This window comes from Idiotropiscis lumnitzeri, chromosome 14 (assembly GCF_059441095.1).
Source record: "Idiotropiscis lumnitzeri isolate Australia: NSW breed Sydney's pygmy pipehorse chromosome 14, RoL_Ilum_1.0, whole genome shotgun sequence".
NCBI classification, from domain to species: domain Eukaryota; kingdom Metazoa; phylum Chordata; class Actinopteri; order Syngnathiformes; family Syngnathidae; genus Idiotropiscis; species Idiotropiscis lumnitzeri.
In genome coordinates this window covers 18,320,250-18,601,736 of record NC_142404.1, presented here as the reverse complement: position 1 = coordinate 18,601,736, position 281,487 = coordinate 18,320,250, and the positions used below count along the sequence as shown (strand labels likewise).

Below are 281,487 nucleotides of genomic sequence, written 5' to 3'. Positions count from 1 at the left end.
ACCTGATGGAAGGTTTTGGTCATGTGACTTTTGGGTCATGGGAGATTTCACGTCTTGGCCATCGCGATGAATTTGCGATTGCAAATGTTATTCCGATTGTTGGCGCTCACCACGTAGATTGACGCAGAAAAAAACGATTCACACCTCAGGATCACTTTCCGAATTTTGCTGACTTGCAAAAATTCGTCAGGATTATCGATTGCGTGGATGCCCCATTGATGAATTGATCTTATTCTGCATTTAAATGTAAGGACCACCCCCCCCCAAAAAAATAATGCCCCACTTGTTCTCAAAATCTAAATGGCAGCTTTTTTCCAAGTAAAGCAAACACACTGATGCACCAGCCCGTCTGGTTCTGCCACACCCTTTGTTCTCTCCTTGCCGTCCTGTTGACGGGGTGTCAAGTTTCCTCCCTCCCTGAAATGCTGCCCGCTACCCAACGTGTCACCGGCCGTCTCCGCCAGTCACCGCGACGCCATTCGCCACCTCATTGGTCGCCGGGCTGCTCCGCTCGTCCGCGATAGGTGGCAAATGCTCGCCAATAGGTCGCGGGTATCGATGAGCGGCAGCGGGCGGCAGCGGGCGGCTCCCTGCGGCTCGCGTTCCGATCGGGAGGAACGGAATGATTCGCAAGCGAATTGAATCTCAATGTTCAGAAAACAATTCACGAGTGCTTCGAACGCTGAAGAAGGGAGCGCTCATCCATGTTGGGATGGGGGAACCAGTTCCGAGAGTCAATCTCGGTTCACTAATGACTCTTAATTGACTGGCGAGCGATCCTCATCCTTGACAATCACGCCATGTTTTTGTGGTTGAATAAAACGAAAGCAATAGAAAATGTTGCGCATGGAAATGTGATGCAGGGTCGCAGCTCATTTGCCATCGACAGTTTTCAACATGAGTCGTCCGTCGTTTGTTCGATAAAATAACGACCGCTCAAAACCGCAGTCCGAAAGTCAACGTCTTAAAGGGGAAAATGTTCATTTTCAACAGCCTGAGCAACATTGCTGAGCTTCCCACAGCGACACTCAACAAGCCATCAAATTGTTCTCGCGTCTTGCGACGTGCATGAGTCGGCTGCTAAAAGGCCAATCGAAGCGACAATACCCACTCATTGTTAAAAAAAAACCCCAAAAAAACAACAAATAATGAAAAAAAAAAAAACAACAGCATTCCATTCAGTTGGATGCCACGCTGGCTGGCATCCTTGCTGTTACCATGGCGACCACCAGATTATTTCTTACTTAGCTTTCAGGCCCGTCTCTGCCACTCCGACTCTTCATGACTGCTACTTGGTCTGACGTGCCCGTTAACAGCACAATAAACATCTGCATTGGACTGAAAAGTGAAAGACACGCACACACGCACACGCACACGCACACGCACACGCACACGCACGCGCTGACAGTAAGCCTGTATGCGTGTCAGCAAATCTCCGCCGCAGAAGTCACGTAGCAGTGGGATTGTTTTTGCTCGCCGCTGCCATATTTCATCACTCAAGTCAAGTGTGCGCGCGAGACTCTTCCACTCGTCTCTCCATTTTTTTTTTTTGTGCGTCGGTGAGAAAATGAATGGGACCGCGTGTGTTTACAGTACGCAGCCGCCAGGTCGAAAGGGCGGATTTGCTGTTGCAAAACTAAACGGAGAAAATCCTATCGGCCTGTAGTCATCACCGACACATATTTTTAGACTTTTCTTATTTTTTTTGGGGGGGGGGGCTAATGCGCTTACACAATGTGTACGACTCTAATAACAGAATTTGTCCTCGTAGCAACCTCAAGTCTAAATCTGCCATAATGCGGCATTTTGAAGGCAAATGGCAGAACACAAAGTTTTAAATATGATCAGAATGATATTGAATTGGGTAATCATTAAGTTGAACCACGCCAGCCGCACAACGTGTTGCTCATCTCGAAACTTTGGCACAAATTCAGCCTCATTTTGTCATTCTGAGAACATTTTGGACTTTGAAATAGTTTTCACCTGAATCATCTGCTTTTGCCGTTAAATGACATAAGATGTCTCTTTTGAAAGACCTTTTCAATAAAAATGTCAAAATCAGACTCTTAACTCATTGACGGCGTAAGACGTCAAATAGCCATTGTTTTTTTGTTTTTTTTTTACTCGGCTTGTAGTGAATGAGTTTTAATTGCATAAAACATCTTCTTTTCATATTATTTTTTTTTTATTATACCCAGAAAAAAATCTTAGTTCTGACCTTAAACCAGTGGTTTAAAAAAAACAAAACTATTTTATTTTCCTCAAGTCACAAAAAATGTCGACTCTTCTCATGCTAGAAATAGTTTCTCTTCTCATCTTTCCTTTGCCATTTCTTTCTTTTTCTTTTTCTAGTTGACGTGAGCGCCGCAGCACTGCCCGCGCAGGTGCCCCCCACGACCACAACGATCCTCCCTATGGACCTGCGCATGGTTGACCACCACCACCACCACCAACAGACCCCCTATGGATTACTCCCCCAGCCACACCCCGCGCCGCCCTCCTCCACCGCTTGCCCCGCCTCGAATGAGCCGAGCAATGGGCCGGTCATCAGTAAGTGCCGTTGCTCTCGGAACCACGAGGACTCAATTTACGTGTGGTCAGAGGCATCATTTATTATTTGATTCTTTTTGAACCCATGCGCAGGCCGCCAAGAGCAGCAGCTGCAGCAGGAGCTGGTGGCCCTCAAACACAAGCAGCAGCTTCAGAGGCAGTTACTTATTGCTGAGTTTCAGAGGCAGCATGAACAGCTGTCCAGGCAACATGAAGCGCAGCTCCACGATCACATCCAGGTGAGGCTTTCTCCTGAGGTGGCCGCACGGCGTTGGCGTCGTCGAGCAGAAAAAAAAAAAAACGCCATCTTGCGAGTTAGCAACCACCCCGTCGTTTAACACTAACACTAACACTGAAAAAACAACACCCCAAAATCCTCTCCAGGGGCGCATGCACAAGGTCTGCACAGATGGCGACGCCCCGATCCGAGAAAACTCTTTTAATTCTTTGCAAACACAAACAACTGTGGTTACATCATCTTCCCCAAACTCTTTTTCAAAGGTGATGCGCTGGATGAAAACGATGAGCTGACTAAGCAGCTTGAGGTGGAAATGAATCCGTACGCAACTTTGTGGCTAACCACTTCCTTCTTCACCAAAACTTTACAACGATCCATTTTTAGCCCCTCCACCCCCCCAAAAAAAACAGCGCAAATGTATCTTATCTACAGCGCAGGTGTCAAACTCAAGGCCCGGGGGCCAGATCTGGCCCGCGACCTCATTTGCTGTGGCCCCTGAAGGGCAATTAGAATTCTTGTTTCTAGCAAATTTTCTTTACTTTTAACAACATTGAGATAAGAAATATTGCCGTTTATTTGTTACTCTTTCAAATAATTTGAAAAATTGTTGAACAATTACTTAGTGGCAGTTCAGCGTCCAAGACGGTCCAAAAAAATGATCGAGCTATTTTTAACAAATTCAATGAAGGCAAATATGAAAATGAGCATATTTGGACCGAGGAGGTTTCCGCCCAACAGCGACTACGTGAAAGTCACTCCATCTCAAGTCTTACCCTTCAAGTTTCAAGTTGCCGTAGCACAAATCAAGCAAGTTGTAAGTCGATTCACCGTTCATCGAATATCTTCGGTGACGTCAACATATCTCAACTGTTTTTGTTGCATGTCATAGTTGTTTTCTATCTTATCTCTGAGTTGCAAACCTTGCAATGGGGCCGCTCGCCTTGCCCCCAAAACATCATCCTTGAATCGTCCCCCCCCCACACATTACGCAATGCCTCGGTTGAACCGCGTTCGCTTTTTCTGTGTCCCCCGACAGCACCAACAGGATTTGATGACGTTGAAACATCAGCAGGAGCTGCTGGAGCATCAGAGGAAGGTGGAGCAGCAGCGCAATGAGCAGCAGTTGGAGAAGCAGCACCGGGATCACAAGCTCCTGCAGCTCAAGAACAAGGAGCGCGGACAAGAAAGTGAGCACAACAAGACAGCCGCCACAAAAGCAACACCATTTGTTTCTCTCTTTGGATGTTGTCGCTGTCCAGCTCTTGGGAAATAGCGACTGACTCAGCGACGAAGAATGTCGTCCAGCCCAATTGGATTAGGAAAAAACCGTTACATCTAAATCCCCAAATCTGACAATGTGTCATGAATCGTGATGAATAATAAAAAAATTCACTTTGTAGCAATCAAGTGTTTTTGATAATAATCGTTTTTTCATGATGAGGTGCGTTTTGTGTCAGGCGCCGTGGCCAGCACCGAAGTCAAGATGCGACTTCAAGAGTTTGTCCTGAACAAGAAGAAAGCTTTGGCTCAGCGAAACTTAAACCACTGTCTGGCCAACGATCCGCGCTACTGGTACGGGTGAGTGTCAACCCTCAACGTTTTGCGATTGATTCTTCTTCAAGTCCGCTCCGACTCGGGTTTAAAATCCGGAATTTAAAATTTCTCATTGTTGTTTCAAAAAATGGTGAAATTTTGAGTTTGCATTAAAGCGCATCGTAGCAGGTGCTCGAAATCTAAATTTGTTAAGCGCTGGAATTTTTTTTTTGTACAAACGTCAACTGCGCTGATGTGAAAGAGGCGGTTCAAATGTTGAGTTTGCCGAAATTGCAGAAAGAGAGCATGAAAGTGCATCCTGATGTTGGTTGCCATCTTTATGGCAGGTGATATTCGGAATATTAATTATTTTTTTTTTTTTTGGATGAACGTCAACAGCGATGTTTTGAAACAAAAGGCTAAACATTGAGTGCTCACTGAATTTCAAAGAGCCAATATCCCCTGAGAATTGCTCCCCCCACCCATTGTTGTTGTTATCACTCCTTTATTTATTTATTCATTTATTTATTTTTTTGCACCAAATTTGTCAACAAGAGTATTTGAGGGAATTGGCGCCTTTCCCTCATTTTGCCGTTTTGAAGAGTGGAAAACATTCAAAATATTTCTTGGCTAGAAACAAGAAGCGTCTCGAGGCATTCTTCTTTTTTTTTCTTTTTTAATTTTTGTGACTTGTTGTCCTGACGTTTATGGCGCAAGTTGGCCTCTTTGTTTTCTCAGGAGACAGAAGCAAATAATGCATTTGAATTTCTTTTGCCCGGGCTCCGTTCGACATCTTTCTCCATTCCACCCACATGGGCGTTCAGAATGCCACGATTGACCTTGCAGATGGAGACAAGCTTTCTTTGTCGCCGGCGGATGTGTTGCGCACGAGTTGAGGCAGTCAAGTTGACAGCGGAATAAGTTTATCAGCAGGGCTCCCGCCACTGCTTTCATTCTTAAATCATTTGAATTTGAATGTGCGCTTTTATTAAAGTTTGCAATATTTCCAGTTGTCTGAATAAAAATCTCTCTGGCATTCTTACGTCACAATTTGGAATTACAGCACAGTTAATAGCCCCGTTTGGTTGAATTCGCTCAATTTTCGAGGACGGTTCTGCTCAATGCGAATGCCTGTTAGGGATTTTGAAAAAGCAAATCGACAACAAATTGAGCCACTTTTTGGGATTTTACGAAAGAATTCTGAAGAGTTGAGTGAATGTTTTGCATTCTCAACCGCTGTTGATCGTAAAACAAATGAAATTGAGCACATTGACTTTATAGCGACACATTTCAGTTTGTTTCCTTCCTCGCGATCAAAATTGAGATTCTCGGATGGCATCAAAAGATCATCCCGAGCGATTATTCTGTGGTGTCGCGGCGGGCGTACATTGGGATCTTTCCACACCAATGAGCACATTTCCTCGTCACGTTTGCGGCCTCTCACGTGTTCAAATTGGGTTAAGATGTTACCAATCTGGATGTGGGCGGTTGATCATCCGTCTTTTGGAAATGCCAGGATGTCGTTTTGAACTCCAAAGTTTTGTTCCACTGCATGCCGCGCCTATATACGCAGACCTTGCAAAAGTTGACACACCCTCTAGATGACAAGCAAGGCTTGCACGTTTTAGTGATCTTTGCATATTTTTCTCCTACGTAGGAAAACGCAACACAGTTCTCTGGATCAAAGCTCCCCTCCGCAAGCGCTGATGTCGGCATACCACCACGCCGTGCTGGGCGCATACGACTCAAAAGACGACGACTTCCCGCTGCGCAAAACTGGTAACGTAGAGCCGTGTCTCACTGAACGCTGTTGCAAATGGCGAAAACCCGCTTGTGCAATACAAACTTGATTTAGATGGCGTCTGGCCTTAAAGAGATTTGTAATTACGCATAAATGCCACAAGTTGGCGGCAAAGCTCTCAAAACTGAGATTGGTGTTCCGTTTGAGTTGATTTCTTTTCCTTGTTGTTTTCTATAACTGTGGTTTGGAACAACACACACATCTAACATGTACACAAACATGAACCCATGTTACATAAATGATTTTGGCAGTAGCATTAGCTAGCATGGTAGTCACTGATGGTGTAGTGCTACACTCGCCCGAGTTGTGTGCGGGCAGCGTGGGTTCAGTTCCCACTCAGTGACGGTGTCTATGTCTGCCCCGTGACTGGCTGGCGACCAGTTCAGGGTGTAGTGCGCCTTTCGCCCGTAGTCAGCTGGGATAGGCTCCAGCACCTGTTCAGGATAAGCGGTGTGGATAATGACATGACATTAGCTAGCATGCTAGCACGCCAGCGCAAAATCGATGCTCACCTTTTTGGGCGCATAATTATAAATATTATTCCATCATAAATGGAATGCATGAGAACGTTTCGCAACGAAACAGAAGACGAGCTTCTAGTAGCTGCAGCGGCGGAGAATTAAATACCAACTTTGACTTTCCCTGTTGCCCGACGCATGAGGAGCATCCGACGACGAAACAGGACGTCTCTTACGCACATGAAAGAACACTAACAATTCATTTGACCCAACAAGAAGAACAAGGTGTCTTCGTGATACTTTAATTGCTTTGTCCTGAGCACAAAAGTAGGCCAGATTTTCATTGACTAATGGAGGGCACCTTCAAAACAAATTCTTTGCATCTCTTCATTATTATTACCTTTGCCTTTTTCATCATAATTCTGAAAGGCTTCAATTGTTCTGATTGCATCGACACAGTTACTAATCGTCATCAAAGTCTTTTGTTGGTTTGTTGCGCAATAATGTTAGCAGCTCTGAAAACTTGCACGTTTGGAAGGATTTTCAAAGCGATTCCGATTTGTTTTATTCCAGTCCGGTAATAATCAATTTTCAAAGTTGAACGTGCACCTCCAACGACAACAACTTCCACGAACAACTTGTGTGCAAAAAGGCGGACGCTACTTTTCAAAAGCGAGCACAGTCAGTTCCAGACTGTTGCCAACTTGGCAGATTTGCCAACTTTATTCACCAAGTTTTCTGCCTCCTCAAAGGAGAATTTGTCTTCAAAGCCACTCCCGTGTTTCCATTGATGTCATCTGCTTTTTTCTATACGCGCGGGGGGAAATACTTTAGTGGGAACAATTTGATATTTTATTTTTAGAGCGTATCGCCCAGCCCTATTTTCTAGTCATGTTTAGACAGATGCAGACAAATCCACAGACGTCATCGCCTCAGACTTTTGCCTTCGGGAGATTTCCTGCTCTCATGTCTCGCCATCTCTTCAAAGTATTCTTCTTCTCTCGCCATCAACTGCTTCTTAAAAAAGTTCCGCTTGCTTTTCTTTGTTGTCTGCATTAGCAGCCATTTGTTGCCGTATGAAGTCGGTTGTCTGCCTTTCGGAGTTTTGCCTTCTCTGGCGTTCAATGTCAGCAACGGCGTGATTATGAGCGCTATGAATTGTGTTGAACAGGAAGTGAGGAACAGAGGACGCCACAGTTGTACGAGTGGCGCTGTCACGCATGACGCTTTTTTTTTTTTTCCCCCCTCTCTCTCCCCCTGTCGGTGGTGACCCATTTTAGTGATGTCCATGTGAATTATAGATATGCTGAGAATTATTTTCTGTCTAGTGAGCCCAGACTTGCAGCAAAGTGCAACAGGCACACATTGTCCCCAAAAAAATAAAAAATAAATCGGTGAGAAGCTTTGTTATACTGCTGGAGCCTATCCCAGCTGTCTTCGTGCAGTAGGCGGGGCTACACCCTAAACTGGTCGCCGGCCAATCGCAGGGCACACACAGATCATCCCTAGAGGCAATTTCGAGTGTCCAATCAACCTGCCGAGCATGTTTTTTGGAATGTGGGAGGAAACCGGAGTACCCGTAGAAAAGCCACACATGCACAAGGAGAACATGCTAACTCCACGCAGGAAGTCCGGAGTCGGAATCGAACCCACGACCGCTGCACTGTGAGGCCATCGTGCCACCCGGGCTTACGACAATATTGTTTTTTTTTTTTTATGTTGGTCATGTTGGTGATGCTTTTATCATATTTTGTGTGTGTAAAAAGTTTGGGAACCATACTGACAACGTGTAGACATTTCATCCAGCACCTCACATCTTACCGCTCGATCGTAGGCGTTTGTAATCGTGGTGATAATGCATTTGAAAATATGCACAATGGCCCACTCATGCGTTGCTCTCTTATTGATATTTAAGTATTTATAATGTAAATGAGAAAAACACCCCCACCCTTTTTTTTTCCTCCCGCCCACCACATTTGTTTACCATAATGGGCTTTGTAAACGGCCAGTAATGGACAATGTCAGGTCACAAGAAGGCCTACTTAGTCGTCACCATCAGAGGGAAAATGTCAGCCAGCTCTTTGGCGCGCCCTTGTTTACCACTCCGACACGCACACACATGGCTTTATTTGTCATTGTTAGCTCGAAAGAAAAGATTCGATCAACTTTGAACAGAAACAAAGCCCATCAGGGAGCGCTTTGGCGTCGCTCGATGGATTAGCATCAAAGTTAACTTGCAGAAATGTGCAAAAGACGAACCCGAGTTGTCGGAATCAATTGCCGACATACTGCTGAGCTTTCTGGGAATTGGACTGTTGAGTTTTTCGGAAAAACTATTGATTAGTACACATCTTGGTGCTGCTTTTCCTTGAAAAAACCTGCATGACTCAGCCGAGCGACACGGGCAGGACTCGCAGTTTTTCCAAACAGACAATCGCTCGATATGTTTTGTCTAATGGAAGCAATTTCCTCCCTCGTTGTTGCGTTATTAACGGTGTAATCATATCATCAAGGTAGAATTACAAGGTGTGAGACTCCTTAAATGTTTTTGTCTGAAGCTACTTTTTATCTATTTGGACTGCAATACGCAAATGTGGACTTGAACAAGACCAGTGTGGATCTTAAAAATGTTGCACACGAGATTTGCTTTGGATCTTGTAGATTAAAGCTAAGTTTGAAAGTAAGAAATTGACCAAGTTTCATGTTCGGACCAGCTCGATGTTGCTACAAATGCAGTTGTAGTTATTCCATAGATACGTGAAGAAGCAGGGAAATATACAGCAATATAACAAACCGTATTTTCCGGACTATAAGGTGCACCCGTATAAAAGCCACAGCAACGCTTTGTGAAAAAAAAAAAAAAGCAGCAGGCTAAAAGCCACAGTTTCCTATGTTGAAAAAAAAAAGTTGTTTACTGCAAATGCAGAATGATTTTGTACTACAAATGCACATAAAGGTAAATAAACAGATTGTTAAAACAGTGCCTTATAACACGGCAACAACTTTGCTCATTAAAACAGAACAGACCAGAGACAAAAAAAAAAAATCGAGATTTATTTTAGCGTATTTTCTGAACTATAGAGCGCCCCTAGTGGTGAAAAAAAAATCCACAGAAAAACCACATCATTGTATTAGCCGCATGGTTAAAAATTCTTGGAAAAAAGTAGCGGCTTATAATCCGGAAAATGCGGTATACCTGACTGCATATCCCGAAACGTGGTGAACAATTAGCACCCCACTCCAAAAGGACCTTTGTAATTTTGCTATGCTCTTAAAATAGACATCATAAAGCACCAACATCACGTACACAATGATAAAAATATGTTACCATAAATGACTGTATTCAATAATAACCATTCAACACAATCCACCTTCACAAGAAGCTCACTAAGAGTTTTAGCTAGCATGCTAACGGAAATAACAAGCTAGCCCAACCTGATGTGACATCACACATGGCTAAACAAATATGACCACGAGGGAGTTAAGTCATTAAACTCACCTTTTGGCATTTACCCCAAGTAATAAATGTTAGCAAATACAGGCTAAAAAAAGGTCTCTTTATGGCTTCATTGGCTCGCTAGAAAGATAGAAACCAACTTTCCAGGTGAAAGAAGCTGCTCTTTCTTTTGGTTGCTTTGGTGCTTGTACTGGCACGGATCACAAAGTTCTGCGCGGCGATATGGGCAACGCTACTTTGAGAATGCCCGTCGCTGAATTAGATTCAGTTAGTCATAAACGCCTGAAGAGGAAATAATGTGGAAAATTCCATATTTGCTTCATGTGTTATTTTTAGAAAAAGTATTGCTGAGATTGAGAAAAAAAATGAAGAGGAGGGAAAGTTATGCCAAGGGCAAGGGAGAGGTGGGGAATTAGCGCAAGAGACGAATGGAGGTGAGTCAAAGCGCCAGTGTCAGCAGTAAAAGCAGTCTGGGCCCGGCGCTCGGAGGAGAGCGGCTTCTGCACGTGCGCGCGCTGCTCCGCTTTTGCTCACTCGGCATTAACGGCCGTCAAAGTCATCGTGCCCCGAGAGCAACACATTCACGGCGGCGAGTGCCTCCCGCGACCTCCCTTTTAATCCGCCACTTCTTCTTCGGTCTCCTTTACTTTCTCCCTCGGCACTCCATCTTTTAGAACTAAGGATGCACAAATTGAACCTTGACTCTTTCCTCTCTGAATTTTTCTTTTTTTTGTTTGAATGCCGTTTGACCTGTGCCACCACCAATTCAATTCATGAAATTGGTGCACTGCAGTTGTCCGTTTCACTTTTCCTTTTGCTGATGCAGAGAAAAATGTAGCATGAAGTCATTTTAAGTGGAAAGAAGAAGCGAAAAGGAACATAATTTGACTAAAGATTTTTGTGGCACTGGCCTTTTTTTCTCCCAAGGTATCGCGTACTCATGAAAGCTGACAATTTTAAAAGTATACAGTCTGACGTTGAGTAAGTCCTCCTCGCCAGTAGTTGGCGCTGCACCGCACCGGTTTGTTACAGAGGAGAATCTTCTTGTGCGTCCGTCATTGCGTTCGTTCAAAAATATCTGTCCTATTTGCAAGAATCAGCTTGCACTTGAAGGACGCTCCCAAAAAAAACAAAAAGCAGCAATCTTGGATGCGTCAAAAGCGGCGACTCATTTTTGGGATGTCGATCCATGAGACACAAAGCTATGGGAAGAGCTTTAAGGTCAAAGCGGCCCGAGTCAAGTAATTAAGCAGAAGGAAGCTGCTGGAGAAGAGAAGAAAGCTCCTTCTGTTGTAGTTTTTCGGACCGAGGGGAAAAAAAAACGGGCAAGAGACTGTCGTTTTCCTCCAGCGGCCGGAGCCTGAGTCACACGCTTAACCTCCACATCAGGTCATTTCTTTGTCGTTTGAGGCCCACTTGGAGCTCAACGCATCTCTCCATTCCGTCCTTGTGTCTTCCTCGCAGCTTCTGAACCCAACCTGAAGCTTCGCTCCCGACTAAAGCAGAAGGTGACGGAGCGTCGCAGCAGCCCTCTCCTCCGCCGGAAAGACGGCCCCGTCCCTACGGCCAAGAAACGCTCGCCGGATATTTCTGGTGAGTATTTCCAACGTATGGACCCGTTTGACGGGCTCGTTTCCGATGTTTTGCTCTCGGGTTCTCAAATCCGAAACGGTCTTCGAATGCAGATAAATGCATCTGATGCACAAAACCCAAAGTACTGTAAAAATGCCAAATGTTCTTCCTGATAATGTATATAAAATATATTTTCAATAATTTCAGTCATGACGTACAGGTGTCTATTTTTAAATCAGCTGTCAGAATTTTATTCAGCCAAATCTAGTCGTTAGCATCAACCTCAAAAGAAAAAAAAAAATCCCAAATGTCTTTCTTTCAGACTCGGCATGCAGCAGTGCCCCCGGCTCAGGTCCCAGCTCCCCCAACAACAGCTCCAGTAATATCCCCCATGAGAACGGGGTTCACATCTCCAGCAGCCCGGGAGAGGTAACGCCATGACGGCTTCTCGTCTCGATGTGTGAAGCAAACATGCTGAACGTGTTCTGCCCCCCTTCAGACGTCTCTGCTTCAGCGTCTGGTTTCGAGGGACGGCTCCGTCAACCACCTCTCGCTTTACACCTCGCCTTCTCTGCCCAACATCACCCTCGGGCTGCCGGCCACGTGTCCCGGAAGTGCCGTAAGTAGGCTTGTGCACGATTAGAGAACGCAAGGTCGGCAAATTAGCAGGAAAGCGTCAGCACCCTGCGTCTAAATCAGTGATTAAAAAATGCAAATTTAGCTTGCATAGCAACCTAAATATCATGCTAGCGGCCGTTTTATTCTAGCCTGCATGGATTTGTCATTTTGATGTACAACAAACGGTAAAACCTCACTTCAGCGCAGCCTGGCTTTTTTTTTTTTTTTGCATGACCAATAATGAGGTGCGTTCAAAGTAAACATTACGCAAGTGGCCTTTTATTGTGAGCAGCCAAAGGCACACCTGTGCAATAATCATCCCGCTAATCAGTACCTCTAAAACGCACTAACAGCCTCATGATAAAATATTTATATTTTTTGTGTAATGATTTTTTTTTTTTTTTTTTGCTGCTCCCCCGCTTTTATTCCCTCATATTTCTCCTTTCGGTATGTCTGATTCGACTTCCTTTTGCGTCTCAACAATGTCTGCTTTTGCGTCTGACTTTTTTTTTTTTTTTTCCCCCTTGTAGGCAATATCAGGACGTCAAGATGCCGAGAGCCGCCTGGCGTTGCCTGCCGCCTTGCAGAAGGGCATTCCTTTGACTCCCCCTTTCCTGCCCGCTGCCCACTTGCCTGCCTACTTGGCATCGTCAGGTCTGGAGCGAGACGGGGTGGCAAGCGGCGCAGCTGGCCATTCCCCGCTCCTGCAACACATGGTGCTGTTGGAGCAGAGCCACAGTCCAATGGGTCAGCATTCGCCGGACCTGCTGCCGTGGCTTAGCCCTCAACTGGCGCTTGCGTGGAACAAAATAGTTTCCATTTCAAATCAAAGCTGCAGGCATTGAAAAATCGCTCCTCACAGCCATTTTTTGGACAGTAAATCATTGAAATGTGTTGCCCGTCATACGTGGTGGGAAAAAAAACGTAGCTCTAACCCAAAATGGCCGAAATTTTGTTCAATTTTGAGCCTGGTGTTTTTATATCGACGCCCACCCAATTTCATGTCAGGCGTAATTTTTTTTCTTTGGGGTGCTAACGAGAGAATTGAAATAAAATGGATTTATTTTTAATGCTTTAGAACAATCGTGAGTTTTCCAGCATGTCGCGTCCACCAAATAAGGACATTGTTTTGGTGAAAAAATAAAAATAAAGACGAATTCCAAGGCCTTAAAAAAATAGGTTGGAGGAAGCTAAATTAATAATTAATTATTAATTAATAATTCATCGTGTAGTAATCTCATCCATGAATAAAATTGTCTAAAATGTAATAGTGGACAAAATGATATTGCTCAATATCACGATTTTGCTAAAAGAAATTATTTTTCTGAATATCACCGGAGTGTCGAGGCCGGAACGGTACCGAGCTCGCGGCCGAATGGCGACGGACTGACCGGCAAAAAAGGCTCAAGTGCTCCGGATTGAGTGATCTCGGTTTTGCATAAAGGAACAAAAATATGCAGACATCCCACTGACGCTAATCTAGCGCAACAAAAAGTTTTCCCAAACACCGATTGTGTGCTCGTCTTGTTTTCCTGATCTGTGGTTTCAAAGACAAAACAAACGCACGTCATGGAGCTCACTTCCCAACTGAAGTTGCGCTTTGGTGTTCCGCAGTTGGCTTAAGCGGCCTCGCGCTCCCGTCGCCTTCCATGTCCAAGCTGGCGCGGGGCCATCACCCTCTGGGTCGAACCCAGTCGGCCCCGCTGCCGCAGCAGCAGTGCGGTCAGGCGCAGGCCTTGCAGCAGCTGGTGGTCCAGCAGCAGCACCAGCAGTTTCTGGAGAAGCACAAGCAGCAGTTCCAGCATCAGCAACACATCATCAACAAGGTGCGTACGGCCGCCGCCGCCGTTCGCCGCCGTTCGCCACGCAGACCTCATGCTGACACATTGAGAAAAAAAAAAAAAAAAAAAAGCTTACGTCATATCGTGCAGAAAGTCAAAAAGCTTCTGACCTTCGTTAATGAAAATTAAAATAACTCAGTAATACGTTGAAAATGCGCATGAATTATTTTTTTAACTTTTTTAGCATCATCTACAAATCCTTTGGCCCCTTTGTCCGTGTTAATTAATTACAAATTATGAATTTTTAAAATGAGCTGTGATTATGATTTTATCGTTAAAGTATTTTACAGAATTATTATCCTTCTTTCCATTTGTTTTTTAATTTACAGAAGCTTTCACTGACTGGGCCCGTTTGTTCATGAAGTGCATTTTAATATGTCAAATTAAAAAACAAGCATGAATTATTTAATCAATCAAATAAGCGATTTCAAATGCTTTATTTATTTATTTATTTATTTTGACCTCCTCTATAATTTAGTGCTGACTTTAACACAAAAGTCTCCCTAAATTGCTGTGCAGTGTTTCTCCAATGAGTTCATGCATATACGTTTGTCCATAAAATAATTATGAAATTTCCACCAAAGACGCGTATTTTTTTTCACTTTTTCACAAGCGCGCGTCTTCATGTGAGTGATGCCCAAATGCTGAATGTCTCCACATCCAAATGTACAGAAAAGTCTCCTGAGCGTTTCTTGTGTGAGTGCGTGCGTGCGTGTGTGTTCTCTTGGTCACCATGGCAACTGTCCTCTCGGCGATGCTGCCTCCGTGTATGACTTCCAGGAAATGTGACTCACCCTAATCATGGTGGGCGTGTGTGGTGCGCTGGTGTGCGTACATACAGTAGATGCGAGGTGTAAATGAGTGTTGGGCGACGAACAAGGTTGGTTTGTCGCAATGGTGCGTGCGTGCGTGCGTGCGCGCGTAAGCGTGTGCGTTGACTGTGAATTACCTGATGCCTTCAATGACTTCAATTGTTCAACACCTCAAAAGATCCGGCTTTGTTTGTCGAGACATTCATTCGCGTTCTTGGACTTTTTTTAAATTTCGTGTCGATGACACTGGTCAACAGATTGTTACTGCAGATTTTAATCGGGGATCAGAGAAGTCAACTTTTTGAGATTTTTACGCTGATTCCCTGCCTTAGGTTTTTTTTCTAGCACATCTGGTTTTCATAATAATAATAAAAGATGTCATATTTAAATATATTTTGTAATATTTATGAATTAAGGGTTACGTTTAGCAGCAGGTGTATTTGATTTTTTTTTCCGGAAGCTTCATTACTATGTGCTTTTTAAAATGGGTATTGCGCAAGCTTTTCTAGGCTGATCTTTAAAAAAAAATAAATAAATAAAATGAAAGCATCTCAAAACCCTGATATGCTAGATTTTTTTCTCTAATCAACATTAAAAATGAATGTCGGCACACACTTTGCTTTGCTGTTGACTGGCGTAATCAGTGACCGCTAAATTCAATCACACACTTTAATCCTCCATTAACTGCCATTGACGACGACATTGGTCAAGTACGATTTTTTTTTTTTTTTATGAAAGCCCCCCATGTGCTACTGGTGAGTTCTAAAGAATGGAAAAGGAATAGAAACAAACTTGATTTTTCACGTGAAATTGGTCATTTTTGACCTGATTGTGGCCCAGCAGTCAAGTCGGCACTGACGGAGACTTTTCCTTCAAACTTGTCCTTATGGTGAATGTTGTTGTAAAAGAAAATGTAGTTGCCACACTCCTACTTTGCTTCCTTGGTTCAATGTCTCCGTTTTGACTCTTTCCTGCGGTCTTGAGGCGGCATGAGAGCGAAAAGCGAGCTAGCGAGGACGAGTGTGAACCAGTGTTGCGGGAGTGAATGGCTGTTTTGACTTTGTTTGGAAAAGAGGGACGGGAATGAGGCAAGAGGCTGCGCTCTGACGTCAATGAACTGTTCCCTGGGCAACATGCCAGCCAGGAGTGTGTATGTGTGTGTGCGCGTGTGTGTGTGTGTGTATTGCATGCACAAACACTGATCCAGTCCATTTCTGACCTGCTCAAGGTACTCGATCACGGTCTAATAACTCGATCTCACAAAGATTCTCCAAAATCAAAATGACTTTTCTCTACCTGCTTTTGTTTTTTGTTTTTTTATTTGATTTTTTTCCCCCTTTTGTAGCCCTGCTGTCATTTGCTCCGTGTTTACCTTTTCACGCAAGCCCGGGCAAGTTTGCCATACTTAATTTGTAATAGAACACATGGATTCTCTCATGAGTCTTGAAACAAACACGACTTGTGAGTTGTGAGAGCACGTTTGGTCTGCTCGGTCATGAATGTTTTGTTTGTCGTTGGAGTGATCGCACAACTTTTTGCTCAATCGTTCTTTGTTGTTTTTAACCTTCCTTAAGAGGGAGGTGGCAGTTTTTAAACCGCGATCAGGTGTTGATTGGAACCTCGCTTCACTAATATCTGCTTTTTTTTAATTCTTTTTTTTTTTAAATAAAAAACGAAGCACTCTATAAAATTGTGCTTTATAAAAAATAAATAAAATGAAGCCACTTTTTTCATTCAATTCAATGGACACTGTCCGACTCCTTCTGATGTTTTCTCTTTGGCCACATGGGGGCAGTGTAATACAGACATAAAGACATGCAAAGAAGAGATTCCAAATTTTTGTTCACCAGTCAAAACAGAAAAATCATCCAAACGACAGCTCGTGTCTTGAAAATCTGGAAAGTGGTTTCACTTGTATCTCAAAACACCACTGGGCAAGAATTTACATGCTGAAGCGAGAAAACTCTTCCAAAGTCACATTTTCCACATTTTTTTTTTTTTTTTGGACTCAGATGATGTCAAAACCGGGCGAGCAGAGCTCCGCTTCCAACTCGGCGACGTCCGTGTCGTCGAGGCAGCACCAGAGTCACCCGGAGGAGACGGAAGAGGAACTGAGGGAGCATCAGGGTCTCTTGTCCTCGTCCTCAACGTTGCCGCCCTCTTCCTCAGCGGCCATCAAGCAGGAGCCCCTCGACCCTCATGAGCAGGAGGAGAGGCAGGCGGAGCAGGAGCTCCTCTTCCAACAGGTGAGGAGAAATCCCACCTCGCAATCTCGCCGTCTTATTATGCAACATTTAGTTTTTTTTTAATTGTTGTAAAAGGAAGTCAGTGGGAGCAAGCAGACAGCCATGGCAGACACCACGCTCACACTCTTTAACTATACCGTCAATTTTATTTGCACAGAAAAATTATGCAAGGCAGCAGATCAGCGCATTCGTGGTTCGCAGTCAACCCGTGTGGGTTTAAACCTCGGCTAGGGCCTCCCTTGTCCCTTCCACTCGTCATTATTCACCAACTACCACGAACGTGTGACAGCCGGATGGAAAAAGTGATGAGAATTAATAAGCATTCTTACTTTTTAAATCCAGTCTGCTCACGATATGTTTGCAAACCATAAGCGTATCTGACACGAACAGATCGTGCTTGTTGATGGAGTAAAAGAGTGCCAATCACATCTTGAGGCCCGCAGACTAACAAACACACAAGCTCCCGTAATGGAGTCAGGACGCCGCGTCCTCTTCCTGTCTCGCCCATCCCTGCCGTCTTCAGCCAAATTCAATCAGACGCTCCTCTGCCTGTCGCCATGGCGCCCGGAGTGTAAGCGGACACGCCTGTCGGGATGGCAACGCCGGAGTGCTTGATGACTTGACTTGTGGGGTGGAAAATGCATCCCATCTTGCGCCAATACTTGGCTTAAGTTTCCATGAGAGTCGTACAAACGAGGGCATGTGCGCTTTAATTGGTGACTTGTCTCGTTTGTTTCGAGTCATTTTTCAGTTTTCAAGTTCACACTTTGTCTTCTGCTTTTCCAACCACTTTTTTTCACGCATGCGTTCTTTCAACCTCATGCATGCATCAGTTTCGCAGGCTCCATCTGCAAGCGCGGCTTTGAATTTGTGCCCAGGGCGCCCTCTTGTGGCCAGCGAGTGAATGTGCATGCCCCACTGTGCATGTTGAATGGCCCTAAAAATGGTGCTAACGCCGCAATTGATTAAAAAGCTGCGATTAAATGACGCACCACCCTATTTTTTATTTATTATATATTTATTTGTCCTGTTTTATTTATTTATTTTTTTACAACAGACTATTTTATATTTATTTATATATTTGACAATCTAAATAGCTTACAAATAATTTGATTTGGGGCGACATGCACCAGAATTCCGTGTGCACATGCAGCTTAACGATCCAGGCTAAACTTGGCTCTTCATACTTCAACTGACTACTTTCCTATTAACCAAGGATTTGCCACTATCTTGTGGCATGTTAGGATGTTACAGAAAAAAACGATTTTTTTTTTCAGATTTGTTGTTTGTGTGTGAAAGCAGCAGGCCCTGCTGTTGGAGCAGCAGCGTATCCAGCAGTTGAGGAGCTACCGGGCGTCGATGGAGGCGGCCGGCTTGTCGGTCAGCCTGGCGGGTCACCGCCCGCTCTCCAGGGCGCAGTCGTCTCCGGCCTCATCCTCCTTCCCCATGATGGTGCAGGAGCCGGCGGTCAAGACACGTTTCACGACAGGTCCGTTGGGCTATTAAAATATTTTTCAAAAACCTTCGGCCATACAGCATCCACTACTCATTAAGTTGCTCTTTCAGGAACTCTGAGCTCCCCCTCTTAACTTTAAAGCATATTTTAGAGGATTGCTTCATTGGCAATAATGCCTTTTATTTTGTACCACTCCTCTTTAAATAAATCCAACAGTATTTGGGCGGGACTATGCCAGGCTTGAATTCACGTATCCTCCTTGAAGCTTAAATGCTTGAAATATCGATTGGAACTGTTCGTGGCAATTGGTAATGATCTTTTTGTGTGGATGCTTCAGGTCTAGTGTACGACTCACTGATGCAGAAGCACCAGTGCATGTGCGGCAACACCAACAGCCACCCGGAACATGCCGGTCGCATCCAGAGCATCTGGTCGCGGCTCCAGGAAACGGGCCTGAGGGGACATTGTGAGGTAATGCCGCTCGTCAACTGAATGACAGTCAAGAACTCACATTGGCATTCCTCCCCGTGGAGCGATGACGACTTCAATATGGTTGAGTTGATTGCAATACTCATAATCAAGTCGTAGAATCGTGTCACATGAAGTTGGCGAGCTTGTGTTTCTTAATCATAGCACGGCGAGGAGAATAATTATATTCTCATTAAAGGTGCGTGTGTTAAGTAATTACTTTCCTCATCTATTACATTTTGAGTACAAGTGAAGAAATAAACTTCAACGTGCAAGTGTGGCTTTCACCAATAGGGGGGGGTGTTTCGCCACTTATTGCTGAGAATTGCTTTGAGCTCCCATTTTTTTTTTTGTCAAATAGATGGAGATTTCATAATTCCTTCGAACATACAGAAAATGTCTTGCCCAAATGTTGCGCATCACTTCCTCCTGTGTTTTCCTCAATAATTTTCAGGAAGCAATACAGCAGCATTGCATGTTTTTTTTTGGGGGGGGGGCGGAATGGCTTTGATACATTGGCTGGTTATAGGTTGGAGACCCAACTATGTCGCCTTCTTTCTTGTTTCAGTGCATCCGGGGAAGGAAAGCCACACTGGAGGAACTCCAGACGGTCCACTCTGAGGCGCACGTTCTGCTGTATGGAACCAACCCACTGCGACAGAAGCTGGACTGTAAGTGGCACGTTGATTGGAGACAACCTACGAATACGTTCAAATCGCCATTCATTTGAAAATCTTAAAGAATGTCAAAATGAAAAAGCTCAAATCCAAAAGTCAGTCATCCTGTTTTCATTTTTCGTGTTATGGTGAGAGGTGCATAAAATGTGTTGAATTGGATTAAGGTCAGGATTCTCATCGTAACTCGCCATTTTCCCTCCATTTAAAACAGTCTGCAGGTCTCACTTGTCACACTTGGGTTGAAACCGCTCACTTTTGGGAGGGCGATTATGTTTCTTGCAAATTAGTATGCCTTTTTTGTACCATTATATCCAATTAAAAAAAAATCCAGTATCTTCTGGAGACTCTGCAGCTCTGCTTACCTTTTGGCTTTGGGCACAGCATGACGTTAAGTTTGAAATTCATTCCAAGGATTTTACTGCCATTTTAATTAGCTTTTTTCCCCCCCTTGCTCTTTGCTCTCAGGTTCCGTCAGTCCGGTGTTTGTGAGATTACCGTGCGGAGGCGTTGGGGTAAGTCATTACTGCGAGTGGAGCATTTAACAAAACTGCATAATTAAGCATGTCTGGCCTTCCACGTGACCGAACAAAATTGTGTTGATACAACATCAAATCAACCAGTCAAATAGCCAAATGTTTTTCTGATAAACAAATGAGGACTTAATTTGCAGCACCCACTTACGCTGCGGCCCCTGCCTCAATAAGAATTCCATTACAACACACGCACACACACACACACACGCACGCACGCACGCACGCACGGCCCCTCAAGCACCGGAGGCAACAAAAGCTGTTGCTCGCCTTTCCGCTGTGTTTGGAATTGTAACCAGATGTGTTGTGTGCATATCAGGTGTGTGCGTGCATGCACGTGTGTGTTGTTTGTGTAACGGTGTATTGCGATATTAGTGGAACAATGATTTGGTTTATTGCCAAGTTTGAAGTGGCCGCCATCGCTTTTACCTGCGTCGATGTGCTCCCACACATTAACATCCATTAACAAAGTATTTCTTCATCTCCTCCATGTTCAAGCAACCCCCCCCCCCCCCCCCCCCCCCCTCCTGACCTCCCCTCCCTCCGTCCCTCCCATGGGCCTTTTCGGCTCGCTGTGGTGGGAACAATATGAGCCAGAGCTCAGTTCTGCTCTTTATAACGGCAAATGGGCCTAAATTGTTGTCTTCCTGTCATACACATGCATACAAAATGCGCACGCTCGCTTACAGAGGAAAGAGGGGGGGGGGCTGAAATTAGCCTGTCAGCCTGTGGAGAAACATCATTCCATCATAGCAGCACACTCCCCACGTTTTTGTTTTGTACCTGATGCACACGTAAACATCACTCGCTTCCTGCCTTGAGGACGTTGGCAGTTTTCCCGTCGCGTTGCTCCCCCACAAGATGACTCGGATGCAATTCCCGGTGATGTATTCCGCTCTGTGGTTGCGCCTGCCTAAAGTAAAAAGAAAAAAAAGACTCGTGGCGCAACATTTCTAGACGGATATCTAGACAATATAGCAATACTCACGGGCGCATATTCTTTATCTTCCGCAAAGAATGACTACTATTGAGACATCCAAGCCTCGTGCAAATGCATTCGCATGTAAGCTTGTCCGTTTGTTTTGCCAGGTGGACAGCGACACCATTTGGAACGAGATCCATTCGTCCAGCGCCGCTCGACTGGCTGTCGGCTCGGTGGTGGAACTCGTCTTTAAAGTGGCGTCAGGAGAGCTGAAGGTCGGTCCGGTCGCACCTCGTTTGCAGTCAACAAAGTTTCGTTCCCAAGGCAGCCACCTCAACCCCGTTTTGCGATATTTTTATATTCTGTATTTCTATATTTCGTTCACTCCAACCAAAACAAATTTGGTTCATCTGGTTAGTTAATCAATACTTCTCGTATTTGAAAGTCGGCCAAATCAACCCAATCCTACGGTGCCCAGCCGCCAGCCGCCAGCCGCCAGCCGCCAGCCGCCAGCCGTCCTTTGTGTGTACGAGTGGCTGCTCCCTGTTTGAAGCCAGCGGGGCGCCAGGCGGCACGGGGGCCCTCGCAGACGCTGCCGGTCCCGACTAACAGGCCCGTTTTATTGGCGCGACGCGGCAGCCACCCGCTGAGCAGACTCGCCGCTCGCCGTTAGCTTAGCACCCACATACCGCAGACTAATGGCTCTGTTCGAGGGAACGCTCGTGGGCCCACTTAGCCAGATTCTTCCGTGTTAATTCCACATGAGGCCGTCATCGCAAATATAATCAAAAAAGTTTGGGTTTTTTTGGACTCATTTACTGCCAGCCCAGGTAAAATGAATGAACTTTTTGGCTTCTATGCACGTCAAAGGCAGTGAATGAGTTATTTAGAATTGTCCATTTGAATAAACTGTCCATGTAACCAATGCCAAACAATCCCGAAATACGTTCACATTCTTCCAAACTTACTTTGCAACATTAAAAAAAAAATAGTAGTGAGATTATTTCATTTTCATAAAATACGCCGGACGTGCTTATGTAAAATGCACATATGGCAAAGACTCTCCACTAACAACCCAAGTAGCTCCTCCCTGACGGGCAGATGTTTACTTCTTTGGCACCAACTACTACTTTCCTACCGGCTAGAGCTTTGATGCTATCTCGTGACATTTTACCACATTAGGATTAGTTCTGCAGAAAAATAAAAATACACTCTTCGCGGGTCACCCTTAACCTCGGTTACAGTAGAGTTAACTACAACAAAGAGGCCCCTCCCACCCCAGGCCCCTCCTCTTAAATGTTTTGGTTCAAATATGTTTTCAATATATTAAAATAAAAAGCCTGCTTTAATAATCGGAGGTTCAGTGTCGATAATTTCCTAAATCGCGACTAGGCGGGAACTTGACGATATTTTATTAATCTGGCCTCCTGCTCACGATGGTTTGCCATTTGAAATATTTCTCGCGTGATTTCCAACCAGGAGACGAAGCACACGCCCGTGTGAATATTATCAACGTGGGGGTTAAAGTTGACTGTTATTGACTTGCCCTCAGCTTAACCCGATTTTAACACATGCGCACACGCACGCACACGCGGGCGCGCACGCGGGCGCGCACGGTCATCCGAGGAGCCCAATGAGCAAATTCCACCTGCGCCGACAACTGTCGACGCCGCGGGATGCCGTAAATCGTCTCTTCCTTCGCGTCCGTGTCTGTTTTGTTTTCCAAGTAGACATTTTTCTGCTACCTCCAAAAATAATGTCGCCAGTGTCTCTCATCCGCTTCGTGACACAGCCGGCTTTTTAAAGCCAGCTGTACAAGTTGTCTTCTGGGCTAATCTCCCGACTGGCTACTAATCCGCAGCAGCTGGCTCAACATCATTAGTCCATCTTGCCTCACTTAACATCACCGCCGACATTTATCTCATGTCCCCTTATAGCGCTGGGAGTCCCTCCAAAACACTTGCCTTCACCAAAAGAAACACTTTTAACTCGCTGCCGTGTGTGTGTGAGTGTGTGTTGGTGTCATTGTGTGACAGAATGTGTGTCCGTGTGTGTGTGAATGTTTGTGTTACCATGTATGCTGGGGTGTGTTTACCTGTGTGTGTGTGTGTGTGAGAGAGTCGGTGTGTACACGCATATGTGTGTGCGTGTGTGTAAATTTTAGTGGCGCAAGTTGAACATTTTTGGGGCGTGCACTGAAATGTGAAAATGGCCTGTCAGAAAAGTCATGTCGTTGTAAAACTTGAATGTTTTCGTCCGCCAGAACGGTTTTGCGGTTGTGCGACCACCTGGACACCACGCCGAGGAGAGCACGCCAATGTAAGTAAATGGTCAGTGTGATTGAAATTCGGAATGATTGTGGTGCGACGCAAAAAGTTGCAGACCATTCGACATGACTTCCACCGTATCTGAGCTCCTATAATTTTGTGTGGCCAAACAAAGTCTGTGTCGGCAAGCCAAAAGAAATCGAAAAGGTCCAAAATGCAAGTGGTGAAAAAAGTTCTGGCTTGCCCTCGCAGGGGATTCTGCTACTTCAACTCGGTGGCCATCGCAGCCAAACTGCTGCAGCAGAGGCTCAATGTCAGCAAGATCCTCATCGTGGACTGGGTAAGTGCCACAGAAAACACTTGCAAAGACGCCTGATTGGCTCACGAGCAGCAGAGGAAATGTGAACAATCACCAGTTCGTCTGTTTACGCAACTTCCATAGAATCTTGCCATCAAAATATCAGTAACTCATTATTTATTAAAAAAAAAAAAAAGACTATTTTGGCACTTTATGCCCAGCCAATTTTTGGACGAGACTTCTTTGGAGTCTTTCAGACACTTTTGGAGTTAGCTGTAATGTACTTTTGATTCCTTGCTTATTAATGTTGATATTTAAAATATATATATATCTATATATTATTATTATTATTATTATTATATAATTATTATATATAATAATAATAATAATAATTATTATTATTATTATATAATAATTATATATAATAATTATATATAATTATTATTATTATTATTATTATTATATAATAATTATATATAATAATAATAATAATAATTATTATTATTATTATATAATAATTATATATAATAATTATATATAATAATTATATATAATTATTATTATTATTATTATTATTATTATTATTAATAATAATAATAATAATGGCAGGTAAGGGGGCGTCAATAATTTTATAAAATCACTTGCTCCTAATTCCTTTAATCCAGATGCACATGTCTGTTATCCAAAGCATTGGTACCACTTTGTGATGAGTCATAAACAAATAAATAATAAGCTATAGATTCCACAGAAAAAAAGCGACCTTTTTGTGGCTCATCCGAGGCTACCACTTAACATTTCCGTAAATAACATCATTCACACCGGCCGGTAAGCTGACGATGCTGTTTTAACGGCTCTTCATTTCTCAGTCGTCGTGCAGCACGTTGCCGCACTAAAATAATCCGAAACAGAAAGACTCGCGACATACTCGCAGGACACGTCGTCCGAAACGCTTTGAAGAGTGCACGAGAGCGGCGCGGTTGCGTCTAGGTGGAGCGCGGCGGTGGCAGCTCGTGACTCTTCTCAGAAGCCTTTGAAGGGCCGTTTCATTTCCTGTCTCCGTCCGTCCGTCCGTCCGTCTGCTGCTGGATGAGATGTTGTCGTGCCAATCTGCCACCAGACAACCGGGACATTTTTTGGGGTCGTGTATTAAAACATTCTTGTGTAATTGACACTTGAGTCTTTTAATCGACACCATATTGGTGACCGGAATTGTTTTTTTCCAACTCCAAACAGGCTGCAGTTAGTCTTTGTCCTCTTTCTTTGTCTTGGTGCTCATCTCATTGAGAATCGCTGATTATTATCATTCTTTCATTTATTGAAATCCTTTGGGGTGCCTCACCATGCCCACGCGGAAGCAGGCATGTTTTGAGGATTGATGATGTCACGAAGAAGAAATTCATCGCTTCACTTGCGACGCGTTACCCTAAACGGCCTCTTTTGTTTTCCGCAACCAGGACGTTCACCACGGCAACGGGACCCAGCAGGCTTTCTACTCCGACCCCAGCGTCCTTTACCTGTCCTTGCATCGCTACGACGACGGCAACTTTTTCCCAGGAAGTGGAGCCCCCGATGAGGTATGTCTTGTTTGTCGGTGGCCATTTTGAAAAAAAATCTGATTTCTTTCTTTTGAATTCATCGCTGACTCGTGTTGGCTGCCCACGCCAGGTTGGCAGCGGCCCCGGTACCGGCTTCAACGTGAATATGGCTTTCACTGGAGGACTCGAACCCCCCATGGGTGATGCGGAGTACTTGGCAGCATTCCGGTAAGAATTCCGATGAGCGGCCGTTCACCTCCGTGTGAGCCAATGGCGAGGACGTCTTTCGTTACCATGACGACCCGAGGTGCCGCTGGGAAGGTTGAACAAGTCAAAATGTCTCTCATCGAGTCCAAAATGTGGGATAGTCAAATGATTTTCCCCCGTGGAGGCAGCACTTCATGCACTACATTTCAAAGACTTGTTGGCGTGCAGATCTGCATATTCCAAAAGGTTTGCTGTGGCAGATTACGACGCCACCTCCGGAAATCATGACAATTTTGATCACAAGCCATTTTCGTGGATTTTCCTGAAACAATTTTTCCAACCACATTGGTGGAGTTGTCCGTTAGAAGAAAGGCATTCCTATTGTTGCTGTCTGAAAACACGCCAGTAAATCTCAAGCGACAAACATCGTCTGTTTGGGGCACGCAATCTCCTGGAAGCGTGCGGAATGTCTTCTTAACGCACGCCAGACCTCATCTTGATCGCCGACTGCCTCCGGATGATCGATTCGACTGCGAATACGTATCTTTTAGCGCCATGTGATGTCACTCCAAATTCCACAAGAACGCTCACCACCTTTTTATCTGTCAGGTGCGATCCATTGACTTTTTTTTTGCCTCTATCTTCTGTTTCGTTACAGTTGTCTCCAAACGTGAATTTTCTAAAACCATCTTGAACGCCTTCCACATCTTTCCTGGTGCATAAATGATACTCAAAGTTTGGCTCTTCCCGGGTCGGGCCGGGCCGACTCCAATCCCGTGAATGGTGGGGGCCGTAAATAAACAAGTTGTTTCAATAAATTGGATAGATGGATACATTTTCTGATTGCACCGGTGATCCGTTCTGGTTTATTTTTTTTAACTCGCTGATCGGTGATTGACTAAAAAAAAAAATAAAATCCTGAGCCGCGTCTACACAAAGACATTTACATGTAGGACTACAAAAAAGGGATAATATTTACCGTTAAGAGACTGACATTTTGAGGTGTTTGAACCATTTTAAATTGCCTAAAAAAAATCAATTATCAAAAATGATTGCTATTAAATTTGATAATTGATTAGTTGCTGATTCTTTGGAGCATTCTGTGGTAAATCTCAAAAACAGTCTTGTTTTTTTTTTTTGTGGATGGGGTTGGGGGGGTTGAGGGGTGGGGAGGATGCACGCCCTCTAGCCCCGAACCTTCCTCTTGTGCCACGTTGCTTTTGCAGGGGATCAAGTTTGAGCCGCAAGAAAAGCACCGAGAAAAAAGATAAGAATATTGCTTCTAATGAAAACCAGAAGCTCTCTCGCACTCCCGCTTTTTTCTTTCTCTCTCATTCTCTCTCGCTCTCTCCCTTCTCCTTTCACTTGCTCAATGAGAGGGGAGAAGAATTAAACTTAATTCAAGCCAGCTCTCCTCTGAGCCAGATGACATGGCTTTGAAGTGTTAGTGTGCGTGTGAGTGAATTTTTTTTTTTTTACTCTCACTCTCTCATTCCCTGTGCTCGACATTTTTTTTTTTTTTTTTTATGAACGGAGGGGGAAGCCCTGCAGCTTGTGCAATGTAGCTTTGTATTGGCAGCTTTTGGTGGACTTCATACCAAAACAGCTTTTTTTTTTTTTTGCACATTTTAAGAGATTATTAAATGGACCTCCAGTCCGTATATGTTCTTCTAAAGCACATCAAGCATTCCAGAGGCTGTCAATGGAAATGAAATATTGGTACTAAAGTTCTATTGATGTCCTCCCCGATGGTGTAGTGGTCCACTCGGCTGACTTGAGTGCAGGCAGTTTGGGTTCGCTTTACACAACAAAATTACACTCGATAAAAAACACGCAGTAATAACATTTGCTCTCCGCCTAACCTGCAAAAAGAAAATGTGAGCGCAATAGCGCCACCCACTGATATTATCCATCCTCTGCAAGAAAATCAATGTGTATTGAAGGTGGCTACATTTTGTCGAGTTGTGGGGGTGAAGAATATTCTTAATATTTTGCTCACGTCAAGATAAAAAAAAATCTTCGGAGCAGCCGACCGCAAAAACCTTAAGTTAAGATGCTTTTATCTCAAGGCACCACTCATTTAGTCAAATTGTCCATCAGAGGTGCCTTTTATGGACTGTCCTGTGAAAAACACTTCAGTCCATTTTTTAAAAATTGTTTTTACGTTAATGTGGTTTCCACGTTACGGACGTCCCATTCGCGTAGAACAAAAGGACAAAATGGGACATTCGTGTTTTTCGCAGGACAGCGACGATAGAAAAATATTTGTTGTCATGGAGGAAATCGAGCAGATAATTCGATCCCAAAATAACCAACATGGTCAATAGATCATGCGCTCCTTCGAAATTCCGTTTTCCTCCCACGTGCCAGTCTGCAAGCTGATTGCTGCAGTTTCTTACTTCCTCACATGTCAAGCTTTCATTCCGGTGGGGTGGGAGGCACGAGTCATTAGAGCAGCTGTTTTTGCCATCGCCAGCAGAACCGTCTCGATGCGCGCTCAAGGTTGGAAGAGGTGGACGGAAGAGTTCCCGGGGAAACGCGGCGGTCAAGGTTTTCCCTCGGCGTCGCGTGTCGGTCCAAATAAGCACATGTGCTGGAGTCACAAAGGAGAAAAACGGCCAGTTGCTGCATGGATGACGCGATCCGTCGTGCCAACGTATACGTGCGGCCACTCAACATTTGTTTGTTGTTTCCCCTTTCGGACACGGGTCAAGATTCACCTTCATCGTTTGCTGACTCATTCACATATTTTTGTCCAGGCTCCACCCCCTACTCATTCCTTTTGTCTTTTGTTTTATTGCGTGTGTAGTTCTTCTTTTTAACTTCTCATTTCAATCTGCCGGAGCTGAAAAAATGACCCATTATAATGGTCTGCAGTTATCTGGCGACCAATCCCAGGTGTAGCTCATCTCTCATCGCTGGACCATCACAATATTACAAAACACAGCAAAATTGAATTAAAAAAAAAAATCCCTCCCAGCCTCATTTTGGTGGTGAGCAAAAGTCATAAAGTGACGATGGCCCCCAGAGTTAAGAGCACGCCGTTTCTCTGCCAACCAAAGTAAACTACAGAGGAACTCGATGGGAACCCTGTGGTACTCCGTTGCTCCCCACTAACAACACTACACGCCTTAAATATCAGACACGCCCGCCTACCTCTTTGCAAAATGTGTGTTGGGAGGCCTGGCCACGAAAAGTCTCCCGGAACCACGTGTTGGGCTCTGTGGTGACTATTTGCCAAGCAAATTAAACATGGACGTTAACTTGCGGGAACACACAATTTGGTTTTGTATGAAACGACGTTGGATTGTGCCAGTTGCCGTGAAATCGCTGCGCTTATTAATACGTTTGTGAAGCGAGAGTCAATGTCAGCGCTGCACGAGCTGCAAGTCCACTTGGACTTGACATTCGCCACACCCATCCACTTTTAGAAGTATCTCCTGTACTTTACTTACATGCAATTATAACGGCCTCCAAATTTTCTAAATTACCATTTCTAGAAAGCCGTGCGGTGTCTTTCACTTCCGTGCGCACACACGCACACTCAGTTGCTGTCTGTGTGTGTTTGTACGTTAAAAAAAAACAAATTATTTAGAAAGCCGCTAAAGCTACATGATTGCCGTTTCATCATCTCTCTCCATTCTTGCTAAATCCGTCCGAGGGCTCAGCAGCGACTTTTACTTCACTCGAACAAGCAACTTTTAAAGACCGGACAGTTTGATCCCATCAGAAATGCTTTGAGAGTCATTATTTGCTGATCCGGACTTTGTGGTTTTGATTGCACTCAGGAATGGGTGGAGTGACAGTTCTTTTCTCGGGAAATGTTGTGTTTCTTGGAGCGGCCGCTGTTTGTCCTCGTCACTGGCCGTATCGTCGAGCCAGCCTTTTTCACATCAATAAAAACACAAAAATAACTGCTAATGAAATGCGGCCAGAAAAAAGTCAGTCGGACCACATCTTGTCGGGGCGCAACCGTATTTGAGGTTGCTTCTTTTTTTGTTAACACAATTGTGTTTGTTTGCCGTTTGCAGGACGGTGGTGATGCCGATAGCCAACGAGTTTGCGCCAGACGTGGTTCTGGTATCATCCGGTTTTGACCCCGTGGACGGACATGCGCCGCCTTTGGGTGGATACACGCTGACTGGCAAATGTAAGTCCCAAATAAAAACTATTTCTTCGTTTGCTTTGGTTGACAAATAATTTAGAATGGCAACAGTAAGTCTGATATTGTTCGAAATCAATTTGATTGTTCCGAAAAAACTGCAGAAGACCCTCCTCCGCTTCAGCATGCGATGTTCTGAATTAGCGAGAGACGGATTATCAGCCGGCCCGATTCTCTGGGCCGATATTTGGCATTTTCCCGATAATTGGCATCTGATTTTTTTTACGACCATTACTGTGTTCGTGGCATACATTTGGAACCCCCCTTTGAGGGGTGTGTAGACTTTTTAAAGTCCGTCTAATGTACTTCCGCTCATGAGTAGATGAAAAGCTGTGACCCGCTCTGAACATGAAACGGGCCTCATAGGATGCCGCGCTTTTTGTCGCCTATAAATCCACAGCACACCTTTCTTCCTCTCGTGGATCATTCTTCTCCTTTTTTCTTTCTTTTTTTTCTTTGATCACGCTCCAAAAAGGAAGTGAACGCTTCATCGGCCTGCCCAACGTATACCCACCCATTCCTTTTTCTTTTCCTGCACGTCCAGGTTTCGGCTACCTGACCAGGCAGCTGATGGCTCTTGCAGGCGGCCGGCTGGTGCTCGCCCTGGAGGGAGGTCATGACCTCACTGCCATATGTGATGCGTCTGAGGCCTGCGTCTCCGCTCTGCTCGGCAACGAGGTAAGATGAGAGCCCGGCTCAGAAGGGGGGGGGGGGGGGGGAGTAAGCTTCCATCCAGAAATTGTTAGCGCTGTGAGCTAATGCTAATCTGCGCATCCAAGAACGTTTTGCTTTTGACATGAGGATGTTTTCAGATATTCCGAAAGTGTCGTCTGGCTGCGGCTTGGCGGTCGGATCTTTGGTGTCACAATTGGTCGCGCGCTCGCAGAAATTTGCACATGGCAAAAGATTGACTTGGTTATTTAATGTCACACTTGATGGGGCCATGTAAAAGTTTTTAAAGAAGTGCGTTCACGGAGGCCAAGATCGAGTCCTTCACTCTTGACAGGAAGTCAGCAGACACACACACACTCGAAAGACTCGAATAGGAGGCAAAAGGTTAATTGTGGGCGTGTGTAGGTTGGATTCTGGATCGCAGCTTTGTGATTCATGGCACCCGGCAGAATAGCCAATCGCGGCAGAAGCCGCCTCCACTTTTTCTTGGAGCTGATGGAGAAGCTGGAGTGCTTTCTCGCCGGGGCTCATGTTCTCCCGCCGGTCCAGATTATGTAACTAAAATAACTTCTTCTCTTGTTGTGGGACTTCTGTACTGAGCTCGAAACCCCGAATGTCTAAATGTGGTCCACTTTCATATTTTTTTTTTTCTCCACAAAACGATCACATTGGTCTGCATGCACGTCGTCTGTTATTTCGACGGCTGTTTAAAAGTGCTGAAAAAAAAAAGGTTGGACACTTGAAGTGTTGTAAAAGTGGCGCGTTATGACACCTCAAGATTGAAAAAAATTTTTTTTTTCTTTTTTTGAACAATAATGAGTGAACACTGATTGGTTCGATGCATTGCAAGGTTGGCTAACTCGGGAAAATTGGAATTTGCTTTTATTTGCCCGAAAAGTCATTTTGGAGACGTGTGAATTCAAGCCGATGCCAACTTGAATAATTTGAGCGCTACTGTGCAGCCAAACTCTTGCGTGCGATGCCATGAATGCGAGTGAGGGACACGCCGGTCGCACACACTCTGCTGCAAAAGTTAGGAATCGGATCAAGCGGCGCGCGTGTAAAGTTTCGGCAGCCTGCCGAGCACCAGACGTGGCTGCCCCTTCCTTTTTTTTTTTTTTTTGGGAGGAGGTCACTGGATGAGTGCGGCGGCGAGCTGAAAATTCGCAAATTGGCAGGAGGCGTCGCGCGTCAATTGCCTGAGCCCTGCGGGACGCCCCGGGTGCGAGCGTCCGTCGCTGGCGCAACATCTGAAAGCGGTTACCCTCACACCTCCTTCCACGCCTCGGGATCACATCGGACGGGGAAATGCGCTAATCGTTTGAAGTGGAGCGTGAGGAAACCAACCTGGCTTGTTCCCATGCCGCTTTGAAAATATTTCTTGTTGTTTTTGCGTCTTGTCTACACTCGAGGAGTTTGTAATTACGCTGTTTGAAAAAATGACTCGCCTTTTCGTGGGCCTCGGCATGCCCGAAAACTCACCGGTTTTGCTTAAAATAACGCACATACGGATATATTTTAGAGTTCCTGAACGCAAGCTATGAAGACTCAGAATTGACCCCCTGGAAAGTTGGGAAAAAACTCCCTCTGGCAAGTTTGTCAACAGTCATTTTTGAAAAACTGCATTTTTGTTTTTCGGAGTATGACTGCATATGAAATTTGTTGGGCATGTTTGTCAAAACGAGGCACAGTTCTGGACTGATGTCGGATGCTAAATTGCCAAATAATGAACGGAGAAAACCAAAACGTTGAACCGACGGAAATCGAGTCGGCGTCAACGTTGTCGTCTCGACTTGCGGCGGGCCAACTGGTCATGTCAGTCAAGTGTTGGGAGGAAAAAAAAAAAAAAAAGCAGAAAGAGCCTGAAATGTCCCTGATGCTATCAAAACAGGAAGCGAGCACCTTTATCATAATATCAGCGAAGATCGCTGTAATGGATGTGGAATGCGGCTGGAAAACATCAATGGTGCAGTGCAGCTCGAAAGAAAAAAAAAAAAAGCTGAGTATGCCTTTCGCCTTTTCTTTTCCTGGTTGATAAAACAAAGGTGACTCGCGCTTTTTTTTCTTTCTTTCAAATTTCTGGTTGATTCTTGATCAAACTTCGTATACCGTATTTTTGGACTATAGGACGTACTTGTTTTAAGCCGCAACAATCATTTTGGGAGAAAAAGCAAAAAAAACCCAAATCCAAATAAAGTGCGACGGGTTTGATGGCATTCAACAAAGGCCGATTTTTATCGTCCCCATTTCATCACCTCGAGCGTGCGCCGTGACCTCTTCAACCCGCCCGCGTGGCTTTTACTTGCGGCCTTTTACGGCTCACCCGAGTGAGAAATATATTTTGCCTTTTTATTGCCAAGTTAGGACAAGCGGCGCTATAATGAGCGTTCGGTTTCTTTTGAAAACGGCTCAAATGAACCTGCGAAAAGAGAGATGACAAAATCGCCCCCCCCCCCCCCTCGTCGATGCTGAAGTCCCGCTTGTGAGTGATGTTTCGGACTAATTCATGATTGCTCGCAAACAGATGTTGGCCCCGTTCGGACGCCGGCTTGTTAGCAATGATTTGGTCACCGACAAGCTAGCATGCTAATTGCTAGCAGCTGCCTGTGACCTTTTTCGCTCGATTTTTTTTGGCTCGGCTTACAGTAAGACGCTGAAATTCACCTGTCCCCTCTCGGTTCAGCCCGCGTGGCCGCCGGTGGAAAAAGATCACCTGGTTCCTCGCTCAGTTAGCGTGACATAATCAACAGGTTTTGGTGACTGGGAACACATGTACGCCGCCACAACAGTAAACAATGGCCGCCTTGTGCGCCTTTTTTCTTTTGCTGAACAAGTGGAATCCCACCTCTTTCCACTGTTTTTCTTTCAGCCTCCCCCTGGAATGTTTATACCGGCGCACATTCCTCGCTCTGAGCTCGTGGCTTTCCGCAGCGTCTCACTTTTGTTTCGCCAGGACATCCGTCGTCGTGTCACGGACGCCGTTGCAAACCGTCGTTCGTCATCTTTGTCTTTTCGTGCCACCGATGGATTCGTGTCACTGTGGACCTCGTGAGCGTCCATCTCGTGTGTTTGCCATTCCTGCCAGGTGGGGGCCTCCCCCCCGAGGACCCTGACATGAGTCATTAAAGTTTATAAGCATGGGGCCCAGCTGTCAATCACGCGGACAGACTGCCCCCCCCCTCTACCGGCATCCAAGCGCTGGCTGAGGTGAGCCCCGCAAAACCCCAGAGAACCCCTGACCTCGCTTTGACGGCGAGCTCAAGCGAGCGGGGTTAGTCTGGCGTTGACCGGCTGGGGTTACAGAAAGTCATTTTGGGCTCTTGCCTCGAGGCTCCAAGGCAACTTTTCGAGCCCGCAACCGACGCTTGGACAACTTTGTGCTAGCTTGGAGTACAAATGAAGTTCCTTATGCTAATATATGATGGTGGCGGTGTCTGCTCCTGTCCTGTCCTGTCCTGACCCTGCTACTTGCCGTTCATCCATTCCCCACCGCCCTCCAAGTCCACATTCAGATCAAATCCAAGATTTCAAGTACAAGTCAACATGAATAAGGAACCATTTGTTTTCAACTAAAAATTGGATTGGTTCACATTTGCCATCTGCGATTAGGATGGCCTGTGAACTTTGAGCTCGCCATGTAGCGTTCTGGCTTTACTGAGCTAACGGTGAGAAAACCGACGAAGCGCATTCCGACACAAGCTGCAGATTGCCGCAACTCACGGCGAGTCACTCAACGCGTGAACCGCCCGCCTTCCTCGAATCGTCTCATTTCCTGACGCCCACGTCACTCACCAGGCCAGCTCGTTTGCCTTTCAAAGTAAGACTCAGAAAATTCCATTCGACAATAACAATTGATGGCTTCAGTCTCGCCTTGAATTGTTTTAACTTTTCTAAAAAAAAAACAAAACAGGCTAAAGATTACAAATAAAGATCAACACGCGAGTCCCTGCGCACAAGATGTCGTGTGGCGTGACACAGCGGGATTAAAGTACTCTTCTCACTGCCGCTTCCTTGTTCCCCTGCGGACCCCTCCTACACGCTATTTGTTCAAATTAGAAGAACTATTCCGACCTGGCGGAAGAAAGCCAACTGCCCTTGTCATCTTCCTCGTCGACTCTTGCTGAGCCCAACATGAACGTCGTCTTTGTGTCTTTTTTGGTCGATTTGCGGGTGGCGATACAAACATGACGTGTCTTTGAACGTTGCAGACGACACACTTTGGTGTGAGCAACAACTTTCCATGCGTCTTGTGTCCTTGGGGTGGCTCGCAGTACAAAGAGCATATTGTCCTTTTTATTTTATTTTTTTTTTTTGTCGTAACGTAGCCGTGCTCCAGAATCGGTGTGGAGCTGCAGACGGTTTTAATCGTGCGTCAGCAACTGAGTGGGTTGTGTACGTTCGCATGCCGAGGTGAGCCGGAGGCAACGGGAGCGAGAGTTCAAGTGAGGTTACCGCCGGCTGGTTCGCTGTGAGGTTCGATTGACGCTGCACGTTTCGAGCCACGCAAGTCCTGTTTTTGTGGCAACGTTGCGATGAATTCAGGCACTCAATCGGATGACATAAAAATGCTCCGTCGATGCCATCTTGAAGTCAAATGGAAATCCAAGCGAAAGCAAACACCATTCATTGATTTCAATTGATTGAATACAAAACAAAAACTTGTTCACGGCGGCTCATGGAGTCACGTGGAGATGATCCTCCTTTCATTGGCATGTTTTGTGTTTTTTTTTTCAGTTGGAGCCCATTCCAGACGAGGTTTTGCATCAGCGACCAAACGCCAATGCCATCCACTCGATGGAGAAAGTTCTTGAAGCTCACAGTGAGTGAATCGTTGGAACTTTACGTTGGACGGAACGTGATCGCTATCGCTAGCACGTTAACGCAGCTGTCCTGTCACCGTACGCTCGGTCTCAAGCGCGGTTAAAATCCTTTGGCATTTTTTTCATTGTTTGTTTTTAACCTGTTCTGAATTTTTAGTAGTTTTAGTTAGTTTTCAGAACACGTTTGTTCATTTTTGCAATTTTTTTAAAAGCTTTGTTTAGATTTGATTAGCTTTATATTAGTTTTAGTTTTTCTGAAGTATGAGCTAAGAAATAAGTCACAATAAGGATTGGGTAATCAAATCTCAGCAAATAACAAATTTAAAATATGTATTATATACGCATATTTGATTTTAACCTTAAAGCTCATATGTGGAATTAAGTGACAAAGACGTTCGCCATCATCACATAGCGTTTTTTTTTTTTTCCCCAAAACACTCATTTTAATTTGATTTCATTGACAAAAAAATCTTTCTCATCTATTGAATTTGTCGTCATTTTTTGTTCAATATAATAAGGTGTTGTTTGTGTTACGCGTAGGCAAATACTGGCGCTCGCTGCAACGCTCCGCCTCCACGCCGGGATGCTCTTTGAGCGAAGCCCTACGACGAGACGCCGACGAGGCGGAAACGGTCTCCGCCATGGCCTCGCTGTCCGTCGCCAACAAGCACTTTGGAAAGAAGTATGTTTGCGCCAGCGTGCTGGAAAGTCACAACGACTCGAACTGGCGCCTGCTCCAAAATGATGTTGTGATCGTCCTGTGCCGTGTGGTGCGTGCGTTCGCAGGGCTGAAGAGGAACCGATGGAGGAGGACGCCCCCATGTGAAGCGGCCGCCTTGCCTTTCTTTGCAGCACTGAGACTTTTGCGTGTCCCGCACGCATCCCGATGGTTCTCAAAACCACTCCCACCGCTCCGCTTGAGTCATCGCCAGACGCTGACGAGTAAATGGACAGGACGCGCAGAGACTGGTCGCCGTACATAAAAAAAAAAAAAATTCTCACGCAAATCGACCTTAATGTGTACAAATGGACGTAAGCGTCAACTAGTGGAACGCGCCACCATTCCGCCGCCGCCACCGCCGCCGCCTTTAGTACTGTTCATACACTAGCGTAGGCACACGTTTGTAATTTTTTATTTTTTTTTTGAATGCCAGTCAAAAGCAGATTCAGTCCGGACCGTCTGCATTCTGCTTTTTTTGTAATCCGTTCTTTTCGCGCGCACGTTTTCATCAAAACCCACCGGAGGATATTAAGAATGTGATCGTGCACTTAAAGTTGGAACATTCCGCCTTTTTTTTTTCATTTGTGTTCATTATCTGAAAGAATGGAACAAAGACATCAATTTGCTTCCCTTTTTCCAGTGTGTAATCTGCTCCGCAGGTGTTCTCGTTCCAAAATGACTGACAGTGGAAGGAAAAAGAAAAACCCAGTTGCGTTTGTGCCTTTTTTTTGTTATGCTTTCAAATACGATGGATATTTTTGGATACTTGCTTCAAGAGCTATGCCTTAAAAAACGGGCTCAATAAAAGGGCGTCTCTTCATCCCACTTCTGCGAGATATTCGGTTGCCTTGTTGACCTTTCATGCCGTGCAGGAAGGCTGATGTGACCTTGCGTTTTCCTGCTCTCATCTTGGAAGGTCAGAACCAGCCGTCCACTGGAGGCACGTACAAGTAGCATGCACTGTAAAAAAAAAAAAAAAAGTCACTTCTGGATGCCGTGTTCCAAATTATTACACATTTAAATTAAACATTTGAAAAGGAGAAAAATGTATATTCCCCTGATCGCAACCCCATTGAGATCTTATAAAAGAGGAGTCTTTCTAAATGACCTCCAAGAAGTGCAAAACATTTAAAAAAAATATTTTATGTGTATTTATATTTGTTGCATACCTTGGAGCACTGTTTTTAAGAAATTCTGCTCAAAAATTAAAACGAGGAGTTTTTGAAGAACGAATTCCAGATTATTGCCGAAATTACAATTGTTGGTTATCCCCCAAAAATACTGTTCATCGTATTAACTCGAATAGAATGAGCAAAAAAATAAATAAGCACACTGGCGCGTCTCAATCCATTTAAATATTGTCGAGAAGTTAAAAGCTGGAACACGTTTTTCAAATTTATTAGGCCAAGGGTCAACATAACAAACAAGGTCAACGAAAATTTCTAAAATTAAAAAACAAACACTCACCAGCGATGGGACATTGTGATTTCCTAAGAATGTTGTAGAAAAGATCATTTTATTGATTTTATTGATATTTATATCACTCCTAAAGCATTTTCTGATCATTATTTTATTTCAATATTTTTCTGTCATAATTTGAGCATACGTGTTATCTTCGAAGTACCCGAGAAGTAACTCTCACATTCCAAAATTCAATGCGTACGTAACATTGAGATTTAAAATCATTGCAATTGTTGCGTGTAATATTCTAATTTGGAATCTGCAAATGACAAGTTTCTTTTTTAAAAAGCTCCTGAATTAAATGAAGATTTCCACGATATTCCGATTGCATCAAGATGCGCTTTTATGCCAAATAATGTGCAACACCGTGTCGTGACAGCACTTAACAAGAAGAAAAATTCCCAGAAATTGTCGTCCCACTGAATGTTTTTCCATCCGAGGATGGCGCTTTTCCACGATATGCCACCTGGGAGGTTCCAGAGGGGGCAGCTGCTTCAACATCTGCTTCCCAAATGTCAGGTGCTGCAAGCATGTGGCGGCTCTGTGCACATCCCGTTCAGCCACCACAAGGTTTTTTTTTTTTCCTTTCCCTTTTCCCTCACGATGTGACCTGGTTTGGTTTTCTGGTGATGCCTTGAGATACGACTGGAAATTGGTGCCATGACAAGATCAAAACAAAAAATGTTTGGAGTCAGGATCGTATCTCGAGCAAACGATCACACTTCTCAAGGCACCACCGTCGTTAAGTTTGTAGAAGGATCTTTGAATGGCTGCACACAACTTGTAGAATTAAAAATGTATTTTGTATGAAACTATTTTGTGGGTTACTTTTTGTTTGTTTACTAGAGCTACACTCGATCTCTTCTTTTTTTTGTGGCTGAATTGATGTGGATTTTTTTTTTTTTTGACGTTTTGACATGAACGACGTCAATCTTCCTCGCTCCAACTTTTCTTTGGTTCGTCTTTGCAGGGTCGTCGTGAGCATTTTTGAATTGTTGTCATTTGTTTATCATTTTGTATATTTTGTTGATGTTGCCTCGTGTTCCGTTGCAAAGCTGACAAGCCTGACGAGGGTCGGGAAATGTTTTTGTTTTTTTGTGTGTGTGGGGGGGGGACATGTTTCTATTTTGTATACAATTGTGTATTGTCTGTTGATAGTAGAGTTCTATATATGAAAAACAAAATGATTCTATTCTATAACGAGTATGTTCACGCTCCATGTAGTTTGTTGTCCTTGGTTAGGTTTTGCTGTGGATTGGGCTTTATTTTTATTCATTTTTTTTTTATAGTCGTTTTCATACCCATCAGCCTCTCTGCTTCACCCCGTCATGCACAAATTTGTACTTTTCCAACCTCTCCTTGTCTTTCTGTCTCCAGATTTCGATTGCGTTTTAGAAGGCACCTGTTACATTCGACAAACCTGAGACCAACGTTAAATCTGGATTTTACAATTTAGTTTTTTTCACGCCTAGTTTCTCATCTTGTATTTTGACGGATCTCGCAAGAGCCGCAAATGATTGTGATGATTTTTGTGATAATAGAAGCACTAAAACTGCCAAAAGAAAGAGTAGACTTTCTTTTTTCACCAGGAAAAAAAATGTTCTTCTGTCTTGAATATAATAAAATAATTTTCATTCACGCAGGCAGCACTTCATCCTTTACATTTCTTACAGTGGAGGTCTGGTGGCGAATCCCGACCGCCTCCCAACGGCTCCTAACGTGTAGAAACGTGAGCCACAAGTGTGCCATTTGTCACGTAAACGAACGTTCAGAATAGAAATCTTTTTTTTTTGTCCAAGCCATTGGGCGATATTCCCAGCATCTTTTTCACAGCGGTGCTCGTTGTCATAACAGCAGCAGACGGGTGTTCGCTACCGTCGAATGATTTAGTTTCGCCGATGGAGCCAAAACTAGCAGCGTCTGACGAGGCTGTCTGTCGGCCTCCGCCGTTTGTCTGTCCAAACGCGGCACAACATTCCAGTTTCGGATCATTTCCATTTATTATGAGGAAGCATAGTTTTGGTGTTGCGAACCTTTTGAAGTTGAGTCCAAACAGGACCGGGAAATGTTGTTTTTAGGCACTGGCTGGATTCTGCTGATGAGCACCGACATCAATCTGAAGCAACGACGATGATATATGGACGACTCGGCAGATGAGTGTTGGTCACGAGGATCATTGCTTCAGTCAAACTTTCAAACTAGGGTTCGTGTTCGGGTTAGGGGTTTGGTTTGGAGGTCTACACAAACACCAATAGGGTAAGATTCGAACCAGGGTCGCCTGAACATCAAGCTGTGTCATTCATCATTCGACCACCACAGCTGGGTACCACACAATGGTTTAGAAGTAGGGTTTAAAATAAAGGTAAGTGTTAGGTTATGGTTAGGGTTAGGTTAGGGTTAGAGTTAGGGTTAGGGTTAGGTTAGGGTTAGAGTTAGGGTTAGGGTTAGGTTAGGGTTAGAGTTAGGGTTTAGGGTTAGGGTCAGGGTTAGGGCTTGGGTTAGGGTTAGGGGTTAGGGTTAGGGTTAAGGTTAGGGTTAGGGTCGGCTTTAATGGTTGGAGTTTGGGTTAGGGTTAGGGTTAGGGTTAGGGTTCGAGTTAGGGTTAGGTTAGGGTTAGAGTTAGGGTTAGGGTTAGGGTTAGGGTTCGAGTTAGGGTTAGGTTAGGGTTAGAGTTAGGGTTAGGGTTAGGGTTAGGGTTAGGGTTAGGGTTAGGGTTAAGGTTAGGGTTAGGGTCGGCTTTAATGGTTGGAGTTTGGGTTAGGGTTAGGGTTAGGGTTAGGGTTCGAGTTAGGGTTAGGGGTAGGGTTAGGGTTTTGAGTTTGAGTTTCAAGGTAGTTTCAAATTAGGCTCAACGTTTCCAAAAAAAGGTTTTGTGCTTGGGTTAGCGTTCTTTTGTGAAGGTTAAAACCTAGGTTTATTTTGTATTTGTGTTCATTTGTTTCTGAGTCAATCAATAGATTAGGGTTAGGGTTCGTTACACAGTATAATAAATAAAAAACTGTCAACCAAGACCATCAGAGAAATCAAGAGAAAGGAAGCACTGAGCAAAACAGAATCACAAAGACCCAATCGATCTCAGTCTTTATTTGGAAAACTGCTGCGTGGTTCCGGACTGCTGCTGTTGAGGAAAACCGCATTGAAAGTCCCGCAGTAGCTTTGCGAGACTTGCGCCACCCATCGCGGAAGGTCAAAGGTTGAAGCTTGTCTCCAAATAAACGGACGAGAATCCCCGTCGGTGGTGGAACTAACGCAAAGACAACACGTTTCAAAAGCAAATACAAGCGCCGCAAGCTCCTCTCAAATAAACACGCATTCCAGCCGGCCTTTGTCCCAAGTCGGAATTAAGAGAGGAAGCGTGTCAACAGGCTCGGCCTTTTGCAGCTCGTCCGTTTAACGGACAATATTTGCAGTCGTACGCGTCAAGAAAAGGAGAGACGCTGCTCAAAAGAATGCAACAGAATTTTTTCGAGATGAGCGTCAAGTGGCCAACACAAAAAGCAATCTTTCACATTTTTTTTTTTAAACATGACGCCACACAAAAACATACAAGCGGTAGTACCTCAACCGACCTGTGAGAGGCAGCATGACAGAAAACACAAAAATGAAGAAGAAGAAACAGAACCGGTGATATGCGCATTCTTCTCGCATACTGGTACAAATTGTTTGCTGTCGACACAGAAAATAAAGTGAAATAGCGTTTTAGTCCATTCATAAAATAAGTTTGCAATTCTCAGCAAATTTGTGTGAAAGCGCACACACATTGAAAACACTTTGCATTGTCACTTTAAAATGTTTTCTGAGATCATTTTTTTTTAACACACCCTACACCACAGGATAATCGCTCAGGATAATCTTTTCGAGGCCTCCGCCGATTATCCGGCCTTTAATTGGTTGGATTTCCCGACTCTCGCCATGTGTGTGTCCCCCACGTAAGTGTGTGCGCATTTATCATCTCCATTGCCAAGAGACGAGTAACCTCGTGACCCGACCGCAAAATCAGGTCAGAAGAGAGGTGGAGAACGTTCCTCCTTCCTGAAGGCCTGCCCACAAGATGGCGGCCCCGTCGCCACAACAAAGCGCACAAATGTCACGACACTTTGAATGATGGCAACAACAACACCCCCCCCTGCCCCCCCTGCCCCCCCCTCCCTCCCAGGTTTCCCTATCTTCTTTTTTCCACTTGATTCCTCACTGCGGCCTCAGCGTCTGCCGTTGTCAGTTCTCTCTATCATTACGCAACCACCCGTGTGTGTGCGTGTGTGCGTGTGCGTGTGTGTGCGCAAGGCCGCATCCACCCAGCTGGACTCATCACACAGCACATTTTAATTGCAGGTTCCAGTGCCTAAATGAGTGATGGCGCTCGGGGCCAGCGAGACTAATTACAGATGGCGGTCATTACAATCGTTTTTGGAAGGGCCGCAAAACAGGCGTGGAAAAGAATTAGACGACGGGCGACGCTTATCGCTGCACATTCTGGACAAGATCCAAATTGTTAACTGGAGAGGACGTTCCGCCAGTCCGTTTGAGATGCTGAGCAAGCGTGCGTTTCCTTGTTTTACGAGGGTGTGAGTTTAGTCTGGTGTCGCATTTGCACTTGCAGCGAAAAGAAAAAACCCAACAGAAGGAAAAATATTTTCTTTGCTGGTCTTGAACACGAACACCAGAATGAAATCATATTTCCGGGCTGTGCCAACCTACTGTAAACGTCTGAGTTCTGCTTTCAAATGTAAACCGCTGAGAACTACGGTGGGCCAAGTCCATTTTTGCCATTTTTAAGTCGCCCCCAACCGAAAATGGGTAAGGTGGGACCGGAACTCAACGATTTACACGAAACAAGGCGATAAGCTGCAAATAACTCATCTCATCAGCATCGAAATCGTGAGTATCGTTTGACAGGTTGTTTCCAAAATCATTTATTTGAATTGTGGGGAGGGGGGGGGGGCGTAGAGGTTCCAACACGGAACCTTGAGGTACACCTTGAGAAAGAAGATGAGAAACCAGCCGACTGGGCACACTGACATCCTCTGGTCAGCTAATTTGACAGCCTGAGTGTGATTTGGGAGAAGTGATTCCCTTTTTCTGTCCTTATTGTCCCTCATGTTCGAAGTTTCTTTTTTTTAGAAACGTAAAGCGAGTCACTCTGCTCAGAAACTCCGGATTCCAAAACGTTGCCGTCGTCCGACGTCGTTATTTTGGCTTCGGTTCTCGTCCCCATCTCACCAGGGGTGGTCCGGCACGGCCCCCCAAGTAAAAGTCCAAACAAAAGCAAGCCATTGGGCTCCTGAAATAGTGCGACCTTCTGACTTGCGCTGACCTCCGCGACCTTCACGGACGCGAATGAGCGCGAGGGAAAATGTTGCCAAAAAAAAAGCAAGCCCTCGGCGCCTGCCCGAACGGCCTCCGTGGACTTCTTCCAGCCCCAGATGAAGCACAAACGGGAAACAAATAAATAGTCGAGGAAACACAAATTGAATCTGAGAAAGCAGGACTGTCTTTGTCGATGCACTTGATTGCTTGTTGCCGTCAATAACGAGCCTTGAAAATATTCCCCAGTCACATGTCGGATTTCAGCTCGCAAAAACTGTCATTCTTGTTTGGCCAACAACACCGCACGCACGCTTACGTTGGATCCGCTCGGAGATGCTCAGCGCGGAGATAAAATTGTCAGTGCGGGCCGACGGCCTTGGTGAGCGCAAATGTGCCAGAGCGGAGGGAAACAACGAGGCTGATGAGGCTTGATTACTTCAGGGATGAAAGCGATGATCGTAATGGAAAATGAAGCCGCTTTGATAGAACTGCGCCGTCCTTGTGCGTGTGCGTGCGCAAGAAAAGATGTGCAGTGCAACAATAGCCAAGTTTTTTTCCCCCCTCCACTGAGCAGCAAAGTCAACACTGAGACGATGACTCATCGTAGACCTCGGACTAGATACCGTAATCCCACGCCTACTCGCAGTTTTTTTTTTCTCGTTTTTTCCCCCCTGAAAACCTCCATCAATGTTTTTACTTTGTGCTGTTTCTATAATTCTCTAAGAGGCCACACAAGGCAAAATGCCATAGACAGGCTAACTATTGGCATCTGTTTCATGGCGTGAGAAGCCTGTCAGCATCGGGTGTTTGAACACAAACGGTGCAGCAGCACATGTAGACAGACAACCGAATAATAACAACTGGCACATGTTCTTTATCCTCCGCAGAGAACATAAATTATTTCAGAGACTGTGATCACTTCACGGGCGCCAAGTGGCCATGGCACAATCCGGAAGGTGACCCCACACATACACCGGCATGTACGTGGGGCACGGGCAGGAACATTTATTTTTCCAGGCATCAAAATATTGGATGTACACTCGTCAACAGTATTTTTCACACCCTCGGCTGCCCGTTGACAATTTATGGACAATTTGTATAATTATTATTATTATTACATGAATGCGACGCATGACACTGCCGACATTTTTTATGACTTCTGGTTTCCGACTCAATTTGTCGCCGGAAAATATCAACTGTGGGATTAGGAAATGCTGTGGCAACGTAACGGAAGTGCATGGATGATTTTCAGCGTCATCACTTTTTAAAAAAAATTTTTTAATAATTTTCTGAGTGGAGGCTTCTAGCGAACAAGAAATGTTTGAGCAACCAAAGCAGGATTTCGACATCGACTTTTGCCTGCCAAATCTTTGCTAATATTTCATCCAGATCGAATGCAGTTTGAGGTGTTCAGATGGGAAGCCGCCCCTTGATTCCATTTTACTGCAAATGAAACTTTTGCAGCTTTTTTTTCCCATGTGATTTTACAGGAAACATCTGGATCTGCGGCCCCTGCCAAGCAGTGCGGCCCCGGGTGATTGTGCGCCGCAATAATGAGCGGGTATCACACGGGCTCCCACCGAGAAGCGGGGGGGCGGCCGGCGGCATCCGAGACCACCGCGCCAAAGGTGCACACACAACACGCTCTCACGTGTGAATATTTTAAGCGTCTAAAGAAGACCTTTGAAGCTTTTTTTTTTTTTTTTCATCATTCGAGCAGTTCCCAGGTGTTGTCTGCAAACGTTGCCCAATGGCAAGCCAAGCAACGAGACTTCTACGTTGTCAAGAGGGTGTTGCCACGAAGCAAGTGGCTTCTATTTGCTGAAGTGGAGCCAAGAATGGTGAAAAAAGTGAATGAAATAAAAACATTTCCACTCATTGAGACGCGACTTTATAAACTTTTCACATGAGTGTGTGCGTATCGGTTAATGTGGCGCATGCAGCAGTCACGTTGCAATCAAGTAGGTACGTGGCGCTTATCGGATGCTAACGCTATTCGATAAAGCTAATCGGCGTCTCCAAAAAAATCAACGGCAGCTCCGTTCAGCTTGATGGAAATTAAACGCTTGCACTCGGGGGAGTCTCGAAAGCGGCTCCGGAGCTTCAGCCAGCCTAACTTTCGAGTCACCTCGCCTATTCGCCAAGTGACCAGTAGAGAAATTGCGTGTCGGGTGGATTTTGTCTAAATTCTTGGAATTATGATGCGACAATTTGAAAAGATTTTGGCGGGCTCGTTCGCTCACACGTTTTCAGAAATGATTTGGAGTCATTTGAGTGCATCTTGAAGTTGTGTCTCATTTTGTTTGGCCGGCTTCAAATTCAACAACACAGCTCAAGCGACCACAGGATTTTTTTTTTTTTTTTTTTTTAACACCAACCATGCAAAGGGATTCATCACAAGCCAGATGCGGCGAGCAAAAAAAAAAGTCACTCACATGGTAAACACACAAAAAAGAAAATGTATGATCCATTTCCGTATCATATTTAGATTAGATTTCTATCTTCCCATTCTCCACAGTTTTTTTGTTTTTGTTCGGTTTTGCACAAGCAGCAGATTTCAAACACATGAAGTGATTTTTTTTCTTCAGTTTTTATGAATGAGAACGAGCCCACACGTGACGAGGGCAAAAAAATGATCACATTTATTGCGTGTGGTCAAGGCGGCACACCGCACACAAAAACAATCGCTCTGCCATTAAGCGTTCCTTTTTTTATGTCAAAAAGCCGCAGTCTGTTGCTTACCAAACACAAATAAGCATTTGCAAATCGTAAATAGTGAACGGGTTTAACATTTACGATTGTCGTATCGGACTTTTTGGCGTATATGTCGCGTAAGCTAAAGTCAAAATACACCCCACGCCACAGGATAATCACCGATGATAATCTTTCAGAGAAATTCAACAATCAAGCCTTTAGTGACTTTGAGAGAAAATCGGGCTCAAATTTCGCTGATTACCACATGCGTGTACGAGACTTTAAACAATGAACACATTTCAAATGAATGATTGTCGTTCCTCACCATTTTCCAAGCGGAATGGGAAGAAAAAATAATTCTTACGATAACACACCACATGATAATCGTTCAAGATAATCATTCAGAAATAATCCGATCATCGGGCATCTGCTAACTGATGGCAAGGGAAGGAATCGAGCAAAGAAATTGTCCTGATTATCCGCTTTAATATTGTCCAGTTTGAGCATTTTCGATTGTCAACCCAACTTTTTGTCGTATACGTGAACCCCTTTTGAAAGACTGGACCGTTTTAGCATTTATGATTGTTGGCCCTGAATGGTTTCTGAGCAAATTGAGGAAGGAGGAATTATTCATAACATACCACAGGAAAATCAGCAATCATCGGACTTGGGTTGATTTCGGCCGTTATCTGCATGTGTGTACCCCGTTTGTAATCTCGTGGCTGTGAAATCCTGCCAGCCAGATTGCAACTGATATATTTTTTTTTTGATGGCTGGCCTCACCTCAACAATGAAGTCTTTCAGCGTTCCGATGGCATCAAAGCAAGCCTGGGAAAACAAGTTGCCAACAATTTGGCGTTTTTGTTTTTTATTGCAATTTAACTGCCATGCATTTAAGATGATGAGCTTTTTTTATGTAGTTTGTCTTCAAAGTGGCTCAAATTTCCTGCGTTATTAATAAAGGTGAGTTTTGTGATTTTTTAAAAATTATTTTTAGAGTAGACCTAAAAAAAAATAGAACAAGGGGGGGCGGGTGCTCCATGATCCAAGTCCATGTTGGTATTTTGGTTCTCATATGAAAGCTGCATACATGCAAGTGTAGCAGAAAATGTTTCTCATCTTCCAAATTATACTTGTCACATTTTAAAAAAAAGATGCACATTTCCTTCAAAAATATGTTTTAATAAATAAGCAAAAATGTACCCCAAAAAGTGTGGGATTGCTTTGCTCCCTTTGCAAGTTATATGCACTTCTACACATTTATGTACACGACGCATTCATTTTCAGACATTGATACTTTTTTTGTCTTTGAGGAGCAAGTGAAAATAGAATGATATCCTTCTTCTCGACTTTTGCCGACTCATACCGTCCCAAAAACGGCTCGGCATCGTCCCGTCAGAGGCAGTGTGCGGTCTGCAGCCACGCGTGCACGTGCACATGCACGCACGCACACACAATGCACGTGAGTGTGTCACATTACGTCCATGGGCTCTTCGTTAGTCCATTTGAGTTTTGTAGACAGTCTGCAAGAGAAGAATGAAGGACAAATGGTGAGGGTGTTGCCGATTCCATTTGATTTCGAACGTCATCTTCAAATGACGTGAAACGTGGCACGCAGATGAAGAACCTCCAATGTTGACGTTCAGGACCAATGACGTCATTGAGCGGAACGGATAAATGGAACATGGGTTGTTTCCGGTTCCATTAAAAAATGCATTTTTAAAAATACAGTTAAAAGGGAGCAAAATAGACTTGAAAGAAATGTATAAAAATAAAACACGAACTGAGAAACTATAAAAATAGAGAAATATAAATAAATGTAGCAATGTGTGTAGTCTGTTTATTTTTATTTATTGTGGCGGTTTTTATAATCACCTCGTTGAATATTTTGAAAATGCTTATTTAAAAATTTAACATTAACATAATTTGTTTTTTTCATGCAAGAGTGTACAAAATATCTCGCCTTGTTTGTGGAACACGATCCTGCCTGTGCTTTTAAAAAGTGATTATTTTCTTCTGCCCACCACTTTTCACAATCATTCCTGTGGTGGACGCAGCGCAGAGGTCTGTTGCAGCTGCATTTTGGTGCAAGCCACGACCGAGAAAAGCGAGAACATTTCAAGCTGCTAAAGCTGTGGCAAAAATGGCTTTTTCATTACTATTTCATTTAGCAGCAATTAATGGACTCAGATTGGGGGGGGGGGTCCTCTTTTCGTTTTCTTCAGATTCTTCGTTCCCCGTTTTTCCATTCGAAAATAACAGGCACCAATGCACCGAAATATTCCGAATTGACATTGACTTTGATTTAATATCATAATGTTGATACGGAACATACGTTGAAGTTGAAGGCTAATTAATAATAATTATCGCAGATCAAAACCAGAAGCGTTGCGTAGGATTTGAATGCAATCAACCCCCCACGCCCCCAAAAATCCAAAATAGAATTTAGAGATAGAGGGAAAAAAACGGATTGCAAACAGAGAAGTTGCTGCAACTAAACTGAACAAGGGAAAAAGATAAACGAGTGTCAATACGAGTGTTCTTGTCTAATTATTGTCATGAGAGCATTTATATGCTAAAACAAGAAAAAATACCCAAAAGGCCCAGTGATATATTTTATAAATAAATAAGAAACAAATAAAAACCCCACTTACGCCTCTTTGGTATCTTGACAACTGAATGACCTCTAATGAAAAATAAGCACGTGTATGTAAATAAAACGTTGGACGCGTGTCTTGTGTGTTACGCACCTCTTTGGCATCCCACCTGGCGCGCACTCGGCACCTTTAGTGCGAGGTGGACATGGACCAGGCGCCCTCCATCCTCCACACGGAGAAGGCGTAGCTGAGTCTCTCGTGGGCCACGTAGCTGCAGCTGGACATCTTGTTGTCCATCTCGTCGCTCTGCAGCACCTGACACAGGAAGTCGATGTAGCGCGAGGCCAGCTTGAGCGTCTGGATCTTGCTCAGCTTGTCCGAGGGCAGCGTGGGGATGATCTTGCGCAAAGACGCGAAGGCTTCGTTGAGCGACTGCGTCCGCTGGCGCTCGCGCACGTTGGCCAGCACGCGCTGGTTCTGCAACTCCTCGTACGACTGGGCCCCGGTGGCCCCGGTGGCCCCGGTGCCCCCAGTGCCCCCGGCGCCGCCGACACCGCCGGGGCTGGGCTTCTTGCTGCGCTTCAGGGGCGCCGGGCTGCCGCCGCCGCTGCCGCAGCTGTCGTCACCGCCGGACTTCTTGCTGGGTCTCCGCTTGCGGGCGCAGCGCTTGTTGGGCCGGCGCTCGGCCTCCTCCTCGCTGGTTCCCAGGCTGTCCGGGGGGGACACCGGGGAGCCGGAGCCCTCTTCCATTTCTCGCTTGAAGAAATGCAAGGGTAGCGAGGAGAACGCGGCGTCCACCTTAGAAGCCGTGGTGACGGATCAAAAAGCCCCCCGTCCCCAAAAACATCCAAAAAGTATCCGACAAGATTGGGTGGGAAAAGATGCCGAAGCCCTCCGCGCGCGCGCCCAGCCTCACTTCAAGGGCGACTGCAGGCGTCCGAGTGCGGCTTGGCGTGTCTTCTCCTCGCGCAGGAAGTTTTTCCTAAATTTTTTTGGGGGAAAACCTCATCCCGGGTTGGGATGCTAAATAGTTTGGAGGCTGGACGGGGAGGGCTTTTTGCAGCTGGAGGGGGAGCCAGCATGTGGCGTGCGCCCTCCTGCTTGTTCTGAGCTCACTTATTTACAGTAGGCTGTGGCTTAGTCTGTGGACTTTTTTTTTTGTATTTGATGATAACTTCACCTTGTTAAGGTTACACTGCAACAATACAAGAAGCAAATAACAGAAAAACTAAAGAAAGGAGAGTGAGAACTTTCAATACGTTTTAATATTACATTTAAAGGACGATATCGTTAATTGAGGCGACTTCATACGTGGGTCCAAAAGTGCGGAAATACGATGGCGGAGGATGCGAAGAGTGTTTGACACAGCTAATCTTTTTTAATCGACTTTGACTTGACTTTTATCTCACGATACTGGACGACAAAACATCGTTAGCGTTTAAATGATAACAAACGGACATGGATGGATGGGTCGGTCTATATTATGTGTCAGGGTTGATAAAATGCACCTTAAAGGGAGCACGGAAGACTCAAAGATCCATAGTTACGTAGACGTTGAGCAGATGGTGTCCATGTTGTTTGTCAGAGGTGCAGCTCTTCATCTGACATGTCATGTTTCTTCTGCGCACATGGCTCACATTATAACGTCGACTTCAACCGCTGCAAGAATGCGCAGTTGTCCAAATCAGCTGACTGGACTCCCCGAACGTCCACGTCATGCATCGAAGTAGCCGACAAAACGAAAAAAAAAAAAAAAAGAGAGAATTATGTATTGTCTTTCTTTGGTTTGTGGCAATAAAAATGTTTCTCGTTTTATTTTTGGAACGAAAATCAAACAGCTCACTTGACACAAAATAAATAAGAGCTTAGTTAATTTCGCTCATTAGGTCTTTAATTCAATCGGTCATCCGTGAAGCCGCGTCACATTAACAAGCAATTTGGCGCCTTTTCACTCTCGCTTTCGCAGGAGTTGGGCGAGAATGGCGAATTTCGGTTGTCCAACAAGACTGGTGGCCGCAAATGAAGCGAAACATGGCGCTGTGTTGAAACGCTCGGCTGTTGACTTGAAATCTCCCGTCGTCCTTCACACTTGGGACGAGACCCCCGCTTCATGTTTTGCTCAACCTCTTCTTTTTAGTCGGAGCCACAAGTTTCAGATGGTCCCTGAAATGCAAAGCGTGTTAGCCGCTCTTCACACAGGTAATGTTTCACACATGGAACGTCTTGCCGGCCCATCGCACGAAAGTCCCTTCCGCTCCCAGCACGAGGGCCTCCTTGCCCAGGGGAGCCGCATTCGGCGTAGCGTCGATGAGTTGCGGGCTTCCCGGACAGCAAAATGAGGCCTGCTTTGACTTTTGCATCCGCGTGGCTACTGCAGGCGATGGGCTTAATCAAAGAGGCAGGTGGCGATGAATGACGACAACAACGGGACTCGAATTTCACCTAGATGGAAATCACATTTCTGCAAAACTGCCCCCTGGTGGCGAACCTTGGTGGATAGACAAATGGATTGAACAATGGATGGAGGATGCAAAGATGGACGAAAGGAATGATAGAAAGATGGACGAGACAATGGATGCATGAGAGGAGGGATGGACTAAATGACATGGACGGATGATGGATGGAAAGACTAAAGAATGGATGGATCAAAAATAATTGATGGTCAGCAAAACGGATCCACGATCAGCCCACAAAAAAACAAACTCGTTACCCTAAAAAAAAAAAAATCTTCCATTGGAGCTCATTCTTCACCAATTTATAAAAGTTGGATGGAAAGTCGCTATTTGCTCCAAATCGTTTTCAAGGGTGACTAAAAGCCGGAAAGACGCAGGTGGGCGAGGAGGAGAAATGACCCGTCAGATGAAAAAACAAATTTAGGCGAGCGCCGCTTCCATCTTGCCAACGAGCCCGACAACCCGAGCCTTTCTTTGTCGTTTGCCACCTTTGAAACAGAAACAAGTCACATGACACGCGTCGGAAGACGACAACGTGGAGACGAAGAAGGCAAAAACTCCCAACAAACTGCACGGAGGGCAAAGGGCCTATGGTGCAAAAAAGACAGCCGAGCGCCCCGCATATGTGAGTGACGCTATGGAAGAGATGATTTGTGAGCGGCCGCCACCCGTGGAATTTGACCGTCGGTGCGCCTCGCCGGGATCACTCGCCTCCGATTCGACTTGGACTTCAAGCCTCGCATGATGCCGGCGACGCTCACCCCGAATGCTCTTGGCCCGAGGATCTGAAGGCCGATGTGTATACATTATCACCTGATTATCTACACCTGTCTCTTCATGCGTGCCCTGTGTGTGGGGGTGTGTGTGCGTGTGTGTGTGTGTGGGGGGGGGGGGGGGGGTGTGCGGGGGTGTGTGTGTGTGTGTTTAAGCGCTTCAAGATGCGCCCGAGATGTTCGGCGGCCGAAACCTCCAGCTGCTTCTCATTGCTCAAAATGCACATTACCAGCAGCGCAATCACTTTTCAAGCTACTTGCCGCCCCACAGATGCGATTACACAAAATATATACACATTTTTTTTATCGCTATCACGACCAAATTGCGATAAACAAACATTTCTTGACTTGAGAATATATTCAACATTCATCCATCCATCGATTTCTAACACGGGTTGACGCTAAGCTGGAGCCAGAGGTACAAGACATTTTCCCGCAATTTGGCCTTTTGCCGACCAAGGATGGCAAAAATGGCAGATTATCGAGACCGAGGGTGCCCAAGTCCGGTTCTCCTCCAGATCATGTCCTCTGAGGCGCTGCTACGGAGATTTCGGCGTTTGTTCAACTGGGCGAGAAACGGCTCCACCGAAGTCGTCTTCCTGCGGCTCTTCATTTGATTGACTTTCACGTTATTTCAAGTAAAATTGCATCGCGTCATAATTGGTGTTAAATGTTGTTGCCCACTGAGAGGGGGATTCCCCCATCTGGGGCCCCTTCTCACGTTTAATAGTTACGATTTTCAGGTTTTTTTTAACGTGGTGAATTCAACAATCGCTGTTTTTCCCAATAATAATGTTCACAGTGTTAAAATTCTCCTCCACCGTGATGCAAATGAATTCCCGCAACTCCGACACAAAACGTTTTCTCCCTCGTAGGAGGATGAAGCAGCATTCGGTCTTTGCTTGTCTTTGTTGTCTGCAAAAGCATTTGGGTGTCCAACTTTGTGAGGCAAAAACAAAGAGTCGCGTCTGTTTGACTGCGCGTTGCTTTTCCAGTAAAGTGTGACTCACCCGAGTCATTCTGGAAGAACAACTCGCACGTCAGCCTTGATTGCAAAGCTAATTTCGAGATCAGTTGACGCGAGAGGATTACATCACGTCAAAGGAATAACGAGTGATTATTAAAAAAAAAGAGAATAATTTCCCGGCTTTTAATTACGCTCCCATAAATGACGCCATCCTTTGATATAACAAAACACCCATTTCACATCAGCAGCCGTGACATAAAAAGCAAACAGTCCGTATTGTTGGGGGGGGGCCTCCGTTGTGAATGAAACAACAGGCAGGTACATATTGGCCAATAAAAGAAGACTCCTGGCGAGCGGCCGTTCATACGTAGCCACACTTGGCTCGGGGGGGGGGGGGGGCTGATGACAAGGTGTTTCTCAAATGGCATTAGGGGCCCGTTCACAAAGATTTAATTGGGAGTGTGTAGCAGCTTGAATCATTTAAGCTTTGTTTAATGCCGGCTTGGTCTCCGGCGTGGAAGGGGGCCCGGGATACCAGGGACCCCCACTGTCAGCGTTTGCTTTGATACGTGAAGATGGAGGGGGTTTGGAGTAACCCCCCCCTTCCCCAAAACACACATAAACACGCACCCCCATCCCCAAATGCTGTACACGCCTACATAGTTTTGATGCCTTGTCGAGTCATGGCCATCTAATCCAGCCAACATACCGAGGCCGTCTACTTTTACATTAACCCTTCGGAGGACTCTCGATGAAATGCAGGACAGCTCCTCTATTCAAAGGGAAAAGGGACGACAAACTCCTTAAAATGTTGCCGATATTTAAACCCTAAATGCAGCACAAATGATCATCCCAAAATATTTGAATTTCCCTGACGAAGAAGTGCTTAACAGATCATTTTTACGTTAACAGCAGCAGAGCAAAAATAAACAAATAAATCATTCACATGCGGCAAAGACTTTCAGTTTACCCTCTCTAAAGTCGGTGGCTATGCCAGCTCATGAATCGTCAACCATGAAGAGAAGTGCAGTGGGTTGGATTCAGTGTGCAAGATTTTCACAAAACTCAGCGGGATGCCACATGGACCAATGGCGGAACCCTTTAGATTGCGGAGACAACCATTTTTGTCTCGCCATTCAGTCACAATGGCATCAATGAAATCGTCAAAACATTTTCAAGCTTGGACGCCATGCTCCAACCTCACCCGCCTCTCCAACTTGTCCAGGAGACTTCGATTTAGACAGAAAATTGAGCAATACTCACAGGCGTATCGCTGGCGATATTGAAAACCAGCTCCAAAACTTCTCAGGAAACCTAAACAAAACAAACGGTGGTTTTAGAGCCAATAAAATTGTATCGCCAAAGAAAAGACATTTTCAACAGTGGGTTTACTGAAATGAAGTAAAAAGAAGAAGAAATGCACCCTAGAAAGCTCAAAATAAAACAAAATTAGCACCACTAAAATTCTAATAAGTTGGTTTGTTGCAAAAAGATGCATCAAATTTGACCCACATTTGAAATTGAACTGGATCGCAGCTATTTTATTCTAAAGCAGGCAAATCCGGTGCATTTGACGGCATTTATATTTTGGTGAACTTGCAAATGCATCCAACGTCTGGATGGGCGAAATTGCAAAGCTTTCTTGCCGACGTCATCAAATGTGGGCAAAGCGTCAAACATTTCCGAAGATAGGCCAGGAAAACTTGAATTTGTTGTGGCTTTAGAGTCGTAAGAGAGCAGCAATGGAACCTCAATCAACTCAAATACGCTTCCTTGCCTTGACAGTTACAAAAAGCAGTGTCTCTGCGGCAATTATTCCGTTTCTAATATTCTATCCGTGATGATGTACGACTTCCAGAAGCAGGCGTGAAGAACGGGGGAGGGTGCGGCACTTGTTGAAGGGGTCAGAGTGAATTTGTTGAACAAATGACACAAGGGACTGTGCACTTGGGTGCTGCTGCGGCAGCCTCCTGCACAAATAACGGGGCGTAATTAGCGCCGCACTTGTGACCCGGGTGCCAAGGTTAGCATTACGGTCGGGCCCACTTTCACAGTGCCATGTGGACCCCGGCCAGGTGCACCCCCCACCCCACCCCCCCGACACCCCTGAATGGAGAGAAGCTGCGCTAATGCGTGCTTCGAGTGGAGTTCAGCCTCTTTGGAGGCGGGCCGGAAGCGAAAGGGTGGGCAAACAGCAGCCGTGTTGATTCTGCTGATTGCGCTGAGGACACGCGGGGTGAAGATCGGCGGATGTCAACAAACAGGAGGCCTTTACACTCCACTGTCACGCACTCAATGTCACCTGTGTCACCAAAAAAAAAAATGGCCTCATCGTCTTAAGCCTGCGATGTTTATTTCAACGGGACGTCTTAGAGTCTTGTTTTTGGCATTCACGGTCAGCAGGTTGCAAGATTTACGCAAAACTTAAAAGGTGTGCCACATGGACCAATGACGGAACCCATTATATTTAAAGAATACAACATTTTTTTTTTTCAGTCTCAATGGCATCAATGAAATCGTCAAAGCATTCTCAAGCTTTGACGCCTCAGCCACGTCTCCAACTTGCCGACTTTGGAAACCTAAAACAGCAACATGGTCGTCAAAAAAACCCCAAACATTTTCAACAGTTATGCTCAACAATTTGTAAAAACGACACACGAGAGGAACGACCAATAGTATCGATTTGTGAAAACATTTCAAATGAACCAAATATGAATCGGGTTCCGGTCGGACATTTTTGATAAAGCCCTTGCTTTATCTCCACCAAAAAAAACCCCCAAAAAAACAACTGATATTTCTGCAGTTTACCGAACAATGAACTTGGAGTCTGGATATTTATTTGAGTATCTGTAATGTCGACTGAATGGAAGCAAAAAGTCTTTCATTTGTCACATTCGATTTCATTCATTAATTTTGTTGGAACAGATTCACGGCATTTCCCGCTGATTGGAGAATTAACAATTACGAGTGTATGATGTAACCTGATGTAAAAAAATAACCCAAGGAAAAAAAAAAGCACCCCTTTGGTGCATTGCCAGGCTGTTTAAGACGGAGACTGATGGCCCGGTGAGCTCACATTTCTCACACCTCATAGAATCCGAGAGGCGGCTGGTGTTTACTTCTCTCCATGTCGCGTGTTTGCCGTGGTCGCCGGGAGGCCTGCGTTACAAGATCACCCAGGGAATCATTCAAAGTTCTGGGGCTCATCCCAGAAGACTTCAAATGCGTAACCCCCACCGCTCAGGGGGCCCCCGGGGACACATTTTAAAGACGAAGCCGCATTTTTGGCTTTGCGCGCTCGCTGAGGCTCAATGCGTGCGCTTGTGAAGCGTTGTAATGACAAAAGCAGGTGAGCGTTTTAACAAGGCTTTCACAGCTCTCAAAGTACCAACACAACCGGATCGTCATGGTGACGGGAGCCGGATGCTTATGACGAGTCAGCATTTTTCTTTTTTCGGTGAGGACGTGGTTTTGCGACATGGATTTTCGTACTTGATGTTGATTCATGATTTATGATATGACCGTTCCAAGCGAACAATTTGACGGAACGAGGGTCATTCCGTGAGTCTTGTTCTACGAAACAACAGCAATCACGCTTAGAGACCGGGTAACTCCGTCTCACAGGTGTTCGAAACTGTGCATTTGCCCTCCGTGAACACTTTGCGTTTATGTGCGTGGGTAATGCCAAACGATTTTATGAGCATGAATTCCTAATTCCTGATGCCTGCGGTGAAAGCGGCTAGCATTTTTTAACACACCTGATAAGTTTTAGTCATCCAAAACGTGAAGAACAATCTCCGATGACGTGGATGATAGGCAAACTGGAGCGTCGACTAGCTAGCAGAACTGGGCACAATTTTCATGAATAAGGCCGGCGGGTCGAGGCCGGAAGGCGGAGGACTGACCGACAAAAAAGGGTCAAGCGCCCAGCTCTGCTAGCTCGTTACTTAGCACTGCTGGTCGATTGTTTAAAAAATATGTACGTTTTCAATGTTTGCTAATAATGTTGCTCGAAGAATGCGGAAGGCTCTGGCTCATTTCTGTCGGCTCTATGTCAAGCGATTTCATTCAAACACACGGCTATAATAGAACTGTTATGTAACGTTAGAACTCAGAGCTATCTGAATCTAGATGACAAAAAACGGGCGACGTGAGTGAAAATAATCAGAACCTGCTGTTATTGAGGGTGAAGGAGTTAGCTAGCCACCTCAAAAGCTAGCTAGCTAGCTAAGGATAGCGGTCAATCATTACCGGTTGAGCGAAATTTCGGCTTTTGTTTTGAGAGATACTGTAGCTTTGTGACCTCACGGCAAGTCTGTTGAACACATTTTTTCGAAGCAGACGTAACTTGTTCCAGCAGGATGTGATGCGTGTAATCGTATTTACAAATGCAAGGCCCAGACTTCGACACGATAAACACACCTGCCTCGCATGTTTCTCGGTACAATCGCGCTGAAATGTGAATCGAGAAAACGAGCCCAATGAAAGAATTTGGTCTCCAAAATGTTCCTCTTGAATTTGAAAGAAACTGATCCAAACGCGTTGGTTTAAAGGTTCAGCTTTAATTGAAGAGGTTTCATGAAAAAAGTGATGACAAAGTGCACTGTCAGTCCGCTTTGCAAGGTCTTCACTGCAGAAATATTCCCACGCTGACTCGCAATATTTCTTTTCTTCATGTTCACTTAAATTTGCCCTTCATAATAACTTTCAAAAAGTTCAAAGCTCTGCAATTTAGTTTTTCTCATTTCTTCCAAACTGAGATTATTTGTGCAAATTCCCAGGAGTGAGTTTATGAAAGTATGATCTCTGGAATTTGCCCAAAATGGCTGCTCTGAACTCAAATTTCAGTCATGCGTTAAATCATTTTTCTTCTTCTTCCTGTCCACCCATTTTTTTTTTTAGTCAAATCAAAAAGTTGTCACGGGATTTTTATTTTTTCAAGCTTCCCAATGGCTGCCACCGAGTGGGATTTGAGCTCCATAAAATACAAACGTATACAAAAAATTTTCGTGCATGGTGACCGCCTCCCAAAAAAGATTCATGATAACAAGAAACAACGAATCTCAAAGGGCCTAGCAAGAAGCTATTGTTCACGTGAGTGTGAGTTATTTTGAGCATAAATTAGCAATAATTAGGTTCCAATAAATAAATAAATAAATACATGATGCGAGAAACAAACAAAAGTGTCAACAAGCTGCCGCTCGTGGCGTCATCTGGGTCTCGCTGTCGTCTCATTTACATGATCAAGACTCTTTTCTCACGCATGGAGACTCGTGAGGAAGAAGAAGAAGAAAAAAAAACACTCCAGCGCCGCATGCAAGGGCTCTGGAAGTCATTCAGTTTCATGCCAGCATGCCCCCCTCTCACTCTCACTGCAATGTGACAAGTGGCATCCATTTGGGCAAACAATGCCCACGCCCTCGCGTCCCTCCGAGGCCTCGCTGGCAAAGCCTTTCAATGACCAGTCCACAAGAAATTACAATATTAAAAGCCCGAGGTGCATGCGAGCCAGTGAGAAGTCTGCAGATGTCGAGGAGAGCGCAAGACGGAGATCTCCACTTTCGGGGGTACCCCACGGCCCTCGACTAATCCCACTTTATCCACGAGAGACGAGCTGTCAGATCTGCGGACACAAAAGCGGAACAAACACGTGAGTTTTGATACGTCTCAATGACCGTTTAACGAGTTCTATATGGAGGCACACTTACTACTCAATGGCCACAAAGAGAGACTCGAGAGCAGAATTATTTAAGGTGGGTGAAAGAAAGAAAAAAAAAAAGAAAAAGATTGGTTGAAATCTGGAGTAATAATAGCCAAAGGGAACACACCTGGGAGTGGAAGTGTTCAGCTCGCACTGCTTGAAATGACATTTCCATTTAAGACCAAAATGTGGCTTTTCACTCAATCTTTCAATTATTTTTTTTTTGACAAGCTTTGTTTTGGGAATATTGAAGATAACTAGTCCTACGGCAGCCGACATCTTCCTTGACATACAAAATATTGTTCTTTTTCATTGTACTGAGTATAGATTTTTGTATTTTGTATTTTTCTGGCGACTTTTTACCTTGACTCCTTCCATTTCAAAACAGATATTGTAAAAATAAATAAATAAATAAAAAGGCAATTCAGTTATTGATTGGTTGAGATCCTCAGGTGTATTTCATTAATTTTTCATTTTTTTTGCTCATCAGTTCGGAACATTGGCATTTTATCTGCCTAGCATAAAATATTGGCGAGATTTTGTTTTTCACAAATAACCACCAACATGCAGCATATGTGTCGCCTGACCTCTGCCCAAAATTCTTCGTCTTTTTGTTTGCTAACAAAGGGGAGTAAAAGTATATTCTGTAACTGGTTAGAAAAATAGTAAAAGTAAAATGTAAAGACTCGAAAAAAAAATGTACATTGATTTCAGGCCCGTCAAAACGAAACATTCATTCTCACGTCAAAGTGTGATTTGAATCATGTTTGCTCACCACTCGTGTTCCAAATGGCGTTGGTGTGATTCTTGTATCCGTTCTTCATGCACTCATCCACGTAGGACTTGGGGTCGCACCCGGACATGAGGATCTCCCTGAGAAGGGCGATGTAGGCGATGGCCAAGCGCAGCGTGTCGATCTTGGACAGCCGCTTCTCATACGGGAACGTCGGCACGTGACAGCGCAGCTCCTCGAAGGCCGAGTTGATGCTCAACATCCGCTTGCGCTCGCGGATGTTGGCGGCGTGCCTCTGCACTTTGTACGGCTGCTGGGACACCTGCAGCCCGCGCGCGCGCTGCCGCTTGGCCGCCTCCGACGACTCGTCCGCCACGAAGCCGTCCGTCTCTTCGTCCCCGGGGGACTGCTCGTCAAAGTCGGCGAAGGTGAGCTGGGCCTCCGGGAACATCGACTGGCAGCCCAGCGACGACCAGGGCGACAGTTGGCCGCCGGCCGCCGCCGCGCCGCTGGTGCAGTCCAGCAGCAAAGTGTCCAGCTGCGTCTGGAACTGCAGGTTTTGCTCCATCTGACCCCAAAAGGCAAAATCTGGCGAGCCATCTTGGTCCAAATCGAAGAGAACGTCCTCCATCACGCGATATTTGATTTTTGGAGCAGGTGCAGCAGGAGGCCGCCGCGCTCGTGGGCGACCGAGTGACGTTGTGCGTCAAAATTGCGCACGTTAAATACTTCCAGGGCCTCCATGTTGTCTGAAAGGAGCCCCTTGAGAACTCTCACTAAAAAACAATTACAAAGGGATCGGTTGATCTCCAAATGACAGAAAGAAAGGGAAAAGCACGTGTCCAATTATAGAGAGACCCCCCCCCCCCATGGCCTCCCACCCCCAGTCCCGCTAATATTGACAAAACACTCACTATTTAGTTAGTTGAGGACTTGCGCCGCTCATTAAGTGGCACAGCAGGCCCACCCAGGGCCTGTGGATGAATGGCCATGTTTGGATCTATTTAAGCTCATCTGACTACTGTCAAAAACACACGGAAGCCCTTTAACCAAGTCTTCCAAATCTCATTTCATGACGTTTGCATTCATTTTAGCGCAAGCAATGGACAACTCGAATCTGTCAACTTAGACAAGCATCGAAAATTATTTTTTTGACGAAGAATAATCAATCTTTTATCGAAAAAATCTTCGTAAGAAAACGTACTGTTTTTGCGTAAAAATGCTCTAAATTCATAAAAATCACGTCACAAATCACCTGCTAACTGAATATTTTACTGCTATTTTTAAAGCATGCAGAAGCTGCAGGTGTACCTAATGAACTGTCCCTCCACGAATTTACAAACAGCCCCAAAAGGGATGCTATCTTTATTATTCGTTCCACATGAATTACTGTCGTTAATCTGATTATGATTCGTCCACCAAAAAATATCTACAACACTCTAAAAAAGGATTGGTTAAAAAAACTACCAATCTATTTGGTTAAGCTTATTTTCGTTCGATTAACCAATATCTTGGTCAAAAGGACTGACGTGTATTGGTTGGAACCTATAACCAATAAACATTGGTTAAAAACGCTATCAATTCTCAATTGGTTGTTTTAACCAAAAGATCAGTCGGACACATAACTACCAACTAGATTGGTCATTTTTTTGGTTAATCTAACCAATCCTTTTTTAGAGTGAAGAGATTTAAAACGCAAACGATGTAAGAAATGTGCATTAAAACGTAATCCACCCGCGAGTGTTTGCAAACACGTGCTTTCTATTTCCCAAAGTCCTCCACAATGTTCATTCACAGCAAATCTGTTTACACTCGTTCGAAAAGAAAGAACGAAAGAAACAAAAGAAAGAAGGAAAGAAAGATGGTCTTTGTCCTTGGAAGCGGCTTATTCTAAAACAAAGACAGACGAAGATTGTGAGGGAAAAAAAAGTGAGAGCAGGCGTTTGTACTTTGAAATTGTTTACATGGATTTCCAGTTCAGCCATTTAATTTTCAAAATTTGATGTGGAAAATGTGCTGTAATTAAAATGAAAGAAAAAAACACGCGAGTGCAATCAATGGTTTGATGACGGGACAATCTAAACATTAAACAATAATTATATCAGCATTCTTCTTATTTTTTTCCACCTGCACTGAAATGTAACCCGTGCCAAATAAACACGTGCGTGTTTATTTTGAAGCCATTCCCAACAAGTGATGATGAACAGTGATGGTAATTTGCCGCAAACATTGTGGCATGCATCGTGCTTTACGTCAAATGTCAATAGAATTACTCAGGAATGCAGCATGAGGTCAATTTGATTTAAATGTGCCTCGTGGCGGTAAACTGTAATTTGCTTGCTTGCAAAAGAAAAAAAAAAAAAAGCAAAACTCAGTCATAAACTCTCAGGAAAAATCAGACTAATATTGTGCCTTATAAAAAACGTTGGACATGACATAATGACAGAACGTAAATCAGAAAGGACATTGTGCTCTGCCTTGACCATCTGGGGGCAGCATACGACTACTGGACATAATTCAGTAAGCCCAAGTAAGATGTGTTGTTCTTCGCAGAGGATAAAGAAGGTATACCTGTGTAAGGATTGTCTGTCTACATATGTTGCTCCACTATTTGTTATCAAGTTGTTGTTGCTTGAAGGGCTATAATGTAAAAAGACGCCCCCCCCCCCCCTCTCCAAACCACCCTGTCAGCACCTTCTGGCTCCTCTCTGCCAAAGACAGCGCAGCCCCAGCTGACGCTCCAGTCCTGGGTCTGCGTGGGTGCTGTCACAGCCAGCCTGGTTCATTGTTTGGCTCACAATCCATCCACTCGTTGCACAATCAGTGCTAGTCGCATGCTTGTCGAGCGAAAAAGATGAAGAGCTTGCGTGCCGTCATGGTGCTCAAAGTAAAATCATCGCTAGATGATGGAGCTCCGGACAAGTAGCCTGGCCTGGCCTGGCCAACATAATCAGCGACAGTTTTGAGTCTTCAGTTTCGCTAAATTGATTTTTCAATTGCAGAGTGCATACGGACCAACCATCCGTTCACACTCACGTTTTTTTTTTTTAGGTAGATATACATAATTGACTTAAAAATACCGATCTTGATGAAGTAAAATTGAGTCAATTATTTTTTTCAGTGTGGCATCAAGGCTGAAGCACTCCAAAGTTCGGCTTCATTTTTATGATCCACTCATTGAAAGATATACCGAATGATGAGATCATCAATTTGTTTTATTTTATTCCCTCGTCCATTAAAAAGAGATTGATAAGCAGCATAAAGAATTTAACTGCTATCACTTCCCATCGCTAAACAAAGTAGACATTGTTTCTTAACATTCCCGCTGTAAAAACAACAAAATACACGCGTGCTCGAGAACGCGACCGAAGTTGAATCGTAAAGAACGTCACAAAAAGCAAAACACACCGCCAGAACGCACACGCCTGCTCACAGCGAGGGACAAGTACGGCAAAGTCAACGACGGCAATTCATTCCAGAGTTGCGTTCAGCGACGCGCGTCCTGTTTGTTTGCGTACGAGGACGATAAGTATCACGTTTCCAAAGGCCTCTGGGATCCGTCTTGGCGGCTGAGCGCAATCTTTTGCTCGCTTTGATCCGCGCTCGGCCATTAAGTGTGTCACGGCACATCGAGGCTAGCCAGATAGCTCGCAGCGCAAGTTAGCCTTGACGACACAGCAGATTGCCATTCCGATAGGCTCGGGCATTCACCGCGATGGTTCGCCGCCTCGCACCAAGTTCGGGTCTGAGCTGATTTTGAACCAGTTGAAGCGGCAGTTGGTCATGAAATGAACGGCGCGCACGGCGACGTCTTTCGGTTGACTTATCGTAAACATTTCAGGCCATTGCGCTTCAAGGCAAGAAGCGGCGCTGTTTCCATTGCGGTCTGCGTTTTGAGGCAGCGAGTCTGGTAAAGGCATCAAGAAGCTAAAGTGGGCCCACCGGGGGAACCGGCACTCGCTCGCGGGGCTTGCAAAAAGAGCCCAGAGCTGGACGCCCTGCAGCTTCCGCTTTGATAAAAGCACATTTAGAAGACGGCTAACAGGTGGAAGTCACATCATGTGACTTTGACGGTGTCCTTTTAACTCAACACTTGGATGAATCAAAGCACATCGTCTAACGTTTAAAAGGGAAGCCGAGATTGTAGCGCTGTCATCAACACTGGGAAGTCCAAAAAATATGCTGGTCAAAAACAGACGCCACAAAATGGATTTGGTTCGCCTGAAAAAAATGGTCACCGCCACGCGATAACAAGGAAGTGAGAATTCATGCAGTAGGTAGACTAAGACGATAGCGGTGTCACGCTATTCCGGAGCCGGTTCTGCTTGCAACATTCCGCAGTGGAGCGAGACTCATTTTCAAGGAACAAAATGTTCTTTTGAGTACACAATTAAACTTTCACAAGCCATGAAATAATAGTCGATTTACACACGACCGTCTTGAAGGTACAACCAGATTGCAAATGGCGAAATTTGGGCCTTTTGGAGAAAGTGGAAACTTGTTTTTGAGTTCCTGTCAAGCGAAAATGTCTTGAATTTGGCAGAACACAGAGAAACTTTTGGTCTGACAAATTTGGATGAGGAAAAAGTTGAATCAATTGTGGCAGCCAGGCAGGCACATGTAGCTAGCTAGCATGTAGCTAGCTAGCTAGCTAGCTACACGCTGGAGCGATCGAAATGATAAAGTGGCGATAGGGGGAAAACCTACGTCAAGTTCTTATTTCGTGGGGGAGGGGCAAGTCATGCCAGACATTCGAGTTCTCCACAATGACTTAAAAAAGGAGGATTCATTTTGGAACAACGGATATGTGACAAAAGATAACTTCTTCAACGACTGTTGTGTGGACACAAACCGATAATTGGCCAGCATTGCGGCCTTTTGGATCAAAGTCAATTTACACTTGGGGATTGTTTTGCTTTTTACATTTAAAAAAAAACAAAAAAACAGAAAAAATTTTGACCGTCTCGTTCTTCAGTCAATTTATTTACCTTCAAATTCGCTCGGATGTGACGCGGACCAACTGGAGCGTGAAGCCGGCAGGTATCTTTTATGAGGACTCTGAAAGCAGATGGAAATGTCCTCGCTCTGTGACTGATTCCTTAGAAGAAAACACCGCACACACACACGGATGGACGGACGGACGGACGGACGGGATCTTACTTTCATAAAAATGTCTTAGGTCACTGCTGGAAGACCAGCTGTTATCTTTGTCATCGTCTCATCTCTCTTTGTTCTCGGATCCGGTTGTCTCGATGATCAAGGTGCTTTAGAGTTGAAAATGAAAAAAACAAAAAAAACAACTTGAGCCTGCTCATCTTTTCTTCCTCTTCTTTTTTTTTTTTTTTTTAGGGTGGACCCTGTCCAGCATGGAACTTGCAACTGAAAAGAAACGCTTTCATTTAAGACCTTCACACTCTCCACGACCTTCTGCATTCACACCGGATGGGACGCCGTGTCCAAATCGAGGCGGTGAGGCAAATTTTCCACAGGCTTGAATTGAGGCGAGAGCACGCAAGGATAGAAACGTTGAACACAATGGCGGCTGCCGAGACACGGCCGATACAAAAAGAATGCAAACGCGGAGCATCTTCAGCATACTCGGCGATTCGCTGGGGGAAATTACTTGAGAAGCCAATCATCTTTTTTTTCTTGAACGTGTCCATTCTGTTGACAGATGTTAAACGATCCAAAATGAATTTCGGTGGACCAGTAGAGGTCAATGTCAAAGTTTACAAAGTAGGGACAATAAGTTGCCCGTCACTAAAAGAAAATATCTTGGTTCTGTGCGCCTTTTTTTTTCTTCTTCATCCTAAAATGATTTATAGACTTCCTGTTTCATGAAATATCAACATCATGGTGGACTGCGAGATTCTTTCAAAAGTGGGCCAAGGGTATGTTTCTTATTAGGTCGTCATCAAAGTCACGAGGAAACAAGACGCTCGGGTACAGCAAAGTAAATTCAAGTCAAGTCCATCTGTTCGGTTACAACCGAGCAAACCAGCAAGCATTTATAAAACGGAGCGTGTCACGGAATTTCGGAGCTGCGAGGTGAATCACGTCGAGGGTCCGCCGGATACTCATTTGCGTCTTTCAACCTCAACCAAAGTTTTTGTAATTTTGGGCTGCTAAGTGTGAAAATGATTTTGATATTTTCGACACTTAATCGCTGGATAATATCTTTAGAGATATAAAAAAAAAATGCTCAGAGTTGATCTAATAAAAGTGGAGCAAGCTTGTTGTTTACGGCTAATTTTCAGATTTTGGGAAGCACGAGAATCTTTTTTTTTTTGTCTCACGGCTGCTCGTTTTAAATCCGAGCAGGATGGCACATCGCAAACATCGGACACCACAAGCCCAGAAAAGAAATTGGGCGAATGCTGTCAGGTGCTTGTTGACCAATGGCTCCATTTTGCGATGCCTGAAGCTGAAAGATTGCAAGAAAAACCACGTTTCTTCTCAAGTCAATTTTTTCCCGCTTTTAAGTGTCAATGACAGCAGCGGCGTGAACTTTGCCTCTCAGCAGCACGCAAACATCTCGACATTCTCCTTCGTCTGAACGGCAGCCAAGGAAATTTGTCACAGGAAGGTTCTCCAAAAGCATTTTGTTATCAACGCTGCAAGTATTTGGCCTCGGCGCGACGTGCTCCCACACCCTTTTCCACGCAATGGTTGGCGTAAACGAGGAATCCGAGCGGAGTGCACGGTCACACTCTACGTCTCGCACCAAACGCTTCGCCATCTGAGAGCAATTAAAGGTCTGGTTTCCATGAGCGGCTGACAGTTGCAGTCTTTGGAGCGACACCCACCCCCCGCCAATTGTACCTCCGCGTCCACCAAAACATTGCGCGTTAGCGATGAGACCCGGCTGCTTTTTGAAAAAGAATAAGGCAAGAAAACAAATGTTGAAAACTTAATAACACAACAACCAATGTTGAAATCCACACGGGTGGATCTTTGTGGTATCGATAATTGATGACTACATGGATCGTATGTTGATCCAGCGGATTGCCACATCCCGAAAACAAACTCATTTCTACAGAGAGTGGACGTATCACCCAAACAAGCAGGAAGTTCATTTTTCATCCTTTCAACTCCTTTTAGACGGTTTCCTGTTTCCAGCATTTTCGGAAGATCCTTCTCTTTTCCAGTTTGGGCTGCATCCCAATGCACACTGCAAGACTTGCAAAATTGTCCAAAATCAGATTAAACGCGGTAGCTGCTAAAATTACAAAAGGGAGGTTAATAAAAATAAAAAAAAAGTCCATAAATTAGTGGTCGCTACGGAGTAATAATTGCATTCTGCCGACTCAAAGTGTGAACTGATTCCACCTTGCCTTGAGGCTTCGGGTGAGTCGATGCAAATACGAGTGACCCTTGACCTCACAGAGCACGCAGCATGACGAGCGTCTTTACATTCTCACCTTCAGTGTGAACTTGTGCCGCAGTATGAGCAGAAGTAGACGTCTAATGAAACACTTGGAGAGCTAAGCGTGCTCATCAAGCAGCAGGCTTTAACGTCGCCACGCCGATGTGTATGTTGGAGTTCGAGACGCATAGTGGAGGTGTCGCCGCTCGCAAAAAAACGACTAAGCCCTCCATTTATCCTTGGGTACGTCGGAACGTTCCGTGTAGACAATAGCGAGCAAATCTGGGGGGAGAAAGACAAAGAATTGGCTTTGGAGGAAAGAAGGGCTAAAGTGTGGAAAACAGAAACAGATTGTTAAACATAAACATCAATCAGTTGACAGGAGCAGAAACAGGAAATTAGATTCCCAGGAGCTGGGGGGGGGGGTGAACTAAACATCCATGAGCGAAAAACGAGAATCAATGATTCATTGTGATTCAACATTTAGTCGAGGAAGGTGGAAGGGTGGGCGGGGGTTAAATGAGTGAGGCCAAGTGAAACTGAGAAGGACACAAAAAAAAAAAGACAATTCCAAAAATACAAAGAAATGAAAAAGTGAAGATTTGATTGAATCCATCAGCTTTGGTTTCACCAGATGCACTTTGCTCTCGTTACGGGCAGTCAATATTTGTCTGACTTTGGTTCATCAGTGAGCTGGATTGACATCGGATTGGTCGCCAGCAAATCGCAGGCCAGAGTGACTCAGGTTTCATCCAGAAAAGCTCCGGTTGCGCTGCCGCTTTGGGAAGCTCACGTTGACTCAAATTCTCTTGGGCCTTTCTTTTCGCCCTCCTGCTTCCTTCTTTAATTCCTCCTGACTTTGGGCCTCTCGGCCGAAAACCACATCTGTGTTTTTAGAATAGACCAGAGCTAAATATTTTGGTCTACACTGCGTGGCAACTGGGATCAATGAAGTCAACCAACTTACTGCTGAGTCACCTGAAAGAGCAGAACCATGTCAGCAATTTGATGAGTCGCCGCATTCTCAAAGCAAAAGTCATCCGTCTTTTTCGCTGCTAAACTCGGACACAATGGCAAAACCGGTTCAAATTAGTCTGCCAGCCTTAAACCGGTCCAGGGTGAACCCCGCCCTCTCGGTCCCAAGTCGGATCCGGTAGTCTGTGACCCCGCAAAGGATAAAACCAGATTTAAAATGGACGGATGTCTCCGAGAATCCGAAAGTGGAGGGTATTCCTTCTCAAAACAATACTTTTGAGGCTCATGACGGTCGAAAGCGTCCGCAAGGTTTGACAAGAGTCGCTGGAGTGAAGATGGATTGGACGCCCCCGTGACTTTCAACAAGTCCATTTCGGAGCTTTTACGATGATATACGACGTCAACAACGGCCCACGTGACGGTGAGGTCGACCTTCCGACCTGGACGAGCATCAGCGGGGCCACGGGGCCAAGCCGGCCAAAGTCGCCGTGTTTTGGTGGCAATGAAAAATAATTTCCTCCTGAAGATGAGCCCCCGGGGAGCCGGCCTGGCCGGCAGCAAAAAGGAATGAGACATGCTGCAGGAATTTGAGGGCGGGGTGACCGAGAAGATCAGAGGGAAATGGCAAAGACAGACAGCCGTGTCGGACGGCTGGACTCGGGACCTGCTTATGCGATCCGTGATTACAGCGCACATCCAAAGAGCTCAAATGCGTCTTTGGGATGCGGAGATCATCGCTTTTGGAGTCGAGTGCCAGTATTCCAAAGTACTTTTGAAACCAAATGGCATTATTTGTTGCGAGCGGTTCTTTTTTTTTTTTTATTTGATATTGAATAAAAAGTTGGCTGGTCCTTTCGCCATTCGTGTTTTTCAGTGATTTCCTAAAGCCTGGCGTTCCAATAATCGGGTTGATTCACTCCTTCCGATCAACGTCGGTTACGGCCAGACATGACACAAAATTAAAAGCAGCACATCTGTGTCAAAAAATGCGTCTTTTTCCCCAAAAATGGGCGTCCGGCCGGGCCGGACCGTTCCGCCCCCCACGATGGACTGCCCAGCTCTGTTATTAAAGATATGAGAACAAATTAAAATATCAAATATCAGCGATATCAAGATATGTTATGTAAAGTCATAATTCCAGTGTGATCTGAAAGTCCAAAATAGCGTCCATAATACTACGAATTACACAATTCCTGAACCTTCGGAATCTCGCTTCCAATCAAACCAACCGCTCCAAAAGTCAAAGTAACAAAACGAAAAGATTTTTTGCCACAGCAGCAAAAAGGATTCAACTGGCCCGAGTGACCTTGGCTTCCGTCGTCCAAAGTGATGCGCTGGTCTGCTGCTGTTAAGACAGCTCGAGGTGGAAAACCAAAAGAAGATCATGGAAAATATTCCCCGTCGCTCTCTGGAAGTTTATGATGAGGAAATGCTGATTGGTGTTTTTACAGAGCGCTGTCATCGTCTAATCAGGCCTGGCAACAACACGGCGGGAAGTTTTGTTGTGCAAATCGCCGCGTTCGTACATCTGACGGGAGGCCAGGTTATGAAATACGATGTGACTGAATTAAAGGAAAAGGAAAAAAACTAAAGATTTTTTTTTTTTTGCTTCAATTCAACGGACATTGCGTTGCTCCTTCTGGTTTGTTCATCATTCCACGGACATTTCGAATATACACGAAGACGCCGTTCCTCAGCAAGCTCTTCAAAAGCCTGATAACGATCCAGCTCAGTTGAATGAGGTGTGTCGTAGCAGGTAAAAAAAAAAATGGAAAACTTCAGAGGCACCGCCATACAGAAGCTCCAGCATCCTTAAGTCGCCATCTTTCATTTTGCCAGAGCGGCGTTTTAAGGTCCAGACATCAAAGCGCGCTTGAAAAGAAAGCGCTATCTCCACGACCCAAAGTGGCGCAATGTGGTTCGTATTATTTGATAAGCATCCCGTCTTTGAAAAGGTATTTTAATGAGCACGGCTTTTTGGTCTTCTCCTCAGCGGAGACGTGCCGACGTTTCGACTTTATGACACGCTCACTCTCCACGCGTGGACGTCGTCGGGTACGACGGCTCGGCTCGGCTCGGCTCGGCTTTCCTTTCGCTCACATCACTGGAATGCATTACGCGTGGTCTTTTTCCCTCCTTCTTTCCGTTTATTTTTCACTGTCTGGAGATGTCAGCGCAAGCATGCGGCGTTGCCGTGCCACGACTGTACGAGTGTGTACTGATGGCCGTCAAGAGGGACCAAGTGTGTATTATTGTAGGCCGCCTTGCATGCCAGCCGCCACGGATGACCTTAACCGAGGTTTTCCGAAGGCTCGCTCGTTCGAAGTGCACTCTGTGAGGTCCGTAGCGGCCTTCAAAACAATATGGCGAGAAGTCGAGAGGAAAAACAGCCGTGGTGGGCTTTTCAAATGGCAGCGTCGGCCACCCGTCTCACGCGCTTGTGCGTGGAAAGAAAATAATTGGTATTATTTTATTCATTTAGTTACAGGACGATCACAAACTCGATAATGAAACGCAACAATTTTTCTGGACACCGGCGGCGGAAGGACTTATTCTCAAAAGTATGGTACAAGTACCGCGAGTGATAAAAAAAGGCTCCCTCGATTGTGGATTTCTAAACAAATAAATAAATAAATCCGGTATGGACCATCATTTCCAGTACCGTTCGGTTCGATTTAACTTTTGAGTCCAACACATTGCCGTTTCATCTTTTCGGAGCGCTTTCAATTTTTGATTGTTGGTCCATTACTCGCATCAACTTCTCTGCAAAGTACGGAATTCTTATTTTAGTCGTGTGGGGTCTCGGACATTTTAAAAATAAGTTAATTATGGTTTTAGAACGGCAGCCAAATGGCAGTAAATTTTGTGGTGTATGACAATCGAGATGTTTTGTCAAACTGTGAAGATGCGTAGCGGCTTCTATTGCAGCCCCCCCCAAAAATCCTAATTTATCCGTTTCGCTTCGGATCTTTTAAGTCACTCGTGTCATATTTTGGCGAAATGTGTCATCCTTTTCGTGTCTGCAGCTTTGTTCACCTTCCGAAAGCAAAACCACAAAAGCCAAGTGTCACCCTTGGGGCTTCGGGTTCGCTCTTATTTACGGACATGGGAGTTTGTTTTTGTGGATGAGTTATGGACTTACTCAGCTGCTCTGTTCTTTTGCGGTGATCTCCGAAGGCCCCGTCGTCAAAGCGGAGCGAGCGACTTCCTCGAGACTGTCGCACAACAATTTCTTTGTTTCGCAGCGGCTTGAAGGAGGTCCTGATTGACACCGTAAACAGTCACCCGGATTTCCTTAAATTGCACCCAAAGCGACAATCTCAAGGACTTGCCGCAATCTCAGCGAGTAAAATTAGTTCTCATTGCGGCGGCTTTTAAATGACTTGTGGGAATTCAAATTGTTATTCCTCAAGAGAAGCGTGTGGCTGGGGAGGCAACATTTCTCATGTTAAGGTTTTTTTTCTTTGTGTTCAATTGTGCTATTCTTTGAAGGGTTTCGAAACATTCGGCATTGTTCAAGTGTGGCCCAACGGACTCTTTGGATCTCCACGCTTGCTTTGTTCTTTGTTTTATGCGGCTTTGTCTTTTGGCTTGGGCTCGGCAACATATTTTTACGTCGAAATGTCGATAATCTACACGGTGGTTGATTCGCACAATGGGAATGCAGTTTTGGCGAATAGATCTTGCATCACATAAGCAGATTAACGTTGCACGATGTGATCGTTATTTTTTGGGGGCCTCAAAACTCACTTTTACTGTATTTTGCCATCTGCCACGAATCTCACTCAGTACAGCTTCGGGGAATGTCGGAGGAAGGGTCTGAAATCCCATGAGGGAATTCAACAAAAAGGAAGCAGGTAGCCCAGAGAGACGGATGAAGCAAAATTGGGAAAGATTATTATTTGATGATTATGACCATCAAAAATTAGATAAAAAAAAAAAATCTGACAGCAATTTTACCAATGAAGATAAAATTGGATGGTCCTGTCGATCATAAAAGGATGCACAAAGACAGTCCGACGGACCCATGCCAAAATTGGAATTTTTGGACGAATTCCAGATGTTGCCCAAATTTGTCGAGGCAATTTGCCAAAATCTGAAGGTCTTACACAGATCGCAAAGCGTTTTTGCCTGCATCTACATTATGCCGCCGACTCTGTGTGATCTATATCTTTGCTGCTGTAACACTTCAAATTTCCCCATTGTGGGACTAATAAAGGACATCTTTATCTTTATCTTTATCAAGTTTGAATGCAAATTTCGAGGATTTGATTTTGAAAATGGGGGAGAGAGGGGCCATGAATGAAATGCTAATACAATCAAATGATATTGCTTTAATTTTCTTGACAAACAATCGGACATGTTGTTTTTCTTCATCTTGCAAGAATGGTGGAGTTTGGTCCACAAATGGAAAGGCAGCCTGACTGAAGCTGAGCCATCTGCGCGTTGCCTCCTTTTCCGAAAAAGAAGACACTGACATGAAGCGTTGCGGTAAATCAGAAGACAAAGTGCACTCCGACAGCAGAATTATGGCGCCGACACAGCTGTGCTGTGTGAGCAGGTGGAGGTGAAGTCCATTTGGAAGCGAGCTGCCGGAGCTGCGTGTAAATCAAGCGGCCGCACGTGCTGCCGATGAGCCGCTTCATGAGCTGCGCACTTCAGGACTTTCTTCTTTCTCCTTTTATCCTTCCTCCGCCGCTCGGCGCTCAGTCTGTCTTGACTTTGGGCCGCCTTTGTTTGATGCCAGAGCCGCCGTGTCCAGAAGGAATAGATTTGCAGGACTTCTTTGATCCTCCTGTTATGATTCTTTTCTTTTGTGCAGTCACATCCTACGCTCATCCCCACAAGATGCTTTGAGTTAGGCAGCGACACGAAGAGAGGCCGGACATGCTCGGTCCTTCGCTGCGAGCGTGAGCAAAGTGTTGGGTAGGTGAGAGGAACGTCTTGCTGTCTTCCATCAACGGACAACAATTGATTTTCATTCAGGCAGAGCGGGAACGTAGCGGTTAGCACGTCTCGCCTCGCGATTTGAAAGTGGGATCGGGGCTTCCCGTGTTGAGTTGGCATCTAACTTCCGTGTTCGTATGCGTTTAGCGGTGGCGGGCCATTCATTTCACACACAGGCCTTCAGTGAAGTCTTACTTGAATGAATGCCTCTCATAATAGCAGGGAGTGAGCTTCTCTTGAAAGGTCCGTCTTGAAAATGTCCTTGCAAGTATTTCCTTGTGGGTTAAAAAAAAACGCAAAAATATATTGAGACTTTCGAATAAGACTGGATTTGTTGTGATTCACTTTAAGGTGAGGCCCGCGAGAAGGCATGACTGTCCCCAACTCGTGATCTGATTGGCTTTCGCGACTGCCAATCAACGCAAACTCAAACAGCACGGATGCCCGCGCGGTTCATTCTGAAGGCCTCGGACGAATAATACGTGCCACTGGTACCATGAAATCTGCCTGGCAACACGAGCTAGCTCATTTCAGATTGGATAAAAACTCTCAGCTAAGAATACAACAATGGAATAGAAAATTTTATCATAAATATACGATCATGATTTCTTGATTTTTGGTTGCGGAAGGTCAGCAGAGAAGGCCTTGACCGGCCACCACTGGCGTTTACGACACACTCAAAAGTCTAAATTGACATGTAGTGACTCGAATTGAACCAGGAAGTGCCTTGCCCATTCACGGATCAAACACCTGATTTGCCATTGAGAGAATTGCAAGTTCAAAACAACCAGTGAGTATTTTAAATGGTAAAAAACTCAATGAGGATTGTGACAAGATGTTAGAGCTGATCAAATGGCGTACATTATTTGATCATCTTCGCCAATGAAATAATGTCTGGCAGTATGACATCACACATCGGGACGAAGGAGACGTCCTAAAGTGACTGCTGACATGTGTGTTGATCCTAGAAGCGGACTTGTTTGGCTACAGATGTGGCCGTAAATTTAAAAGAAGAAACCGCAGCTGGATGAGGTTTTTGCAGCTATGATGAATTTGCCCTTCAGTGTGTTTGCGCAGCTCTGACACATCTCCGTCCCTGGTTGGACATGCAGGAAATCTTTTTTTTGTTCGTCAGGCGATTGCTATTGGAGGTTTTCGCCTCCGCGTCTTAAGTGTGTGCGCGCAACACGTACGTTGGAATATCCAAAGCCGCATTAGACAAATAAGTGGAATGCAGACTTTAAAATGTCGTATTGTTGTGAAAGAGCAACCGAAAAAGAACAAAACGACTGTGAACATTCACGAGAGATGTCTTAGTAAAGATTCTAAAACGCCAGAAAATTTTCAAATGAAAATTTTTGGTATTAGATTCTTTTAGTGGGGTGCAGGGGGCACAACAGGGCTAATTCTAAGCTTCCATAATCGGAATAAAAATTGAGATAACGGATGGATAATTATAATAATAACACAACATAGAGATATAACAATTGATTATTTGACAAAACATTTGACACAACATCCAAACCGCAGGCGGGGTACACGCCAAATTGATTGTCAGCCAATCGAAGCGCACATATTGACCAAGAAACATTCACACTTGGGGACAATTTAGAGCGTTCACTTCGCCTACCATGCAAGTTTTTGGAATGCGGATGGAAACCCACGCAGGCACGGGAAGGCCGGAGTTCTGGATCCAATCTGCAACCTCCGTAGTGTGAGGCGGACGTGCCAACCCGTCGGCCACCATGCCGCCTCTGTTTTACAAAACGTACATTATATCACTTTTACAACACATCATACATTTCACACTTCTGGGAATGTGCAGGGACTAAGAACTGACGCCCACGTGTGGGACATATTGCACACAAAGCAACACTGACTTTGAAAAAAGGCCCGACTTTATTGCTGTATTCACACATGCATATACACACACACACACACACGTATACGGTCACACATGCGTGCTTTCATCCCAAAATGTGTTTTCCATTAGCACATGTCAAGTGGATGTGATAAATAAAAGCGTATCAAGATCTGACATGTTTACGCGATGCAGGCAAATAAACAAGAGGCCCATTTCCCGTGTGGGTCTTCCACACTCCAAAAGAAATACACAAAAGCAGTTAGCAGCCATCCAAAGCGTGAAGGTTCATTATCGTCGCGGCCGTGCACGCAAATATGCGCTCGAAAAACTCTACAACGTTTACTTTGCGTCCGCGGCAAGCCGCGCACTGTAAATAATTCAAGAGTTCAAAGCTTTTTGGGAAGTAACGCAATTTTGTTTTGGTATTTAGCTGAAATGGAATCAATAGAATTGTGGGTATAAATGAAGCAAATAAAAGGCATACCTCAATAAATGTTTAAACACAAACAGCTCTTCAACATTAAATGCAAAACTTAAAAGTTAAATACAACTGAACTTTGTTTTGTGTACCGCAAACACTAGAGGGCGCCTCGCATTGAAGCTTTCAATTTGGCTTGGTGAGGAAGTGCTGCCTCGGCGAGAGAAAATGTCCATCCATCGTTTTTTCGATTGACCAGATAACAAAGTCTTGTTGAATTGCCCTTCGCCAAAACACATTTCAAGGCCGTTTGGTCGACACGGAAGCAAATAATAAGACGGTGAAATATGAAGCGGCTGCAGTGGAAATGTAAAGCGAGTCGCCCGCATCGTATGTTGCGACTGGTTTGCCAGCTTTTATTGCGATGGAGTGAGAAGCGTGCGGAGGACCGTGGCTTTATTGAAGCGTGTTTCAAAGCATTCACGCCCAACGTGGCGTGCTTTTTGTATTTGCGCTGGCTGACGCATCATTGTCCATCTGCTCAATGTCATGTGCACATAAACAGCCTTGTTAAAAACGCAGGCTTATTGTTTGTGTCAGATTTTCTGCTGCGCGGCAAGCCACATACACCCTTTCATCTGCTCATATTTGAATGATTAGTTACGCCCCGATGTTTCCCAGGAAACATTGACGAAATGGCTAATCCAAAACATATTTCTTAGGAACGGTTGTCCGAAAACACAAGTGAATTGGTGCTTGACAAAACTATTCAAAGGGAACCTTTTTATGGGAAAAAATAAAAAATAATAAAATTATATATATATATATATATATGTTTATAAAATTATTATTATATATCATTATTTTATATTAAGCGCCCCATTATCATTTCTCTTCTGGTGGCTCGACAAAAAATAGCAAATGGCGGCCATCCGTTGGCAGTGGGGACGCAAAGAGGTGGAACGCCAGCCACACTGAGACCAAAAGGTAAGCAGAGCTGCATTTCAGTCTATTGAATGCAGAAATTAGCATTTGCTTCTGAATAGCGGTTACAAAATGTAGGAAAAAAATGGACACTAGAAATCATGGACTGAATCTAAAAAGCAAAAAAAGTATTCCGAACTTCTGACAGATACTGTGTGACAGCTGAACACATTCAACATTGAAAATCAAATATTATATTGGTGCAAAGGCTCCCATAAAAGTTTGGCCCTTGCTTCACAAAAAAAAAAAATAAAAATAAATCCGCTCTAAAACTTTTGACTACTTGATTATTCCGTGAAGTTGGGGTCGTATTTTTATTTGAGGATGTGTTCACTGGAGGCGCCACATTTACGGAGTCACACACTAATTGACAAATGCAATTTGGCTGCTTGCAGATGAAGTGCTGCACTTATGAGGGAAAATACAAATCACGCTCCATTTGTGGAGATTGTTAGCTTTTTTTTTTCCCAAGTACTAGCTATGAGCAGTATATTAAGGCGCAGGACGAGGGCTGACTCTCTTGTATGAGACAAGCCCTCGCCCCCCGAAACAGGCTAATTTTAGCAAAAGTGGACAGTAAAATCAAGTCACAGACTTGTTATTAGTACACGTGGTGATTTAAAAAAATGAATATGCCGACGACTCCTCACAGTCCCGCACCTGTCCACCTGCTGCATTTAGCAAACCTCAACCCCTCACCCCTCCGCCCGTCAACGGGTGTGGCGGCGGCGGCGGTGGGTGAGAAAATAAGAGAGGAGGCATGAAGTGGCATCCCTTTCAGGCAGGCGGCCGATTAAAGAGACGAGCTAAGCTAATTGCTACCTGGCAGCAGGAGCGCACAGCAGTGGAGCTGGTCGACATTGATTTATGAAACTCCACTAAACGTATCGCCTCTTAGCGGTCGACCGGAGATAGCGTCCTCTATCATTTCCTGCGTTCGCTGAACATGAGGTGAGCTATATCCTGATGGGCGTCGCTTGCACGGATGTACTAAACATCACTGGCAAGGCATAAATTGAATGCATGAGATGCTCTCGGAGAGCTCATAAACCTCCTGACGCACACACGCGCGCACACACACACACACATTTGGCAGAAACGCTTCACAAGCCAGAGGAGCCGCATCCGTCTCTATGGAATTGAACAGGAAGTTGACTTCATCCAAGTTTGACACTCACGATGTTCGGACGTAATGAAATCCAATTCATTACGTGTTGGTCGGACGTATAATGTGAAAGCGATTTGGCTGAACGGAAAATAGACTTTTGGATTGCTTGTCTACAACAGAGTGGCACTTTGAGGTTCCATTTATAATTTAAAAAAAAAAGAAAAATCACATCACAAATTATCGTTCTCCATTTAAATGATTGGAAATGCCTCTAATTTGTTCCAACCACCCCCAAAAACTTAGGCTAGTCCAGTACCGATACCAGGTATTGGTATCAAGTTGGTTAATTTTATTTTATTTTATCTCATTTTATTTTTTTAGCATACGGCTGAGCGGTAAGAGCAAAGCATTGATGTATATTAAATATGATATTAAATGCAATAAAGATTTGTTTGTTAAAAAATGAAAAAATTTTAAATACATTTTTTTTTTTTTAAAAAAGACCTGAGTTCCTCATTGGGAAGACTTTCTGCCACCAAGAAGATCCTGAGGTAAGAAAAGGGGGGGTGCAAATGGGCTGCGAAGGGCTAACTTGGACGTGGAACAAAGCTGCGGAGCTGCCATGCACTCCATGTGGAGTGAGAAGATCTCAGGGTGGAATTGGGGAGGGGGTGGGACCCCTCTTCCTCTTTCTCAACCTTGCCCCCCCCCCTTCCCCCACCCCCCAAAAAAGAGCTGGGAAGCAGTGGGCAGCTTCCCAAACCGCTGACAACAACACGGCCAAGCCGAAATCCCAGTTTAACAGACGAGAGAAGAAGAGGAACAAAGTGATCCAGTGGCCGCCACTGTGGGAATGTTGTAAACTGCGTTTTCCTGAGGGCTTGGGAATCCCACACCAGAGACCCAACCTGCGGGCATGGAAAAACGGGGGCTGTCACCCACTCCCACCCACAAGAGCAAATTTTTAAAAATAACATTTGGGAGCTGCGAGCGACACACTTAATATTAAGCGCGCAATCAGGCAACCACAATGCAACAACGATTACTACGAGCGAGTGGTGTCAGCTCAACAGGTGGACTGAAGTTAATGGAATATCAAATTGCACTTGAACACCATCTAAATAGAACAAAATGGCGGCGTTTTTCAAGGGTGGTTAGTATTAACAATGCCTCCATATTGCCACAGTGGTGGGGAGTCATAAAGTAGAAATACTTCTGGACAAATATTTTGTGACTGTTTTGAAGTAGATTTTGGATTATCCACTCCTACGGAATTGAAAAAAATAAATAAATAAAAAACATTTTGCTTGTTTGCTAACGACCGGGCAGAAGATTAGCAAACAATCTGAGCAAAGGGGCAGCTGGCAACAGAGGATTCAAAAATAATGAAAAATTAGCAACATTTTTGCTTGACAGGTGATAAACACTTCAGCTCTTTTGGATTTTTACCTGATTCTACATTCCAAAGTCTACAACTTCTAATCTAGAACATTTATTGTGATAGCAACATTCCATTGCGAACAAGACATGCTAACTATTTAGCAGTCGCGGCTAACGTCGGCTTGTTCGCAGCGCTAATGCTAGCATAGCATTGCTAGCGCAGCTATTTTGAAGGATGGATGTGTTCTCTGAGACCCATTTTATCACAATGACGTATTTTGAAAATCACATGACGTTATCACGCCTCAAGCGTCAGTGAGGGGTGACGCTTTGGTCAAAATTTGCTAGCGCTTTAAGTACGTTCATTTTGTAAAAGAGTCAATTCAGTTGATTATTAGCTTCGACGCTCTGCCGACCTATTCGTCACGTGCGATCATTACTCGAAACGTACTGCAGTTAACATTGACAGCGCTCGATGCAGCACTCGTTAAAGAGGTTTAACCCTGTCCGCAGCTGTTTTCCAACACTTTTCTCTTGTGTTTATAAAGCGTCATTACTCGCGCCGGGGGAACGGCCACACCGGACAGACTTTATGACGTGCACAATAACTGAAACATCAGTCAAATGAGAGGGAACCAATTAAGTATAAGAGCCGTGTAACAGACGGCAGGAGTAATTACAGAGGCAATCACTTCACATCCTTCCTGCCACATTTCACGATGACTGGCTCGTTTGGAAAACAGTCAAATTAAGTCTCATTAAGCCGCTTTGAGGGATTTCATGAAAGCGCAGTTTTAGAAGTCGAGCAATTGCCGACTCGATATGTCCTCATTAGATCAATAAAGTGGAAAGAATGCGTGGTGTGGCGCAAGTTGAGAACCGTCGCGCGCAGGCTTCGAGAAGGAAAAATGACGTGAAAACGGCTGATGAGGAACGAGTGTAAAACGGAAAGAGCATGTTTTGCTTGGAACGCTTCAGGACAAATTCACTTTTTTTTGCAAATGAGACCTCCGTTATTTGTTTGGACGAAATCCATCGACCTCGCTGTGTGGCGAGAGAAAAGGGGGCTTCAAGACATAATTGTAGGCGAATATCTGCGCGTATGCGTGCATGTGTGTGTGTGCGCGTTCTTGTGATGCTGTAATTGCGGCGAAACGAAGAGTTCCGGACTGCCTTTGGAATGAGATCATGCGAATTAAACCAAATGGTAACAACTTAGCGTCAGCTCAAAATGAAAAATTGCTCAACCTTGCAATCTGAATTCAAAACTCGTCGTCATGACGTTAGCAAGGCACACACCGTTATCGATAATCGGAGCATTTTCCTGCATTTCGGATTGAAGTCGACAAAAGGCGACCTATTATCGGACGTTGGACGTCAGACTAGCCGGGCTAAAAATCATGAAAGACTCAACTTGACGTTGGCTTGTTTTATGTAGCTGTCCCTCAGCACAACGAACTGAATCAATTGCGACGCGACTGTTCTGGTTGTCTTAGACCACGTTTTGTCTTCTCGTCGCATCTTTCAAAACAATCAGAACCGAGCAGTTGCAATCGATTCAATGCCCTGAGAACTTGTCACAAGGTTGAGTACGTCGCCGCATGTCCAGTTCATGTACTGATGTTCTGGGGCTGCTTTGGTACGAGGTGTCTTGAATTTATTGAGACCACGAAAAGGAACAATCATCTCGTTCACGGTGAATCACAGCCTGCGGGTTCTTCTTTGGCCCGGGCAACTTCCCCACAGAAGGTTAAGAGTTTGTCTTCCACAACGAGCCTTCATGAAGATTGACTTTTTCACAAGTGAACCCAAAAATGTCCTTTTGCCATTGGCTGCAATTCTCTTCGTTGCCCTCTAATTTAACGGTGATGAACGCTTCCACATCAAGCAGCATCATAAAATGTGTTTGAAAGCGAAGCCTTCCCACAGGAAGACGGCGGTTTATCAACCACGCACTCAGCACTGGTGCAGAGTTGCTGATCCGGTTTTGTGTCTGGGCCGTCCTAAATAAGTCTTGAGAGCGTGTCACTTTGCGCCGCTTCAAGACAGATGCGGAGTCCTTTCGAGCAGAGTAACGGGCGGAGACAAGGGGATGGAAAGAAAACAAAAGGGAAGAAAGGCAGAAAAGTGTCAAGTGATCGGGCCCACTTGAAAGGAGGACAGTGCCATCTAGAGACTTTGCAGAAGCGGCCGCCAACCACACAAGCACGTCACTAATTGTAGACTGGAAATGGGAAGTCTACCATCCAGTGTGGACTGCAACAGGATGTTCAATGTTCGCAATGTTCCACTTGGTGGTGAGGAAAACAACTTGTAAAGTAGTCCAACATGGCGGAATTAGAACATGTATTCCATTATTGGGCTTAATCATCAAATTTATAATACGCTTGTAAGTAGTACGTGCTTGAAAGTCACGGAAAATTTTAATGACAAAATAATTACTGTATACATTTACTGTTTGAAAAAAACAACAATATTATTACACAATAAAACATTTTTTTTGTTTTTGATGAGGAATTCAATTCATGCTATTTACTTGGAATCAGAACGGAGAAATTGGTTGTATTGGTGGAATGTTGCGCTGGATTAAGAAGTGAAGCTCAGTGAGACGAAACAACTCAAATTTGGGTATTAAAAGTGCTGATTTCAAAATGCTTCAATAAATGGAAAATTAAACAATTATTTTTTTAGCCTCAAATGAGATTTTTGCCCTCAATATTGAGATTTCTTTCTCTTTTCTTTAAACATAAGCATTAAATTACTCTGTATTACAATACAAATGATCAGATTATGCATACATGTTTTGGCTTTATAAATTGGGTTGAGACTAAAATAAAGGCAAAACACTTTGACTTCTAGTCTTTTAAGCACTCATTACAAATTAACAATGACTTTCAGAATGACTATAGTAAAGCTAAGTGCTAGTGTACTTAATGTTGTGACGTACGAGTGCATCTTACATTGTCGCACCAACTTGAATAATGTGACAGTGGCTCAATGTCGCCGAAAAACCTGCTGCGGTGGGCCAGCGCAGATCGGAGACTTAATGAGCGGAGATAAATGACGAGGAGACTCGTCAATATCGAGATCAGCCTCGGGAACCTCAACCATGCTTGCTGCTCTGAGTGTCTTTTTTGCCAGCTGGTGATGGAAACACGAAGCCGGTCGGAGACAAGACGATCCGTTGACATGTAAACAAAGTCGCCGGTGCCGACGCGAGTAAACTGAGTGACGTCACGACGTTACTTCCGCTTGGAGCTCAGCTGCATTTAAAGCGACAGCACGCATTAAAAAAAACACCTTCTTAGGATCCTCGATGTACGGCGTTTGGGGGTTCGAAATGTGAAGGAGCGCTCACTTACCGCCGTACAATGTGTTTTACACATTTCCCAAACTGCGATTTTCACCGGTACAGCGTTAGCGAACTTGTTGCCGTAATAGAGTAAGGCCTCAGAGAAGTAAAATGTACGATACTAACTTCCCATTTTGCAAATAAAACAATTTACATGCATTATACAAAACGATTGTCATTGCATAATTATTACTCAAAAATAAAAGGATTTTTTTATGTGACATTTCACTGACCATCTACCAGGCTTTTGGAAAAATGGTCACGTGGTCGGGCTGAACTTGAATGACTAAACGGCAGAAGTTGTTCATTCTGCAGCAAATCACACCCACAAAGCATACTTGACCGCCTTAAACACGCGCCCAGTTTTACTTTTAGACAAAGTAAGGGTCATGCTCGAGAGCAAAGTGGAGGTCAAGATAAAAGCTTTAAAGATTAGTGGAGCTGCTTCACTGTCGACCAGATGCATTGAAAGGTGTAGTCGCTCATTAGCAACCTCAAGTATTGTGGATGACCAAAGGCCAAATTAGCTTTTTGGGGGATATTTGAGCGGCTTCAAGCTCTCAGGCTTCCGCTGAGAGCGGCTCACTTCTGTCTTCCAATCCACCTGTTGAGCACCAGGCTGAGAGCAGGTGGACATTCATGTCAATCTTTTGACTTGCAGCTCAAGATCTGCTTGAAAAAGTAGTTAAAGAGGCGCTTCACTCACTTTTGTGTGTGACAGCAGCTGTTTTTATGTCTCGCAAAGATGAAAGTTGAGGAAACAATGTATGGCTCAAGAGTTTCAAAGTTCGAAAATGAGTTGCAGATATTTATTGTAGTGATTTATTATTGTACTTTACTAAAAAAAATAAAATACAAACTGAGCTATAATACAACCCCGACTTGTACATAATATACAGTGTAAATCGCTCCTTCACGACAATCCACTATTGCTATTATTTGTATCAGCAACTGCATGCACATGGAACTTAGGACGTCACAAAAAAGGGAGCACAACGGCTTTCATATGTATTCATCACTGCTGTGCTAAATATAAAAATAAAAACTACATTTGTTTTTTTGTCCACCGTTACAACTTCATGAGTGTATGGTTGCTTTTTTTTTACGACAATCTGTAATTCAGCCATCCATTCATTTTCTATTTTCAGGAGTCTCATGCTCATCTGCAACCAGAGAGCGTTTTTAAAACATTTGAATAAGTTCCCCCACCTTCAATTTTAGTGTTCTGCAAGGTAGCCTTTGTTGATTATTTCCAAGGTTGGTTATCTATCCACTATGAGCTCTCCTCAATAATGCCGCCTTTCCCTAAAAGCACATTTCACTTGTGTTATTTCAAAAAATATAATGAACTCAAATGCTACTTTCACTATTTACACACATCAAAGTGCAGCTGTGCATGAAAAGTGGACCCGTGAAACATGACATGAACATACTGTAAATATTGCTGAGGAAAAGGTCCGTGCGTGACGTGATGGAACATTTGGAAGAGAAAATAAAATGAATTTACTTGATAGATTTTTACGTGACAAGGTCTATGTGAGGACATTTAGAAAATGATTCCTGCAGGCTGAGCAACTTGAATAGTGCACAAATGAGCAAGTCTTCAAGATCCAAGTCATAAAGATTTCCTAAATGGAAAACAAATAAAAGAAAAAAATAATAATTATCGCTAATTTTGGAGTGTGACTTATAACGATAAATCAACCTTGTTGTAACTAGATGAGCTAACGGTTAGCCTAGCCTCTTCTATTGAAGCTACTTTATTTTTCTTCTTTGTATTTTCTGGCAATATGGATGCCCTGTAACAGAATGCTGCCCCTTACAGGTCAGTGGTGGTACTACGACAGATGCTGTCTATGTGGACCCATCTTAAACTGTCCAGTGTGAAATAGACACATTTTTTCCCCTCTCAACCAATGACAAAGACGCAAAATATTGCACCCAGTACAGAATTGAACTAATTTTGACGCTTCACAACCAAACGGAGCGAAACCTCCCAACCACTACGGGAGCGTTTTGTAATTCCATGACATTTGTCGGCATATTTTTTAAAAAGTCACTTGAAGATTTCTCACTTCAGGTGGATGAGGAGATGATTCCGGTCAACTTCTTCTGAATCTTCTCTTCGTTTCTCAGTATGTTGGACCTCACCGTACAAATTTTGTCCTGGTAATCCTTGATCATTTGGTCGAGTTCAGAAAGTTCCGCTTTAAGAGGTTCTAATGCCCAGTCGGTCGCTCTGTACAAGCACAAACACAAACATCAATTTCCATCCATTTGAAAAGCCTCCACAAAAGAACAACACGCGTTCTGCCCATTTAGCATGTGCGTTCTCACTTCTGCTCCTGCAGCAGAGCCTGCGCATGCTCCTTGTTTTCCCTGCGCCAGCTTTGCAGCTCGGCTTGCATGGCGTCGATGTCCTCCTGCACGTAGTCCATGATCTTCCCCAAAGGCAGCGCGCTCTGACACACCGACTGGATGGACGCACGCAGACGCTCCACCTCCCGCGTGACCAGGTCTTGCTCTTTCTTCACGGCTTCGCCCGACGCCAGCTTCTGAAAGCGCAAGAGGAGACGGACAACAACGTGGGATGTTAACGTTTTTGGTGAAAGGGGATTATGAAAAAAAGCAGATTATGAAAAAGCGTTTGCAAACATGACGTCACGTGAGGTGTTAAAGGCTCCGGGGGGTCGGCGTAAGTGTGCACTTTGATGTGGATGGCTGACGCTAGCTGTTAGCATTTTCATTCAGAATTTTGCTCTTTTTTGGGAATATTAAATACTTTCATGACACACAACCATAAAAAAACGCCACAGCGTACTTTATTTGTTTCAAATATTTTTCGACCAACTAAGCTAAATTTGACAATTTTAAAGAGCTCTCACGGAAAACTAATGTTGAGAATCACTGATACAGAATATAATATTACCAACTTAAAACCTATTTGGTAACTCAAGTAGCAGTTTTTTTTTTTATTTCCTAAAAGCTGTGGTATGTGACTTCTTTTTGTTTTAAAAAATGCTAGAGGACATAATTACCTCTTCCGAAGAATTCATTTTCATCTTTTCACTGGCTGTCCTGAATAACGGGAGAACAATGTTTGCGACTTTCACGGTGGGGAGGCGGGGCTAAGCATATCAAAGCCTGCTTTTATAATTCCCAACGAGGGGCGACAGAAACGAGGAACTGTCGCTTTAAATGCCGTTATTCTGCAAAATGTGACAATATATGTCGAACATTATCTAAGGTGCTCTCATCTAAGGACCGTTTTCCCCGCCAGACTCGCATCTTAACTCTCTTGCCAACTTTTCAATGCCCGCTTAAAGTGAGCGGGCATTTTAGATTTCAAGACTAAAAGGAAAGTTCCAAAGCTAGGTGGTTAAAAATACACCTCAGATCAAACGTGCGCTTGAATTGTGTTGGCACGAGCGGGGCAAGCGGGTGGCGGGATGGCCAAGGCCTTTCGCTATGCCGATTGGTTGAGGGGGCGGGGCCGGGACATTGATGACAAAAAGTTGCGCTGCCTCCCTGACCGAGCGAGGATGTTTGCTCAGCTGGCCTTGGCCAAAAGCCTCCACACGGTCTAAGTGTGCCTGTGCGTGTGTGTCATGAGAAGCCAGACGCACACGTCCATGCAGACATAAACACTCATTTGCGCAGACACACACACACACATGCCCCACCTGCACTCGTCGTCCTTGTTTAGTTTAGTAACAAGCTGTGGCGGCGGGGTTATTTTACTACAGTATTGAGTAACAACTGCCACACTTAGTCGTCCTTTCAAGTTGGACTCGTGGCTCGCGCCGGCAGCGGACATTGGGCTGCTTGGGACAAGCGCAGAAAAAAAAAACACACACACAAATGCAGAACGGACATCAAGATCGTGAGTTTTTTTTAATTTTTTTTAGGTGAGTGCGAGGGTTGAAACGCCTGAGCCCCCGCGGTCCACCGTCGAGGTGGGTGGCGGCTTTGCAGCGGGTGACGAGAAGCCTGCAGCTACACAAACACTGCGGTTCCGCCGGGCTTTTGGTTTGGTCTGCGACGTGCAGACCTTAGCCAGGTCCTCATTTCTTCGTTCGCTGGCACACGTTGACCTCTTTTTGCTAACAAGAGTGTGAACGCGTCACGTTCACTTCAAAGGTCACGCAAGGTCTACATCGGAACATTTTCCTGCGCAGGGCGCAGAAAAAACGAAGGCTATTTTGAAATCCTTCCGTCGATTTGGTCTACAAAACATTCATTTCAATCTTGAGGCGACAAAATGCTGCACGGTACCCGCGGAATGAGGGAAGACCCGAAAATGTTGACACTTTCTCAGACAGTTCAAGTTGTGAGGTTTAGTCTCAAGCTGTTGACTGTTTTGGAAAAAAAACGCAATGTCAGCGCTTCCCTTTCCGAGCAATAAGGCAAATAAAAAAATGTCAGCGTTTTGGGGTTCCCCATGGCTCTGAATCACGCTCGCGCTACCATTTGAATTGGGAATAGTTTTTGTATGTTTCGCTGCGAGTGCTTCAACACGCTATGCCATCAAAATCAATGCCAACACTATTTCCGACAAGTAACTTTTTTTTTACATAAAAAGGACTGAAAGAATCCTGGCAGCGAGTCTGCGATCAAATCACGTCCTGAACGTCGTTTCCTTTTGTGCGCCCCCCAAAACAGAAAAGGTCTGCCCCCGCCGTGTTTATGACGTGTTGCAGAGCCGAATATTTATTTTCTTGACAACTCGACGGAGTTTTCTGGCTCCTCTCCCCGTCGCTCTGCGGCGTTCACTCAACAACCTTCCATTTGTGTGCCACGGGGTTTATTTACATGTTACAAAGCTTCATCAAGACAAATTGGAGAGGGGGAGGGGAAGAAAAAATAAAAGTACACAAAATTCTTGTGAAAACGCAGCTGTGGCGAGGAGCAAATTCTGTGTCAATAAATGAAGAAGTATTTCGAATCGCGCCAACGGGGTCAAGACGAGGTCAACTCCCTCAATATGCATCTTGCAACTTGCGCTCGTGTCATTGAAAAAGTGCAAAAGGTACAGAACGGCCAAGGGTAGACGGATTTTTAATTCAAGAGCCAAACGTCAGCTTTTCTGCAGTCAGTGATTCCGTTTCCGGAATTGCGGCAGCTGAAATTTCAAACCCGGCATACAACGTGGAAGGTTCAATATTGACATTTTTCAGCCGGCACGCTCTGCCGTGATTACGCGAGGAGAAAAAAAAATTAAACTGACCTGGCTGCACTTTCATGTCAGGAAGGAAGTCGTTACGCAGCTGCCGAGGGAGGGGCGGCCCCAAAGTAGCCTGCGAGCGCACATACCTGCGACCGACCGACCGACCGACCGACTATCTTTGGAAACCGCACAGGATCGTCTGAGTTGTGTGTTTTGACTGTGAAAACTAAGAAGCTTGAATCAGGACAATTAGTGTAAACCCCGCAAGGTTATCTAACGTTTCAACAACGGCCTTTTCTAGGTTGGATGTGTGAAAAAAAAAAGTTGGTTGGAAGGTTATTTCTTATAAATTAAAATGACTTGATGGTCCTTGGTGGCTAACATCAAACCTGAGGTGTGTTTTATGACGGATGATGTTAGACGCCGCGGTGGTCGGGGGGGGGCTGTCTCTCTACATGAACGACAGTCCAAAACAGTTGAGCCATCAGTGTTCGGGGTGGGCTAGACGGGGACGCAGAGGACCACCCACAACGCGGACGAACATCTCACGCGCACACCAACGATGAAATAATGCTGACGGAGGCGCTCATACGCGAGCTCAGACAATGATGCAGATAGATATATACTTTTTTTTTTTTTAAACACACTCAGACAGACGAAATACTGACAGAAAAAGTAGAGCTGGGTTTAAAAAAAAAAAGTAATCGATAGCTCGATAGTGAACATAACATAAATCAATCAACGTTTTTGCGACTAACGTTTAAAAAGCACGAGGACAGCATGAAGAGTGAGGAGAAAAAAAAATGTTGGCAACGGAGCCTTTATGTCACGCCGCTGGCTTTGCTCTTCGCCGCCGTCCCGTGCTCAAACTGTCATGAATTAATTTTTCAAGACTAGCGGCGACTGAATTACCCGAAGCTAGCAGGTGTGAGCTGAACCGCTATGTTCATCCACAACCTGGGCCAGCGTCGACGTATGAAGAGTGGCGCCTTTCCTGTCCAGACATTTCACGGCTCTCACAGTCAAAAACTGGATGAGCGAGCAGTTGACTGAGATGTGAACATCGATGAGGCGTCGTGATGACACTCACGCACATAGATCACACCACCACCCAGAGATATCGCAATGAAGTTTTGACACACAAACTTTTAGTGAGACGTGGTTTCAACACGATCTTCATCGCACCTGTTGGCGATTTGTATGTTTCAACATCCACATTTTGACCACTGTTATTGCATAACGATACGTTATGTCATCATCAATGCCGCCGCCCACCTTGACAATCTATTTCGAGCGGTGAAAGACATCATGTGTCCGCTCTCATGTCCATTTGGGGGACGAAGAGAAAAAAAAAAAAATCACCGACAACAGCAGTTATAAAACGCGAGGCCGAGTTGGCAGATATTCGGTCCCACACAAAGCAGGAGTGTTTTTATTTGGGCCTTTGTGAAGATATTGAGCAAGCCCAGAGCTTATTTCGCTCCAGACATCTTGATGTGAGCATCAGTTGTGCGTGTGGTCCGCGCAAAGCCACGATTGCTTGTCAGGATATTAGACCTTCGCTTTGGGTGAAAGGGAACATTTTTGTGGTTTCAAGGCAGCGTAATTGCACCTCGACACCGCCTTTGTTTACATCTCCCTCGTGATAAAAACCAGGGTTGCACGGCACATTTCAAAGCGGCCCAAGCAATTACCAGTCGGAGACTTTTCGCGAACGGCTGATTTAAGTCATCGGTGCCTGAGTCACACATTCGTGGGTTAAAGGGGGCCCTCTAGTGGACAAAAAAAGATAAACGAAAAGGGAGACTATGGTAAGGTACCTCTTTGGATGTAATGGAGGATGGCGACGACTCGTATTCTTTTTTGGTCTCAAGGATCTTTTTTACCAGGCCACCTGCATTAATGGAAACATTCAATCACCATCACACAACATTCACTTGCGGACATAAATATTATTTGTGGATAGAAATCCTGAAAGCAAAACAACTTAAGCGTACCGTGTTTTTCATCACCGGTGAGGTCTTGCGCAGATTCCTGGAACAGAAAAAAAAAAACACAACGTTAATGTGGCGTAGGGATGAGCACGTACGCCAGGAAACAAGGCTAAACAAAAAAAGGGAGATACAAGATAGCATTTTTGATTGGCTGTTATGTCGTCATGCACCTGCGACTGATTCAAACAGTTGCTGGCGGTCAACCACTCATGAAACCGAGCTGCAGAATTCTGCGTACTGGGTGACAGTTCTGACTCTCAATTGTCCACACGGTAGGATGCCTACAAGGTGCAGCCCACCTCTCGTTGCCCAAACGCAGTTGGGCAATGCGTCGGCTCGACAAAGCGCTCAGAAAACAAATTGATGGACTGCGCAAATGTTTCTGCTTTGGCCAATTAGTTGTTACGCTAAGCGACCTTCTCCTGAGCATCTGCGGGTTCGGGGGCCGCCTCTGCCACGAGAAACTGCTCGTCTTCCTCATCGTCATCGTCGGATCGCTTCTTCCCCTCTCTGATGACTGACGATTTGGCGCTAGAAAGCCTGCAAAAAGAGACAACAACAAAGTCCATATTGGGGCAACCAGCAATTGGTGGGGTAGCGGAGACTTGTGCCATGTCATACAATGACGACGGAATTAACGAGCAGTGAAATACCACAAACAAAACGTAAAAATAAAATAAAATAGAAAAAAACCATGTAGAGAGCTCACCTCTCATCTGGGACGGCATCATTGAAGCTCTCCTGTTTCTTGACTCGAGGAGGAGCCGCACGAGCACTGCTCGGTCGCGCCATTCGCTTATTGCTGCAAAACGAAAAGAACTTCAATTCTACTGCATTGATTAAGATGACAAACGTTACTTCCAAAATGTTAACGAACTCTGTGAGAGCTACAATGAGATCTTTACATAAAGAATCACTTCATTTGCTTGGAACAAAAAAAAAAAAAAAAAATTCCACATATGATTTTGGAAATGATGTTATTAAATAATAATTCATTCTTTTTACTATTGTGTTATATACAAAAACTTTTGGTGTGGAGTTGTTTCTCTAAAATAAATAAATAAATAATACAACCGCTACATTTTGTGACCTTGTTTTTGTCTCTTTTGAAGGATTACGGTCTTTAGATGATTTTTTAAAAACTTGAACACGAAAACATTTGTGTTGTTGCGACAGACCTGGAAGTCATTTCAGATGCAAACGCGGCACCTGCTGCATCTCCGCTTTCCTTGGGCAGATCAGCATCTGTGAAAAGGCCAACAGCCCGTTTTTAGTTCACCACCGCATCAATATTAGACATTTTACTCGATTTTCTGTACAAAATATTCCAATTTGTGGGAAAGTGCTTGTGGTCGTTACACTGTTGGAGCGCTACTTTTGTACAAGATCACCACATGCTTTGCTTTGCTTTGACCTTTAAGCATTTAGTGCAAACTTTGTAAGACTTGACCCAATCGACTTCGGGAACATCTGAGTAAAGTTGAATGATCAAAAAAAAAAAATGCACGTCTAATTGAGCATGAGATCAATTGCGGTGCTGTCCCAAGTGCAAAACACGCCATAAGAGCCTGCTCTTCAAATGAAACCACTTACCGCACTCGCTGTCAGATTCATCTGCAGACAGAAAGGAAGAAAGGAAAGATTGTTTCAAAGCAACGTGAATGAAGCAAACAAGTCAACAAACAGGAAATCAAACCTCAAAGTAAAACCACTAAATGAAAAAATGTTTTTGTGAGCGGATGGGCACTTACCTTGTCCTGCGATTCGAGGTTTCCTTCTTTGTCCTTTGGCAGAAGACGGCCGAGGTATTCTTGCAGAGCTATCAGTCTGGGAGCGCATGTGGACAAAACAAACAAAAAAAAAAAGGAGCTTTAGCGGGTGTGCAACTCAACTTGTGTCCATATTATATCATATTATATTATAGAGCGACATATATTAAAAAATAAGTTCTTTTTGAATTTTTGGGGGGGACTGTTGAGCTGACCCACATCATAAGAGGAGGCTTAAAAACAATGATGACCTGTTTGCAAGTCTGTTACCTGGTGTTCAACTTTCTCGGCAGGCTGTACATGCAAAGAAGACAACGTTACGGCAAAATGTTTCCAGACGACCTGACGCTACAATTCTAACGATGAATCACGACACCAGCCAAGCAGCCGACTTCCCAAAAAGCGCGTCTCCGGCACGACGCCAACATGGCCGCACTAATTACTATTTGTCCGACTAGACCGAATACCTCGTCAGCTGGCTCTGGTTCCTTCCAAGAACAGGACGAGCAGCAATAAAAAGAATAAAAATCTTACGAGCAACATCCAACATATCGTTTGATTGAATAATTAAAAAAAAAAAAAAATCATATTTTGTGAAAGATTGGAAAGGACAGAACTTACAGCAGGCACCAGTTTGGCTGCTTTTTTGCGTTCGTCCTCGGCGGGGTTTGGTTGCGCTTCCGATATTCGATCCTGACGACGACATTTTGTTTCATTAGAAAATCGGTCATTGGTACCAGTGAAATTGTTGTTTTCCTGCCACACCTTGCTGTGATTCTCTCTGTCTTTACTTCTGTTCTTGTCATCGCTGTCTTTGCGTCTTTCCGCCTCTTTGTCTCGTTCTCGTCGCTTGTCCTTGCTTCTGTCGCCGTCCCGTTGAGAATCTCGCTCTCTCATTCTGTCTCCGTCTCGACTCTTGTCTTGATCTCTCTCGTGTTCTTTCTCCTTCTCTTTGTCTCGGTCCTTTCCTCTCGCTTTGTGTTTGTCTCGCGCACGCTCGCGGCTCTTGTCGTGGTCGCCGTCTTTGGAGCGGTCGTGTTCGCGGCGCTGGTTCTTGTCGGAGCGCTCCCTGTCGTGGCGATGGTCTCGCTCGCCATCGCGACGATGTCTTTCCCGCTCTCTGGGCTGGTCCGGGTCTTTGTCTTCTCTGCTCCCACTGCGCTCGATCCGCTTCTTCTCCTGAATGAGTCCGAAACAACTTTAAGATTAAAGACTGAATGACAAAGCATTTTTTAAGTTTTATTGTATTTATTTATTTTTTATTTTAACCTCTCTTTCCGACGGCTGTCGCTCACGTCCTTCTCGATTTTCTTTGTCTTGGGACTTGGCTGTGGCCTTGGTTTTCAAGTCCACCTTCTCTCCGGAAAGAACTCGTTTAACTGCCTCCTCACTGGACAACTTTGGAAGAAATATTGTTAATTCTTTCAAAATGAAACGAGACTCAAATATCATATGAGCAACCGGAACTTCTGCGAATCTTCTCCATAACAGAGACTTACAAACAACTGCTTAATCCCTACGTGCCGATTTATCTACTTCTGCGCCCACTCCTGGGTTTTAATTAACCGACTTCATTGTTCTCATTTATCCGCTCAGTAATGAATGAGGTGCGTATAATAATGAATTGAAGAACAAACCTTGTTGAGGCAGCACTTGGCAATAACCTGCAGCAGCTCGTTGGTCTTGTCAGGCTCGTGGCCAGCCACGATCCGGGCCGGCTTTGCTGCAAGGGGCTCCCCGCTGACGAGGATCACAACGTCGATGGCTTTCTGGAGGAAGGCTATCTTTGTCTCTTTGTCCTGCAAAACAAGACATTTCAAAAAATGTAATTAAATGAGAGGTCAACTGCTTCGATTTTCAAGGTATTGGGTTTCGACTGCCTGTGACATCGGTGAACTCGGTCAGGAGTGCCACCACATAAACTCTAAAGGGACACCGTTTACATGTAACACGAGAATAGCCTTTGTTCTGTTGCTCGCTTTAGTGGCTGGTGAGTAAAACGCTCAGCCGGAAGACTTCAAGCACGCTTGGCCATAAACAAAATCCAAGTGACACTTTATGAATGTGTGACAGACAAGACTCACTAAACTACGGGACTGAAAGAACAGATGGCTTGTCGAAATCTCGTGCAAACTGAAGTTTGAGGGATACACACAGAGCAGGAAATGTGACCATTACCTTGACATTATCTGACTTCAATTCAGAATCGTTGTACAGTCCTTTCATGAAACCAGTGGTTCGGATGATCTGAAAGTGGGGAGAAGAGAAGTAAGACAACCTTTTCTCCTACTTTGGAGGGAGTCTCAGTCATCCTTTGTGTATTTTGACAGACGAATATCAAAGACCATTTATTAAGATTAGGGTTCAACCGATTTATCGGCTGGAAAATTAAAATGGCCAATATTATCGCTATTATAATCAGAAAAAAAAATAGGGCGACCCCCCCCCCTTTTTTTTATCTTACAATTTAAGGCAACAATGATGACATTCAAACATCCCCATGTACCTGTACTGTTGTAAGTGTTAAGGAACCATATAAATGAAGACATATTCATTATACATTTTGGAAATTAATCAGCCGATAACTCTGTTATCGAATTTTATCCTGCCAATTATCCGAATCGGCCTGAAAAAAACATTGGTTGGGCCCGAATTAAGACATCTGGGAACACTTTTTAATTGTTTAATTAGACCACTTTGTGCTTTATCAAATATACATGCAGGTAAGGTGAAATGCAACACTAACTACCTGAAGAAGAGTGTCGGTGTCTCCATTTAGAACTGGAAACTTAAATTACTGTGCTTGACACCGGTCTTATGTCCCATTCTGTCTCGTGAAATCTTTGGCTCGACTACTATTCCTAGTTAAGAGTGCTAGTAAATGATTGAGTTCTACATACGATTGATTGAGTTCTACATACGATGGATAGGTAAATTCTCACATTCTTATGTGGTCCAACATAAGGAATTTTATTGCGTCCAAACAAAGAGCCTTGGGGGACACCATCATTTGCAAGGTCTCCCCGGTGAAGTATATAGGAGGGCTGTTTCAATAAAGTGCATGGATATTATTTCGGAAGACCACGCCCCTTGCATCCGCTCCTCTTTGACTGTTAATTTAATCTTGATTTGATGCCGAATTTTAAAGCATTTGGCAGCGAACGACTCAGTTGCGATCCCCGAAGCGCATCTAGCAACGCTTGACGACAACGTTGTTTGCGTTGTGTCAATGGCAACGGGACGACAGAACCCAACGCCCAATTACTCAGGCTAAGAGTCGCTTTGTTTGCTGCCGGTTTAACGAATCACGTCTTTCCAAAAACAAAATAACCAAGCATCTTATAGTTTCGACATTGCCAGAGAATTAAAATGGCTGAGCGCTACTGCGAGCGAGCGAGCTAATACTTTTCACTAAGCCCGCGAGCAAACGACCCGATTGGTTTAATGTAAGCCATTTTCACCTTTGCGAATAAAATGAGCACCATTTCCCATTTCCCAAATAAACGTGAACGCATCAATCTCACCTCACTGAAGATGTCGTGCAGGTATCGAAACGGAGGTTTGCTGAGCAGTTTTTCAGTCAGCGGTGGTTTCTTTATCACCTTGCCGAGCGCCTCTTGTGTCTTTTTAACAATGGCCGCGTTCATTGTAGCAGTTTATTTTTTTAAGAAAAAAAGAAAGAGAAAAGTACAACAAAAAAAGTGCGAGGAGAAATTAAGCAGAGTCGCTTCACGATTAATACCAAGCAGGCTAAAAGTTCGCGCTTGCGCATTTGGGAGGAAGAGGCGTTCGCGTCCATTTTCTTTTTCGAGCAGCATGTCAGTAGTTTGGCTCTACAAGGCTTCCTACACTGCCACCTGCCGCCACCGATGGCAAATACAATACAGTCCTAAGCGTTAACATTAATTTATCTTTGGAGGTTTATGTCATTTTCCTGTCTTCAATTAAAAAAATCAAATTTTAAAATATAAATTAAAATTAGAATGCAAAATACAAATATGAAAACAAATCATACAAAATATATTTAATAATAAATAATTGCAGTATGTTTTAAAATGCACCACATAAAGAAAATTGTATCGCATTGTACGATGTCTTTCTTTACCTGGGACCACGAGACCGCGTTCGGGGTGATTGAAATCCGAAGTGATTATTATTCAAATTAGTTCCTTTTTTTAAACAATGAAAAATAACAGATAATTGGAACCCTCCAATGAAAATTATGACGTGTCGTCGTCTGTATGTGTGTGACGTTACTAGTCATCAACGTGACGAAATAAGGTGGAAATGTTTATTTTCACTGGCTCCTCGGCAATTTAATGACAACCGAATAAGTCAAATTAACAACAACAACAACAGCAAAGAAATCGAGAAAAAAGGGAATTAAATCGTTTCAAATAATGGCCGCTGTGAACATTCAAGTTATCAAAAAGACGCAAAGCACGCTGGGCAAAGTGATAAAGAAACCAGCCCTGACAGAAAAACTACTAAGCAAGCCGCCGTTTCGATACCTGCACGACATATTTACTGAGGTAAGACTTGGAAACTTTGAAACATTAGGAAACTAACAGCCAACCAAAATGTAACTCAGACATGCATTTGTTTATCACATGTTTCAAACTAAGGCATTTTGTGCTTGCACTTCCTGTTGGACGACGTAATATCATGTATTTATATCGCAGTACTTGATTGTATGCAGGACAGGATGTTGTTGAAACACGAAATAACCACCAGGTGGTGCTGTTACTTCGTGGAAGACTGAAAGGAGTGCAGCCTTTTTTCCAAGTTGCTTCTATCTATCTCGTAGGAGCCATAAAGTGTCTATGCGGTTTCTTTCTTTTGTTGCGATGCGTGCTTGCCATTTTCCAACGCTATGGATGCGCCTCGAAAACAACAGTCAAGATACTGATTCAACTCCCCTCATCTTAGCCTGCCGAGGCGTATTTTAAGTTGGACGCCACAACATATCCATTCATCTATCCATCATGAATGACTTATTTTACGGCTGGCTAAAATTTTAGATAGAACCAATGGCAGCCATCTTTTGCCTCAACATTTCAGCGATTCGTTCCTCGAGTTATTGTAAAGTTGAGTCCAATAAGTCTTTCCATGATCATCATGACACCTGTATTGAAACCTTGCGCCCACCTTCACCAGATCATCAGGACCACCGGCTTCATGAAAGGCTTGTACAAAGACAATGAATTGAAGTCCGAATGTATCAAGGTAAGTTGGGACCAAAATCAAGAAACTTCCCTGGTAGATCGTAAATGACAATTTCCAACTTTTAGGACAAAGAAACAAAGATGGCGTTCCTTCAGAAAGCAATCGATGTGGTGGCGCTGGTCACTGGGGAGCCCCTGGCAGTCAGACCGGCGCATATCGTCGCCGGTCACGAGCCCGAGAAGACCAACGAGCTCCTGCAAGCGATTGCCAAGTGCTGCCTCGGCAAGGTTGGTTGACCACGGTGTTTTTTTTTGGAAGTCCTGAAAATGGCAAATGGCGGAGCTGGAATGAACGCAGCCATGCTGACGCGTCTTCACGTGTTCCTCAGATGTCCAGTAAGGAGGCCGTGAAAAGAGTTGTTGCAGGAGAGAGGCTGGACGTGAGGCCCAAGGAAAGCACGCTCAAGTCCCAAGACAAGGACGTTGCGGAGGGACGCCAAGCGCACCCCGAGAGAGAGGTTCGTGCATGTCCACTTTTGGACGCACTCTCGTTTTGGAAAGAGAAGTGTGGCTGTTGAAATCGCTCAATGTTTTAGAAAACCCACCAGGCATCCACAGCAATCACGGCTGCTCACTTTTGCACGTTCTGTCCCATTTGCGTTTCCTCATGACCAAGGTTTTGTCAAAGGTGGTCTGAAAGTGGGCATGAAAACAATGAAATGCGCATTCTGAAAACATGCCCGTCCTTAGCAACAAACGGTATTTTGACTGATTCCAGGAGAAAAAGATGACGGAGCAGAACGAGAGCAAGGTCGAGAAGGAGCCGGAGCCGCCCAGAGAGCAGGAGAAGCTCCGTCGAGACGGCGAGAGGGAGAGGGAACACCGCCACGAGAACCAGCGGCGAGAGCAAGACCTCGCTAAAGACGGCGAGCAAGAAGAAAAGAGTCGCCAACGCCAGCGAGATAAAGACAAAGAAAATGCGCCGAGCAATGAGAAGGAGCGGGAAAAGGAGAAGGACAAAGGTCAAGCCAAGGAAAGTAACAAGACGAGAGAGAAATTAAAAAGCGCCGAGAGTGAGAGACACAAGCCGCCTTTGTCACGGACCGCCAGTCCGGCAAGAACAAGTCAGCCGTCCTCCGCCAAAGGGCAACGAAGAAAAAACAATTTTGGAGGTACATTTGCCATTCCCCTCAAATACGACGCATGCAAATTTGTTTTCTTGGCCGAGTGCGCAAGGAAAGGAATGACTTGAGGAAGTTTTCTGTCCCGATTGTTTGCTTGATGATGTCGTTGTCGTTGCGCAAAACAACTTTGCTTTCTTCTTTTGCTTTTTGTCGACAGATGAATCAGACAGTGAAGTCGGCGGTAAGTGTTTGGCTGCTTTTCTAGATTTGAACAGGGCCCAACACAAGCCCGCAAAAAACATAAGAAATAAATAAAAATCATTTTCAAGACCAACTTAACTCACTCACTGCCATTGACGGATAAACACGTCAAAGATCCATTTTTTTCGCTCGGCTGATAGTGAATGAGTTAAAAGTGGATCAGTTCCATTACTTCGAATTTGTCCAAGTGATCAACTGAGAACACTTATTCTTGACAGATTGGCAACGCTAAAACGAACTAGAATCTTTTTTTTTTTTGCATCATCGCCCCCCCCCCCCCCCCAAGACACTCGTCAGGGTCCGAGTCCACCGAACAAGGAAAGCGGCGACGCTGCAGGTTCCTCACTTTCATCTGACGTGACATCCAGGTCTGCGGCGACCGCGCCAAAGTTTCAAAAGTTCTAACTCCATCCATTGCAACTGATGCCTCGTTGGTTGCTTAGCAACAACTGCACGTCGCGGCCCAGCAGCGCTCGTCCGGCTCCTCCTCGCGTCAAGAAACAGGAGAGCTTCACCGAAGCGCTTCCACCTGAAAGGTGACATCGCCGCCGCCTTATTTTTGGCAGCCATCTTCAACTCAAATCACGACATGCTTGCTGAGGTTCTAAACGTACGAAAAAGAAAAAAAAAATCCTCTCATGTGACTTTTTTCTCCATTTGCAGGCTCTCAAGTACCAAGTCGTCCGTCATCACCGAGGGGAAGAAGCGGTCCGACGATGACGATGAGGAAGACGAGCAGTTTCTCGTGACAGAGGCGGCCCCTGAACCCGCAGACGTTCCGGAGACGGTGAATGATCAGAACCGCCGATTGCCCAAAACCGAAACCTTCGCATCGATCCGTTTTTTGAGAGCACTTGTCCTCAGCAGACTCTGGCCGAGAGGCGGCAAACATTCTGGATTGGTCGCCAGCCAATCGTGGGCATAAATTGACAAACATTCGCACCTCCGAGCAACTTCAATGAAAGCCCAAAGGAGACTTTTTAGCATGTTTTTTTTTTTTTCTGTTCCAGGAATGCGCACAAGATCTCATCAGTGAAGAAAAACACGGTTTGTTGTTTTGATCTTTTTGTTTCCATCAATGCAAATAAGCAAACTCATCTCAGATATTCTGTCCCAAATGAGTTGCGCAATCTCACACTTGTCGAATGAATTTTTCAACTCACGCAGGCGGACTCGTGAAAAAGATCCTCGAGACCAAAAAAGACTATGAACTCTCACCGTCCTTCAATAAATCCAAAGAGGTAACCGCTTGCCCGCTTTGAAATGTCGTGCGCAACTCTGCTTTTTGTCACAAAGCACGTTCAAGTCTCAAATAGGAACATTCGCGACTTCATTTCTTCTTTCTGTCACATTTTTTTTGTTTTTTAAAAGTGATGACGCTCGAGATGCGAAGATTCAAAGTATTTCTCGCTGGACGTCACTCGTTGTTTTTTTTGTCTTGTGGATCGCGAAGCTGGTGTCAGAGGAAGCCCGGAAGAAAGAGCAAGACCTGGTCACGCGGGAGATCGAGCGTCTGCGTGCGTCCATCCAGTCGGTGTGTCAGAGCGCGCTGCCTTTGGGGAAGATCATGGACTACGTCCAGGAGGACATCGACGCCATGCAAGCCGAGCTGCAAAGCTGGCGCAGGGAAAACAAGGAGCATGCGCAGGCTCTGCTGCAGGAGCAGAAGTGAGAACGCGCACGCACACACGCACGCACGCACACGCACACACACTTTGCGTCAGTTGGTCTCGCGATGGAAGGTGTTGCCTTCGTCATCCCAGAGGGAAGCGGCCAGTAAGCCCCGAGTTGGGCTCACCAACGTGTCGCTCATCACGGGAAGCAGGTCGCCCCAAAAGTCCTCGTGAGCGGGCCGAGGCCTGTTCAAAAAATCGCTCACCTGTGAGACATATCTAAACGCATTTCTAAAAAAGATTTACCGCTTCCGTGTGTTCTGCATCTAACCTCGCCATTTGAATTTCCCTCAAATTCTTTTCCTCGAATCGAGTTACTGACGTTGGCGAGCTCAGACTGCAGTTGCAGATGCGTGCAACGTGCACATCCGAAAAAAAAAAAAATGTCCGTGCTCGCACAGGGCGACCGACCAGGCGGTGGAACCGCTCAAGGCCGAACTGGGCGAGCTGGACCAGCAGATGAAAGATTACCAGGACAAAATCTGCGCCGTGAGGTCCAACATCCTGACCAATGAGGAGAACATCCAGAAGAAGTTGGCTGCAATCATCTCCTCCCGATCCTGAAAACGAGAAAGCCGGCCTCGTGAGTGCCACGTCGGCTGGATTTTGGCCGGTCACGGACTTGCCCGAAGCAGATTTTCTTTGTCTTCATCATGAAAGATTCTCGCGGCTTCGATTTGTGTCAGAAGCAAGCGGACCAATCTGTCAAGAGAGGTCACGAATATGCGTGCAAAACAAACTCCTCGTAAATAATAAAGACGCACTTGAAGGTTCTCGTTATTTTCTACTTTGCTTGAAATCAGAGAAAAGCAGAAAGCGGGAGGAAAACATTTGAAATCGGTCAGAAAGTTGGATTCATCTCGCTCTTAATTATTCAGACTTTTTCTTTTTCATTTCAAGCAAGCGTGAGGGTGCGTTTTGCAACCTTTGAGGTTTCCATCTGGATTTTTTAGACTTCATCCCGACAAATGCTCAAACTTTTTTTTTTTAGCGCTGCTCGTCACGTTCCGATTCCAATGGATTTATTTAAATCTTTTGTTTTGTGTGCTTTGTGATTACCTGGCAACCGGTCCTGACTTAATTCGCTTGCTAGCCGCTGATGCTCTCAAGTTCTTCAATTTCGGGGCCCGTGGGCATTACTGGGTCCCGTTTTAGCCACGCCCCCAAAAGGTTCAGGAAAACTTGAAGTGGCGAAAAACAGTTTGCTAAAACTTTGCCACTGACAACTACAAAGTTCTCAGTCTTTGCACGATTTCTGGAATGATCTCGAAACATTTAATGAAACAAATCCTTGAATTCACTTGACGGCGTCCGTCGTCGTCTTCGTTGTTTGAGGTACGTTTTGCATGTGTGACAATTCTTTTTGGTTGCATCTCAAAAACGACATGACACAAGCTTGCGCAGGTGAGATTTTATTTTTCTTTTCGTAAAATCGTGATCGTTTTGACCGTCAATAAATATGAAAAGAAATCAAGTTGATTTCCCGTCTGCTTCATGGAGCAAGACCTGCATTTGCATTTCGACACACGCGCACGTTGCGAAGGACAGTGCCACCCTTAAAATGCAAATCATCTCGCCATGCAATTGCTCAGGATCAAGCGTGACCTGATGACTTTCGCAAAACTAAAGTGTACGCGGCTCAAACGAGTGAATGAACCTTTGCAGAATTGGATGCGACCACGACGACCACGACCACGACGACCACGACGACGACGACGACGATCTTCATCATCATCCGCTGCTTATCTACACGGTAAATATTTTTCCGACTTGAAAGATGGAAGCCATACGGCAGCCTGTCCAACACGACAAAAGCGCCCGCTGGCATTTCTGAAGCACGCTAATTAACTAATTATCTCCCGCTTGCATAATAGGAATTCAAACAAAGTCAACATGACACCGATTACGTCAAATTAATGAATTCTTCTTGTCCATCTTGCTCCGGGTTCATCCTTCGGTTTGCGAGAGCACGTTATGGACGTGACCAACCACAGCAAAGCTCTGCGGAATTAAAAATGACGTGCATCCCACCTTCCTTTTTTTTGGGAGCTGGAATAATTGATTCACTTCACTTATGCAGACACTGACACGCAAACACGCCCCCGTGCAACTCATCTGAGCCTGCAACAAAAAAACTCCACGCAGCTCTGCTTACCTTTGGACTCGGCCGCAGCAGGAGTGTCGCACCTGTGCGAGTTGCGCGCGTCTCATGATGAGTGAACTTGACGTGACTTGAAAGTGGCTCTGGAACTTCAACCAGCCCCGTTGATCGCATCATGGGTGGAGGAAACGCTCGCTTTGGAAATTAGCCTCACTCGGACATAAAAAGTGAGGTCCAAGTTTGGAACGGCTTGCTCAGACACATTCCCACAAGTAGGCGGATTCATTTCACACTTAATGGGCCGGCAGAAACTCCAGACACCCAATTTGTCGTAAAAAAAATAAAAAATAATAATTTCTAAGTCGACGTATTAGACGGCAATATTTTGTCCCTTTTGCTCCAATCGTCAAAACGTTCTCAACATGCAAAGCTTCTCTATCGACCACACACACACGTAAGCAAAAGGATGTTGAAATTGACTTTGGCCGAGGCCTGTCACTGGCAAGGGCGTGGGGCTATTAGTGGCGCTTTGCGCGCTGTTTTGACAATTTAGCAATTCAAACAGAGGCGGCTCGCCGCAAAACAGCTCATTAACCGAGCAAGAGCTCCGGGTAATATGCCGGGAATCGACACACACACACAGTCGGAAGGCATCTCCAAACTATGCGATGCCCTCGGGGCACTTAAATGCAGACCCACGGGCGCGATGATATGATGACGCGTGTCTGGAGGACGCGTCGCAAGCAAGCAATTTGGCCCGGCGCAGCAGAAAGGTCACGATGCAAATGTCAGCTTTGCCGGCTTCCATTCTAATGACGCCGTCACGTTGAGCGCGCGTTCATCGGGAAGGAGCCGCCGTCACAAAGGAAGGCCGCAGCTCACCGATAAGCGCCGTCTGGCTCTCGTCTGCCGCAGAACCGCCGTGCACGGTCACGCTTACGGTGCTCAACAAACGGATGAGTTCGTCAACACAACAAGCGTCACGAAGCGCTTCAATACGGATTCTTTCAGTATCAAACTAAAAAGTTGAAAAATGTTGATTTTGTCAGCTGAAGGTTGAATTTGGTCACAATTTGAAGGGAAATGAAAGATGCAAGCGGCAATGAACGGGCCTCTGAGGCTTTTTTCGAGGCGAAACCTCGAAATGTTCAGAAAGATTTGATGTCACGAACCCACGAAGTTAGATGGCGAAAAAGCTGGCAAAGTTTGTGTTGCGCAATTTTGGGGAAAAGAAGAGAGCTTCTGCTCGTGGACTTTTTCATGCACGTCCATCAAATTTCACGTTGACGAGTACGCCTCCCTAAATATACTTTTGACTCGGATTCCAAAAAATGTTTTGACTTTTTTTTTTTAAGATATTTATTTTTTTAAGAAATTCCACCTGTTGCTGAATTTAAACCTTCATTCATAAAATTACTCACTAGATTACTATATTACATTGAATATTATTATGAAAATTTTATGTTCTTGAGAAAAAAAATGAGGGCAGCGGCGTGCGAGCATCAGAGGCAAATAAAATCACCCAAAAAAACAAACACTTGAAGACTTGATAGTTGGCCTAAAGTCCCCCCAGATGCACTGAGGGGAATGAATTTTTTTATTTATTTATTTTTTTTTTTGGGAGAGGGCGGCTGCTGTTTTTGTGTGAGTATTTCTGTCATCTATATTTCATGTATCAGTTGACATAACCTCCTGCTGTCTCGTTTCGGAATCTTGCCGTGGTGAGTCCCACGGCAGCTCATTACAGTCGTCTTTTGCTTCAAAGGAAGGCAACCGCCATCTGTGTGCAACTTCCTCGCCCGCTTCTTTCTAATGTATGCACTTTTTTTTTTTAGGGGACTAAATATTTTATTAATATTTTTTGGTTTGCAAAATAAGAGCCTTCTACAATGGATGGCATGATCACCGTCTGATTCAACAGATTCCCCCATGAATGTTTTTTTTTTTTAAATCAGGTTGTGTTTTAGTCATGATGTTTTTATGGCACTTTGACTTACATTTTATGTGTGAAAAGTGCAAAATGAATAAAATTTCAATTGATTTGAAAGAATGGGACATCACCATCATCACCTGGAAATGACAAAAAAAAAAGCTAAGAAAAAAAACCCCAAGGCAAACCTCTCAAAAAGCCATGCCCTAAATTCAGGACAGAATTTGCCCAAATGACACCTAGACCACTTTTTTTTCCTTACAAGTGGCTCCGCACAAGGCTCAAGACGGTGTCTAATCCCCACACGGGCGCCCTTTAATCGCCTTAACAACATTTTCCCTTGAGATCCACTTCCCGAACTTTCCATTTGCCTTGAACACAGCAACATTACACTGAGACGCACACACACACGCAAGCGCGAGGTCACACACACTCTGGCAGTGAGTTGAGTAACGGGCGAGGTGAAGAGCGATTCTCCACATACATCAAGTCCGTTGAGCAGAAAATTGAAATGGAAATGCGGTCCTTGGAAGAGAACGCGCCTCCCATTTAGCGGCCGAGCAATGCTAATGATTTGTCATTTCTTTCAGGGGCACGGGTGGCTCAGCGGCCGTTTAACGGCCAGTCTGCCGACACCCAAGGACCACGACGCACGCGCTCCTAATTCATCTTTTAGCTACAGTGAAACGCAAAGAGTGGAAGAGACGAGATTTATTGTGGCCTTTACAGTATGAAAACTGAACATGTCAACTTTGGATTTGGAGTTTTGGGCTATGAGCTATAAGTCAAACGGCATTGAGAGAATTTGGGAGAAAAAAAACATACTTAAAAAAGGAGCAGCATCAATAAAAGAAGTTCTAGTCGTATGTGCCAGGGGGATCAAATTCATTTTAGTGATTTAATTATGCTTTCCCTCAGAAGCTTATGCACAAAAAAAATGAATAACAGGTTCTTAAGTCAGAAGCCAGGAAAATAAATAAATATTTGCCTTTGTGGACCACTTAAAATGATGTGGCGGGCCTAATACGGCCCCCGGGCCGCATGTTAGACACCTGTGGAAATCAACTTGACTTTTAATATATTTTAGATAATGGAGGGCACCACATTGGCCTCGCGGTTAGCACGACCGAGTCGTCAGTCGACCAATTTAATCGGCCAATATTAACTCGTATTTTTTTTTTTTAATGGGCACCACGATGCTCCGCCCGTGTGCTGACACCTGCGGGCAACTGAAATTCAAGTCACGACTGGCATTTTTGAGACGTCAATTTCTTTCCTTTTCAGAAATGGGCGGATAAAAAAAATAAAATAAAAATCTTTCACTTCAAACTTGACGGTGGGCCGTGAACTTGTGAGATCACCTTTTTGCATACAAACGATACATATAGCATTCTTTGAAGTAGCATCTGTATTTGTCCGAACATCAAAATATCTGGGATAAAAAAATAAATAAAAAAAATCCCAGACTTTGCTTTTTTTTTTTTTTTTTGCTCTTGCGGGTTTCCATCCTTTTTTTCTTGAGCTTTCATCACGAGTCGCGATTTTTATTAAGAGCTGGCGGCAAAGCGCATTTTGCGATGTATTATTTATTTCAAGGCGTCCTTCTTTTCCTGTGGAGACTTCCACATTTGTCCAATTTCAGTTCATTTCATGAACATGTTGACGTTGCTCTGTTGGGGGTCAAATGAGAGCTGGATAAATTATGGACAGCGTGTCGCCATGATTCAAAGAGCAATTGCGCTAATTGGGAGTTGAGATTCCTTTGAAGGAATTATTTAAGAACATTGCTGCAACTTTTTTTTTTCTAAGACACATGGGAACATTTGTTTTTCTCTTACCATTAAAACAACAAAAAGTTTGCGATGAAATTGAGGGGGCGCACATTTGCCGCAGTTGGCAAAGGTCACTGAATTCATGTCGGGGTTCGTCCAAAGTCGCCCGCAGTTTTTTCAGGTGGCGAGAAAATGTTGAACTGGCTCAAAATTCACTTGTGACGAGAAAAGTTCAGGCGAACGTCTGGTGACCTCGAACGAAGCTCGATCGATAAATGGACACGTTGAAAAAATGGATTTGTGGCCCTTTAGGATTCGTATGCGAGTACAACGTCATCGATTAAAGAGATTGCGGGAGGCCGCACGACACATTCAGAGCACATATAAAGAAAAACTCTTGCAACACGTGCAAACGTAAACTAAGAACTCTTTTTATTCATTTTATGTTTCTATCTTCATAGTTTGGGTTTTTTTTTTCCCTACACGAGTCCTTTTAAAAGTTAATCGTCATGCGAGGTGCAGCGTTGGTAAATACATGCAAGGTTGTACTGTAGAGTTTGTTGACTGGGGGGGGGGGGCACTGAGCATCATTGAGAATTTACAAGTGGAGGTGCGAGGAGAATTCAGTTCAGTTCTCGCTGCCGTCGTCTCCCAGCCGAACCCGAAACGGGGACGGTTTCTTATGACATCATCGGTTGACATCTTCAGTGCAGTCGAAAGAAAAAAAAAAAAAAAAAGGGGAGACAACTCTGCAAGCAGGCAGTCCTTATATACAAAAGAGCTCAGAAGAACAACAAAGTGTGTGTGTTGGGGGGGGGGGGCATTTAAGTGACATCACAGCAGACATGGGGGTGGGGGGGTCAAGGAGGGGGGGGGGGTATTGCATGTCACTTTGGTGCAGATTGGCCGCTCTTCTGCCATCTTTGAAAAACATCACATTTGTGAACTTTTTACATTCAGTTCTGGAAGATTCTCATTTCTTGATAAAGTGTCACACGCGATTTTCCACTCGCCACAAACACCCGGAGGAAGAGACACACACATACGCTACGTTCTGGTCGGCTACAATGAAAAGTGGGGGGGCGAGGCCTGCAATTGTCACGCCAGTGCGTCGTGCGGAAACATGAATACTTGACGTTGGAAATTGAACAGCACAAGAATAAAAAAAAAAAAACAAAATGTACAAATGCAAGGGCGGCAAGATGAGACGGCAACAGAATTAGCCGTTGAGTATTTACAGAAACAAAGTCAATTGAGTGATCTCCAAGGTGGGTTACAAAAATTCTGAACAGAAGCCCGACTGATGCGTTCAAAGTTGAGACAAAAGCACATTTGTTTGTCGGCTCTTCCTGAAAGAGCACAAGGTGGCGCAAAAGCCCCGCTTAATTGCTCTCATTGGTGTCAAGGAAGTATCTTGAATTAAGACGTCGACAGAGTGGCGAACATCCTTGATTGCAAGGCGGAGGAACTAAGTTTAGCCTGGGTCGTTAGCGGAAGTGTTTTGAGTCTTTGCCACATGTCCATGGACACTTCCTTTACACCAAAAAAAAAAAAAAAAATCCATAAACCACTTTTTAAAGGGTGACATCAAAAGAAAATTAAATGTTTTAAGAAGTGAATTCAAAAAATTGTTTCTAAATATTAAAACGGCTAAAAACGAGTTAAGATTAACGACCGTAAGTGTTTTTCACATTCCAGATTTTGTGACGTCACATTTGGGCACCTTTGTGCGCATCGTTGATTATCCGGTGCAATTACGACATGCAGCTAGCGTTAGAGCGCCTTGTTGTCAGCCGTGACTGCACAAGCGTCAACCAGTGGAAGGCGGACGAGCGAGGAAGGCCAAAAAAAAAAGAGAGACTTGACTGCCAGCGTGCGGACTGGAGCGTCCGGGTGGCGTGGCTGCTTTAGAGTGCCTTATTGTTTGCAGCGAGTGCTGTGTGCAGCGTACTTGAGAGGAGGGGAGACAACAGTCTCATTTTACATACTTGGCAACTTTTTAAAATTCTAATTCTCATGGTTTTTTTTGACTGATTGCATATAAGTGATTTTTGAAAAATATTTGAAGGGTGATTTAAAAAAAATCAATAAAATTCCCCTCCCCCAATTCATTCCAATGGGCGATTATGTGAAGATTTTCACTCTTCAGGGACATCATGACTATCATCTTGTTTCCCCCCCAAAATGAAAACGAGCAGCGTGAGACTAATAAACAAGTTTATGTCGACATCATCTTTGGTGAAGATTCCAGAGAATGCTTTAAAGGAGCTCGAGCACCCCCCGCACACGCCTCCACTGAGCAGAAACGCCGATTTACCTCGTCTACCTCGCACCTCGATTCAAACGCATTTACATGGAAATGATAGACGTTAAGCGCTGCGACAACATCGGTACAAGTTACGAGGCTCGAACACGTTTTCGTCGCGTGGACGTGGACTCGACGACGGACGTTTACTGACATCAACACACCGGACCAGAAGACGGACAATCCGATTCATTTGGGTACACAAATTATGATAACGGGGAGAAGTTTGATGCCGATTTCCAGGGGTTGCAGTCCATGGTTTGGTCCAACTCAAGAATCTGTGATTGTAAACATCCAACATGACCTCTAACTGTTTTCAGAACGGACAAAAAAAACACCACACGCTAATCGGCTCAGAAGGGGGAAATCGGACTCAAAATCCGTCCCGATTATCAGCATGTGTGTACCCAGCTTTACTTTTACTCTAGTATTTATTTTTTTTTTAAGGTGTTGCAACAAATAACCGTCCAGCTGACCATAAAGTGTCCTTAATTAAAGCTGGCCATACACTGTGCAAATTTTGATGACTGTCAGTCAAAAAAAAAAGAAATAAAAGGAAACGCAACCACTGGCTACTGACACCTACAGGACCAAAGAGGAACAGCAAGACAGTCGCCGCTCTGTCGGTTGTCGTTTGTCCATCTTAACGAGTCAGCTGCAAATTCTGTAGGAAATCTGACGGAAGCAGTCGGGGTTGTTTGCAACTTGAGGAGACGTCTACGGCTGGCGGGCTGAGACCCCCCCACGCCACGCACGCACGTGTCGCCGCTTTACTAGTTTTTCATTCAAATCCTACTCAATTCTCTCTAGCAAAGTGACAACATTTAAAATGACGCTCACGTCCACAACTAGCATACGATAAATACAACACTATAATCGGGCCATTTTGCATAGTGAGTACTTTTTAAATACATTTCACTGACAGTACGTGTGTACCTTCATACTTGTACATAAAAATATTAGTTAGCTCAATAGTGCTCTTTTCTTTTTTTTAAACAAATATCTGCATCAGTATTGTGTCCACCCCCCCCCAAACAAAAAAAAACAACAAATCGAGTATCACTTGGGCTCTCGTTTTGATTTTTTTTGTTTTTGTTTTGTTTTGTTTTTTTTGTTAATATAATTCAGAATCTACAAAAAGCCCACCGTTAAGAAAACATAAGCGACATTTTCCCCGTAAATCCAAACAACCAACAGCAGAAATGTAGAAAATAGACACAGATTGAAAGCTGCCTGTGGAGGAATATGCTGGCATTCATTCACACACACGCGCGCACACACACACAGATCTTCTATTCTTTCCTCTTGGCATGCGTTCCGTTGCTTTATGCTGTGCGTGTCCGCCACGCAAACTCAGCTCAATCAAGTTTCCTCAAAACCACCAGGCAAGACGGAGGCCCGGACGACCAAGTCAACATCCGCACGACCATTCACGAGCACAACAATAAGGAATGTACAAGTACGCGTCAACGGCGAAACAAACAAAAAATTCAAACAACAAAATGAAATAAAAGTCGTTTTTTCCCCCAAATGAGAGATCAAAACTCATCAAACAGCAAAGATCCAAATGACACATGATGACTAATTCATTTCCCGGCCTACGTTGCATGTTTACATGACAACTTTGTTTTTTTTTTTAACGGTCGCTGGCGTCAGCCGGTGCATTTCTAGGCTAGCCTAATCTGACAACATGCAGCGTCCCAACATGAAATATACCTTCGGGAAATAAAATACAAACATACACGTTGTCTACTACATAAAAAAAATAAAATAAAATATTGCATGGATTCCAGTTTTGGTCAATGGGGAAGCCCACCGTCTGTTAAAAGCAAATATAAAAAGCGCACAATTTCATGAGGTGAGTCCGGTAAGGAGTGACCCTGATGAGATGGAGGTGTTTTCTTTTTCTTTTCTTTTCTTTTTTTTGAACGTTCGGGAACTATGCACATTTATTTCCACGAGTTAACAGGTGCAAGTGCGTGCAAATATACGGGAGGGGCGCAAGTTCGGGTTCTATGAGGGTGGGCTGCTAACACGAGTCAATCGTGTGAGGTTCAAGGGGGGGGGGGGGGGGCGGGGGTTCCCAATCCCTTCGTCCAGTAGTTCCCTCAGGAGGCCAGAGTGAACTGGTCTTGCTCGCTGGGCTTTTTGACCCAAGCCCCCAGACCGGCCTTGTGGAAGGCCTTGATGAGCGCCTGCTTGGCCTCGTGGTACTCGGCGGCCGCCTGCTTGGCGTCGTGGTACGAGGCCGGCCTGAGCACCTTGATCCGCAAGATGGAAGACAGCTGGCGGGGGCGGGGGAGGAAGGAGGGACAAGCAAGACAGTCAGCATCCGGTCAACAATTCGCAAAGTTCACAAACAATTTAACTGCGCTCTTCCGTTGCTGTCGGGTCGACTCATCGCAGGTCCAAAATGGCAAATTTTCATGAAAAAAAAAAAACTGCGTCGTTCAAGTTGGTATCAGACTTCAGATTGCGCCATCGCCAATTTCATTGGATCATTTATTATTGTTTCTCAAATACATCTAAGCAAACCGTTTTTTTCTCGTTCCCGTCCCCAAAAACATGGCCACTTTCAAATTTGAGGCGACAAAATGCCGTACGGCTCCCACGGAGTGAATAAGAAGCAAAACTTTGATGACACGTGTCCGATTGAGTCAAGAGATTTGTTTGTTCAGCACTTTAAGTTGATTGATAATGTCTTGACAAAAATTAAATGGGGACAAAACAATCGAAAAAATTGTTTTCCAGTACCAATGAATCAAAAAATCTTTAACTCATTGACTTTCGTGTGGATGAGCAGCTCAGATGTTGGAATGTTTGGAATGTTTGGAATGTCTTGGAATCGGGTGAAGCGTTTCGATTCGGGTACCTTGGAGTGCAGGCGCACCCATCGACTGTAGAGGGCGTGCTTGCAGAGGCGAGAGGCGCGGCCCATGTCGTCCTTGCCCGTGGTGGCGTTGATCACCTCCAGGCCTTGGTCGCCCACCGTCCAGTTCACACTAAAGTTGGGCGCTTTGCCCGGCTGCCTCGCCTCGGCGTTGCTTATGCCTACAAAAAAATAAATAGATAACACAAGTTGACGAGATGATGAGAAAGTTAAAGTCGGCTGCAAATGGAATTTTTATTTTTCACGAATTCAACATAATCGCTTTCACGGTAATTGCAAAATTCTACAATTATCCGATAAAAAAAAAACGTAAAGCAGCATTCCTGACGATTCGAGCCAAATTCCACTCGAGGAGCTGTCCGAACATGAAAGCGGTCTCGGCTCACCGCTGAGCAGGGGCCTGTTGAGCGTGAACTGCTGCGGGAGGTCCTCGATGTCGGCGATGCGCTGGTACATGGCTCGGGAGAGGTGGTCGGCGTGGTAGAGGCTTCCCAGGATGATGCTGGAGAAGTAGATGGGCTCCGTGAAGTAGCTCATCAGGGAGCCCTGGATGCCCACCACGTTCCACCTGCAGCGGAACAAAAGCAAAAATGATCACCGGGATGTCAAACGCTCCAAAAGCAAATGGCACGACTCCGAAAATGCTAATTAGAGACCAACTTGAGCTGATCACTGGTGTTTTTTTTTTTTGGGGGGGGGGTCAAATTCCTTTGCCGCTGTTACGCTTGAGGTTGTAAAATATGTTCTGCCGATGGCCGTTGAGTGGCAACGTGTCAGATAAACGAGTCTACGATGCCACAGGCCAGCGCAATGTGGCGAGCACAATCCTAGCGAGAGATCCAATTTCATTTTTTTGCCAAATTCCCCCGTATTTCCGCGCTGTATCATTAGCCATCGCTCCCTCGTCATTTTCCCATTGACATGCTCGGCGAAGCGTCACACTCCCACCTCACTCGGAGGGAGAAAATGTGCGCGGAGACGAGAACAAGAGAGGCGGATCGCGGCAGGCTTTTAAGAACAAAGTTTTGTCGTTTTGGATGTTTGAAGTGAAGGCCCCGCTGCAAGCTGAACTAAACGTGATCTCAAGACGTCACGTGATGTGAAGAGCCAATCGATGGCTACTCATTAACTTGATTGTTTTCTCGCTATCGTTTCGGTGTCGCAAAGCTATTTTGCCCTCTGCTGACTTCGATCCCTCCGCTTCTGACAAAGGTGACAGAAAAAAAAAAAGAAAAGAGGAAATCGATCGCACAAGTGCGACAAGCCGAAAGAGGAACAGCGGTGCGCAGTCACACTGTGTTAAAAAACAAAAAAAAATGAACAGAAACGCAGCAGACGCGTCCTTCGTCACGCGCACACTTGGCGTCCAATCATTCGGTGCACTGAGGCAAGCAAGGTATTAGCATCCCGGACGGCGAGGACGGTCGCCAGTTATGGACAACGTTGGATTGTTTGCGTGGCAACGGGGCAGCCTCCCTCCATCACGACGACGGCACACGCTCGCCTTGAGCGAAAGACGCCATGATGGGCGGGCCAATAGAACGAGAGGACGGGCCAGTCCATCAGCGAGCTCGTCAAGAAAATGACACCGAATTTAGAGGCGCGGCCAGAAAAGGACCGGACGTGCAACGACCATCTTGACGCCAGGAGTAAGGAGGAGCTTAGAGGGAGCGAGACAAGTTGGACGATCACAATTTGAAATTGATGACGCCCGTTCGTCTGAATTCATTGTAGTTTGGGAGTTTTTGATATTTTTGACGAAAGCGTTTGTGCTTTGGCGTCACCGCCTTTTATTGCTCATTTTGCCGAATTTTCAGAATTCAGCAAAGTTGCAGCATCAAAAGATGACTTGTGTCATAACTTGCGTATTATTGCAACTTTCTATTTTTTAAAAGATAATAAAATATGGAACTTGTCAAAAACGATCAATTCAAGTTGTTTTTGGATTCAGCAACATCAAAATACTTGAAAACTTTTTTAACAGTTACTATATTTGATTTTGTTTTTGCAATTTGAAAGGAGCTTTTTTTTTATTCTTTAGCGTTGCCAAAAGCTGCAGCAATAATTAACAAATGTTGGTTTAGTGTCACAAAAAAAAAAACCAATTTGAAACGGTGTTTCAATAATAGAAGTTGATTTTTTCCGACCTTCAAAGGACAAAAACAAAATCAGAAATCTGATCTTTGTCAAAAAATAAAAATAACGAAATGTCCCATTCTGTCACTCACCAATGCAGATGCAGAATAAAAGCCAGAAAAAAATCCTAAAACTGACCAAGGTTTGAGGTTTGACCTGGTAATGAAAATGACCTGGCAATCTTGTCACTGCAGGACATGGTGAGTAGCCGCTCCCCCTGGAGGACGCCGTCCCACGTTTGGATGGTGTTACTCGACCGCACGGGGATGGTGCCCTCGCCCGACTCGATCTTGGTCCGAAGCTGACCTCTCGCTTTCCGATTGGGGTGTCGGTCTCCTTGGTCTGAGGACGCCGAGCCGCAAGAAGGGAAAAGTTGCATCAGAAAATCAACGAGACATCAATTTCATTCTCGTCCTTTTTTGCCCTTAATTACAATTTGTCTTTATTTTTTGTTGCTTTATTCTTGGCTTCACATTCTTCATAATTATTTTTGCTTATGATTTCTAATGCGTATATGAACGCCATATTATACAAACAAACACCCCCCCCCCAAAAAAATATGATAATTCTGGTCAGTATAAACGTGATGTTATATTTTCCTTGAAGTCTACTTTCTTCCAACGTAGCCCTTCTGGAATTCTGTTTTTGCAAAGAAATTCCATTTCTTTTCCTATCAAGTGGCGGACAAGAAGACACGCATCTCCTTGACAGCTTTGAACCGTCCAATTAAATTAGCGCACAAGAGATGGAAAATGACGCCAAAAAAAAAATAAAATTGTCTTGTGATAGCAGAAGGGAGCGCGCGGGTGGTGCACTCAAGGTGCGAAACTGACAACCAATTAGAAAGCATCTGCTTGCACGGAAACATGACAACTTCCACCGACTGGTGTTTGGCCGGCTCCCTTCGACCGGAACTATCAGACATTCGTGATTGGCAGACCGCCCCCCCCCCCCCACCCACCCCTTTGAAGGCCGCTTAGCAAAGAATGATGTTGTGAAAGGAAAACAAAAATAGGCGAACAAAAAAAAAAAACGCTTCCGATGGCGCCTATTCAACGGCTAATTGAATGCGGCCGTCCTCCCGTTGAGGCTGGCGCGTGCGACGGGAAAACACTTTTGACCAAATACGAGCGAGGTTAATCAGTCCTGCAGAGAGGGTGGGCCAGCCGGGGAAAAGACAACAAAAGTGCTAATTAATGAGGGCGCGCTTTCAACGTGTCGGTTGCCTGTTAGGACGTCGCGGCAAATTTCTAATTAAATTGAATCACGCCGAAGACGGAATTGTTGCTCGAGTTGCCTACCGAGCTGAGGACGTATTCGAAACTAAATTGTAATGAACTCCTTCACGACCAGCCCTGGTGAAAAGAATGACTTCTTTATCCGTCAATGGCAGTGAATGAGTTGAGGGACACGGGTGGGCAAAGTACGGCCCTCCGGTCCACCGCTTGAAGAGGACATTGTGATTGGCAATTGTTGCACATCGAAATATTGTTCATCAATTACAATTTAAATTAATAAATTAATTCAAACATGAACATTTATTGCATTAAACGGAAAAAACAATTATATAATGTGGGCGGGGCTTAAAAATCATTCCTTTGCATTGCCCAATATCGATTCATAAAAGCATATACCGCTACTTTTAATAACGTCTTTCCCCCCATAAATTTACATCTCGTCACTCCGCGAAAGTAACGGCGCCTCCAAAAGCGTTTTTACCTTCCACGCCGGCTTCGTGCGGCGAGAAGATCCTGGCGTCGCCGCAAGGCGAGGTGCTGATGTACAGGTGGAACTGAATATTGTCCTTGAGCTTGTAGCCGCCTTTGTCGCATTGCATGAATATCGACTTCTGATGCTCTTCTCTGCTGCTGCTGCGGCAACCGGCAGACGAACGTCAATTATCAGTCAAGTCGAAAAGACAAAGTGAAAAAGCCCAGATGAGATGATGTGGCGGCCAAGTGCAAAAAGCGTGCGCGCTGACCTGAGGAAGAACTCCAGCTGGATGTAGAGATACCTCATGAGCGAGCGTCGGGCGATGATCTCGGCGTGGCAGTCGTTGAGGGCCAGGCCGCGGTCGCTCATGTACTCACCGTTGATGCATTTGGTTCCCGTCGAAACGCAAATGACCTGCGCCTCCTTGACATCCGTTCCTAGGAGGGAGAGCAACATCAAAAGAGGGAAAATTATTTGGACCATTTCTCGACGGAAACAAGTGGAAAAAGATGCACGATGCAACCAAGTAAAGGGAAAAAAAAATCTTTCAAATATAAATATAAAATTCTAATTTATGGACTATAATGTGCACTTCAAATCCTTTCATTTTCTCAAAAATCGACGGGGAGCCTTATGCATGCAAAAAATAATATTTCAATTAAGAACTTTAGATAAATTAAAATAAATTAATTGATTTAATTAAATAATTAAACAACCTTAGCTTATTGAACGTTTTCAGAGAAAAAAAAAAGAACAAATTCCACAAACTCTATTCAACCTATGTGGGTTAAAATGACCTGGATGAAAAATAAAAAAAATAATTTTAAGCAATCACATTGGATTATTATTTTTTTTTTTTCATTGTGACAGTTTTTTTTTTCTGCTTTTAAGCCAACAACGATCTGGTCAAAAATAATTGGATTAATTTTTTTATTGGAGCATTTTGGACTGGATTTCGTACACTACTCATTTCTATTTTGCAGCACAAGCGCCAACTCAACTGCGACTCAAAAGAAGACAAGCGCTACCAAAAATGTCTTCAAGTGCTTTGCAGAGAACAAATTTCAAGGATTGTAAATCGTTGACATGACATATGGACACTCGCCTGCCAAAACATGAAATCTACAATGTGTTCCTTTTCACGGTGTATTGTCACCGTCAGAGACGAGGTAGAAAATATTTTAACGGCCACACACACATTAGAACTGACAACAGGATTTGCATGACAAACTGTTAATTGCCGTGAAAATCTATCAACCTGTTGTCATGACGACGCCCGCCAGGACTTTCCGCCGCGCATGGGGGGAGGTGAAGTTGTCTGTCAGTTCGCTGAACTTATCCACCACCAGTCGAGAGACGGCGTCGGCGAGGACCTGCAAACCACACACCCACGTGCGCACACACACACACGCACACACGCACACACGCCGTCACGTCACGCAAAGCAGCCGGTGTCAAAGCCGACAGCCTACGAAACACGTGGGATGGTTAACAGCCCCCCCCCCCGCAACAGCAGCGCTGCCTGCCTCAGTGGTCGCCTTCAGCACCAAACAAGAGCCACAAAGTTGGCACCAGCAAAGCAAAATAAAAAAAAAATAAATAAAAATAAATAAATATTTTTACTCCACGATATTGGTTCACCTACCTCATTAAATTGAAGATTTTTTTTTTCTTTGGTGAAATCTGCACATTAAAGACATTTTTTCTTTGTGTACTTTTTACGTCATAATCGAAAGCATCAAAATAGCCGATTGTGGCTCCATCACCATGACAACGCAACCGCTCACAATATCAGCCAACATTGCCCATCGGAGCGCTGGAGCGACCTTTCCGAACCGCTTGTGACTTATTCTTCTTTCCTAAAATGAATATCAAGGGGGAGCCCGTTTTGAAGACGTCAACGGCATCAAGACGGCCGTGACGACGGCGCTCACGAAGACGTGGCAGAGAAGCGTGTTCGATTCCAGTGGCGTTACTTCCAAAATGTGCACTTTGCATTTTGTCGCACCAGTCCTGGAACTTTTCTGTTTATCGACCAATCAGGAGTTGATGAAACTGATGAAAATATGCCCGAGGAAGGACAAGTTCCTCGGCCAATTTGACAACAACGACTTGCGGTCATATTTTCACCGAACGGCGGACGATCTGAAATGATTGCTGACTGTACCTCAAAAATAGGTGCCTGAATATCTTTCAAGGTGCTCATCGGAGGAAAAGGTCCACGTGGTTGAAGCTCAACATAGATGCCGTGTCCTTTGACAGCCACTTTTGTCGGGCTGAGCGCTTTACCCGGTGGCTCATGTGATCGAAAATGACGAGAAGCGAGGCGAGAGACGACTACAGATGGATGGACACAAACTAATGAGATTATTATAATATTACTTTGCCGCTACGTTGGACTCACCCACTCGGAGCCGCGGTCCTTACACTTTCAAGTGACAAGGTCAACGACGTGACGGATCTTAACTTCTTGAACCAAAAAAAAATGCAAACATTCTCAATTCACGGAGAATTGAGCGCGTTGCATTTAAACGGCAGGTCTTGATGACGGCGCAGTGCTTCCATTTCCACTTTTTGCCGATACGTTTAGCGACGTGCCACGACATTTTACTCACGGCTTCGGCTTCACAAACGTGAAACACGGCACTCGACATTATACGTTCAAAAGGCGCTGCATGGTCAAAACGCGGCAACATTTTGTTGGAATCTAGTTAATCAATCCATATCGGATTTGAATCCTCATAATCCCGAAATGAGTGGCCACGGCGTCAAATTGGAAATTCATTTGGGGATTGACGGATTAAGACGCCTTTGGGATGCAACGTTTCAAGGTTACGAGGGACGTGCAATGAAACTTTTTTTACGTAAGAATAAGCGCTTGCTTTGACGTTTCTTTGACGATGATGATATCAATATAATGAATGATGAAACTAAGTTAACGATAAATTTGTGTGGGAAGTGAACTTCTCGTAAACCAATACCCCCCTTGTACCGTTAATTCAAGTGTTTTCAGTTCTGAGCAAAGTCATCATGACGCCAGCTCTTGTGGAGTATGACAAAGGAAGACAAAAAGGAAGGCGGCCTTACCTGCGGGAGGTGAAGCTGCAGTCCCTCTCTGGGGATGGGCTGCCTGGACGGCGTCTGGTCCAGTTGCATGTTGAAGAGCGCCGAGAGAGCGGCCTGCGCCGCCCGGGCCTTCGCGAGCTTCTTGTTGCGCCCCGAGCCTTCAAAAGTCTGCGCATCCACCGTCACCGACATGACAAAATTCTTGGCGTGACTCTCGCCGCTCTCCGACACAAAGTCGTATTTGAGGCCTGGCCTGAGTTCATTGAGAATCATGACGGGGTTTTTGCCACTAGAGGGCGAGCTGAATGCCGACGGAGGCGGCAGCGGCGCCTGGACAAGGTTGCCGCCGGGCGGCGTGGGCAGCGGGTACTCCCCGAGTGAGTTTAAAGCGCCGCTACCGTTGGAACCGACATAGAAGGACTCTTCGGGTGTGGCCGGTGTCTCAAAGCCGTTGAAGAGCATGTCTGGGAAATCCGCTTGGTCGGAAGTAAAGTCCGTGTTCACGGTCAGCGTCCGGCCCATGGCCAGGTGCGCCTCCGAGGCGTTGGGGAACTGCACAAAGGAACGCAACGCTTTCTCGGCCGCGTTCAACTTGGCCTTCTTCTTGGTCGGACCCATGCCCTCAAACGTCTGTCCGTTGACCTCGACGGTCATGACAAAAACGGGCGCGTGGACCGGCCCCGTTTGGGACAGCAGTTTGTACTGAAGACCCGGTTTGATTTCATTGAGCTGCATCAGGGCATTCTTGGGCAGGATGGGCCCGGGCGTTTTCTTGCGCTTCTTGGCTCGGAACTTGGAGTGCGTGTGACCGTTGTTGCCTTCCTCCAGGGGGCGCTTTCGATTGCCCGGCCCGCTTCCATTGGGGAGCTGCTCGGCCACACCCACCCCTTCTTTGCAGGACACGTTGTCCAGGTTTCGGTTTTCCTTAACGTCAGTGCTGCTCGAACCTGCGGTGCCCAGAAAGAGTAACTTACAACGCCTTCGTTGCAGGATCTTGTAAATGCAAAATTTATAGATTCCTTGATCACTCTTTGAAACTGAACCGATGATTTGTGTTCCTGTATAAAAGGCAGATATGTTTTAAAGAGGATTTCCGGGAGATCCTCGGCTCTTTTGCCATCGTAAGATCATCGCACCAAGTTAGTCATATTCACTAACTATTTCAAATTGATTCTACGCTACTTAATTTGAGTGTGTGTGATACCTGATAACGTTTATTTAAATAATGAGGTGGTCAAAGTGTATGTATGAACATAAAATGTATCTATGAATAGTGAACACATTTTTTTTTAACTGTAAATAGACACAGTTTTCATTTGTGCCATCATTTTGTGACCTACGTGTTGACTTGAATCACAATCCTAATCAGAATCATCACAAATTATTTTTGGAAGCAGCTCAAGGACATTGTACAAGCAATAAAACAACAACTTGACACTAATGCCATTAAATATGCTAAGGAACACATATCACTGAGCCCAGTAAGAAAAGTGGATGGAATATTGGCAAAAATTTTCATTTATAACATCCTTCAGCAAAGGCTTGATAGGTTACTCCTTGCGGTACTCAGGAGAAAGAGAGGCCGCAGTGTGCATGAGTGGGACTGGAGGTTGGGTTGAGGGAGTGCAGGGGGGGAGTGCAAGAGGGGGGGGGGGAGCTGAGGACCAGGCAAAACGGGAGAACACATCAAAAAAAAAAAAGAGGCAGAATGCCAAGACTCTGCCTCCTGCTGGATCCGGAAAAGCTCGGCCGGTGACAAGAGTGCCAGTTCAAGAACGGGACGTCAAGCCCACTTGGGCGGGGAAATTTGGACAATTATGACATGTCGTAGTCCAAAAAAGAGGAAAGCGAGTTTCAAATTAGGGGGCTCATTCGTGTGACCCCCGTGTCTCCAAATTCCCGCCTCCCTCCCGCCCACAAGAAGCTCGTCGGTGTCGCCTTCCATTGTCATGCTGTTGCCATCTGAGGCAAATGACGATCGTGTCGGTTCAAGACACGCCCCCCCCAAAAAAAATCTCCAAAAGATCAGTCATCCTTCAAACTGCACGTTCATCACTTGCTGAGCTCTGAAAACATGCACGGGCATACGCATGCATTCCTCATGGTTGGATTCGTTTTGCAGTTCAAACGGAGATCAAAGGAAGACAAGGAGAAATGTTACAAAAGGACAAAACCTCAAATTGAAATTAAGAAGCCCAAATCATTGCAAATGTAAGCTTGATTCATTGAAAAAAAAATTAAGACACTGCTAAAAATATGATTCATAAATTAAATTGAGCATGTAAGAAATTAATTAATTTCAAGATCACTTGCAATCCATCACAACGAAATGACTCGCATGCAAATCGAAACAAATGGATTGAGTCACGTGGATTCAAATATGTGAAATCGTCTCCACGTACTCAAAATTCAAATCAAAAGAACAACTTTTGGTTGGCGTGATAAAAAAAAAAAGCTTGAGAGGAAAAACAAAGGTCAAAAGCTGGAGAGCATCAACCATGAGCACGTGCACGAAATTATGGCCGACAGACACGTGCACTTGCAAACCTCCATGCCGGCGTTTGAGTAATCAGCAAACTGCCACGGTGCCACCCTAAGTGCAGTGCGACAAGTACGAAAATCTGCTCACAATCGGTAATCGCCCCGCGTCTCTGATCGATTATCCTGAGAGATTCTACTGAAGTGATTTTTCCTCACTGAACGGCTCACAAAATTTGTCGGAGGCTTTCAACTGTAAATATTAAACCTGTTCAATACTTACGATTCTAAAACAACCAAGCCAGGCTGATTGTAACGGGAAACAAAATAAGCTAACGGTTAGCCTAGCTTCTTCTATTTCTTATTCCGACAACTCTTTTTTCTTTTTCTTCTTTTTTCTAGCGTTGTCCACAAAACAATCAGAAGTGGATCAACCCTTAGTGTTTGAAGGAGTGGTAAGCAACCACCGGTCGGCGGGCCACTTTGGACCACGATGAAAAAGATGCTAATTGTCTCGGTCGCATTCGGCTAACATTAAACACGCAATCTCGTGAAATACGAAGCCCGCGAAGCTTTACAAAAGATTTGCGCTACAAAGTGGCCAGTTTGGATTTCATGCAAAATATTTCAGATGCTCAAAAATGTGAGACATTATAACGACATGAGTGACTCTTCAACGAAGACGTAGGTGGGCAAACATTTGATCGCGCGTTCCTTTCCGGGAACGTCTCATACGAGTCAACTACGAATTTGGACTCAAATGTCTAATTAAAGTTCAATAAGCTCAGCAAAAGAAGATTTCCCGGGGAGGAGGAAATTTGAAGAAGTTGAAATGTGTTTCAGGACTCGAAGCCTCTCAGATGTGCTGATTAACTTTTCTCTTTTATGTTGTCAGTAATATCCGAGCGTGTGCACCGCCGGATGTCTCGGTTCATGTCGGGACGAGCGACGGCGAGATCGTTTGTGCGGCAATCATGCGGACCAATTAGCAGACTTTTCACAAGCTAGCTTAGCGCCAAGCGCATTGTTTGCGACGTTGGTTTGTACTGATCACACATCGGAAGAAGGCAAATCATGGAGGGCGTGCAAGCAAGAAAACGGCAACAGAAAAGCCAAAAGCAGGGTGGACTCACTCATATTCTCCTCCTCATCCATATCCATGGTGACGGCTTTGTCCTGACCTGAGAGCAGCCTCAGCGCCACAGCACCTGCAAAGCAGACGACACCACAAGAGGACGGCTTGAGACAATTTCTATTGAAATTGCTTTTTATTGCAAATCAGGCCCGCAACCAGCAAGAAATTGAAAAAAAAAAAAGAGTGAACTAGCGAAAAAGCAGAACTTTGCAGCGTGCCGAAGCCATCATCATCATCGTCATCTGACGACATAGCGTGCGCGACGATGTGATTTTCAGAACTTTGAAGACGCTGTCGGAGAATGTTTTTGAACAACTTGAAAGGTCATGACAAAAAAAAAAAAAAGCGCTGACGGAGTACGGATTGATGGAGCCGACGAACGGAACGTTAAGGCGGCAGAAAAAAAAAATATGAAAAGTCGAGCGGCACAAAAGAGCGAGCAAGATGGCAGATTGTGCTGATTCCACCGACGGCTCCGCTCGGCTCGGCTCGGCTCGCCTTCCATCACTGCCCCAATTCCTCAGTCAGACACTTGCCTGAGCTAAACCAAATGGGCTAATTAATCTGGCCTAATGGTGGGTGACAGTAAATATGCTCGCACAATTATCACCCTATTAAAGATTCATATTCCGAGGCCTAATTGAAAATGAAAAGGTGGGGTGAGAGGGGGGAGGGGACGTTCCAGTTGAGTGGAACGCGCAAGATTCATTTGAGCGCAAGTCGGGTGTCACCCCACCCCACGGCGACTGTGAGCCACGAAGCACACGCGCTACACGAAACGCAATCGGTTGTTTTGACATGCATTCAAAAAGTATTCACAGCGCTTCAATTCACATACTCGCATTCAACTTACTCGGGAAAAAAAAAAAGCCCCAAAAGGTTTCTGTGCCTTTTAGTGACGTACATCTTCAATTCTCTCCCCAAGCTAATCTTTATCTTCACCTCAAAAGCTGTGCTCATCTCAAATCCAAAGTGACGCAATGCCGCCATCTACAGGGCGGTGTTCATCAATACAGCGGTTTACAAAGCTGAATTTCGCAGGCGAGACGAAAAACGTACTTGACCAGTGGCGGGAAATGAATGCAATCCAGTTGAGACACAGACGCTCCAACTTGCAGAATATTTTCCAGACATTTTTTTTTTGCACTTTCAAAATACACCCCCGCGAATTTAGGCAAATGCACCATTTGATGTGAAGACGGAGTTGTGTTCCGGTTTTCCATGGTCCTCCCCACGCTGCTGCGGCTGCTGCTGCGTATATGCGGCGTCATCAGCATGCAATGCAAATGTGCCCGTCAGCTTTGATTTTTCAGACGAGACCGCTGTGTTGGAAATGTGGAGAATCAGGCGCAGTCATTGGGGAGAATCTCACCAGAAATTCATCATGCAAAAGTGTGTGTGCGTGTGCGTGTGTGTGTTGAGAAGTGAACGGTGCTGAAATGGGATTGAAAACTACAGCTGCCGGATGAGGATGTTTTCTTTCCTCGTTGGCGCCATTTTAAAAGCAACCACGTTGTGCTGAGCGCGTGAAAGCTACTTTGTCCCTCAGATCTGACATTCGCAAACTCCGTTGCGTTTTTTTGCTGTAGGTTTACGTTTGGATTTAGAATTAGATTTACTTTGACAGTCAACTTGAAGCGGGTCTCCGTGGAACAATAGCTGACTATCTGTAAAAACTGTACGTGTCAAGTGAGTTGATTTCGCTCAAAATGGTTGCTTGCATGTCACCTGACAACCCAAAAAAAAAAACGTGGCTCAAATCCTGAAAGTCACGTGTATTCCAGGACACCGCTGTAAATTGTTGCTTGACCTAACGTGAACTGAAGATTTTTGTACCATTAAAAAAATAAAGTTGTCTTTTTTTGTTTGTTGTTTTTGATCATTCCACAGCAGCGCGAGAGAAGCCATGCCGAGCGCCGTCTCCCTCCAAATGAACTCGCCAAACTGCGTCGTCAGGCTGCGAGACGGCCTGCTTGCAGGTAATTGGGACCTGAGCCACAGGAGGCAGGAAAAAAGAGCAAGATGAGAAAGAAGATGAAAAAGCTCTAATTTAATCTGGCACCGTCACAGGGACGGTGGGGAAATGCGCCGCTTTTTGATTTGTCTCTCATCCCCGGCTTGTGGCGAGGAGGCCGCCGCCGCGGGAACGGCGGCCGAGGCCGACCGGCGGGGAGGGCGGGGGGGTGTTGAGCGGCATGGAGAGGTGAAGGTGAACAAAGGAGAGAAAATGAGAAAGTGTGAAAATCCTATTCCGAGTAAAAGAATATGATTATCTGTGGAAAAACACGAGGTCTGCCCTTGGCGTGTTGCAAGGTTCAAACTGGCTCAAAATAAGTGACAATGGATTTCGCAACTGCCGGCACATGTCAATATACACACTAGATACTGGATTAAAAAAAACAAAAAGAAAAACTACGGAAGAGTCATTTCTTAGATAAATATTTTTTAGATCCCTGATTTCAATGATTAATCAAATAAACTGATTACATTTTAGGTTAAAAATGTTTTTTTTTTTTAATTTTGTCGTTTATGAACCAATTACTGTTTTTCATTCATTGTCGTTCAGTGATTAAAAAAAAAATCTGAAAAAATAAAACCTTGACCACAATTAAGCAATAAGACAAGAGGAATGGATCGAGCAACAATCTCGAAAGTGATTGCGTTACTGGTTCCGGTCAAGTCAATGCAGACGTTTGCAAACGTCTTCTTTCGATTGAACAAAAAAAAACATAACGTCTGCTTTCATGAACGATGGCAGCGATCTGCGCATATTTACAGTTGAGAGGCTGAAATCAGAAGCAATGGCTCTGAATGATTACTCGGTTATTAAAATGATAAAAAAAAAAAAAGTCCATCAACTTTGGTTGTCCAGAATGCAAATCCTGGCGAAAAAAAACGGATTGACTTTGCAATCAGCAAAACAATCACAATGACAACCGTCAATTTGCTGCGTGGTTAAAATGGCCGTCCTTAGCGGTGTGACTGTAAATAGCAATTTCTCAAATAACAGGCTTCCACTTCGTCATCATGGAGAAGATACGTAAACGTGGGAGGGGGAAAAAAAAAAAAGAAACCGTTTAGCAACTTTTTCCATCTTCAGTGACTCAGAAAACAATTATTGCACTAAACACAAGTTCACCACGCTGCCCTTAAAACCGAAATAATAAAAACTAGTTTTTGCATTTGGCTTTTAAAAAATAAATAAAAAAACAATACTTTGAGCACACCGATTAGAATTGTTTTGCAGGATACAAAGAATTCTGTCGAGCGTCTCTGATGGCTGCGAAATCCCAAAACGGGCGAAAACGGCAGCGGTGATGCCGCGTGCAAAGAAAGCGCCAACGTGTTGTTCTGTGTTGCAGACTTTAATATCTGACAGTCGGTCATTTATCATCGTGGACCGCTGATTGTGAGAGAAGCGAAAAAGCCCAGCCGGAGTATCAATATGAATTTTTATTTGATGGCTTTTGCGGGAGATTGTCAAGGTTCGCTGAAGCGTGACAAGGAGATAGCGATAGACCGGGACAAAGGGCAGGTGAGCCGTAATGGGGTGCGCCGCGCGTCCACACGTTTGCCGCAGACGCACTGTTTGGGATAACTATTAAATCTTTAGTCAGAATTTAGAAGCATTCAGAATGGAAGGAGAAAAGAAAAAACAGTCTCCCTTCATGCGCTCACATAAAAAAAAATTTAAAAAAACAAACTCACATTACAGTGGTTTTCGTCAATTCCATAGGCTCCAGACAAATTGGAGTTATGTCGCCAACGAAACAACAGAAAACGGTCAGAAAAGTTGTACGTTGCAGAATGAAAACTCAAAGGTCAGAGGTCATGATGAGGTCAGAGACTCATGTTCTCGCAATACAATTTTTCTTTTCATGTGTCACATCTGCTGCTCGGTATAAGGTATTGGACGTCGATGAAGGAGGCCGATACTTTCACGCTTTTAGTCACTTCCATTTAAAATTAAATGTATTTTTTTTCCCTCTGATGAGGTGAAGTTACCAAAACACTCCATCCAACTGTTCCTTGGTCCGGCACCTCTGTCATATTTTAGAACACATCAAAAAGTTTGCCCACCCTCCATTTTAAGGCTCAAGCAATGTCGGGCGTCCTACTATTTTGGTTATGTCATACTTCAAGATACAAAATGACAGCAATCGCAATGTTTACGCTTAACCATGATTCAAATCTTGGAATTCCGCAGACAAGCATGATGACACACAATTATGGACAATTTTTGTTGGAAAATAACACGAGCGCCTTTGACTCAGCAGAGCTCAATGACAAGTTAGGAGAAATGACCCGTCATTCCACTAAAATGGTAAAAACAGTGCATGAGGAACGCGGCGGGAAAGAAAGAAAAAAAAAAAGTGCAATAAGAATGAGGAGAAATGGCTTCAAGTTGAGCAGAGTCCAAAATGAGGGCGCAAATATGACGCTGGAGGGGGGAGGGGAGAAAGTGGACAGAGACAAATGAGCAAGGGAAATGGTGTGTGCAGGAGAGGCAGCCGAGGAGACGTCATCTCAGCAGACTTAACGCAGACTGATCGGCCCACCGGGCAACGCCGCCTCACATAGTCCAAAAAATAAATAAATAAATAAAAAATATTCGCCATACGCCAACGGTAACGTCACAAGGTCACTTTCATACCGGCGTTGGGGTACGTTGCTTTGCAACTTCTTGGGAGACTCGTGACGCGACACATCCCGTATGGAGAAGAGAAGTTTTCGTTGTCTCGGGAAAACTTTTTTTTTTTTTTTTTTTTAAACTTTGAAGGTGAATAAATTCAAAGCTGGTTTATTTTGGCTCGCTGCAGCACACTTCTGTCTCACTCTGTGCTGTGCTGGTGGCCCTGCCGACAGAAGCAGACTGGGCAGACCACCGCAGCATCTGATTGGTTCCTTGTAGGAGCCAATCGGCAGTAAGCTGCCTGTTTGCTTTTTCACCTGGAGTCACACGCACGACGTGAGAGGTCCGGCGAGAGGCGACAGAAATTTGAATGTCAGTCTACCCCAAAACTACTGTCCTGACGACAAGAGTGCAAAACTGGAAGGCAATGAATCGGAAAGCACGAAGGCGACTAACGCAGAAATTTGGCGGATCCTCACGAACCATCTCCGTTTGAGGTGAGATCATTGAGCACTACTGTCACCATCCTCCAATCTCATTACTTTCCCCAATAAAGCTTTGGCAGCCCACTGATTACTTCATGAAAGAAGACGACATTTTCATAGAAATTGGAGATTTGTTTTTTTCTTTTCTTTTTCTCCCCCACCGACGAATGCCGTCTTGCGCCGTAATGCTTCCTGAGGTGGCGAGTCCAGGTGGCGCCCAGGTAATGCCCCCATAATGGAGTACACGTGTGGGCCGGAAGGGGTTGCGGCCCGAGGGGAGCGGCTGTCTGGCCTTCTGATTGAAAGTGATGGGCCAAGGTAGAGCGGGCCGCGGAGTTCCGCCACCCGCCGTCGGCCAGCCTGTCACACGCGCGCACTTGCCTCACAGTCCATTATTCAATTTGGTCCGGCTAATGACCAGCGAATTAGGCTGCCAGAAAAGATTTGCCTTCGGAGCACGACTGCTCCGTCTACAAGACTTTCGTCTAAACGGCTTCTTTTTTTTTTTTTTTTAAGAGGAAGCGTTTTAAAGTGGAATCCAGAGAGCCTACGTCTTCATTAGGGAAAGGTTCCGAGTCAATAAAGGCACTCCAAACACTTTGGACGCAAACAGAGCTCAATGAATTCAAGTCAAAGAAAACACACAAGGCAATTTTGACAATCGGGCTGAATTTTTCCAACAAAGTCAGTCAAGACCTGATTGATGGATGTCTTCAAAAGATTATCCTCAAATTCAACATTGTTGAACTAATATCACGGAATATTTTTCTGCTTCGTTCGGCAAAAATTAAGGATGCTTCTGACGATTTGGAGTTGCAAGCGACCTCAGACTCCTCAGATCTCAAACAACGCGATTTCAAGATCGTCAAAGCTGTTGTTTGTGCCCCCCCCCACGCTCATGAAGCAGGTCACATTAACGAGCAGCGTACTGATTTAAAAAAAAAAAAAGTAGTAGTCCCGGAAGTCATTCCTAGGCGAGGCACCAAGCTATCTTGCGCGGTAGAAAATGCCAAATTAAACCAAAATCGCAATATCTGTCAGAAAAATCGTAATGCAATCGTCGTGATGAGAGTTTTTGAGCAAGGATGCCAATCAAACTTTCATGCCATGTCGCGGCTTTTCTTTCTATGAAATGCATGCAGCCAATAAAAAGGCAACATCGTCCCACTGTGCAAAAGAGGCGACATCCAATTTTCAAGATGGTGGCCCATGTGGTCTTATAGTACAATAAAAAAAAATAGATTTTACGCTTCTTTTTTTTTTTTTTCTTCTTTTCAAGGTTGCTGGGCGGCTGCCGCTTTCCTTTTCTCGTTGCGCTGTAAAATCTGCGTGACAGCTCTGATTTATGACGCGGCTAAACACAAAGCGCCTCAGGGGATCCGAGTGTATGGCCGAGTGTGTTCAAAGCTGTGCAAAAGCGTGCGTCGGGATGAATGCGTGTGGCGCGCTGACGTGCACCGCCGCTGTGTTCAGTGCTCAAGAAGCCAACGGACATCAGTGGGCAAATATCCAAACTCTTAAAATACAAGAGCAGAACGACAAAGAGGCAAAAATGCGTTGCTCATGTTCAAAGTTTTCTGGTGGACAAAAAAAAACACACACACTTTTTAAACATCATGCGATTTTTAAAATGTGGTTGACTTGGCTTGCAATGAGCAAAAAAAAAAAAAAAGTGGGGAAAAAAGTGTGCTTCCTGACTTTGTTGTCTCAACTGACAAACGTAAATGTAGTACCAAGAGTGACCTGTGAGAGGCAGCAGAGTGCCACCAGGCTACCGGCAACACAAAAAAGAAGAAATTGTCGAGCTTGTAATTGCCCGCCCATGTTGGGATACGAGCAGATCAATAACTGTCACTCCATTTTATGTCGTACACGAGTGACTAAGGATATTCGCATCAGGTACCCACGCCGCCGCCCCCACTTTCAAGTTGCAAAGCTCATTTTGGAGATTCTGCTGGCATGGCAGAAAATCTCCCGCATTCTCCATTTTTCATCTACGGCCCATTGGAAAGCAACGCCTACGAGAGTCACGGCCAGGCACGTTTATGAGAGACGCATCGCCGAACTTATCATTTGCAAGATATGCTGAAGTTCAGCATTCTGGGACTTGCTTTGCACTCATTTCATACGAAGGCAAAATAATAAATCACAATCGTTGCTGCGCTTGCCATCGCCGCAAAGCAGCCGCACAGCCACGGAAGTTGCAACGTTTTTGTTTAATTGTTGGGTTGAGTTTAATCGGTTAAACAAAACGCGCCTCGAATAAGTTATCGTTCATATTTGTTGACATTTCTTTACATGTTTTTTCCCCCTCCTTGTGAAAAAAAAAACCCGGCATTATGTCATCTTTAAATCATGGTCTGATTCCATTTTATGCCAAAAGTTCCCAGCATATTTCAATTCACAAATCCAACGGACGCCTCGTATTTGAGGCAGCAAAGTGGACTGAATTAAACGTGAAGACGGACGGGGGTTGATCACCACGCCGACCTTGGCCCCGCCTACACGGACGAGTTGAAGGACATTCATCTCGACTTGATGGAGTACGCGCCGCAGTGTCACGCTATCCAATCTGACCTCGTTGTCCCGGCGACGAAGCAAAGACATTTTTGTCGCCCTACCCGTGACGCTTGCTCTTCAATAGTTGGACTGACACGACGTGCTTCTAGTGAGTGGTCCCCAACCCCTGGCCCGCGCCCCGGTAAACGGGCCCATTTTTTTTTTGCGCAGCCCTCTCACAAAATAACGTCGAAAGCTGGGATGGTTTTCTCCGAGACTTTTCCCATTTTTTTTGTCGCTTGGCGCAAGTGCGACTTCCGCTGTCCCAGTGATGAGGGAGGCCAGGAAGGTGTGGCAACAGAGGCGTGTAATGCTGATCGATGTCGTCAGTCACACAGCAAACGGAGCTCAAGGGAGGATCAAGCATATGGGGCGGGCGGGATGAAAAATGCAGGCTCAGCGGCGGCGGACTTATTTGGCTCGACAAAAGAAGAGGTGCGGAGTGGAGAGTGGCAGCTATCAAAGAGAGCGGCCGGCCAAAAATAACAAGTGAGATTTGGCCACTTTGGGCTCTTTCACTTAATCGCTAGTTTCATTTAAAAAAAAAAAATAAATAAATAAAAAAAACACAATCTGCTGCAATATTGCAAATTTGACACCTAAAAGTGTTGAACATAAAACAACACTGCAATGTTTCACCAAACGACATAACTTGGAATGAATAGCTTAATGCTAACATTGTGCGAAATGCCATAGACGAGCTAATGGAAATTAGCATTTGTTTTCTGGTTGTTAAAGGTAAAAAAAAAAAAAACAGAAATCACTGATAGTTTAGAATTATGGAAGAAATCAAGAAGAAAATCACATATACCGAAAGACATTTTCTAAACTGGGTTCAAAGATGCAAGAAGTTTGATTTCACACTTCCAACTATTTGCAAGATCCGCATGTTCGAATTCCAACCTTCATTCCAAGACAAAAGATGAACATTTTAGACGCTTTCTAGTTCAACTGAAACGCGTTCATCGCTCGGTACATGACTCAGTCAAATTGTGAGCGCTCGGTCACATACCGGCCGCGTTTCGGAGCTTCTTCACTTCGGCTGTAATCATTTCAGTCGTCCGCATCTTTTGGAACCGACGGATTCCTCACATAGCTCGAGTATGCAGAAGTTCTTTGACGCGACATCGAAAACAAAGCCTTGTGACAACATTCAAACATCAGTTTACCACATTGACATTTTTGGGGGACACGCGATCAAATTATTAAATGAACAAAAAACTTTCATTGAACATCCTTCACTGCGCAATATTTTATGGAAGTCATAAAAACAAGACCAAGAATATGACGAGGCGCAATTTATTAATTTTTTTTTTTTTTTAATGGCTCCTTTTGCCGCAGTATTGTTTCGGTATTGAGGTTCGTGGTGCAGGCAAGAGTATCAACGTGCGAATTTCGCGAAGGCGACAGCCCGACACGGAAGTTGAACAACCCCAAAGTACAAGTTGTCCCATTTCCAGCGCGGCAACAGCGAGACGAAGGATCGGTTACCTTTGCGTTCCGAGCGCTTCTTGCGCCTTCTCTTGAACCGCCGTCGGATCAGGCAATAGTAGGAGCCCGGATTGCTTCCAAGCGTCATGGCTGGCTCGCTACGCAACAGTGTGCTGAAAGCGCGGCGGCGACCGGCGCTTAAAACGGCGGCAGCGGCACGTGGGCGCAGTCGTCGCTCTCTTGCAGCTCAATGCTCTCACTCCACATGACAACTGCTCACACCTGAAGCATGTCTTTGCAACGACTTCACTCGCTCGCTCGCTCGCTCAGCGGCCCTCCCTCCCTCTCTCACTCACTCTCACTCCCCCCCCCCTTCCTTCTCTCGGTTTTCTAGCCTCAGTTTGGGTCAGAAAAGAGAGTGGAGAAGCGGCAAGACTGTCAAGGCTCACATTTTCAGACAGTTTGCTCGAAGAGGGGCATTTTGTAGGAAGAAAAATGGAGGTTTAAAGACTTGTATACCAATAAGTTTCGGGAGCGCCCGCCCATCCATCAAGTGTGTAATTAAACAAGAAAGTCGTTGAGCAAGTTTGTTGTCTGCTTATTTCGGGGAAAAAGGTGTTCGAAGATTCTGTGCTTCCCAATGGGGAAAAATTTGCATAAAAAAAGTTTTTCTGCCTGTGACTTGCTTGGGTAGGCTGGGGTAAGATCCACAGCCACTTTCGAGTGACGACACCATCATGCAGAGGTACCAACATGCAGAAACGCCCACTTTCATCACGGGGGCAGGCGTCCCTGCTGTCATGTCCAAGGCCAAAAGGTAAGCAGAGCTGCATTAGAGTAGCGTTCACTTCTGTTACGTGGTACATACGAGTACACCCAGTGATGCGTAGAAACTGCTGCTTACACAAGTAAAATTAAAATAAAAACTAAAAAATGCAGCACTTCTCCTTTCAAATGAAACCAGTGTCAAATGACACATCATGTGACATGTTTATATTATGCAGTGGTGATAAAAAAAAATTTTGCACTTTCAAAATGTTTTCCCCATTCACCTTTGAGTGCATTTTGGTTTCTTCCCTCATGCAATTCATCTTCAATAAAATGATGCTCTGCCTCCCTCTAGTGGCCGTACGGCAAAGTTACAGTTGCTTTCAACAAAGAAAAAGTGATGACATGGAGTCCAATTCTGTATTTTCACTAACTAGAGTTAAGATTTTTAGGAACATTTTACAAGTTCATCATTTTAATAGAATTGAAATCAAAACCCATCTTACAATTTGCCCAAATTTCATGAGATTTAGAAAGTATGTGAATGTGGAAATTGAAGCAGCCAATGGACAGGATTTGTCAAATCATCAGCTAAATCGAGAAAACGATCTTAAAAATTTACAAAGATAAGTCAATTAATAATTAAAAAAAAAAAACCTCACCTTTATTTCAAGATCAGGTTATTGTGCAGGTGTTGGTAAGCAGGAAGGAAGTCCTGGGAGACAAAAGAACAGACAGTCAGTAAACAAATGAATTTTATACACGCAATTGTGTGAATAACAGTTCCTGGACGTATTATTTTCAACAAGAACTTCTTTTTGAGTTGAGTTGCAATGTTTGGTGAGAATACAGCATGCGATCTTTCACAACGACTTGCGTTCGAACATTCATTTTGGTACAGAAATTTTGGAGTGAAATACAGTCGAAAGAAATCATTATTTTAAGAACACTGATTTTCAAATTAAATAGCACAAAGAGTAGGAAAGCATTTCTTTTTTGCAACAACACATACTGGCAATAAAGTTCAGACGGTTTGAAAGTTCCTTTTTAAGTCGCGCCACATTTGCATGGAAAATGCATTTGTGGGAGGAGCAACAGAGTATGAAAGTTCCTCATGCAAACGCTCGCCAAATGTTAAAGTTTGCTTGATTGCCTCAAAGAATTCATAAAAAAAATAAAATAAAAAAAGCACCCAAAAGGCTGTGGTGGTGAGCCCATCTGTTGGTACTCTCGCAACTGCGGCAGAATAGCGCAAAACACTCAAAATAGATTCAGTGGTTAGCGTTATTTCCTTCCCGCTTGGAGAGTTTGAGAGACGTCACTTACAGATATACAAAAACAACAAAGTGGCACTCAGAGACGAGGTGGGACTGTGCGTGTGTTTGTTTGTTTCTCCATCGCTTAAGTTGTCGTTTTTTCTGACCAAACTTTTAACAAGGTTAGCACCAACATTATGACAGAAATGTGCTGTGGAAGAATGAAACAAAAAAAAAGGGGGGGGGGGCTGGTTGCTGCAGGGTCGGGGAGGCGGGGTCAGATGTCCAACAACAAAATCAAATTGGATGGACATGATCGTGTTTCAGTTAAGAAAAAAAAAAACTATCAAGTGGAAAAATACCTTCTTGTAAAACGCAATTTGTACTCCAAATTTCCTCTTAGATGCTCGGGATTGTGGCACACATCTAACATCACATAATAAAAAATATTAATCCATGTGGAAATGATATGAATGATGTATATGGGATTGAAATGACCCGCATTCGGATCCTTTCCAAGACTTGATGGCACGGCCAGAGACGTGAATGGCGACACAGGACAGGAGAAAGCAATAACGTGTTGATTTACGCCGCTCTTAACGATGTCTGGTCGCCGCTGACCTTCTGCAGGCCGACTCGAGTGCGGCAGGTGGAGCGAGAGATGCAGTGAGGGACTAAAAAAAACGCTTTTGGAGACACTCAGCTTGAAGAGAGGCAATAAAGTGAGGGTGTGCGTGTGTCCGCACCAGTGCATGATAGAGATGCATGACTACAAAACTCCACTGGCGAGCTCCAGCGAGAAATGAGGCCAATGGCTGTGCAACCACTGGCTGCACACTAACCAGCTAACAAGGGTCCCTCCCAATAAGCCTCCGACACTGACCTACTTCTCTCAGCAAAGACGCACCCCGGGACGCTCTTTTAATTAACTACGTGCTCTATTAAATGTGCCTGCCATGCTTTAGTTATTGATTGCGTGTGCGCTGGGCTCAATTCGATAACAATTCAGATGAAGTGGCCAGCAGCGTTGTTGGTGCTGTTCTCGCATCTGGCCAGCAGAGGGAAGCACTGCTGCAATATTCCATTGCATTCAATTTGCTTCCATCTTTTTTGATGCTTTTTGCTACAGGCAGCACATCATTTGTCAAAATTGAATTGAATTCAGATTTATGGGTTTAACATTTGCCACGAAACGTTTCACATGATATGGTTTGCACAAGCAGGATTCAGCACACTTAGAATCTGGTGATTACAAAAAAAACTTCCGACTATTGGCAGCAGTTTGAAAGCGTTTTTACTCGGCCCATTCAAGAACAAGGGAATCAGCGGGGTCACCTGCATGTGACCGAGCCGCCCACTCAAAACAGGCTAATACATAAATACATATATGATTATAAACTAAACAATGGAAAATCGAGTTCAAAGTGTGCTTAAAAGAAAACTGTCAGCTTATTTCCTCAAAAATGCAACTTTGTTTTTTTTTTTAACCAACAACATATTTTTTTGTGCAAGGTTTTTTTTTTGCTTTGAAATTGACAGCTTTGTACTGGACAGGTCCACAGAGGGATATGCAAAAAAAAAAAAAAAAAGCGCCACAGGGGAACTAAACAAGGACAAAGTCAGAATACAAAAGTGCTGACAAGGCAAAAAGGTCTCGGTCACATACTGGACACACGCACACAATGAATCAGCGAGAGGAGTTTTTCACTTCAAGGAGACGTTTAAAATGTGTCGAGATTTTAATGGCTTGTTTACAAATAGCGGCCTACTTCCGAAAACGTGTTTGTCAGGGAGCCGTTGTGAAATTTGCCAAATTGTGACGCCGTAAGTGGACTAACTGAGAAAGTTGCCGCTCCTTTGTCATTTCAATCGTTTTTGTATTTTGCCGTGGAATGTCTTTCAACTTTTCAGTGACCGATCTTAATTGTGGAGCAAAAAAAAAAAAAAACTCTTCCCCACAGAGGCTCGGCTGCGTCGTGGAACACGCCCCTCTCGTGTTCACAAATTGTTGACATTCGTTAATTGTCTTGCTCTTGCTACGAGCGTCCACGAGCACTTTGCTTTATTGCACGCATGCATCGTGCGCCTTTGACAGTCGCCACAATCGGAGCCAAACGCGGCGAGCCGGTGCCACTTGTCCGGATTTAGCACGTTGTTTACTGCCGTAGCTCACCGGCGGGGAGCCACTTATCAAAAGCGATCGGACGAGAGGACGTTAGTGGGATGGTACGGTAAATAATATGATGTAAACAGCATCCATTATCAGTTACGACGAGGCCAAATAAGGATCGTTTTCCGTATGAGCGCCTTTGCGCTTTGTGGATCCGAGCAAAAAGACGGACAAAACAGTCTTCCATACGACCTTGATGACACGATATTCTCTTCATCAAGGGTGTCCAAACTACAGCCTGGGGGCCTTTTGTGGCCCACTGTGTTTTGTGGGGGGCACTGCTATTTATAGTCAGGAATGAAATAATTTATTTCCAACTGAATATTAAAAAAAAAGTTCTCGTAACAGTCAATTAAAATAATTCAGTTTGAGAAGCAAAAATGTTTTTGTGTTGTGTCAAAGTCTGATTGGTGAGCAGCACGTCACAATGATCCACAAGTAAATTGGCCACTGGAGGGCACAAGCGAGCTGGCCCATCACCCACCAACCATCAAGAAGAAAAAGAAAAAAAAAAAAATTAGATTTAGAAAAAAAAAAAATCCATCTATTTTTAGACGGGTTTTTTTGGGGGTTTTTTCCCGAATTTGTGACATTTGTATTTCCGGCCAAGGGCGCAAAAATCTTTCCACATGAATTGCACATGTACTGCACTGAATATTCGAGACTGGAGAGCAGGAATTTTTTTCTAACTACTACGGTAATAACCATGTAATACAATATCCAACGGCTTGATGGATGGCTTTTGGTGTGTTTGATAGATTCAAGTGGAAGAATGTCAAAGTGGCCCTGGTATTTGTCGCGTTTTGGACACCGTTGCCCAAAACAGAAGCCCGCTTGTGTTTCTAAAGGGAAAGAGTACGAAAATAGGAATGACTTAATTCTTCCTCTGGGAGTTTCCAAGGCCGCCGATTGGCGGGTGTGGAGGCTTTGGTTGGGTACAGAGCAGCTGAATCTCGATTTTGTGTACAGGCATGCTCGCTCGGGAACAATGAGCGACTGTGTGGCAGGATGCATACCTGAAGGCCAACGCCAAGAAGGGGCCGGATAAGAACAGTCACATGCTCACACCGCAAGGCGTCACAGTCCTTTAGGACGTGCCAGACTTGAATTTGTATGCATTTTATGGGTCAACGCATACGTCATTCCTGTGCAGATGCGAACGTCAACAACAAAAGACGCCGGCCGCTCAACCCACAAAAGGTTCGGACTACTAATGAAGAACACAATTCCAGCTTTGGAGTTGAAAAAAAAAAAAAAAAAACTTCCACTGACGTCTTCCAGTTATGCTCTTTATGCCATTCATTTGAAGCTAAAACCCTTGTTGCCGTGGCAACACAGCCTGGATGGGCGACCTTGCAGATTGTGCGGATGGGGTTTTGCTTAAAACGAAGCAACCGGCTAAAGTTGCGGTAAAAAAAAAAAAAAAAAAAAAAAGGCCAAAACTTAAACATGAGCCAATTTGTCTGACTTCTCGCTTCTTGTCACGCCACTGGAAGGATGCAGAAGACGCTTTGAATAATCTTTGCATCACAATTCACGACGACAAACAACATTCCCGCAGCGGCATACATTTCATGGCGTGTAATTAACGCGATTAGACCTCCCGGCGTGTTCCTTCCCCGAGCGGCGTGACCTTCCTTTACACCGACGTCAACTCGAAGACGCGTTTCGTGGCATCGGGAAACAAAAAAAAAAAGTCGTGACTAAGTTGTGATTTCACGTCCGTCAACGGTTCAGCAAACGTGGAGTGAGAAAGCCGCTGCAGGTTTTTAACGGCACTGCAATGCAGCAGGACGTTTTGGTCAGCTTTTGACCTTCTGTCCTGCTGTTGCGGCGCTCATTCCGCGTGCTGGTGTCATCATGTCTTATTAAAAGTGACATATTTATCGGAGGAGTGACTTCTTAATGGCTTGTTTACAGACAATTGGGGCGCTCAAGTGCCTGTCCAGACATTAAGTGTGGAATTAAACAACTAAGTACAGTGGCTCTAAAGATTCGACACCCCCCCCCGTTCAAATGTCAGGTTGTGCTTTTTAAAAAAGGGAGACCAAGATGAATCATTTTTTTAAAAACTAAACTAACAAATCAGTCAAACTCATGTTTGGCGCACACGTGACATTTGAAGTGAACTGTTCATGTTTGCTTTTGTTGTCAAATGAAGATTTTCCAAGGCATTAAATAAACCAGAAGACAAAATTGGACAACATGAAAAAAATTCCTTGACTGCCACCAAAGTTTTGCGGGCAGGCCGGCCGAGCCCGCCACCTGAGCACTCATTGTGCGTTCTGGAGACCAAAGGCTTCATCGCGTGGTGGCGCAATGAAACGAGCGCTTGTCCTTTCTACTTTTGATACGACTGTTATGTTAATCAATCATTGTGTCGGGGGGGGAGAAAAAAAAGAAATAGAGCGCAGAGCTTTGCTCACTTTTCCTATCGCTGTCACAAGAGAAGTTGAGGCTTTCCCACCCGACTTCTATTCACAGAGACCGAAGATAAGATGACAACAGAAGTAGGCCACGACATTTCCCCGCTTGTGTGTGTCAGACTCTGTGAAGAAGAGGAACCAAAATAATAATAAAAAAAAGTATTTTGAAAAGTGAGCCCCAAAACTCACTTGCACTGGAATCTCCACCAGCGTGCCCGATAAGAAAACAGATTAAGGTCATGGAGGACCTCTGCAAGGACTGCAAATTCCATTTTTTTTTTTGCAACAATGGCCTTGCTCCATTTACCCAAGACATGACTGCTCTTGGAATTTGAGTCCATTGTAAAGGAACCCCGAAAACGATTTGATGAGTCAAGTCCTCGAAAACTGACAAGAGAGGCCGAATGGAGGCCTTTTTCCCAAGTTGCGATCAAATCAAATCAGTTTTAGAAACGGAAATTGCAGTCTTTTTAAAAGCATTGTCGATTTCATTTATGAAAATCGTTTTTTCTATTTTGAGTGCTGTTTTCGAAAATCAATGCCAAGTTGACGATATTCAAGTCAACTTCCACTAATCGATGCTATTTTTTTTTTTTTTTCAGTCCAAACGGACTCTCGGCGCCAGTCGTCAAGACGTTCATCCAATCACATCAGGACGACTTCCTTGCCGTGCTGACTGTCAGAAATCGTAAACCATTTCACGTCACACAACTGCAGGGTCTGCCGCAAGAAAAATCCAACCGTCTGCGAGATGACGGTGAAGAGAAAAACAAGTTGGATGTTTTATTTGGCGACAAGAAGCGTTCATTTTGTCTGAAGTGAATAAAAAATAAAGCTCATTGGTCAACCACCACTTGTCTTTCTTTTCAAAATTGCAACGTGAGTGGAGCAAGTTAATGCGAGACATCAGTTTTAGAGTGGCGAAGGAAACCCCGCAACCTTTAACCCAGGAGGACTCTGGGAAGTGGAAATAAGAAGTGACATCTTCGCTCTTAGCTGGTGTTGGTTTCAGCGTGCCAGGCCAGAAACCACAGACGGGCAAGCGAGGCATGCATGATGCACATGTGCCTGTGGCATCCTGGCCTCCATCTGCACTCCGAGCGCCGCACACAAAACCCCTCGCACTCCCCCCCTTCGCCATTTTCTTTTTCCAGCTCTGGAAACATGGCCGCTTCCTTTTGGGGTTTCGGTGTGTAACCATTCATGGCTAAATATTTTGCTCTTGGTGGCCGACAGCAGAAGTTTGCGGTTGCGACCGACAGCTCTGAAGTTAGCGTGTGCGTATTTATACCTTAAGCACGCCAAGTTCAGCCTGCTTTTGATTTATGAGGATCAAATAAGACAATGATGAAATATAGCTCGGTTGAAAACCAACATTAGCGCAAGCCAAGAAGTGGAGACAGAAAAGTCCCACCATCGTTGACTTCAATTGCTTTTTCTTTTCGTGTAACAAAAAATGAGCGGCGCTATCGTGTGCCCAAACTGTCACGACCTCGTCTCTCCGTGGAAACCAGAGCCGCCGTCCCGCGAGTGTGGACGCTTGCCAGACATTGATCGAGCTATGCGGATTTAGCTTGGGTGCGTTTCCAAACGTAAATCCGCGGCTAGCGTGCCACACGATGAAATAGAGGACGGTTTCATCGACATCGGGGAGGATGTCACAGCAAATGGTTTGACCTTCTCGGACTCTGCCGTGCCCACTAAAGATGAGATGATAGCGGCCTCAACAATGAAGAAGAGTGGGGCAGGAAAAAAAAAAAACACCCAGCACACAGATCAATAATGTCTTTGTTATCAGAAGCCGACATCGTTAGGATCGCGATGCGCACACACGCAAGGACAAACGGGGAAGAAGAGCGATCGCAAACACGTCAGAGAAGCGCTTCAATCATGCGGTTAGTCTCTTATCGGAAGCACACCACAGCGCGATAGAAATCAGGCGCCGGGTGGGGATGGGAACACGCTAGCTCACCGGCATCCCTTTCCCGCAAGGACTATCGGAAAAAGTCTTTTTTTCAACGGTAGACACGTTGAAGCAAGAGTAGAAGAGTCACAATCAGAGGTTTGCTGTGAATGTGAGGAAACTTGTATTTAAAGCGTCACATAGTTGCGTCAAACTTATGTGGCTAGCTTAATGCTACGCGAAACGCAGTTGACAGGCTAGCAAAACAAGCGTCGATGAAGCTGTGTTAGAACTCGGCAAGTAAACTAAATTGGAAGGCAAAGAGCAGCAACACGTAGGCAAGTTAAGACATTATCATCTGCAAAAAAAAAAAGAGTTGACTCACAAAATGCATCTTTATTACAACATGGATTTAATTGTGAGTATGAAAGTAATTCCACATGTCAGTTTGTGTCTGGCTCATTCAAAAACAAAACAAACAAAATAAATGTAAAAAAAAAATGACTGCAGGCAAAAGAAGTCATTGCGCTGGCATTATGCATTGTGTATATTTAGCTTTTTGACTGCGTGGAAGATTTGCAGCCAGCCATTATGCTACCCGGCTGAATTTGACATCTTCCTTCACCCGGCTGCGGTTACATAAGGCTTTGCTATTTTAGCGAGAACATGCAACCGCCAAACACATTGGAGCCTGTGCTGCTACTTTTACACAATGACTGACCTCACGTTTGGTTTTTTTTTCATTATTTTACAATCCCAACCTAATTTGGCATCTTGTTTTCATGCAAAGTATGACTGATGAATCGATACTTTATGGTGTCATCTGTCTTTGGCCTTTCTGGTGATTTTTTTTTTTTTGCCAGTTTTGCTTCAGAAATCAAATGAAGAGACATTATACAAGAAAGAAAATAGCTGCTGAAAACGTGCAAAGACAATACCTAAAGGCCAAAATTGCATTTTACAATCTGATAGTCCGCTGATTTAGAGTGCCTCATTGTTGGCTACGAATGTACGCACAAGGCGGAAGAGCGATGAGGAGAAAAAAAATAAAAAATAAAAATCCACTGTGCCAGCCCGCATGTGGACCGAGGCTTTGCGCTGGCGTGGCCGCTTTAGAGCGCCTCGTTGTTGCGGTGTGGAAAAGCCGAAAGACGAGCCACTCGGATTATTCATGACGATGAGCAGATATTTGAGAAGATGTAATAAAGAGGCGAGAAGAAGTGGCATTCATTTCTTTTCACTTTACATGAATTTGAAAACAAAAAGTGCAAAAGGCCGCCACGGCATTTTCAATATCGTCACTGATACTGATTGCGGATTCAAAGCACGCTTGCCAGAGTGACGGAACAATCAATTAGCGAGACTTTCTCCATCATGGCTCTTCAAGTGCTTCATCACTTCACTTATGACAGCCTAATCAACTCCAACAAGCCTGACTTCGCCTGCGCTACTCGAGTGGCAGTGTGTACGGCCTTATGCGAGAGAAGTGAAGAATTGTGGGAAATGATTTGGGGTCTTGCGAGCCACTGATGAGTGGAGTTGCGCTGATTAGATCTGAGCGGACATATGGCAAATGTGTGAACATTGTGACGGACTGGACATCATTAAAAAAAATAATAAAATAAGTCGCTTGCTCCAGAAGTTAATGCAGCATTAATTATAAAGAAAATTAGCAGTGAGTTTGCAACACTGACGCTAAAGCTTTTTTTTTTTTTTTTTAACGGGTGATTAGTTCATAAATTGTTGCTGTCATGCGGAATTTGGTCAAATCAGCTCATGTTGTCTTGTGGGTTTATGTTTTTACAATTTTTTTTTTAACTAATCTAAGAAGCGGAGACTCGCTCGTTCTCTTACCTTAACAACAACGGCGTAATAAAAAACGGTGAAACAGAAATTCGCTTTTGGATTTTAAAAGATTCGAGTCCATCGAATGGTTCCATTTTGAAACATGTCGAGATGCGTGTAAAATCGCCTTTTATGGGAAATGAAGGAAATGGAACATTGACGGTGCAGACCGGTTCATTCAAACGAATGTTAAAAAAAAAAAAAAAGTCATTGCATGAAACCGAAGCCAACTGAATTGAATCGTTCATCTTTCGAATCGAACGCCCCTGAATCATAAATTGAAAACCATATTGAACACTAAGACTATTAATATTTGGCTTTTTTTTTTAAAGCAAAATATCATTTTCGGTTTACATTTAGATTCGGAAGTCATGACCTCTCGATGCACTTTTTTTTTTCTGGTATGTACTGTCCATTCGAAATTCTGAATGGAAACCAAAAGCCCGTTTTGCGCGTGCACGCCGTGCTCGATGACACCGGCGCATTACAAATTGCTCAAGGCGTGTTTATATAAGCGCTTTCCTAACATGGGACTGGGTCACACTTGCACTCATGATGACATAAGAGCAAAAGAGACGGAGGCGGGGGGAGGCTTTGCAAAAAAGTGCAAACAACAAGAGCGCCCATTCACAATTACCACCGCAAAACAAAGCTTGAAGACGAGAGAGCACGGCGGACCGTCTTCCGCAAAGTCGCATGGAAAAAGATGAGCAGCAGCAGGCAAATGTTTGACGTGAGCAGACAGTGAGGTCACGAGCTGCCAGGCCCCATTTTGCTCTTACGGTTCTCGTTACTGCCAACACATGGCAAGAACAAGAAAATAATACAACGCAGCTTTAGCCGTAGCGCAAAAAAAAAAAAAAAAGCTTCCTGCGGGATGTTTGTTGTTTCTCTGCTCAACTAACGAACTCTTTTCCTTCCTTCCTTGCTTGCGTCGGCAGCCACTTCATAAAACGCCACGCGATAAACACGCCCGGTGCGGCACATGCAAAAAATAAGATGTTTCCAGTGGGTGGAAAATGAGACGTTTGTTGCGCGGCAAACAAGAAAACTCCATCAGCGATTCTATATGGAATGTCTAATCATGTCAACGGTCAACCAACGGGACATAATGCCATCTGACGGCACAAAAGTGCACTAAAGGAAGCCCATCAAATTGATGTCACTTTTCTGCGCGCCGCATTCAAGGAGAGGCCATTTGTCGTTGTACTCACATCAATATTTCACGTATTGACTTAGCTGTTATAAATGGACCTCATGCGCTACGGTACATATGTTCTAAAAAGCAAAAAAAAAAACTATAATGGCTCAAGAGAGAGCCGGAACACTCCGGGGAAAATGATCGTCAATATTTTAGATGTTTCCTCTAAAAAAGGTAAACCTGCAATCGTACGTGAAAACATCAGGTTGTACTTGAACGGACTGGAGCGGAGGTATCGAGGCTTATATTCCGTAAACTGAAACAAAAGTATCACTTCTTACTCGTTGTTTCAAAACTTTCGGCGGGTAATTTCTGTCTAATTAGGAGCAAAAAACAAAACGACAACAAGAGGCGGAATGCAAGCGGTGTCTGTCTTGTGCTTTGTCTGGCGTCGGTGCGCACACACAATGGGCTTTTAGAGCAATTTGCTGAAAATAGCCGCGACACAGCTTGAAAAAACATTGATAAGAGAAGGCAGAGCAAAGTAGCGGTCGGGTGCTCCCGACTGTCGACTCGTTATTCTTTCGACGGCCCACCTCGGGGACTTTAGTTTTTGGGTTTTGCATGTTTACCATTTAGACTCCCAAAAAAGGACAATCTGCTTCTGCAGGCAGGGCCACCAGCACAGCAGAGAGAGAGAGAGAAACAAGTGTGATGCATCGAGCCAAAATATACCAGCTTTTAATTTATCGGCCTTGAAAGTTAAAAACTAAAGGCTGATGCCGATAATCGGCAAAATGTGACAAATATCGGTTTAAAAATTCTGTGAGGAGATAGATTACGCCTGTAACTCACATTCTTAGCCCTAATATGTGCCAGCTAGTGTTTATAAAAAATTTTTTAAAAAACACAGCAGGTCAAGAATGGGAGAGATGTTTTTTGGGGGCAGTGGCGTGAATAGAAATCATCCAAAATAAAAAAATAATGTCCATACGTGTGCGCGGTCATCGTGGCCAAGGACAAAGGACATTGCAGTCGCGAAAATGTTTCTTTTACCAAAGGTCATAAAGTGACACGACTTTCAGTATGCTGATGATGCCTCATGAATAATGCACGCATATGCTTCAGTAAATATTTGAATGATGGGGGGAAAAAAAAAATATATATATATATATCAGCATGACCTGGAACCTTCTGGTCTTCATGGAAATGAAAACTTCAGTTTTGTCTTTGACATATTTTAAAGATCGTGTGACATGAATTCAGAGATTTGTTGGAAGATAATTAGTGAAAACGTTAATTAATCAATTCTAATTATTATTCTTTTTTACTATTTCCTGAATTTTTTTTTTCCACTTAATCGACACCCAATGACGCACATCGACGTCAAGCACAAATAACGCCTTGCTTTTTCACCACTTCGAAGCTTCACTTCCAAGCCTGCCGATTTTTTTTTTTTATTATTATTATTTTATTTTTAATCATTCCAATTTGGCAGGGCTGTTAACGACACTCGTCGTTTGTGTCGCATCAAATTTAAGACATATTTACTTTGACTTCACAAGGACTTTAATCAATTGCAAAAGTGAAAGAGCGTCGCAGTCCTCAACAGCCTTCTGCCTGCCAACACACACAAAGCTGCTAATGAATGACTCATCAGTGCTAATTTGTCGAGCTAATTTTAGCCACGCCAGCTTGAGGAAACCTTGCAAAAAAAAAAAAAAAAAAAAGGCAGTGTGGCGAAGTCGTGCAAAGATTGCCGCCAACTATGCCGACGCTGTCGAAGGAACTGCCATGTTGTGTGTTGCCGTAAAATGTCAAAACACTTTTGAAAATAATAACGCCTATTTTTGTCTTTGGAAAATTGTGTGATTAGATCTTAATATTTATTGCAACTATTAATACGCCCTGAAACAAAGTGACATTTTTAATCATATATGCCAGAACTGAGATGATGCATATTTCAAATACAAATATCCAGGAGATGATCTAAATATTTGGAAGGCGAGCGAAGTGCACGACTTCTGTTTGGCTGAGCAATTCGGTTCTTACGTCATTTCAGAAAAATGTGACACCAAACTTATGCTATGATGCAGTCATGTTGAAAGTTCCGACTGCCGCGGGGGAGAAAACATCACTCCGGATCACGAATGCTACTCACCCTGTGAATAAAGTAGAAAAACACACACACACACACACACACACGTCTATACTTGCAGCAGTTCCAACGAAACGCAGACCGCTAAAAAAGCAAATTCTTAACGGCGCAAAGTGGTGACAAGTTGTTTACGTGTGATTCGATAATGGTGATGAATATGACGGAGAGCAGCGTCTCGCGCAACAATCCATATGTCAAACGTGTTGAAATGTGTTTAGCGCAAGCATTTGAGCACCACGCTATTTATACACAGCCGGCTCTCGAGAACTGATTTGTGTGTCGCTGTTGGGCGCCAATGTCCAAATATGGTCATTTCCAACGGCCCCCAGATTGTACGTTATTTTTCGACATTATTAATTATGTGTTGAGAATCGCGTCAATTAGTCGTGTTGGATACGACGACTGTCTGGGAAGCGTTGCAAAACAAAACTTTTTTTTTTTTTGGGAGCCTCACATCATTGTCACCTCAAGATTGAAAGTTCGTATGTTTTTTTTTTATTGTTTTTGAGGAGAAACAAGTGAAAATAGTAAGTTCAGATAGATTTGAGTGTGTGCTTCGTCAGCACAACGTTTTGTTTATTGCATCACTCAGGCCTCGAACGCCGTTGTTGGGAATGTTAACTATTTCAATTCACAAAGCATCATTCTCACTATTTCGCTGTCATTTTAGGGTTAAGAATTTCCTTTTCCGCATATCTGATCGAATCGAATGCTCAAAAACGCTTTGAGCGGCTGGATAATGGATTGAAAGTGAAGGTTCACGTCCAGAGATGGTCCCTCCAGGAGGCAACATTCGGTCGCTGATGGCAATTCATTAAGAAAAGAAGTTCACACAGGGTTCAGAATTCAGAGCGTGAAGCGACGACGTCGTAAAATGTTGGACTGCAAAAATGACGATCCAATAAAAATGAGCCATGGTTCACGGTGGCCGTCATCAGCGCATTGAAGCCGTGTCCGTTTCATGGGCGCGATTCAAAACTTGATAGAGAATTAAATATGTCACAAATATGACCAAACTGTGCCTCGTTTAAAAACAAAAAAAAAAAAAAATAGTTCAGTCCGGTGGACGACTGGTTAGCACGTCCACTTCACAGTGCTGAGGTTGCGGGTTCGATCCCGGGCGTCGGCCTTCCTGTGCATGCCCGCGACACTCGTGAGGAGAAGAAACTTGGATAATGGATGGGCATTAAAATGGAAAAAAAAAAAAGAAAAAAGACTCCATGTCAGTGCTTCATGTAGGAGTGCGATAGGAGAAGAGAAGGCGGACGCGTAACACGCCCGCCCACATCTTAAGACAGCGGCAATATTCTACCTCACGTCGGGATTATCCGAGCTTAAACACAACAGTTGCGCTCGTGGTCAGAGAGGATGCATAATCTCCATTGTGTCAATTCGCTTGCTCCTCCATTCCGCTCGGCTGCCCTCGCTCGAAGATGTTCGCAACAGGACAGCAAGAAAGGGGGCGGGGAGGAAAAGCGATGTTTGACACAAAAAAGAGCTCATGCATACACGATGACTAATATACAGCGCACAGCGTCGCTATTAATGTTTGAAAGGCCTTCAGTTCACCGCCTCATCACGCTCGGCCGTACGCTCACCACGACGGCGACATTTGAACGGAACGCCATGTTGGATGGCGAAATGCTTTCCACGAGTGCAATTTTGATTGGGTTCAGGTTTACATCGCAGCACAGGTCACAAAGGCAAAACAATTACGCAAACCGTATCGAGTAGCTCACACGGGCTAGGCTCCGCCCACACATTCCACGCTGTTGTATCTGTGACTTTGATTGTGTAAGGATGGCGAAAGTCATACCTGCGCCTCACATGCCACACGAGCTGTTATTGTCACATTTTAAACACAATCATCGATGGGATAATCGCTCGAGTGGTCCATTCTAAAACTCGCCCAAACAACTGAAGAATAAGATAAAAAAATTCAAGTTCACATCTCTATAAAACCAAAAAAAATTAAAAATAGAACCACGACAAATGTTACATTTCTGTTGTGTTGACTTCTTGGTTTCATTTCATGCTTTCATCTTGACTCTCTACTGTAAACTGAATCTTCTCTTTGTCACGCACGCACGCTTAATATCCAGAAGCCTAATTATAGCCTCCCCATTAATCAGCAGCAGCTGTAATTATACTAATTCCAATGTGTAATCTGATCAGGGTGGAGAAGATCAAATCACAACCTTTCTGTTCTGCAGGTTCGGAAGGGATGGGGACGGCGGGGGGGTCAGTAACGGTGGTGAAAATTCATTTCGACCAGAACAATCTGATTCGATTCGAGATGTTACTTCATTAGCAGGGAAAAGTGCAAGCACGGGCAAGAAAAAGAAACGTCCTCAAGCCGCCAAACATGACTTCTTAGTTGTTCTAAGAAGCTTTTTTTTCCACATGGTTCAAATCTGGGTGGCGATCTGAGTCAAATTTTACCGCCATGTACATCGTGACCGGCCAATTCCACAATCAGTCTGCCATGCAATTATTTTTCTCGGTATGGTGAACACACACCCGCGTTGTGCTTTCGTCAAGAAGCATTAAGAAGTGTGATTAAAAGAGATGGCGTGATGAACGTCGCTCTTCTGTTGTTACGACGCGTCCTCTAATCACGCCGCCAGGTCCTATCTGCAGCTTGCGCGGCGCAACAACACAAGATGTCATGGAAACAGTCGGCGGCCTGGGAATGAACGCGCAGCGCCAGCGACAGCAGGTTCGAACGTGGCTTCGTCTCAATGACGACATTGTTTTTGCATCTGGCCGCCACTCCCACCGCCGGCTTTCCAAAACAAACGCGGGCTTTGATACGGGATCCATCTGCGTCCTGTCCCGTCGCGGCGACGGGTGGGCTTGGACGAGTGGATGGAACTGAGGAACTCGCTGAGATGATAAGAAGGTCGCCGAGAGAACCCGGGTGCGGGTGCAGGGTGAGAAACAACACGCATTTGGTAAATATAAACATCGCATGCCTGGCATGTTGTGAATGACGGATTGCGTGGTGACAGAAAAACATAAGCGGCTCCAAATCGGAAGCTGAAAAGCAAAAAGGAAAAAAAAAGAGATTTCAGAGAGCCGTTATGAATGAACAGCAAAAAAAAAAAAAAAGGCCAGAGCCGCAACAAATCGCAAGAAACAAAAGGAGATCCGAGTCAGGAAATAGGATGATCCCCCTCGCTCATCGCGGGAGTTCTCGCAAAAGAGGAAAATTTGCGATTGAGAGCCCACTTCAACTTTTCCTTTGTAGTTTAACCCTCCCACACACTTTAAACACATTTAACCGAGTCGGCAAAAATTGGTGTGCTTCCTTGCCCCGTTCAAGCCCACCAAAGGAAATTTAAAACACTTTTTTTTTTTTTTTTCCTGGAGGGCCTGCACACTGCCGGCTGCTCAGGTGCGAACTGGAAGCTGGTTTGGGTTACTTCTCATACAAAATGTATGACGCAGATGGCACCGCCGTGGCAGCTGGCCACCAACAACAGGAATCGCAAAATTCAGATGGACGTCAGCATCGTGTGCCAAATAGAGTCTCGAGACGACTTGATGGATGCACTTCAAAACGCAATCGCATCATTACGACGCGGCGATTATTTTATCCGCACTTGCGAGAGCCGATGCTGAGCAGCACATCGTAAAAAAGGCTCGGCGACTCCCGGGGGTGAACGAACGGTCCTCGCGTGTGAAACGGATGAGGTGGGTGAGCGCTCGAAAACGGCTTCCTCAAATAATCAAGTAAATGAGTCACACGAGTGAGAAAAGACAGGTGAGGTGGCGACGTGCTCTTAAATGGATAAACGCATTCCCACGGTGCGTAATTATCCGTGAGTGACGGCTTTGTGGGGTTTGGGGAGTAACAAAAGCAAAGAGTGACAAGAAGCCACGCAGGAATGAGGGAGTCCGGGCGTCCCCTGACGTTTGAGCCTCGCTAAAAATAACCCTGAAGAAGCAAACTCCTCGGAGTGCTCCAAATAAAAGCGGCAACGATGCACGCGGAAGCTCGGCCGTCGGCCAACGTCATGTATTGCTTAAAACAGGGGTGAGCAAACTACGGCTCAGGGGCCACAAGCGGCCCGTGAAAAAGATGTCAAATATATCTGCAAGAAAACTACCAACAAATCCTGCTGCGTGCTCCAGTTTGGCAGATTTTGTTTTGCGACTCATTTCTGTCCTCTCATACATGGCGAGGGTCCCAAAGAGATCTCAAGTCGTGGTGCAAAAGATTTGAAGCGCTCATTATCCCTGAGCATCATTTTGGGAAGTCACATGGTGGAAGCACTGAATAAAAATATAAATATAATTTAAAAAAAAAAAAAAAGACCTCACTCACCCTTTCGACGTGTCGTCAGGGAGACGGCAGTTTGATTTTCCAATCCTCAAAGATGTCAACCTGTCAAAAACAAAAAACTCAGTAATTTGCAAACTAAAAATTCAGGCAAGACACTTCACAAATCACAGAACAAAAATGTACATTTGTGGGGGGAGTAAACCGTCTGACGAATATAAACGTGTATGGCAGTGAATGAGTTTAATACCCGACTCAGCACATTTAGAAAGTAGTTTCTGCGACACTACACATCAGCGAGAATTCATTTTCTACTTTGATTACGTCTCTGTGAGGACATTTCCGCTCGATTCACACTCAATTAATCAGGCAATTACAATTTTTTCTTCACTCAATTATAAACCCCGAAACATTTTCCAATAATCTGTCATTGGCTTAGTCGTACATTCACAAATATGAAAAGACCAACTCGAAGCAGTGACGTGAGTCCAAAACATTCATGAGGGACGTCCTTGAGCGTGTAGCTAAAAATCAGATCACAATAACACGGAAACTGAATCATCTCCACATGCGACGATCATCCGAGGAAGGATACACGGGAGAACCAATATTGCAGCATTTTTTAGCAGCGGCGGATTAGTCAATTTGAGTCTAACAACTTTGAACAACCTCCGCGATTTGCTTTGGGGATTGCGCGACGTCTGCTCCTGCCTTGCCACGCAAGTGGAATCGCATTATAATATTGCATTAGAGAGCACAAATTTGCAGAAATGGAGTGTGATGACCTGACCTAGCCCCGAAACGCCTCGGAGCGCTAGCAAGGAATTTGCATGATGTGATTTATCCTGACAGTCATTATTACTGAAATGCTAAGTCTGCTGCAAATATTCCAGCAACCACCACGATTACCGGACACAGTTTAGCGATTGTTGGTTTTTTGGACAGTCTTTGCAAGCAACACGGCGGTCGCGCACGACAAAAACTAACGTCAGTCATAACAAACGGTGAACAATGATGGGTGAGGGGGCAAAGGTTGCAGATTCCCTAATGAGCTTAAGACGGCTTCCGAAACGGAGAGGAAAGAACAGCTTAGAAGGGCCGCCTCGTGTTAATGGAAAGGATCCCGCAGCTAATTTAAGCCTTCAATGTTCCGCAATTAATGTTTTCAGAGAGTCCGAAAAGTTCACTTGGACACCAGAGAGGATGTTTGAGGTCGGAACATTTAAAAGCCCAGTCAACTCTCATCTTCCAATAAAAATTGTTCCTTGGATGCTGCTTTAGTGAAGGAAACCAAAACAGATTCACGATAAATCGCGTTGCTGTGTTTAAAAGTGAAAGCAAGAGCAAAGCGCAATCGGCAGCAGCTGCGTCGCCTTGAGAAAAACACTTGTTAGTTGAGGCTGAGAGACCGCCAATTGTTCGGGAGCAGAAATTGGAGTCTGGAGCGATAGAGGGGGAAAAAAAAAACGCTGTGTTCGTACAGGAGCAGATTTGCCTTGTTCCAGATTGATGGCTGCATCGGGGCAAGAGAAAAAAGTATCAGTGTAGCCAGCGTACCTGTACAAGCCCAGGAGGGGGCGGGGCTTCAATTCTCAGGACTTGTTTCAGTGGAAAGCAGTGCGATAGAATGACATCTTTCGAGCTCAGTTGCTAGCGTCCAAGACCGAAACACAACAAGCGTAGCCTCTCTCCAGTCGTGACTAATCAACTCACGCTGAATCCAACTGTTACTTTGGTTGGATTCAGTGTCAATCGATTAGTCATGCCTGGAGAGTGGGACGTGGAGATGACTAAAGAGAATTTAAAGCAAAAATATCACTTTTCCCGTTGTAAGATAATTATTACACGCAGCTGGGCACTTGACCCTTTTTTGCCGGTTTTGTTACAGTTCCAGCCTTGAACCTTATTCAGAAAAATTGTCGTCCCTCGAACACGCTTTTCATATATCAAATACGTGTGAGCAAATGAAAAGTAAAACTAAAAGCGCACACGTTGATATATTCCGCTCAACGACAATCGTCACAATGACAGCAATCTCAGTGGTTACGTTCATTTCAATAAAACGTGAAACAAACACGGACCTGTGCAAAAGTATTCCGAGACCTCCCGAGTCAGGATGTGTCACTGAAGATTACCGCGAGATGAGCGTCCAAGATAAGCAACGTTTGGGAAGACAAATCACATGCAGATGCGTCGGATAAGCATGCAGGATTTGCCGAGCCGTTTCAAATAGATCGATATTGTCTGCGGTGTTTACGGTATCTCGTTGCACGCCGGCTACAGCAGATATCAAACACCCGCCCGCGTCCCCCGTGACCTTCTTGAAACAATAAATGATATTGAGATATCAGGTGTGTCGTCCAGGGAGAGCGAAAAAGCAGACGATAAATGACGGTGAGGGCAGACAAATGCGACCGTTTGGTTTTCACCAATTACGGAATCTGCTTTGAGTTCTCAATTGTACAGAAATGGACAAACTCGTGTCAACCAAGGATGTCGAATGAACGACGGCAACTTTCTTATATTGTGGGAATATGCGAGCAAATTAGCGGGAGCAGGTGCAGCCCAAAGGTCAAATGATGCTCTTGTGATTGATTCCAGCGGAAAATGGAGAAATTGGGCAGATGGCACCGCAGCTGACGGCTACGGCAGTTGTTTGCGTCCGCTTCTGGGATAAAAAAAAAAAAGAAGTCAGGGATTAAAATGGGAGTCACATAGTAGGGAAGCAGCAGAAGGGAAGGAACGGAATGACTCACTCTCACTCCCAAGGTACCTTGAAGGAATTAGCAACCCTGCCAAAAACAAATGCAGCAGCGACGCACCAACCGACAGTAGAAGTATAAAAATTTCACTTGGAAATAGAACAGCCGATCATCTTTTGAATTAACTAGACAGTTGATCAAAACCACCCTCAAGTCAAATTGTGACAGGAACACAACACAATGAAAACGTGCCGTCAAGGCAGAGTTCAATGGAAATAAGGCTTGGGGGAAAAAAAAAAGAAAAAAAAACTCAATTCCAGACGAAGTAAATAGGTTATGCCTCAGTGTTGACAGCTTTTGCGTAGCACCTCTGTGAAAAAAGAAAGAAACATGTCAGCCAAACCTCCGCTGAGAGCAACACAGGATTCGGTTTCAGTTTGGCTCCAAGCGCTAAAGAAAACGCAGCAGCAAATGAAGTGTCATTGCAAGAAAATAAATAAAAAAAAACACGGGATCATTTAGAATTGATGATCGCACAACGCCGTCCTGAGTTCTGTTCGTGACCTAACCTCAATTTGTCCATTAGTCCAAACGCGTTTGTATTCCATCACGAAGCTCCGCCGCTAACTCCAGACCAATTAAACAACTGTCACAACTGTAATAACACATCATTCATTCTTGAAAAGCGCGCAGAATAACACCTGGAGCTGTATTGTAATACAAAAGCGAAACCGCTGCTTAATAGTTCATTGCCACAAGCCGAAGCGGCGACATAAATCATTTCCTCCATCGCATGTTCATGTCGAAATAATCTAATTGAATGCGACGCGAGTCGAGCTGTAAAGAATGCACACACATGCGTCCAGACATGAACATCCGGTGGGGATCAACGATCCGCTTGCCTCGTGGCTTCGTGCGAGTCAAATGTCATGACTGGAAAATCGAGTCACTTCAGACGTCGCATCGACCGCCTCGCGCCGTCTTTGAGCAACCTAAACGTGTCGGGCCCATTTGGAGCTTTTGCCCCTCTCCCCCAAAATCAGGAAAGAGAAAGAACCTGGCCGATTTCCGTGCGGTCTGGGGCGCATTAAGTACTCACCACGCGGTGAGTCAGCGTCGCTCAGTGTATGTTTCGTCGTTGTACAGCTGTGAGGAATTATTTTGACACAAGTAGCCCTTTCTCAGTCTTGTTTTTGTTATTTTATTGTTCGTGGTGTCACAAAGAAAAAAATGTTTTTTTAAAAATAATAAGCATGTTTTTTCCCGCTTTTTGATCAGAGCAGGAACTAAGGAAGTGAAAAAGCTAGAAAAATAATGTTTACTCGTTCATTTGGCAGGTTTGGTGCTTGTCGCGGAACACGATCTGTGATACTTCAAAGATCAAAATGCGCTAAAACAGGCGTCACCAACCGCCAGGCCGCGGCACAGAACGAGAACAAAAAAAAAAATACTTTGAGTTTATTTCATATTCCAGAATATTCTGGGGGTGCCCCACTGAGATAGAAATTCTTTACACGTACCAGGCATCGCTCCCAAAATTGCATCCATATTTGTCGAGGCGATGCGAGTTGATTTCTAACCGGCTTGCACAGCTGGACATGCGGAAAAGCAACATTGATGTTGAGCCTTGATTAACCCTGCGGCTTTAGTACACAGTATAGATTATGAGTCACAAGCACTCATTAGAGAAGGAAACAGAGCGGCTACGTTATGAGGTCACTGGCATTTGATTGCTCCCATCACATCCATCGGGAGTCAGCTCGGTCACCTTGAGGCTCGGGCGGCACGGAAATGGATTGATGAAAGGGTGAACTCCCACCAAGACAAAAGAAATTGCTTTTGGAATGAAAAGGTACACAGGAAAAGGCAACACATGGTAACGCTTCATCTTGGGAGGTCCAACAGAAAAAACTAAAAAAAAAAGGGATTTGGATGGTAATTTGTTTTATTTACAGATAATCATTCCGTCTCATAATCGCAACACACTTCCGACTAAATAGATTTATGCCACGCATACACAACCGAAACCTTTCAACTGAACTCCCAACGTGTTGACATTTCTCACTCTCATAATCGACGTGCCCAGCCGAGATTCTCAGCCCGATCTGAATCTTCTGCTGAAAAGCTGTGCTGATATCGCATCAAAAACGATAAAACTGTGCCATCTACAAGACTCTGTTTGCTACTACATCGCTTTACAAATGAAATGGGCGAGACCCTCTCCCATGCCAACCTGTTCAAAATCGTACCCGAAGAATACATAGGCCGAGACGTAACCGCTCGGATTTCCGTGACGGATATAAACGTGCACGGCAGTGAATGCGTTAATGTCAACGCCGGTTGAATTGAACTGTAAAGTTTTATGGGTTTGAACCCAAAATGTGTTCCAGTTGAACATTTTATACAACAGCAGTTGGGTTCAATTAGCCAACATCCTTTGTAACCTGAAGGGTTTAACACTCGCCCTTCCTGAACCGGCATCACAATATAAACAATAAGAGAATCAGCTCCTACGGTGAAACAATCAAAAAAATAAAAATAATAAATCCGGAGCGCATTGAAATGTGCATCCCGAGAGTTATAACCTTCATGTTAAGCAGGAACAAAGACAATTTCCTGCTCTCACGCGTTTGAATCATGGCACCCCCGTTTAACCTGCCAAGCACAAAGTGGTTGGTCTTGGCCTCTGCTGCCACAGGCAGATGCTCGGATGATTTGTACAACAGCCATGGAAATAAATCACAATAAAAAAAATAAAAATAAAAAAAAAACGTGTTCATACCCAGCTCATGCTATTTCAGCCACAACATTACCGGCACAATTCAAAGTCAAACATTTAGCGTGCATCCTGGCTGTTCCAAGACCGCCGCAGGGATTGTTTTGATGGCCAGAAGGGACGTTTCGATACAGTAAACTGATGTGAAAGCTAAATGGCTGCCACAAAAAAATAAAACTTAAAAATGAATCCAATTGCTAAATATTGTTGAGTGTGCTGGACAAGTGAGATGGCATTGAACGTTATTATGAGTTTTATTATTATTTCAATAATTTTAAGAGAGGTCAGAGGACGATCACAGAACAGTAGAAGGCATGAGGGGACAGTTCGGGAGCGCTGTGCAGCCGCGCGTGACTAATAATGCTTGCGTAATGCTTTAAAACACTGGCCAACTAATACGACTGCAGGGGGGGGCGGGGGGTGCTCGTTTTAAGCCACCCGACCCCCCACATCCAATCGTTTTTCAATGTTACAAACGGCGCACAATAAACTTTATCGCGGCACGGGAATGTCATCAGTCGTTCATTTCATGTGTCGTTTCGTTCATTCAGCACAATGAATGAATGAATGAGACAAAATGGATGAGCTCAATCATTTGAACAAATGAGCGGGATCATTTTTTGGGAAGCTTGAGTTTCAGAGTTGATTGCATCGCGGCGGCACGGCGAGCCTGACTCATTTGGTCGTATCAAATATGGTCTTCTTTCAGCAACATTCGGAGAACACAACATAGCTTAGCCCAACGACGTCGGAATGAGTTGCTCCTTCATCGTGGAAGGTCGCCACAGTAAAGGAGATGTTCCGTCCCAACTGGACTTTTACCGGGTTAAATAAAGAATTAATAAGTGCTCAGCTTGTCGTCAGGTTATGCTAGCATGCTATTCAAGCTAGCATGCTAGCTTATACGACGAGCCTCATGTAAAAATCGGTTTGTTTGTCGGATAATTCAGCGACTGAATACAGTCGATGTAACATGGATTGTTTATTGTGCACGTGCTAAATGGTGTTGATGCTTGATGATCCTCTCTATATTGAATTGCTTTGCTGACATCTTGTGGAATATCCACCCAATTGAAAATGATTATTTGGGGCAGGTGTCCATTTGTTCATTTTTGCATCGTGGAACAGAATATGGTCAGAAAAGTTCTTTGGTTTTCAAGATTCATAATTATTTATTTTTATGAAGGTTAATTAATTCAATCCGTTGTCATCTTTTGCTTCATTTGAAAAAAATAATGGTGAATAATTAATCCCATGTTCCTTTTCAAGTGAGTAAGGCAGCGGCTAGTTAATGAAGCCAATTAAGATGCATCTGTCCTGATCGATGACGCAATGAGGGCAAGCCACTCGTCTTCATTATGCGCTTTCTCAGAATTCTTTGCATCGTGCCAAAGCAGCATATGGAATCGAGTGACGGAGTAAATGCCCATTGAGCTGAGAATGGATTCTTGTTTTTTTTTTTTGTTTGGAGGCAGATGCTGATTCCAGTTTATCGCAGAATACAATTGCAATAACTGATTAATGGGCTAATTAATTTAAAAAGAATATAATGAAGACATTTTCTTTTTCTGGTCCTTGAATGTTTAAAACAAATCCAGTAATTTATGTATTACAGGCAGAACTTTCCAGAACAGTCCTTTTGTGTTTCTTTAACTTTACAACAGAGAGCAAAATCATCCATTTTTTTAATTTATTTTGCCAATTCCACTGAGAGGAATTTGTGAAGGTTTTTTTCTTTGTCCCATGATGAAATGTTTTTAGTGACACAAATATGCAAAAATAGCCAGATTTATTTTTTATTATAAAATTTTATTATTGTAAAATAAATATCTGCCTCGTGCTTGTGACTATATGTTTTAATATTGTAAAGTGCTATTTTTCATATGTGTTTATGCTTTCTGGTGCTCCAACAACAGATCCTTTTCTTTTCAGTAAACGGACAGATGAGGGAGGGGGGGGGGGGGGGGGGGGGGCAAGTAGGTAAGATTATAACCTGTGCATGTTGGTCACCCGTGGGGTGCGCCAGCGGCACTGCCTGGTAATGAATAATGTAGAAACGCTTCTACAAAAATAGATGTGCACTGTCAGAGGGGATCAAGCGGGGGAGCCGTGGCAAAATGATCCAGCAGCAAAAAAAGAATTTTAAAAATTATACATTCAAAAAGGACGCGCATATGACAATTATTTCGATTTAATGAGTGATTTCCACCTGAAGATATTTTGCGCCGCCACCGGCCCAATTCTCATTTCCTTACAGCAACCACGACACATCTCGTTTTCCTGAGCCAACAGCCCTTTTTTCTTCCTCTTTCTTCCCTTCCCGTTCATTTCATGTTCTTCCGTCTAATCCTCCCTGGGCTGTCGACCTCACAGAGACAGAGGACACACTTAACCATTCAGCCGGAGATACTCATTCACAAAGCAGAGAAAGCATCCCCTTGTTCACTCAGCAGAAGTGCGCGTGTATTCGTGTTTGGGGATAATTCGCAGCATGATATTATAGTTGCCAGCTGCGAACGAGGAGATTATTGTAAAGTGTTTTGCTTCACCCGGACATCATTTGATGATGAATGGGAGCCCAGGTCATTCAGAAAACGTGGATTAGTTTGTGATGGATAGGAAATATGCCTACGTCGTCGCCAATCGCTCCACATAGACGAGGTCGTACGTTTAGATTTGGCTTGAGGCCTTCCGTTTGCAAAGCGGGGTTCCCCAATTTTTTAAGCATGTTGGTTCATTTTTCAAGATCCACAAAATAATGTTCTATCACAATATTGGCTAAGAATCAAATCAAACAAAGGAAAGGGAAGACAAACTTTTTCCATTCTTCAGTAGTCAGCAATTAACTAATCACTAAACACTCAGTTTGAGTGTCAAGTGCAAAACGAGTCCGACTTCCAAGCGTTGGCATTTTTTTTTTCTCATAATTAACACGACAAGCAGAGAATCACCACCTAAAAAGCTGCGCTGATCTCCAATGCATGGAAATGCACCTCTGCCATCTAGTGGCATCTGTTTGTCATTACAATTGCGTAGAAGTGTGAATTTAACAGACAAGCTGGGCGGGACCCATTTCCGCGCCTTCCCGTTGAAAAACCGACTCGGCAAATATATTACTGGGTGGCGGTAAATAAGTTGGATTCCATTTGACCAACGTCGACGTCCATGGCAGTGAATGATTTAATGGTCCAGTGAAAAAGAATTATTGTATCAAGGCATGCACACCACACAAAAAAAAAAAATAAAAAATACAAATAAAATAAAAATTCAGACGGCAGCAAGCAGCATTTATTTTTTAGATTTGCATCCTCCAGTGTGTGAGCTCCCTGAAAGCCTGACAACAAATTTGGTTTTGTTCATTGCCAGCTTTTCATTTTTTGCCATATGGGCTGCCATTTAGTGGGAATGAACATCTAAAGAGCTGACGTCTGGTGATGACACATGCCTTAAAACTCATGGGGTTTTTTCTTAAAATGTTCCGCCTTAATTTTGTGCCTTTAACCTGGCATCACTTCATCAGTAAAAAAATACAAAGAAGGCATTTTGCTGAGCAAGAGCAAACACAAAGTACAGTCCAGTTTCCACCGTTGCGTTATTACGGCCAAAAACCATCACCATGTGATGCAAAATGCATCATTAGTTCAAGTGCTTTTGGAGTCCGCTGAGGCGTGTGTGAGATATCGTTTGTGACACATGGACAAACAATGAAGCATGTCCTTGAGGCAATTGGAGTGAACAGCAAAAAAAAAATGGGAGGACAACGTGACAGCATATCCCGTGCAAACTTCATTGAAACACGATCCATCGGATTTAAACTTTTAAAATAATATAAGGGAAGAGCGAGGAAGACGCGTGAGTGCAAGTCTCTTTGGACAATTCTTGACTCTTGAAAGATGGAAGACCCCAGAGAACACGCCAGTGCAGAAGATTGCACATCCAGAAGGAATAGCCCAAGTCCCATTTTGCCAAACGCTTCTGCGCACTCGATGACCACCACAAAAAGCCTTTCACACGGATGGAATACACGAGGATGTTATCTTTAAGTATATAAACTATCCAGAAGCATAGTGGCGCCTTGAGATACAAGTTCATGTGGTCGTTTGAAACGAAAATACAGAACGAGTAATTCTCTTTGTTTTAGGCTTACTTTGCCAATTCCACCAAACTGAGGTCGGAGCGCAAAAATTTGGACTAACAAAAGCTCGAACCTTGATCTCTTATGTCAGACGCTGTCGTGTAAAAATTTGGGAACATGGGCTGAGTAAAAAACATTTCAAATTGTAATTTAATCAATTTGAAAAGAAGGAGTGCACAAACTTAAAGAGAAGCTCTAAATAAGACAGCGGGCAACATTTGATGGAGCGCTTTTCCAGTGAGGCCGACGTCGCCTTCGTTCTCCAACGACAAGAAAAGAAAAATGGAAGCCATGTGGAGCCAAGATTCCAAATGCAGTGCGAGTAATAAACTCACAGTTTGGGAAGGCGTCGCAAGCGTATTCACAGCTGTCTAAGTGCCATCGATAGTGGCCCGCCGCATCCGCGTCTTGAGGTGGGAAATTTTGCGTGCTGCCTAATCGGCAAAAGCGTGGCAAGAAAACAGCAGCGCGATTTGCAGTTTCTCCATCGTGACGGTGAAGTTACTCCACGTTGCAAGTTTGGGAAATGACGAAGGTGCACCACATTCGCTACGCTCACCTGGTTTCCTTTCGCTTGCATTTCCCACGTATGCCGCACAGCTGCTCAAAGTAATTGCAAAATGGAAAAAAAAGTCGTCAACCTAATTGATGCACATGACTCTTATCTAAGCGGAATGTCAGTACAGTGAACTCTTAGCCAATCAGGATGCAGAACAAAAAAAAAATGCGCTACAAATTATTTTTGAGACAGAGAAGCCGTGAGAGGTGAAGCGCGTTACGAGGGTTCACTCTGTAATCTTTTTGTTCATTTCATCGGTAAGTCGGTGCTTCTCTTTGTGGCGTGCTTCTTTCTTTTTTTGTCGTGATATACCTAAACAAAAATATTTTATGAATACTTTGCAAGTGAAAGGTCATAACTTGTAAAAGTAGCTCCAGACACAAGCAGAGACCTCCTCTGCTGCTGTTCGGCGCAAGTAGATGTGTTGTTTCAATTCAGTCTTTGGGCTCGAGTCCAACGACGACACGGTGGGACGGAAAGCACGCCTATGCAAGATGGAGCGAGGCGCTTGCGACGTTTGACAAGCAAAGGGAGGAGCATCATTCCGTTGACTTGCGGGACGACGACAGTTGTTGTGTTGTGCTGTTGGTCTCTCATCGCTCAACTTGTCCGTCCCAGACAGACGGTCGCCCCGCTGAGTTGGGTTCTGTTCAAGCGTTCATCCTTTGTGCATGCTCACGTGGAGCTCGCTTGGTTTTCTCCAACACATACGAGCCGCTTTTCCGTTACGGGTTCCAGAATGGGCTGGCCTGGCCTGGCCTGCGTTGGCTTTTCCATGACAATCAATTGGACGACAATCAACGTGAACCGTGCAAGCGTGCGGGGTTCTGCCAACGGGAGATTTTTTGGCAAAAAAACAACAGCATTTCACACTTAATGTACAGAAGAACTATTGTGCTTTTGCTATTCAGTTTCTGTTTTGGTTTCAGAGACAAGCCCACAAGATGCCGTCAACTAATTGGGCCAGAATTAATGGCGACCACTGCAGCTTACCGTTTGATGCAAATCATTAAAATTCCACATGCGTAACAACTTTAGCAACGACATGCAAATGAATGCTAATGCACTGTCAGAATAAAAACATCCCAACATAAACAGCCTTTTTTTTTTTTTTTTCATTTCCTTCGCCGTACGATACCATCTCAGCATGTCCTGCTGCATAATGCTGAGTGGGTCATATTGCAAATTGCGGCTTAATCTTCCCCCGATTGCAAGGTGGAAGAAGGTTCGCTATCCGACAAGATTAAGACGAGAAGTAAGAATCACATCATGCGCTCGCGTTTCGAAAAAGGAGGACACGCACACTCGGGCTTCACGGGCCGACTCGTCAGCAAAATAACAATAACAACATTCGTCTCTGCCATTGCGCAATCAAACGTTGGCCTTAGAAATCACGAAAGCCTGTCCGTTGCGCTGCGAGCGGACACGAGGAGGCAAAATTCAGATTGTAAGCGCATCGGACGCAAGGCCTCGACCTATGTCATGAAACCATTTCTCAATTATTATCTCCAGAAACGCTTAATTGTACTCAAAACATGTTGCATTTAGGAAAAAAAAATGAGCCTACTTATTGATCATGCTTGTCAAGTTTTTTTTTAGCTAATTGCTGCATGATAAGATGAGTGAGATTGATGAGAATTAGGATGACGCAGAAATGGAAGCCTTGTGCAGCATGATGTCACAATGTTAAGCTACTGGTCGGGGAAACAAAACAAAAAAAATCAGAATTTAAATCAAGTCCAATAAAACTTGCAATAAAATATGAAACAGTCCAGTCAAGACAACGGAAAAAGACGCTTGTACAAAAGTATTTGAATTTGAGAGAGCCACGCGAGAGGCAGAAAGGAAAGATCGCACTTTCAAGTGAAGGAGTCATTAGTAAAACACCAAACGTTCAAGCATGCCAAAGAAATCTTGTAAAGTTTCATTTACGGGGTGTGAAAAGTTTTTGGATGCACTCGCTAGGCTGCAATAAACAAACAAACTGCAGAAGGGAGAAAAAAAGAAAGAAAAAAAAGGCACAGGCAGCATTTTCCACTGGGAGACGTGAATGTCACAGCAATGCTCTTTGCTAAATAACGCCGCCTTGAAGTCAGCCGAGGTTTCCTAATAGAGAAGAAATTCCAAAGCTGACGAAACATGACAGGTTGCAGGACGGCCGACTTGATCTGCGCCTGAGCTCGCATTACAAGAGCAATCGGAGGACTAATTTGGTTTTCTCCCTTAAAAGTTACAGTCAAGCTGGAAAATGTATTCCGCCCACCAGAATGTGGACGCGCCATCGATGTGATGGACATTGAGTCGTGTGCTCGACAAGAATGCATATTATTATCATTTAACTTGAAATGACTGATGAGCTTTACTACCACACAATTGAAACACCACATTTGGATTTTTGCAATGCGGAGAAAAAAAAAAAATTGTCCTGTGTTACAAAAAGGCTAAAAAAAAAAATTATCAAACACAACAAATAATTCAATGACAGACAAAAAATAAATAAGAGTAGAAGCCAACTAAATCTTTGGCCCGATAAACGCTAATTATTGCAATGGCCGATAAGCGGTCAAGAATGGACGCAGCCGCCGGACTTCATGGCACAAATAGTAACATAATAAACACGTAATAAGCACATTCATGCAACGGTTAACAAGTTAACAGCCAGCCGCTAAACTGAGCGCCGACTCGGCAGGAGCGGCAACGTATGACGGCCAAAGGAGCGGCCGCATTATCGATGATGCGACAAACGCAGCAGCATAAATTGTGAGGCGTCGGCCGATACGAGCGGCTCGTATTCGGCCAAATGCTTCAGAACGCATCGGACGGCGCTTCACATAGCAGATGGACAATGACCCACGAGCGCCCTGCCAAAGCATTTTGCTGAACGTTCTGCAACGGCCAAGACAATCACCTGACCCGAAAACGATTGAGCATGCATATCACGTGCTGAAGAGGAAACTGACGGGAAAAGACCATCACCTGGGATGAAATCTGGCATCCGCTAATGCAACCAATTAGGCACACGTGATGGTGTTTAGAACCCAAAAGCTAAATGTGTCCGTGTCCCAATATTTACATAGCTGACTGTACAGTAAAAAAAAATCAGAGTCAGGCTGGCTAAGAAGTGCTCAGATGTCTTGTAATTGCTTTTAACGGGAAATATGATCCGATTAGGGCGATGTCATTCGAGGTGTTCATGAGCGCTCAGCATCCTGAAAGCCAGCGAGCACGCACGTCTTGCTTTCTGTTGCACGTGATGCAGAGATTTTGATGAAGCCCAATTAGTCTCGTGATCGCATTTTCTACGCCGTGTCGCGTCGCGTCAACAAATCAGCAAGGTCAAGAAATGTTGCTTCCGCACACCCATGCCGCCATGAACAAAAAAAGGCAGACATTATTTGAAAAACACACCCAGTGAAAGTGCAGCTCGAATTGTTTCTTTTTATTTTTTTCCCTGACGGATTTGTGAAGAGTGGATGATTTTGAAGTTCTGCTGGGATTCCTCCGCCGCAGGGATTCAAAGTTGACGAACCAGCCAAGCGGGACTCTTTCGAAAAAGGACCCCTTCCGTGACCAAACCGCAGTGAGCCTGCCACGGATTTGCCCGACAAGCAACATATGTTTTCAATCCATGGCTTGTTCTCGCCAATTTGTCAAACAAAACTGCCAATTGGACTGTGTCCTCTATTAGCGCCAGAAGTGGTAGCGCAGTTTAGGACAGAGCATAATTCAACCCTCGTCTGCTCCAAATTATCCTCGAGTGATTTTTGTGTTCGTCTTTATCACTTTATCCAAACTGGTGTTTAGAAGCTCAAGTGCTTTGCCACGCATGTCGTCTCGAAAATCCGCAGCCAGCGCTGATTTATGACTTGCCAGAGTCATCGTTTGCAAATCTCCGTCTCCCCGGAGATGCAGCAGCAGCAACACATTTGAAATTCAACGGCAACCTCCCCCTCGGCCCCCCAACGGAAGAAATACACTTTGATCATCAGTCAGGTGCTAATTCATCGGACATTTTCGACGTCTTGACCTCACTGGCTTTGGCCGAGCCAATGGCAGCGCACGCGTAGACAACAACAACGCATCGTCACATTCACCCCTCCGGACGATTTAGCGCCTTTGAGTAACCAAACGGTGTTGTAAAGTGGACGTTAGCCAGACTGCCCAGAGAAAAACACGTAAACATAGGGACACCAATCGGTTCATTGCACAAACTATGATCAAATAAATACGTCCTAAAGTTGTTGGCACTCAACAGCTAACTGCACGCTCTCATTTTGCGGACTCCCATGTCACTCGCCAGGCCCCGCCTTTTAAAACTATGCACACAGCGCGTGAACACGAGGATGGATATTTTGTAAATGCAGAGAGATTTCAAGTATATAAAGTATAAATAACGACGATTAACAAGGAACGACGTACAATATCTGGCTTTTCAGAAATGCAAAGGCTTTGAATGCTGCAAACATTCAACGTTGAGGATTAGTCGCATGCAGCAGCAGATCTGCCAACGTGAACGTAAGCGTCCAAATCTGCAAGGTCAATTAGAGGACAAGAGGGCTGCTTCAGAAGCATAAAATGAAGAAGAAAATAATCAAACAGCACAAGGTCAACCAGAATAGAAGCAAACTGCAAAAGACGTGGAGAGAGGGGTGGGGGGGGGGGGGCAAACTAGTTGAAGAGGGGGTATGAATCAACAAAAGTGTGCCGTCAGCATCCCGAGGCCAGCGGGGAGCGTTAAGCGAGTTGACGTGGATCGCCGAGTTGCCCCTTCTCTCCTTCTCGACTTCGCCCTCTCATCTCTTGCATTTCTCCTTTTGTCTTTCTCATCCATATGGCACATTCCACCCCCCCCCCTCTCCTCCCATTGCCCTGCTGCACACTCCATTGAAATGGCCTCGCTCTCTCTCTCTCTCTCTCTCTCCCACACACACATTCACAAACCCACGCTTGCTTGCACAAGCATCCCGCATGAGCCACGTCTTATTTACGGTTCGATTACAGCCGACCGCCCTGCAGGACGCTCGTCCTCTTCCACCTCCTTTTCTCCTTGTGCCCAGATGTTGCTGAAATAATTGACGGGGGGGTGTACCTGTTTTGGCCATCAAATGTGTGTTTGTTTGTTGCAAGAAAGCGGCAGCGTGGCATCACGGCAGCCAGATATGCATAAACGACCCCTTGGCAAGCAACTATTTATTTTAAACGCAGCTGCAATTTACAAAGTTGACAAACACACAAACGCACCTCCTGCAGGACGGATAGCTGCGGGAAGAAATGTCCACGCGGCGCATACGTTTAGGAGCAAAAAGGCAAGTGCGCACGGCGCACACCTCCACGCAACAAGGTCACCAAAAATGAGCAAGCACATCTCCCGGCAGGCACAAGCGCCTCAGAATGAGGTGAGTAATAGGGCGGCTTTCGCTTCCGTCCAGCCCACAAAAAATAAGAAATAAATAAAAGGTTAGCACTACTGCCGCATTTCACAGGAGTTTGCAACAGTGCTCAGCTGCTGCTCGTAAAGCGCCGGCTTGCGGGAATCCTCGCAGAGGTATGATCAGCTCCTTTTAGGGACTGCAATACTGGAGCCAGACTTCATTTGTCATGCGTTTGATGAAGAGGATTTTTTTTTTTTTATGGCTGCAAGCACGAGGTGTTGCACCAAGTCGGTGATGGCGGAGCTGTCCTTTTCTCTTTCTTTCTCTCTCTCTTTTTTTTTTTTTTTTACAGGTACGGATGGTTCAAAAGTTCCATAATGGGATGAAAATAAAAGCCACCGGGAGCACTTTAAATGGCAAAAAAAATGACAAATGTGAGACCCCGGCAAGACTTCACAGATCTTTAAATGACACCGCAGTTGGGTTGCGGTGACCAAATGTCTTAAAATCCATCATTACGTATCAACTTATTGGAAATCATCATCATCTTCTATTCAACCATTTTTCTGTCACACTTGTCCTCCATTGGGGCGCTGATGAGCTGGTTGCCAGCGGCCTCATAAGTCGAACAAAACCCGCGTGACTGACAAAGAGAAGACAACTGCTCAATGTGCAGAAGTAATATTGGCCATTTTTTAATTGGATAAACAAGAAATGCCTCTGATTGTCTGTCTACATCTGTTGCTGCACTGTTTTTGTTTTTTCCAAGCTAGTTTTGTTAGCCCATCGCTGATGATTTGCATTTGATGCTTACCATAAAGCTAGCAGGCTCTCATTGGACGAAGATACGCCTTTGGTTAAATACACAATTTGTATTTTTATTATGTTTTATTTCCCATATAGTCGCCACAAGCATGCAGAAGTCATAAAATAAAGAAGTTAACCTCAAGAGTCAAGATTGGTTGTGACTTTCAAAAGAAGAACGAGCGGTTTGTGACTCCGACACAAAAGTTGATTCCACCACCGACACAAATGAAGTCTGAGAGTCGGAGCTTAACGTAGCAGGCGCTCACCCAAAACGACCCCGAATCAAGGCCACACTGGGAGTTTCACGCAGTAATTAGACAAAGTCTTCTTTTATCTTCAATGTAGCTGAATTCTTAGAGTCGTACAAAATTTGAAGCCTCTGTGCAACGTTAGCTCCAAAATACAGCCGGGAATCTCTCGACACCTCAAAGTAAATGTCAAATTTAGATGTGTTAAAATTGCGAATACCACAAGTACAAAATTAAGACACTCCCAATAAGTACATTGACGAATTTGGCTGAGCATTTATGTGACCGGGAAAAAAAACTAAAAAAAAAAAAACAACTAATGATTTAAACATTGAAAACTCAAAGCACATTCTGACATTTGTTGCCAAATCACATGTGTGCACTTTGTGGTCTCCTGAACCACCGCAGCGGCTTCCGTACGCAAATTGCCCGCAGGTAGAACAAATGTGGAGCTGTTTTATAGAAACATAGGGATTAAATTAAAACGTTCCTGGTGAGTGAGCTGAGCACACTACACAAATATGCCCCCGTAGACCTGCAGCATCTGCCCCCGCATATATATATATATATATATATATATATATATAAAAATTAAAATATATATATATATTTATTTTATTTTATTTTATTTTTTTAAAACAAAAAAAACAGTAGGAGTTATCCACTCAGATTTCTGAGTATGCTGGCACAGCAGTTATTTTTCTTTGTTTCATATTTCTCAATGAAGAAAAAATGTATTGAGAGAATCTAAAACAATATTTCTGTTTCCTCCGCGTACTGATTATTTATGTGCGTGAAATTTGAAAAAGCAGCATTAGTTGTTTTTAAAATGTTTGTCAAAACAATTTTTATCTAAATGTTATGTAAAACACATTTCAATCGGATTATTATTTTTGTATTTTGGTTTTGTCACAAACAATCATGTGAAACACTCCATTTAGGAATCAAACCACTGTCTTGTTTTTGCTTTCAACACTTTAAAAGTTGGTGCGTGATGACAAAAGTCAGTTAAGATTTCAAAACGTCACGTCCTGTGTCTCCAATTTGCATAATATTCCCGATTATTGACGTGCAGAGTGGAAACCAGTTTGAGCCGGATTTGCCAGACAGGGGCCCTCTTCAACAACTCCTGAGTAATTGCTTTCGTGAGAACGCCATCCAAGTGAGAGCAGTTTGACCTTGGCATTTGATGGCAACATTTCTAATCTAATTCTTCACTAACACAAAGTACAGAAGGTTTGGGCCACATTTGAAGGAACGCTTGCGAAAATATCGGGGCTCGGTCTACGAATATGAAAAAAGGAGGAAATGTATGTACATGGCAGCAAAAGTGACATAGTCATAACAGAAACAGAAAAAGACATTTCTCGTCTGAAATAGAAGTTGTGAAGCAACTGGACCCTAAAATAACACGGAGAGGGGCTTGCGGAACTGCAAATGCGTTTCCATCATGGAGGACATTTGGCCAGCAGGCATTGCGCTTAATTGATTTCGATGAGGCTATTTGAGAATGCTGAGGTTTGACCTCTTCGACCGGAGTCACTCCAGCGCAGACAAAACATGCCATTGGCAAGATGTGAGCTACATTGAAGCTTTCAAATACCACGACGCCATACCAGCAGAATGAAAGCGACACCATTTTTTCTTCAGCGCCGCCCATTTTTTTCCCTTCCACATGCACCTCATACATGCGTGACAAAGGACGTATTGGACACACACGGGACATATTACGGAAAATTTCCTTTTTATTGTTTAGTACGAATGACCCGACTTGCGAGTTTTGGAATATTGCGCAAAATTTGACTCAATTGACATCAAACAGCAGTTTGTCAGAGTTCTTAAACATTCTTCCAAAAAAGAAGCTTCAAGCTTTTTCTCACTCTCATTTGAGGTTTACTGTAAAACTAATCATCAAACATGTACTTAAAAAAAAAAAAGCTACACATTAGCTTAATGCTAATGCTAACGCATAACAGGAAACTGTTAGCATCCATGCAACGAATTTATAATGCTTGCAGCAATGATTATTTGTGAACATAAGCAGTGCAGCAACATGTAGACGCTCGTTCTTTATCATCTGCAAAGAGAACAACTAATATTGTTAACAAATATGTCTGTCTTGACTTCTTGCATACCCCAGAATGAGATAGAAAATTCTTAATTCTGTCATTACTGTTTGCCATTATAAGGTAACATTATGAAGAATGTTTTTCTCAAAATACTTGAGAAGTTCACGTTAGTTTCCCTCCGCTGTGTGGCTACCCCTTCAGGAAAGCCAGTTGAGCTTATTAAATGAGAGAAGTGTTTTCACAGCAACTCCATGTGGCCTGCGTCATTGATGGGCTTAGGCTAATCCGCAGTGAATACATGTGCAGCCACATCATGACAAATTTCATCGTTTCGGGGTGATTTCGACGCAGCCTCCGTGCTCGGAAAGCTTCAGCGAGCCAATTGGCAAAGTAAGTACAATGTTTATACAAATTAGTCAATTCAGAATTCAAATACAAAACTTGTTCATACAAGAGCCATTACAAAGGTCAATCTAGTTACGCCTCAAAATGTCCACTCGGCCTTGGTCGCGATTCAAATTTGTAAAATCGATTTGATTCAATTCGATTCACTTGGATTCGATTCGATTCAATCGAGGATTTCACGCCGTTTCAGCTAAGTTGGTTAACAGTAACCGTTGCCGCGTTCATCTTCACAATTAGACGGTTGTTGAGCGACCATCACTCTTGCCAGGAAGTGACGGCATATTCTCCGTCTTTTCTTTGTTATAAAGTATTTACTACTTCTGTTAAACGCCTGCCCTCCACAACAAAAAGCAGAGGCTCAGTCAACCTGTTGCCACAAGTTTGGCAGCGTGGCGTGTCGCAAAATGTAGACGCAAACATTTCAGGGCTAAGAAGAGAAAACCCTAACTCAGGAACGGGCAACGCCGATGATCACGATGCCCACAAATGTTTTCTCCATCAACTCAAAGGGCCAGACTTTCAAGATTTACGACTAACAACAGCTGCATTTGAGGACACCGATTCCGATAACTCATCATGCACTTGAAAATTAACTGTTGTGAGCTCCATTCCATTATTTATATTGCACTTTCTTCCCGATAACTCTTCAAGAGTAAATTAGCAAGACATTCCTCAGCCTCTTGCTATAAAACCAGAGGGACCCTGACATGGCAGACCTGAAATCCCCCCTCGGCAACCGACGAATGCATCTGGGTGGGCTGCGTGCAGACTTTGATCAAGGCTCACTTTGCATCAGCGCCAACCCGGTCACAATAAGCGACATGCATCGACTCTTGCGTCAGGTGACGAGCTTGACATACGGCATACGACAGATTCGAGATATCACCCAGACAAACGTTTCAGAAAAGCAGGCTTGCTTTTTAAAGGACACTCGTATACACCACGTCGCCGCGGGCAAAGCTGCGGTAGATCTTGTCGGCAGTTGAGTGCCAAGACGGCTATTATACAAGATTTTCAGAGTAATAATCTGGATCAGGAGCATGAGAGGCTGACAAAAAAATGTCACTGTCTGATATCAATACTAAAACGTGGAGACGACAGCAGCGTAAACTCGACTACAGCAAATACTACATGCAGTATATTAGCGCCGCAGATAAAGTATTTTTATTTTACAGATTACCACATTGATTAATCGATTATGAAAGTATTTTAGATGATTATATTTGCAGGTATTATTTTTGTCCACCTGGCGTTGCCATTTTTACGCTCTTCAGTCGCATCTGTGACTTTGAGTGTGTATGGCTTTAAAAGGCGGGCCCAGGCCTGGTGAGTGACATGGGTGTCAGAGATATCAGAGTGCAGAGTTGGCTTGTTCTGCTTTGCCTTAGACGCAGCGCATTTCATCTTGTTTTTTTCGTGTGAAATGATATTCCGTTATTTATGCACTCTTTGCTCCTGGCTTGCCGCCATCAGACCATTTTTTTTTCTTATTTTTTCGAAAAATAATCCCGGCAAAAACTTCTAGACTGATTTTGCTTCAACCTTGTTTTGTAATCAACTTCTGTGAATTATTCGATTAATTATGGCAGGCCTACTGTGCATGGATTGCGTGCCATTTTCACAAATGTGCGTGTGCGTGTACAACACTGACTCTAATGTCACATCTGCACTATGATGCTAACATCATCTGGCATGTGCATTCGCCCCTTTCTTGTACTTTCACCGAGAACTCCAGATTACTTCAAATAGTTAGAGACGGCCCGTTCGTCAGTACTATGTACTGTACTTGACCATTTGTATTTAGAGCCCCCCCCCCTCACCCCCCAAAGTAAGAGTGATGCATTATGCATAAGCAAGTGTGTCACACATAAGTATAGCGCATGAATAATGGCCACAACCTGCGGCTCCCTCCCCACCATAATTTGGTGGCACGGGTGATGGAGCAACATTGATGTGGCTGCCCTAAGGGAAGCCAAGAAGTCACGCAAGCTGGGGTCACGCAGCGTCATTTGCACCAACCCCTCGAACTCTTGCTTTGGTCCAAATTTACAGCCCAGTGTCCGAACGACTCTCGTCACGCGGGAGGGACAAGTGAGGACCAAAAAGACTTGCGCTACTTATCCAACAGGACAAACTAAGATTGCTTTAGCTCAAGGATCTTGCTTGCTCGCTCGCTCGCTTGGCCTACTTTGTTAGTCTGATGAAGCGCTCTCAGCAGTTTCCGCAGCAAATGGCATGAAAAAGAGGTCTTATTCCCATGTGCAACGCAAATGCTGAGAGCGCATGAAACTAAGATGGAGTGGGCAAATGTATTTGTCTTTTTTTTTTTTTTTTTTTTTTTTAAACTTGGTCACTTTTTAATTTTTTTGGAAAGCACCGCCATTAGAGCAGGCCTTCAATCGGACAACTTTGTTCAAACAGCAAAACTCAGCACTTCCGAAATGATTACCACGACTGGTAGGATCACCATGTTGATAAATGCAATAAGGATCCCGGCGATATCGTGAGATTTTTTTTATCTTATGAATTGTGAACACATGACAAAAAAAATGACAGGCCAAGCCTATTTCACCCCTGTTATTACATATAAAATGATATGGTGGCTTTTTTTTAACAAGATCTAGTGATGTTAAAATGAAGCTTCATATTTGCTCCATGAACCAAGTGTATTTTTTAACTCCGCTAGGTGGCACTGTTGATTTAAGTAAAGGTGTTTGAGAAATGGCAAGTCAGTGTATTTTCTCATCTAAGGTGAAGAAATACAAGTGGTTCATGAAGCAAAATTGAAACTTCATTTTCCCCATCACTAAAAACTAAGCTACATTGCTATATATACATTGAAAAAAAAACACCCTGTTTTTTATTTTACAGAGAAGCAAAACACCACGTGACTCGGTGGATCACTTTTCACATTGGCCACAGGACGGAGGCTTGCTGTGCCAACTGGCCAGCGATACGTGACCTGGTTGAACAAGTTTCTGTCCATCATGGACAACCCGCAGCATCTACAGCACAGCGCCACCTCCAGGCGGACGAGACGCTTCAGTGGCAGGCTGCTGTCACGGACAATCGGAGGAAATCCTTCCCTCAGCCCCGATAATCGGCCCGGTCGATAATCAATCTATCACTAGTTTCCATTGAGGTTAACTGAGCAATTCCTCATCCATCCGTGCTAAAACGAGCACGTCTTCAAGGCAAGGCCCGTATGGATTGATGAGAGGCGCTGCTCCGTCCACGTGGGGACGGCTATTGCAGTTGCCTCCAGTTTCGCTCAACAGTGAGATTACGCAAGAGACTTGCACTTAACAGCCAGCTACAATATCTTCTTGGCGTCTTTATTGCCACGGCCCGGGTTTACCAACATACAGTTGCGGGACCCTCACAACCGCATGCAGTTTTCTTGACAGTGGGAGTGGTAAAACACACGCACGTGCACCCCCACACACACGCACACACACACACACACGCACACAAAGTGCGTGACGTCAGCAAGGTCAGCAATGCAGCAGCAACTCTTCAAAAGAAATTGGCCTTTTGTTACGTAATAAGTTGAGATATTTTACTTTGAGGAGCACCAGCTTTACTATAGAAAAGATATGCACACAGATGACAACCCAAAAAGACATAAGCATTATTGGACCAATTTGTGGCAAATTTATTAATTAATTAATTTTTTTTTTTTTAATAGAAGAATTTTTACTATGTGACGAACTGCTGTTTGTTGTGAAGGGAGTAGATGGTATACAATCACTCAAATTTTTGCAAAGCGTGGAGAACACGCAACGGATTGGAACCTTCAACTTTCAAAGTGTGAGGCCGTCGTTCTAACCGCTAGTTTACTGTGCGGCCTGCCAATTGCACCGTGCAAGTTTCGGTCCACCAGAATTCCCCATCCATCTATTATCGGAGCCACTTATCCTCACGAGGGTAGATGGGGTCAAAAAACAAAAAATAAATAATTATGTAAACCCAGTCACATTCATGCCTCTAAATCATAAATCCAAAATCACCGTTTGTATACAACAATGTCAGTGTGGGAAAAAAATACAAAAATCACAGCTGCTGCATGCTTTGAGTAAATGACTAACAAATCAAGGAGGGCCCAACAACATTCGCTGTTTGATCCTCCGTGGGACCCCAAAAAACCCAAGCCGCACTCCGACCCCACAATATTGTCTCTTCGCCCCCCGCCGTCCCCCCGGCCTGCCCCCCCCCTTCCCTCCCTCGCCCCCAATCCAATGCAATCTTTGCCAAAGCAACGGAGACATCATCACACGGCACACTGCGGCGAACACCTGCATTAACACCCCCGACGTGTTGCAACAACAACTGCGCGAAAGGCTCCCACGGTTGACCGAGCACGATGCGGTAGATCCCTAGCGGACCCTCGCGAACCAGCCTGGCAGCCGGGCAGCGATGTCAGGATAGAGCCGAGGTGACACGACCGCCTTCAAGCACCACAACCGTCTCGCGTTTTTTTTTTTTTTGGGACACCCAGCACTGGTCCTCACTCCATAGCCAATGGAATATACACACATTTGTACACCACGATCATGTGCCCTCTTTATTGCGATCGTGCGCTATTGCACAAAAGACACACAGGGGGGACGTTAACAAAAAGAGCCGCGATTAGCAGGCGGGTTTCTATGGATCAAAAAAAATAAAAACAGTCGTACTCACGTTTTCTAATCTTCACCGTGGCTCCCCTTCCCAAAAGCACGCACACACACACACACACACACACACGGACGTCTGTCCGCCTGCGTGTCGTCCGACGGTGGTGCGGACGCAGAAGGAGCGAGGAAGAGGGAAGTGATTGTTGGAGGTTGGCTATGGCATGTGTGGTGGGCTTCAACGAGGTTGCAAAGTGCGTGCTACAGTCGTGCTCGCACGACTTGCTGGCTTGCTGGCTGACTGACAGACTGGCTGGTGCGACCGAGACTGGATGAGCGGCGGTTGGCCTTCTTCTCCGACGCCGCGACTGCGTGTGTCGGAAAGCTCGCAGGACGCCACGGTGCACTAGCGCCACCAAGTGACGCGGAGTGCGTTTCGGTGCCTTTCGAGTGACGTGTTTTATTCGACATTGATACAATTTATTGAATTGTTTTTTTTTATTGAACATATAAACAGATAACAGAAATTAATATGGTTAAATATTCAAAAAGGGAAAACAAATGATCGTCATAAGCAGTTTACATGTTCAAAAGGGAGTACTATCCAATTTTCTTTGTGTATTTTAACCAGTTTTAAATTAACTTTAAATTAATAATAATTTATATAATATGTCCCACCAATAATACACACAGTACATAAATATATACCAAGGCATTTATATTTTGTTATACTCTCATACTCAGTGAATATTTCATTTACATTCCATTCAATTTAATACATGACAGAAATCTCAGGATTGCAATTAAAACCATTAATTCATTAAATCCGTTATATGAATTGTACATACCTTCCCCACACGCTTTCTCCGCACGTTCATGCACGTTTGGTTAATTAAAGAAAGGTGTGAATGTAAAAAAAAAAAAGAACAGGAATGCAAAATAATAAAAAGTGCACATAAATGTGAATGTGTCATTTGTGATGTGTGTCTTATTGGAAGTTAGTGTCGGTAAGTTCTTATTCAAGAACACCCACAATGAAAATTGGATTTTTCAGCAATGAGGAATCATTGCAAAGTGTCATTGATGTCATTTATTTTTGTTGTTCATTCATAAACACCACATTTATCATATTCCACATTTAAATGCACATTGTCTCGTTCTAAAAGCCGTGCATCTTTGTTTGACTGTGAAAAAACTCAATATCCTGTTGCGGATTTGTGTCAGCTGCAGCCCGTAGATGAGCGGATTCAAAATGGGAGGAATGAGCAGAAACTCGATCGTCATGAAGTTGTGAAGGTGTTGCGACATCGTGGCCGAACCGAATCGCATGTACAACAAATCCAACAGCACGGCTGCGGTGTAAGCGAGGAGGCAGGTGAGGTGCGGCGTGCACGTGTGCCTGAATTTCTTCCACATCTGCGTGGATGAAATGCACATTTTGATCAGATACACGTACGACCAACAAATAAAGAGAAAATGCAAGAAATAAAGGCCGATGTTGAAAGCGACGATGATGCTGTTGGCTCTGGATGGCGAGCAAGCGAGGTTGACCACCATCAGGTTGACGCAGTAGAGCCTGTGGATGTGAGAGCCGCAAAGTTTTTTCCCCAAGAGCGATGCCGTGTTCATAAACATACAAAAGAGGGGGATGAACCAAGACAAACACACAAAGAGGGACACTCGCTGCCTCGTCATGAACGACTGATACACCAAAGGTCGACACAGAGCCACATAGCGGTCGTAAGCCATCAGCGCCAAGATGGAAAAATCGTAAGTATTGGACGAGTGTATGACATAACCTTGCAGTAAGCAGCCGGCGTAGGAAATCACATGAGACGACAGGAGATCCACCAGGAATTTGGGGAAAAAGCCGAGCGAGCCGTACAAGGCATTGACGCACAAGTTGCACAGGAAAACATACATGGGCTTGTGGAGCTTTCGGTCCGAAATGATGACAACAATAATGGTCAAATTGCTCAGCAGGATGATGAGGTAGCACAGAAGCACGAGCACAAAAAGGATGAGTCGTTGCACAAATGGAAAATTCAAACCAGAGAGAGTCAACATTGTGAGAACGGAAACATTTTCCATCCTGAACAACGTCAACGCAGGCGGCAAACGTAGCAAGGAGACGCGCATCCGCCCCTCCGAGCGAGCGAGCGACCGTGCGCGGGGACGGCTAGTTAAAGGCTTTCGGAAGAAAACAGCGAGACCTTTGGGACTCCAGGGGACCAATGGCTGCGTGTTGACGATGCAACACTCGACGGGTGTCGGCCTCTGGTCAAGCTGTCGGACTTGGCGATGAGCCCAACGGGGACACGACGATGTCAATCAAATAAGAAGTGTGCATGCGTTTCATTTTTGACCACCATTTGGAGTCTGGCTGGCAAAACCTGAACAATTTCTGCCAGTACTCACCAAAAGTTTGGTGAGTCTGGCTTTAGGGACGAACCTAAAATTGTTGGATTAATGAATAAAAAATGCAAAAAAGAATTGAAAAAGTCATTTCCTTCTTCTAAGCTTTTTCTTCCCGAATTCTGGCATTTCCCTGCATGCATCCATTTTCTGCCGCTTATCCGGGTTCAGGTCATGGAAGCAGCAGCGTCAGCAGGGAAGCCCCCACACTTCCCTCTGCCCAACTTCCTCTTCCTACTCTTCCAGAGGGATCCCCAGGCCTTCGCAGGCCAGCTCCGAGACGTAGTCTTTCCAGCATCGTCGTCGGGGCCTCCTGCCTGTGGGACATGTCCCAAGATTCTTGAACTCCTCCAATTGGGGTAGCATCTCATCCCCGACACGGAGGGGGCACTCCACCCTTTTCCGACCGAGGAGCAAAGTCTCCGATTTGGAGGAGCTGATTTTCATCCCAACTGCACCGAGCGAGTTGAAGATCACGGCTTGAAGAAGCCAACAGTATGACACAATCTTCAAAAAGCAGAGATGCAATAACTGAGGCCAGCAAACCAGACACCTTCAGTGCCTCGACCGCGCCTAAAGGTGTCCTTTATTAGTCCCACAATGGGGAAATTCTGTCCATCAAAGTTGTGAACACAATCGGTGATAAAGGGCAGCCTTGTTGGAGTCCAACTCTCACGGGAAAAAAATCCCAGTGACTGCCGGCAATACGGACCAAACTCTGACATCGGTGGTACAGAGACCGAACAGTCCGTTTTAGGAGCACACCCTACGTTTCTTCAGTTCTAAATTTTCGGTTCGGAGGTCTTTAGTTGTATCTCAGAGGGTGGTCAGTGGTCACGGGTTGTTGCCCGGCATGACCGACAAATCAATTTCATCAAAGCACAGACTATATTTGCGTTGTTGTCAGTTTCAGTCCAGCGACTGAATTGGCCAGACCAAAAGCTTCCAAATTTTGGCCCCCTTCGGGGGTCATCAAAATCTTGCCGCATGATGCCAGCGCTGCAGAATATTTCTTGAATAGAAAGACAAAATGTTTCTGCAGACATGACGTTACTTGACAGATGAGCTCGTATCTTTGGAATCATGAGCAAAGCTTTTTTTTGCTTTTCCAGGAGGCTCATCCATCATCTTTGTCTCATCTGGCCATAAAACATTTCCACCAGAATTTTTTGGAAGCTTGTGCAGTTTTCTTTTCCGTCCTGGACTTTTGTTTATACGAATGAGTGTTTTGCATCTTCTGGTGTACCATCTTGCACATGAGTTCAGGAAGTTGTGCTTGGAATTGTTGACGACATTTTAACAGTAGTGTTAAGATATTTTTCATAGACGGTTGCTTTGTCACGTGATCATTTTTACTTTTTTTTAAGCGAGCGCTTCAATTTGATTTGAGTTTAGATGTAAGGAATATAAATACAGGCAGACTAGGATGCAGGTTCCAATTTTTTATTTTTTTTGACATGAAAAAAAAAAACACACATCGCTTCTATTCATAGTCGCTGCACAAATTGGATGGTCAACAGGTCATTATGTGTCCCTATCGCAGTCCCGTGAGAACAATTAGCAGCACAGCGCTCTCAAAGGGCTTGGGGGGCACTCAACAATAACAAACTTGTTTTTCAGTCTGACAAATTGTTGAGACGACTCATCAACAAACCCTGACGGTGATAAACACTATTTAGCCAACGTGACATTAACCGGGTTGTTCGTGATGCTGAAAATCCGTACTGCATGTCATCTTCATTTCTATGCTAATTTGCATCCTTCCCACAGCACGGTACCATATTTACAAAAGTCTACGCATTCCTGTTCAAATGCCAAACTGAAACCAAGATAAATCATTTCAAAACATTTTCCACCCTTAATGTGACCGATAACCTAATCAATTAAAAACAAATCTTGTTGAGAGGGGAAGTAAAAGAAATCAAATAAAATAATGCACAAGTTGGCAATTTGCGCAGCGACTATGAATAGAAGCAATGTGTACGCATTTCCTCTTATAATTGGATGTGGCGATGTTCAGAATTAAGCCTTGAAACGCAAGTGAGAATTACCACACACCTGCCATTATTTAAAGTCCCTCTCATTCACACCGAATTAAATTTTGTGGTTCTCGTGGGCTTTTCAGGCAGGTTTGTAGTCAAGTCACAAGCTATGGTTAGTTGCATATAAACAATTAAAGTCAATTTTCCATGACTTATCCCCTTTAAGTTTATCCTGTTTTGACACTACAGGTCATTTCGGATTTTTATTTATTTATTTATTTTTTGCCCATTAATGACGTACAATTTTTTTTTTTCAAGCAGTGTGAACTCGGATATTTTTCAAATCTGAGGAGGCAATCAAGACATTAAGACAGTAAGAAGTGGAGTGGAGAAGAGAAGCATTAGATAATAAAAAATGTGAAATATAACATATTTAGAGGGGGTTTACTTTTGGGAGGGTGGCACTATTTGTTTATTTATTTATTTATTGTCCCAGCCTAGACCTGACCCTGCTACAGATAGAGCTCGCCGCAGTTTAACATGACAAACTACATGAATATATTTTACGTGGCACATTCGAATATACTGTGTAAGTCAAGTAACGTCGGTTTCATTTCGTGTCATTCGAGGTCGTGCTCTGTGCGCATGCGTGTCATATCACCGACGCGTTGCGTTCTCACGCACACACACACACATTGCATTGCATTGCATTTGTTTTTAATGTGAACGAGCACAAAAGATCGGATATAACGATGGAATCCGAATCCGCCGCGTTCCTCGACGGCACCCCAAAAAAGTACAAAAAAAAATAAAAAAAAAATCTTGCGCTTTCCCTTTAAAGGCGCTCATTGTCAAACACAACATGTGCCGCCCGACAAAATAGAGCTTCCCATTTTGACAATCGGCCCACTGTTACTGCCTTTTTAAAAGTTGTGTGCGTGCCTGCATGTGACCAGAATGTTGCGTGTGCCCATGTGCGCTACACAAGTCCAATAAGGGGGGAAAAAAGTCGTTTTAAAGACATTCCATTTGGATAATCGATATAATAATCTCTACTTGCCTTGTTATGGCTCACCGTTTGTTTGAAGGCAAAGATCATGCCGCCTCATATTGGAAATATAGGATTTCTCCATCGGATCAGCTGATTCAACATGTGATGACATTTGTGGGAAAACAGGTAGGAGGCCAGCCTCACAATGTGCTGACAATGAGCTATTATATTGAATGAGGATAACAATTAATAGACGTATTATAACTATAATAATTATGATTATTATCAACAGAAAGGTGAGCCCTTGCAGTTAGCCGTGGACGTGGGCTGCGGCTCGGGGCAAGGCACGGTGCTGCTGGCCAAACACTTTGAGTCGGTGGTGGGCATGGACGTGAGCCCGGCCCAGCTGGAGATGGCTCAACAGCACGCTCAAAAGCCAAACATCACCTATAGGTAAGTACGTGGCAACTGATTAAAGACTCAAATTGATATCAGTTAACAGCTGCGTGTACATTTTCTTTCCAATGTGGTTGTGTGACGTGGCAATAAATGTTGTGTCCAACCTTTGCACTGGAGTTTTAAGTTCAACCATTCGTCTCTCGCCCAAAGTAAGCCGGCAAAGGCTCCGGGTTACTCGACCAAGGGTGGGAATTTTGTGATTCCATTTTCATGACTGATACTGCTTCTTAAAGCGATTCGGAAATATTTAACTCTTCAATCTCTTCAACAGGGGCGCAGACAAAAGTTTTTCGGTGGGTTGATCAAGCCCGCATGCGATATTTTAAAAAGCATAATGAGGCAAAAATCTCGTCATTGTTCACCATTCCAAAAGTTTCTTTGTTTGTTCCTGCTTGTATTCTGAATGTGTGTGCTAGAAAATTACATTTTTTAATTTATGCAACTATGACTGTGGATGATAAACAAGGACTTTTTGGACATGACGTGCAAATAGTACGACAGATTGTGTAAGTTTGCATTCAGAGCAATTGTAAAAATATTTTAAATTTATGTGCAATTTATATAAATATCTCAAGCAGTGTAAGAACAATGCTTCCATGTAAAATTTGCAGGAAATTTGCATCCAAAATGTTCCCTGTGTCTGGCTTAGCTGGAAAATAATATGACCAGCCCAGGCTACCTTGTAGCTCCGCCCCTGTGATTGAACATTGGACAGAAGATATCATATGCACTTATAATATTTCATGTGATATTAGGAGGGGCGATAGAGAGAGAAAAGAAAAGTAGACTACTTGTAAATGTTCCAGTTGCATTTTACTTGATTGTTTTTAAGACCAACTGAGAAAAGTCAACTTTCATTCATTCCTGACATATTAGGCTCGCTCTAGTTTAATCCACCAGGTGTCGATTATTTTCACTGAATGCATTTCCCAATATATGACCGTGCCTATTAAGATTTGCACTGCTCCTTTTGCATTAAATATCCAACATTTGTCTTTTTTTTTCTTCGGCACTCTTCCGTAAAGTGTGTCTTGAAGTCAGACAACAAGAAACTTCAAACAGCCTCAGCAGCCCAAGCCCCGGGCAAAGTCTTTAATTTTGTTGCGGTGAGAGGAGCGGCCCATCTCGATGGATAGAGCCAACCAGTTGAACCAGTTTCTTCCAAAATTTGCAATCTTGTGCCAGATTCGCTGCGTCCTTGATAGCAATGTCGGAAGTGGTTGGAAGTCAACCGCGCTAATGTTGAGCCATCGGGGGCGGGGCTTGCCTCTTGGTCAATTTCAGCCCGCAGTCCTTAAAGGTCATCTTGCCGTGATGGTGGAGAACGCGAGCAGATAGGATGGCGGTTCGTTTACATGTTGGGCTGTGTTTGGTGTTGGAACAATTGGGGGGGGGGTTCTCCTGGGTGGGTTGTTTGCCCGCCGCAGGATAGTCGGTTGGTGGGGATGCCACCTCATCAGGCACCCACACGGTGGCGTCTTTGTCTGGAACAACCCGAGACCGGCCCGCCAAGGGTGACCCTACTATGGAAAAACCTCCAGAGGGTATCGCTCTCCAGCATCCCTGGAACACGTGAGCCCCCTCGCTGCGTTAAGGTCAGACCCATTCAGAGGAGGGCCGGGCAAAGTCCTGGTTCTTTTTTTTTATTGATTAATTTTTTTGTGATAAACGCTGTTATCAGGGAAGCAAACTTTTTTTTTTTTGAGAAGCACAAATATCAGGTGGGCAATAAGGAATCCTAAGACTGAAATGACCAAGAAAATAAGTTTTATGACTTCCATCCCTACCCACAAACCTGGTGAGGCGCTTTAGGAAATACTGATAAAATGATGGCTGTCTACGATAGAAAATTCTGAAAGTTAAAGGCACTGCTTGTTTTTTTTGTTTGTTTTTGTGTATGATTCCACCTTTAGACAATGCGGGGCTGAGGAGCTGCCATTTGCTGACAGCTCAGTGGACCTGATAACGGCCATGTCCGCCTTCCACTGGTTTGACAGACAATGCTTTCTGCGGGAAGCCCACAGGGTCCTGAAGCCTCGCGGTTGCTTGGCTCTGCTCAACTACACCGTCAATATGGAACTGGCCTACCCGGGCTGCTGCCAAGAGTCACTCAACCAAGTGTGCAAAGAGGTACGCACAGATTTGTAAAGGAGAAATGTTGGGACATTTTCACAGATACACTCACTATTGCCAATTAGTGACTTTTTCTTTGGAACTCTCACACAACACTTGCTCAGTGTAAACGCGCACCGGTACACTCAACAACCTTGCTCATATTTGAGCGCGCTGACGTGGCACCCAACCAGGAAGTAAACAGTGAGGATTTTTTTTTTCACTTGATGAGTGAGCATCTGGCCAGAGACGCAACTATTTGGATACAAGCTATTATTTTTTCCATAATATGGAAAGCAATCAAAATTAGAAACTTAGTAAGTTTGATAAAAAAAAGGTTCTGATAAAGTGGATCCATTAGTAGCAAATACATCACAGTAAAAAAAAAAAAAACCCAAATGATTATTTCTCTTGGTCACTTACAGTTCTATGCAGCTATGGATCCGTACCGCAGTGTTCATCTTGGAAAGTCTATCGAGTTATACCGGGAGGCCTACAATTCCATCCCTTATGCTGACAAAGAGTGGTAAGTGCGCAGCCACCTGAGATAGGTTTCGGCTATCCATCCAAACTGCATGGATGGATTTAGACACGGTGTCGAGCTATTTTACTGTTGCCATTGCAGGTATGAGGAAGTGTTGGTGAAGAAGCCCATGCCGCTGTCCAGCTACATGGGCTTTGTGGAATCTTTCTCCAGCTATCAGGCAATGATGAGGGAAGACCCCCAGAAGGCCGACAGGCTCTCGCAGGACATTTGTCAAAGGTATTCTGACTTGATTTTGAGAGCTCATAGCGCTCCTTCTTACCTTTTTGCCTTTGACGGGACTGTGTGCGGTCCTTCCATGTTGGCGAGGCATGACGACTGGGTCAGACTGTGATTTGGGTTTTCCCGCCTTCCTCACTGCAGGTTGATGTCCATCATGAAGGTGACTTCAGCAGAGACAGAAGTGATGATGTGTGTCAAGTATTTCTGCCTGCTGGCAAGCAAAACCGGCCCAGAAGCCGTCTAGAAAAAGGACAAATGTGCTGTGTTGTAGCCATAAAAAAATACAACGTATAATACAAATATTTTTTAAAAATGGGGATTGTTTGATATTGTGGCAGATTAATGAAGCATTAACACATCTCTAATTGCTTGGAAGCTACAGAGCCAGTTTATATGCATCTCAATAAATTAGAATGTTATGGAAAATGTCTCTCGTTTCAGTACTTCAATTCAAGAAGTCAAAGTGATTTATCAAATTACATTTGTCACAAATTATAATATTGTATTAGAAACAATCAAAAGTAAGTCTTGAGATATAAATTTGGCGGGGATTGGCGTTCTTGAAGTGAACCACTATCCACTGATAACGATTAAGCTGAGTCCAATATTTTGAATGAAGCGTTACAATGTCTTCAAACTGCCGCTAGAGGGCAACATTATATTGCCTTTGCCCCACATAGCGTCCACACATTTGTAGACAAGTTTACAGGTTATTAATGAAGGCATGGTGGCATGAAGTAAGTGTGGAAGAACTCCAGAACATATATTTTTCCCCACAAATAAATATTAATTTGATATAGAAGCGAGGCGTATGTGCTACTTATTGTATTCAATAGTAAAGTAAGCCGCATTATTTTCGTAGTTTCTAACACAGCAAAAGCATTTATAGAATTGTAAAGTAACAAGTTTATCATTATGCATTTTTAACCCAATGTCAATAAAAGCTTGCCCAAACAACGCCGAACGCGCGCTTCCTTGCGTTACAAGCGGAACGTCACGCAGTAGAGCAATTAGAATAAATAAATAAATAACCTGCGCGTCACACATTTGCGTTTGGAGAAAAGCAGCGCAGCATTTCAACACGCAGCGCGCGTCACCTTTAAAAGCTTTTTGTCACGTCACGCGCGCAACACGCGCCCCTGTGAAACAAAGAACGTGTCACGCCATCAAGTTGGGCCGAATAATATAAAAAGTCTGTTTCTTTCCATACAAAAAAAAAAGTTCTTCGCCGTTTCATCGATATTCGCAAGTGTTGCTGAATCAGGTAATCACATACAAGGGCGTTTTTATTTTACACACTTTAGCGTTACAATAAAGTAGATGACACCTCGGATAACTGTTACATTCGAAAATAATTTGACATTTTCTTAATTTCAGGAGTTCAATTGAAAACGGGAAAAGCCAATTGTACAAATGTCATGACTTGTGGGTGATAAAAGGTTTAAGCTTGAGAAAAAAAAAAATATTTCAACAAAGGGACCAAAACGGTTGATCATGTTTCATATTGACATTAGGTATGTGATGATTTGTCATATAAATTGACACGCTCATTCGCAAAGTGCAGAAGAAAAATCAAAATATAAAATGTTTCTCGAACTTAACAAGTTTTTCAATTCCATTCTTGACCAGAGCTCAAATCATTGTTGTTTTAAAGCAAAATAGCTCACATTATTTTGACCACTGAGTTGGGCGGACATTTTCAATTTGTGGGCAAAAGGTTGTGACATCATAAAAAACAATGCATGCTTTGTTTGTGACTTCATCACTTTGGTGCCAAAAGGCCTTGATGCATGTTGTGGGAGTGACTCGGACAAGTGTCATTTGCATTGAAGCTCAAAAAAGGATCCTTCCGTGGATGGTGCCTTTTTTCCCCTTTTTTTTTTAGGATTTGGTTCTAAAGTGGACTTTTTCAATGTGTGGCTACGTCTAATTCAAAGGGTACATTTGTGTTGTCATGGTAATGAATCTTTGGTAAATGCATTTGGTGGCTCGTTGCTAATGGCCCTTTTAGTACATTTATTGTTTTTATTCGAATGTAAAGCAAAAATTGACTCTTAGCACCTCTTGACAGTTTTGTTGAGTTCCAGCGTCATGTTGGGCTTCCCTCGTACCGTAAAGAGATTTTTGCCATGTTTAGGAAATGGCATGATTAATATGATCACGTCTGTGACGTTTTCGTGCGACTCGCGAGTTGAAGCAAAGAAGTGCTGTTGCGAGGGAAGGTTAGCCAAACTCCGAATGGACGGCCGCATCTGGTCCGGGGTGGTCATGTTTTGCTGATGTGTTCCAGCTGTGAAGGAATGGCCAACCGCAAGCAGAGGGGGCTGAAGGCCATGGACGAGTTCCCCGATCTCAGTCAGCACAAGAATCACATGGCCAAGTTCCTGACTCAGGACATGTACACCGCCTTGAAGGAGAGGTCCACTCGAAGCGGCTTCACCATCGACGGCGTCATTCAGACCGGGGTGGACAATCCTGGTACAGTAACGGCGTTCCGAACTTCTAACTGCGGGCCGCGCGGGTCTTTGATGGCGACTCTTGGGCGTCACCATGTTAACGTGGGCAGGTCACCCCTACATCATGACCGTGGGCTGCGTGGCCGGCGACGAGGAGTCCTACGACGTCTACAAAGACCTTTTCGACCCCGTGATTGAGGACAGGCACGGCGGATACAAGCCCACAGACACGCACAAGACTGACCTCAACCCGGGCAATCTGGTGGTAAGCGTCTTTGATGTGATTTTCTCGTCTGTATGCTTTCATTTCCATTTTCAACTGGCAGTCACTTTCTCTGCTTTTCCGATTTTCCGATTGTGGCAGTGTAGGTTTATTTCCCCACTCAGTGATGGTATTCCTCCAGAGCCCGAACAGGACGAGCAGTATAGAAATCAGATGGATGGATTTTTCGACTGCCTGTTGAAAATGAAAAGCAATGATCTACTGATGATGGTGCACGTTTAAAGAATGCCAATGTTCCCGTTGTTTAGGGGGGCGACGACCTGGACGCCAACTACGTTCTTAGCTCCCGTGTCCGAACGGGACGCAGCATCCGCGGCTTCTGCCTGCCGCCACACTGCACCAGAGGGGAGAGACGTGCTTTGGAGAAGCTCTCCATCGAAGGCGAGGAAAATGTCTCAAAGCCGGGGACGCGCTTCCTGCCCTCAAAGTCAACCATTTTGATTTGTTCCACTTGTCTTTAGCTTTGGGTTCTCTGACCGGAGACCTGACCGGCACATACTACGCCTTGAAGAATATGTCAGACGAGGAGCAGCAGCAGCTCATCGACGACCACTTCCTGTTTGACAAGCCCGTGTCCCCTCTGCTGCTGGCCTCCAAAATGGCTCGCGACTGGCCCGACGGCAGAGGCATCTGGTGAGGAAACGCCTATTGACCACTTACACGACACGCAGGCCTTTCAAAAAACTCAAGTATCTCTGGGAGTCATTTGTCCACTCATGTTCCAAAGGCACAACGAGAGCAAGACCTTCCTGGTGTGGGTGAATGAGGAAGACCATCTGCGTGTCATCTCAATGCAGAAAGGAGGCAACATAAAAGAAGTGTTCACTCGCTTTTGCACTGGACTGGCAGAGGTGTGTGGAAAGGAGCATTTTTTTGTAACCACTGGTTCTCAAACTGCAAACATTGCAATACAAAATTGTATCTTTACGGCTACCCTGGACCCAAAAAGTTGGGAACACTTGTAAAAAAACTTGTGGCAGAAGAAATGGCGCCACCTGTGGCAGATCGAAGCAATGTAAAATGATTGAATTCTTCTCACCACCTGTAGATCGAAGCCAGGTTCAAGGAAAAAGGCCGAGTCTTCATGTGGAACGAGCACTTGGGCTACATCTTGACCTGCCCCTCCAACCTGGGCACCGGCCTGCGTGCCGGCGTACACGTAAAGCTGCCAAACCTGGGCAAGCACGCTGAGTTTGAGGAGATTCTTAAGAGGCTGCGTCTCCAAAAACGTGGAACTGGTACCGGCAAACCTACCCATTTTTGGTCCAATTCCTGCGCTTCCATGTGCACTCAATGTGGTTTGTCACTCAGGTGGCGTGGACACCGACGCCGTGGATGGAGTCTTCGACATCTCCAACGCGGACAGACTGGGATTCTCCGAGGTGGAGCTTGTGCAGATGGTGGTGGATGGTGTCAAGCTGCTGGTGGACATGGAGAAGAATTTGGAGAAGGAGGAGTCCATTGACGATCTGATGCCCAACCAGAAATAGAAAATCCCCTCAATCCTTTCCCTGTGCCCCCATTTCTTATGAATACTATCCTGAGTGCAGTTTCTGCTATTATGTACTTCTATATAACATGTGTAAGGCTGGGATGGACTCAATAAAATAATGAAAACTTCACATTGACATATTCTCTTGAGTGATTTAAACAGCATTTTACAGTAAAGCCTAAAAAGTACACAACCCATCCAATGGATAAAACATTGTGGATTATTTCACTAAATAGTGTAATTTAGTTTTAATAAACATTTAAATAAATGAGCCAATTCCACCAATGGAGTTAAAAACGAGCTAACTTTTGCTCAAGCTGGCATGTAAACTTTTTCATTAGCAACCTACAAAGAACTTAATGCTGATACAAGGACTAAATGCATTAAAATGCTAACATTTAAATTAATCCATTAAATTTGTATTATGACAAGCGGTGCCTTCCGGGCTCAAGTGGCAGAACAAAAAGTTTTTATTTCACCCCACAAGTCAAAATGTGTTACACAAACATTGAATGCAGAGAATTGTGCTTAAATAAAAATACCTGCTGCTGGAATGGCATTCAGAGGATTGACATGAATATTCAATGACATATGGAAACGTCGGCCTATGTTTTTTGGATCAAATAAGATGGTTGAAAAAAATATGGATCTGAATTAAAACGGAATCACGGAGATTTCAATTTAATTATTCCACTTTTTGTATCAGGAAAGAAAATCTCCCAACGGGCCTTTCGGTAAATTCGTTCCGTTGCCTTTTCTACCCGGACATAAATGTCGATTGGACGTTCCCGGACTTCCGCTCCGCATGACACCGGAGAGAACTTCTGACAGCTGAGGCTCCTCTCAGTTCCTTCCAACCACCGGCTTCTGCAAAGTTACATTTTATTACCATTTACAGCCGCCAGTGCCTTTATTAACCAGCGAGCGGAGTTTAGGCGATCGGGCAGCGTCCGATTATGGTGTAGCACGGACTGCTAGCTCCGACATTACGGGTAAACAACGTCCGGATAACACGCAAGCTAACTCGGCCGGCAGGATAGTTTTGAAAATTACTTCAAAACTTGCCTTTGAACGAATTAAAGTTCGTGTTTCAATGCTCGCACGTGCTGCTTTTATAAGAGGGACCATTATAAAGTGAGACATGATAATGGGATGGGGAAGTTATCTTCGCTAGTTGTGGTAACGACATAGTCATTAGTTGTATTACGCGACATTACGACATGTTTCTTATTTATTAACTGTGCTAATAACAAAGTATGTTAAAATTTTGTCAAGTGTCAAAAGGAAGACTTTAGACAGAATAGTGAACCGAATTGTTTTGGTGAAAGTGACAAATCTACATTCCTCGTTTTACGACGTGGTTTCGTGAATCCGCCGCAGACGTAACCCCACTGTCAACGTAAATCGGAACACGAATCACTTTTCTATGCTGACGCACTAGTGAAGTTATAGCTCTCGCTAGTGTTTGAATGAAAAACATCAAGCGTTGATTCTTAAACAATCAAATGAAGGCAGAAGTTCCTTCCAGACCACTACACATTTTGTTGCTTTGCAAATTTAAATGCCCACTGTTCGTAAACCCCATCACACAAACCTTAGACCCACTGGATTGTTTATACTCAGCAAAACTTCCAAATCACATCACATTGTATTTTAGCATCAAAATCCCTTGATGAAGTTGCACATTTGGCAGGACAGAGTGTTGGTTGTTGGCAGCACGGAGGATAGGCGGTAAGCACGTCTGCTTCACAGTCAAGAGGTTCTGGGTTTAATTCTCCCATGTTTAGTTTGCATGTTATCCTCATACTCGTATAGATTTTTTCCAGGTACTTCCTTCCTAGAGTTGTCCATAGGCGGAATTGTGCACGTGAACAACCCTAAAATAAACAATGCATATCCAGTTTTGATTAATTCGCTTGTTAAAATCCTCAATACAGAAATAATATACAGTGGCAATTATGTAATAATATAATCAGAAGCTGCAACACTGCCCTGAGGTGACCTCGGGTTAGACGCCCTGATTCAAAGGATTCAAACTGATGATGTTGTGTGTGTCATTCACACTGTGACAGGCGTTTGAGTCGCGGGACAGCGTGCAGGGGCGGGGCAGAGCACAGCAGCGCTGCAGGTAGCCATGCTCACGCTGGCCAGTAAGTTGAAGAGGAATAACGGCGGACAGACGGGCCGGGCCGGCGCAGTCTCCGACGCCACTCACAGGATCTCCATCAGGGACCGTCTCCTTACCAAAGGTTTGCATTTTCCAACCCAAACACATTCGCATTACGTTGTGAAAGGCCGCAGCGGTCAACCCAGTTTCAGATGTGCTAATTGTGATTGTTGTCTCTCTGCAGAAGTTGCTGAACTTGAAGCCAATCTTCCTAGTAAGTTACAATGTGATTTTTGCCATTGAATTGTGTTCATGTCAGTCAGATGTTTTTTTTTTTTTTTTTTCATGGCTTCATAATTATTTTGTCGGTCTTGGTTAGCGCTTCATTCATTCATCTTCACGACAATATTGACCCTACAGGTCCAAGTGCCTCATTCCGATTTAATCCCCATATCGGATCGGTCTGTTCTCATGGATGTTTCAAGTTGATGGATGCAATAAGATATAAAATTATAGAAATAGCATATTAAAACCATATTTTATAGTCCATGCTTTTTTAATTGCTATTTTTGATGTGTTTATTTTGTGTGTGCTTTTTTTTTAAGTGTTGATTTGTAAAATACGAGTAGGGCACTAGCACAAAGGGAAGATTATTGTGAGAAGAGCTTTGTGGGCAGTAGAATAGGTCGTAAACTTTCAATTGTTAGTTTTCTTTTGATTGAATTCATTAGTTATGGAGGACTCTGGTTTCAAGCTAAATTTTTTCCCGTATTTATTTTGTGTATGAGCGTTAACGTGAACAATTTTTGTCAGAGCTCATGTTTGTGTAGTTCATGTTGTTGAACAGCAGGGGGCACTGGGGAGCTGGTTTGAAATTTAGCTGTGTTTTCAAAAGGGACAAATTCACTTTTGACAGGCTGGTCTTCAATGTGTGTTTACAAACGATGAGCGTGATTTTGGTGCATCAGACACAGATTTGCAACACACAATTTGTTTCCGTCTTATTCCAGATACATGCAAAGCCAATTTCCCAGATGAGGACAAGCTGCACCATTTTCAACTGGCAGTGTCCCCTGGTAAGCGAATAACATTCAGCGTCCTCATTCGTGCTGCTTCTCTTGATGATAGTTAAAAAAAAACGGTGATGACATTACACATCCATTTTTCTGACCACTTGTCCGCCTTGTTTGTTCTGAACTGCTTCATTCATGTCGGTGGTTGGCAACCAGGCAAAGGAACGTCCACTGACCACATGGTGTTCGTTCGCTGTGCTCTAATGACCCGCTTTCCTCCAACAGCTCGGCTCAGTGGGCCATTGTGTGTGCGTGTGATTGTTTTTAAGGCCATGCCCGTATGTGTTCCGACAATGTTTATTTAGTCTTGGCAGACGACTGGTTGTGCTCTGTCAGCAATTTTGCAGCGGTCAAAGGCACCAAATGTACTGGTGTGGAATTGAATCACAGGAGGTGCACCGCATTCCCCAGTTCATGCTCTGCTTTGCGTGTTCTTTGCCACTATTGCAATGTTTTCAACTCCCATCAGGCTTACTTTTTTTTTTAGACAACTGATCAAGATCATCATCCCCTCTGATATTCACAAAGAAAAATTGATACATTTCTGTCATTTCAGTCAGCTCTTCAAAATTGAGTCGATATTTTCTCACTGCAAATTGGGTCATGAACGAGCAACACTAGAAGATTTTCGCAAACTATTGCTTACACACAAGCGTGTGTCTGCGTGTGCGTGTGTGCACGCGCGTTTGTGTGTGTTGGGCCCACCTATGAGTCATCGGTCTCCCTGTCGCCCAATCGAAGGTGCACCTCCAGCTTAGTTTCACAAAGGCCTTTGTAAGCGAAATGTACGCTGAAAAGCAAAGATCAGCAATTATAGCAAAGGGCTGCTGACATTTTTCATAAGTGAATCCGATAAGGAGTTTGAGTTCCTCGAGGAAAAGGCGCTCGTTATTAAAAACTACAGCGTCACGCGCGCTTTTGCCTCTATGCTGTTCACCGCCACCATGGCCATCAAATGAACATGCTTGACCTCTAAAATGAGGAACACATGATGAACACTTTCTTCCAGAACAGTAATTGCTAATAGGCACCGAGTGGCCGCAAAAGACACACCGAGGAGAGATGCTGTCGAAACGTAATGAATGAGGACACCTTGATGAACGGCTGTTGAGAATAACCAAATGAATTGTTCATTGACCGTCAGGCTCAATGATGCTTGGCAACGCTGACTATAGAATGCGTGAGTCAGCACGGTTGGTGGCGAGAAGAAAAAAAGATTTTGTGTAATGTCGGCAACCCTTGAGGCTGTGTTGCTCATATGCTTTTTTTTTTTTTTAATGAACTCAAGCCTCTTTAAAGCGTACGTTTCACACCTGAAGCCATGTTTAAAATGACAACATTATTTAATTGTGCTGGCTTTAAGATGTTGTTAACCCAAAAGACGTATTGGTAGTAGTTGCTACGCAATAGTCTGTTCGTACAAATTGACTTGATCTATTTCCATGAGGTGTCCATTATTGACCACTAGGGTGCAGGCATTTTCTATTTTTTATTTTTTTATTTATTTATTTTTTTGGGGACGAAGCCATTAAAATTTGATTTCCTCTCACGGATACTAAGCCACATATCGCGTTGCTGTCACTGAATTACCCGTCAATGGCGTAAACTGATTACAACTCTTGCCTGGAATACAAGTCACACTTGAGTTTGGTTATTATGTTTTGGAATATTTGTGTGGGTGTGTGTGTGTGTTGAAGCGCATGTCCTCACTGACTGCTCCAGTGTGCTGCAGACACAAATGATTTATTTATGAGCTCTAAATGCAGCAGTTAGTCCAACCCAGCTCTCTTGTGTCGTTATTTTCTTTTTTTTCCTGAACTCGTGTGACAATCTTGAAACGCTGTGTTTTTAATTCTGTGGCTTTTGAGTAAATAAATTAATTAATAATAACGCAATTTATGTTGTAAGTTCCTCATATGTTTAAAAAAAGTACACTTTCCATTTAATTTTTTTCTAATAAGAATTCCCATCGATGCACATTGGACACGTGCCTAGCACATCTGCCTCACGTGCATATAAAAGTCAAGTGAAAGTAATTCCAAGCTGTCCGCCAAATAGTGAGCGCCCGCCGCCTCCAGTGTGAGTTTATGTGTCAGTTAAGCTTCATTGTTGTTTGATACTTAAATAAAAGATTCAGGGCCCTTCCAGCCATGTCTCATCATTTGTGCTGGCCGGCTTGGTCATGCCGCGGAAAGCCTAGCACTTGCTGGAGCTTTCAAGCTCGCTTTCTGAGCCACATGAGCGGGACGAGTTTTTAACTGCATTTGTCTTTCATGGTTCGATAGAATTAAACAATTTCCGCAAATGCTGCGGAAGAATCATTTGAGTAATCATTCACACCTACGGACAGTTGAACGACTTCAATCAAGACGCACTGCAGCCCCGAAATCTTTTTATCCACCGTGCCACTTCTGCCATTCACCATGCCAAGAAATCTTGCGAACTTGAATCGTTTGTGTGGCTTCAAAGTGACCTGCTGTCCGTTTGTGCTGGATTATTAGTCATTACGCGGATCTGAAAAAGAACGGATGATTCATGAAAGCAAAGTGCCTTCCTGGCACAATGCGACGGCCGAATGGCCCCCAAACGCTCGCATCTGTCTCCGTGCCGTCTGTTTGCACTCACTTGTTTTGTCACTTCTCCTTCCAGATGAAGGTTACTACCAAAGTGGCAGGTTCCAGTTTGAAATAAATGTGCCCGAAGCCTATAACATGGTGGTGAGTGGCTCCGATACTTCCGACACGTAATCAAGTCTTCCGTGTTCTTCGGCTTTGGTTGCACTCGCATTTTTTTTCCACACTTGGTTGACTTTTTTTCTCCCAATCAGTTGTGGCCTTTGTGAGAAATGGACAAAGCTAGCTCGAGAAATACACACTTTTTTTTCTTCCCTTGAGGGACTTTAGATTGTGATCATCGTAAATTCACAATTTCACTCAATACACAATTGAACAGAAGAAAAAATAACAAAAGCAACATTTGAGGGGCACCCGAGGAAAATTCACATCGGAGTAAATAACTATGAAGGGAGGAGAATGGCTTTGATTTATTTTTTTAATGTGTGAATGTAAGTTAAAACTCATCCACTACCAGCCAAGTAAAAAAAGATTGATCTTTGAATTCTTTAGCCGTCAATGGCAGTAAATGAGTTGCGTCGCCATACTGCAACAAGATAGTAACAATCCGCTAAAAATCCAAATGATTATTTGTTTGTGCGTTCACCTCCAGCCTCCAAAAGTGAGATGTCTGACCAGAATATGGCATCCAAATATCACCGAGAATGGCGAGATCTGCCTGAGGTATGAAATTCAACACCGCGCTCATGACGTTGGATTTGATTTGAACTCTTAAATTATTAACGGAGGATCATAAATGTTAGATTAGTCCAGCCTTGTTGGTTTCTTTTATTCAAAAAGGTAAAAGTGGTGACATCAATTGAGTTCCCTTTTTTTTTTTTTTTGGTCTGTCTTCAGCCTATTACGTGAACATTCAATTGACGGCACGGGGTGGGCCCCCACCAGAACGTTAAAGGTAAACTGGAACGTTTTATTTTGAAGCATTACCGAGCAATTCAAGACTTTGACGTAATATTTCTTTATTAAATTTCCTCTTTTTTTTTTTCTAGGATGTGGTCTGGGGATTGAACTCGTTGTTCACTGTAAGTTAATTTTTATATGTATCCTCAAATATTTTTTAGCCAGTCAAACTGATTTAAGTGTTCCAATATTTTGGTGGGTATTACATCAACATTAAAGTCGTTACCATTTTGCAAAATCATCTCATCCCCATGCAAAGCGGTGCGCACTAATTAGGATGAGGTCATCACTCGCCAAGACATGGCCCCCAAAAGTAACTTTGATGTTGGTTGATTATTAGCGTTAGTATATTGCCCCACGAGCACGTTAATTCACGCGGTTCAAGTTTGAAAATTGTTCTTGGGGATAGACGTCACAGCGGTGACATTCGTCGAGCTGTAATTGAGTTCCAAAAGCCTCATCGCTTAGCTGGCTTGGCAGCTGCGACGGGGCTCTCGCACTGACGTGGGGGAAATAATCTTTTGCAATTATTGCCTTGAGATGCAAACAAGAAAACAAAATGAGATTTGGCGCTTTTGGCGGCAAGACTTCTCGAGAGGTTTTAATTTGCGATCGCTTGTCACTCGTGAGGGTTGAGGACGCTTCCTGTGGCCGCTCGACGCTCCCTCGGCACCTTGTCATGATGATTATTGTTGTTCTGACATCACGTCTCGTCTTCTGTAGGATTTGTTGAATTTTGATGACCCGTTGAACATTGACGCGGCAGAACATCATTTGAGAGACAAGGTGAGTCTGTGCCAATTTGTTTCACGCAAATTCACATTAACGTGATTCCCATTTTTCTTGCACCCATTGTTTTGGCGTTCCTCGACTTCCACTGAATTCATCCCATTCACATTATTCCAAATTTGTACAAAATCTAATAATGAATGAGTGACTTTTAACACTCCAAAAATTCACATTTTCCCCCGAAATCTTTGATTCTCATCCCAAAATGTGTATTCGGCACATTCGACAAAACACATTAATTGCCATTTGAAATGAAAAAAACAAAAAATGCACCTTTTATTGACTTTAGTAACACTTTTCAACATGCCCCAAAATTCCACGTTCTCTTCATCCCCACACCACATCTTTTCATATCACTCCACATGCACCCATATTTCTTCTGCACCTTCTTTGTTCCAAGAGCTTGACAGTGACTTCAGAACACAAACTTGAATGTATCAACGTGTAAATAATTGAACATGTTTAGCAATCAAAGATCAATCACTATCCTCTCCCAAAAAATGGGACGGCATCATGATCAGGCTTTTTCTTTTTCTCCATTTCTGCTGCCGTGACGCGAACCTGATTTTGCCACTTGAGAACAAAATAAATGTGAATTGTGCCTTTTCGAGCTCTGCGGTGTTCGCCTAGCTGTTGACTTTTTATTTTCGTTTTATTCATTCGGATGAGAATGCTTCCTGACAGTGCACACTCAACCCCCCGCCCCTGCTCGTGCCTTCTTCCTGGCATCTTTTCATGAGAGGGGTGTGCAAATAAATGCAAGTAGCAATTTGTGCTGCACCTGCAGTGTGACTTTTTCTGGAGCGCTCGTTAGCTTGTGAGCAGAGCGCCGTGTTATATTGAGACGTCGGCTGGTGTGGGAATGCAACGGAGACGTAGGCAGAGAGCGAGCACAGATGGTCTTTTTAAAAGCCTCTTTGTCCCCGCACTATCATCGAACTTGATGCCTGCGGGTGGAAGGCCGGCTCAACAATTTGAAAGTCAAATCAGCACTAAATGGGACCTCGGAAAATGTTTCTTTATTTGACTTTTTCCTCCACTCCTTTCTTTTTTCGTTTTGGCCAGTAATTGGCAAGGGTGTGCAACATTTAATGTCGCAGTCATTCGAGATGTATATTTGTAAAAAGTGCGCTTTGCTATTTTTGAATTCACCTTTGGGTTTTTTTTTTCTTCCTATGAAGCCTCTGCAGCTATTTTGCTGAAAAAGTCACAGATGCAATTTTTTTTGGTGTGCTTTTCACTCGGTCCCCACCTCTGCATGCAGCAGGTATTTACCGTATATCCCACAATTTAGTGACAATGAATTGGAGCAGAACGTGTGTGTGGGAAGGAAAGAAAAAAGTGCTTGTTAAAAAAAAAAAACATGTGCTTGTTTTGCTGACTCACTCGTCAGTCCTGTGTACAAATTCAGTTTTCCATTTGCTTTTGCTTTCTCTGCACTCGCAACGACTGAAACACTTGAAGTCGATGGCCTGTGCTTTGCTTGGTTTTCAACTCAAATTTCCCCATTGTGGGACTAATAAAGGACATCTTAGGTCCTCTAAACCGATGTCGGTTGTATTTCCAAGGCTGACCTGTGAGAGGCAGCGCGGAGCCGCGCGACACCCACACTGTCGGAAAAATAAAAAAAGAGTAGCTGAAAGAAATGAACGAAGCTAGGCTAACTAGTATCGGACGCTGTATCTTGTTTATTTGGCGACGCACTTGCGACCACCGAACGCGACTCCCATTCCCACGTTCAACGTGTTGGCATTCCTCGTCGTGACAAACTGAAATTTACTCCCAACTCAAAAATCATGCTCATCTCCAATCCAAAGCGGCGCACTGCCGCCATCGAGCGGCACCTAAATTGAATTCAGATCATCAGCGCGTGTTCGTTTTCCAGCCTCGCTTGACGATGGGTCTCGTCGTGCACGCCAGCAGTGTGGCAGGATGAGAGACCTCGACTCGGAGGCTTGCTGATTTACGCGGCGCAGCAGTTCATGCATAGCAAATTTTCGCTTTTCAATTCCAGTCCCGCTCGCTCGCTCATTGATTAGATTGTGCGATTTCGAGCGGCTTAGCCTCATCACTCCATCGTCCATCACGTCACTCGTGCGCACGTTCACCTTATCGACTTTCTTCATGCCCAGAAGCAGACGACTTTGTGTGTCTTCTTACCAAAGTAATAAAGAGCAGCCGGGTGGTGCGCTCGCGCACGTTTCATTTCGGACAGAAGTCGTGAGTGGAGCATGCCGGCTTGTGGACTGTCCCTGTGGCAGCTCAATTTATGGAGACCGTATTTTTTTACTTTGCGGAAAGACAACACAACGTGGAGGAAAAAAAAAAATTCTCATGTGTTTCCATCCTCGGCCTTTTTTTTTTTTTTAATTACAGTCTTCACACCTTTGTTGCCTTCACCACTTTTCTGTCGTCGATGGCCTGTGCTTTGCTTAGTTTTCAACTTGTAGCAGTTGTTGGAGAAAGCGATCATCCCCGAAGGCTTTTGTTTGTTTTTCCCTTTCCCCCTAATGACGGTGAAAGCTCTGATAATTAGGGAAGAGGAGTGCTAAACGCCTTGCGTGACTGCAGTATTGCCGAAAAAGTTTTAATAGACTGCAGAGTTTCTTCAAGCTAATGAATGGCCAAGTGGAGCTGGATTTTTTTTTTTTTTTTTTTATAAAGATCCCCAAGCGGTGTCTTGTTAGCATTTCTTGAAATAATGATCTCACTGTGGGGGTTCTTCTCTCCTTTTTTTTTTAATTGACTTAACTTGGATCCTTTTTCACTGTCGTCATCATCGGCTCACGGCTGAACAACCATCCGTGTCCGGCTTTCTTCTTCTTTTGTCAAACGGGCATTTAGAAAACGAGCTCTGCTCTTTGCGTGTCGCAGACCGCTCAATAGTTCACCCGAGGGGGGGGGGGGTGCGAGGAAACACGGAGTCTGTGCTTGGCTCCTCCCCAAAAGCAATTTGATTTTGAAGAGACGTCCTATGGGGACAATCACAACTCTCCTGATTCCGTTGACCTTTTAAGGTATTGGTCGATGCGGAATGTTGCAATTCGCAGCGTGTGGGGACGTGATAGGACCGTGCTCGCCACGGCAATGATAAATGGGTTGCATGTTAATTAAGAATTGTGCAAAAAAAACACACAACAACAAGCTAATTGGGGGAGGGGCTGGGCTACTCGTTTGATTGATGAAGCTATCAATTTGGAGGGAAAAGTTAAAAAATAGATGTCAAAGCGTTTTGAACTAGAGTTGATCAGAGGCCACGTGGAAGAGGAAACTCGAAGGAATTAGAAGAGCAGCTTCATAAGATGGAAAGGCCAAATGTGCAAAATGACCGACATTGCAGCTTCGCTTTGATCGGGATTTGCCGTCTGAGCTGCTGCAAAGCTTTTTTTGAGCTTGCAAGACATGAATAGAAAGATTCAAGGGACGCGTCTGTGTTCAAAACGGACCCATCACAAACCATTTCTTGTGAAATGGTTCTGATTCGCCAACATAGAATTGGACTGTAACAAAATGTCCCAAATTCTTATGGTCCACTTAAACTAAGTTTGGACTTTTTGAACAGTGGACTTGGCGCCAAGGCACAAATGGCCACGGTTGTTGATGACTAACACAATCGTGGCTTTTGTCTGCTTCCAGGAGGATTTTCGGAACAAAGTTCAAGATTACATCAAGCACTACGCCAGATGATAGCCGCATGGGATGGCAGCGAGTTTGCGAGCAAGCTGCTCCGCCGTCGCCTCAGCTTTCTCTCTCAAGTCCACACTGAATCAGCAACCGGGCCGTCTCGAACGTCGCGCTCCGCTCACCTTCTTGCAATAAGCCTCAAGTCGTCGCAAACAAACCCGGGAAACGCTTTTGAGCAAGGACGCAAAGCACGACGCTTTCGGGATTCTTTCGGACGTCGGCCGCTAGCTTGACGCGGAGGCAGCCGACGTCCCCGCGAGCGACCGGCCGCTTTTGAAGTCTGTCTTTCTTTTTTTTGTTTGTTTGTTTCCAAGTCAGAAGGTTTGTGTCTGTGCATTCTCAGTTCCAGTGCCTGCAGTGTTTGTGTTGGCAGAAAGAAAGAAAAAAAAAATGCATGCGAGTTGACATGATGTAATCCGAAGACATTTACACACGTTTGTGGACACGTTCCGTGCGGCACGCTACCTGCTCGCCCCCACCAGACAGCGTTTGAATGAACAGCACCGTAGCGTCCTCATCTCTTCTCGTTCACACACACACACACACACACACACACACACACTTTTTTTTAATACATCTCTGCAAAACTGGGAGATTTTCACCTCTTCTTGTCATTTCCCTTTTCCTGTTTTCACATTTTTTTCCCCATGTCTCTCGCAAACTGACAGAATGTGCGGAGAGGCTTAAACGCTATTACACTGAAAAAAAAAATGTGTTGAATTTACTCAAGTTTATTTCGGCAAGTGGTTGCAGAAAAACACTATCTGGATCCAGATCCATGTTTTAAGTAGATGTATCGTCCACTTAAAAATGGATCTGTAACCAGGTGATTTGATTTCACGTAACCATGTGACCAGATAAAATTGAGCAACTTCAACAACACCGTTTGTTTTTTTTGGTTTTTTTTTGGTGTGTACTCAACTTTGGTTGAAAAGATGAAAATAAATGCTTCTTTGACCAAAAGCAGAAAAAACATGATGAGCAGTTCTTGATTGATGACATTTTGAGGTTGTGAATGGCAATTATTTTACCAGGCAGAAAATAAAATCGGTCTTGAAGATTACATGCATACATATGCTAACTTAGTTAAATACAACTGAACTGTACTTTGGCTGTGATTCATTTGCACTCCACTAGAGGGAGCGTGTACATCAGTAATGGCCTCGGTCCTTGATTATTCGTTTTCTATTTTTGACTTTCATCCTTGGGAACTGGAACATTTTAACAGGGCTGAGTTCACTCTCCGGAAAATCAAGTAGAATATGCTCGCTTGTGCGTAGGCGACAATGCTAATGCACAATTTGTTCATTTGCTCAAAGTGGTGCTTTTCCTTTGCCAAAATGACAAAAGCTCTCAGAACCTGCCCTGTAAAAAAAAAAAAAAAAAAAATAATGTGTGTGTGCACAAATAACGCGTGTCACACGCTTCGCATCACTACTATAATTTTTGCCTCCTTTGGAGCGTCAAAGAGCTTTTGCACCACATTCATTTTTGGGATTGAAAATTATTTCATTCATATATCATCTTGTTTTTTTCTTAATGTCTAATCTGAATTCAGATTTATGTAACAATGAAAGTCAATATTGAGAGACACAGTATGGTCTCTTGAATTGATCTAAAAAGTCTACACACCCCTGTTCAAATGCCAGATTTTGTTATTAAAAAATGAGACAAAGACAAATCTTTTCAAAAGTTTAAGAGAACATTTGAACTTGATTTGGGTTTCATCGCTGTGTAAAGTTCAGCTGTTTTAGTAGGCTGTCTTTTTTTCCCTTGTCGATCATTTAAAAAAAAAAATTAAAGTAGAAGTAATAAATAGTGAGATTATACAGTTGCACAAGTGTGCACACCCTCTTCCAACTGGGATGTGGCAGTGTTCACATTCAAAACTGATGAACCCCAAATAAAAATCCAGCTGTTCTTGTAGGCTTTCTACATTTTGAAGTTTTTATTCCACCGTTGTCTTTTTTTTTTTTTTTTTTTTTATATGACAAAAAAAAACTGCCAGTTGGTCAGGAGCTGTGAAAAATGATTTTTTTTCATGAGAATGAGCTCGACATATTGTCCCTGCTGGACTGAAGCCCATTGGTGGTCATTTCCCTTTCGCAGTCCGTCCATCCGTCACGAATGCGAGAGTCAGTCAGGCTGTCAGGGAATTGCGAGTGTCAGAGCTACAATCACAGTCAACACTTTTGGCCTGTGACAGTAAAAGCTGGCAGCCAGAACACATAATGAGGCAGGAGTGCTATCAGATTATTTCTTTTTTTTTTTTTTTTTTTTTTTTACAGTGCCCCTCACCGCCCTGCTTGGGGAAAATAATAGCCAAAGCAAAATCCATTCTCCACTTCTCCACTTGCTTTGCAGCTTTTCCAACTTTGCGCTTGCTTGTGTTTGCCGGTGAGGAATTAATGAGGGGCCGAGAGGAATACCCCAAAGCATTTGTGTGGACAACAAACCTGCCAAAGCCATCAAGGACGAGATTAATGGGCTTCATTGACGGCTCATTTGTCACACAAATGACCTGCATGCAGCCAAGACTGCTTTAAACGCTGACAATGACGACGAGCAATACTTAATATCGCTTAATAATGTCATGACTGACTTCATTTGTCTCGAATGGCACAAATACTTGCAGAGCTATAATGTGTTGTTATCTGGAAAAAGCCACTTAGTCACTTTAAGGATGACTTACCTTTAGAAGTAACTTCGTGACTTTCGAGGAGATGTCATTTTAAAAAGTGAGTTAAATGATGAGCTACTTCAATAGTTACAGAAAATTACTTTTAAAATTAAATGAATTCGAATGAGTTTTTATTCAAAATAAAATAAGATGACGTCCAGAATCTTTTTATTTAAAAATAATCATTATTCTGGATTTTGCATCACATAAATGGGCTACTTGATTATTTTTTTTTTTTAATTTAATTTTAAAAAAGAGTTCTTCTAGTAAAAAAATATGTATAAATTATTCAATTATAAATGATGAATTGAAATATATTTTTTTAAATCATATTTAACATATGTAATAATTAAAATGTACATTCTTTATAAATATAGCGATTCGGTGCCCTGCGGCAGTCACACAAATCTGGTTGGACTTGCAGACTGTCCATGTTTTTTTTTTCTAATGTGATGTTGCGTTTTTGAAGCTAGATCACACTTTGTCGACAGCACTGCGTGTGCAACGAATCTTAAGCTTTGTCATCTTTACCCGACACAAACTCGCCAAAGTAGTGGCGTGAGTGACCACCTTGCCCTGTTAAGTATGTGCGCTTTAATTCATTCTTGTGAAATGTTACTCAATGTTGCGACCTGGAAGTGATTAACGAAAACTGCCTTTGGTGGTGAATGCTTGTTCTCATTGACAAATACGACATTGTTAACGTGCACATTTTGGGCGAATGCGTTACTGGCTTCAACGCTAATGACCAGTCCAAAGTGCACCCCCTCCAAAAAAAAAAAAAGTCATCGGGGAGAGGTGGGAGCTCGCCTCTAATGAGGACAAGCGTTATCGAAAATGGATGGAATTCCGGCTGATGCGGCTCTTGGAGCAGCATGGCCGACCGACCTTATTAGTCATGTCATGCAGCCCCGAGGCCAGACAGTCAGATATGAATCACATGTCAGAATCTCATCTTTACTTCTTTATGAGCAACACGTTGTGAGGCGAGTGTGTGTGTGTGTGTGTTTGTGTGTTTGCGTTTGTTGTGGTGACCTGGTGGGCGTCGGGCGCTCGCCGCTCGTTCCCTCGCCTGGCGCCTCGCTTCGTCTCGTTGCCTGGCTGGCCTCACTTTTCCGTGCGCAAACTTGCTTTTATCCAACATCCTGATGCATTGTTCTTTCCAGCCTGCTTCCAATTTCCAAACAAGCGTGATGATTTACGGGCCGCTGGCTAACAATTACCTCGGCATGTGTTTTGTCCTCCATTGGTGGAAAATGTATCGATTGTTAAATTGCAAGTGGCAGCTGCTCCCCGAGCGGCATAGAGACTAAAAACAGTGAAGCCTCACGGGAGTAAAAATAGGGTACGTGTGCCGTTGTGTCGATTAGTTTTAATAACATTTCAAACGTATTGTAGATTACCTTTGAAAATAAAAGGCTGACAGATGATTTGATTAAAAAAAAGCTCTGCAAATGAGGATGCATGTCCACTTCTGTCACGGTATACAATATTCCGCCCCACTATGGGGGGGGGGGGGGGGGGATAGACTATCCTGGTCCCGCTATATAATTTTTTTTATGTTGATTTTGGTATAACAGGTCTGTACTTTTCAGGGTTATGCTATTTTCTTATTTCATTTTGACGTGTTTGTCAAATTCAGTGAGTTGTAATTTGTCTTAAGAGCAGGTTTCTTATCAGTTTCTAGTATTAGTTTTAGTTTTTTCCTATATGGCATATGTGTAAAAAAAGCTCACATTACAAATTGTGTAAAAAAAATTACCAATAATAATAAAAATCCAAAAAGATAATTTGACCTTCCTTCTTATGATACCAAAATACATTAAAATCAACCCCAAGAGATAAAATATGAAATTAGTTGACAAAGACAAAAAACAAGGACATTTTTTTCGCTAAAGTTAGTTTTCCTTTTTTTTTTTTATTTAATTTTTTTTTTACATAACATGCATTTTCAGGTAGTTAACATTCTTTGAAACACACTTTTTTGTATGATTTCATTTACGAAATGATTTTTGGGTTGGGGGGGTTGGATGACCGCTGGCTCATACGCGTCCATGTCCATCATGTCCGCATTTTTAAGTTGAATAGTAAGTGGCTTTCCATTTGCTTTGTTGTGCTTGAAAGGCCGCCCACGCCGGCGCTGCGGCCGTGGGCGGCTTCTCGTTGTGCGGCCGCATGAGCTCGGCAGCCCGCAAACACAAAAAAATATCAACAAAGACACAAAATCGCTCTGCATCGTGCGAGGCCATTCGGCTAAATTAGCTCAACTCAAGTGATTATCACTGACATGCACCGTCAAGGCAAAAATCTGGGCAAATTTCGCTCTCCCCCTTGCTTTGCGTGATGACGGAAGATGAACGCTTCAATTAGTTTTTGAACACGCAAAAGCGAATGAAATCCGGCCCTCATGCTGCATAACAAACGTAAAAGAGGCATCTGGCTGACGAAGTGCTGCCTCCACGAGGGAAAATACAATGAAGGCCTTCTTTGTGGGGCTTTGCAGTTGCTTTTTTAGATGCAGCGCTCAAACCACAGACACCCTGAGCCCCGTCCCTAGTTGTCATGGTAACAAAGCAATTACAAAATAATTGGATATTAAGCACTCACAGTGCTCTGTAATTTTCGTCTTTGCAAATCCAGGCAGCACGTCACAATTTCGTTCCCGTGGCTTTGCTTTAAGAATCACTGTTGACGTTTCGCAAATAATTTTGGAGGTTTGTCTTTGTCCGCAATGCTGAAATTTGTGACCTTAGTTTACATCTTCACTTCTCGAGCTGCGGTGAATCGAGTCACCCATCTTTTTAGACGGTTGGACCGCTACGAGCAGAAAAAGAGCGTCAGCATTCATTTTCTCCCCATGTGCCGTTGTCCTTTTACTGCTTTTTATTGCTTTGTTCCATCTTTGCTCTGTCCTGTTGATAGAAGCGGATACATTTCTCTCAACGTCAGCTACCTCTGGCTAAACTTCCTCAGATGTGGGGTTTTTTTTCAGTTGCACGAGAAAAGACATAATTGCATTACTTGGGACCTTGCGGGTGGACAATGAATAGCCCCCCCCCCCCCCTCCCCCACCGTTAATGACAAAGAGGCCTTGGATTTGTTTTGCGCAATCTGGCTTGGAGTCACATTTGTTTTTGTCAGGCCAAGGCATTTCTGTCTCTTTGAATTGGTGAATCAAAAGTAATAAAGTGGCAGCTCGCTTCGAGTCATAAAGTCGTTGCCGCTTTCAACTTGACAATGTGGATTTGGGGGATTTGTTACATTTTTGCTCAAATCCAAATCGAGCCTTTTTTGGACACCACTGCAACAAATGACAGCATTCATCTGCATCTCCGTTCAATGTCGCAACCAACCGTACGCTATTTACAGTAATACAATGCAACGTTCATTATGTCGCCCATTTTGTCCATTTCTTGAGCCAAGTCACAAATTTTACATTAAAAAAAAAAAAAGCTCATGTCAAGCCAACTAGTAAAATTTCGGGAGTGCTTGCAAATAGCAAACTCAACGTCCATTATAATTACATTTGAAAATCACTGTCCTCTGGACTTTTTGTCCATCCTGTGGCGATCGAAAATTGACTTTTTTTTTTTCAGCTTTCCAAGTGATGCTTAGCACTGAAAACGTCAGTGATGTTTGTTTGTCGTGGCCGTTCTGTCCGACCGTCTTTTGAGACCTCCAGGTCACGCGTGTGAGACCAGTGTGATGAAACTACTTTAGACGAGAGAGCAATTTGACAGCGAGTCAACCAAAAAACAGTTCATCTATTTTTTGTTGTTATCTGGCCCGGTTCTCGTTCAGACCTCATTGAGCAGAAGTTCCACTGGGGAAATTGCAAACAAGACAGAAATTCACCAGGGATGCCTGGGAATGCGAGGAGAACACACACACACACACACACACACACACACAAAAAAAAAAAAAAAAACCTTGCATCCACATTGACTGCGAACATCTGTGAATGACATTACGACATCCAATGGGAATAATATGGGTAAGGAAACCATGTCTGCTGTCACGTCTTCCACCACTTGTTATATATTGGCGGGTCTACCGTTTGGACCGTGACTGTTTGGACATTGATTACAACTATTACAAACCACCGCAATGGATTTAAAATGGAAACAAAAAATCAACACGATGGAAGTATGGATGGCTGAGTACCGATACCAGCCTTCAATCAAAGTACCGAGTACTTGTGAAGGCTGCCGATATCAGTCACCGATACTTTCATTTAAAATAATCTGACATGGAAAAAAGTCATCCTCACCAGTAGTTGGCGCTACGCTGCAGCATGTTTGACACATCCGTGAATCGTTGTGGCCTTCGTCTTTTAAAAAGTCTATTTAAAAATTGCCCCCTCCCAGAAAAAAAAATAAAAATCCGGCCTTTGTCAATTGAACCCTTTTTGTAAAATTTGTCACCCCCCCACCGTCCCTCTGGCAATGATGTCAGGCTTTTGGCAGCCGTTGGTAGCGTTTGAACATGACTGAGGTTGCCATGGCGACCCTCTATCTACGGCTAGAAGGAACCCAGCCACGTGACACCCGAAGACCTCGAGTGAAGATCGCTTGGCTCGATCTCCGACTTGACGCCAACGCCACGAGCGACTGTCGGTTGTCAGCGAATGAAAACGCAGGACTTGTGGGGTCATCGATGTGTTGCAAAACAGAACACAAGCACGGCGTTGTGTGACATTCGGCTTCTCTTCCGTGCCAAACAAAGCAGCCAATCGAGAAGGCGCGTGCCCACGCTCGCATCAAGTGCCATCCGCAACGTTTTTACACAAAACACTTCTCTTACGAGGTCAACGATCACACGGTGACGCAACGGCAGAGGCTTTGAAAAACATCCACGTTGCAACTCGACTCATTTTTTAATTTGCTTTTTGTGGAAATAATTCACACGAATCAGAAAAACTACCCTGAACGAAAACTGGAACACTTTTTTTTGGGGAGGGGGTTACTGTGGGCTGTTTCATTCCTAATCAACTTTTTAACGGGAACCAAAAAAAGACTCATCTGCTGGATGCTTCTTTTAATTTTTGTGTGCAGTTGTCATACAACTTGATCATTTAAGAATATTCGCTTTATTGTAAAACCATGATTTAGAAAAAAAAAAAATCAGTACGTAGCAACACCCAAGAAAGTTTTTGTGCACCTTGGAGAATACAAACCGTCCAGTCCTGACACACAATAAGAGTCTTTATTAAAGATTTTCTTTCTGCTCATATTGTACATTTGAATCATTCAAAGAAAAAGAACCCGCCGTTGTTTGGAGTGTAAATGCCTCCTGGTGAGGTTTTGGCACAAAGTACAAAGTGGGAGCAAGTTGGGGAGGAGTGGGCGCGTTGCTCGTGTGTGTGTGTGTGTGTGTGTGTGTTTGTTTTGTGACCGGCAGGTTACAGCTCACGCTCCCTTAAGAGGAATGAGCGCATTCAAAAATATCAACGAGGAAAGCGTTCACACAAGCACGCCGGCGCATCAGAAATCAATACGAAGCTCACGTCTGCCATCTCAAGGCTTCGCTTTCGGCGTTGGCAGCGCTTCGCAACTTGATCTGTTGCTTCAGTTCCTGCTGTGGTTTGATTGTGCTTTGTTTGGTTTCAAAAACGGGAATTCTGTTGGACTTTGTATTTAAGAGGGGGGGGGGTCTCCCAAGTAGCACAAAGCAAAAATATTTTGAAATTGGATTTGTTGAATCCCACATTGGTCTGCTTCACTTTAGTCAGAAAAGAGACCGCTGGTGTCGCGTTTTATAGTTTGGACGAAAATATCTGGAAAAAATTGAAGTGTGGTTTTCACTGTAAATGCCAGCGACATGAAACACTCCTGTTGAAGATGTGCTCAGCTAAGCAGGCCCAGATTTGATGTCAAGTACATTTGAATGTATTTTATTGTTTCTATTTTGACATTTTTTGTTTGGTAGAGTGCCATAAGATTTTTCTAACGGAAAGTATCGCCATGTCACAATTTTTTTTTTTTTGTGCAATTGGTCAGTCCACGTGTGTGGGTGTTATTTACGTATTTCTTTTTTTACAAATTATTATGATGAGCTAACGGCTGAACAAACTGAAAAATGATGACTTTGGAGGTACGAGGATTCCGCCCGGCTCAAAAAAGGTTTGACAAACGCTGATCTCGAAAGTCCATCGCCGCTTCAAAACTGACATGACTGTCTGCTATCCAAGTTCATATAAATAGCCGCTTGGTTGCTGTCATCTCAACGTCCCATCCACGACTCTCCGGAAACGAGGCGGCTCTCGTCTACTACACGATGCCCTCGCTGCGCTTGCTCCTCCACACCACTAGGGCAGTCATGAGCAGCGTGACCAGAATGGGCATGGCGATGAAGGGCCCCAGGATGCGGTTGGGCGGGTCCCTTAGCAGCCGTCCCGACAGCGAGCAATTGTGGAAGTAAGTCTTGTGCACGCGGATGAAGAAGTCGTCCACCAGCAGGTTGGGCCAGAAGCAGTCCATCTTGAGCGCCACCAGGTAGGTGCAGTTTGTCAGCTCGCCGTAAAGTCTGCAACGGCGGTGAGAAGCGTCAGTCACAACGTTGGCGCCACTCGGATTCATTCTTTTAGCAAACGATAAGAAGCCACGAAGACATTTTTCGTATGTTGACGCCATTTTAAAGCAGTTTGAATTTAGCGGCGCAAAGATTGTGTTTATCTAAATTGTTTTTGTTGCCTAAGCCGAGCTGTGTGTGTTCATGCGTGCGTTGCATTTGACGTCCGCCCTCGTCGACTGTTGCTTGACTTTCTTGACCATAACAAATCAATGGCAAAGTCGATCTCAAGTCACATTTTGGAGGAGGCGGGCCTCGCTGCTAATATGGTGGAGCGATGTTATTGTTTCTGAAAGTTGCAGCTTGTAAAACTTAATAAACAACAAATTAGTGGCCGAGGCGCTTCAATCCATCAAGATGGCCTTCCTGGAGAGAAAGGCCAGTCGATTGCGTTATTTGATTGGACACATTTTTTTTTCTTCGGACATGAGATGCCAACGGTCAAATATTGTAAAATTATATTGGTGGCAATTATTTGCGACGGCAAATCACCGAATGTGACCTGACTCTGCCGAGCGTCTTCTTTTCTTATCTTTCTTTCTTTGTTTGAGTAGCTTTTCTGGCTTTTTATGAGTTCACACACAAATGTGGTTTACGCACCAGGTGTCGCCTTCCCCCAGTGGAGCCCTGCACCCCCCCCTGCCCTGCACCCCCCCAACCGGTCCAGTTTTCCCTCATTTCCTGTTTGTGCGGTCGGCATCCAAGTGATGTTGTGCTCCCCACACAACAACAAGCCGCGATGAGTCCGACAAGTATTCAGGTCAGTCTTTCAATTCATTAATTGCCTTTACACTGATAAAAGACCAGGAAAAAAAAAGAAGCAATGAGACTCAAGAAAAAAACCGTAAGCTCATATCCAAGCAAGACCAGGTTTTCTATTCATAGTTTGTTTTTATTAAACAACAGTTGATTTATTTGGATTGATTTTGATTAAAATGGTTTTTAATCTGTTGATGCTCCCAAAATTACCCATTGGTATTTCCTGTTTGAAATCACATAAATATTTTTTTTAGACCATTCCCACGAGGGCACTTTGGTATGTTCGGAAAAATCCGGACTCCGCTGCAAAAGTTTTTTATTTTGTTTTAAGAAAAATATTGCACTTAAATAAATTTCCAATTACGACTAAATTTAATATAATGCGTGAAGTGATTTTAATTTGAATGAATGGACATTATACTGCTCTTGACCACCTGGGGGCAGTGTAACACCAAAAAATACGCAAGCTGCAGTTATGTTGATCGTTCTTTGCAGAGAATAAGAGAACTATTCCTGTCACTTTTTTTTTACTATCGGTTTAAATTTGTTGACTCGCCGTTTGTGGTCAAATACGTGTTGCTTGAAGTTTTATAACACAGCAACACTGAGAATATTCATTAGCCAGCTTTTACCATTTTGCATCGTTTGTTAGCATTAAGCTAAACAGACTTAATGAATCTTGGTCAAAGCTATGTGGTTGTTTCATATGCGCAATGTGTAGTTTTCCTCGTCGCAAATAAACAACTTAAAGAACATCTTTTTAGTTCTTGTTGTTGTTGGCGAAGATTGACCCAAATGCTGAAGCGTGTATTGATTGGCGCCATGTTTTGGTCTTTGCTAAAGGTTGTTGGGGACAGGCATATATTTTCAGACGTCCTGCAAATTGCTATTGTGGATGCGCTAATTGGCGACAATGCACCGGAGCAGCGAGGGGTGTCTGGAACAGCTCGTTCATTTTCTGGACGACCTAACGGGCATAATCAAACCGTGTCAGTGGAAGAAAGTTTTGTGTTGACATTCCACCACTCGCACGGCACGTATGGACGCTCGCCAGAATGTACGTCAACATTGTTCCAACGAACAACTTGCTTCGCGTTATTAAGTCGTTTCCTTTCCTTTGCGCCGATGAGGACGATTGAGGAAACTCGAAACAAACGCTGAAACTATTTCAAGGGTCATTGCTTCATTTGGAATCTGGTCAAATTTGAGGAACAATCGGTTTTATTTTGGGTGTATCGATTTATTTTTAACCGCATTTTTATTTCATGTATTATCTGTGCCACATCATTTTTTATTACATTTGAAGCGCACTTATTTGTCTATTTGTATTTTTCACTTGCAGTCATGCGATATTTGATGAGCAATCTTTATGTATTTCTTTTTCTTTAGCTTGAATTCCATTTTTATGTACTTTCCCTACTTTTTGCTGCGTCAAGATTGTGAAATCTAAATTTGTAATTGCACTTTTTTTTGGAGGGATTTATTTTTTAACAAAAATTGTCATGTTTATTTTATGACGAAAACAACTTGGCCACCAAATAAAGTCCTCCGTAATCCCTTTCAACACACGCGACACTCTTCTTCTATTTTTCATCGTGAGCATTCTAATCACAACTAAGAACATCCATAATTCATTCCACAAACGCAAATCATCCGAATTCCTTGCAGATGCACACGCGGCGTTTTCAAGTCATAATATGAATTTGTCATGCCAACGAGATGGCAATTGCTCCGTGTCAACATCGGACAAACAAAAGCCTCATGAATGATCGATTTGTATACCGTGAATGTGGAGCCGCGTAAAGATAAATTCAAAGTTGATGACTCCATCTGCAGCTGAGCAGGCTTTCGCATCACGTTCGTACGAGGAAAGAGTTATTTTGGGACGGACAAGCTGGTCAATGTTGGTTGAACTTGAGCTGTCGGTAATGAGAAGTTGGAGCCTTCTTTTGTGTGGCCAGACAATGAGGTGGCCAAGTGCACGTTCTCATTACGAGGAGGAGGAGAACCGGCGACGCGACAGACTCAACAATTGAAATGCAATCCGAGTACGTGAACTGAAGGATTATGGTGCTTGAAATTTAAATGACTTTCACGCTTAAAAAGGAAAACAATGGCTCCTCTGACATCAAACGAAGATGAGGATGGGGGGGGGGGGCTATTGTATCATCCTCGGCATTCTTCCATGTGCCACTTTCGTCAAAGTCAGTTCTTTTGAGTTCACCTTTGTTTTTTGCTCATCACTCACAAAAAAAAAATTCCATTCATATCTTGAAATCATAATCCAGCAACTACTACGTTCTCATAACAGTGACAATTTCCACACAACTTGCTGCTGTCGAGTCATCGGAACTGTAAAAAAATAAATAAAAAGCGGCAGGAATTTATTTCCAACTTGATGTCTAATGAGACGCTTAATTGGAGCGCGTCACAGAATTGAAACGACACTTTTTTTTTTTTGCCTTCCACACTACTGAGTGCACAATTTTGCCTCGCTTTTGCACACAATCAAATCCAACGTGAGCCGAAAGACTTTTTAAAATGATTACAGATAGCTGGCAGGCTTGAACGGATGACTGAACAAAAAAGCCTCAAACAATGAGAAAAAGAAAATGAAAAAAAAAATTGTGAGGGCAAGATACTGAGCTATTTTTAGAGCATGGGCCTGGAGTATAGATAATTAAAAAAAACAAAGAGAGGGCCAAGCGGGACAAATACAGCTGTAATTATGATTAATCATAAAGCGGAAATATTAGCCTCCAGACATGATTTCATGGAATGTCATCTTGTAACGCTCAGAATCTCATCTGGGAGTGTTTTAAATAAGCCTCTCTTTAAAAAAAATTGAATCTAACACAAATTTACTGTAGATAATATTTCATGTTGATCAATGTGACTAGCATAGGCAAGGAAATTGGATTACGAGTTAACAAATCTTGGCAGACTGATCACTTTAAGCAGAGTTCATAATTCGTTTCAAATGGACGACGATGAAGCACGCATGATTACACCAGACAGGCAAAAACTTTTTGAAACAGATAACATAATCATCTTTTCTTCCGTGTTGTACTGCCTCCCGGTGGCCAAGGAGGGCACGCCACAAGGAGCAGCACGATGAAATGGATTGCGACAAGCCAAAAAGCTCACAAAAGATCACATAAAATTTCAGCTGTACAACTTTCAGCACTTTTCTGCGTTTGCACTTTTTTTTTTTTTTTTACTATTTCTGCTCCAACTGAATTATAATGGCTGTCGTCATTAAACACAGAAAAAAAAAAAACGTTTCTGTCGGGGGAACTGCCGACGAGATGAGAGGCAATCAAGTCGTGCCCGTCTCTGGAAACAATTCATTCCAACGTTTCGCCTTGAGTGCCAATTGAATGAGCTGGAATAAGAATGCGATTATTTAAATTTCAATTTGCTTTGCTCATCTCAGGCCGGGTACACAAAGACAATCGGCCCTTTTTCTTTTTTTTTTTGTCCTGATTTTGACCGACCAAGAACGTCAAGTTTTTCCTTCTGAGGTTATGAGTGAATTTGTCCTGATAATTGCCCCTCAACATGCTTCGGGGGCTACAATCTTCAATGTCAACCGTGTTCAATATTTCTGGTTTAAAATCTTCCTGCGTGTTAGGAAAGCCGACTACTCAAACTCTGTGGATTGCAACTCGACGGAATGTAGCCAAGGAAAGAAGCGCCCTGACAGAAGAGAAATGAAGCTTTGGCAAACAAAACAAAAACATGTCCTACCCAATGTCATTTTTGGGGTCTAAAAGTGGCTTCCCCAGACGCTGAGAAGTATTTTCCAAAGCAAGGGCAAGTCTTTTATTGACGACTTTGCTTCCCTTGTTTTGTCGAGTCCCCGCCCGTGAGATTGCCGCCTCGGAGGACTGGAACACAATCTTAATGTGTGTGTGCAGACCACACACATTTTTTTTCCAAAGAGAATTTTCAAGATTTGAAAAATCCTTATGTGTGTACCATTCCTTACTCCCCGAAGGCAAAGATCATTTCCACTCGGCTGTATGTGGCGGGTTGCCTGTACCGCACCACCGACTTCAGACTCGCATCTCTCCAAATAATTTCTGTCTGCAGACCAAGTGAAAAATTCAATCCTGAAGAAACCTGTTCTGACCCAGTGAGCTGCTACCTCAACCAATCTGTCATTTGGTTTCCATATCAGGTAATGGGAAAAAAAAATCTGATACAAATACCGCAATGTACCGTCGGTTGTGCGTGCGATTTCTGTAGTTAACACACACACTAGCAGCATTGCTAGCTTGCTAGCTTGCACATGCTAGCTCGCGCATGCTAGCTCGGCAAAATGGCTTCTTTAAACTAAAAGAAGTTCCGGCACATTTAATCAACACAAAATTTGGTGCATTTCAGGTATGTTGAAGACCACAAAAATTATTTTTTGTTTCGTGCGATAGCAATAATTCACACAGTCTACTTCACACACATCTTTCCAGAGTTTTTTTTTTTTTTTTTGGGGGGGGGGGTCAATATTCGAAGTAAACTTCTCAGCCAAGAAGACGGCGAGAGCAGAACTGCGATGCGTCTCGAGGGAAAAAAGTGGAAGGACAAAGCATTTTGACTTTGCCAGTCAACATGTCAGCTGTTCTTGAATTTGCTCCAAACAAGTGTTGCGCAATGTGTGACACTGGCGTCGTGGAAGAGAATGTACGTGCACTCCGGGAAGTGAAGGCAAACGTGCGCATGCTGTGAATAATGGATTCGCTATCCACACAGCCTCACAAAAGATGGAGACGAGGAAGGCATAGGAAAAATAGAAAGTCTTTTGAAAAAAATAAGGATTATAGGACCATGTAGGCACATTATGAAGTTTTAGGACAGACAGTAGAGAACGAAGATAAGGTTGGTTAAACACGCACACGCGCACATGTCAGATTTCCTTCGGGTTTCAATCGACCGTCCCGATAAGTCGACTTGACCTTTTCTGCCGACTTGTAACATATTTGAAATTTGATTTTTTTTTTTTTATTCAGTTTTTACTCATGGCTCTGTTTTTATGAGAAGGTTGTGCTCTGAAAACGAGAAGGTGGTGATTGCCCGTAGCAGCGATATCTTTTTACAATACACACAACGGCTGCCCGCCGAAACAACCTCAATGACGCATGTGATGCTCAAGTTTCAAACTGACGGACAGCACACACACACCCCCACACACCCCCGCACACACACCCCCCACACACACCCCCACACACACACACACAAAGTTCCAATGTTGGAAGCATGGAAAACATGGATATACCTTAAGGAGTACGGTCGACGAAGCTCAAACTCCTCAGCTAGCTTAGTGCTAGCTAAAAAGAAGCTAGAGCAACCACACAAATTGATTTATGGGACTTAAAGGTAAAAAAAAAATGGTTCTAGCGCTGACCACGGGAAGGCGGTCCCCGCCAGTTGCCTCCCGCCGCTGTCGTATATCAGCGCTTTTTGGAACCATCTCGTGAACTAAACTCAATCTACATCACGCTTGACATTTCTTTGCACTATGGTTGAACCCGCATGAGTCAAATAGCAAAAAAAAAAAAAAAAAGACTGCAAGCCTAACTTGATCACGCCACGGTCATCCTGGGAAGGAGGTGGAGGAGTTTCAATTATTTAAAGACAGAATCTCTCCAGGCGCTGACCTTAAAGCACATTTGCTTGGAGCAACATCTTGAACCGCAGAGGCGGTACGGTGACTCGCTATTTTCAGTGAATCGGTCGTTGAAAACGCCGGCCCAATCTGAATTTTCTCCATAGCATATTGGTGTCCAACTTTCAATTTGCCAAATTGGATTTTGTATTTGCTGGACTAGAACGTGTTTTTGGGCAAAAGTACACGGAGTAGCCTATTCGAGTTGACGCCTACCCGCTGAAGAAAAGCGGAAGCCAAATGCAAATTTTGTTTGTTCTCATGTAAATGTTGCGTTTGCAGAACTCACTCGACGGTGTCCTCCCAGCTGCACCAGTGCGCCTGGTCCAGCTCTTGCATGTCCAGTCGGAATTTGGCCAAGCAGAACTCCTCAATGGCGTATTCGTAATGGGGTCCGCAGCACAGTGCCCACACGCACTGAGTCGCTGTTGGGAGAAAATGAAAGGCAGACCATGACTGACATTAGAACCAGAATCAGATTCAAATTCAGAATCAGAATGGCTTTTATTGTCAGTGTACAACAAGATTGGAGAGCTCCCCTCTCCTGTGCAATATCACAAATAATTGAATTAAATATCAATTAATCAATAAAAGGGAGGAAAGCAATCTGTTCTTGCGTACCATCTTTCATTCTAACAGCGAGGCAGTCCATCTCGAATCTGAACGAGGATGTCCCCGTTTTTCCCCCAGCAAGCATTTATTGACTGAACTTCCCTCGGATGAAATAGGGAGGCTGCCTCTAACCATGTTAAATCGCAAAGAACTCTTTGATGTTCTGACGTCGGCATCGACATCTCTTACGACATGCCCAGCCTACAGCAAGCCACACGCATTCGCGCCACGTCGCAGATGCGCTGTCTACGAAAATAGAGCCCCGAGAGTTCATCACACTCTGCGTGCAACTGTGAGGTTGTATTTCTCAGAAACGGGTCTTCTAGTTATAAAGTGTCCGATCATCACATTTGTTTTTTTTCCACGCTAAGAATAAATAAGCTGATGCACAAATAAAGTGCCGCTATTTTCACCCTCGCTGACGTCATTTTTTTTCTAAGTGATAAATCATCGAGAAGGAAATCTCAATTCCCGGCTTTTCATCTAACTTGTGTTTGACCGCCTCTGCTGTTATTATTCAATCTGGCAGCACAACGCCCACCACTTTGACTTTTCAACAGTTTTTAGTAGCGGCCCATAGATGAGAATGCAAATGCGTTGTTGTCATCACAGTCCCCGTTCGACTTTGTACAATTGCGCAGGTCGATGCATAATTTAGAACCCACACACTCATTTCCTGGACAACTTGGTCAACCCGGTTGTGTGTTTTGCAAAGAAAGAAATTTGGTTCCTATTCTGAATCATCCCCCAAGAAATCCATTTTGCATATTGAAAACCTTCTGATTGGCTATCCGTTGAGGAAATGAAATATTTCCCTGAGAGAGCATTTAAAAAGGGGGACATGTTACGGGTGATTGACTTTTTAAGTGCCTGTAAACAAATATTTGAGTCTCTGAAATCTTTTGTGAGCTGCCCATTTCCAAAACGGTTTCAGTGAGTGAACTGGTTTGAATTTCCAACCCACCATTAAATGTAGTGGGACCAAATGGAAGCACTTTCAATGGAAGTGAAAATGAAGCTTCAAATTTGATTCATGAACCAGTTGTGGTATTTTTTTTTTGGGGGGGGGGGATGCCCTCCTTGGTTTAAATGAAAGGGTTTAAGATATGGCAAATCAGTGTGCTTTCAGCCCAATGTCGAACAGAGAGCGCCATCTAGAGGAGTGAAATAATACAACAACTGGTTCATGAAGCAAATATGATGCTTCATTTTCACTAATCACTATTTTATTTATTTTATTTGTGCCGATTAGGCAAAGCAGAGGAAAACCAACAAGTGAAAATGAAACTCAACTCCTAAATGGATTCTGAGGGACTTCAATGCCACTGAGCAGCACAAATGATCATTTTCTCAAAACTGCTAAATTGAGCGTTTGCAGCAAATGAACTCGATTGGAATTCAAATGCACCTCGAGTGAGTTCTCTGGCGAAGGAAAGGACAAAATAATTGCCTCTTCTGCCGCAGACCATTCAAACAAAATCCGCTGCATTTGATTGTATTCAGGGGGAATATTATGATTATGTTTAATATGAACTAATAAACTTCACAGCCAGATCACACAAAGCTCTCAGTGTGATCCTGCGCACCACCAACCAGCTTTTCATTCTACGCCTCAACTTGTTTTCTCATTTTGCATTTGATGAAAATGCAAATTGAAATGACTGGAAAATCTATTAGTACACTACATACCCCCTCAAAATTAAAATAAATATTTTTAATGTGGTTTTTTTTGTCTAATCAGGACAATTGCTTTATAACTTTGTAATAACACAATTAAATTAAAACAGTTTGCGTATGATGATTACTTCATTGTGACTCTTTCGGGTGAGTGCAACTTGATACTTGAATAGAGTCATGCACACTTAAACAAAGAGGAGTTTCACAACTACTCCAAGTGCCTCAGTAAGCTGCAGTAGCATTCGTCGCAGAGGATAAAGACCATATATCTGTGGATATTGTTATATTGATTTTCAAAATGTCCAGCAATGCTACATGTATGATTTTCTTGACGTTTTAGCCAGTCTGCATGAACAAGGGCTCGTTTTATCTGGTGCGGAAAAAAAAAAAAGTATCCTAAGCATAGGCTATTAATTATGTGCCGGGCCAAAGTCAACTTAAGTCAGGTCAGAAGGTTGACTGCAGTCAAATGAGCCGAGCGGGGAAGACGCGGTTTCTCGTTTCCACGAGGCGAGCGGCGCATACGTCTGACGGATTAGAAGAGAGGAGAAGGCGAGGGAGAGATGTGCTGTCCTTCGATTTGACTTGGAACGCCACAGCTGTCAATCACACAATCGCTTACGCACACACACACGTATGAACACTTCCTCTGACATTGAATCAGACCAACCGGGCAGACTTCATAATAACTTCTGTGAACTGTTGACATTGTTTCCGTGGAGAGCGGGATCAAGGACTGATTTTCTTCAAAGGAATGTCAAAATGACCAGTTAATCCTGTTAGTCTCTTAGTCCTCGAAAATGTCCCACAACCCACATGCAGTTCGATGACACTTTTTTTGCCACCACGTTTCTATTTACGGGGGAAAGTGACCCGGTCTGAAAATATTTATAATTTCTTACATTCATAGTTTAAACTGTAAATGCACAATAAACTATGATACAACTGTCCACATTTTTTTGTTGTTATTGTTGATTTGTACAATTCTGAATCAAACAACAATTATTTCAGAAAAAAAACAAGTAAAAGCTCAAAATGCATTTGAAATATTGTAATTGACAGATGAGACAGCGTCATTGTAACTAACCATATTCATATTTTTGGAACAGCAGCAGTGATTTTATTTATTATGTTATTTTGATTTGAAATTTGCATTGAAATGTGCTACTTCCGGTTTAAGCTATGTGATTTTATTTTGAATGCAAAATTCCTGTTTAGTACAGTTTACACATACGGTAACTTAACGAAGAGTACGACCAAGAGTTTTATATTGATCCACAGATAAACGGACATTTCTTTTACAAGCACCCCCTCCGAAGTGAGTGTTGAATGTGAAATATGTTAGCAAATTGTTTGCGTGTGTTTTGAAATGTGTTTCAGCTCTTACGGTGATTAGGTTCGAAGGTTACACGGTTAAGGATAAATGTTGCTCAAAAAATAAACCGCGAAATCATCAGTAAAGTCACGCTACAGTCATTATGTGCCATATTATACCGAAGTATAAGTTTAATGTCATAGAGGACGTCCATTTGAGTAAACTATGTGTGTTGTGCTGGTCGCTATCTCCTCAGTCCAACGTGTCATCAGTCGGGCAGTTTAATGGGCAGCAGTTAAGCGCCTAATTAGCCGCAGTATCTGGCCTCGCAAACGGCTGTTAGCAAATTGTTTGTCATGCAACCGGCGTGTGTGTCGCGCTCACTACGTTAGATAAGAAGCAGACTTGAGCCAAAAAGAGACTTTGCCCACAATAGAAGCAGGCCTTATCGCCACATGCAACATTTGTTTCGCTGTGATTTCATTCGAATGAATTGCGTGGCTGGTGCCACCAGATGACAAACACAAAGCGAAACTTTTGCTTGCTGCTTGTCTGTTTTCATCTCAAGGGACGCGAGGCCACGAATGGTGTGTTAAACAAACAATGGCCGGTGTTTTTTTTTCCTTCTCTGACCTGTAATGACACCTTACAAATGTTTTGACAATGTGATTTAAATGGCTTGTGTACAACGAATAATTGCGAGCCTGCCCACCCATTAAGGGTAAAAATAAACCACAAAATAAATCTTTTGTTTGCATATTCCTGAAAACACTTCTCAGTTAAGATAATCTAAATAATAAACACGCCCACGACTCGGAGGCTGTGCGTTGGAGTTTCAGAGCTACTTTCAAGTAGTGTAGACCGAGATGTTTTTTTTCTGGCCGATACCGATGCCGATTATTAGTGGTCGTGGAGGCTGATAATCGATATTTGAAGCCGATATTTATTTATACTTTCAAGCGACTTCCGCAATGCCGGCAACGCAAAAGGCTGCGATGACTTTTGCTGTTTCTATTGTCTTCATCCTCTCTTACCGACATTTAGCAGGAGTGTAAATACAAAGCCATCACGAGATTTACAAGCTTGTTTGATTGTAACTTTTCATTTTTCCAGACTGTGTTGTAATACTTGAAAGTTGTGAATGAACCCGGGCATATTCACTTGTCTATTTTTACACTGGCAATTATACACCGTGACCGAGTGTTGCCGTGAAAGCCATTTATGACCTAGTTGGGACTATTTTATCCCGAGAGCAGAAAAAAAAACAACAAAACAGTGTGTCTCTGGCATCGCGGCGACCAAAACACGCTGCAAATGTGATGATGCATGCCCGCATGCATGAATAAGTCAATGTTATCTGGGTTAAGATGATTTGACACAAACAAACAGCCTGCGACATGGAACGGAAAACGCTTGCCGAAAAGAAGCATAGAAATGTGTCGATTTTTTATTTTGTGGCGTTACATAATTTGAGTATTATAGCAAAGGCTATAAATAACAGCGAGGTTGAGTGTAGTGGTGCTACACAACTAAAGTAGGCAACATGCTGTCGAGAGGTTTCAGGCCGCCGGGATGGATGCGACCAAAATGAATGTCTCGCATGAAAGTCAAGTCGTAAAATATCACGGAAACGTTCTGCTGTCAATGTGATGTGTGAACTGAGAGGAGATTGTTTCTTGTCATTTAGAATCACTTGAACTGAAGAGAACGAATAAGGACGACGGACAAGAAAGGACGACGGCAAAGTGAAGCGACCTCTTTCAACTAAAGTTTGCTCTCCAACAAGTATTTAAATCTCTCAATGAGTCCCACGAAAAAGTGTTCATGAGCCTTGATTGGGATTAGATGTCAATAGTTTGCCGGATGGGAAAAGTTTACTACAGAGTCACTGAGTTAAATTTGACCGGATATTGAAGAGAAACATCGCAATTGATTTCATCAGGATTGAGGTTTGAGTATCTATTTCATCAAGATTTTAATTTGATTGTAATCAAACTCATATTGCTTTCAAACAACATGCCACATTCGGGTCTACGTTTTATAGTTTATTTCAACTCCATGATGTGAAAAAAATCTCCTGTTACTTTGCTTTTTGAGAAAACAAAATGCACAGCCTCCAAAATGTTAACAGTACGATTTCATTCAAATATCATCCGTCCATCCTTTTTCTTAAGCGCTTCTCATCAACGGGTTGAACCGGACATGCATGCTTTTAGAACGTAGTCTTCAAATTCAAATCAGGGACTCTCTCGCAAACTTTTATGTCCGTGTCTTGATTGCCTGCAATATTTCACATTTGACGGCCCAAATGAGCGCACACTTGAGTGAGGCAGCTTGGCTCGCCGGAACCTGCCCACACTAAAACAAACGCCTACGGTGCAGGTTGACAATTTTCAGGTGTGTGCTTGGTGTGTGTGTGTCAAGTTGATCCCATCCATCAGCAGGTGGTCATTAAAGTGAGCAGAGTTATCGGCACTACAAGCAATTAGAGGGGATGAAAAGGCACGAAACAATAGGACCAAAAGCGTCACGCCACGTCATTGTGGAGAAACGGGAGGTGAGCTCAAGCAACGTATGCACAAGGATTTATTATTTTTTTTTACATTATTACCAATGTTTGTATTGTACTTGAGATGACCAACACAACACACAGTCGTGAGTCTCCTATCCCAAAACAGACGCTGGTCGCAGTACCAAGAGTGGCCTTTGGGAGGCAGCATGGTGCCACAGGACTAGCCGAGAAAAAGAAGGTAGGCTTACTTTGTTGCAGTGACGTCACTCACCAGGCCACGCGCATTCCGAGTCACAGATACTACAGTGCAGAACGACAGGATAGCAAGCAGCGGACAAAAATAACACCTGTGCATTTTGTTTTTTTCGTAACGATTAATGATGACTTTCCAATCAGACAGGGGGAGAAATATCACAAACACACCCCACAAAAAAAGTATAATAACTCAGGATAATCTTGCAGAGACATCAGTGTTGGAATCATTTTATAGAAGTGACCTCTCATTTACTCTTTCATATCAAGTGTTAACGTTCACGGCTCGTCCAGAGCTTTCTGTGGATGAAGGTTGAGGCCCAAAGACAGACGCTAACAAAGTGTGATTATGTCCTGATGCAAGACACGCACCTTCCTGCGCGAATTGATCACGTTTCCAGCCTCCCTTTAGAACAACAACGGCTAAGTGACAAGGGACCTCCCGAAGGGAATAAAACGAGGATTCAGAGCGGATGTGCTTCAGAGCGGCTTGGAGATTTGTAGCTGGGCACGTCCTTGTTTGTTTACCTCGCGAGCTAAAGAATCAAACTCTCATGTCTTCCTCCTTCGCCTGTTCTTCTGAAATGTTGCAGGTTGACTGAGCCTGAATCAGACTTTTGCGCACTTTGATTGGAAGGGAGTAAAAATGTTTACCTTTGGCCTGATAATTGGTTTGAATGAACCCCGTAAAATAGATTTTTTTTTTTAGTTCTAAAAAAGGCAAAGATGTTGCTCTTTTAAAAGGGATCATTTCTTTTTTTTGGGACAATGATAAGGATGACCAAGTTTTAAAAATGCCTTACAAAGACAGGGAAGGAGAGAGCGTCAATCGATGGTTTCCCACTCAAGGGGAATCTCTGCAGCTCGGCTTTTGAAAGACGACCGAGTGTCACAGCCGCTGTAATGGAGAGGAGCAAAGTGCACGCAAGAAGGAGTATTTCAAAATAAATGTTTGCACAAAGCTAATAAGAAAGTTTGGTTCAAAGTGCGAAAGGCTTCCTTAAAGTTCCACAAAGAGAGTTGACAGACGCAACATCAAAAGAGGACATCCATTTTTTTTCATGGGTGGATTCTCCATCCCGGCAAGATTACGATCGGGCCGTTTTGCTGTCTGGAGACGACGTCACACGATTGATTTTGTTCATCTCGGGCATCTGCTCACGATATCGGCCAACAGGCTCGTGGGCTGTGCGCTGGCCGCCAACGACGTCATACTATTTGATTTTTAAACTCAGAGAATGGAAGGCAACTGCATTCCGCACTTTTCTTTTTCATTCAAATAATTGATCATTTATTGTAATTGTATTCCAATCTTTACAAATGCAATTGAGCAGCTTTGGAAGCAATGACCCAAAGCAACAGGAGTTGCTGATGTTGGGATTTTGGTGAACAAGCGACTTGCAAGATAATGAGCTTCCCAATTTCAAGTCAATGGACTGTTTATGAGTACTGGTGTGTTTTTATTTATATGATCTTTCATGAACTTTTTTTTACTCTTCTCAGGCATTTCCATATTGGTACGAGAACTGGAGTCTGGAACTTGACATGAAATCATTGGAATCCTTTGAGGTTGTTTTGGCGACCGACTGAAGAAGTCGTGGGATTAGAGAGATTCAATTTTCCGGATGGAAGTGAGTAAACTGCCCAAAATGTCACTGCACTGCTTCACCCCCCCAAAAAAAAATCGTATAGCTCGTTATCACAACCCCTGCCGTGGAGGATCTAGTCAGCGTTAAAGAGCTCCCCGCTGCGCTGCTTCTTGTTCCTGACGACACAACAAACAGCATTTTCACATCATTAGGTTTGCACTTTGAAAGGGGCCGTATTCGATCAAATGTACATTTTAATTGCTTGTACCGCCATAGTTGGTCTCAGGAGGACCCATCAAGTGTGGAATAAATATGCAAGTAAATGTTTTTGCGAGTGGCTTGTTGAAGCTCAACTATAATTAGTGCTAGTTGCTAAGTGACCAAATGAGAAGTAGCCTGCTGCCTTTTCCTGCTTATTTGGAAGTACGTGTTTGTCACTGTTACAACACAAAGCCATGGATTTGTTTGTAAGAAAGAAGTAGGAGAGCACATCAAATTTGATTTGAGGATAAAAATGTTTTTGATAAAAATGATGAAGGTACACAGCTTTCAGTTTCAAGTGGAGGAGGTTTCCCCTCCATCAGGACACCAAAATAATTATGACTTCCTACATTGGACCAAAAATATGTCCCATATCTTGAGCATTTGTTTATTTTAATAGCATCGACCTTAAAACACCAGCAAAATGTTTTAAACCGTGGAACAAAAAAAAAAAATTGGAAAATCTGACTAATACTCGCATACAAGCATGTAATAACTTGTCATTTATTCAAGCATTGGCTGCCACAGAAGGAAAATGTGTCATCACACTTCTCCCCCTAATATCTTAAATCACAGTTGTTGCATTTCCCATTTGTTTCACGTCAGCGGAGACTTTTGAGGTTTAATCCGCAAATGTGAGAGCATAAAGCGTGTGTGTGCACCGCCAACTTGTTGCTTTTCTAATCCCATTAGAGAATGCGACTAAGCCAGTTGGGCTGTTTGTGGCAGTGACACTGTTGCCGGCACAAGGCCAAATCACATCTCGGGCAGGTCCAGCGGACACGATGCGGGACTTAGGCGATGTTCACTGCATTTGGTTTTCAATTTAAAAAACAAAAAGAAGAGGGAAAAATGTCATTCTGTTTTCGCGCTTTGGTGACAACTTGAATGCGAAAGTCAAATTTAAAACAATACTGCTGACAGGGCGGCTCACAAATAGACTAAATCAGTCATTTCCAACCACTTTGTCAATTTAAATTGATGATTGAATTTGTCAATGTTGATCTAACTCTGCCAGCAACGTAAGAGGAAGATGGCAAGAAGGCTCAAAATTGGCTCCGATTTGTGAGTAAGATCGTCATTATTTCGTAATCGTTTATACTCGTTGTGACATTTTGAGACACTCGCATTCACAGCGATTCTTTTTAGATTGTGAGACTGGTTAGATTGTGGCTGGAGAGAACATCCTCACAAGAAGATTTGAACCGTGAGCATCTCGGCTGTGAGGTCAAAAAGTCAAACAACAAGTTTTGCAAGGCAAGGGAATAAAAACACCCCCCAAAAAAGGAGAGAGAGAACGAGCGCTGTTGTTTCAATATGGCATTATGATTTTGTGATTAGGCCTCCTAATAACATTGGCATACTTTCAATACTGCAAAGTGTAATTGAATTGAAAATCCTCCTAAGGAAACAGCAGGAGTAGAAAAAAAAAAAAAGAAGGGAACATGGCCAAATTAATCGCGTCTCTATCCTCAGACGGAAATTTGCATGATGTCACGGCTGCTGAATGCAAAATGACGTTCGGATTCGTCCGCATGAAGGTGAAAGTACGGCTCTGTCCCAAAGAAACAAGTATCAACTCAAGCGTGTTTCCTATCCCCAAGTTGCTTGTATCATTTTTTTTCTCTCATGGCAATCATCAGAGTTGTGTTCTTGCTTCTCACGCCACCTCAAGGGTCAAATTTCGCTCACATGTTCACATTATATTTGTAATCTGTTTATCAGAGATGGGCATTCTGACCCAGGGACGGAACCGTCCGTCCATCCCAGAGATGGAGAACGAGAAGGTTAAAGAAAAAAGTAAAAATAAAGCATTTAACTGCCTTTCACTGCCATTGACGAATATAGAAGTCAAAACCTGCATTCATTTTTCCGGGGCTGGTGGTGAATGAGTTAAACAGGGTGTGTAGAATTATTTTATATGCTAAGTGTGCATACATGCTGAATGCAGTCGATATGTTAAAAAGAATTGCTTCAGGCTAAATAGCCAAAGCGGCAAAAATTGTTAACCGACACATTCAGCAGGACCCTACTGAGAATAACGAAAAACTTTCAATGAAGATTAGATCTTAAGACGTATTTGTTGTGTGAAGATAAAAGCATTTTGTCACAATTGCTCATTTCTAAGGTGCCGTGCCAAAGGGCGACGATTACACTTACATAGAAAGCCGACTGTCATCTCCGCACAAAGAGAGTCCCACACATGCATGCTCCTCACATGCGCCACTAAACAGCGGCGCCGCTCGGGTTTGACCCTGAAAAAGCAGCGCTCATCACACGTATGCGCACACACACACACACGTACTACTAGACAAATTGTTGCCATTCGCACATCATCATAAAACAGATTAACGGCGTACGAACAGGAGGCAGGGGGCGAACGTAAAAACAGCGGCCAGGCGATTCTCCTCCGCGTTGATTTTCGAGCATCATGAAGCGGATTTTCATGGGTGACCAGTTTTTTGCCCCACAGATGACTCGGAGTGATCGTTTATCTCCAGCGGATATATTCGAAGAGATCAAGCGCTGTGCAAGAAGATGATGAAAGCATTGATAATCTCTACGTTTTGATAGCAGGTTAAAATGCGAGAGATTTACAGGCGGAGGAGTGAAAGGCTGACCAGGGGCGGGAAAAGCGAAGCGTGGTTTAGGACTGCAACTGATCGCTGATATGAGCACTAAAGCGTTCAGATTTGCCGGTCCGTTGTAGAGATGGAAAAACCTGCTGATGACTTTCGTCGAGCTTTATTAAATAGGAAAGTAGATTATTTGTATTCCTGCCATGAAGCCGTGAAAGCTGCTCAGAAATACTTGATTGCAATCAGCATATTTAGGCGGCATACATTTTTTATGCAAACTCAAGAACCTCTCTGAGCTGACTTTAGGCGAGCGGCGGGGTGCCACCTGGAGATGTCTCCAGTCAATTGCAATTGCAGGCCATATATAGAAAAAAAAAAACAACGGAACCGGTCCACATGCCATTTGGTACCGGGTCACACAGAGAGCCAGAAAGAAAAACAGCCTTCCTTTTCTAAATGTGAATTTCTTTCAAACCTGTGAAAAAAGAATGGACTGGTACCCTAAATAAGAATGATGTTTGCCTTCTTCCACTCCTCCAACCTTCTTTTTGACACTATCTATAAATAGCAACGTATTACTAGCCTGGTTAGATAAATGCTTGTAGGAGGTGCTGTTCAAGTCATTCATTTTTCTTTTTTTTTGGGGGGGGGGGGTGTTGCGGCCTTGAATTTAGCACACTTCGTGAAGCAGAAATGCTTCAAAAGAACTCCATGAAAGGAAAACTGCAAGCTGATGAACTCGTAGACAAACTGCATCGTGAACCCTTCTATTACTTGACCCACCACCACTGCGACAAGAAAAGAATTTGAAGGGCAGTCATGTTGACAATTTCTGAATCGGTAGAAGACTTTAACACACGGACACTTCCGCAGGTAGCAGATCACAGATCAAAGAAAACCACAAATTGACATTCCAGAAGTGAAAATGCTGTCATTGTCCTTTTAAAAGAAAGGCAGACTTCTTGTGTAAAGCAAAAGTCGTACACAAGGCAATTTGTGGTGCTTTACAAAAAAAAAAGGACAAGTTAAACACAATTTCAATCTTAGTCCATTTCAATAAAGTCCAAGAGAAGAGTACAGGTTGTTTTTTTTATAGTATGTGTCCACATCTTGGCTAACTCGGGGCAATTATCAGGTAGAAAGGCGACAGAGAGTTCACTGAGATGTCTCAAACGCTCTCAGCTCATCAGTACGGCACTAATATTTTTCATTCTTTGCAGAAGCTCACGAATATCTGACTATGAGCACTGTTCTATGGTCTTTGTTAAGATGTTTTTGTTCTCAGACCGATGCTTAAAGGCTTCCAGCGCCATAACATAGATGCTAATTAGCATTAGCATCAATCTAGAGGACTCAAAGTTAAACCACGTGGTTGTTAGAAATAGACAAAGTGAAATTCAATTTGTTTTATGTTCAGTTGACAGTAAACCTCAGTCGGGAGTGGCAATCAACATCTTGAGGCCTCTTGCTAGCAAACTTAACTAGTTGCCTAATCACTTCCAGCTCACCAAAGTCGGGCAAGCGCTACCAAGGATGGGTGAAGAGAAAGAAACCAGACTTTTTCAAATCCAAAATGACTAATTCACTGTAAGTTTGGTTGAATTCCTGTGACCAATCCACTCCAATGAGTTCAGCACTTTCTTTTCAACTTTGCCCCACACCAGATGAAAGAAAGTAACCAGCGCTGTTATGCCAAATAACGCCTCATGACCCACTCTAAGCTTGTTTCGCTCACTTCAGTGATGCGATCCAAATGAGTCGATTATTCAGCCTCAGATGACTCTCAAAACGTTTTCTTGCTTGATATATCGGCCTCTTTTTATGAATGTTTGAACTCAAGTGCAGACGAGAAGGAAGAAAACGAGTTATTTTCTCTTTGTTATTCAACTCATGTTCATAAGCAGTGCGAGAAAATAAAATGACTCCCGAAAGATGATGGAAGAAATGGATTGGGAACAAATATTTTGTGTAATTAAATGGAAAACGCTCAATTTGGGGGGCATGGAAGCCAAACGGAACCTTTGCGAAAAAGGGCAGACAGGAGTTGCACCAGCTTGCAAAATTGGCATCTTGTTAGAGAACAGCTGACGTGGGCTGCTGCTGCGTGTGTGCCGCTCGAGATATTGAGCCTCGCCAAAGTCTATTTACTGTGACCAGGGAGACACATTACAGGCGGGAAACGTCCACCCAAACACAGCTCCTCTGTTCATGACACCGCTCCGTTCCGAAACCAAAGTCGGAACGTGTCAGAGGCTCGCACTAATCTATTAAAAGTCCAATAAACAAACATTTATTGGGATGTCGCAACCGGCGACCGATTTGACTCACTTGATTTTGCGTATCTCCCAATACCGATCCGTCTGATCCGATACCTCGTCACACCGTACCCCCTGAAATGGCGAAAACGGCTGGATTTTGTTGTTTAACTCATATTTGACAAATGTAATATTAATCAAAATGTTGTGTAGCAGCAAAGAACATATTCTAGCTAAAAAAAAAAAAAAAAAAATTGGAGTTGACTTCCCCTTTAAGTGAATGCCAACGAAAGTTGTGCATGTCTGTCAAGGTTTTGTCACTGTTATTAAATTTAAGAATTCACGAAATATTGGCCAACGCTGAAAGACTGCTTGTCGCTAATAAAATCTACACAAACAAGAATTCTTCCAAACTTATTCCGTGTGGTCACGACACACGGACGAATAGTGACATTGTTGTGTTGTTGACTTACCCACGATGATCCAAAGGAGCGTCACTTTGTGCTGGGCTGCCCTGCTCCGAGCGCCCATCCTGTCGCCCCCGCACCCTCTTCCAAAAGCTCCCCCGGGACACAAAGTTGATTAGAAGCACGGAAAGCGCTCAGAGGAGCGCGAAGAGTCTTGCTGGACGCCCATGAAGACGCATGGCGTGCCGATGCAACGCAGTCACTGAGCGCTTGGCAAAAGTCTTCGCGAGGTGCCCCAGCGCAGTCACGTGTAGCAGGGGAAGTGTGTGTGTGTGAGTGTGATGTGTGTGGTGGGGGTGGTGGGGGGTGTCATTTGCTACCTTCCACCTCGGGGACGCTCCACGCGTTGCGCGCTGTCGGAAGGCGTTTGGCGCGTCATGGGACGAAGCAGCCCGAGTGGAGCACAGTTGGCGAGGCGACAGCGCTCGTCCGTTTGCGTGGAAATGTGAATGTGTCCTTTCGTGAGGACCGCACACACTGGGGGTGGGGGCGCGGGTGGGGGGGGAACCCAAACATAGCAATTGCTGCACCGGGAGGCGGGTTGAGGCGCGATGAGGGGTGGTCGAGCTCGCTGGAGGGGTGGAGGTGGTGCAGTCCTTATGGTACTTTTCCATTGGCTCATCGGAAATTTTGAAATGAAAACTTTAAGTAATATGTGCACAGTATTCTATATAAAGTTTTCTCTCTTTTTTGGGGGGCGGGGGGGGGGCGTAGTAATTAAATGTCTATTGAAGAGGAAGCCGCATGTGGAGCTTTAAAAATCAACTAAACACAACAATAAAGTGAAGAGTTGGTACCAAAGTACTCAGGGTGTAATTTAGGCACTATGTCATGTCTTTTATTAGTTGTTTTATGTTGGCTGACTGGTGCTTTCACATTTTATTTAAATTGAATTGTCTGTCACTGCCATCTAGTGGTCATAAGGAGCCCTACAAAATTGGCTTTTCATCCATTATGCAATCATTTTAAAATGAAGGCATCCCTCTAACTTTGAGCTTAATTTAAACTTACATCTAATTAGTCTCGTTATATTTCTTGAGTTTTATATGCACATATCACAGTTCTTCTGTGTTTAGGAAAGAAATGGAACTTGTATCTTATATCAAAATCAAAACCTTAAAATTGCATTCCCCTTCTTTGCCAATTAATTTTATTTTTGTAGGCCTACTCATGATCACTGTAATGTTTTTTCTCTTTTGTTTTGTTTCTTGGCTGACTTGTTCTTTGGTTGTTTATGCAAGTTGGCCTATAAGAATTAATAAAAACAATCCTCAATTTTCTGTATCTCTTCTCCTAACTGGCGGAGCAGACTGACTTCCACCGGGCAAACAGCAAAGGCGGAAGAAAACAAACATTGATCAAATCAGTTCCCTAAGTTCTGTATTGTTATGTCTTCAATTCATTTTTGATCGAAGCCATTCCTGACCACCAACAAGATCTCACTGCAAACTGCATAGATGATGACAGAACGTAAATAAACTAAAAATCTTGAGTCAGGCAGCAATGGCAACGTCCTGGTATTTTAAAAACGTGCCAGTCTGTCTGTGCGTCTCCCAGGCAACCGTGCGTAAAACGTGAAGCAGGAGGCGTGCAAAGAAGCCTTGAAACACAAGAGTGTTGAGAAAGGAAGGACATTTTTTTTTAGAGGACCCGTGAATGTGTTGGCAATGAAACGGCGTCACAGTAAGTTCAAAGTTTCAAATGGCAAACTCGGCTCAACGTTTGAAATTCTGCGCATTAACCTTAAATTGAGCAAGACTAAATGGTTATTATGAACACTTTATTGCTCCAGCACGTATTTGAGAATGTGTTTTCCAAAAATCATGTGCTTAATGATGCGTATTGTGGTGACTCATTGGCAGGGATAATGTGACACGTCTCTGTGGAGACAAAGCCATCATCGGAGACTTGCTTACATCAGCGGGCGAACACAAACAGCAACATACCATACAAGACTGAGGTATGTTGAGAAATAGGCATCCAAATTTTTCTCTCTGGGCTGGCTCTTTCCTACCAATGACAATTCCGCATGTCACGTGACTCCAATCTTGCGCTGACGCTCAAGCTCCCGGGAGTCCTTTTCAAAACAAACACATGACATAAGGGTGAGTATTCCCTTGTCAATGATTGCATGCATACCACAACCGATGGCCATGAGTTTTTTTTTTTTTTCAGTTGCCTTGGTATTTTTCTCAGCTCAGAATTGAATTTCTCAAAATGATGTGTTCAAGTTGCACATGGTATCGCTGTTCACATCACATCATCGCTTTGAACAAGTCACAAATGCTTTTGTATGGCCATGAAAATGATTACTACTTATTTTATTCTCTGGCTTTTGCCATTTGTACAAGCTGTTTTGAGAAATGCACTTGCTTGTACTCAACGTATTAGATGCATTATTTGCTTTTCTAGAGCGTTTGATGCCTCTTTTTCCGTCATCACCCCCCCCGTTTGGCGCACTTGCACATTCGATGCCTCCGCAACTGCACACGCCGCATTTCTTTGCTGTCTTTCGCTTATATTTCACCTCCTTGTTGCGTCCAGGTGGGGGCTGATGTGATTCTGTGCAACGCTCCACGTCAGCCCACCTGAGCTCCAAGACAAGCCGCCGGGCTGGAGCGATGAGATGACAACTGCTGCTCTGCTTTCCATCATCGTGGCAACATGTGCAGCCCTCTGAACGAAGAAATTGTCCATATGATGCTTGAGGTCGTAAGTCTCTCAGGTAGAGATGAAAAAAACAAAACACTGCCTACTAGATGAAGCAACGCTGATGTCTTTTTAAGCATTTAAATTAAGGTTGTAACTTTATAACATGCTTTCAATCAAAGAAAATGTAAAGGATTTCATTGGCTGGAGCAGATAAAAGAAATCCATTTTCCAGTGAGGCCATGCATATGCGCACACACCTCTGAATATTCGACTCACTTCGCGAGCACACGTTCCTTCCTCTCACACAAACGTAACATTCCAAGTTTGTGTATAATCCTGTTTTGCAGCGCAATAACCCGCCAAATATCTTCAAAGGCTCCCCTCGTGGGTGAGTTGCCAATAAGAAAAGCTGGTTTGTGTGTGAGCGTGAGGCGCTAACACCATGACGTGCATTCAATGAAGAGTGTAGAAACGGTCGTGGGTAAGACGGCTTTTTGTTTTTGTTTTGGCACTTTGTAGCTTTGCTGTGTAAACAAGACCAGCTTGAAGGAAGGTCGGGATGAGGACTTGGAGTTTTGAAAATGCTTGACACGCTGACTCTCAAACAGTCTCGGCGAGCACAACAGGTCCAACAGTGGACTGAAAACTTTTCTTTGGATGGCAGATGCCAAGGCGGCGGCGTCAACGACGTCTCTGGAGCAACGCGATTGCGGCGAGGATTTGATGTCGGAGCTCGGATGTTTGGACCTCCAGTTGGAGCTGGAAAGCAGGCGATTTGTGGCCTTTGACAACAGGGAGGTAAGTCGCATGATTTTGATTTTCTCGAGAAATTGATGTAAGGTTTTGGGTTTCAAATGGATCAACGGGCCACTTCATTCAAAAGCTAAGATAAATAATTAAATAAAAAATAAGTGAAAGAGCTGAATTTAATACAAAAAAAATGTTTGAATTTTATTGTAATTATTTGACAATTACAGGGCCATTTGGGATCTGCAGGGTGTCAAGTGGACCACTGCGAAAGCCCGAAACCAGGTACGTTTTGTTTTTTTTCAGAAATGCTGCAGCACGTATTACACATATCAGAAACGGTCACAATAATCTTGAGGTTGTGTCATGGCGTATTCTTACATTGGATGCCGTTTGCAAATTGAAAATGGCGTTTATTGGGACCTCAAACCACACCCCCGGTGTATTCCAGTTACTTTTGATAAAACGTCTTTTCCTCTAATTATTTGGATTCCAAACGCTTGCTCGAGCGCATCATCAAACGTAATCTTCTTCTTCCGAAGTGAGTGAATGAGAGTGGGCGGGAGGGAATGACTGAAGTGGGTCAGGCTGGGATGGGCTAATATGCGTGGGTGGGCGGGGTCTCCTTAGCGTGACAGCCTGCCTGCTGGGACACTTACCTGTGAGCCAGCAGCTTCATTCACTCACAGACGGAGCTTCGAAAAAGTGCAAAAGGAAAAACTGCAGATGAATTAGGAGGCAACTGGAACGAAGAGGTAATTAAACTTGCCATTTCCATGTACTGGTGGAACATGCTCTTGTCGTCTCTGAATACTGTTTGCTGTACGTTTATAATTAATTTGTGTCTTCAAAGCAGACAAGGAAGATGAGGAGAGCGTTCCCAGCCTCCAAAACGTGACGTTAACGCTGACGGACATGACGCAAGCCTGCCAGGACGCAGTTACACCAAGCAGGTGGGCAACGGGCAGCGTGTTTATGCACTTTTTCCAAGCATGTGTTTAGACGTAATCACAAACACTCAAGTACACACAAACATGTGCGTGTACAGTTAACACACGGCAGCGTCGATACACACCACAACACCTCCGTGACCGGAATTGTCAACGAGTGCCTCCTGCTTTGACATCAGCATGAGAATGGTGGCCTCTCCGGTTACGCGGGCACACTTGTTTGCAGCCACCTGTCGCTGCGTTCAGAGGACAACCTGTTCTCCCCAAACAGGTTAGAAACAGAAAGACTGGGAGTGAGGGGGGGGGGGGCAGTGAATCAGCCCCATTGTCCTTTACATAGAAGCTTCACTTTTGAATCAAGTCCAAGTTATCCAAGGAGGGAAAAAAAGCTCTTTGAACAGGTTTGTAATTTCCAGAGGTAGAGATAGTCAGATAGAAGAGACGAGTCTTTTGGCTTTGTATTCACCTCAACACACTTTAATCAATTTTAGCACCACCTGTTTGTCATCTCGAGCAAACTACAGCATCAATCACGGCCATAATGCTTCGCACGATGTAAACTTCCATCTTGTGTCCATCCCAATTTTTTTTCAGGGGAACTTTACCCAGCTTGGGTAATAATTGCTGGCGCCAAAGCCATTTGGATCCTGTTCGCTTTTCGGGACAGCTGACTCAGAGAGGCAACCGGCTGCCTGCACCGCCAACACACAGGTACAAGTACATTGTTCTGTTATACATCGGGCAGGTGTTGCAGTTTTACAACTGAAAATCTTACGATGACCAAACCCTACGTATAAACAAAGTACAGTACTCAATAACGTACGAGGCATAAACATACATAAAGAGACATGAAAAAAAAAGAAAGTTGTAATCATAATGTCAGGGTTAGTCTCCAGCAAAGTTCATAATCAAAGTGTAAAGATTGCCAACAAATGAATGTTTTGGGCAGACGACCGCTCATTGAAAGGAAGGGATTTGGATATCAGGTTTATGTTTGGAAGCTCGGGAGGAATTTCAGTTTGTAAATGGCAAGGCAGAACACCTGTGATCTTCAATGGCCAGGCAGCATTAGCCATCATTGATCGGTTCAAAACATGAGCTCACGATGGCTGAGCTTGCACGACACGGAGACAAAATGTTAATTCAGCTCAAATTTGTGTGCCCCTCACAGGCGGAGAACAAGAAGTGTGCTCACCGCATCGCCATCCTCCTTAGGCCTTCTATCTGTAGCGGAGCCAAACAAGCTCAGCCAATCAGCTCCCAGCATTATGGAACCGCTACTGTGTGCCAACTACGTGCTTCAGGCCAGGGCACACATTCAGACACGTATGGACAATATACACAAATTATGTACGCTAAAAGAAATTCCGTTTGCAATTAGGTCTCGCCAGGAGATATTTTGGTTTCCATGTCTAAGAACGCAAGTAAAAAACATGTTTATTGTGAATATATATTGAATTGTAATTGCTAAAACACTGTGTGTGTGTGTGCAGGACTGGGCTCTCACGAACCTATCGGACAACAAAAGGTGTGCTTCACACAGCAACTGATTATTTAACATAATCCGCTATCCTGTAAGTTTTTTAAAAAACTTTTGAACGTATTTTCCGATGTTCCAACAGGGTCCCATTTTGGCTCTGCAACCAGCTTCCCCTCTCCGGACACCCAAGCAGCTGGCACCGCTGGATCTCCGTCTCAGAGACAATTCTACTGCAGCAATACTAAAACACGGTGTTCCCTTGAAGCCCCTCAGCAAGAGCCCTCTTTTTCTGAGCCACATTAGGCGGAGATTTTCACGGGGCACGCCACGTTCCAGCTCGCTCACAACAAGGGGCGGCAGTGAGGACAGCGGGTCCAGCACCAGCAGTCAGAGTTCTTCTGATCTGGAAGATGAGGATTACGGAAGGGATACGCCTGAAGACATTCACTTGATGTTTACTGAAGGAAAGGATTCGAAGCATCCTGAAGGCACGTGGTGCACAGACCAAGACGCTGAGTTCTTCGCTGGGAAGACGGAGCAGAGTGTAAAATCTCAGTTAAAAAGCTGTTCCATTTCAGTGATGCATAAGTCAACGGAGCCTGCGAGCTGTCACAGTTTGATCAACTGCAACCACGCGAAGCAGGATTGCAATATGAGCCCAAGTAGAGACAAAACACCAATCCCGTCAAAGTCCAATTATGACAATAGCAATGTCAGCACTAAGACTGAAAAGCAAGGAGATACCACAATGAAGGGTCACTTTCCTAATGATCCCGCAAAGGATTCCAAGATTAATGAGGTGGTTTCTTGCAAAACACAGGCTGACAAGTTAAATAACAGCTCCACTTTTGTGGAGAGTCCTTTAAATTTTCCACTTAACAACCAATGCACAGATCTCAAGCGAGCCAAAGGGACGAAAGCATTTAAGCCTGCCCAAAGCTCGGCAAAAGAATCCAGCGCAAACGATGAACCCACTTCAAACCTGCCCATTAACAGATCTGGACATAAAGGCAGAAATGTCCAAAGAACAAATAAGGCCCCTAGAAAACTCTCTCTTCCCAATCAATGCAGAGATAATGCTGGAAGAAGACCTGAGCAAATTGCGGATGATCAGGTTGAAGACTCTTTGGCTAAATCGGAGTTGAAATCAGTTAAGGTTGGTAGGACCGGTAACGCCTCCTTACCGAGGAAGAGGGGCAGCGTTAGTGCTCACAGAAGGGAAAGTCCTGACGAGGTGTGCACTCGCCGAGTACAACAGTACCCAAGAGCCAAAGAACTGAAGCTAAAGAGTCCAGACGGAGCTGGGATACAAAGATCTCAATCTGCTGTGGACATCATCACATACCAAGACATGTTTACAACCATTCAAAGTCAGGGCGAAGGACCTGCGATTTATGAAATGTTTGCCGGTCCTATCTACCATAATCTTCGAAATCCACTCATCTGCGAGGACAAACATTTGCAGTCTGCCCTTTGCAGGAAGTGGCCAGAAAACCGTAAAGACAAATACAGACCCGTGAAACAAGTGCAGACTAAGATGAGGGGAAGCCCAACAGAGACAATTGTGGTTTCGACTAAAGGCAAAGCAAAACTTTTATCCTCACGGGCGAAAGCTCACCTCACACATGCAACAAAGCCGGCACACAAAAGGCAGAGCAGTACCAAACCTGAGACTAGACTAGATTTTTTGAACGAGAGTGAGATAAGTCATAACTTTCTAGAAAAGGTTGAAGGGCCAACGTTATCTAGCATTGAGGAAGCTCTTTCTGGACTTAAGTCAGAAACTCATAATCGTTTACGTATGAATATGGAAGAAACAACTTTAAATTCAACAGATCAGATCAATACAACTCAAATGACTCCTGAGTCATCAAAAAACACCCAAATCCCAACGTTTGAGACTTGGGAATCTCACCACAGCTTCGGCCACACTGCTATGTCACCAGTTTATCAGAGGTTTCTGGATGGTGTGGGCGATGGGCCACTTACAGATGACTTGTTGCAATGTCTGGCCGAGGAGTTGATCTCACTGGATGAGAAAGATACGACTGGCCCGTGTCTCCCAAACCTGGAAATGGAGAACCAAAAAGAAGACAATCACATAGAAAGGAATGCTCGCTCTTGGGTAAATCAGAAAATAAATATATGACTCGCCAATGATGATTTGGAAATTGAAATTGATCACTTCCTTTCATTTTTTTCAGGTTATGTCAATGGACTTGACTGCCTTGCGTGGATCCGGGTTAGGCGACACAATTTCGTGGACTAAGGGTGAAGTACTTGGCCGTGGAGCCTATGGGACGGTATATGAAAATTATTCCTCCTATTACCACGTCTGCTTATGTTTGTCCTGAATTGATATATTAATGAACCTGGTCTCGGGTGGGATGAAGTACTTGCGTTCAGTTGGATGATCTAAATTTGAACGAACATGACAACATTCTAGATGAATGGACATAAATAACCACAAACCTACCTCAAATTGTCATAGAAAATCTTGTAGGAGAGTGGAAGTTGGTCCCAGCACATCTCGAAATACTTGTCCATGATGCACGTCAAACTTGAACTTTCTGACCAGGTATACTGCGGCCTGACCAACCAAGGCCAGTTAATAGCTGTGAAACAGGTGACTTTGGATGCCTCCGACCCAGAGACGGCAAGGAGAGAGTATCGTCGGCTTCAGGGGGAAGTAGAGCTTCTTAAAACCTTGAGCCATGCCAACATTGTGGGTTTCCTCGGGACCTCCCTGTATCAGCACATGGTTTCCATCTTCATGGAGTACATCCCGGGGGGGTCCATTGCGAGCATTCTTCACAGGTGAGTCAAATTACTGGAGCACCAAAACATTTTTTTTTTGGGTTGACAAGGTCTTGCCACCAACTTGTTCTCCCGGGCTAAGGTTTGGGCCACTGCCAGAGCGTGTTCTGGCGTTGTACACCTACCAGATCCTGGAAGGCGTGGCATACCTTCACCAAAACCAGGTCATTCACCGCGACTTGAAGGGCAACAACGTCATGCTGATGCCAACCGGAGTGATCAAGCTCATAGACTTTGGTTGTGCCCGCCGCATCAGCTGTGCAAGTCACTCCAGCAGCGGGGACCTGCTTAAATCGGTTCATGGTACGCCTTACTGGATGGCTCCAGAGGTAATTAAATGAGTCCTGGATTCTCTTAAATCAGGAGTTTTAAATCCCATTCCTCAAGGGCCGGTGTCCTGCCTGTTTTCCATCTCGCCCCTGCTGTGACACACCAGTTTCAAATGATCAGGATCGTTATTGAGGTTCTGTAGACCTTGCTGGGTATCTGAAACATTTGAATCAGGTGTGTTGCAGCGGGCAGAGGTGGAAAACAGGCCGAGCACTCCGGCCCTCGAGTAACGAGATTGAGGACTTAAATGCTACTGATCTGACACAATAACGCCACGTGACAGTCATGTCTCACTCCGCAGGTCATCACTGAGACAGGATATGGCAGGAAATCGGATATATGGAGCGTGGGTTGCACGGTCTTTGAGATGGCCACGGGGAAACCCCCCCTGGCACACATGGACAAGATAGCTGCCTTGTTCTACATTGGGGCCAAAAGAGGATTGATGCCATCTTTGCCGGAGGGATTCTCGGATGGTGCCAAAGAGTTTGTGAACATTTGCTTGACAAGGTGAGAATTTCCTTTGCTGCAAATGGATCAGTTGATGAAAATTGGGACGTCCATTTTAATCTCCAGAATTGTATTTCCCATAGTGATCAGAGATTGCGGCCATCGGCAGACCAACTCCTCAGACATGCATTCGTCCCACGGAACAGGACTGGGGTTACTGCTTGTAAAGCTCAGCAAAAGAACTGCTGTGGTCACCCAGATGGACCATGTGGTTGACGAGCTTCTGTCTATGAAGGTTTTGACACGCGTCCGTAAGTTGGAAGCCTGACAATATTCAGATTTCTTTTGTCAAAACTGGAATCATTTTGTGCGCCTTAACGGAGTAAAGCACTTTAATGTACCACAGATGAGTAGAACTGAAAAATCCAATTTGGTAGAAATCGTGAAATTTGTGACAGCAGTTCTCCGGTCGAGCTTCACTGATGGTCGCATGGTTGGATTCATAATTTGCTTTTGGATACACTAGATTTTAAAAAAGGCCTCAGGGAATGTTTAAGATAATACGCTCTACATAATATGCTACATTGGATAAGTTTCAAATAGCCGACCGCATGGCGCATTAGCCAAATTCATTCAGGCGAATCAAAAGGCTCACTTTTCAAAATTCATACTCGTGAGGTTGGATGAGATTCAAGTGAAAGACGAGTAGCCTTGTTTCATGGCAAGATTCAGGAAGAGCGTTTAATGTGGACAACTTGTGTGGAGACGATGCTTTTAAATGTACCAAATGGATGAAGGATGACAACTCTACCAAATCTGCCCACAAAAAATAATCAGTTTCTCCCCACAAAAAAAAACAAAAAACACAGCAAGTCATTTCACAACTGATTTTCTTCTGGAAAGTACTGTCGAGTAAACGTTGCTGACGATTAAAAGGCGTCAGTGCCTCATTATTAACGTCTGATGCACTTCAAAAGGTTATACAGTACAGACATCCATGGCACACTACTATAGTCTTTTTGTTAGCTTTCTAGTTTTCTCTTACCAATCGGGTAATATGGTAAAAAGCACATGCCTCTTGAACACCGCATTTTCTCAATGCTGCCCAACCGGTTATCAATGGAGCTTTATTTTTTTTTTTTAATAGGATTTACAATTATATTGTCATAATTACAAGTCGCTCCAAACCTGAGTAGTCACGATATAATTGTCTTAACATACAAAAACGTATGTACATTTGCCTCCACTTGCAGTGAATGGTGAGCGTGTTTTTTTTTCCCGCATCCCTTTGATGAAAACTCAAAACAGGACTCAAGCGTAGAAAACAAATCTAAAGTTACTGAGGAAATGAAACGACACTTGAAACAAAATGCATCCATCAATATCGCAATAAGGAATGGCAACAAACAGAAGTTCAACTCCTCTCCAGCTGGCCATGGGCATGCTGCATAAAATTGCATAACTCTTGTTTTTAAATAGAAAACCGAGAGGAGCAAAATGAGGAAGGCGCAGATTCCGTGCCTTTGAAAGAATGTGTAATACTTTAGTTTTCCTGTATGGATGTGTGAAATGCAGAGTAGCCGCTTCCCTTCCGTGATAATACTTCCACCTGTCGTCCGCATGCACGCGCACGCACAAGCTTTGAGTGCTCATGGGTGCATTTCAGGAAAGAGACACCAGGAGAAAGATGGGACTGACAGCCCAGCGGTCCGAGTAAGGAAGCTTTACGTTCCACTTTTTTTTTTTTCCTACCACAAGCCCACACATATTCATTTTTTTAGTACAATGTTCTGCCGTTTCAATAAAGGGTATATCATCGCCTAAGTTTGCGCCTAGGGCACTTTAAGAAGGAGATGCGCATCATGGGAAGAAGCACGGCTGCAGAAGGCTTCAGTGTCTCTGGTCTCCCACTTCATGGGGCGACCCGCTAGGAGGGAGGTACTGCTGAGAGGTCCGCAGCCCACCTGAGTGTAACAGGAGGAGGTGCACGTTAGCCATAGCGCTGCAAGCTAGACGAGACACACTGCAGTACAGGAGAGGAGCAAGGAGGAGAAGACGGGCAAGAAGTACCTGCAGCACCAGTGCCACCCTTGGGGAGTTTGCTCGGTTTGGAGCAAGAAGATGCGGAGGAGGAGGAAGAAGGGTGTTGGTTGTGATTGGCCTCGGGGTGTGTCCGCTTCCGCAACGCCGATGCAGTCAAAGAAGTGGATCCGCTATGAGGAAGCGTGATTCCGTCGAGCGTTATCAGTCCCGGAGGACCTCGAAACAGCCCGTCGGAGGCCCCTTGTCCGTTGCCGCTGTGAGCGTGTTGGTTGTGGTGACTGTATTTGTGATGGCCGCTACGGTGCGATTTCTCTTTGCTCACTAGCGGGCTGGAATGTTTACTCTTGTTGTTGGTGGCAACGGCGGCGCCGCCTTCGTCCGATGAACTGTGGCGTTCAGCTGAGGAGGAAACCTTTATTTTCATCTTGAGCTCGTCCTTGCTTCGGTCCGACTGGGAGCTTCCGCCAGAGGCCGGAATCGCCAGGTGGAGATTGAGCAAACTTTTGTCCCATTTGTCACCATGATGGCGTCTGTCCTGCCCCGACGACGTGCAAGGAACCCGATTCTTCATTGGCGAGGCAGTGCAGGTGCCGCTCCCGCTGCCGAAACTATGGGCACTTTGGGACATTTGCTGCGTCTGAGAGTACTTCCTGTGATCGAGTTGGCTCGAAGACGGCGGTGCATAGTTTGAGCAAGACAACAAATCTCCTCTCATGTTGTTCTCGGTGAGCGTGGCCTGCTGCTCCAGTCGGCTTTTCGGCCCAGAGGCAGCAACGTCTGCAGCGTGCTTTTCTCTGTATTTATCCAGCGACATTTTGGGGGCTGAGGAGTGTTGTGGCGGTGGCGGAAAAGATGATAATGTAGGCGGCTGATGCTTGCCAGCTCCGCCTTTTAGTTCCTGTTTGATGTTAAGATTGGCGGTTTTCTCAGTCTTGATTGCTAATGGAGGAGGATACAAAGCGGAAGCAGAGGCCTGCAAGGACAGTGTCTGTTCTTGGTGAGGGATGCTGAAAGGCTCCTGTTTTATACAGCCGGATGAATACCCCGCTTGACTCAGGTTGGTCTGGGGCCACTCACTGTGACTCGGTGGGTTGAAAGGGCCAGCCAAGGAGTCCAGAGACAGCGGTGCGCCTCCAGACTGAGTTGAAATCGACACAAAGGCGGCACCTGCTTTGGAAAAACTTGAGCGAGGTACTCCAACAAGGGAGCCGTCAAGCAGGGAATGGTCTTGGAGCATGGAAGGTCCAGCGATGGAGGTATCTGTCAGTTGGCTGTTCTCAGATTTCGGCTTCTTAGCAGCTTGGGTTGCCTGAGGTGTAAAGAAAATAGTTTTTTTCCGCCATTCTTACCGGACTGTGTCACAATACAAGTCAGTCTTACAAAACTAGTTTTTTGAGTTACAAGGATGCATGTGAAGCAAATTAAAATTGTATTGCTCGCAGTTTGTAATCGAGTAAACCTCGGTTTAAGACCCAGTTTCGTTCGTACTGCAACAACTTAGCTGGAATTAGCCCACAATAATGTAGTCGTAAATTCAAAATTATAGTAACGACTGGCTTTTGGCATGGTCCCCTTCTTAACACTGGATCCAAAATATTTGAAGGCATGTGGTGTCATATTGTTGATCCCCACACAGCTTGTGCGTCAAATAGATCCACTTGAATGCATTTCAAAGAGACAAATGATTCATCTTACTCTCCAGTTGCGAATTCTCTTTAACCGGCTGGGCGTCTTTTCCAAAATCTGCAGAAACTCATGCGTCAACTCTGGCAAACACAACAAAGTGTCATTAATGCAACAGTTGCAAGTACATTTGTGTGTCGTCTTACCATCAAGCAGCTCAAGCGTAACGGAGCTGTCCACGTACACCCACCAGTGTTTGCCGTCGGTGGACACTGGTATCTCCCAGTTGGACCACTTGCACGCCAGGTGAATACACACACAGGCAATCACTGTGGGCTTGTACTGTAGGCAGAATGTAGTGAGGTGTAGACTGTTGTGTGTGTGTGTGTGATGTGAATGAGTGGATTGATGCGTTCCAGCCACGGTCAGGATTGGTTCCACATGTGAACACAAAAAGGAGGACAGAAGGCGCAAATGGCATTGATTCATTGCTTTTATAAACACAAAAACGCTGACAATTTTTTTCAACCGTAAGAGTTGCAATTTTTAAAAAAACAAAACTGTAAAACAAGTTGTTCATGTCAAACAAATTAAGAAATGATGAGCGTGACTATGAAAGGAAGAACATAAATGGCAGAGGGCATTGGTTAGCATTAACTTCACTGCTGGAAATATTAAGATGTCCCGTATACGAAGTGGAAAATGATGCGTTGCCATCGAAAAATACATCTCAAATGAATATGATTATGAATGTCAACAAATGGCGATTGCTACAATGGCTAAAGCTGGCAGAGCTTTCTTAGCCTAGAAAACTTTAAGTCTGGACTTAAATTTAAAATGTATTTAAGCACACTAGGAAAATAAAAGACAAGTGTAATTGTCCATAGATATTCTTCAGACTGGCAAATTAGCCCTACGTGACTTATAAAATATGAAAGTTGGGCTCACTGAATGGCCCTGACACAACAAATAATCCAGGAAGACATTTGAAAATGTGTCCATTTCATGACTAAATGTTAGCGCGCCTGAAAGGAAAATCATGCAGGGAGGAGCAAGTGTCTTAGAATTAAATTTGTACCAGCATTGTATCAAAAAGTCTGATCAGTGAAAAAGAAATGGATTACAATCAAAAGACATGTTGAAACAAACCCTTTAAGGACCCACTTTCAAATGCGTTTAGAGTCATTCTTGAAATACAATTAACTTGGCGATCGAAAACATTTCGGACGGACTTCAAATTTGGGCATGTGCTTCAAAATTGTATTCTTAGCATGCAGGTCGTTAATGGGTAAGACTCACTTGAGATTAATGATAATTATCTTTTTGTAAAACAGCCAGTAAGCAATTACAGAGAATCATATGCAGAACATGAATATGAAAAGAGAATTTGAAAAAAAATGATTTGGCTGTACTTACCGGAAGGACCTCTATGAGAAATGTTTACATCTGTGAAATCTTTAGCGGCTATTCAGGCTACCAAAGTGTCTTTTAGAATTCTGCACTTTTTCGCAACCGAACAAACATGTGGCTTTTTCAAGCGCACCACTACACTTCGCGTCTTGCATTCAACCCATCGGTGCCAACACATGGTCCCTTGTACAATACACCGCACTGCGACTGGGGCCGGGAACGCCACAAGCCACCAAGCCGCCAAGCCCCCGTCCCGCTCCCTCGGATGGAGGGAGGGGAGCGGCGGGCGGCAGGCCGGCGTCCCAACAACCACCAGTGCAAGGAGGGCCCGTTGGACACTGAAAGGGTACCCTGCATTACAGGAAGCAATGGTGTGCAGTCAAAGTGCAACAAAGGAGGGGCAGGATAACAACCTGTTGGTAGCCATGAAATAGGAAGTCTGTGCCAGATCCTTGCTTGCTGTGTGAGACACAAAGACAAACCAGATGACAGGGAAAGCAATTACAAGTGTGGCAAGCCAAAACAACAAGAGAAAAGCAGTTACTTTTGTGCCATTTGTATTTCCAAGTACTTCAGGTTTTACGTTGTGCTTTAGCTCCCATTGAAACTCATTCAGCCAAGACCAAAATTGAAGCGAAGCACAAGGCGTGATTTGGTCGGGTTGCAAATTGCTTGCGAATGCCCCATTTGAGAATCGGACGACACATGCCGTAGTTTAAAAAAATATTAACAACATAGCCCTTGCCCAGGGCTCACCAATTGATTTTGGAGGAACCTTACGCCTGGCAACGAGTTTTTCTGTCCCCGATTGAAGTTCAGCTTAAGCTCGATGGCCGTCGCACTGCTCCAACGCAGAGTACAATTTATGCCATCCATGACAAAGATCTCAAAACAGGATCGCTTCTTGACAAAACACACAGACGAAACTCTGCTACCACGGCGGATGAAAACCCCAAACTCCGAGAACAGGCGGAGAAGTTTAGTTTTGTCATCAGTTGTGGAAGGAGCAGTAGCACTACTCCGTGTTTTGTCAAAAATAAATCCAGTTTGGAAAAACTTGCCATGGATAGCATAACCTGAGTGCAAACGCTTCCAATTCAGTCTTGGACTTGGCATCGCGAGTGTCTCTCCAGGTCTAAAGTGTCCAATAATCAGCCAACAGAGAGCAAATTAATTCCAAGATGACAAGGGGCGGTACAATCACTTAGTCATCAGGCCTCCACAACCTATTTTAAGAGGCGGGGTTGGACAAGAGCAGAGGGCACAAAAAGCAAAGAAAGAAGCCTCTACCTCGAACTAGCTGGGAACATTTCACCACATCAGTGTGTGGGTGATCAATAGTAATTTCAAAGCCTGGAACAAAATACATGACAGGTGAGTTCAACACAAGACAGTTGGGAGGTGACGTGTCATTTTTTTTTCTCCTCCACATTTTTCACCGACTTGCTGTTATTCGGACGACGCAAACAATGGCAAGTGAGTGTTCAAGTGGAACATAGGATTTTTTTTTTGTTAGTACTTTGGTGAGTGAAATTGCATCGCGCAATTAGGCCAACCAAATAAATCAACGATGAATCTTGTTCTCAGATTTAAAGGGGACATATTATAGAAAGCTGAATTATGAATTGCTTTTACATAAAAAAAAGTTTGGAGTGGCATGGTCTCTAAAGACTTAAGAATTTGTTCACGAGCTATGACTGAAAAGGTGTCTATGAACGAGTCCTTCTGAATGTTTCTGAATTGTGACCTCACTATTTGCATCATTTACATCGTCTCAACACAATTTCTCCGCACAGGATTTAACAGTCAGACTAGGTGACGAGCGACGGCCGGAGTCCAGAATACATGAAGACTCCAAAGCTAAATGCTAAGCAGCGCTGCGCTGTTAACGCGAGTAAGCAACTTTTTCTACTTGCGCATCTTCTAACATCTCAAAATGGACCCCATTTGTTTGCCCGTCTACAGTGCATCATCAGCATAATTCTACACTGATGCGTAATTACATCCGAGCGTTTCATCCTTTTTCTATTTCCCACCCAAGAATATCAGAGACCTTTTTTCGAAGACACTTGGGAAATATTTTCAATTGTTTGCATAATACGTCTCCTTTAAATGAACTTGTGAGAAAACTATAAATCCCACTCGAGCCATTTTTAGCGCTAACAGAAAAAGGAATGACATGTCACCTTGTGCCAATCCATTAAGTCAAGAGTACAACATTTGACGTTGAAGTTGACTAATAAACTCCGTGATCAATAACAAGTCACCCTCAGGTATGCTCAGCCAATATTGTCAACGATTCACATACTGTAGTGCTCTCTCTCGCACTCATGTCATCCACTCGGGGTCACCACTACTTACCAAGCGTCTGCAGCACTATGGATTCAAGTATCACCAGCTCTTGAGCTTGCTGGAGGTATGCCTGAAGTTTGATAGACAGTCATTACATAACAATTGTAATGAGTCTATGATCTCACCTAACAGCTGAGTTGAAATGACCAAAGCTGAAACCAGAGAGGCCATTACGCTATTTAACCAAAGCGCGTGTAGCTGTTTGGAGCGTGCCAACAGCAAAAATGACCCCGATGTCGGGGAGTGGCGCAGGTTATACAGTGGGAAACCATGGCCAATGAGTGGACTGGGAAGGTGACGCATGGAAAGGAACATGAAAAGAAAAAAGAAAAAAACGACATACACCATACTGGACATAGAGATACCCCAACTTACATTACTCTTTGTATCAAGAGGCGATTCTTGCGGGTTTAAGCAGGCGTGCGCAACTTTAATCACATATTCCAGTTTCCGTGGCTGCTCTTCCACTTTGGCAGCTAAAAATAGCGTCGTCGGCGATATTGTCTGTCATGGAAATGATAAAGCATATTAGAATGTGTTCAACATTATAATGGTTCAAAATATATATATATATATATATTGTAGAAGACAACATACTTACATTCCTGTGAAATTTGGTGAATGAGTGGTGCATGTAAAATCTATGCATGTAAACAATTGCTGTATTTATAGTTAGTTGAGAGCTGGAATGTGGGTCAAGGGAAAGATGTGCATTGTTGGCTCACTTATCACCCGTTTTCAGTCCTGAAAACAAGTATCAAAGGTCTTCAGTTCAAAACGGAATTCACATCCCAAGTCAACATTGTAACCTGAATACGTTTCTGTCTCAACTCACGGTCGCTAACACAAAACCCTTTTCAACATCCACCCATCCAATTTTAATCATACTTGTCCTGGTTTGTGTTGCGGGTGATCTGGGGACTATTCAGGCTGACTTTGGGCGACAGGTGGGGTCACTCTAGACTGGACGCCAGTCAATCACAGCGTATATAGACAGACAACAATTCTCATCACTCACGTCTGGGAACAAAAGTTGCAAGAGTTACATTCACAGTTGCCGACGCCCACGTCACTTGAGGTGTCGATTTGTTTGTATATTTTGAGGCCATCTTTCTTAAGACTAGCTTCTTATATTTTTCAAATTATAAAAACTTTAGTAATGCTCCTTGGGTCAAGAAGAAGGTAAATCTTGGCCTGGTGGCCCGTCAACCATGGGGCACACTTTGTCAACTGATAATTTTGAATTCTAGAGGATGTGTGAGAGGAAATCAAAGTAGTTGGAGGAAACCGATAGAAGCAGCTGCGGAGTGGGCAAACTCAAGATTCACACCCACATTTTTTACGATAAAGCAGATGACCCAACCACTGTGCTGCCAATCATAATATAAACCAACAAAACTCAAAAATAATTATTATGGCGGCAACTAAGCGTTCCCCTTGTCTACGTAATCTCACATAGTGCATATGTCAGAATCGTTGAGCCGCTTAAACCACGGCCCAAATTCCTCAGTGTTGCGCAAATGACGTTTCATACCCAAATCAGTCAGTCAGTAAAAGCGCGATCAACAAATATTTCGGCGTCCTTCTCTGACGGGATTAAGAACAAAACCTTTCCATGTTTTTATGAACAGGTGGCCGGCGAAGTTGACACAGCCGCAAATATAATCCACGGCCTTCTTCTTATCCAGGCTAACCCGCAGCGAGCGAGTTAGCATGCTAATATGCCACCCGTGGCTAAGCACAACGCGTTTCCGTCGGCTTAGCGGCGAAGTAACGCACGGTATTTACGTAACACACTTGAATGTAAGTCGTTCCTCTTCAATTGTTCACTCGACAGATGTCATCGTTCATTAGCTTCCGCGTCTAGCCTCAGAAGCAGTTTGTTTACGAAGGATACACATTGAGCCTCTGTCCCATGTCTTGGATCAGGTTCGCCGCTTGTTGCCGGTAAGATAGCTCCCGGTCCGGTTCCACTCCGCATCGACGAGACGGCGTGCTTTCGAGCTGCTCCCGGCTGAAAACCCACCTCGAAGAAGATCCCCGGCTCGCCGCCATTGCTCTTCGACAGTCATGGAGAACGCGGATATGACGTCAGCCAATGACCGGAAACCCCGAAAAAGCAAAAAAGATTTAAAAGTCGAATCGAAATTAAATGATTGGAATCAACTTAATTTACGCACAAAACAAAAAACAAAGAAAAACAAAAAACAGTATGTTCTTGTAATCAGTATGTATTGTCCGCCATGTTGGATGTCGAAATAGGGATGGTAAACAAGCCTTGAAACGGAAAGACAAGCTTGGGAATCGTTCATTTCTGTTTTTGTTTAAGGCTAAACACATATAATTTTTCCCGTCTTTGTCGATGTGCTCAAAAGCAAGATTGTATTTTGGCATTGTAGCTTGACCTCCATCATTAAGTTTGTGGAAGTCATTTTTACCAAAGGTATGTATGAAATCTGGGTGAGAGGTTTTTGAATCACCTAATTTTAAGAAATTGAATTGCTAACTTCATCTCTATAGCATGCTATATGTTTCATTGTCAAAGGAGCTTGTCTGTCACATTAATAAGAATAACAGAAAAGTTAGTTACCATTGTTGTTACAATTTGTTTTATTGATCATTCGTATTTCACATTTGACAACTTTAGTTCATATAGTTTACAGAAATGGATATGATTAATCTTTTTCTGTTTGTGCAATAAAACAACCGAGCACAGCATACCTTTTTTTTATTTAAACGAGCTGCATTAAAAAGTCTGCTTAAGAAACCAGTCAGTATTCTATTTAGGGCAAATGCATTCATGTACGGTAGTTTCTTTTCTCACTAGTTGGATTTCAGAATAAAATTCTGGAATTGAATCATTAAAATGACTAATTAGACAACAGCACAAACTCAGTCGAATATGAATTAAAGAGTCCAACTCCATCGAAGGTTAGCGTCAGTCTTCTTTTTACTCAAATTGTTCTTTTTTGAGGCCCAAAAATTCCAGTGCATTCCCAGCAAGTAGTTTGTCCTGTAAACAAAAAGACAATACTCATCAATTTTATTTTGTTTTGTTTTCATTGATCAGTGATTTGGTTGGTCAGTTTCGTAGCTACATGTTCTCAAACAAAGGGTCATGGAAATACTCATTGACGTAGATTGGGATACAGCCAGGTATGTGTCTAGGATTATATTTTTGTGACAACGGGAAACCACCACTCCACCAGATGAGCCTTCCTAAGGTGAGGAACAATATCAAACATGATTTGATTACCACCTTTAGTGTTTCATCAAATTCTTCCATCGACTCAATCAGAGATCCAGGTTGGAGCTCGCCCAGCGGGAATGGGTAATCCGTTCCAAGCATCACTTTATCCTGAGAAAGAAAAGAGATCAAGCTCCCCGCACACTGTCCAGTGCAGGAGTCTTTTCTGACCACCTACAAGACGACACACGGCAGCTCACTTTCCCGATGACGTCGGTCAGCAACTTGAGGGAGACGGGATCATGAACGAGAGAGTCGGTGTAAAAAGAACCCAGGTATTTCCGGGGATTGGTCTTGTTGTCCACGGCGCACAAGTCAGGCCGAACTTTGTGGCCGTGTTCAATTCTACCGATGGTGAATGGGAAGGAGCCTCCTGGTAAAAAAAAAAAAGGAATACATTTTTATTGTCACAGATGAAACGTGATCTCGCTTGTATGGAACATATTATTTACCTCCGTGAGCGAAGCAGACTTTCAATTTTGGAAATCTCTCAAAAACCCCCCCGAAAATCATTGAGCAGATAGCCATTGTTGTCTCTGACGGCATGCCTTTTGGATCAACAAAGAAATGTGTTTTTTATTGTGAATTAATTTTACAAACATATGCCCTTCCCATAATTCCTCAGCCATATATTTTAAAATAATAGCAAACAGTGTTTGCGTCACCTAATTCACACGCGCGCGCGCACACTTTAATTGAGTAGACCGGGACGCAATATCCAATATATCCTCCATTTCCCTCACCCACCAGCCAGGGCAGCCAATACTTAGCCATCCTCCCCTCCGTCTGCATGTCCCAGGGGTGAACAAAAATGGAGCAATTCAGCTCTTCGGCTTCCTGCATGGGAAACAGACTGCGGCATCAGTATTTCTTAACGAGCACAAACATGACCTCCCTCCAAGAAGGTCATGAAGGTATCAAACCGTGGGGGATGGTGAGCTGTAAATATTGGCTCATTTACAAACACGATCGCAAGAGTTCTACCAACATTCTTACAGCATAGAAGGGATCAAGGTCAGCCGCGTTGAGGTCCCACTTGTTTACATGGGAGCCGATCTGCACTCCAGGGAAACCCAGCTGCCTTACGCAACGCCGCATCTCCAGCACGGCCAGGTCGGGCGCTTGCATGGGGAGCGTTCCCAGGCCCACAAAGCGTTTGGGGTGGCTGCGCACCGTTTGGGCTAAATTGTTATTCAAAAGGGTGCAGAGATCCAGGGTGTCATGCGGTTTGGCCTGAAAATGAAAGAGCTGGATTCACCTTGTTGTTGTGACTCCCGCTAAGTTGATGATCGTTGATAAGTGGCTTCATGAATCGCTGTTCTGTATTACTGATTAGGGCGAGGCATCGATTCAAATTCCCCAAATGTCTTTGATTTGATACACAAGGGCCCGATTCGAATCCATTTTTGATTCACCATTCACTTTGGTTGGTTTTCGATTCAATCAAGGATTTCACGCAGTCCAATTTGACTTTGGTATGGAAGGCATTCTCAGAAGAACTAATGCTGCAATTAGTACAAACTTCTTGCTGTAACTATGTCCATTTGTAAAAATATTTTTTGCATTAAGAATGTAAGCCAATGCACCTTCATGTTCGTTCGCGCATGACTTCACTGCTTCCGCCATTTTCTTTGAGACGCTACTTTCGCGTAGTGATCTCACGTGACACGTGAACTCATGTAAATTTATGGGGGAAAGGACATTATGATAAGTATCGATATATGGTTTTAAGAATCGATATTGGGCTGTGAAAAGAAAAATCAATTCAAATCGATATTTTGAAGGTGCTGGCCCGGTGTGTCTTACCCAGTAGCTGAACATGACAGGAACGGTGGAAAGGGCTTGAACGGTGACACCTGAATATTGTGATCATCAAAAACTCCATTTGAGTTCATTCGTGAGTTTTGTGCTCGGAGAGTGGCGCGTCGCAGACGTTTACCATGTTGATCCATGTCTCGTATTCGTGCGTTTGCATCCCAGCCGTTTTCTTGGATCACACGAAACAGCTTACCGTCCTTCATCATCTTCGCCTCACCCTGAAACGCAGTTGCAATTCTAAAGTTATGTTGATCACATTGGAAAATAACATTTCCATAATGTGTCCATTTTGCGGAAAAGCTGACTTTTTAAATAACGTACTATACTTGGAAGTGCCTTCTTTAAAAGGTCCCTTTGGCCTAACCTCCGATTTTCCTTGACCTTCTGCGACTGCTGACGTCAGTTGAACGAAAAAACAAGTTTGAACTCTTGTTGGCTGCACAACAGCCACATGAGGGCAGCAGACAGCCAATGAGCCTTTGAGACATGATTTGATGACGACCCAAAATTGAGTCTCAGACAGTTGATGAACCTCTAATCTAATTAGAATATATCTGAGATATTGTAAAACATTAACAGGAAGGAAGATTATTGTAGCAAAATAATTGTAAATGTTTGAAAGCAAATAAATGAATGCAGTCATATTGCGCTCATAAACATTAACACGTTTATTGTACGGTAAAATAATTTAAAGTTGAAGTCAGTGCATTATCTTAAATTATGCACCGACTGACATTTTGATTTCGTCATCCTTTCATCACCCACGGACATCTCTCCTTGCTTGGTGGGAGGGTGAGACCAAAAGGTATCCGTCTTGTGCGCGTGAGAGTCGCCATGCTATGTTTTGTAGCGTTGCCGACAATTCTGCAGGTGCGCTGATGCACTTGACTCACCTTGCAGTGGTGGTGAAGCTGGACGAAGCCATCGTAGCCGTACCTCTGAAACACACGTGCGCGCTGCATCAGAATGTGTATCGAAACAGTGTTGGCGCTCCCTCATATGGAACAAATTGAAATTCTGAGGCTCGGATCAAACACACAAACCATTCCATCTACTACATGAAGTGAAAGTTTCAACTTATTGTGTGAAAATTTTCAATATTACGGTCAAAAGGTTGTTTGTGGTGTGTGTGAGCTTTTGTTGTAACTTTTATGATCCATTTAGAGTTCGTCAGATTGGATTAATGTCAAGTACCGTGCGCTCTATTGTACATTTTAAAGCATAAAGGAAAAAAAAACTTGCCTCTCCTCTATTGCAATAAAGTTGGCTAATGATTAGCAACATCTGAGCGTGGCTATCGTTATTGATTACAGTTTAACGCTGCTGATATATGGAGTGAGCTCTGCAGTTTAACACAACTGGAAATTGTTCAGAGGTCTTTCATGGCATTAAGAAAAAGACATTTGTGACTGAGTCACAGAAAATCTGATTTTATGGACTCTGTGGATTGACGCTCCTCTCCACACGATAAGAAGTACATTCAAAGGTGTGTCACGTGAATGTGGCGTTTATCTCCCTACCTTCTTCAAATCGGGCCATTCCTTTGGTAAAATATGATTATGTATATCAACCTTCATCCTTTGCGACGTGTGGAGGTCTGATAGCAGCACTTTCGGTTTAATAACAGCGAGGAAATCCGGCAAAGGCAGTCCAACCCTCGCGTTGGAAAGCAAATGACCGTCAGGTGAATAACTGCTGCTGTCATTTATTAACCTTGAGATTACAAGCATGCTGTTACCTCCGTGGGATGATTTTGTCGTCATCCCCTTTCGGAATTCACTGAGTCCACCGCCAGATTGGACTGTCAGGCATCTGGGCAGAGATACGTACCAAAAACCAGCGAGTGATCAAATGTAACTGGGTACATTCGATTAAAAACACTTGGTCACCCTTACAATATATACGGCATGTGGATCAGAACTTCACGGGACGGTATTTATGTCCAGTTCTGTGGCATCATGTGCTGTTTCGACAACATTGTATTTTCTCACCCATTGTTTCGTCATGCTTGTCGTCGTGGTTGTTAACGGACAGTCCCTCAGCTGTCACATGTTCGAGCGCTATAGAAAAACCACGCTGAAAATGATTTTGCTCTGACCTACCAGCTACTCCGTTTGTGGTTACAATGCGTGGAAGCCAATTGTGTTAGCTTCAGCTCTCAGGAAAGTGCGTCGGCCTGTCTGCACTTCTGATCATGTGATCCCCATGAGAGGATATGTGGCCATTTGGTGTCACAAGATAGAAGCAGCCTGCCATCGACGATTGGAGGTGCATTGAAGAGCAATATTCGATGTATCACGGACAAACAAAATGTGGCGATATGATGCTTTAATGAATCCTAATTTAAAGTTTAAATCCCGTTTTGTCCAAAAGACCGACAAATGAACAAAAGAAGTGGAACTTTTCCACCTGTCTCAGGATTGGCGACAAACTGCACATTTTGCTCCAGGATGCCTTGATAGTCTTGAGATTCCATTGTACACTGGACATATTCAAGACGCCCAGTGCTGGATGTCACAAAGCAACCCCAGAACATTACCGAGCATCCGCCGTTTTCAGTTTTCACACAATATTCTTTTCTTTGGTTGCTTCATTTTTGTGTCCGGAAATATAGTCACCTGCAACAAATACATGTTACTCCCAAAAGACTATAATTGGGCCCTAAATAAAAATTGAGAGTAAAATATTCCGTTTAAAATTCTCAGAGTACATTTTATGCTGAATTTTGCGCTGAATATTTTACTCTCAACTTTTACTCAGACCAAATACAATACGTAACTGCAGTTTCTTCTTATATGTCTCAGAGGTTTTGTTGTTCTCACTCGCTAATTGAGATTCACTACATTCCAAGTATGGTAATTCAACACCCAATTCTGTTTACAAATCATCTCGATGAAAACCAATCAATGATCAAATTGTGATTGTTGTTTAATTCATGCCATGTCCACAGAGTGGGTGCGTGGGGTCCATGCAGAAAAGGGAAGAGGGGGAGGGGGTATGAATATGATTCTGCCTCCCGCCTCACTGCACAGTGCGGTGTATCGCATCACTGCATCTCACCCCAAACTGTCTCCCGCCTGCTTAGATCACACTTGGAGCCTGCTGCTTAAAACCACGCCCCTCTTTAGTCTGCAGGTCACAAGTTGCACTCCTGGAGGATCCATCTTTTTTTTTTCCTCCTTTTCTTTTTTTCCCCTCCTTATCTTACACCACATCGCCATCTGTGACAGCCCTCCTCCTCCGCCCCGCGACGATCGAGTCGCCACTGGAGCGGTTATAACCCTCGCGCGTGGATGTCTGCTGCGCTCTCAGACATCCAGCCATCCTTCTTCTTCTTCTTCTTCTTCTTGTCTTCGCCGTTTGCTGCCGCTCCGCTCTCAAACTCCAACAGAACTCAAGGCAAGCCAGCAACGCAATGACAGAGCCGGCCAGTCGAGAGTCCTACCCAGTCCCGGACTTGACCATCGTGGATCCGAGTTCCGGCGCGGTGCGGAATGGCCAGTGCGCCCCGGATGGCTTCGGCAACAACCACCTCAACCACAACAACCAGCAGCAGCACGTCAAGAGCCCCATCCTGCATGAGACGCTCACCTCCGGCCAAGAAATGAAAATCACCGACAGTGTGGAGGGAGAAGGTACACGAGCTCTCGGTTTCAGATCTCTTATTTTCGTTATTAGACGCTAAGCGCCCCCCCCTCTCTCTCCCCACCTGGGGTGAGGTATTCTTAGCCTGCTGTTATTTGAATAATTAATGAATCCCAATTTTAAATGCATCTTCTAAACCCCTCTTCTTTTTTTTTGCAAGAGCAATATATATGGGGAGGAAGTCGTTTTAGCGGAATGCATGTCTGCCTCGCAGTTCTAGGTTCAGGGTTTTTATCTGTGTTGCGTTGTGTTGTTCTGCTATATTATATGGGGGTTCTCAGGCTAAAAACATGTCCAGGTCTTGCAACACAAAGTTGTCCAGAGGGATGAATGTGAGTTTTATCAGGCTTGCCTAAAAAGTACGTTGGCTGGTGACCAGTCCAGGAGGTACACCTGGGGAGGCAGCGAAAATATAAGGATATATTGTAAAATTTCTCCAGTAATTTGTCTTTGAAAATGTTTTTGGTGTGATCCTATTTTGAAGGAATTCCATGTTGTTGAACTTTAGGATTATGTTAAATGTTTTCATTTGTATGGGAATTACCATGATGTGACAATGTTCAAAAAGTAGAGATTCTTGAAAAGTTGAACATTTTGAAGTTTTTTTTTTTTACTTGAAATTCTGAATTAGAAGTTTTTCCCCCACCATTAATATGTTCGCATTTTTTCCGTTTGCCTCGTTTAAGGCTTGTCATTTAAAAAAAAATGTTAGAATCCAAACTATGAGCGTTTGAATAAGAATTTTTTTAAACAGGATCAATTTGCTGCACAATATTGAGCCTGAGGCTGCATTGACGTCACCTCACTACTAGTCACATGCAGCAAATCCGTGTTTGTGTGTGAAAGAGATTATGTATAATTTTTGGACTTTTACAATCCCATTCATCATACGTGCTAAACATTCCATAGTGGATAAGTGAGCCTATGTTACGTTATTCAATTAATCCTAAACCGGGAATTTTGTGGGTTTGTGCAGGCACCTGTCCGGGTTATTTCATGTATGTGATTGCAAGGAATACGTTGCACCTTTTAATGACGTTTAACCACGCTAGCTTGTTCGTATAAATTACACATGAAAACAATAAGAACTTTTATTATAATCAGAGCTGCTAAAGCTCACTTGAAGACCCAAAGAAGTATAATTTAAAAAACAAAGCTGCAAGGCACGCAGGAAAAGTTGACAAAACATCAAATTAAATCGAATCCAAATAAAGTCAACAAAAATACACAGATGAACACTTGGGTTTGCTACACTATTCTCATGTTGTTCATGATGGACATTCTTGGAGTAAGAAAAAAGGTGGTACTTGGTGTAAACGTTTGAGAACCAAACTATAAAGAGATGACCTATAAGTCTTAAAAAAAAAAGTACATTTTTGAAAAGGGTATCATCGTAACATCCAGAAGTCACATGCACGATTCACTCTGAGTAGACCAATTAAACCGGCAAAATTGTTCAGTTGTGTGACTTTACTGAAAGTGTCAGGCAAAAAGAGGCTTGCCTTGTTCCGGAAATTAAAGGTTACCATCGGTGACGTCAATTTAATTGTTTAATTAAAGCCATTTGCAAAAAAAAATAAGAAAATAAGAAAAAAAAAATCTCGGGTTTTGGCTCGCTTAAATTGGATATTTGTAGACAGTTTTCAACATTTGTCAGAATTGAACAGTGTGTGCATCATGATTAATTCATCGTGGCTCTTTCTGATGTGCCCAAGTTGGCCACCGGGCGGCAGTATAACTCAATCATGGTGACAGTTTAGTGACTCAGTTCGCTGCTGTTGTATTAGTGGCTCTCCACAGAGGATAAAGAATAGAAGCCAATGACTGAGTTTTGTTTTACTTTCTCTCAACATCTGATGTCTATGATGTCGATGTCAATGTCTAAACGTTTTAACAGCGCCACATAAATGATATTTGTTGGTCACCAGCTCAGTCGTATTTCAAGGCACCGCAGTAATAATAAACACATAAAATTGCCTTTCATAAGCAAGCGCAGTGTGTTAATTCACAAACTGCCACAATGGGCAATTGTGTCAAAGTGTGTCTTCTCAACTTCTTGCCGTACTGCAACATTGAGAGGAAAACGCCTCGTCCGCCTCAGCTGGCCACAAGCGAAAAAATTTCATGTGAAACACAGCTGGGTGGAATGAGCAATCGCAGTAAATGCTATTTAGCGTGTAAAAGTTCCGACTCGTGAATATTGCATGAATCTGGCGAGGTCGTTTCATGTTTCGCTTCGACGGATGTGCTCGAGGCGGTGGAGAATCTGGTGTCGTTTTTGTCTGTGTCTTCAGGCAAAGGCTCGTTACGATCAGAGCTGCGAGGTTTAGACAAATGAAGAAAAAGTAGCCGCCGTTGCTATGGCGAGCGCTGGTGTGTAATTCTCATTTGGATGCTGCATCGTAAAAGGCTCACGAGGTTGGTTAGTTAACGAGAGCAGATTTCTTTGCCTTGCTTCCGTCGCTCGCTGACATTCGTTTCTTTTGCGAACAACGCGACTGCCGACAGAGAGAAGTCACTTTCCAAAAGAATGTCGGTGTTCCCAACTTAGCCAGCTCGCTACATTTAGCAACTTTTCCGACCACTCAAGCGACTTATTTTCAAAAACGCGACTAGTTGGCTTAATTCCCGCTAAGAGCTAACCCGACAAGAGCAGAATCATATTGTTTACTACGCACATGGAAAATTTGTTGCTATCCTTCTGTTCAAGAAAGGAGAAACACAAAAATGAGTCAGAATTGATTTTTTTCTTTTTTTCAATTGCAGGTCTCCTTGAGAGCAGCTTGCGCCTGAAGCCTCACGAAGCTCAGAACTACAGGAAGAAGGCACTCTGGATCTCGTGGATCTCCATCGTGGTCACGCTCATACTGGCCGTGACGGCGTTCAGTAAGCATTTAGCGTTCATTCTTTGTCGTGCTCGGTTGCTGAAGTGGCGGAATGTGAGCGAGACTATTTCCAGGCCGTGGCGTCATCGCTGACGCAGGCAACTTTAGTTCTCGCTTCCTTACAACAAAGCGTGTCGTCAGGAAAACATCTGTCGAAATAAAAATGAGGCCGAGAGGCTTCATAAAGCATGATAAAGGGTGTAGAGCGCGTTTTAAGATGTTATTTACAGGGGAAGTCAACATGAAAAAAGGTCTTGACAAGAATATGTTCCATGCAGCCGCATGAGTCGAAATAATATGGAATATTAGTTTTTTTTTTGTTTTATTGATATAGAACTTTGATTATGGAATATGAGTTAAGCATTGAAATCCACCCGTTTTTGTCCCGCTCATTTTGTCACTTGCTGTCGACTGAAAATGACATCATAGTTGCTCAGGGCTCAGCTGACGACCAATCACGGCTCAGCTTCAGAAAGCAGGTGAGCCGTGATTGGTCATTACCTGAGCCCTGAACAACTGTGATGTCATTTTCGGTCGACAGAAAGTAACAAAATGGCCGCCAACTGAGATTGCTAAAAACGTCTGGAACTCACTCAAGGACCGCAGGCTCGTTCGTTGGCGTTTATAAGTTTTGTTATGATGCTCAAAGCCCATTAAGGCCCATCAGCGCTTTAAAAGTAGTGCGCAAAATATATTCTAAAACATAAAATTGGGGGATTGGGTGTCGCTCACACGTTCCGATCGTCGGTCCTGACACACGGCACCCGAAAGGCTAACGGCTCGCGATCGTTTTTCAGAGACATCTGATGATCAAGCCTTTGATGGGAACTTCTTAAATTCATTTGAATGGCAAACTCGGGTTTGATGGCGCTGGAATCAGAGGCAGCGGGAACAGAAAGTCATTGTGCAGCATGAAATCTAAAATCTATCGCCTTTAAATGATCGCTTTGATTATTGTGTAAATTCTTTTTTTTTTTTTTTTTTTTTTCAATACGTACCCTTTTGAGTAAAAGTTCAAGACGGCCTTGAGTAAACGCAGTGAGACAATTGATTGCAGTGTTGAGAATGCATTGAGGACACATTTTCAATGGATTCTTCGAGTCGGATCAATTCATCACACATTTTTTTTTTTTATGCTGTACGGGGATATTAACGTCAGAAGTGAAATGAGACAAATTGGATTTCTGCCTTTTTAGAAACGTACAAAAAGTTCCGTTCATTGGGGACACTTTACGCACGAGACCTCGTATTTCTTTTTGTTCTAATGCATCCTAAAACGTCTTTTGGGGAAGTAAGCACGGTCATGTGATCTCTGCGAGGCTGTCAAAGTTATTTTTTTTTTGGGTTGTCATCATCTTATGACACCGAGGGTGCCCCTCATGCATTAGGCGACGCTGTGGACACGATAGCGGATGTTGCTGTGTCATCTTGACTAAGCGTCAGTCAAACAACAAAGCGAGTTGTCGCACATTTCCACTTTTCAGAATGCTATCATCGCCGGAGTCACACCGCATTTCCAACATAGGCCCGGTTGTAGCGTCGTACACGATGCTCACCAATGACAGGCAAATGTCATAAGTTAGTGTTGCCGTTTCAAATTTGAATCATCCATGCCGTCATATTTATCGTCCCTGGGAGGAGTCGTCGTCTTTGGACTTTCCCGATCCCAAATGCTCCAAACATTTACACGCGTGCACAAAAGGGAAAAGAGTGCAGCTCGTAATGATGAGACAGCATATCGGACGTGAGTTATCCTTTGAAAACGTCCACTCCAGAAAAACAATTAAAACAAATTCCCATGGAAGATTATTTTTGCCGTAAATGTGATGATGTATTTTAAAGCAGCAAACTTGAGACTCAAGGACTCTGTTGGAAGGACGCGTGAAGTGCAGGCCACCGTCCTCAGCGGGATTGTCTGCCGTCAGAGGACGGGTCGCAGGTTCACGGTAAAGAAATCAATCAGCGACGACAGCCTCCCCGTGTTTGACTTGCAACGCGGTGATGCTTTTTGAGCACACGAAGCGAGATCGCTCGACACCGATGAATACGGAGATGACGTGAAGCTCTGCAGAGTACGACGATGCCAGCGGGAAGACGCGCGATGAATCTTGGCAGGCGGCACCTGGGACTGGCTCGTTGCGATGGCTCCACTTTCAACAACACTCCTGCCCTAGTTTCGGCTCATTCTTTTAGCCATCTTGCATCTGTGATGTCTCATCACTTCGCCGCCTTCTTTCCCAACCTGACCTACCTAGTTGCGAGATTTTTTTAATTTAATCATGCAGCAAAGAGGAGAGCCGCTCAGACGCCATTGGGCCATATCAGCAAATGCAAAATTTTCGATGCAATTTGAGCACTAAATATTTTGAGCGTCGGAGTGGGTTAAATAAGTACATTTCATTATCATTTAGCACCTCATAGTGGTATGTCAGTTCATTTAAAGCCGTCATCGGGATTATCGAGACAGTTTTTTTCCGTTTTTGACCACAGTCAGAAAAGGCTCAATTATTCGATCATTTTGTGCTGATTTTTAACAGTGATTTTTTTATTTCCCTGTCTGGAAAACAATTTGGTCGAAGATCATATGTGTCATCTGGAGTACACCACACATAATAAGAACGGTAAACACGTGCGGGTCCTCTCACTTGTTCAAAAACCAGTCTGTGTGTACCCATCTTAAGACAACAGCTGCGCTTCCTCCTCAAATTGGACCCTCGTTCCTTTGGCTTCCTGCAGAAACACTGTAATTACTGAGCTCCAACCCAGATACATCAAGTCAAACACCAACGGCGTTCTAAACAAACCGTTGCGATTTCCTCATGCTCTAGCCAAGTAGATGCGGTGTCACATAAGTCAAGGCTACAAAATGTTTTACAGTCCGCAAGTCCGTTACGACACCACACCTGAGCTGGATGGATTTTCTCGGCAAAGCGGAAGTGCTCACGGCACACATTTAATTTAGTCCTGCAAAATATTTGCGAGGAAAAAGTCTTTTTTCTGTAGCTGAGAATCCAGTTTGAAAAGAAGCATGAATGTTTGTCTTTGTAGCCCCGTGCTAAAAAAAACATTTCCAAAAAGCTTTGGGAGCAATCAGCACGTATTCTGGCGATCATTACGTGGACATTTGCTGACGCCGGCGTCTTGAATTGATCCACCGACTGAGACAAAAAACGTCCCCGGTGTCAGCAGGCCATTCATCACACGCAGGCCGAGGCGGGAGAATTATTTGCCCGTCTTGCCGCAGCTCAGCCTCCCCGCAACGAACTCCCGTGGGGTCCTCAGTCACACCCACTTCATAGTCTCTCCCTTCCAATCCTTTTCCCGTTGTTCTCTTCATTTCCTCCTCTCAGGCTGCGCTTCTTTCAAAAAAACAAAAAAACAACACCAAATTGCGCCTTCTCCGACACCTACTATCTGTCTCGCAGATGAAAACACAATCATTTATTCATTCCTTTTCCTCACGGTTGGGTCTATTTTTAGCAGCGACTACGTGGAAGAATCTATTTATAGATGGAGTGTTATTTGGCGCATGGATGGAAAAAGGGCCGACTCCCAAGCCAAAGAGGCTTGTTTGGTAACGAGAAACGTCGTACGGATATTGCTTTAAGAACCCAGATCACATCTAAAAGACGAATATTAGCAGTATTTGAGTTTTTAAAGAGCATCTGAACTTGCTGAAAAACATGAATATCCTCATGTTTGGGTTTTTAAAAATAAGAATAAGGCACCTCCCGGGTCGAACCCAAATATTGGCTCATGGAAACGAGATCGAAGTACCTCTTGTCGAGCGATGCATTGATTTCTGTTCTGTTCATGCTCTTGCTCTATTTGGTCTTTGTAGTACAGGAAGTACTTGTATTCGCGGCACCTTCGCCGTAGCGAGCCTAACTTGAATAATACGTTGATTTACGTGCTGCACGTTCACGTTCATTATTTTCTGTCTCTACGGCGAAAATGACACATTGTGCAAGCAAAGTGGAATTGTGACCTTAACCTGAATATCGACTTCATGCAAATCCGAATACAAATCACGGGTTTGTCGTGTTGCCTCGAGACCCCCGCATGCCTTCTTATATTGCGCCGTCATGCTTTTTTATAATGGTGCGTCGCAGACAGTCACAGTCGCCGACATTGTAGAAGACTGAAGCTGAATGAGGCCTCAGACGTGATGTATGCTGCTTTGTTCATCTCGAGGGTTTCGGGCTCACGTTGTTTTCTATGTGAGCATTGTGCAAATGACAAAGAGACGCCCGCACGGCCGTTTGACTGACACCCGTTCCAAACTGTATTATTGGATGGATTCCATGTCCTGCCAATTACTGAATGAACAGAAACGGGTCTGTGGAAGGAGGAGCCGACCTCACAACAGCGCGTTTTACTGTTACAATCACAACAGACTCCACCTTGTCATTCACTTGCAGCTCCACTTTTCCCGCACTCATTGTGTCCTCAATCACGGCAACGGAATGCAGAATTCCAAGATTGACCTCAACACAGTATAACCTTGAAAGAATCATTTCGCAGAACACACACGGAACGAGGAGTGCAGCCAGGGAGCAAAGAAAGCGAAAGGTAATGACAGTAGAAGACCTGACACAACACACGAGTGACCTACAAAGATCCCAAAAGTGAGCAAAAGCACAGCGGAAAATAATTGGAGGACAATGCACAGCTGGGGAAGGCACAAGGGCAGCGAAGGAGCCCGCTGATCACAAGTCCGAATATACCAAGCGGATACGATTGCCCGAAGGCGTGAGAATTTTGTTTTTCTATATCTGCTCTGTGATTGCCTGGCTAGTTTTCAGGCAACAGAATTGTCTTTTAATCAGACGCCGATTCTAATCGGAAAACAATCGAATCCGAATTACAATCCCCAAACAAATGTGTGAAATGAATGAGAAGCTGGGCTTCCTTCTTGTAACGCAGTCTGAAGGCATCCGCATGGATTGCCGTTGGAGTCACACTCGCTCTCTGTCTCGGCTCTTCGGTGCTTCCTGCTTGCTCGGTTTCTCACACCAGATGCTTCTGCCAGACTTTCTTTTCTGTCAGAACTGAACATGTCAAACGCTGTCACTTCTTTCCAGTATAGATTCGGAATTGTCATCCAATGCCGATTCAACGATTCGCACCAAGTACAGTTTATGCTGTCCTTTCTTCAAACAGGATTTTTTTCTCTTGTGTTGGCGCAACACCAGAAGAAGTCCTAAACATTTACTCGATTGCATATTTGAGGATGTAAATCAATCAATGTAAAGTTTACTCATTGTAATTCTTACATACGAGCATCAACGTTTCAATTACCTTCAAATGTTAAGAAATCCTTGCAACGTTCGTTCTCTCCTCTCTGTGCGCCGGCCGCATTTTATCCGTGCGTTAGGCTCGGCGGATAAAAAGCTCACCATCTGTGGCGTAATTATAGGTCGGCCTCTCTCTCGGCAGCCTTGCAACCGTCGTTTAGCAGTAAACACCACTTGAGTATTTTTACACTTCGCCGCCAAAGAAGGGAAGCAGTACGAGATCAAGATATAGGTGTCGGCGGAGAATGCGAGATGAGTTCTTTCGTGCTCCGGAGGGTAGCGCGGAACATTTCACAGCCGCTCAAAAGCACTCATTTGTCTGGTTGTTGGGGGAAACACCTCCGTGTGAAGAAATATGAGGGACGTTTATTTCAACATATCCATTCTGGAATGGAATCCTCCCCTTGCCTTTATTGCAGAGTCACGGGCAATTTAGTCCTTCCGTAAAATCTGATGGATCGCGACATCTAATGTTTCATTCTGCCTGCATATTAATTGATGGCAACTCTGCAGCATCACTTTGAAATGACCTTGATGGCGTGAATGTATTCAGTGAGGCCTCCTAAACGGAGCTTCAAAGCAAACAAACAACATGCGAGAGCAATTTCCTTGAACACGCCGTGCTGGCTTTTGTGCAAAGGAGCATTAGAGAGGTGGCCGTGAGTCCCGAAACAATCCACAGCTTGTTTCATTGTGATCGATGGGAAAGTGAGGATTGCCATGGATTCATTACCAAGAGGCCCGGGCTTTCTTGTACTTCAATAAGGCAGCGGCGTACAAATGACATGCTGGGGGACGAAGGGGAAAAGCCGAGTTCCTTCATCATTCATGAATTTTTCATGAAACCTAGACTTGGGGGCTAATGGAAAATGTAAATAGAGTTGAGGAAAAAAGATAACAGCTAGTGGAAAGTCTTCTTGTCCCACGTAAGATATTAGCAACTATTAAAGGAGACATTTTTTTTTCCACATTTTAAGTCTGTTCCCAGTTGGATGAAGGATTCAGGAGCGTTGGGACGGTGGGGAAAGGAGGGAAGGAGCTTATGTTTGGAGGCCAAAGCGCGCTTGCGAGTTGATAACTGGCGGAAAATATCAATAACGTCACTGATTAATAGACGTCGACTAGACTCATTGACCTGAGCCTTGAGTGCAACAAATCTGTCGTTCAAACCTTACTGGACACCCTGCTCCATATCGTGAACGTTGGCATTAAAATAATTTTTCATGTAGGGCTGCTCGATTATGATAAAAATATTCATCGTGTTTATTTTTGTAATCATTGAAATTTTGATTTTTCAAATGATCATTTATTTTTTTGGTGCAAAATATTTATACTTAAAAAAGATATTAAGACAAATCACATTATTTAAAAAAATATGGCGTGTGTCACAAGCTGACGTTTTTAGCTAATGCTAATCTGCGCATGCAACAAAAATGGACCGCTGGACAAATTGCACGGTCGGACGGAACTCTAGAGTTTTGTGTGACATTTCTATTCAAACATTTGTCGGCAATATTTTGATGGAATTTGTTCTTGTCAATTCTGGGCACTGATCAGACATTTATTTGGCGGCCGTTCATCCAAAGTTGCTCGACAACCTTTTTTCTGCGGGCTCTTTGACTCATGTTAAAAAGTCACAAGAACTTTTCGACAAAATCTGACACTTTTGATTCAGGATTTTTTTTTTTTTTTACACCACAGAAATCTATTTTGCAGATAATGAATTTTAATCTTGTGTGACTGTGTCAAGTCAGATGTGATCTATCTTGCGGCAGGAAAGAGCGCCACACAAGTGCGCTCATTGTGGAGGTATTTCAACTTTTGCCTCAGTCTTTGTCTGAACTAGAAATTGGCCGCAAACGTCTGGGAATGTTCTGTAGGAAATCAACTCAGATGTCAGGTTTCGAAAAGGTTGAAAAAAAATTTTGAGAAAATGTAACCACTTGTACTTAACACAAACTCAGGTTATTTATTTATTTTTTTAATAATTCTTAAACACACGTTAAAAATAAAAATCGCTAAGTTGCATCGATATATGATGATGCATGATGATATATATCGCCTTGTCAGCTTGAAAAGTATTCACAAAACGTATGTAATACTTCGCCCCATGATAACTGTGTTGTGTGTGTCACTTATTGGGTGATTCGTTCCATTCCTTTTAATAAATCCCCTCTCGTGGTGTGGCTAAATCCATTTAAATCATGATGATAGAGAATGCTTTCTCTCTTTTTTTTTTTTTTTTTTGCAATTTCTATTCATCTGCATACTGAAATCGTGAGAAATTGTGTTTTCATCTGTACTCTCTCCCCCCTTCTGCCAAAAAACGAGAACCCAAATGGGAAATGACATGCACAAATGAAACGGTTGGAAAATATTTGCTCGCCATGACTTGGCTCATTCATTTTTTGTAAGATGAAAACAGCATTGCGATGAGGCCGTACGTCATTCGAGTTAACTCCGAACGCGTTATCGCAGGTTAAAGATATCATGCAGAACATTTGAAATCAACGGTGCGCTTAATTTCTCAAAGCATGTGCTTTAGTTCATCTATGGACATGAAATCAATTCATCAAGTTATGAGGCGGTGACTCAGCGCATTTCTGTCACAAAATTATTTTGCCCTCAAAAATCACTTCATTGGTCTTATTTTTGGTTCATAGTTTGAGGCGTCAGAAAAGCTTCACTATTCTTATTGAGATGTTTCCTTTCCCCCCCAAATATTAATTTCTCCATGTTTTTGTGATAAGATAGCGATGGTATCAAGCTGAAGGCCCAAAGACCGAATGCATCACCCGCTACTGTTTTTTTTTTTTAATTTAAAGATGTCAGCGTAACAACACAGCAAAGCACCGTGGAGTTGCTAATATTCTCATGTTGGTGTCCGTTGTCGCGTATCTTTTTAACAAGCTATGGTGTCTTGCATCTGGGTGTCGTTAAGCGGAAGCCAACTGGTGAGCACTGACGTGATTAGTGTGTGTGTGTGGGGGTGTGTGTGCGTGCGTATGCGTGTGCGTGTGCGTGATTCTTATGAAGAGAGCAGGCTGTGTGGTGTCTGACTTTATTCCTCATGTGGCCACAGTCTGGTTGCCAGATTGTTTGACAATGTGGTCAGCACATTGCCCACAAAAGCTGCCGGGTTAAAACAACAGTAAACAATGTACTCTACTGTACATAACCAACATCACTGCTTTGTTATTATTTAGATAAATTGAATGATGGATGGATGATATTGCAATAGATTGATAGCTAGCTAGCTAGTTAGCTAGATCGCTAGCTAGCTAGCCAGATAGATAGATAGAAAATGTGGAGCGCTTCATGTGGCAAACAAGAGGCTGGTAATAATAGCTGGTTCCAAAGTGCAATAAAATGAAGGGATGGAAATGGGATTAAGGTTGAGATGAAGGAGGCGCATATTGCTCCGGAGAGAGATCCCTGTTGTGTGTTTTTTTTTTTTCCCTCCCTCTCAGAAGAAAGACTGAGGCAAGATTGTCATGCACGAGGGAGCGAGTGAGAAAGGAAAGGATGTATGGGAGGTTAAAGAGAAGGTGGCTGGGTGGTTGAACTCCAGGCACAGCAGTGCAGAGCCGAGCAGAGCGGTCGGTCTTGAATTATTGAACGTGATATTTTGCAGCTGGGCAAAAGGCCGCAGCCTTGTTGGGTGTCTGCTAAGAGGCAGGAAGTACGACTCAGTGGGCAAGTGATGCTGCAGTATTTTTGGACTGACTTTATGTGTGCCTCATAAGTGTCTGCAAGCGTCAAGTTATGACTTGTCGGGTTTTTCACTTTTATGCAAAACAGCTCCTGTGGAAATGTTAATTTGCTGCTAATTCATTTAGAATATTCATTTGGCAAATGTAAAGGAGTTTGTTTGTCTTTAAGGGCATTCCTCCGTGCCGCCAATTTCAATTAGCAACATAGTTGCAGTCCGTAGAGAGCAACTGAATGGGTGAAATTTACTGCTGCCATCTAGAGGTGGGGGTCTAAAGTGCAATTTGTCGCTCATATCTCAAAGCACCACTGTGTTAGTCTTTGGCTTTTTCTCCACTTCATGCGCCAAATGCATGGATCAGCTACACTATATGACCTCCACCGGTGAAATAGCTTTGATTGTCTTTTTGGATAGTTGCATTTTATTTAGCTCACCATGGGCTTCACTTCAAATTGAACCTCTCACCACAACTGGATACTGTTGAGAAAAAAAAAAGTATTTGTGAAACAAACTATTAATACTATTCTATTTTCACGTCTGCACAATCATGCTGCTCTATTGGTAGCAACACGTTTACACCAATAAGTTGATTTTTTTTTTTTTACGCTTTTTTATTCTGTCTTCAATTATCACATTCACTCCTCTTCCATGCGCGCCACCTGCTCGCTGAGTTTCCTCGTCCTATTCCCCCTGTCCACACCTCCCGTATCCTCTCTCACACTCCTTCTTGTTAGCACTGGTGCTGCTCGCCCAAGCCGAAGCGCACACAGAGGAAAGAGAAAAATTTGATCTGCCACCAGATGAATAGAGATGAGATTAACGCTTATTCTGTCATCACAACACAACACGCCCCCAATGACAATAATCATTTAAAGCTTTTTAACCATATTGTTAATGGTAATATCTTTTTTTTCCATTTATTTTAATTATTGTTTTTGTGCCTGCTTTTCATTTGCAATGAAGAAATAATTATTGACATAAAATCTTTCGACCTCAGCAAGCAAGCCAAGTCACATTTGGGCAAGTCGTACTTAAAATTCGCCAGCACATTAAACTGGATGAAACCCAGCAATTAGATGAAGCCGGTGACAGTTTATGGGTCGGTACATCTCGAGTCCGAATGCTAAACGTTGGAATGTAGCGAATCACACGTCGAGATTCTGGTTGGATCCAATTAGGCTCAAACAAGCTCACATCAATGGAGAAAGAAAAAATATATTTTTAGATTACAGATGGTGTGCCGTGCCATCTCGGCACTTTGGCGGGATTGAAATAGAAAAATATAATCATAAAAAAAATGTGCCTGATGTGTCTGGAATCCGCCATCACTAACGACTCTCCGTCTGTCTTTGTGTTTGTGTTTTTCCACAGCCGTGTCGTTCATGAGGCACAGCGCATCGGCCTTCGGATTTGCTGTGAGTTTGCCTCCATTTGCATTGATCAATTCGTCATAACTTTGGTCTCAGTGATTTATTAATGAGTCTGGGAACTCAAATTGTATTGGCCCACGTTGTCTCCAAGGTAACAGAGCAGAAAAGAAGAATTGAGATTACAGCGCAGGTGTAGAGTACTATCAAGAAGCTGTCGGCGCTTGCAATCGTCACTGAGACAAAGAAAAATCTTCAAGTCCAAGTTAAAGTGAAAATAAAATTGACACGCTGTTGTTCACAACTCTGTCACATTTGACTGATCAGGAAGTGACAATTAAATTCGATGAAGCTTCATGATTGTGAAAAATGAATCGAGAATGTCGCTAGCGAACTGCACACTGCAATTGCGCGTTAACAAAGGCGCTCAAATTCTTTTATCGGGGGCCGGAACCACTTGCGCTGGACTTGAAATTGCGTCACATGGTGTCCAAAACAAAAATCTTGAAAGCTTGTTTTCAGGAATTATCTTCAAACTTGTCGAACGTATTTAGAAGCAAAACTTTCAATTGACTTTACAGGGTTTTTAAAACGAAAACCACGGACAATCGCTTCATCGGCCGTCTGTTACGTTCCACGTCTTCGTTCTTAATTTGAAAAAAAAAAAGAATAGGAAGCGTTTGATGGTGCTGATCACGTTGACATTTCACTCAAGACAGATTATTACAGAGGATGTTTAAAGCCTACTTAAAAAAAGATTAGCTTCGCTCCTCGATGTTCTGTAACACTCATAAAACCAAAAAAAAAAAATCTGCAGATCTAACCCTCCTCCTCTCTTCTTTCTCTGCTTGACCTCCTCGTCCGTGTAGTTCGACGCCACCTTGGATGTTCTCTCATCAATCATTGTGCTGTGGCGCTACAGCAATGCGGCCGCTGTGCATTCGGCGCACCGAGAATACATGTGAGTGCTGCAGAAATGAATTCATTCGATATTGAGCCACAAAATAGAGTCCATGAAAGCAAACGATTGCGACGCAAAGCCGTCTTGTTCGGTGGCGCGATGTCCTTTGCTGCTCCGCCACTTTCGTTACGTCTTTTTTGGTGTCGTGTGAGCTAATCAAAGACTGTGTCGGAATTTCGACGTACCCGGATGCCCTTTGCTCAAGTGTGGTGTCTCCTTCTGCTGTCTTGCGTCTCTGCAGAGCATGCGTGGTCCTGGGGATTGTCTTCCTGCTCTGCTCTCTGTGCATTCTTGGAAAGGCAATTCATAATCTGGTCACCAGGATGCCCCCACAAGTGGTAAAACCGACGACACACTGATATTTTTTCAGCAAACTCACAGACGAAGTGGCGAAATCAAAGAGCGACATCCTTGGCGATCTCACTTTGCGTTTGGACTTGAGTAGAAAATGATGCAATTCAATATATGACGCGCGGAATCTCAAGGTTATTTTATTATTTGATATTTTTAGCACTTTTTCCGTTGCTACATGCCAGGAGAGTTTGCCGTTTACTCGCCTGGTGTGAGTCAAAAACTGTCATTTTTTTAATTCTGTTGTGTTCAGCCACATCTCTCTTGATCAGATTTTTTTCTAGGCAAACAAGCAGACCACAGTTTGGCTCAAGCCACCTGTGGCCGGATTTCTACTTTCGGTCCCTGGTCTTGGCACCTCTCCAAACAACCATTCACAGCGATGGACAATTTCGTCTTCAATTCATCGTGCTGCATGTTATTAAAATTGTCTCAACTGTGAGGCCGACGTGCGAACCACTGGATTCAAGGTCCACTGTGACATGTTGAAATTCAGATTGGACGCTTCCACCGCTTTCAGCACAATTGAGCAGGAGACACAATTTGAAGTTATGAAAGCTATTTCTCACCTCCGCCACGACGTGAGGGCTGTGATACTTTGATTTCATACGGAACGGCAATCGGGAAACGAGGTGGGTCCGTTCCACCATTTGCGGATGCCGTAAAAGGGACGATTGTCTCTTCCGTCCGTCTTCCTCTGATCATCATCTCCCTGTCCTTCACGTCTTCTTGTCTTTGTCTTTTTGCGATAGTCTTCACTGTGTGCAAGCTGAATTACAAGTCTGTCGTCATTATTCTGTCAAGATCGTGTTCTACGGCCTCCTCTGGGCTCTTTTCTGACAGCGGTCGTCTTTTATTCGTACAATGAGACCGTTTTTTCACGGTGTGACGCTGACCTTTTGCTCCTTTTGATTTGTTCCTTGAAGTTCTCAGGCATTCCGAGGCAAAGTTCGATCACAATTTTCTTTCCTTGAAGAATCAGGCGCCAAAATTGCATCAGAGGTGGGGGGGGCGTGCTTGGGGGGGATTCCACATTCACGTCACGTCTCGGGTTGCTGCTCACATTACGAGCTGGCTGCATGCAATACCGGATTAAACGCGGAGAGTGGAGATTGTTTGCGCCATGTGGCAACTGTGAGACGGAGACGGAAGGGCGTGGCTAAAATGGCGTCCAGTGATGCATTTCAGGGTCGGACATGAATCATCAATGAGTTCACAAATACGTGTGACATTCAGTCAGCCGGTTATGCCTACATCCCAAAAATACATTTTCACTTCAGATAATCTGCTGGCGTGGCCGCTTTAGAGAGCCTCGTTATCTGCCTTGAGTGCATGCGAGCGAACGCAGTTGAAGAAAAAAAAATCACTTCTGTTCTTTGTCATTTGTCCTTTAGGATGATTTCCTCTTCAGTGTGTCCATCGTGAGTGGATTTGTGTGCAGCGTGCTGGCTGTTGCTAAATTCTGGCTGGGCAAAGTGCTCACGAGTCGCGCGCTCATCACGGATGGTAGGTTACGCAAAGCTCAGTGGGAATAATGCAACGCAATTCCCATAAAAGATTAAACGTAGTCACAGTTTCTGTTATGCAACTTGCTTGTTTTCATTGGAACAAATTGAAGGGAATACAAATCTTTTTGCAAATTATCGTCCGAGCGCTATCGGCGTATAGTTCCTATAAACATGAAGTTGCTGTTCTCGGATGCTCGCTTGATTTCCCGCGGGACTACTTGTTCTTCCTCTGGGCCTGACATTACGTGCTCGCTTTCAGGCTGGGAAGCTGCAGAGTAACGTGGAAGCACTGAATTTACAAATAGATCAGCTTTAATGTCGGTTGTCTAGCGAGCCATACGTTCATTTCCTATTTCCTTCACGGTTGTGCGAGAAAGTCGAAAATGTCAGTAGAAGCCTTCTAGAACAGCTGAACTTTATTTCGGGTTAATCAGAGACGCGTTAAATGGTGGCACGTGCGTGCTGACTCCCATTTTAAGTTTGAAAGTGATTGGTTAGTTCTAAAAAAAACTAATTTAAGTCGCATAGTTTATAGGAAAATGTTTTGAAATGATTTTAAATATTTTTATATCCCAAAAAACAGGCATTAGAACAGGGGGGGGGGTGTACACTTCTTATCCACTGTACCTCAAGAAATACCACAGGGTAGTTGTTCACAAAACAATCAAGCTATTTTTCTACCTTGACTCTACGTAAATTTTCTTCCGACATTTGTTTCCAACTACAAGTTAATTTCAGTGCACCAACTTTATACTTTATCCTGACAGGCACACCACACACGTGAGCAAACTCAATGTTGACCGCGCACATAAGCTTTTTCGGATCGGAATGATTAACTCATTTACTTCCAGCCAAGTAAAAAAAAAAAAGGATCTTTGACGTCTTTTGCCGTCAATGGGAGTGAATGAGTTTATCATCTAACATGTTTTATGAGTTGATAAAAAAATCTCTTACCGCACACCACACTTCAGCATGATAGCTGAGATGAATAATATTTTCGAGACGTCGAATAACCGGAAAATAATTGTGTTTGTTTGTTTCAGGTTTTAACTCTCTGGTTGGCGGCGTGATGGGATTTACCATTCTTATCAGTGCGCAAGTGTTCAAGGATCACCCTGACGTCTGGTTCCTGGATGGCTTGATTGGAGTTCTCATTGGACTCATCATTTTGGCGTACGGGGTCAAGTAAGGCATCACGTCCGTTTGACTTCTTCAAAGCGTAAGCAAGCACCTCTTGACACAGTTTTTTTTTTTTTTGTCTCGACAGGCTTTTAATGGACATGGTGCCCCGTGTGAGGCAAACGAGGAACTACGAACGATTTGAGTGAGATTCACTGACGGGTTGCCTCCCTGTTTTTTTTTTGTTGTTTTTTTTTTGTCTCTTTGCTTTACGCACTGAACGAACTTTTTCGGACATTTGACTTTCGGGTCATCACAAGCGTACCCTTCGACTGAATATGCTGCATTCATGCATTCTCACGTGACCTTGCCCACACATCAGATACACGGGACGTTCGTCTCATTTGCTTTGTAACACAAACACAAGAGGTAGCAGCATTGAGTCAACAAATCAAACGTTCTCTAAATGGGATGTGTCCGCAAACAAGCAAAAAAAACAAAACAAGCAAACTTCATGTTTGCGCATTTGTGGTCTCTCGCCGACACTGAATAGTCCTTATCGGAATGAATTGGTGCCTTTTTAAGTTATTCACACTTGATTTTTTTTCACTCTCGTGTGTTTATTTATTTATTTATTTATTGAACGAGTCGTTTGATCTCTTAGTGATTTTTTTTTTACACAAACTTGAACTGTTACCTTTTAACGGGGTAAATGAAAAGTGAACTAACACACTATAACGCCCCAGGCTTTTTTTTTTTTTTTCGGCTACAGAGATAAAAGTATCGAGACAAACTATCCAATCATAAATCAGGAGTCGGTTTACTTTATATGCTGCGTTTTGTTTTTAACTTGCTCTCAGGTTTTGATGATCAATGTGAAGGCACTGAAGTATATCTTTTGCTTTAATTATCTTAATCTCACATTTTTATTTATTTTTTTATTCTTATTTGTGACCTGTTTGAACATTCTTTTGGGAAAGTTGAAAATCTTAAAGGAGGGAACACACAAACTGATTTTTAAAATGCGAGCAAACCCGAGTCGAGTTGACATTTCCAAAATAATGATTAGAGCGTGACGTCGACTCTGAGCGTGTTTTGGGCTCGAGGAGGAGCGGAGCCATTTGCCGCAGCAGCTGAGTGCGCTGAATGAACGTAGTCCGTCACCTTCATTCACTGAAATTGTCTTCTGTATCGGAATGTGCAGTTTAAAAAAAGCCAGGCTTTTTTTTTTCCCCCTCTCGGTGGAAATGCCGTCACGTGATAGTGAGCGCCTTTAAATCTCGTCCCCCAAACTGAAAGTCTGGCATAGTACCCGGAGTCTTGCACAAATAAGAATTTGTCATATTGAACAGGTTTAACATTTACGACCTTCCGCCGCAATCTTTTTTCTGAGCAGACGGTGAAGCAAAAATCCCACTTCTCACACCACAAAATAATCGCTCGGGATGATCTTTCAGAGACGCCATTCAAAAAACGGGCTGTCTTTGATCGCAAGAGAGGCAAAGCGCTCAAAATCGGTCCGATTATCCGCAAAAGTGTTCGCCATGATTTCGATGTAGCAGCAAGTGGAAACATCGCAACTGCGCACAAACAGTACACATAATATTCTGGAATTGCTCACCAGCACACGAGACGTTTTTTGGTGCACGTTTCCTACTGCAATCAACAGAATGTAAATACCAACTGCACAATCTGTTCAACATAAAAAAAAAAAAATCTCAGATGTATAGATATATATTAGTAGGCCAACATCGTAAACATGTTAGACGAGGAAGCGTTTATTCAAAGTGTAAAATGTTTACTCTATAGTGCTTATATTCTGTAAGTATTGTTATAATAAAATGACACGTTGTATTGTTGTTTTTTTGCGCTGTACGTTGTCATCTGACAGCAGTGGTGGTTTCTGATATGTGCATTATGTGCGGCCTCGCGGGCGAGTTGGATGCCCGAAAATGAGAAAGAAACTTTTTTTTTTTATATCGTGTCAAGTGATGGCATGACAAGCCAAATCGTGAGCGTTTTTTTATGAGGAATTTGCTCCCCCCTTGTGACGTCGCCCTCTGTAGAAGAAATGTAGGCTCCGCCCCTGGGTGATTTTCATTGGCGTGCGTGCGTTGCAGGTGCGGCGGCGGTCTGTCTGACAGGCTTGTTGTTTTGCATTTGCCGATCGTCGGAAACATCAGCGATATCGTAAATGTAAATACTTTGTACTGAATATCCTGACAATGTCGATGGTGTCCATTTTGTGTCCTAGAAGAGGACATGCTTCGTTCATGATGTGATGTGTGTCGGCACAAAGTTCACAAATTCTCACCATGTATTTACAGTATTGGAAGTAGGCTTTTTTGTAGCTGTGTGGATTTGCAATACTTGTGAGACCCCTTCTGGTTAGAAATCACATGGCAACAGTTGAAATCAGTGTACAGTGCACAGGGAGTCCTCAATTTAGGACGCCTCGGGAGTGACGAGCACGCTCAATCATATTTACTGTTTTTTATTATTATTATTTGATTGCTGTATGTTTTTGCCTTGCAAATATTTTTTTTCAAATTATGACTTTTCAACTGTGTTAATGTGGTTTCCTGTCTCCTAACCTTTGTTGAGCTGAAGCATACATAATTTACATTAGAAAAACCACCTAACTCGAATGTGTCACGCAGAAATAATGAGCTCATCTCAAGTTCGTACTCAAAAATCTCTTGAAGCACAGTCTTGCGTATTGTGAGGCACAGAATGAGCATGTTCTGTTTTGCAGACTCGTCAGGGTTCATTACGGTGTTTTTTAGAGCTCCTGTGGTTCCGATCTCAACTTGGCGTAGATCTTTCTACCTCTCCTCTTTGCACTGTTTCATTCTCAGCCCATCTCGTAGCCGCCGCACGCTCACTCACTACTTGACCTTCTGTACCGAACAACGTTGCCGCGATGCTCTTTTGTTCCCGAAGTCGAGTTTCGATGTGAAACTTCAAAGTCAATCTCGCACTTGAACGTGAAGCACATTTAGACGGATGTTTTCTCAGTTGGCTTCAGTAAAAGCTGACGTCGTCGAACCCAGCTCTGAATTCTGACTGGATCACGTCACAATCTTTTAATGTACAAGTTGCACAGATGAATGGACCATTAGCATAGCAAACTGTGGACGTTTTACGATTGTTCAAACAGACAGCAGTGATCTTCGCCTCCGTCTATATACTTTGCATGGATTTAGTACGATGTAGTTCCTCAGTACTTACAACACATTGCAAACACACACCATCAATAAATATGTAACTAAATGTCTTATCTTGCCATGTTTGTACAATAACACAATCTGTGGTATTACCTATAATGTGTACACCATCTATTTATGTAAAAAAAGAAGTATTTAAAAATGTTTTATTGATTAATAAAGATTATCCCTGCTTAGCCATCAGCAGATTGTTTGTCTTTTTTTTCTCCCCACAATGAGCGATACCAAGCCATGTGATTGTTGTTAGGACCTCTCTTAGTATATGGATCATTGAAATAAGCGTAAGAATGTATAATAAGTACACACTAATAAGCATTTGGAAATACTGAAGACCACGTTTATAAACCACGTTTCTGACAATATGCATTTGAATATAGTTTGTAAACCATTAATATTTTTACAAGATACTGCCTGATACTTTCTTTTTCTGATATCCAACGACAGTATGCAGTTGGACGCCGAATGATTTTGCAGTTTTTAATGTGATGTGAATCTCAGCATTCCCTTTGTTCTGTCAATACCATTTATCTAAATAAAAAATGAAAACACTTTGAATTTTGTCGAATTAATAAGTACTTTACAAACTAAATGCAAATGATTATTCATAGCGGAAACATGCTTTATAAATGATGACTAGTTGAATTCATTCTACAGGGCCTACGCATACGTGCCATGTAGAATATATATTTTTTGGGGTCAACATTTCTAGCGGAATTCGCAGAATTTTTAACATTAATTTTACATGCACTACATACTTGTGACCACTTGATGCCAGCAAACACCCACAGATCAACTTTATTGAAATACCCCTTCATGCGTTTCATCTTTAAGGTTGAATTGGATTGGTCAACTTCAGCTAAAAGCAGACAATTCCAACTTCTTTGCACTGTGCATAATGCCCGGGGCATTACCGCTACTGAGAATAAACGCAGAAAAGAAAAGAATGTCTTTGAAAAAAAAAAATTTAAATGTCATTTACATATGCATACTGGCGCCAATGAATCGTGTGTATGTGCGAACGTAATGATAAGACGTTCAGCTAATGTGATATTTTTATTTCGGTCAATGACGGAAGAGGAAAAAATGCGCAAAGTCGCGCATATTTGACTTTTATCAACCCCTTTTCGCGACGTCACATGCTCAATGTTTGCTATTGGCTGTCAGACTTCCGTGTTTTCTCACCGCAACATGGCACGAGAACCGTGGAACAGGACAAATGTTCCTTTTCCCGGTGCTGTTTCCAGTGTTCGTGTGAATTTTACTCGAAAAACAGGTGAGACAAGTTATTCGGATACTATTTTTTAGAGCACTGTTAGTCGAAATCAACGTAAAAAGCCGCGTGTGTGGGGGTGTTTGTGTCTTCCACGTGGGAGACGCCTACTGTGTGCATGTGATGAAATAAGAAAATGTTGTTTGCCGTTTTCTAGGCGTGATTGTGAAAAACCTGCTAACGGAGAACGACCAAGTTCTCAAAGTACTTCGGAGCACCTTCCTTCAGACGGAAGTTCGAATTCTGTACGACTTGCTGTACAATCTCAACAATAGCGCAAGAGGCAACAAAACCTTTCGCGTGCTCAAGCAGGTGAGGAGGACGCTAGGTAATGCGTGTGATGATGATGATGATGATGATGATGACGATGGTGGGCATGTCACGTGGGTAAGGCGCATTTTCATGTCATGCAGGTGGAACAATGCGTGAACAGATTGAAGGAGATGAAGCTGGACGGAGCTCTTCAGAGTCTGGCAGATTTGTGTCCCAACAGGATTCAAAGGTTCGACATCAATGCTTTGATCGTTCTCGACACTCGGCTGGACAGCAAGAGGAATGTTGGAGAATTAGGGACAAACATAAATTCTTATGAAGTTGTACGTTTTCGAGGAAACGGCTCAATAATTTTGAGGTAAAACTGGTAAATTTTTAAGGTTGAAGTAGTAACATTAGAGGAAAAAAATAAAAAGAAAGAAAATGGGAAGGTTCCCTCCTCTTATCGTTCGTTGATGATATTCCAGCAGACATTGTATTTGTTGCAAAGGGGGCATGTGTAGAAGCTAGGGGGCTCTGTCTTGGTGCTGAAGGTCTATACCGCCCTTGTTTGTGACCCCACCCCAAAGGTATACGGAGAATTGGCACACATCTTGTTTGTCGTGAACATATTTCAAGGGGGATGGGACGAGACGTACGGGGTGTAAATGGGATTGGGCCTTTAAAAAGTTGCAATATCAAGAGTATATTTGTTGAAAACTCCTTTCAGTGAGCTGAGCGTGAAGGCGGGAGAGGGTGATCTTCCCAGCCAAGCCACGCTGGAGTGGCAATGTCTCAAAGTGCTGGGAGCCGCGCAACTGATGTGCTGCGCGTTGAAACGCTCAAGCAGAGCTTTTGTGTATCCTTTGCCGATGCGCCGCCAGTTATGTCGAGATGAAACCCCAAACGCCTCACCACCTTCCCTTAAACATTAGCATCAGCTTATCCAAGCAGCACATGCCACGTGAGTTTATCATCCAGAATATGGTGATAACCAGCTTTCTCAGTCGCCTCTGGTGAGTCACCTCGAAACGTTTTCAAATCTATTTGGTTGGACGATGATTTGCGTCAACTGAACAGCGTTTGTTTGTCGACCATTAGGGTTATTTTCAGAGGAATCCTGGCCTGCCTGTCGGCTCTCTACCGGCATCTCTTGGAGCTGCGGGCAGAAGTGGCGCTCGCTCGGCCGATGCCCTTCCTCACAGACTTCTCCCTGCCCGATCACATGGCTGACTTCCTCGGCCCTTCCGATGCGCTTTTACTGCTCGTGAAACGGAAATCTGGTCTCCACGTCCCAGCTCACGAAGCAAAGAAGGAGCGACCGAAGGCTCCTGTCCAAGCGAAGCGCCAACGGCAGATGAGGAAGGTGAAAGAAGATCTGGGCGTTGTCGTGCAAAGAGGTGGGACACGTGTGGATTTGATCATGACATGGATGAGCAATTTAAATGCTGGATGGGGGCGACATTTGACCTTTGACAAAAATATGTTTTATATCTTAATATACTTAAATTCTTTCCACAATGCTAACCCACCGACAAAGGGTTTGAATGTTGTAGTATAGGGCAGTATAAGACCTTGTTCTGCCATCTAGTGGTGATTGGTGAAATTACAGCATAAAACTAGAGTTGACCACTTTTTTCTCCCCAATATTTTTCTAAAATATACTTTTTCTTTTTTTAACTTTTTTTGAGGGGAGGGTCAAAGTCACCTCTGTCATGTTAATGGTGCGGCGATCGGAATGTGGAAACACAACAAAAAACACAACCTCCTACCTCACACTCTGCCCCTTGGCGGAGTTAATGATAATGAATTTTAAAAAAAATCTATTAAAGAGCTGCTGCTGGACGAGGGCGCAACGTCTGTTCAAAACATTCACGAGAGCATAGCAGAGGTATGTCACCGGACAACATTCGGTGTTTTCCGCCATGCATGTGCTGCTGTTTCTTATCAAATCAATTTCTCCTCCTGCTACTCCACAAGACGATCCCCTCCAAGAAACGGCAGCAGTCTGAGAGAGAATGCGTGTTCCACAGACACACCAGCCAAGCCGCTACGTTCAAAGACATGGCCTCCTCGCTGGACAAAATGATCCTGTGGTGCAAATTTCACAAAAGGAATCACACCAAACATCGTTTAACCTTCTTGAGCTTGAAGTGCCAGCGGATGAGCGGGGCGGAGGCTGCAGGTTACAAGTAAGAACGACAATAGACGGACGGCAACGTGTCACGGGGCGACATCAAGTAAAGCGTGATGCCTTTTTTCATTTGCAGCGTGCAGAAGAAGTTGCCGACATTCAAGCGAGAAGCTCTCCGGGCTTTCTGTGGTGTTCAAGGGCCGGTTCGGAAGCCCCGCCCCTCCGCTGCGTGCCACCTGAGAACGCGTCTCTGGTCACTTCGGAGACGGTTTTTGCCATCTTTAAAACTGAGCAATAAGACGGCAAAAAGACTCAAGCCAAAGAAGTGTGTGTCATCCGCTCTGACGAATGAGGATTGGACAAGCCGGACAACAGCAATGATGGTTGATGGTGGTTACCATGACGACATTGATGAAATTTTTGCCTCTGTGGGTCTGTGATTGTTTTTTTAATGCCTCCAAATAATTTATTTGTTGCTTAACGTTTGCTGGCTCGCAGGTGACACATGACCTGTCAATCAATCATTTGGATGATGCGTTGAAAAAGTCAACCATTCACAGTTGGCATTTTTAGTCCTCCATTACGTGTAAAAGTATGGAAAAAATATATTTTTAATTGCTTGTACATGAACTAAAAGTCATCAGTTGTCTGGAATTCCTGTGTAAAATTAATCAAGTAAATCTTTCATCTGGCCATTTTTAAAAATAATCATGCAGCGGCCTGGTGACGAAGTGCTGCCTCCACTGGGGAAAATGCAATCCATGCTTTCTTTGCTCCGCCCCCTGGCGTCATGGTCACAAAAATCTGCACTTGCTATTGGCCCAGCAGTGTTTAGTGGGGATAACAATTGCTCACTTGCATGAGACGGAGTCGCCTCCCTCGAAATGGGCTCATTTTCGCAATCATGGTCGGGAGAGGGGACCAAATGTGTCTCCTTTAAAAAGAACCACGAAGATCCTAAAAACACTCATTTGTTCTTGTGTGGGAATAAAACTAAAGTGAGATAATGTGGTTGCTTAAGTATGCACACCTTCATATCTGTGAACGTCTGTTTTCAGAATGAACCATTTTAAAGTGACTCTGATTAACCCCAAATAAAGTCGAGCTTTTCTAGTAGACTTTTACTGCTCTTTTTTTTTGTAATGTGCCACCAGGAGCCGCACGTGTTTGTGATGAGTAACACTGACTGTTTTTTAAAACTGATCATAATTCTTTTTCACACGTTTAGGAGATTCCAAATGTGTTTCTGGTGAGCTCTATTTTTTTGTTTGTCTCTGGCTATGAATTCCTTTTGTGTATATATTCTTGATTGTTCGACGTGATGCCGACAGAAATGATTTTTTTTTATGGTTGCAGACGTGCGTGGGCTCCCATTTAACGTGTATTACTTATTTCAACCACTTTGTGTAGTGACTCCCGGTCACGAGGCGGCAGCGTTGAGCTCGGCTTCATGCAAGTAAGGTGGAAAAAAAGGAAAAAGAAAAGCGAGCCTGTTGGCCGTTGGTGTTTGACATCCTGAAGGTGGGGCTTTTGTTGCTTGTGCTCGTTTTTTTTATTAATTTATTTTTTATTTATTTTATTATTTTGGGGGAACCAATGCGTCGAAATGGTCCCTTAACCCAAACGTCCAGATAACATCGACCCAAGCGGAAATACAAATCCTGCATTGGTAAGTTGTGAATATTTGACAAATGTGTTGAATTCGGTTCCGGTTTTGGCCATTAGCACCTAAGCTACCTCTTGGGTTGTGTTTCGACTACTTTGCTAATTAGTCACGGTCAAGTTTACTCGCTTATTTTTTTGGGGCGAATTACGTAATGATAACAGCGATGTGCTGATGTGATTTCGGTAAATATATGTTGTCAAAAATAAAGTGCAGGATTGTCGTCTACTTCGGAGTTAACGCTAACATAGCTAGCGTTGTTAACAAATAGCGAGTGAAATGTAAAATGTCGAGTGACCGCGGAACAATAGTTTTATGCGCAATTGTGGCTTTTGCTGCGAATTAGCGACCGTTTAGTGCTCCAAAGTTTTCCTGCTGAGTAGGCGACACACCCAACCGTCCTCCTGCTTTATGGAACTCATGTGATGTTCTTGGACATCAGTTGCATGCCAGTTGAACTCCACTCGTCGTAAGTAGAAGTGATCCTGACCTGAATTTTTACTTCATTGTGCCCAAAGTATCAAATGCTCATCAGCTTTGCTGGTTATTCTTCAAAAATGTGAACGTCGATAATTCAGCCGGAGCAAACCATCTGGGATGTGGTCCCGACTTACGACATATCGAGGATACGATATACTTTTTTTGATTGTTTTAAATTGCTTGCTGCAAATATGACAACTGCCGCCTTAGCGTAGGTGAGTGATAGACTTGGAAATTCTGAACTCCGCCGTAAGGCGAGGACGCCCTGCACAGTTGGCCCAAGTTGATGTGAGTTGCCTGAAGGAATTGACTTGAGTGTGGGCAAAACAAAGCCGACCATGATGGCAAAATAAGAGAAGATTGACATCAGGAGATGGTTGTCTCTCATGGCATGTTAAAAAGAAAAAAACTTGACACGGGTCCAAATATTTTATTGACTCTACTATCGGTCATTGAATCTGCAAATGCAGCGTTTCTGTCTGTTTTTCTTCTGTTGGCCAGAAAGTCCTTCCTAACGCTCTTTAGAAAGCCAAGGGGGGATTTGGAGGAGTACATACCAAACTGTCATCAGTTGTCTGTATTACGTCAAGATGTGGTGGGTTCAACACGATTGTGGGGGTCTGGAAAAGGCTTTTGCAAGCGTTGTGAAAATTGCTCAAGCTTGTGATCCAACATCAGTGACGTCTTACCTCAGAAATTCAGCAAAAATGTTTTAAAAATTCCCACTGGCGCACTCCAAACTCTTCCCAGAAGTGTCGACGATGTCACAACAGCAAAGGGAGGAGCAAGTCCATATTTTCTCTTTCAATGAAAAGGCCAAGCTTTGCAACAAGACGATCAGATGATTCATCCTTGACAAATGGTGCGAGACAACAACTTGATGACTTATTTCTTGAGATTCTCATGCTGGAGCAGTTTCAACTCAAGTCGTAGTTGAACAATAAATTAACAACAACATTAAAAATTCTTTCATAGACTTGTCTTAGCAAAGATGTTAATTTTGGCAAAAAGTCAATTTTCTCCACTTTTTGCTGAAAAACAGATTTTTTTTTGAGAGGGGGGAGGTGAAACCGACCCATTAATCAAGAACAGAAGAAGAAGGTGGAAGCAAACATTTGCTGATAAAAATCGAGAGTCGATGCTTCCATTAGGCAGTTTTGATGCATATATTGTGACAGAAAACAATATTTATTGAGGGTTGCATACATGATATCTTTTTGCGCATGTCACAGCTCCAATTTTTCCCAAATACTCGCAGGGCTGGACTAATCTCTTCGACGTGACCGTATTTTCATCGGTGTTATCGGAGTCGCGGGGCTTATCACCGGATTTGGTTTCCCGCTGCCCGATTTGCTCAAAGACCCCTTTCTGTGTGCGTCCTCCGGCATTATTGGCATCATTGGTGTCATTAGTATGCATCGTGGGCTGCTGCTCCTCCATTTCCGCCGTGCTGCTTTACAACATCTTTACAAGAGAATTTACAAGACTCATTTGCGCTTAGCGTGCCGTTACTTTCCTGCGGATGCTTGATTAGGCAAAGCGGCATTATCTCAAGAGATAAAGAGATGAAATTCATGACACGATACTGTTGAAGATTAGAATGCGTTGTTTGGATGGAGACTATCGGAGCGCTCGTACTATTTATTTAACCGTTGGATTCAAAATCTCTCAACCGATGTGCTGTTTTGTGTTGAATTCTTTGAGGAGGAAGAGATTTTCGTCTTTGTGGGCAATTCAGATATGCTGGAGTTTTCTATTTAATGGACAAATCTTTGACCGGTGCCTAATCGACCGGAATGCTTACACGATGTGTTTGCTGTCTTGTGGAGAAATTGCCTTTTTTTTTTCTAGCGGCCTGGTTTGGCACCACACTGGGTTGTTGTTGTTGTTGCTTCTGTCCTCTTTCTTCATAATCAGCGGGGGGTCCATGTTGAAGTGGGACGGAATGCCGTCCCATTTTTATTTCCTCCCAAAAGCGAGTCTCGATTAAATGTTGTCCAGTTTGATGTATATTTCAGGAGCTCAGCGGCCCAAGTACTCTCGAGACCTCAAAGGCCGCTCCCTCGCATCCCCTCGAGGGGGCCAGTGCACAAAAGTCCGTCTTCAAGCCTGTTTGACACTTTTGACAACATATTTGCGAATGCTTCAAGCGCTTTGCCGCTGACTAGTCTTGACTTCATCTATCACCAGTCTTCCAAATGTCGACGTGCGCACGTGAAAGTGGGTCACATTTGAATAATGTAGGGCGTCCCCCACCCCATGCTTAAACGCTGAGTCGGGCACATGTGGGCATCCTGTCCATCACGCCTTTCACTGAGCCGCTTTTGTGAACAAAGGCAGGAAGGACACGCGCCGGACTCGCTTCCTGCTCGGGCACGGCGAGATGACGACGCCGCAGCCACACCTTTGTTGACCTAATCATGCAAGTCATGTGCTTTTGGGACAATGATGTCGGGTGTTGACCGCTAATAACCGGCAGTTTGATACTTTTGAGTGGTCTTTGTCCTTGTCTGGAAAACTCTTTTGGCCATCTCCGCGTGTAGCCGTACGTCGATGTTCTATGGATCAGATTGAAGCAAAATGATGTCATTCCGGAATGTTTTTGATTAAGTACACTGTTACGCGGTGCTGTCAGGCCTCGTTCGTTTCCACCTCCTCAAATGAAATGACCTCACGTCATCCGATTTTACGCTAACCCGCTTTGTCATTCCCAGGTTGCGTCAAGAGCGCGTAGAAGTCTTGCGAGCGCGCGTGTCCGAGCAAAGCCAAGACGGCTGCGACGATGGCGACCGGTAAAAGTAAAAACCAGAGTTCTCTCGCGCTGCACAAAGTGATTATGGTCGGCAGCGGCGGCGTGGGCAAGTCGGCTCTTACCCTCCAGTTTATGTACGATGAGGTAAGTTCTGACTTTTTTTTTCTCCTTTTGTTATTTTGTAGTCAATCGTGGTCTCACGCTTATGACATGCCAAGTTCGAGCGTTCGCTTCTATTTGAATCATCCGTTTGCGCTGAACGAACATGCCTTTGAGATGGACTGTCGTTTTCATACGAGTTGTTCCTCATGAAGTGGCACTTGTGTGTGTGTGTGTGTGTGTGTGTGTCTCCATTGTTCGGGCCAAAGACAAACTTGCAACTTCCTCAGTTTCGTTGAATTCAGGACATTGAAGCCTAAAAAGCAAATGCATGCAAATTGATGATTTTGCGTTCACCCATTTTTGGATTGGAATACGAGTCAAACGTTTACAAAGTCAGATGCTCTCTTTCTATCGCTAATTACATCGATAGAGGTTTTGCGTTTGTGGATGAGGAGCTGAGTCCAAGTTGCTTTGACTCTTCCAGTGCCAGCCATTCGGGAAAAAAAAAAGAAGAGAGAGAAGCTCTCTCGTGGCAGCCAATTTGGAGCTTTCCAACTGATCTTTGAAAGCGCACATAATCTTTTTTTATGACATATCCAACCAAATGAACGTTTAGACGCTCTTCTTTCGTCACTCAAGTAACCAGCAGTAAAACATGAGTTGCTTTCACCCAAATCACTCGTGTTGGACCGAAAAAAAATGCAGAAAATTATGTTTTCCAACCTTTTAAATTGTTGTGACACAATGTGAGCTCATTTAAGAGAGACAGCTTTATCTCCGATGGCGACGACGAGCAGAGCGAGACTTGGCTGCCCTTGAATTAAATAAAATTTAAGTGCGATGCACACATGAGCCTCCATCAGGACAGCGTGACTTATTTTCCCTCGCGGAAGCAGCACTTCATCACCAAGCGCCTGAATTTGCCCTGAAATCTCAAGAGGAAATAATTGCATTCTGTCGTCGTTAGTTTGTGGAGGACTACGAACCCACCAAGGCGGACAGCTACCGGAAGAAAGTGGTTCTGGACGGAGAGGAGGTCCAGATCGACATCCTGGACACGGCCGGCCAGGAGGACTACGCCGCCATCAGGGACAACTATTTTCGAAGCGGGGAGGGCTTCCTGCTCGTCTTCTCCATCACCGAGCACGAGTCATTCACGGCCACCGCCGAATTCAGGTACTCGCCTGACCATCTGTCGAGTTTGTTTATCTTGCGGAATCGAAGCGTGCGTAAACTAATCTGCGCGCGTGCGTGTGCGCTGCTGGCAGGGAGCAGATCCTGCGCGTGAAGGCGGAGGAGGACAAGATCCCCCTGCTGCTGGTGGGAAATAAGTCGGACTTGGAGGACCGTCGGCAAGTTTCTGTGGACGAGGCCCGCGGGAAGGCCGAGGAGTGGGCCGTCCAGTACGTCGAGACGTCCGCCAAAACCAGAGCCAACGTGGATAAGGTGCGGACACACACGAGCGCACGCAGAACCTCGGGCCGGCCCTCGTATGTGGACCTTTGTGCTTTTGCTCTTCCACTTCAGGTTTTCTTTGACCTGATGCGCGACATCCGGGAGAAGAAAATGTCGGAGAACAAAGACAAAAACGGAAAAGGCAAGAACAAGAAGAACAAGAAGAGCTTCAGAGAGAGATGCTGTCTACTCTGAAATCCTGCCCGGACCTCAATGACGCACAATCCGACTGCCAATTTAGTTTTTCTTTGCCATTTAATTCAAACGTACCATTTTCTAGCCAGTCTGAGTTCAGTTTGTCGACTCCTTAATTCGTTTGTGATTGATGCCGTGGCAAGCTAAGCCTGCCGCAAACTGCCAGTGACACTAACTCTTCGTTTGGTGACGTCCTTTTTGGAACTCGGAGATGCTGACTGCCTTTTGGCGGCCGCACTTGTCACTGCTTGTATATGTTTTTTTTTTTCTTAATCTGCATTTTGGAGTCTTCTTCTTTTACTGCAAACTAACTCACGTTCAACCAAATTTACTGCAAATCTAATCGTGTCTTCTTATGTTGAATTTGCCCTTTCTAGCCCCTGCAAAATAAGTGAGAACACTCGTGGCCAAATATTTTTGAAGTCACGCATTTTTTTGTTTTCAAATATATGGTGCTCCTCCAATATTGATGTCATTCCAACCCTGCCCGCCATTTTCTAAGTGCACCTTCTTACTGTCCGTTTCTTACGACAAGTGTACTGTGCAGCGACTTTTCTCGCTTTCGAAGCACATGCACTACAGGAGCTGTTCAGAGGTTGCCTCTAAAAATGTTCAAACTATTTTGAACAAGTTCCTCTGACTTTTCCGTGTCGATACCAATGTCTTAACTACGGGAAATGCGACTTTTCTAACATTGTTTGTACCCCCCCTCTTCAATTTGCAATTTTTCTCCTCCACTACTGTGTCCATGGTTAATTTCTATCCTGTGAGCATCGCTGAATAAATGTGTTTATATATATATATATATACACTGTATATTCATTTCTTTCCAAAGCATTCCTCAGCAGTCATAAACAATTTGATGCTTGATATTGTCACAATACGCGCAACGATTTAAGCTGCACGATGCCTTTTGCTCCGGGGTTGGAATCATTTCTTGAAATCAAAGACCACTACTTTATTAACAGTTTATCAAGAAACGTTTGGGAGCCCCCCTGGACGTCTTTGAACTCCGCCCCTGCCTGTACTGGTGCAACATACTCAAAAGTTGAAAATCCATTTCCTGCTTTTGAAATGTGCCAAACAATGCAGAAGTTGCTTTATTACCTGACATTTGTTGTATTGTCTTGTGCAGCAAAGGTTGTTGCGGCATTCCCGGAAAATGTCCCCTGGCAGACTTAAAAGTATTACTCTGAGTCCTCCATATCCAAACATAGAAGTCATTATTTTTGTGTGCGTGTGCGCGCGCCACTTGGGGGCTCGTTTGTGTCTTTTCCTCAAAGGGGAATTTCGCCCGACCTAGTTCAATGATTCGCCGAGTGGGCGTGTCTTATCGCTAATGGCACGTGAGCGCCCTCTAGACGCAGCTGAAAGAAAAAAAGTGAAGCAAAAAGTCGCAATTACTAAATGTTCATAGTATAATTTTGCAAAAATAAAACATCCAGTGGCGTATCTTTAAGATTTATTTCACTTTTAGGTGCAATACAGTTGC

At 43.9% G+C, this 281,487-nt stretch overlaps 17 protein-coding genes and 1 long non-coding RNA gene across 40 annotated transcripts in view; 9 read left to right on the top strand and 9 right to left on the bottom strand.

The window, feature by feature from the left end:
• Positions 1-38,960, top strand: part of LOC148323861 (histone deacetylase 4-like) — a 72,135-nt gene extending 33,175 nt beyond the window's left edge. For 6 of the 7 annotated variants that reach the window (XM_088315187.1, XM_088315186.1, XM_088315185.1 and 3 more), the window contains 25 exons: positions 2,353-2,550; positions 2,644-2,789; positions 3,825-3,975; positions 4,246-4,366; positions 5,979-6,100; positions 11,502-11,630; positions 11,932-12,038; positions 12,109-12,228; positions 12,758-12,974; positions 13,842-14,053; positions 16,893-17,126; positions 18,429-18,615; positions 18,920-19,053; positions 19,619-19,721; positions 20,193-20,239; positions 21,347-21,454; positions 23,443-23,498; positions 23,699-23,786; positions 25,199-25,318; positions 25,410-25,507; positions 29,518-29,636; positions 30,193-30,326; positions 35,055-35,139; positions 35,681-35,822; positions 35,927-38,960. In XM_088315187.1, coding sequence (XP_088171313.1) covers positions 2,415-2,550; positions 2,644-2,789; positions 3,825-3,975; positions 4,246-4,366; positions 5,979-6,100; positions 11,502-11,630; positions 11,932-12,038; positions 12,109-12,228; positions 12,758-12,974; positions 13,842-14,053; positions 16,893-17,126; positions 18,429-18,615; positions 18,920-19,053; positions 19,619-19,721; positions 20,193-20,239; positions 21,347-21,454; positions 23,443-23,498; positions 23,699-23,786; positions 25,199-25,318; positions 25,410-25,507; positions 29,518-29,636; positions 30,193-30,326; positions 35,055-35,139; positions 35,681-35,822; positions 35,927-35,966 — 3,156 coding nt within the window. In that variant the 5' untranslated portion in view covers positions 2,353-2,414 and the 3' untranslated portion in view covers positions 35,967-38,960. The remainder of the gene's footprint in view (positions 1-2,352; positions 2,551-2,643; positions 2,790-3,824; positions 3,976-4,245; positions 4,367-5,978; positions 6,101-11,501; positions 11,631-11,931; positions 12,039-12,108; positions 12,229-12,757; positions 12,975-13,841; positions 14,054-16,892; positions 17,127-18,428; positions 18,616-18,919; positions 19,054-19,618; positions 19,722-20,192; positions 20,240-21,346; positions 21,455-23,442; positions 23,499-23,698; positions 23,787-25,198; positions 25,319-25,409; positions 25,508-29,517; positions 29,637-30,192; positions 30,327-35,054; positions 35,140-35,680; positions 35,823-35,926) is intronic. The other variant, XM_088315182.1, reaches the window with a different exon arrangement.
• A 7,595-nt stretch (positions 38,961-46,555) lies between these two features.
• Positions 46,556-50,350, bottom strand: LOC148323860 (twist-related protein 2-like). The gene is made up of 3 exons (XM_088314961.1): positions 49,429-50,350; positions 48,074-49,115; positions 46,556-46,846 (listed from the first exon to the last, which is right to left on the bottom strand). Exon 2 carries the CDS (start codon positions 48,668-48,670, stop codon positions 48,110-48,112), a length of 561 nt encoding a protein of 186 aa, XP_088171087.1. The 5' UTR covers positions 48,671-49,115; positions 49,429-50,350; the 3' UTR covers positions 46,556-46,846; positions 48,074-48,109.
• Positions 50,351-56,655: 6,305 nt separating this feature from the next.
• Positions 56,656-59,388, bottom strand: LOC148323859 (transcription factor 15). The gene is made up of 2 exons (XM_088315475.1): positions 58,590-59,388; positions 56,656-57,736 (listed from the first exon to the last, which is right to left on the bottom strand). The coding sequence occupies exons 1-2, from the start codon at positions 59,176-59,178 to the stop codon at positions 57,699-57,701; spliced, it is 627 nt and encodes a 208-aa protein (XP_088171601.1). The 5' UTR covers positions 59,179-59,388; the 3' UTR covers positions 56,656-57,698.
• A 4,147-nt stretch (positions 59,389-63,535) lies between these two features.
• On the bottom strand, positions 63,536-80,797 carry LOC148323858 (uncharacterized). 2 transcript variants are annotated; one of them, XR_015846559.1, is made up of 4 exons: positions 80,550-80,797; positions 73,466-73,589; positions 63,708-63,811; positions 63,536-63,605 (listed from the first exon to the last, which is right to left on the bottom strand). It is a non-coding gene; the product is annotated as an uncharacterized LOC148323858 (long non-coding RNA). The 2 variants fall into 2 exon arrangements; XR_015846560.1 differs by lacking the exons at positions 63,536-63,605; positions 63,708-63,811 and adding an exon at positions 71,393-72,110.
• Positions 80,798-82,483: 1,686 nt separating this feature from the next.
• On the bottom strand, positions 82,484-93,686 carry LOC148323857 (intraflagellar transport protein 54-like). Of its 3 annotated transcripts, XM_088315788.1 has the most exons (17): positions 93,396-93,686; positions 92,050-92,118; positions 91,509-91,670; positions 91,141-91,269; positions 90,637-91,050; positions 90,493-90,564; positions 90,339-90,359; positions 90,142-90,165; positions 89,854-89,929; positions 89,696-89,716; positions 89,281-89,347; positions 88,812-88,904; positions 88,519-88,642; positions 88,106-88,142; positions 87,929-88,002; positions 83,279-83,496; positions 82,484-83,180 (listed from the first exon to the last, which is right to left on the bottom strand). In XM_088315788.1, exons 1-17 carry the CDS (start codon positions 93,516-93,518, stop codon positions 83,018-83,020), a joined length of 1,887 nt encoding a protein of 628 aa, XP_088171914.1. In that variant the 5' UTR covers positions 93,519-93,686; the 3' UTR covers positions 82,484-83,017. The 3 variants fall into 3 exon arrangements, with proteins under 3 accessions (XP_088171914.1, XP_088171915.1, XP_088171917.1); XM_088315789.1 differs by lacking the exon at positions 90,339-90,359; XM_088315791.1 differs by lacking the exons at positions 90,142-90,165; positions 90,339-90,359 and having other exon boundaries at positions 93,396-93,685.
• A 365-nt stretch (positions 93,687-94,051) lies between these two features.
• Positions 94,052-98,869, top strand: LOC148323856 (intraflagellar transport protein 54-like). Its single transcript, XM_088315265.1, has 13 exons — positions 94,052-94,403; positions 95,029-95,097; positions 95,163-95,324; positions 95,426-95,554; positions 95,815-96,208; positions 96,378-96,401; positions 96,708-96,789; positions 96,865-96,957; positions 97,085-97,208; positions 97,432-97,468; positions 97,589-97,662; positions 97,875-98,089; positions 98,496-98,869. The coding sequence occupies exons 1-13, from the start codon at positions 94,272-94,274 to the stop codon at positions 98,656-98,658; spliced, it is 1,698 nt and encodes a 565-aa protein (XP_088171391.1). The 5' UTR covers positions 94,052-94,271; the 3' UTR covers positions 98,659-98,869.
• Positions 98,870-105,615: 6,746 nt separating this feature from the next.
• On the bottom strand, positions 105,616-170,746 carry adarb1b (adenosine deaminase RNA specific B1b). Of its 4 annotated transcripts, XM_088314938.1 has the most exons (12): positions 170,434-170,746; positions 146,726-146,785; positions 130,159-130,211; positions 119,619-119,693; positions 116,029-116,954; positions 114,200-114,314; positions 113,210-113,378; positions 112,948-113,099; positions 111,402-111,570; positions 109,479-109,660; positions 109,075-109,253; positions 105,616-108,487 (listed from the first exon to the last, which is right to left on the bottom strand). In XM_088314938.1, exons 4-12 carry the CDS (start codon positions 119,644-119,646, stop codon positions 108,311-108,313), a joined length of 2,097 nt encoding a protein of 698 aa, XP_088171064.1. In that variant the 5' UTR covers positions 119,647-119,693; positions 130,159-130,211; positions 146,726-146,785; positions 170,434-170,746; the 3' UTR covers positions 105,616-108,310. The 4 variants fall into 4 exon arrangements, with proteins under 4 accessions (XP_088171064.1, XP_088171065.1, XP_088171062.1 ...); XM_088314939.1 differs by lacking the exons at positions 146,726-146,785; positions 170,434-170,746 and adding an exon at positions 130,527-130,546; XM_088314936.1 differs by lacking the exons at positions 130,159-130,211; positions 146,726-146,785; positions 170,434-170,746 and adding an exon at positions 128,789-128,998.
• On the bottom strand, positions 170,383-172,460 carry LOC148323854 (olfactory receptor 2K2-like). The gene is made up of 3 exons (XM_088314501.1): positions 171,515-172,460; positions 170,504-170,772; positions 170,383-170,397 (listed from the first exon to the last, which is right to left on the bottom strand). Exons 1-3 carry the CDS (start codon positions 172,455-172,457, stop codon positions 170,383-170,385), a joined length of 1,227 nt encoding a protein of 408 aa, XP_088170627.1. The 5' UTR covers positions 172,458-172,460.
• A 3,213-nt stretch (positions 172,461-175,673) lies between these two features.
• LOC148323853 (putative methyltransferase DDB_G0268948) lies at positions 175,674-179,517 on the top strand. The gene is made up of 6 exons (XM_088314744.1): positions 175,674-175,940; positions 176,047-176,207; positions 178,127-178,343; positions 178,751-178,851; positions 178,951-179,088; positions 179,233-179,517. The coding sequence occupies exons 1-6, from the start codon at positions 175,830-175,832 to the stop codon at positions 179,333-179,335; spliced, it is 831 nt and encodes a 276-aa protein (XP_088170870.1). The 5' UTR covers positions 175,674-175,829; the 3' UTR covers positions 179,336-179,517.
• A 738-nt stretch (positions 179,518-180,255) lies between these two features.
• On the top strand, positions 180,256-183,458 carry LOC148323852 (creatine kinase, testis isozyme-like). Its single transcript, XM_088314743.1, has 8 exons — positions 180,256-180,355; positions 181,382-181,569; positions 181,658-181,812; positions 182,079-182,211; positions 182,292-182,463; positions 182,558-182,681; positions 182,879-183,068; positions 183,142-183,458. Exons 2-8 carry the CDS (start codon positions 181,392-181,394, stop codon positions 183,318-183,320), a joined length of 1,131 nt encoding a protein of 376 aa, XP_088170869.1. The 5' UTR covers positions 180,256-180,355; positions 181,382-181,391; the 3' UTR covers positions 183,321-183,458.
• A 643-nt stretch (positions 183,459-184,101) lies between these two features.
• On the top strand, positions 184,102-195,471 carry ube2f (ubiquitin-conjugating enzyme E2F (putative)). 2 transcript variants are annotated; one of them, XM_088315784.1, is made up of 10 exons: positions 184,102-184,314; positions 185,395-185,571; positions 185,674-185,703; positions 186,440-186,505; positions 189,152-189,219; positions 189,728-189,798; positions 189,973-190,030; positions 190,125-190,157; positions 190,759-190,821; positions 194,461-195,471. In XM_088315784.1, the coding sequence occupies exons 2-10, from the start codon at positions 185,457-185,459 to the stop codon at positions 194,509-194,511; spliced, it is 555 nt and encodes a 184-aa protein (XP_088171910.1). In that variant the 5' UTR covers positions 184,102-184,314; positions 185,395-185,456; the 3' UTR covers positions 194,512-195,471. The 2 variants fall into 2 exon arrangements, with proteins under 2 accessions (XP_088171910.1, XP_088171911.1); XM_088315785.1 differs by lacking the exon at positions 184,102-184,314 and adding an exon at positions 184,324-185,053.
• Positions 195,472-202,973: 7,502 nt separating this feature from the next.
• Positions 202,974-224,103, bottom strand: ramp1 (receptor activity modifying protein 1). The gene is made up of 3 exons (XM_088315473.1): positions 223,708-224,103; positions 210,472-210,607; positions 202,974-203,713 (listed from the first exon to the last, which is right to left on the bottom strand). Exons 1-3 carry the CDS (start codon positions 223,763-223,765, stop codon positions 203,458-203,460), a joined length of 450 nt encoding a protein of 149 aa, XP_088171599.1. The 5' UTR covers positions 223,766-224,103; the 3' UTR covers positions 202,974-203,457.
• map3k19 (mitogen-activated protein kinase kinase kinase 19) lies at positions 213,717-235,995 on the top strand. 5 transcript variants are annotated; one of them, XM_088315462.1, is made up of 19 exons: positions 213,717-213,789; positions 215,474-215,735; positions 216,228-216,343; positions 216,465-216,536; positions 218,054-218,181; positions 225,564-225,661; positions 226,246-226,426; positions 227,018-227,151; positions 227,331-227,385; positions 227,957-228,053; positions 228,645-228,761; positions 229,222-229,376; positions 229,544-229,578; positions 229,673-231,655; positions 231,735-231,833; positions 232,109-232,347; positions 232,430-232,676; positions 232,979-233,187; positions 233,271-235,995. In XM_088315462.1, exons 7-19 carry the CDS (start codon positions 226,366-226,368, stop codon positions 233,401-233,403), a joined length of 3,564 nt encoding a protein of 1,187 aa, XP_088171588.1. In that variant the 5' UTR covers positions 213,717-213,789; positions 215,474-215,735; positions 216,228-216,343; positions 216,465-216,536; positions 218,054-218,181; positions 225,564-225,661; positions 226,246-226,365; the 3' UTR covers positions 233,404-235,995. The 5 variants fall into 5 exon arrangements, with proteins under 5 accessions (XP_088171588.1, XP_088171589.1, XP_088171590.1 ...); XM_088315463.1 differs by lacking the exons at positions 213,717-213,789; positions 215,474-215,735; positions 216,228-216,343; positions 216,465-216,536; positions 218,054-218,181 and adding an exon at positions 225,338-225,384; XM_088315464.1 differs by lacking the exons at positions 213,717-213,789; positions 215,474-215,735; positions 216,228-216,343; ... (1 more) ...; positions 218,054-218,181; positions 225,564-225,661 and adding an exon at positions 225,761-225,806.
• Positions 233,839-242,657, bottom strand: ccnt2a (cyclin T2a). Of its 2 annotated transcripts, XM_088315468.1 has the most exons (10): positions 242,453-242,656; positions 241,157-241,238; positions 240,931-241,059; positions 240,565-240,625; positions 239,494-239,556; positions 238,617-238,662; positions 237,000-237,163; positions 236,866-236,936; positions 235,198-236,479; positions 233,839-235,091 (listed from the first exon to the last, which is right to left on the bottom strand). In XM_088315468.1, exons 1-10 carry the CDS (start codon positions 242,608-242,610, stop codon positions 235,018-235,020), a joined length of 2,130 nt encoding a protein of 709 aa, XP_088171594.1. In that variant the 5' UTR covers positions 242,611-242,656; the 3' UTR covers positions 233,839-235,017. The 2 variants fall into 2 exon arrangements, with proteins under 2 accessions (XP_088171594.1, XP_088171593.1); XM_088315467.1 differs by having other exon boundaries at positions 233,839-236,479; positions 242,453-242,657.
• A 490-nt stretch (positions 242,658-243,147) lies between these two features.
• On the bottom strand, positions 243,148-247,548 carry acmsd (aminocarboxymuconate semialdehyde decarboxylase). Of its 3 annotated transcripts, XM_088315470.1 has the most exons (12): positions 247,516-247,548; positions 247,359-247,432; positions 247,141-247,276; positions 246,514-246,558; positions 245,742-245,838; positions 245,609-245,658; positions 244,799-245,035; positions 244,546-244,639; positions 244,255-244,350; positions 244,003-244,175; positions 243,815-243,913; positions 243,148-243,568 (listed from the first exon to the last, which is right to left on the bottom strand). In XM_088315470.1, exons 3-12 carry the CDS (start codon positions 247,195-247,197, stop codon positions 243,506-243,508), a joined length of 1,011 nt encoding a protein of 336 aa, XP_088171596.1. In that variant the 5' UTR covers positions 247,198-247,276; positions 247,359-247,432; positions 247,516-247,548; the 3' UTR covers positions 243,148-243,505. The 3 variants fall into 3 exon arrangements, 2 of the variants coding, with proteins under 2 accessions (XP_088171596.1, XP_088171595.1); XM_088315469.1 differs by lacking the exons at positions 247,359-247,432; positions 247,516-247,548 and having other exon boundaries at positions 247,141-247,329; XR_015846519.1 differs by lacking the exons at positions 247,359-247,432; positions 247,516-247,548 and having other exon boundaries at positions 243,527-243,568; positions 243,981-244,175; positions 247,141-247,332.
• A 1,005-nt stretch (positions 247,549-248,553) lies between these two features.
• On the top strand, positions 248,554-269,875 carry LOC148323846 (transmembrane protein 163a-like). The gene is made up of 8 exons (XM_088315471.1): positions 248,554-249,255; positions 252,032-252,151; positions 262,531-262,574; positions 263,396-263,487; positions 263,729-263,825; positions 265,233-265,344; positions 266,390-266,531; positions 266,614-269,875. Exons 1-8 carry the CDS (start codon positions 249,036-249,038, stop codon positions 266,672-266,674), a joined length of 888 nt encoding a protein of 295 aa, XP_088171597.1. The 5' UTR covers positions 248,554-249,035; the 3' UTR covers positions 266,675-269,875.
• A 948-nt stretch (positions 269,876-270,823) lies between these two features.
• On the top strand, positions 270,824-274,464 carry rmp64 (ribonuclease MRP subunit p64). Of its 2 annotated transcripts, none has more exons than XM_088315195.1 (9): positions 270,824-270,965; positions 271,120-271,274; positions 271,376-271,464; positions 271,945-272,073; positions 272,156-272,230; positions 272,316-272,614; positions 273,047-273,105; positions 273,195-273,406; positions 273,485-274,464. In XM_088315195.1, exons 1-9 carry the CDS (start codon positions 270,836-270,838, stop codon positions 273,786-273,788), a joined length of 1,452 nt encoding a protein of 483 aa, XP_088171321.1. In that variant the 5' UTR covers positions 270,824-270,835; the 3' UTR covers positions 273,789-274,464. The 2 variants fall into 2 exon arrangements, with proteins under 2 accessions (XP_088171321.1, XP_088171320.1); XM_088315194.1 differs by having other exon boundaries at positions 271,355-271,464.
• A 311-nt stretch (positions 274,465-274,775) lies between these two features.
• On the top strand, positions 274,776-280,798 carry LOC148323844 (ras-related protein Ral-B). Of its 2 annotated transcripts, none has more exons than XM_088314841.1 (5): positions 274,776-275,017; positions 278,206-278,387; positions 279,313-279,521; positions 279,614-279,791; positions 279,873-280,798. In XM_088314841.1, the coding sequence occupies exons 2-5, from the start codon at positions 278,274-278,276 to the stop codon at positions 279,993-279,995; spliced, it is 624 nt and encodes a 207-aa protein (XP_088170967.1). In that variant the 5' UTR covers positions 274,776-275,017; positions 278,206-278,273; the 3' UTR covers positions 279,996-280,798. The 2 variants fall into 2 exon arrangements, with proteins under 2 accessions (XP_088170967.1, XP_088170968.1); XM_088314842.1 differs by lacking the exon at positions 274,776-275,017 and adding an exon at positions 275,059-275,480.
• The last annotated feature ends 689 nt before the right edge of the window (positions 280,799-281,487 follow it).

Excerpts from the sequence above, each read along its gene's own strand:
- LOC148323860 (XM_088314961.1), bottom strand. The coding sequence starts at position 48,670 with ATGGAAGAGGGCTCCGGCTCCCCGGTGTCCCCCCCGGACAGCCTGGGA.
- LOC148323859 (XM_088315475.1), bottom strand. The coding sequence starts at position 59,178 with ATGGAGGACGTTCTCTTCGATTTGGACCAAGATGGCTCGCCAGATTTT. Across the intron at positions 57,737-58,589 it reads CGCCATTTGGAACACGAGTG|ATCTGACAGCTCGTCTCTCG; the intron begins GTGAGCAAACAT and ends TTGTGTCCGCAG.
- LOC148323857 (XM_088315788.1), bottom strand. The coding sequence starts at position 93,518 with ATGAACGCGGCCATTGTTAAAAAGACACAAGAGGCGCTCGGCAAGGTG. Across the intron at positions 90,166-90,338 it reads AACCAGAGCCAGCTGACGAG|CCTGCCGAGAAAGTTGAACA; the intron begins GTATTCGGTCTA and ends TTGCATGTACAG. Across the intron at positions 89,348-89,695 it reads TGAATCTGACAGCGAGTGCG|ATGCTGATCTGCCCAAGGAA; the intron begins GTAAGTGGTTTC and ends GCCTTTTCACAG.
- LOC148323856 (XM_088315265.1), top strand. The coding sequence starts at position 94,272 with ATGGCCGCTGTGAACATTCAAGTTATCAAAAAGACGCAAAGCACGCTG. Across the intron at positions 94,404-95,028 it reads TGCACGACATATTTACTGAG|ATCATCAGGACCACCGGCTT; the intron begins GTAAGACTTGGA and ends CACCTTCACCAG. Across the intron at positions 96,790-96,864 it reads TCATCTGACGTGACATCCAG|CAACAACTGCACGTCGCGGC; the intron begins GTCTGCGGCGAC and ends TTGGTTGCTTAG.
- adarb1b (XM_088314936.1), bottom strand. The coding sequence starts at position 128,876 with ATGACGCTTGGAAGCAATCCGGGCTCCTACTATTGCCTGATCCGACGG. Across the intron at positions 113,100-113,209 it reads CAGCTGGAGTTCTTCCTCAG|CAGCAGCAGAGAAGAGCATC; the intron begins GTCAGCGCGCAC and ends CGGTTGCCGCAG. Across the intron at positions 109,254-109,478 it reads CAACAGGCCCCTGCTCAGCG|GCATAAGCAACGCCGAGGCG; the intron begins GTGAGCCGAGAC and ends ATTTTTTTGTAG.
- LOC148323854 (XM_088314501.1), bottom strand. The coding sequence starts at position 172,457 with ATGGAAAATGTTTCCGTTCTCACAATGTTGACTCTCTCTGGTTTGAAT. Across the intron at positions 170,773-171,514 it reads GGCTTTTAGAACGAGACAAT|TGCACCGTGGCGTCCTGCGA; the intron begins GTGCATTTAAAT and ends TGGTGGCGCTAG.
- LOC148323853 (XM_088314744.1), top strand. The coding sequence starts at position 175,830 with ATGGCTCACCGTTTGTTTGAAGGCAAAGATCATGCCGCCTCATATTGG. Across the intron at positions 176,208-178,126 it reads AAGCCAAACATCACCTATAG|ACAATGCGGGGCTGAGGAGC; the intron begins GTAAGTACGTGG and ends TTCCACCTTTAG. Across the intron at positions 179,089-179,232 it reads TCGCAGGACATTTGTCAAAG|GTTGATGTCCATCATGAAGG; the intron begins GTATTCTGACTT and ends TCCTCACTGCAG.
- LOC148323852 (XM_088314743.1), top strand. The coding sequence starts at position 181,392 with ATGGCCAACCGCAAGCAGAGGGGGCTGAAGGCCATGGACGAGTTCCCC. Across the intron at positions 182,212-182,291 it reads GGAGAAGCTCTCCATCGAAG|CTTTGGGTTCTCTGACCGGA; the intron begins GCGAGGAAAATG and ends ACTTGTCTTTAG. Across the intron at positions 183,069-183,141 it reads TCTCCAAAAACGTGGAACTG|GTGGCGTGGACACCGACGCC; the intron begins GTACCGGCAAAC and ends TTTGTCACTCAG.
- ube2f (XM_088315784.1), top strand. The coding sequence starts at position 185,457 with ATGCTCACGCTGGCCAGTAAGTTGAAGAGGAATAACGGCGGACAGACG. Across the intron at positions 186,506-189,151 it reads TCAACTGGCAGTGTCCCCTG|ATGAAGGTTACTACCAAAGT; the intron begins GTAAGCGAATAA and ends TTCTCCTTCCAG. Across the intron at positions 189,220-189,727 it reads CCGAAGCCTATAACATGGTG|CCTCCAAAAGTGAGATGTCT; the intron begins GTGAGTGGCTCC and ends GTTCACCTCCAG.
- ramp1 (XM_088315473.1), bottom strand. The coding sequence starts at position 223,765 with ATGGGCGCTCGGAGCAGGGCAGCCCAGCACAAAGTGACGCTCCTTTGG. Across the intron at positions 210,608-223,707 it reads GCTCCTTTGGATCATCGTGG|CGACTCAGTGCGTGTGGGCA; the intron begins GTAAGTCAACAA and ends TTCTCCCAACAG. Across the intron at positions 203,714-210,471 it reads AGCTGGGAGGACACCGTCGA|ACTTTACGGCGAGCTGACAA; the intron begins GTGAGTTCTGCA and ends CCGCCGTTGCAG.
- map3k19 (XM_088315462.1), top strand. The coding sequence starts at position 226,366 with ATGTGCAGCCCTCTGAACGAAGAAATTGTCCATATGATGCTTGAGGTC. Across the intron at positions 226,427-227,017 it reads TGAGGTCGTAAGTCTCTCAG|ATGCCAAGGCGGCGGCGTCA; the intron begins GTAGAGATGAAA and ends TTTGGATGGCAG. Across the intron at positions 232,677-232,978 it reads CTTACTGGATGGCTCCAGAG|GTCATCACTGAGACAGGATA; the intron begins GTAATTAAATGA and ends CTCACTCCGCAG.
- ccnt2a (XM_088315467.1), bottom strand. The coding sequence starts at position 242,610 with ATGGCGGCGAGCCGGGGATCTTCTTCGAGGTGGGTTTTCAGCCGGGAG. Across the intron at positions 240,626-240,930 it reads CTCTTGATACAAAGAGTAAT|GCATACCTCCAGCAAGCTCA; the intron begins GTAAGTTGGGGT and ends ATCAAACTTCAG. Across the intron at positions 236,937-236,999 it reads TACGCTTGAGCTGCTTGATG|AGTTGACGCATGAGTTTCTG; the intron begins GTAAGACGACAC and ends TGTGTTTGCCAG.
- acmsd (XM_088315470.1), bottom strand. The coding sequence starts at position 247,197 with ATGAAGGTTGATATACATAATCATATTTTACCAAAGGAATGGCCCGAT. Across the intron at positions 245,839-246,513 it reads AGCTTCACCACCACTGCAAG|GGTGAGGCGAAGATGATGAA; the intron begins GTGAGTCAAGTG and ends ACTGCGTTTCAG. Across the intron at positions 245,659-245,741 it reads ACGAGACATGGATCAACATG|GTGTCACCGTTCAAGCCCTT; the intron begins GTAAACGTCTGC and ends CACAATATTCAG.
- LOC148323846 (XM_088315471.1), top strand. The coding sequence starts at position 249,036 with ATGACAGAGCCGGCCAGTCGAGAGTCCTACCCAGTCCCGGACTTGACC. Across the intron at positions 262,575-263,395 it reads CATCGGCCTTCGGATTTGCT|TTCGACGCCACCTTGGATGT; the intron begins GTGAGTTTGCCT and ends TCGTCCGTGTAG. Across the intron at positions 266,532-266,613 it reads ATTTTGGCGTACGGGGTCAA|GCTTTTAATGGACATGGTGC; the intron begins GTAAGGCATCAC and ends TTGTCTCGACAG.
- rmp64 (XM_088315194.1), top strand. The coding sequence starts at position 270,836 with ATGTTTGCTATTGGCTGTCAGACTTCCGTGTTTTCTCACCGCAACATG. Across the intron at positions 272,074-272,155 it reads CGCTCAAGCAGAGCTTTTGT|CTTATCCAAGCAGCACATGC; the intron begins GTATCCTTTGCC and ends CATTAGCATCAG. Across the intron at positions 272,231-272,315 it reads AGCTTTCTCAGTCGCCTCTG|GGTTATTTTCAGAGGAATCC; the intron begins GTGAGTCACCTC and ends GTCGACCATTAG.
- LOC148323844 (XM_088314841.1), top strand. The coding sequence starts at position 278,274 with ATGGCGACCGGTAAAAGTAAAAACCAGAGTTCTCTCGCGCTGCACAAA. Across the intron at positions 279,522-279,613 it reads ACGGCCACCGCCGAATTCAG|GGAGCAGATCCTGCGCGTGA; the intron begins GTACTCGCCTGA and ends CGCTGCTGGCAG. Across the intron at positions 279,792-279,872 it reads CCAGAGCCAACGTGGATAAG|GTTTTCTTTGACCTGATGCG; the intron begins GTGCGGACACAC and ends CTTCCACTTCAG.